Here is a 277,017-nt window from a genome sequence, read left to right on the forward strand (position 1 = left end):
AATTTAAAGTCTAGATGCACCTCTCAGGTCCTGTGTTTGGTCTTTGCTGTCCCGCCCCCCCCCCCCCCCCCCCCCCCTATTTCTTAAGGACGTCACTTTCAGTTCACTTTCATACAGTCTGTCTGCTGTAGATGTTTTTTTTAGGCCACTCCTGCTTCCATCCTCCACTTATTCAGTTTCTTTTGGAGTATTTTATTCTTTATTTAACCATTTTTGTGTATCACTCTTCTGCCTCTGAGTGAGCAAAGCTTTATGTATTGATGTTCTGATGGTGTATTCATTTTCTGGTCTGCCTCATTGTGCTTTGACACAATTGATCCAGTTTCCACGAAATAATAGAGTGCCAGGCCCTCCCCCCTTAGACACCATCAGTCAAACCTGTTGTGACAGAGAAAGCTTCTATCTGCTCTGACACTCACTTCATTTTCAGGCCATGTTTCTCTGTTTTACAATGCTACCATCAACAATGCTCTGCTGGAAACTTGATGCACAGCCATGTTTACAACAAGTTAACACTCGTAACTGCTTTCAAGCAAAACGTTTCCTGCTTGAAATCGCGGCTGGGGCCTTTCTGGGTGCATGTTTAACACATGACTGAGATCTTTCCCGGTACTTTGGCTTTCTACCATCCAAAAACATGCATGTTAGATACAATCCTGAACGCGTAATATGGGCTTCCCCTGTTTTAAAAGTCAGCAGCCGCCACTGCAGGAAGTATCCTTTCACCCTATGGCAGCTGAGATAGACACTGGCACCCAGCTCGACCCTGAATTGAATTAAGCAGGTATAGAAGATGGATACACTTTGCCCTGGCAGCGAATATTAGCATTTGTTTGATTTGTTTATGTGTTGGCTCTGCAATGAACTGGCAACTGTTCCAGGGTGTACCCTGCTTCTTGAAATTTTTATAGAATTTTTTACAGACTTGGTATTTACCCTGAGCCGTGAGTAATGGAACTGAATCGGGTATTTGGTTAAATTATTTTTGCAAGAATAACTGAAAGGGCTCTAGCTAAATCCAAAACTTCTATTATGAATCAGAAGTATGCTGTGTATTGTAACATATTACATAAACAGGTTAGCCACAATAATAAACTAACTGAGTGAGTCCTGTTCTGAAGTTTCAGTTATTACAGATATTTTTTGGCAATACTTAACAAATCTTAAAATCCCTGAAGGAGCCTATAGCTTTTCAGCAAGAACTGTCTGCCTAATATCATCGCCTCATTATTTCTCTGCAGAATTATTCTGGGGTGATGCTGCAGGACCATTTTCACAGAATCATGCCCCATTCTCTTTTCATACAGCACACAAGAAATCCCAATCTCCCGATTCAGCAGAGACCAACATGAATGCGCTTGAAATTCAGGATGCCAGTGTTAAAGGAGACAGGAAGGGAGAAAGCTGACAAGGACATATTTACCTTGTAATTCCGCCCTCGATTTATATTATGTATCGCATCTGAGTCCAGTTCTAAGCGCTGTTCTTCACCAGTTCACAAATCAACATCAAGCACTTGGGATGTTCCCAACAATATTTTGCTTCATGCATGAAATGTGGTCATTAATGACAAGCTATTTACAACCATCGTCCTTATTTAACAAACTTTTAATATGTAAATAAGGAGATTTATTTCCATAACCATCTCCAGGAAACATCAACCAAGTGGCTAAACTAAGCCCTATAGGACTGTAGACACACCTATAGCTCACCCATAGTTCTATAAGAAGCTAGTTGATCTGAACTTTTGCATTTTGCCCACAAACAGCTAGCATGACGCCTGGCAAGATAGATTATCTTGTGAATGTGAATTTTAAGAACTCAGCTGGTAAGCTCACATACAGTACCTTTACCTTTCATTCTGACCACTTTTCATGTCAGGTTCTGTCATGTTTGATGGACAACGAGTTAAAGATGGGAAAATGTCAGGACATCTGTCCATAAACTCATCTCAGGAGAAAACGGAATGAAGTTAAAAAAAAAACAATATGATAACCTGAGTTTTGTAATATCTCCTTTCATTTTCAGGGTTTGTGTGAGCATCTGAGGGTATTTTTGATCATTTCTTCAAAAACATAGAAAATTGAAAAGACCTGACCCTTGTGAAACATGAACTTCTGAAGTCTGTCACAGGGGGGAAATCAGATTAAAGAAAAGCATATTAAATGTGATGTCGTAGAGCAATTCCTATATGACATCAAACACCCTTATACCTTCAGCTAAGAGCAGAGTTGGCTAGTTCTTAAATTTTCTGCCAGTGGAAAAGCTATCACTGAAAAATTGTGTTTATTCCACGAGGGGTTATTTGGCTACCATTCGTGTGCTTGTTCATTTTCCAGTGTTGGCACTATTCATTGAACTTGATTGTTCACTACTTTTTTTTACATTAGGGTAGAACAATATTTAATGGATAAACAAGTGCCTGGTAGGATGGCATATTTTTGATAAATAGAAAAAATAACCAACCAGACCTATTTCTTAAGATTCTCTCTCCACTTCCAGCTCGGTGGAGGGTGAAACATGCTGCCTGGCCTGCTGTTACGTGGCAGTGAAACAAAGCTAAAGAGAAAGAGAGAGAGGAGGCAGCAAGAGGAATGATACACACTTTACAAAAAAAAAGGTATGTAGGCACTGTGTAGGAGGAAAGAGACTGAGAAGGGATGGAGAATAAGAGATAGAGGAGGTGTAGAGTAGCAGGCAGAGATAGAGGGTGGGAAAGCAAATTAATTTCATCTTTATTATGACTATGACTGCTGTGGTGGTGTCCCTTTGGGTGATAGCAAACTTGGGGCAGCTAATCAGAACAGCCAGCAAACATAAATTGACACACGCATATACAAACCACGACACTGTTCTTTGCTGATGGAAAAGCCTCTGAAAGGAGAATTTAGAAAAAGATGTGATACAAAAACTCTCCAGTGGAATTGATAGTGATGGAAGTGTTTTAGTGGGATTAGCAGCTCCTTAAAGGCATGAAAATGAGTTAAATTAATTAATCTGCACACCCTTGTGTATTGTAAGTGAACTCCCAATTTAAAGTCATAGAGCTACAAAACATAGGCTCATATCTCCAAATTTTATATATGTGCTCGTTTTCTAATCAACTGGACACTTTATCTCACCTCTTTCCCAATGTGCACTGGAGGTTCCAGCCCACCCCTATCCTGTAAATATGAATAGATTAATTAATTAATGCCCTTGAGGTCAGTAGGGCTGTGGATACGGTTGCCAACCGTTCCTTGAAAAACGGAATAGTCCCGTATTTAGAAACAACAGCACCTGTCCCGTATTACTGTGAGAGTCTAAAAATAGTCAGTATCATGCCAATGGAAATTAATAACGGGGCTTTATATGAAAATGTACAGTAAACTTGTTCCCAGGCCCCGTCCTGCTCTGTGACCAATGAGCTGAAAGCATATTCACACCCGAGAATACGCTGTCAGCTCATTGGTCGAGGAGAAGATAGCAGAAGACAACAAGGCAGCATGCATGGGTGACAGTAAGCAGACACTGCTTTAAGCAGTGGTGGACAAAGTACTCAACTCCAGTACTTGAGTTAAAGTATTGATACTCATGGTCAAATCTTACTCAACTACAAGTTCAAAATTTTACTCAAGTTAAAATACTGAAGAACTTACTTTTAAAAATACTTAAGTATTCAAAAGTACAAAGTACTTTTTCTAATATCAGTACATTGCTGTATTGTTTTATGAATGCTTTTACAGAACCATGTAACTCTCTGAAACCACTTAATGTAGACTTTTTGCCTCACTTTGCTACAAAATAACAACAACAGGGCAGCTCTGAGCTAACAGTGCAATAGTACGCGTTCATTCATTCATTGGTCTTAAAGTATTGGTGAAATAAAGACAGATAATGCCTTATTTAGAGGCTGAATTGTCTCTGCCCTGTTCTCTCCCGTTATATGGATATACGCCGATCTCCAGTGATCTAAATATCTTCCGAAGGACGCCGACTTTCACCAAACTGTTATCGGTGAGTAGATGAACGTATTTTATGCCAGAAATAAGGTCCAGGTTTAAAAAATAAATTAACTTCTCCTTTAAGAAGGATACTTATTTTATTCAGTTAATTTTGTTATTTTGTATTAAAGTGAATTCCTGAATAATAACTTTTTTTCCATGTGTTCATGTCACTCAAAAAATATGCATCTAATTCAATTCAGGTTCGAGTTAAATAGTTAAAAAATCGTTTCACTCACAAAAAAAGGGGCTAAAAACTTCACCAGGCCAGGAAGGGGGAAGGCAATCGGGCCGGCCGGCCCTTCTAATGAGGTGTCCCTTATTTATTTTTCAGGGAGTTGGCAACCCTAGCTGTGGATGACTCACAAAAAGTTTAAAAAAAGGGAAACATTTGCATGTTGGTGTCAATAGGTCTCGGTTATATGTCTCAGATGAGGGGATCACTACAAGAGCAACACAACACAATGAACTGGCAAATGACTGAGGTGACCAGAGATATATAAATACTCTGAGGTTTGATGAGTAGAGAGACAACAGGTGAGTAATTACTAGGAGATAGTTGTGAACTGAGACCAAGGGACAAAACACAGACAACCTAGAACATGTAGGGGAAATGACAAAAATATAACAGCTAAATCTAAACCAAGGACTGAAAGTAACTAACGCCTAACACAACATGCATGAAATGCAAACTCAAGTGAACCATGAACATGAATGCTAACAGTTTAACACATGAGGACACTAAGATAAGACTCGGTAAAAAAAGCCAGTAAGACACTAAACATGACACAGACAGAATGCAAATGCTGTAGACAAAGAACAAGACTGATAGAATCTTATGCTGAGGAACAAAGACTCAAACAAAATACTAGATCCTAAACAGGAACTGAACCAAAACACAAAACAGAGACTACGGCAAGGCACTGAGAATCATCAAACCTAAAAATCCAAAACAAATTTATAAGGTAAGATCTATCCTATTATTGCAGATTCATTATTTAATTAATTTATCATTGAAAATTTCTGCAACCTGTTTTCATCATGTTCATTCATATCTACACATTACAGGACTTTAATTTGGGTACATATTTGAGTAAATGTTTTTCTGTGTATAAATGTACAACTTATCAGATCTCTTCATTTTATAGGTTCCATGTAGGTTTAGTTGGAAAATCCAATCAGAGTGAGTTAAATCAGCTTGATGAAATATCTATCCACGCAAACATAGCTAGAGTCCCTGATCACACAAAGATAAAAAACGTTTAGATAAAAATAACCTCACGCTAAGCTGGTTAGCAGCAAGTCATGTTAGCTTGCTCACTTGCTTGCTGTAACTGCTCTGTGGGTCTGTTTCGAAATACCTCTTATTAGTTAGTTAGCTTGCTGGGTAATCACCCCCTAAAGAAGGAGTGAATGTTGCAGACATTTTCGCTACAATATGCAGCTCCTCTGCAAATGATGATGATACAAAAATAGTTGTTTTTTGTTGTTTGCCGGCATGACAGCAGGTGGAAATTTAAGCTGAGATGAGTAGATTACCCTTGCTGTTTCAATCAGCATGAGAGGAGTAACAGAAAACCTGGATATACTTTAAGGAGACTCTTAGCAAGACGCATGGCTTATATAAGCAGTCACAATGGAGAATACTGATAAAACTAGGAAAGACAGTCTTGTTTTGACAACTTATTTAATCTGTTGAAAACTCACTAGATTTTGGCAATTTATTTACTATGTGAGTCCCAACTGTTACTGTGAATAATGGCTCTGAGTCAGATGTAGTATATATCAGGGTCTCTCTTGGTTTGTATGAAGATTTTTAAATCCATTGTTTGGTCCATTGTTTCATTATCCGTTTAGGATCATTAGAGGGTAGGATTGCACAGTTCAACGAAGGAATCATTCACAGATGTGCATTATGTATTGCTGTGGATACTCAAAACAATCTGTAATTAAAGGAAAACAGTCCTCTTAAACACCCTATATCACTTCGATATTTTAACTTGTCACAGACAAACGTCCTTTTCAAATCCCTGCATTCACAATTCCACTCTTAAATTCTAGTCACAAGTGATGCTTGAAAATCAAATGTGTCATTATCTCACATTTTTAATGAATTATTCACAACACTCAAGAAATCCCTTTGGATGATTTCCCTCATCACTCCCTCTTTGCATCCTGCATAGGATCAAGTCCCGGAGGCTTTGCTTGTCTCAAATTTTCACACATGAAAACACTCACAGATAAATTCACATGCATACACAATTACACCAGCAGATACAATAAGTTGTGCACACCACCCTCTTCCAGTGAGATGCTCTTTATCTTTCCCTCACACGCGTTTCCACGCACATAATCACATTCACACAATTCAGACATCTGATAGAGGGATTAGTTGTTGGGAAAATTTCTCAATACACACCAGTGCTCCACAACATCAAATCTCAGCTTTGGGTTTGAAGATTTATTTCTGCCAGTTAGAGAAAGAAGATAGAAGACTCTCAAAAGATTTTTTGAGGGCATAACACTTCTTTTATTCAGCTGAGTGTAGGGACCCTTTACACAAGCCCTTCTCCTGTAAATGTCTTCAGAGATTTTGGGATTTTCTCATTGCTTGTGCATGCTAGATGCAAGAGAAAGTACTGGGTGACACAAGCTGAAAGGTATCACGGCTCAGGTTAGTTGAGGTCTTAAACAGTTTTGTACACAATGTTGCAAAATATAAGATGATCGATAAATCCAACTAAATACACCTAAACTAAAGTAACAAGCCATTTTTTGGAAATATATAGGGTAAAAAGAAAACATACTTGAGTTCAAATGTGGTCCGTAAAGGTAGAATGTCCCAATAATGAGTCCAAAAGTGGAAGACACACACCTGAAATTCCAGCTGGATACAGTAACTTAAGTACAGCTTGTATTTTCTTACCTTTAACTGCACTTCCTATGTCTGCTGCCATTATCAAAAAGTGTATGGCTTACCATTTCAACATTTTTATGGCCATAAAAGTATGTTTTCTAAACTCCTGAATCAGCTCATACCTAAAACCCTGAAAATATTTCAACCCCACATTGTAATAGTAAGCCTTTTGGAGATGTTTTGTCTGCAAATAGAAAGACTGACCCAGAAGAAGCATTTTTCTTAACCTTTTCTTTATGTATTGTGGGTTATGAAAATGTTGTGTTTTTCTCCAGTGTAAGCTCATTTTCTTCTGTCAACATCCTAGTTGTTCACTCAGTTTACATGCTAAACTTTCACATCTGTTTCATTAACCCAAATCAAGCTCCTGTTATTTATAATATACCTCACAACACATAAGCAAAGATGAGCTGTGCCTAGGTCCATTTCAGCAGCAGTTCTCGTCACCACTGAGTCCTACCCACCCTCCTATTGTGGAAAATAGCACTGTAGAGAACATAAATAATTCAGTGTTTGGTCTCAGGCTCCTTTACTTATAAGCTTTACTACTATACTACCTGGATATTACTGCATCAAGATATATGAATATATATCTCTGAAGCTACAGCAAGTGCTTACGCAGGATGTCATGTCCCCTTTCCAAGATGCCCTGAGGTGGCCTAAATAGGCAATGAAGCAATGACAGACAGGGAAAAGACAAATCCAGCTACCAAACAGGTGGTTTAAATTGTAAAATTCATGTCAAAAATAGGATAGTTGTGGGTGAACGAATAAGATGAGATGTTTACGGTCAATTTTGAAGGACGTAAAGGACACAATCTGCATTTAGGTGAGGGGAAGAGAAATCCAATTTCACTGTGTATACTGCGGTCGCATTTTAATGTCAGCTGTAAATGTACTCTAGCTGAATCATATCCAGAAGCAAACTAGATGTGAGATGAATGTTAAAGAGGCTATAAGAGCAATTGTAACTGCCTCACAGCACAGAATGGCTGTAATATATCTGCAGGGCTCTGAAAAAAAGCCTCTGCTGTAATTAATACTTATTTTTCACTTATTCGTCGGTTTTGTGACGGTCTGACTTTCTTGTTTTGTAAGGCCTCTACAGCTTCAGAGAGCTGGCAATGTGATGGCAAAAACTTGTACACTTTGAATTGATCCCACTTGCAGTTTAAGTTTGTTGTTGATGATCCAGATCATTTAAGGTTAAATGCCCCTTAACTTATGGCATCCATCTGTATGTCATTCTGTCATTCAGTCTCCGTATTCGTGTAATCTCTTCCTACAGTCCTCTGCAGCAGTGAGCCACCGGCAGTTGGCCTCTCTCTGTATGAGTCTGATCCCTGCCGCCTGTGAAGTCAAATGTTGACAGAGAATCACGAACCACATCAGAATACTAAAGAGGCCGGAAAGCGCTTTCATGAGAAAGAAAGTGGGAAGCACCAGAGGATCTGTGTAGAAATGCCCAGACCCCGTGTGTATTTCTAAATGTTTTTGTCCTCACATCTTTCATTTTCACTGTTTTGTAGCAAGACTTATCACCCTGACTCCAGGGCATTCTTGTGAAGCACTGCAGCTCATTCTCCTGAATTTTACTTTTTTCTCTCGAAATGACCTCTTTCAGCAAAGAACCATAAAGGTTACAACTAGAAAATACAACTCTCCAACAGTTTTTCTTTTGTGAAACAAATGTCATGAAACAATTCACATCATGCTGGCAATCTGCAGTAGAGTAAGTTGACTTAAAGTCCTTTAAAGAGAGGCTGACAAGTTTTAATAGCAAATAAAATCTCTTGTAAACCTTGTCATTTTTTGCAGTACATGCCTATTATTCTTTTGTGGCTGGCAGTGTGAAGAAAGAGATAGGAGAGTAAAGGTGATAGAGCTAGAGATGAAGGGCCACTGTTGACTACTGTGGCTGGTCTGCACGGCTCTGTGGTTTCTGAAGGGTGTCTTGGCCTCTCATGCAAATGAGCTTGCATCTTATCAGCTCTCTACGACACCAAAGTCCAAATAATGAGTACTTGGCCGTAGTGGTCTGGTGTGCATGATTTGGCCTGTCAAGCACATTGAAACCTCTCGAATAAAAAGCACTGAGCCTTAGTTGCAATGAAAGTCAAGCCTAATGAGGTGTGCGCAACCTCAACTGGAAGGATTTAATCGTTCTGCCAAAAGATTCAGTGTATAGCTGTATTTTCCAGGAGTTTCACCAAGTTTAATTTTGAACACTTAGTAAGCCGCAAGATGATCATGTTCATTAGTGAACAGCAAATCAAAGAGTACCTGTGTCTATATGATTTCATATGTATATCTAAAAATTATGACCTAATTGTGCACATCTGCTCTGCTTTGTTCTCTTCACGTCTTTTTAATCAAATGATTGACAATTGTTGTTCAATTAGGGCGTCAGAAAAGGGTGATGATTACATTAATAACTATGTCAGTACAAAAAGTTTGACATTTACTTATAATCTTTGTCACTTTAAGAGACACTGGTGTAGAGAATAGACAACAGCACATTTACATTTTAGTCACATTTTTCTTTACAGGTTTCATTACAGAGATTGGAGCAGTGACTGTCAGTCAACCAAACAGGACTTTACTGTAACACACAGCAATCTGAAGGGTTTGTGTGAGTGAGAGCACAGCACAGCTGAGCCTGGAGACATAAATCTGAGCAAAACTAAGTTTCTACTGTCTGTTTTGTAGTAGATAAAAATCAATTAAGTCAAAACTTATGAATGTCAAATTCCAAAAGATATGGGTGAGTTCTGAAGAGAATCCAACTGCAGTACATACAGGCAGTTAACACAAAAAGACTGAACTGAAATGAACTCAGGCAGAAACATAAATCTAACACAGGCTAACACAAAAAAATCTACAAAGTTCAAAGAGTTGAAAGAAAACTAAAAATCCAAACATTGAAAAAAACAGAAAACACTAACACTAGGAGCAAAATAGGAGATAGTCACAGACAGACTGTCAAATGAAAAGAAGTACTAGACAAAAAATGCGAAAAGATAAAACCAATGGACAATCACAATGGAGGGAAAATGATAAATAGTTGAAATAATGAGCCAAAAATGACATAACAAAACCCCAAAATGACAAGTCTAGAACAAATCCAGTGTATATGACCACTCACCTCATGAATCCGAGGAAATACTTGTATTGATTGGGGAAAAAAGCCATGAACATCAAGTATCAGTTTAAATGGACCTTGATTCATTGCCTGGCGACATGAGAAAGATCATGTAATACACTGTAATACACAGTACCTCTCTTATCTACTTCAGCTTGACCTAAAATGCTATTTTATGTTTCCTCAAAACTAGTTCTTTACATGCTGCCTGACCTTGTCTGATATTAAACACGTTTATAATTGTTTTGGGGGACACACAGATAGCGTTGAACACGCTTTTACATTAAAAACAAAGACATTCATTGAGGTAAGAGGCTGTGGAGGCTGATTTCAGAAATGTACAGAATATGGGTAGCAGTTCAGACAAAGTATAAAAAACATAAACATCTCAGAGCAGCAACATAATCCTTAATCAATGAAAAAACAGTATTAAAGGGAATTCACTACCCATAGTGCATAGAGGAAAATATGAAAATAAAAGAGTCCATTGTGATTTTCTTGCCAAGTAGACACACTTTGTTTGAAGAATGAAAAATTTGAAATAAGGAAACATCAGAGCAGTGAAAAACTGACATGAACTGACATAATTTAATATTTTAGTTGTTCTTATGAATCACTTGCTTAACTTCAGTGGTATCTTTTGTATTGTCGTAGATTCCTTTATGTTGCTTCTCTTGTCTTGCTGCTGTGGTCATTATTTACCCTCACCAGCGTTATCTTGAGATCCCAATGAGTCAATGTCAGCATCTAGTTCATCCAGGGAGAATGTTGTGTGTTTCCCTGTCCCAGGTGGCTAATATCCAGTGACATAATCAAAATCCAGGAGTCTGTTTACCAACAAAAAAAAGTAGAGATTTAAAAATGACTGAGTCATTGCTGTGCCCTGCTGATGGAGTGAGCAGATTGGAAATGGGAAGGTTAATGAGATTTTCACAAAGTGTCCGTCTAGTGGTTTGAAGTCAGATTAAATTGACACACTCTGATTAAAATTAATTGACCTGTGAAATGACTGTGTCCCTCAGTGGGCAAAGATTGATAGATATCACAGAGGGGTCAAGAAGGAATACAACAGAGATGGGAAAAAAATTAACTTAGTTTGCTGGGAGGTAAAGGATAGACATGGTATGAGACAGCTCTTACTCTTTACTAATCACTATGCTGGAGTGTGTTCTGGTACACAGGCTAGAGTGTGTATGACGTCTAAAGATTCCTGCCATTTAAAACGCGTGACCAACTTTTATTCTATTCTTGCACTGTAAAAGATATATGAATGTACTGTATGCTGTAGCTTGGCAGATATTTGAAATAAATTGCAGGAGAAATTGCTATTTCACTCAGATAAAGGCAGAAGAATTGGCTTGGTTTAGTGAAGTTCATTTAAGTTTAAAGTTCATTTAACCAAAATTGAACCATATATCTGATCTAATGTCATGCAGCAGAGTCCTGTAAGTTGGTGAGTTGGGTTTCCTGTACATCCTAGAGATGCTTGAATGATTTGAGATTCAGGGAGTTATGAAAACAGGGCTCGTCTGCTTTTTCATGATACTCAAACTAATCCAAAACAACATGCAGAGAGTCAGGGTACATTATCTTGCTCAAAGAGTTCAATGTCAAAGACATGACAGGCTGAATTCAAACAATGTTAAGGTCTGCGGTACTCGTCAAATTGATGTCTCCCTGAACATGTGAACTCAGTGTATCCCGACTAAACAGTGTTCATGGCATCACACTGCACTGTTGTATGACCTAAGGTGTTATATGTGGCTATTCAAAGCTCTGTCTTCATATCCCACCTCATTCACCGTAGCTGCAACACATTCCTGAGCTGTGTGTCGGGCTATGTCAGTGATCATGCCATTAGGTTTACCAAATGAGCCATGTTGCCTCACTTCAATCTCCTCTGAGGCCGCTGTGATCTCATCTGCCAAAATGTCTGCTTCTCTCACTTGTTGCAAGGCTTTCTGTCTACACTTACGAGACAAGTGTAGTTTTGATGTTTACAAACCATAAGAAAGATATAATATTTAAAGACCTTATTTCATTTAATCTTTTATGAATCAGACATAAGCACACAGTTGGTAACGGTGTTAAGACCAAGTTTAATTAAAATCTAATATGTTTTTTTTTTTTCACAAATGAGTTCCCATGTGATTAAAATATCTTTTATAAACATGCAGTTTGTTTGAAAATAAGAAGTTCAGCGAGTATCTACAAACATAGCATAATCCATTTTTAATTATTTCATCAAGTTTACATAACTCCTAATGAAGACATAATAGATTTATCTTGGGTTATCTGACTCCAACATAAAGTGCAAATGGAAATCCTATTAAAAAAAGGCTTGTTAGATTTCATTTTCACAGACACTATTTACAATAATTATGGAAATGCTAATCTACGGCATATAGATTAGCATTTCCATCACCTCGCCGTGTAAAGAAATTAGGATTGATATATGATATATTTCCCTTACAAACATCCTGACAGTCAGCTGTTAAAAGACAATTACTTCAATTGCATGTTAGCAACATAACATATATTCAGTTCTGACCACAGGCTACACTGGTGGGTGCACAGCAATGAATGCCTATAACAAAGATTCATCAAATAAAATAAAAGCTCAGTTTATCCCTGTAGTCCTGAGAAGACAACAATCATGTTCCACTAGACTAAACTTCTGCAATAAATCTGAACATCCTGGATGTGGGACATTATAAAGCATTTGCTGGTAAAGTGTTTCAGAATCCACATTTACTTTATTCTCTGGGTGTAGTTTATGTGAAGATGAAACTGTATGGTCTCTCATTATTGTAAGAGCCCTTTGAATTCATCCCAGAGGTAAAACCCATTTTCACGCCCTGAATGGCCCCTTTGTACAAATAGTTGAATGCTGTCCATAGTCTACGGTGTTGGGCTAATTCACTTTCAATTCAAAGTGATGGAGGCTGTAATTGAACAGCCATTAAGACAGTAATTAAAGTGATACTTCGTGAATGAACAGAAACTGAGCTGGATATTTATTCAGTGACAGGGAAACAGTTCATCATACCACTGATCAAATCTATCAGATAGATCTTAACTACTTAATTACTGAACTCGCTCAAAAACCCTGCCCCCGTAAAGATCCAAGGCCTGATACCAGGACTAAAGATGCTACAAACCTTGTTGAGAACAGGAATATAAAAATCAATGTTCCTTGCATTTGGCAAGGCCATGCCTCACAAACATAACAAGGATGCTGATGGTATTAGCACAGTCCGATGAGTTGGCGTCATAGCTGCAAGGCCAGAACTGAGGTGTGGTGGATGGATGGCATCACGGAGAGAATATCATTCTTGGAACGCTTTTATTGTGTGTTTCATTAAACGATGTACTACCTTTATAGGGAAAGGATGAGGCAACCTGCACAGAACAGATGAGACTAAGACACCTCAACTTTCTTATTGACTTATCATCAGTCCTATTGTACCAAATCAAGATGTTCTCCTATAGTTCTTTAAGTGTAATTATTGCCCATTCTTCTTGTACATATACTATATGCTGGCAGTTACCTACACTGCAAAATAGCAGAGCAGAAAACATGCAGTTTTTTCAAATGTGGGACGATATGGTGACTTTTTCTTCACTTCCTCACCGTTAAACGCTAAACTCCCAAGAAATGACTTTACAATTAGATAAACTTTGAAACAAGAATTCTGCATTAAAGAAAGAGATGATGAAATTCAGTAAACTGATGTCAGTTAACTAAGCAAAATACTTTCAAGAATAGCTTCCTTTTTTTGTTAAAGGAAGCTATTCTAGCTTCAAACTCCAAATTCTTATTCAGTAAATGAATGAAGAAGCTAAAATTCTTTGTGTTGTTGTTCAAACACCAACTTTATCTGCATACATGTAAATGGTACCAGTGTAGGGAGCAGCTTTTACCATTGTGGTTCAACCTCAACAATTACTTATGGGTAAATAGGACTTTTCAAATCTGTGTCTATCTTGGGTTTAGTTTGCTCTTTGTATACTTCAATGGGTAATCTAGAATAAAAGTGTTTGATTGAACCAAATTGATTAAATTGATCTGTTCCCTCCTCTATTTTGAGTTTTTTCCCCTCCATTCTCTATTCTATCCTCCTCTCACATCTTGCCACTCCCCTTTGTCATCCTTTCCTTTGCTTGTTTTCCTTCTCCCTCCATCACTCTCTATCTCTCCCAGGCCTGACTGATGGTGTGTTGAGGCAAGGCAGACGGACGGTGGGTGAGGGATCGCCCCTGCCAGCCTCTGACATCAGGCCCCATTCAGGCCAAGGAAATGATCGATGTTAAATCTAATTTTAAACACCCCCAGTTTAACTCTGGTAGACAGACGGAGAGTGGAGGCTAGCGTCTGGCAGCACAGCTGGGGCAACCTGATAAGATATGGTTAAGTTTACCTGCATATGTGTTTGTGTGCTTGGATGTTTTAGTGTGTATTCCCTCCTAAACACCTTTTTTTTTTACACAGGGGCCATCTGTGCTAACTTAAAGGGGAGTTGAAGGGCACTACTTTTGAGACAGAGATTAGGATGGGAATAATACCCAATCAAATGTCACAGAGACCAATAATTGGTTATTGACAACTAGAGAAAAATGTGTGTTTGTTCACCTATGAATATACAATAAAAGCCATTGGTTATTTATTGGCCTTTGAAATATGTTTTACAAACTGATTCTTGTTGACTGACCTCTATATATATAAATCAAAAGATGCACACAAAATTTCTGAGGAACAATTCTTAGGCGTAATAACATTTGTAAGGGAAGACTACATCAGAACAAATGAATAAGCCAACAAGAGGTGAAGTGTCATGCTTGTTAGACGAGAATCTCAGGCAAGGGTAGCTGGCATGCTGTTTGTCTGCCGAGTCGTTCAGGGGTTTCAACTCTCTGCTGTGTGCAGTCAGTATCTCAGATTTTGCAGGCATGTACAGGCTGAGGCTCTCTGAGCAGAACATGAATGAAGTGAGAGAAGTGGGATCTTTGTGGTGAATGTGTACGATGAGGTTGTTAGAAAAGAAGTAAAGTTCATTTATATGTAGTTTTTTTCTAAATGAAGCGAAGCACTGGTTAATGGGACTCAGGTGTACAATAAAGAAACAGATCTAATCTTCTTGCCTAGCAAGTTATGCGTCAAAATGCTGTTAAGTTGGGTTTTTAATTACAGACTACAGCTTGAAACAAATTTGCCCCTGTTGTTCTTATCATCATGTTAGCGAGTCTTTCAAAAGAAATGGACAAAGCTTGTAATCTCTGATATTAAATGCCAGAAGCTTGTCAACAGACAGCATGAAACTAATGAAATAATGTACATTATGGAACAGGTGATGGGGAGTATCCAGGACCTCCTAATATACACTATATTCACAATTACAAGGGAAATTACATGTATCAAGACTGATTTAATGTTGAACATACACAATGCTGTAAGTCAATCCAAGTTGTTACTGAACCCCAAGCATGAGGAAAAGGAAAAGTGAAATGTGTCTTTAAATGGGATATAGGTGTGAAGACTACTCTACTTTTAGATGTGTAGAACTCTTAGGTAAGTACGTTACAGAAATCATTTTTCCAACAAACTCACAACCAATTTCTTAAAATACTAAATGACAATTTGATAACATAATACATTTTTCATGCTAAAGATGTAAGACAAAGAACAAAGAAGCCACTTCCTTTTTTATGCCAAGATGTACGTGCAGAACAGCATGCCTGTTTCTTGGTTCTGTTTTGCAGCATTTGGTTTCTTTAAAGGTCTTTTAGACTTCCTAGCAGCTGGCTGACATATGTCAGTACATAAATATCATAAATATATCAGCGTTATACCATTTCAATGCGGTACAAAGCATTGATCAGGTCCGGCTTCTCCAAACATCCTATCAATTGGCCTTTCAAAAAATATTCAATGACCAGTACAGGCACTCTTTCTCTCAGCAACTCTCATTAGCCCTCCAACCATGTAAATAATTTGTTAGTTTTTCTAACTTTTTCTTGCCTAATCTTTGTGTCTTTTAGTTTTGTTTTTATGATTTTGCATTAACTGTAGCCTACTTAACAGACTAAAATTCAACAAGTATAATGTCAAGTGCCTACTGCTGACTGCAGCAATATATGACTGGGTCATTACTGACTGAGTTTTCCATAATACATCATTTGCATTGTATAATCATAGTATAATCGGCATTGCACTCTTATAGGGGTGGGATTATAGGGGAATATTGATGGGCAAAATGTTGTTCAAATTTGATTATGGCTGGGAATACTGATGTCACAACCATTTGCTTTGTCCACTCACCCTCGCCCAACTTTGGAGAATTGGACTACAGGCATCAGTGCAGCAGGATAATGAAATTGTTTTAAAACAGTTTAACAGTTTAAAACGGTTTAAGCTGAGCAGAGGTCAGATAAACAAACCTATTCATCAGCATTGCCGATGAGAATCTTAGCGTTTGTCAGTGTCTCTCCTTTAAGCTTTTCTGAGCTTGATGATGATTTATGGCTGGCTGGGTGAGCTGATTAAATCACTGAACAAAACGCCAGGTAGCATTACTGAGACCAGCACCACTCTATATGGCTGTTGCATGGCAACAACTGTGTCACCATCTATCTGTCTATCATTTTAACTCCCCAATTTTCTCTCACAATTTATTTTCTATTTTCTTCCCACCTCTTATTCTGTTTTTATTTCTCTGCATGAATTGTAGAAAGTGAGAAGATGAAAGCCCCATTGAATCCTATCAATCTCCATGGATACAGCACTACAGAGCTGGATTGGTAAATTGTGCACTGTTTGTTTATGTAGTAAGCTGTATATTGGATTCACATGTTATGCTGATCTGGTGTGGATGTATCCAAGTGCAAGTTTTAACTCTGATCACACAGCAGTGAGCTGAATTCTCTCTTGTGGGATGTGTCAGCACTTAGTTTACCGCGTTGCTGCGTAGGTGCATTGATATTTCTGTCTCTCAGCAGATACACTTCAAAAGTTGCAAAGAAAATTCTAATTTGCAACCAAAATCCATGGCTGATCAGCTATAGCTCTAAATATTTGAGTCACAGGGTCCAGTTTTGCTACAGTACAGTTGTTTTACAGACTTCAGTGTTGTGAATTAAATCCATTCAGTTCCCCAAGGGCCTCATGTCAACTAACAGAAAGGGGACTGTAGGTAAATATTACTGCAGAATTGGGTGATGCCAGCATGGTAGAAGTGAATATCAAAGGTATCCATAATATTTTGCACACTTCGGGTTTAAAGCTTGTACTGCACCAGCTGTAAATGTGCCGTCTTGTCAGACATATAATATACCGGTTAAACAGCCTCCCAGCAGCCCCAGTAGTTGATGGCCTGTAAATTGTTGATCAGTGGCTTGGCACAGGCAGGGTAAATTGATTCCAGGAGACTCCTCCAGGAGAGAGGTTGTCTCTACAAAGGCCAAATATACAGCCATGCATTAGAATGAGCTGGAGGAGAGGAAAGTGGAGACCGGCGAGGTGAAGATGGAGGTAGAGAGACAGAGGAGAAAGAAAGGTGAACATGTCAGTGATTCTGTTTGTTACAAAAGAGATGTACCCCAGAGACACAGGGCAGAGTGCAAGAAAGGGAGAGAACAACTAAAGAATTAAGGAAACTTGATACGTATGTGTGCGTGTGTGTCACAAATTGAGCATAACTTTTCAGTGACGATACTGTATCTTCTTCAAAAGATAAACTAAACAATCTACCATCCTAAGACATTAAAAGGTTCATTCCTATTTTAGAGTTGCTGAAAGACGAACGATTCACCCTGAAAGAGAGGAAAGAGAGCCTGGACAAAAGTTTAAGTTCATCTTAGAACTATGGCTTATTTTTTATATGACAGGAAGATTATTTCAGTATTAATCAGATAGATAGATAGATAGATAGATAGATAGATAGATAGATAGATAGATAGATAGATAGATAGATAGATAGATAGATAGACAGACAGACAGATAGATAGTGTCACTCCCTCTCCTGTGGGACTTTGTTCATTACCTTGCAACAATTTGGAACCAAACACAGTCCGAATTCTTCAAACAAAAGTTAAGAATGTTATTTCTTCTCCCCCAATGTAATTTATCACTTTTAGGGAAGCTGCCACAACTTAAGTGGATTGCCAGTAATTGTGGCTGGACCACCACTAAGCAGAAACGACTAAACCAGCTCATCAGGGAAGGATTTGAAATGGAGGGTAGCAATCTCTTTATCCCTTAGCAGAGAATTAAAGGTGACAATCGCTCTATTTCTTAAGTTGGCTTGCCTCTCTTTTCTATGCCGTGATTTTCTTTATTTTCTGGCTCCTCGCTTTCTAGCCTTATAGCTCAGCTCTAGATGTAGAAGAGATGTACTGTTTGAATTTTATTTAGTACTTAACAGAGTCACTAAACGCAGGAGGTTTTCTTTAGATTAATAATTCCCAGACGAATTGCTTTAAACCCCCAAAGAGCTGCTGCTGATTATGCTGCAACATGTGACAGAATTTCTTTTTAAGGTCTCTGTATATTAACTTATCCATATTTCAGAGGAAATGCATCAACATAAAGTTAGCTTAACTGCAATAAGCAAGTGAGCAAATTCTCCAAATGGCTTTGTTTTCTCTTTTGCAAATAAGTCTGTGGATATGAGCAGAATGTCCCTGTCGACTTCCAGCTTTGTTGCCTGTGTGTTCAGTCGTCATGTTTGTACAACTTTATAGAAAATTAAGTATCCAGAGCAGCTGGATCACTTTACACAGCAGGTCCTCAGACAGGCAAGCACAGTGCAGGCTTTGCCCTGAACAAGCACCTTGCGGAGGCATGTCTGGGTGCCTTTATTTAAAACAAACAGACTCAGATGTTCATTTGGACCTGCTGCAGCTGTTACCTCTGCACTCCTATACGAAGCAGTAGTAGAGGAGAATGTAGACTGCATGCTCTGCACTATAATTGTGTCATATTTTTGTTATTGAATTATTGAATTACAAAACAGCTTTTTAGACACTCAATTCTTAGGATGATGTAGTCGTTGGCTTTGTTTGATTTAACTTATGGTATGGTGAATGATGAATGATAATTCTCATCAGTCATGAGGAGACAAAGCATTTCCAGCCACATGCAGCCCTTCAAAAAAGACATATTAGATGAAATCTCTAAAATATTCAGAAAGGTGTTGTTCTCATCACTTTCACTCCTTATCAGCCTACGATGTGGAAAAAAACTATCCTCGTGAACAAAAAAAATGGAGGAGCAGCAGTTGTGGCCGTGTCTCTCTATTCAAAGTTGAAAATGACCACAATGAAGACAAAAAACCCCATTAAAAGAAATGTTGTGCTGTTATCACGGTACATGTTTCAAACTTGTTGTCACCTATGTTGCCAACCCTTTTGACTGTCAGAGCTTAAGGTACTGGGATGAAACGTTCCCCGGTGCTTTTCTGCCACATAAAGATTCAATCGACGAATGTCCTAACACAATAAAATAAAAAAATGACATATCTAAAATCTTTTAACAATAGCAGATTAGCATTGTAACTGTCAACATTTTAACAACCACATTTGAGCTGCTGCCTGATTTGTTCTATGCATGTGTTGGAAACAAACCATAGTGAACCCCCTTTAAACTTACTTCCACCCTTTTATGGTTTCCTGCATTAATAAAACAAACCAGGTTTTCATTATGGATGAAACATGGCAACAGACACACACTAGACGCCAAAAATGGTCTTTATTCACTTGCATGCAGTTGCTCATGTTCTTAAAAGCCTGCCCATAACCCTGGAGTCATATTTCCAAATAATATTCAGAGTCTTTATAAATGGCAGTAAGAAAAGTCTCTAATTAAGAGCTACAGAACTGCTTATAGCAACTTTTTTCTGTAGAAATGAATCAGTTATTGAGTTAAAAGATGGGCAGAGTTCATCCTGTTGGATGCCATCATGTTTCATGACTGAAATTTGTGATGTTTATAATGACTGATTTACAGCTCAGAAGTTAGTGTCAGTGGTAAAATATTTTCCTTTTCTTAGACAGGAAGGATTTTTTTGTTTGTTTGTTTGTATTTGGACTCATAAGGTGTTTTGAGAACACTGACCCTTATCAACATGGCTGTGGGAAACAGATGGACTGTGAATGGAGTGATGGGATCCTATGATAGGAGTCCAAGTGTAATTATCCAGTGGTCTCTGCGTGACATCTGTTCATCTGATAAACCAGGGGTTAACATATCTCTCTTAAAAATCAGAGATATTGCTGTATGGTCTTGAATGTACGTTTTGTGAAAGTGTCGGTGATAAACACGTATACTGTTGTATATCTTACTATGTTCTGTATCTGGTGTGTGTGAGTGGTGCAGCAGCTGCTCCCTCCTGTTCTTTTTCACCTGTTGTGATATTGGATAGCTACAGTTGAATAAGAATGGATAAGAACCATGATGAAAGGAAGTGAACACATTCAAAAGAAAAAAAAACAGGTATAGAGGAAATAAGGTCATACATATAAACCAGGTCTCAGAAATGAGCCGTGAAGGACAATATTTGTAATTTGTAAAAAACACTTTAAAGCTGCAACACTATCATTTAAAGAGTAACAGTGCAGTGTGAGGAACAGGAATGATTTAAGTTGGATATTCACAAGAGATTCTTGTATTTTAGCTGGCTGTGACAAATATGAGAGCCGGAATTTCAGAAGGGTTGCATGAGAAAAGTATAAGTGGAGAGACCAGCTGTTAAAGTAAGGGATCATATCAAAGAGTGCTCTGAGCAGAACTGCTTGCATTACATTAGCAAATTTTACCAACAGCAAACAGCTGCACTGTGAAGCAGGGTCTTAACATCGTCGGGGATCGGGTTCAACAGAGGACAGAGGTGATCTGATATAATTCTTATCAAATGGGCTAACCAGCAGCTCTTGAATTATTATTAAAAGCTGCAAAGACTTTTCCTTATGGCATGACACTGAACATCCATCAGCTGCAGCCACGGGAGGAAAGAAGAGAGTTGATTGAATTCACTGCCATCCAGAGTTTTGCTGGGAATGTCTTTGGAACCAAGTGCAAATAATAATTCAATTTAGCTTTTTTACTTTTATTGGAGAGCTGCATTTGTCTTGATTTTGTCTTAAAGCAAACCAGTGGCTGGGTTCATAAATACATCTGGAATGAGCCCAGGCTTTGTTTCTCATGTTATGTAATACTATAGTTCCTTCTGAGAACCAATTAATCGATCTATTATGAATTATTCTTTTGGTCAACTAATGTGTTGAACCTAATTTTTTATGTTAACACTTCAAAAATAGGCCATGGGACAATGATCACAAAGACCAAGCTCACATACAGAACTGTACTCCTGATATGATAGTTAGTGAGCAGGAGATTCTGTATACAGTGCTTGGAAACAAATTCAGCATACAGGTTCAAAGGCAGCTTTTAGGGGACAAACAAAAGTTCTTACAATGGTGGTGAGTCTAAGGCTACCGTGACAAAAAAGGAAATAAGAAAAAGAGTTTGGTCGAGCCATCAGCCCTGGAAAATAGGGAGGGTACTTAATAACCAGTAATAGATTAGCATTCGCATAAATTTGTTTTGAATAATCGGAGGTAAGATTCAACCAATTTAAATCAAAATCCCCTAAAATCATCTCAGACAACAGTTTTTGTCAGGGAAAACCAAACACATACCGATTACATCAGCCCCAAAATTTCTGAGTGGAATTTAGGTCAATAATCTAATGGGCACGATAGTGTGAAATTCAGTTGTAAGTGGGGTGATATGGCTAAGTTTTTAAATACTGAATTGCAAGTCAACCCATGTTAATAAAAGGTTCTCTTGATATGTGTGTATGTCAAATGTCACTAAATTGTTTGTTAAATGGTAACAGGATTAACAGACAAATGCAGCTCAAATTCAAACATGAAAACCAGTTAAAGGGAAGCTGGAAAATAGAGTGGACACTGGCAAATGAATGGTACAAACCTGATGGCTGCTTGAAAACCAGCTAACCATCAGTGTGTTGCACTCACAGATTTGTGATTTTGCTGGTCTACGTCATCTGAATATGCCAGAATTAGGTATTTGTGCTGGCTGAAAATATGAAAAAACTACAAAATATATCAAAGCTGTTAATGAAAAAGATTAAGTTTTAATACACCCTCCCCTTTTTGGGCATGTTTATTTGTTTTTGTAAATAAATAATAAACGACACTCCATTACATGTGAATACTTGCTCCCCAACACTGAGGATCAATCAGTATCAGTTGCCATTAAATATGGAAATAACCTGTAAGAGTTCAAGAAAATGCTTTTGTGGACTGCAAATTGCATTTTGAAAAATTCTGGCCTGTCACCAGGCTCAAACTGAGCCAGTATGTCACGGCTATATCCTAGCCGCCTGAGAACATATCAGGACTCAAGAACAAATGATATACAAATGAAAGGATTTATTTAATACAGAGAGAAAGTGGGATGGAGACTGAATCCAGGAGAACTGGGGAGGGTGCAGGAAGAGGGAGAAGGTTAGATGAAGTCTCCATGTTCCAGGGATGTTGCAATGAACGAAATGTTTGTCCTTGCTTTTATCCAGATGAGATTAAAGCTGGAGTAGAGGGTACAGGCTGTGTTACTTGGCTTAGAGTGGACAGAGGGTGGACAAGATGGGTGAGTGATGGAACACACAGACTTGAGGTAAGTAAACAATGTGAGAAATAACAACTCACAATGAAAATGGAGAGGGCCGAATTACCACAGTTAAGTGAGAACAATCTGGCGAAGACTGGTTGTTCCTGCAGCTCCTATAAGTGTCTCACAATGATGGTAGATGAGGAACAGGTGTGGTGGCAGGAACAATCAAGTCTCCGCCCCAGACTGTCAGAAGGCCTGCCCAGCCCCGCCTAGAACTCAGAAAACACAGATGATCGTGACACAGTAAGGATAAATTGCTAGCTAGTCTTAATACTAGAAACAGCTGCTAAGACATTAAGTTCTGTGCCACAAGGAAACAGAGAAAAAGAGATGTGTAGTGAGTCTGTGCCACTGATTCAAATTGTTTGCAGGGTTTTTTTCTGCAGTTACCTGACTGCAGCTCTCTAAAGTGATTTAATTCCCCAGTGTTATTATGCTGCCATCGGGTGTTGATTTTCTTTGTAGGATTTTGTTCTCTCTTGGTTTGTGTATATGTGTGTTTGTTTTATTTGAGGTATATGCTGTTGCCAACAAAGTTGTACCAGTTCCACATCCGAGCAAATATTGACGAGAAAAGAAAATTAGTAAGACTGGCAGACTTGATTTCTTTCTCCGAATCCAGCATGCATTAAGATTTCATATTGCTCTGCAGTCTCTGGCTTATATTTGGCAAAAGCAGTGTGACTGCTCTAAAATCAATAGGAAAGAGAGGTGTAGCTTGGAAACTGACCAAAATTTAGGGCTCACATAAAAATCCCATCGCACCTACACTATTAAAAAAAAAGCACTCTTCGCTTTTAAAGAGTTAGATATGCAATCACATATATGGTCCTCCCTAGATCACACTGATAAAGAGACAAGGGTTAGCTCTCAGTGGAGCCAATAAAGTTTGATTTACCTGCAGACGTTTAAAAAAGGGGGCACAATTTTCCCTCTAATGTGAAATGAAAAGCACTGGAGGAGAAAATCATTTCATCATTCTATGTGTCACAGAAGGAGAGACAATTGACTAATATGTGTGTGCGTTCAGAGTGTGTGTGTGTGTGTGTGTGTGTGTGTGAGAGTGAGAGAGAGAGGGAGGGAGACAGACGATTCAGTGACTGCCCAGAGGATAAATGATTACCTTTGTTCAGATGGAGCTTTAAGCTGAAGAGACTGTGATGATGTGGTACCGAAGGCTCGGTGTGAATCCCATCGGCCATGGTACATCATCTCCCACTCGGTCTGATTCATATAGACTTGTAAAGCTATGCACAGCTCACATAGTGTCACCACAACACCTTAATATTGAACTGTACCACCTCACGAAAAAAATGTACTTTTCCAGTTCTTTGCTTCCTCTTTGCATTTATCAGAATTAGTTAATTCCATAAACTGTATAATAAAGACAGACATGGCCTCCCATGTAAAATATTCAGGCATAGCACAAGTGACATAAATTCACATTTTTATCTAATCCCAAGCAGTGGGAGGCTCTTGTGCAAAAAGATTTACACTACACGATCATTGTGGTAGGGGCTGCACGGTTTGCTATTGCCTCACAGCAAGAAGGTTCCTGGCTGGGATCTCAGCTGGAGCCTTTCTGTGTGGAGTTCGCATGTTCTCCCTGTTTATGCATGGGTTCTGTCCAGGTACTCATACCTCCTACCATCGAAATACATGCATGTTAGCTTAATTGGTAACTCTAAATTGTCCCTAGGAGTGAGTGTGAGTGTGCATGTTGTCGATCTTGTTTGTCTCTGTGTGCCCCTGAGTTGAACTGGCAACCTCTCCAGGGTGTAACCTGCCTGTCGCCCAATGGCTGCTGGGATAGGAATTAGGAGAGTATATAAAATGGATATAGATTTTTGTGACCAAAGGAATTCAAAATACCAATATGGTTGCAATATTTTGAGACAATCCTACTTTAGAATTATATTTCATGGAGTTGAAAATGCAAACAACAAACAGCAGATTTCCAAGACTTTTTTTTATAAATAAAATGTCAATTGAAACAATATCACTTATGTTGAGCTTACTTTGAATCAACTGTACTCAACAATTCTTTAAAGGGTTAGGGTTAGGGTTAGGGTTAGGGTTAGGGTTAAGTCCAGAATCTATTTCATGACATTTGAAAATTTCATGACATTGATAGATTCAATTGGATTGAATAAAATAAAATATTTGTATTCTAAATCAGTAAAGAAAATAACATATAATTATCATATAATAAGATGAATACTTTTTCACTGCACTGAAGCCATAGCTGACATCAAGCACTTTCATGTATGAGCACAAATACTTGTGAAATTCTCTGTAATTATATCTGTAAAGTTCAGCAGCTGTTATAGGAGAGGAAGCCTTGTGTCCATATGTTAAGCACGTAGTCTCATCTTCTTAGAAAATTGCCAATGGGGACACTTTAGAAGGGCAGTGGCCAAACAAGATACCTGATATAGCTTCTCACTGATATTACTATAGCAACCCTATCTTCTGTATAATGGGGACATGGGCAGCTCCGGGTCTCAGTAGAGGGACTATCAAATGGGCTTTATGTCTATGTGCACTCCTGTGTAGTCTATTCCTGATGTGCGTTTGTGACAAATATGATGTGTAATTCTTTCCATTAAAAGAAATCCTGAATCCTGGTTCCACTTTCAAGAGGTGTTGTTTAAACGATCACACAGTTGTCAGAGACCAGAGAAGTTGCTGCTCAGCACTATGGGATTTATGTATGCACAACATTTGGTTGGACTGGGTTGGACTGGGTTGGACTTTCTGGAGCGGTCCTTAACTGGTTCAGGTCCTACTTTAGAAGGCCGGAGTTATTTTGTTACAATTGGCAGCTCTGAATCTGAGCGAGTGGCCATGACTTGTGGAGTCCCCCAGGGGTCAATTCTTGGACCTCTTCTGTTTAACTTGTATATGCTCCCTTTGGGTCAGATATTGCAGAATTTTAACATCAATTATCATATATGATACACAACTTTATGTATCTCTGTCACCGGACGACTGCAGCCCAGCAGACGTACTGTGTCAGTGTCTGGAGGAAGTAAACACCTGGATGAGAGAGAATTTTCTACAATTAAATGAAGACAAAACTGAGATCATTCTGTTTGATTGCAAAGAGAAGAGGGTCAGCGTTGGTAAAAATCTTGAGACTCGGGACCTCAAGGGCGGTTTATGGTCGGAAACCAGGTCGTCTGCGTGTGTGTCGGAGTTAACGCAGACATGCCCCCCCCCCCCCTTACGCAGACACCCTGGTGCACCTCCCCAAAATTGTAAAGGGCAAATTAGACTTCTGCAACTGCGCACATCAATTGACGCTTGAGTCTGGTCGCGAACCAGTTTTGCTGTTATGCATCTGCGCCCTCGGTCTGGAATTTCTAGGGACGCACAGCAGTTTCCCCCCAAAAGTATTCGAGAACTCGCGAGAATTTCGGTGGGCGGTGACAAGAACTTCGGCGGCGGCGGAAGTGTTTATCTTTCAAAACAACAATGGCGTGTATGCAAGATATGGATCTGGAGTTGCTCGACATCGAAGAAGAACAGCTCCTTTTATTGGAGTTGGCGAAAATGCAAAGGAGGAAGCGTAGGTGGTCTGTACGCCCCTTGAATCAGACCAGGGATGAGACTGGACGAGAAGAACAACCACACAGACAACCGGAAAGGCACACCAAGGACCAATCACAGCTGCTTTTTGTTGCGCACTTCCGCTTGAGCTCTGCGTGGGTTTGCGTCCATCCGACGTGTAGTCAGGATTTTTTTGAGGTGCGCGACGACGGGTGCAGACCCTCTGCGCGGGGGGCGTGGTCGCGCACAGAGACAGATTTGACGGTTGCAGAGGCTATGCGTCGAAAGCATAAACTCAGCTTAAAGGACAAGACCGTTTTTTTTAAATTGGGTCCTTGATTTCACATTATAACATGATGTTCTACTCACCCCTGCTTGTTGTTGGTAATTTGGAGCTGTTCCGAAGATATTCGAGAGGCGTCTGGCTGCTCTCTTGAGACATTCGGCCATGAAACGGTTTGCTATGGGCAACGTTATACAGGCACAAACTATGCTGTTTATAATTTATTAATTACTGTACACTAGCACTGACGTGGAGGTGCGTCGCTTACTTAAAAAAATCCGGGTTACTGTAATTTTGAATTTTTGTCGTAAAGTGGGTGTTACTGACGTCATCATCGTGCTACTACCACAGACAGCCCACAGACAAACACACACAGATATGTTATTGTTATAATGTGAAATCAAGGGCCCAATGTCAAAAAAACGGTCTTGTCCTTTAAAGGCTCTAGCATGGTTACCGCGTCTGCTCGCGCGAGCGGTGTTGATGACGTCACGAGTTCGTGCCCGCCATATATAGTGGCGCAAGTCGATGCGCCAGTAGTTGCAATTTTCTCCGTCACAGAGGTGGCGCTGCTACGTGAAGGTTACCGCTACTCTACAACCACGAAAGTGGAGAAGAAAACAATGAAGAGCAGGAACACTGTCATTAATGATACTGCTGCAGTATTTGGATCATTTTAATTTTTTAATTCAGTTAAAAGAGGTGAAGGTCTGAAGCCCCCGGCATCACCACTTTTTGAGTCTCTGCCCTCTTCTTTCCTTCACGTATCTGTCCCGTAGCTTCTTCCACACTTTCTTACAGAACTCTCCCTCTTTCCCCAAAGTTCTGCCCATCTCTGTGCACCAGTTTTGGGAGTTTACTGTGCTGTTTCACTGCAGTTTCGTACAGCTGCCTGTACAAACGCACCTCCTCACTGAGCCTGGTCTCACAGCGGTCTTTTCAAGGGAAGCACCAGGCCTGATACGTCATTGTAACAATTCCGTTGCTACCGTGGGTTCACCCAACACATGAGCAGAGACGTGGTTGACTTATACTCGTTTATTTGGTATTGATCGAGGTGAATAGCCAGAACGGCAGAAGATGAACTCCAGCTTCTCCGTGTGCTCGTTCGTTCATGCGTCCTTCCGTCTCTGGCTCTGGGTCTCGATCCCTTCATCTCCCTCCTCAGCCTGGACCAGCACGCTACTGATAAAGGGGAGAATGATTAGCCGACGATGTACAGGTGTGCCAATCATCTCCCCTCCCACTGTCCTCTGAGCTCTTCCCACCTCTCCACCTCTCCTCTGCACCTGATGCACCACGCCCCCCTCCACATACCTCCACCGCCCGACTTAGGCCGTCCTTTCCCGCTCCCACAAGGGAGCGGGAAAGGAAGTCGGCCACGACCATCTGCGCCCCCGGCCTATGGATCACCTTGAACTTGAAAGGCTGCATGGCCAGATACCATCGGGTTATCCAGCCATTAGTATCTTTCATGCGGTGGAGCCACTGGAGGGGAGCATGGTCCGAACAGAGGGTGAATGGCCGCCCCAACAGGTAGTACCGCAGAGCATTGACCGCCCACCGGATGGCCAGGCACTCCTTCTCCACCGTGCTGTACCTGGCCTCCCTCTCGGACAGCTTCCTGCTGATGTACAGCACTGGGCGGTCGACACCCCGCACCTGCTCGGACAGAACCGCCCCCAGCCCTCTGTTCGATGCATCAGTCTGCAGAGTAAACGGGAGAGAGAAATTAGGAGTGTGAAGAAGAGGCTCCCCACAGAGGGTCTGTTTTACCCTCTCAAGCGACACCTGGCACAGCTCCGTCCACTGGACCGGATCTGAGGCACCCTTTCGGGTGAGGTCGGTCAAGGGGCTGGTCAGCTCGGCGAAGTTGGGAATAAACCGCCGGTAGTAGCCAGCCAGCCCCAAAAACCGCCTCACCTCCTTTTTTGTCTTGGGCCGCGGGCAGGCTGCAATCGCTGCTGTCTTGTCGACCTGTGGACGCACCTGCCCGCCGCCCAAGTGGTACCCCAGATACCGTACCTCCCTCCGTCCAACTGCACACTTCTTCGGGTTGGCCGTGAGCCCCGCCTGCCTCAGAGACTCGAGCACCGCGGCCACCTGCCGCACATGCTCCGCCCAGCTGTTGCTGTGGATGATCACGTCATCCAGATAGGCGGCAGCATATGCAGCATGCGGCCGCAGCACCCGGTCCATGAGGCGTTGGAACGTTGCTGGGGCCCCGAACAACCCGAACGGAAGTGTAACAAATTGGTACAACCCGTACGGAGTGGAGAAGGCCGATTTTTCCTTAGACTCTGGAGATAGGGGAATCTGCCAGTACCCCTTGGTTAAATCCAGCGTCGTAAAAAATCGAGCTGTGCCAAGGCGATCCAGGAGCTCGTCGACCCGGGGCATAGGATAGGCATCAAACCGTGAAATGTCATTCACCTTGCGATAGTCCACACAGAACCGGATCGACCCATCCTTCTTGACTACAAGAACGATGGGACTACACCAGGCACTGTTGGACTCTTCTATCACACCCATTTCCAACATGGCCTTCAATTCTGCCTGTACCACTTTTCTTTTGTGTTCAGGCAACCGATAGGGTCGTGAACGCACTGTCACGCCCGGGTGAGTCTCCACGTGGTGTTGAATAAGGCTTGTGCGTCCTGGCAGGGGGGAAAACACATCCGCGAAACGCTGCTGCAACTTGGCTACATCTGCTTTCTGTGACGGAGAGAGGTGGTTCTCACAAAGGAGCGAGGCGGGATTGGTCGATTTTGGCACCTCGGGCCCCAACTCATCTCTCTCTGCAATTGTCGTCACCAGTGAAACAGACTCTGCCTCCCTCCATGCTTTAAGGAGGTTGAGGTGGTAAATCTGTATCGCACCTCCCCTGTCAGATCGCACAAGCTCATAGTCAACGTCACCCACTTGCCGTGTGACCACAAAGGGCCCTTGCCACTTGGCGAGTAATTTAGAGTTATGAGATGGGAGTACTACAAGCACTTTATCTCCCGGTGTAAATTGTCTCAGCCTAGATCCTCTGTTGTACAGCTGCTGCTGACGTTCCTGGGCCCGGAGCAAATTCTCACGTGATAACTGACCCAGTGTGTGGAGTTTTGCTCTCAGGTCCAGGACGTACTGAACTTCATTTTTACTGGGGCTCGGACCTTCCTCCCAGCTTTCTTTTACCAGGTCCAAAACCCCGCGTGGTTTCCTGCCAAATAGCAGTTCAAAGGGAGAAAATCCCGTGGAGGCCTGGGGAACCTCGCGCACTGCAAACAGCAGAGGATCTAGCCACTTATCCCAATTTGGCTTATCATCGTGCACAAACTTACGGATCATGGACTTCAAAGTCTTATTCAGGCGCTCGACGAGGCCGTCAGTTTGCGGGTGGTAAACACTGGTTCGAATAGACTTGATGCCCAATAATCCGTAAAGTTCCCTCAGTGTTCGTGACATAAACTGGGTGCCTTGGTCAGTCAGGATCTCTTTCGGGATCCCGACTCGGGAGATAACCTGAAACAGTGCTTGCGCCACACTCTTTGCGGAGATGGTGCGCAGCGGCACTGCCTCTGGATATCGGGTTGCATAATCCACGAGGACTAACACAAATCGGTATCCACGTGTGCTCCGGTGAAATGGCCCGATGAGGTCCATCCCGATCCGTTCAAACGGGACCTCCATCAGTGGTAGCGGGCGCAACGGCGCTCTCGGGATGGCCGGTTGGTTGACCAACTGGCATTCAGCGCAGGACGCACAACAGCGGCGAACGTCCGCTCTAATGCCAGGCCAATAGAAACGGGCCATTACCCGATTCAGTGTTTTTTCGTACCCCATATGCCCAGCCATTGGGTTGTAGTGAGCCGCCTGGAAAACCATTTCCCGGCGGCTTTTCGGTAGATTCGGTGGATATCCCCGTGCACACATTTAATATCCACCCAGCTCGCTTCTATCAAAGCCCCGGGTCGAATCAGATTCTGGTGAACCATGGACTGCATGCAGCCCGAGTCCACCATCGCCTGATGTGTACCCCCCTGAATCCTTACCGGAACGCTGTACGTCCCTCCCGGACCGGCGGAGGGTGCTGCAGGGCAACTCTACATCCGCTCTACACTATGCGTATTTCCGGTTTGCTAACCAGCTAATGGTGACGCTAACCGTGCTAACCGTGACGATTCTTTCGCCTCTCTGCCAGCTCCAGTAGTAGCAATATTTCTTCTATTTCTAGATCGATCAGCTGCATCTCAATCAAAGTGCGCATTCGTCCAGTCGCCATTGTTGTTGAATGACCTCCGTAACCGGAAGAGAAACACGCCACCCACCACACCCACAATCCTAGCTTGTTCGTGATTGTCCCTCTTGCGTTGTGGCGTGGAATTAACATAGCGCAGACCGTGCTTCAAAATTGGGCATAAATCAAAAATACCTGCGTCATGTCTGCGACAAGCTCACTGCGACACACTGCTGCGAGAGTATACACGGCCCTGTACAATCACTGACCAAGTTCGTAACCTCGGAGTGTTGATAGACTCAGATCTGACTTTCAGTAGCCACATCAAAGCTGTCACCAAGGACTCAGGTCAGCTGGTCCAGTCCAGACTAAACATGGAGAAGCAGCATTTAGCTGTTATGCTGCAAACAAGTGGAACAAACTGCCAATGGAGATTAAACTTTCACCAAATGTAGACATTTTTAAATCCAGGTTAAAGACATTTCTGTTCTCATGTGTCTATGCATGAAATATCTTTTAACTTATCTAGACTGTTGTTTGTTTTTTAATTCATTTAAATGATTTTATTTGTTTCTCTTTATATTCTTTTATGTATTTGTAATGCTTCTTACACTCCCTGCTGCAATGCTTTTATTCTATGTGAAGCACTTTGAATTGTTTGTACATAAAATGTGCTATATAAATAAATTTGATTTGATTTGATTTTGAGTTTTGCGTGTTTGTGTCATAAAAAGCTACCAGCTAAACTTTTATGAATTATTCTTTCTATCACTGGCTTTAAAATGAACTTACTCTATGCAGGGCACACTCAAATACTACTTTGAAAGGGTGGCGCGCTATGCAAAAGATGAGAGTAATATGAGGTGATTGTGGAAATAACCAGATTCTTTCAAAAAAAGATGAAAACTTCCAGAAGCATTGGGGAAATGTAGCGCAAATTCAGACAACTGACTGCTGAGATAGAGCATGTATAGAAAGAAAGGTGTGCGGAATATAAAATAAGGCTACATTGCTGAGATGTTTCAACACTTTTCCTGTTTGAAGTTACCCGTTTCAGTTTATTTATCCACAGAGATTTAAAAAACCTTGTCACTAAAGGCAGCATATTCCAAAATCCTGAAATCATACTAGTATTTACAAGAAAGACACAATGGCCAAAGTTTTTAATTTTTTAGACTGCAATACTAAAAAAAATTATTAAAAATGAATAATTACCTGAATAACTGATTGTAGTAGTCTACTGACAGTAGTCTACTGTGACACGTATACTGGGGATCAAACCTGCAACCTCCGTGTAACAAATGTAAATATTTATTTAACTGAAAAAATGGATAAATAAAAAAGATCATACTCTACCGCTGTTTGGTCCACTTTGAAGAAAATGGTTAGAATTTGGTTTCCACAATGATGTTTCATTCTTGGGTTGACTGGATGTTCATATTAAATACACAGAGTGCAGCTTGGATAGTTTAAATAATTGAAAAAGAGGGCTGGAGAGAGTGACACATATAGAAGGAACATGTTGGATGAAGCAGACAGAGATGAGTGGTTTGACATTTGAGAATATATGAGAATAATCTCCACTGTAATTGCTTTTTCACTTTGTGCATGTAGAACAACTTTCTTCACGCTGGACTTAGTTTCTAAACTCATCCATCATTGTCTGTGTGTCATCACAGTTTGTCGCGCGGAGAAAATTTTAACATGAGTGTGTGGTGAAAATAGATTCATATTATGTCATGATGGCTACAATTTCTTTCTTGATGTGTCAGGAGGCATAGCTACCCATGTAAGTGTGCATTTGCTCTACTCTAGCTGACTGTAGTCAGTGCTAAAACCCTAGATCAGGGGTGTCAAACTAGTCCATGAAAGGGCCGTGTGGCTGCAGGTTTTTGTTCCAACCCTGCGACAGCACAGCTGACTTTTTTCATTCAATCAACTGAACTGTCTGCACTGAAGGTCTTACCAGTTCAGTTGATTGAAGGAAACAAGTCAGCTGTGCGATCGCAGGGTTGGAACAAAAACCTGCAGCCACACGGCCCTTTCATGGACCAGTTTGACACCCCTGCCCTAGATGGTGTCCAGAGTGTCATTTAGCTGCAAAGTCAACAGCCTAATTGTAAATCTTACCTGCTTTTCATGTAATTGCATCATCAGTGAGTAAGAGCAAGTGCTTAAAGGTAGATTTTAATAATTAAATTAAAAGGATGCTGAGAGCCCGCATCTTCTGCCAATTACATTGACAGACACTCGATCTGATCATTTCTGCATAGTGATTTTATGCACTTCTTCGTGAGAAGTCACTCCATGACAAAGACCGCAATGTTATACCCTTAGAAATGTCGCAGGGTGATTGCACATTGGTTTACCAAGGATTTATGTGGAAAAAAGTAGCTGTTTTTAAAGTTGTTGTATACTTAGGAAACCCCTCAGTGTACGTTTTACACTGCAGCTGCAGGATCTCAGAACCAAATCTGAAACTAAAATTAGAATCCTTCAAGAATCCTTTTTGTCTGAGTCAGTGCTGTGTGCACTATTTGTACAAGCAGTAACACCAAGGTTACCTTGGGAGGCAGCTGGATTCTCATGAGATTTGTGAAATCACAACATGAGAGAAGCTGTGTAACAAACAGTCAGGTTTTGAGTAACACACCATCTGCTATGTCAGGTTAACATGTGGCACACTATCAGAATTTCCAACTTGATTCATCTTTCAAACAGAGGATGAATTGAACAAGAGGAACTCAGGGTTTCACTGGTCTATTCTATTTTCAGTTGTTCTTTTTTTTACTGGCCTCAGCCTCGTAAATACTGTAAGTTTTATTTTGAACTAAATCATACAGGTTCATATTTTCTGTCATGTTGTTCTGTACCTTCTGTGTGACATATCTGTATTTTGTTTCATGTGCCTGCAGAGCTTAGAGCACACACAGAGGGAGAAGCAAAACTGACAGAGAGAATCTGAAATTCCCAAGCAATTAAAGTGCTCGTTAGACATCAGTGCTAGAGATTGCATCATCCATCCATGGGTTATTCTCTACTCCAGCATATGGTTCCAGGTGGTTCTCAAAACATATTACTGAGCTCTGGTCCTTTGATCACATGCTTTAATCCTACAGTATACTATACGATTGAGTATGGATTATGTACTATGGATTACTATTACATTAGTAATAAAAGACAGGAAAATACACTTTTAAAAGAAAATTCGTAAAATAGAAGGACTGAGACTTCTAAATTCCTAATCCGTTTTAACCTTTTTTTTTTACCAAACACAAGTACAAAGAGAATTATAGTCAGTGTCTGCACTGAGAAATTCCATTGTATTTAGAGAATATGAGCCAATGCTCCACGATCAAAAATGCTTCTGTAGTCATAGCACTTGTGCACAAGACTGTTTAACCTCTTGCTCTGGTTCCAGTGTCATACTTTGCATGCATAGCACTGTGTTGCATCCAGTTATTCATGCTTTCAAATTCTTGCCAGAGGAAGGAAGAACTGATGTGTGAAGGCCAGTGATTTCACGTGCATCATGGATCCAGACACTTTGTGTCAGACAAAGTCTGGAGGTCAGTTTTACTTACTTCGAATGTAGAATTAGAGGTCCAAAAACAGCAGCTGGTAATTTAACTTTAAATTTCAGATTAGACAGTCAGGTAATAGGAAAATACATTGCAGATATGAAAAGCAAAGGCAATTGACACAAAAAGGCAAACGCACAGCACCAACAACTGAGAAATAGCTAAAGCAGAATCCAACATGGAAAGCTACTGATAGGCCTTTGTGTGACATGACGTTGAGACCAACATCTATCCCTGCATCCATTTTCTATACTCGCTTAATCCAACTGTAGGGTCGCGGGGGGGCTGGAGCCTATCCCATCCGTCATTGAGTGGGAGGCAGGGTGCACCCTGGACAGGTCGCCAGTCCATCACAGGGCCACACAGAGACAAACGAGACAAATACCCACACTCATTATTTGGGACACTTTAGAGACACCAATTAGCCTAACATGCATGCTTTGGGAGGGAGGAAGCCAGAGTACCCACGCACACACGGGGAGAACATGCAAACCCCCCACAGAAAGGTCCCAGCTGGGGATGGAACGTGGAACCCTCTTGCTGTGAGGCGATGATGCTGCCACCACATCACCGAGCAGCCCTGAGACCAACATACATTCTGTAGATCATTTTAAAAAGACTTTTGTCACTTCTCAGGTAGGTTTAAACAGTTATACTGTATGTGAATGACTCTTAGAGTCAGTGGAATTTTGGACTTTGGATTAGTTTTATCTTGGGGTTTTCTGGGTTTTGTTTCTATTCTGTTTTCTTGTTTGTCATTAAGTCATGGGTTTTTATTGTGATTTGTATTTGTGTAGTCTTGAGTTGTCTTTTGCTTTTTAGTTACACTCGTGGTTTCTTGTTTTTGGATTTTCTTGTCTTTTGATTCTTGCTATTTATCCTCAGTCCCTCTGCACATCTGTCTCCACTCTATCCGTCACAGCTGTAGTCAGTTACTAATCAGTTCCCCACGGCATTTAAGCTCTCCGGTTTCTCACAGTCATTATCAGATCCTTGCTGTTGTCACCTCATGTTTCTCTGTTTAGTTCATGTTCTTAGTCCCGGTCAGGTTTTGTTGTTCCTTAGTCTTTTTTTTTTTTTAGTCAGTTTAGGTTTACAGTGTTCTGGCTTGGCTGCGCTTTTTGTTATAGTTTCAAAATAAATCAAGTCAGGCTCACCTGCAAGTACAGAGGGCCTTGACCCTTTTGAGTCTAGTTGCGCATACAGGTGTGATTTGATCCCCAACTGGATTATCTGAGTGTGTTCATCCAGTTTTGAGAAGTTCAATTTCATACAATTTTGGTCAAACCAACACGTTAACATGTATTTTAAGTCTGGTTTTGGTTGGACTAACATAGTAGTTTTTGTTCTAGCATCATGTTTTTTTTTTTTTGTCACTTCCTGGTGGACTTTAGGCAGTAAAATGACTTGGTTAGGGTTAGAAAATCAAAACTACTGATCAGGATGGAAAACGTGGTCAGGGCGAATAAACATTCTTTACAATGCCATCATTACCTTCATGGATCCCATTTATACTATTCACAGGCAGGTTTTTTTTTTTACATTTTTGCCAGAGGTTGCATTTTCTTTGGAGGTAATTATAGTCCTTTGTATGAACACATGCGTGAACAAACACATCAGCACATTTTGGGGAGGAGGATAGTCTCTTTATTGCTAGCTTGATAGTCATGAGGTTGTAATATGATCAAGGTGTAACATTATCAGGCTTCATGTTAAGCCAGTATGATCCCCATATGTTCTCACATTAAAGTCTGTAGCAATTTTATTCTAATAAAGTCAAATTATTGAAGTAATCTGTTAGTCTGCTAGTGTGACTAGAACGTCCTCACACAATCTAATGACCGTTGTGCCTGAACACAACAGGAAATAAACAGTGGCTGAATTCTACTTTAACTATTGTCGTGTGTGTGTCTGAGATTTGTCCTCTGCTTTGTACCTCCACTGTGCACATGCAATGTCCCACACAAAATGTCAGAGCATTGACTCATCTTTAGAGCACTCTGCAATTTTTCAAGAAACACACTCGTATGTTTTTGTTAGAATTTTTGAGTATTTCTTTCTCATCTGTGCAATAATCACATGAAAATAGTGCTTCTATAGATTGTATTGCCACGCATGCCTTATTATAAGGTTCCCTTCACAGTTACTCTGCACCATAAATAGAAATGGTACTTGGCAGGTACAGAAAAGTAGGCAGGAGGCTGTTGAATGCTAAGGAAGAAAGAATTTTGACAGAGCTCGAGAGTACTGGAGTAATGTGTGTGGGGTGATTGGTTTCAGATTGCAAAGTAGCCAGTTTGACTGCAGTCGATCGTTTGAGATGGGTGGGAGTGTACGATCTTTTCTTCTTTTTTTTTCATGCAAATGAACAAGAGTTTTCCAGTGGCCGATTGTGTATTTTTGCAAAAGTTGTTGAAAAAGAGCATTTGAATAGTACCCAACCCAACCCAATCATTCAATAGATTTTATTGTGGGAAACAATTGAAGTAAATTGATTTCTCATGATTTTCTCTGAAAACAAGAGGAAATAAAATGATCTAAAAATAATATTTGTATAAAAATAATTACATATATATATTATATAAGATGCTTATTTACTGTATAGTGAAAACATACAACATCTTTAAGCTGTAATATGGCAACAAAACAGAATTCTAAAGACATTTTTATGTTGCTGTTCTTACCAGAGATTGCAGACTTTCTCTCTCTAAAGATTTCGTTTTTGCTTCTAATGAGTTCTCTGATTTGAAAGATGACAGAGCCTGTTCTTGCAAAAAGAAACTCTCTTTAAAGAAAACTTTAAAGAAACTCTTTAAAAGAAGGGCATAAGATCAGAGTCCATATATTCAGTTTGTATTTTGATGGACGGATTTACGAGCTGTTAATTGAGCTCCAAGTTAGCTTTCACTTTCGATTTTTTTCATCTCAGTTTGATTTGGAGTTTGATTCTGCCGCTCTAATACAATTTTCTAAAGCCTTTATTTAGCATACAATATGCCATACAATACCATCTTCTCAGTCATCAATCTTGATTCTCCTCAGACAAGACATATACCTGTATGCTGGTGACAACAGTGGCTGAGCTGAGGTGGTAAATTATGACATTATGTACCAGCAGCTCAGCTCACATGATGAATTAAACGAAAAGGTATTTTCAAAAGTGTGTATGTATGTTTTGAGACATGTTTGTGCATTACTATGGCAACAACATCAATAGAAAGTTGCAGTTAGGTGGAAACTGTGCCAGTTTTTAAGTGTGCTCAAAATGTTGCAACTTAAGAGAAAACTTACACAAATCCCAGGAGATCATCCATATTCTGCCAACACAAAGATTAAAGAACAAGATGAAAAGATTTGAGAAATTAGAAGAAGAAGAAAAAGAATAAAAATTGAAATTCACAACTGAGAAAGATAAAAAAGTTGGTTGGTGCCAGTAAACTACTGTGGAACAGAGGAACAAAAGAATCAGTCAAACCTCTTAAGATATAAAACCATGTGGGTTATTTCTATGCATCAATAAAAAACATGTATTGATACTTGGAGAAACAGGGAAAATCTCCTTTTAAAGAGTGTCTGGATTAACAGAGATAATCAATTTAGAAGTCACACGTAAGGAAACAACTGTTCTAAGACACAGTAGCATCATAGAGAAATGTGCCTCTGCATTTTTTTTTATAAGCAACATTGCAAAAGAGGTCTTCTTATCAGCAGCTTCGTCAAGCATATTTTCTTGTGCTCATAAACATTCTTTGCCTTTGCTTCCAGAAATAAAATGCAGGCATTTTTAAATCTCTGCAGCAGTCGTGCAGATCAGTTGCACACAGCTATAGACAGAAATCAAACACAGAATAAATCTAATTATTAAAAAGAGATTCCAATTACCTCAAGTGAATTTATATAACCTCAAATAAACCATTCCCCCTGCCCTTTTATCTCATTTCCCCTTCTTTGTTTGTAAGTGTATCAACTTTAATTCGCTATGGTATGGTGACTTTTGGCAGAAAATTAAACTAACTATTTTTTCTCGCTTCCTCTTTGTCTCGCTCTCGTTCCCAGTCCCTCTCCTTTTCCACCCTCTCCTCTAGCTGGTATCGAAATGCTTGCAGCGTGAAATTAAAGCCAATGCATTTTCTGACTCTGAAATAAATTTGCCCCCTTCTGATGAGGTTGGAGTTGGTCCAAGGCTTTGCAATGTAACACTTTTTACATTTATTTTCCCTCATGGTGGAATTATCTGTTGTTTATTATTATTATTTGACATGCATGACTCTTTCCTTTGGGAACATGGCTGACATGTCTAAAAGAGCTTGCTGTGTTGCCTGGCATTGTATACATTTCCATGTGCCTATGTGGAACTAATGTCATAGAAGAATCTTGTTTATCAATGGAAAAGTATTGATTTATCCATGCAGTTTCAAGGCTTTACTGGGGTCTTTAGGCATTCAAGGGCCAGTTGATAAGTTACAGATATAGGAAAACATGAGAAATAACCCAACAGGTCCAACTGCAAATGAAGGGAGATGTCAGTCAAATAGAGCATCTACATGCCCACACAGTCCTCTTGGTCGGCTGTGGCTTATTGCTGCGATTGTGCTCGCCTGCGTGAATAGCTTAGAAGAAATTGCCCAGGAAGTACAATATCTATCAACAAACATAACAACAACGCTTCATGTTCTCCGTTTCACTTTTAAGCCTTGTTTGATGTATTTGTATCATTCACCATAGATGTGCCTGTGTGGATTTTCATGGGTTTTCAGAGGACCAGATGGACCTGTTTGCCCACTTTTTCCCTGTAGCTCCTCCTTTTTTTCTCAAATTCATACATTGCATAAAACATGCCATGTTAAAACAATCAAGAGGAGCACGACCGGTCAAAATGACACCAAAGCATTTGGCCAGAAATTGTGACCTCAATTGTGCGCTCACTACAAGGGGAGAATGGCGAGCATAAACCAACCATAAGAGGTAGAGCAGGTTCTCCACTAATTGCATGGTCGCATGGTGGTTCAATCCAAGGCTCCTAAACAAGGAGGTTCTTAACTGAGTGAAATTAGCCTGAAGTCGGTAACTTGCTTCCTTGAAAAGAGCTAGATAAACTCTCCATATGCTCAGGAAAAGAGCTCCGGTGCTTCATTTGGTAGCTTCTTTACCATGTGAAACACAAGGAAAAGAGATAGTTCTGTGCTACATTTTCTCAGGGCTGCAAATTTCAAAGGGACGCTCGATTCCTTTCATACACTTGATCTGTAATTCATGCAAATACATAAGCCGACAGGAGAGAGAAGGTATGAGCAAGACAAGTCAGTATAGCCTGTTTCTTTCACAAAATGTGGCTTTTTCTTTACGTAATACAAAAATAATATTTATTCTTATTTGATTTTTATAGTATAAGTTATATGTACAAGTATTTTAACACAGGAGTGGAAGGGGATCATTTGACAGTTTTAGCTGTACCCTTGGTGTGGTGATGGTTGGATCTTCTTGGACTAATAAGTTCTCTGATTTATCACCAACAGGTCACCAGACCATCACAGGGCCACACAGAGACAAACAACCATACACACTCACTCAATTTAGAATCACAAATTATAATTTATGACGAATCACAAATCAATAACACCTTCTATATCAGCAGTTTGATGATGTGTTCTGGTTCAAAGATAGCAAAAAATCAGCAAAAAGAAAATCTCATTGTATTTATCATCAAAACCGATAACAAACTGACTAACATTCATGGCCACCTTAAAGCAGTGAAGGAGTGAGAAGAATCATAGGCAAGGATCATCTTGTTTTATTCATTTCTTTGTCCCCTTCTACCCCCAGAGGTGTCCTTATAGTTCAACTGGCAAATGGCTGTCTTTAAGCAATTTTTCTCCTCCACTCATTCAGGAAAATTGCCCATGAGTCATCTTGAGAGGTTTGGGGAAAGAACTATACTATAAAATCTGAGATTATTTTCCCTTAAATCTTCTATGACTGTAACTCACAGTGCAGCGCTCCAGCAATCTAGTGGTGATTATTCATTCATCGGCCCATTTCTCTCTTGGCTGAGGTTTCTCCCAGTCCAGGCATATTAATCAGCCAGTGCTCTAATTGTCTGATTAAGTCATGTCTACAGAAGCCAAAATGGCTGACTGACTCATTAAATTTTGACACATATTCTGGTTGCAAAATGGCTGACTGAATTCAAATTGATTGTTTTGTATGGGCATTATAACAGTTGTTTGCTCTTTTCTTGTAATTTGATGTTGAGCAAACGAGGACCCAGCTAGGGCCAACATATTTAAACATACTTTCTTCCAATCATGCACCTATCTACACTTGCTATCTACAATGTTTTTTTTTAGGTTTCTCAGATAGATATGATATATGTTGTTGGGTAACAATTGAAATCTGTAAAATCTATGAAAGAATTTTACAAGTGGGCAATTTTATGAGATAATAGAAAATGCTTCAGCTGTCCTTCTGCCTTTCTGTCAATATCACGTTCCTCTTTCCAAACGGAGATGTCTCTCATTGTTCACAATTGCCAGACTGTTGTACAACATAAAAAAAGAAACATTCGAGTGTAATCCACAAGGAGAAAAGAAGTGATAACAGAAATTCAGAAGGGAGTAAGGAAACTGATTAGAAGCTGGGATGCATGAACCACAAGATGCCCAAAGCCGTTTAACCATCTGCTACCAGCTTTTTTAGTAGAGGCTGCAGAAGATACACAGTGATGAAGATCGGATACAATTCAGGTTTAAATGTTTCCTTGTTTCGATTCATGCGCCCTGCAGCAGGATGCACACTCCCTTTCTCTTTGAGAAAGGAGCTGTGCATAGTTTATCCAGGTGGTACAGCAGCGGCAGCTCAATTATTTACATCTTTTGATATAATTGTAGCCAAACAGAATACTGAATTCTGAATAACAATTAGCTGTGCTGCAGCACAAAATCACAGTTTTTATAGTGGTACCATAATAAGCTATATTGTTCTCAGACCTTATAAAGTAGATAATCAGAGAGAGTTTTGTGAATGTGGCTGTTTATGTAATAATATTTACTACGTTAATATCATTGGAAACATTACACCCACTGAGTCACTAAAGTAAATGATAAAATAAGGGAACAGATAGTAGGTCTAATCCAGACAAAAAAGCTCATTATAGCTTATCTGTACTGTATTTACTTATTCTTAAATTGGTATAGTTCAGACATTATCTTTTTCTTGGTGGTGGTACTTTTACTGAACTATGACTTAAGAGCAAACAATAATTTATTTTGGGAAATAAAGTGCTTTACATCGGTAAACCTTTCCCAAATTCATTTGAAATATTGCTTCATCCAAATTGACAAGTGCAAAATGTGCACAGAGTAAAAATGAAAAAAATAAAAATAAAGGGGCTCCGTCTTCTCCAAAATTGCTAGAATGTTTACATAGTTAAATCAAATTATAACGTGATTCTGAAATTTCATGACTACAGTAAATGCAAATGTAATTTACCTGTTAATAAAGTAACTATCTGAAACTGTCAGTGGCAAAGACAAGGACTTCTACTGTGATACTATTTGCCCCACGGGATTACATGATTCCAGTTCCCGGTTTTACTGTGTGAGACAGTTCACATTCTTTTGTTGATGTTCATGTTTATACCCTAAAAGTTGGCCACATGGACTCCAAGTCTAAAAATGCTTGAATTTCCTTTATGAGTCCCGTCGTTTACAAAATGTCATTTTCTAAAATGTCAACCAACAGGAAATGTAATATTTATGTAGATCCACATGGCAAATAATTGCATTTTCTCTAAAAAAGATTCAAATATTGTAACGAGCCTGCATTTTCCACACTCGGTTCCCATTTGTTTGCATGCAGACACATCATGATGTTCAACCGCCACGTGTCCCTGCATGATGATGTGGTTCACCTGAAACGTCTTGCTACAATTACACCTTAATTGCTGTTATATTCATATGTATATGCTTTGTACAGCACATTGGTTGACCGAAGTTGTTTTGATAAAAGAAATAAACTCATATTTGACTTGAACGTACATGGTTAGGTTTCGATGTCGATGGAATACATTGTTTGGGTCACAAAAGTGCACATTGTTATGGGTTGCACGTTTTAATGTGGCTCATGGTTCCCATCATTTGAGGTTGACACTAAGCTGACAACAGCCCGGGGATACATTGGTATCTCGTTATTTTTGACCATGGATTGTGATAGTTCTGAGTCTTACGCATGTGGACAAACATACATATTACAAAATATTTAAGAAATATTGTGTTTACATCCTGAAATGTGTTTGTTAATTTCACAGACAGGTGTGTGGAATGAATGGAAACTTTTACTGAAAGTTGGGATTGGTCTAACTTAGATGTGATTCAACCACATGTGGATCTGGATCCAGGCATTCCTATTTAACTGTCGACATGCAGTTTCAGGCTGCTCCTGCTGACTGAAACGGTGATGTATAAATGTCTGTTTCTGAGGCGTGTTTTCTTTTTTATATTCAATCTGTTTCCTAAGTTCTTTTCTTTTCTAAAGCTACATTTACCAAGCTTTAGCAAGCTTTTTGTGAACCTGAGGTCTAGAACACTTGTATTTAATTAGTTTGTCTTGCACATTGCGTTTGTCATTTACATTCATTTTCTGCTTTTTGTTAATCTTTTAAAATGTAAATAGGACACACACAACACACAAAAGAGTGATATACAAGATGGCTTGGTTCGCAATTTCCTGGAAACAGCTTTTTTTATTGGAGGAATAATATCCTCGGGGTAGTACTTCACAAAACTACAGTGGTGCTTGCAGTACTGAATGTCACTAATTGTGGTGCGGCCCTTTTTGAAACTTTGCCACAAACACACATTTCTCTTTTTTTTTTTTTACTTTCTTTTAGCAACTGAAGCCACAGGGGGATTCTGTAACAGATGGACCAACAAGAAGTGTCAAGTATTTTAATGCAGAGTGAAAATATCCACAGGTATAAACAACTAAAGCCACTGATCTACAAACAGAAGGGCGACTGTTTTGTGAAATAAATGCTCACGATGTTTGTTGAACTAACTTTTTATTTGCTTTGTAATGTGCTGTTTGTGGATTTGTAGTAATGTTTAGTATCTTTTATTTTTATTTGGTACAGCATAGCTTTTCTACCTCTGTGACATTGCCAAACACATTAATGGAGGCAGTTGTATTCACACACACACACACACACACACACACACACACACACACACACACACACACACACACACACACACACACACACACAGTCGCAATGCATCTCAGCATTAATGAAACCCACACTGATCAATACTGAAAGACAATCTGGTCAAGCGGCAGTACAGCCACTACCGCTAACAAATAGCCTGGCTGACCAGTTCACCTCCAGCAATTTCAAGCTACATCTCAAAGCAGCATTAGCCAATGTTGCTAATGAGCTATTACAGCAGTGACCTTTGGGACAAACTCATTACCTGGTGACAATAGACGGCAGACAGAAGCGAGATTCATTATCATATTTATCAGCAGCACCTTTATTGCAGCTAGCTGGGGTTGCTGGTTGAGAGGCAAGCTTTTGTGTGTGTGTGTGCGTGTGTGTGTGTGTGTTTAAGAGAGTAAAAGCACAAGAGTGATAGTGCTACAAGTACTCTGAGACAATTACAATTTTGTGGGGAAACTATCCCAGTGTTTGTGTGATTGCTCTGAGCCTTTTGAGTGGAATTATCTCATATTTTCTAAGCTTTAAAAAAAAGAGGCCTATTCTTTAAAACATTTGGAAAAGTCCATTCAGCCCCATTGCCTCTTTTTTTACTTTTACCATCACACTAAATCTGGTGAAAAAGCTCATTACAAACCCGTCTTAGTTTGTTCACTTGATTTTCAGAATGGACGGCCACTTCAGGCTTTGCAGCTGTCCCATCTGTTCAGCGGAATCCATCAAATGCCCACCGATCAATCTGCCCCCTCACTGTTTCCTTTCTTATTGAGCGGCAGCAGGAAGATCACCAACTTTTGGGGTTTTTTGGCGTGGGAAGGAGCTGTTAAGCAGCCTTGAGAGAGGGATTTAAAATGCTAATAAAACATGAATGGAGAAAGAATAGTGGAAGAGTAGAGTGTGAAAGGAAAAGAATGAAGAAAGGAAAGGAAGGGAAGGGAGGATCCAGTCAGGATCCAGAGCTGTACAAAACAATTTGCAACACAGAAAATTGTCATAAAGTCTGTGGCAACAGCTCATTGTAGAGCACCACCCACGCTGTGATTGGCTGCAGTCTCAGCTGAGAGCAGGAGGGGAGAGATTTATGGGGGAGAGATAACCAACACAGCACATACTGACAGTAACATTTTCACTTATGGAGAAAAGCAGTATTACCCATTTTAAATAGCAAGTTTGGGACAGAATGCAAATCTCTTTCTTCTGTAACACTTCTGATGCCACTAATTCGCTGCAACCAACCTAACCCTAAACACCTTTAAAGGAGACTGTCCTCCACCCAAATACTTCCCCTTGAGCTGTATGATTTCATTTGAAGAATCTGCGACCTCCAGTGGTCGCAGAAGAAACTGCATGTGAAATGTAAAAATAGGATTCATGAAAGTGACGGTTACGATATAAAATGAATGCATTTTATTTCAACCATTGGCTGTTTTCTAGTTTTGATTTTTAACCCTAACCAAGTCAAGTTGTTGGCTAAATTCAACGGGAAGTGACAAAGTTACATCACACAGGACTCGCACACAAGTGAAATGTACATTTCTTCATCTGAACCAGTCAGTGGGAGTCCAACAGGTCACCCTGGAGCCAACTGTATGCAGTCCAGATCTTTATTACAACATGAAATGATGTTTTTAAGGGAGATTTTAAATCAGCATTATCTACATCTCTATAATGGACTATAGTGTGATTTCATACCTGTTCGTGGGAAGCTGTCTAAGCATACCATGAATGAGTACATAGTTTCTGCATCCATAAACTGATTGAGACTCTACAGATACACTCGTGGACATGGGAACCATATCACCTGCCTTGCTTTCCACTTTGCCCCTTAATTTAGATTGGATGGAGTGTTTTCTTTTCTGATTCAGTTGTTGAGTTAATGCATTCTAGAGTCGGAGTCACAGCCTTAACCCAATAATAACTTTACCCAAAGACGACATTCATGAAATAATACAAACAACAACTAAAGTTCTGTGTTGCAAAAGCCTGTAGATCCAGTTAAAACTTTCAAAGACCGGGCAGACCGAGGAGACAACAAAGAAAAGCAAGATAGAAAAGAATCTAGTTTAAAAAAAAAGGAAGGAGGGATGATAGGTAATATTCAGAGGAAGAATAAATGAATAACATGGGAAGTAGTAATCAAGAACAGATGGGAGGGAGGGATGAAAACTGGCAAAGTCAAAAAGGAGGCAGGGAGGAATGACAGATATGGACTGTAAACAAAGATGGGAGGAAGGAGGGAAGAAAAGAGGAGGTGACTTACAAAGAGGGGAAGGAATAAGAGAAAAAAATGAAAAATAGGGGCGATGTGGGGGAATAAGGCAGAAGTGGATGAGGAAAGTGAAAAGAAAAAGGCTGAGCAAGATCGAGGAGCCAGGAGGAAGGGTTGGATGAAGAAGAGGAATGGTTGAAAAGAACGAGGTATGAGGAGAAGGAGGCCATGACGGGGAGCCATTAATAATTTATGATAGCCTCAGCTTTTCAAAGCAGCCCAGCGGTCCCGCTCCCTGCTTTCCCCTGACGTTTAATTTGTCTGAAAATCAGTGAGTGTGGAGCCTGATTATCGTCTCCGTCTGGCAGCGACTCTGCTTCAATCTCCCTGACACTGAGGTGAGATCACAAGCTGTTGAGTACACACGTCAACCTCTAATCCTTTAGGTTCCTCATCGAGAAACGGGATATGTACAGAACACAAAGTATCTCTGTGTAAAGCATCTTTGAACCTCTCGATTACAAATAAGGACTTAGCTCTTCTATTTTCTTCGATTTAGAGGCTCGAAGCAACCCCTTATATGAGGTTATTCACTAACTTCTGCAGGCTGAGTGTTGGACCTGATGCCAAACAGGGCAGCAAATGACTTATCTTTCACAGTCTTAACAGGTGTCTCTTCCTTAATGTGAATTATATGTGGACTGGAATGAGACTTTACTGAAAATAAATTTCACTCATATCAGGAACTTTTGTAGATGTTTCCCGCTCACAACCTCTGACATCTACAAAAGTACATGTACGTATGTGTGTTATTTTGCATCACTTAGCACAGTGTTCATTTTAAAGAAAAAATATTCTCATTGTCTTAACATCATGATTCACCATGATGGAGCTTAAAGCAGTTTATCTGGAAGACAAAAAAAAAAAAATATGCAAATTAACCCTACCACAGGCTAATGAAAAGGATGAAATAAAAACAGAAATAATGAACATCTCATCAGTTATATCAAGCAGTATGAAGACGGTTTAGAGAAGAAAAAAAATGATATTCCACTACTGCCACCTGGTGGTTTGATTGTGTTACAACAATTCATCTCAGCGCAGCAAAGTATGTAAAGGGGAAATCCATAATTTTTACAGATGACAGTCAGTTAAAAAAAAAAAAAAAAAAAAAACACATGAAGTGGCACTACTATAATTTTGGGTTTGATCAACAATTTTGAGAGATCATTTATTTATCAAGCAGGAAAAAGTGGGACATTATCTACTGCATTACAATAAATGTGCAGGTGGATCTATGGATTCAAATTATAAGTTCCATGTCGTCACTTCAACTATACTTTACAATAACTACATTAATATATTTTAATGGCAGAGGTGATGCAGTGGCTGAGTGGTGACGCTGCCTGCCTGCCTCATGGCCCAAATTGCTCCTTTCAGCTGAGGCGCTGGTTTGACTCTGGACTGCTGGGACCTTTACCACATCTTATAACGAAGGGAAAATTCTCCCAAAAGCTTTACAGGTGAGACAGGTGTGAGATGTAGTGATAGCTACATACATGTTGTAGTAAAACATACTTTTTCTAAATATAAAGTCTCTTTATAAAATTGGAACTTGAGATATGAACAATAGATAAAGATGTATCAGTCTCCCCTGCGTTGTCATTCTTCTTCTTAACTCTTTGACAGCACAAGCATCTGATATAAAGACAGATCAGAGAAACAGTAAATCCAAGGGAAGGTTATTTTCTTTTAACATAGTTTTAAATCATTTCCAGTGTATGCTTTCACACTTCCTTCAGCTCCCTGTAAAGGATCATTTTAAGTCAAGTGAGACGAGACTAGATGAATTGTGACTGTGCAACCAGGTAAGATTACATGAAGATAAAGAAAGTTAGTTGGACATAGCAGCTTGACAAAATAATTGTTGCATGAGGTCCACTTACTGTAGTGTCTTTATTGGTGGGTTTCAACCTCATCTTGTTGACTTCAGTGGAAGTATGTTCATATTTCCATAAAAGCATTTTTCAAGGCTTGATTTTTTTGTATCCATAAATGACTGGTGTCAGTTGTTTTTCTTCGCTATATATTGTCCTGTTGTTAAAAAAAAAAATCAAAACTCACTATAAAGGAGGGAGTCTGTCCTTATTTGTGAGAATACCTCTATTCTTTGATTTTTTTCGACAGCTGTTCATGATGTGATCCATGGTTAGAGGCGTGAAGTTTAGACCCAGAAGCAGACCAGCTGGAGGTGGTATTTGAATTTGTCAAAAGTTTTTATTTTACTTACAAAATCCAACTTTACTTCAGTAAACTTAAAAAAAAATACTCCAAATGTGCTAAATCAAAACAAGAAGGCAAAAAGACTGACTCACACTCACTCCTGGGGTCAATTTAGAGTTCTAATTCAAACCAATAACTCCTAAATACCAAGAACACAGACAAGATACAGAATCAAACAAGACAAGGAAATCACAAAATAAAAGAGAGAAAAACCCAAACCCTAACAGTTCAGCCACAAATCTCACAACCACTGATACACTTGGCTGATATCTGCTGAGCACAATTTTGAGTATGAAGCTGTTTGGATGTTTTCTTTTACAAAACACTATGGTCTGTATAAAAGAAGAAAGAAAAGACTTTATCATCTTACACTGATATTTTGTATCCTTAGGTTAGTTTTGTCCAAACATTATAAATTTCATGAAACACACTGGAAAGATATTTAAGTCTCTTAAGGCACATATTTGGGGGAAAAAAAAATAGACGGACATAAAAATCCATCTTTTTCAGTGTATTCAAGATCATAATACTCTGTGACAGTAGCACTTACCGAAGTTCTGACTGTTGTGGGTGAAAGTTCAGAGTGTTCTCTTTCAAAAGAGACCTCAACCAGACCTCCAGACTCCAAATGGTTCAAGAACAGCTTTCAATTTACTTTGGGTGTCCATTTTTTAGGTGTTTCAGGCAAAAATTGCAGGAATGTTAAGGGGTTAAACCCAACAACCTTTTAAACTCTTTGGAAGGATTATGTTTTTAGTGATGGAATACTTATAGGTGCCTCTGTCATCAAGGTGCATTGACTTCACCTTCAAAAGATCACAGCTCATTCCAGAATATCATAATTATTGTACATAAGAGAAAAAATAAATGTACAAAGTTGTACTAAGTTATTCTAAATTCTAAAATCTAGAATATGTGCGGAAAAATATGAGAAAATTGTTGATTTTCTTTTTTATCTGCTTCCATGAGAAATGAGGATGAACAGCAGCATGGACCATGGCTGCATCATCATCGTATCCAAAACATTACATGGTTGATTCTTTCTAAAGCTAGAGTAGGTTGAGTTTGTCTTCCATTATGACTATCCCACTGATGCAGATGTGCTACAGTCTATATCTTAAACATTAGTTTATTACTTGTGTGCTAAAGCTTTGATATGCCATAACATCACCGAAAAGAAGAAACACAAGTACAAAAATACTGTGCATTCATTCATTAAAGGGTGTGTTAATGAAAACGAGTAAGAATCTTTTTAAAAATCAAACTTTTGGCATTTTGTGCTAAATTGGTCTGAGTGTATTCACAAGGTTAAAGATGTTTCTTGTTGGATGGTTTCCTCACTGTCATGCAGCTGTAACAGAGACTTTGAGGTAGCTCCTGGCAAGAATGACTGAGCTGTTGTTGTGTGACAAAGTAGCCATCAGCAGTTTAGTGCCAGGTGAAGTGGCAATGATGGACACCTTCTTCTCTATCATCCCGCCTGGCTGCAGGAGAACCAGCCTGGGGGACAGAGAAGAGAAACTCGTTCTTTTTCAATTTCAGCTCCAGCAAAGATACATTTTACCTCCAGAGCCCTAAAGTGGCCCAGAGATTTAATTATTTGCTCAAAAGCTGATAATAATTGGGGATTTGTGGGGGTTATTGTTTCATATTAGAAAGTGATCATATTATATCTGTAGGTTGATTAATATTAATATCAGCAATTAATTAGATCCAGAGATTTTTTTCTGGCTCCCAAAACTCTTTCTGCTAATTCTCAAGCCAACAAAGAGCAAATGAAAAAACATTTTTGATGATAATGAAGATGACATATTTCCTATTGACTAGATAAAGTAATTTCAGCTAAAGCTCCACGGGAATTAACTAATCTATTCCTCTCCAAGCTGAAATATTTGCTTCGTTTGCTGTGCAAACTAGTTTTTACACTAGTTTTTCTTTGCAAAGTTAAATATTATCCTCACGTATGCAAATAACTTCAAAATGAAACATATTGCAGCTTAAAAAGTTGAAAAACTAAAATGTGTATTACCATAGTCCATAGCATAGATTTGGTATAATATATTCCTGGTACAGTGCTTCCAGCTAAATCAGAATAACTTGACCCTCTCTTGGATCAAATCAAAAATAACAAAACCAGACCATCTCTCAGAATAACTTTCACTTGAGAAAAATATGACAAGATTGAACTTTGAAAACTGAATCTGAAGAAATTAGTTCAGCATCCAGAGTGCATTCACACAAGATATGGCTTTTACTTCTGGATGTGATGTGAGAAAGCTGTGTTTTGAGAAGTGAGATTGAAAGAGAGCTATACTTTTAACTCAACCAAAGTTGCCAATGATGGAAATATGAATTTTCATTTGAGATAATGTAATGAAAAGTGGAGTGAATTATTGCACAAATGCAATCTAACTCCACATCTCGAGGGCAATAGCAATGGTACAATTACCCACACACAAGACAAAACAACTTCATTCAAATGTAACAACATTGTGTTCGTGCTTTAACAAAAACATAGCTGACAACATTCCCAAACCACATTCCTCAGAGACGTGAAACGTGTGTGACGCTATTGTTGTCATATGGAGCCATGCAAGCAATTATTTCTTGAGACTGATGATTTATGTTAGTTAATAAGTCTAACTGTGAGAGAGACTGACCTGGCCTCCTGTTTTCCCTGCAGCAAACCGAATCCCTCCACAGTCAGAACAGCGCCCGACACTGGTTTATCAAATCGGTTGGTGAAAGTCACCTTGGCTGTGTGCTCCTTCTTCATCTTGATGCCGTCCCCACCTACAATCTGCAAAACAGTCACAAGTATATATGATCACAGACAAGTTGCAAAATCATATGTGGATCATGTGCGCACATATGCAGAATAGACAACAAATAAGATATTGTGATCGGATGGAGAAAGCAGAAGCATCGAGGATGTATTGCTCTAAATAAAGTAGCTTTTAGCAAAAGGTTTCACAGGAACTGAAATTGGAAGCTCTTGGAAGCTTTTATTATCTATCTTAAAAAGGTTGCTACAGTCCTAAAACAGTGTAATTTACTGCGTGTGTGAGTTCAGTTTCCAACTGACATTCTCCTTATCTTGTCAAAAATGGAGTTGTTGTTGTATTCTTATAAATCTTTAATCCATGTTTCATAAAGTTTAACAATTTATTTATTTATTTTTTTAAATTACATGTCACGATGCACAGAATTAAAAGTGTTGAGAATGAACAAATTACTCTTGAACACTGACAAAACCTAAATGTATTAGTTTGGAAGTATGTGATGGGATGCATGACTCATTATCACCGTTAAAAAACCATACCATACTCTATCTCAGGTAAAATTCAGTATCATTAACTTAGTAGTATTTGTATTTACTATTTATGTTTTTTTTTTATGGAATTCGCCTTCATGTGTAGAGTTTTTTTGTTACTGCTTTGTATGGAGGACTATTGATAAATTTGTAGAAATTAAAAAGGGATGCAAATTAAGGATGAGTTGTTTTGATGAGCCCATAGCCTTTACTACCCATGACCTACACCCCAACAACAATACTACACCAGTATGTATAATGTAGTGACTAGTATGCTGATAAAAGTTAAAGAAGAGCTGACACTTGAACTAATTACTGGTGTTAGGGGTGTTGCATTACACTGGTATTGATGATAATTGTGGCATTAAAAGAATGAAATATCGATATTACTATAATAAACTAACATTGATGGCAAATTAGGGTTTCAGTATCATTTTTACAGTTTCTTACCTATTATTTTGAGTGTGATTCAATACCAACAGAAAAGGAGACAAAAAAGCAAGGCAAGCCTGAATTAGCTGATAGCATTAGCAACTAGTTTTCTACTGGTATTGCAATAACACTGGAAATCCGATATCATGACAGCCCTAATATCTGACTATATCAAAGTGGATTAACACATGTTTATGCTGACTACATTCTAAATATCAAAGGCAAAGTTCTGATAGTTGTCTTGCATTCTGATAAAACTTATGATTCGGTCACCACATTGTGTTGCACAGGTTTTCATTGGGGATGCCCCTTTGATGTAATTTCCCTGTTCTTCTACATTAATAAATGACTCTTGTTAAATTGTCATATTCAACTGACAACCTTCAAATAGATCAAAGTGAGAAGAATGAATAAGATTGAATTAAAGAAGGAAGAAAATGTTGAATTATTCAGTCATAAGACTTGAGCTGAAGAGTTAGGAGGTGGAAAATTGCTGTACCTCTATGGTTAAATGTGCTGCGCTTATGCTGAACTCTTCAGCAGCCAGGACCCTTTCTTTGGTCATCATGTCCTTTATCACCACGGCCACGTTCACAATATCATCACCTGCTAGGATGGACTCGTACTTAGAGTAAGAGATGGTGTGGTGGAGAGTCAACACTACAGAGAGCGTAAAGAATGTGGAAAAAAAGAGTAAAAAGAAAACAGCAATTCAAATAGATGCCAAAAAAAACTGATTTTCCACTGCATTTCAGCAGTGTCACACATGTAAAGAGGAAAAACAGATGCAGATGAAGTACTATCAAACCAGATAATTTGAAGGTATTCCCACTGTATGTGCATCATCGGCGTCTTTGTATTCACTCACCTTTATATGGCTGTATGTGCATCTCTTTGAGTGTTCTCCAGAAGCTCTCGTGCGGATTGTTGTTGTACTCTTTCAGTTGAGCGTTGACATATTCTACAAGGGTTCTTGGACTGCTCGACTTGTTTGTGACCGTCACACACATGCGGATGCTCTCACCCAGTAATGGTACCCCATGTATGTTTAGGGACACCTCCAAACTAGGTGAGATTCCTCCTGGAGATCAACGGTACATCGTTTAGGTAAAAGGATTTACTACTGTCACCATCTATAGTTCTGGCTTTTGAACAAATTGGTGCTTTTGTTTGAATAAACAGGTGTTGTCTCATATCAGTTTGTAAAAGTGTCTTGAAACGAAATCCATTTGTGTTGTGGACACAACTTTTCCTTTCTTTTCATATACACAGGAATACAGTCTCATATTTCATGAATTGAGAACTGTATTGTATGACATGAGGACTTATTATCCAAAAACCCTGCTATCAGATCAAGTACATTTTAGAATTTATTACAACTTGAACCATATTTTTTTTTGTCATTGCCATTTACTTCTGCTTTCAGTTAACAGGCACCTAAATCTCTGATAGGTGTGGGCATTAAAAGCTAAATAAAAACTGTGTCAATATAACGCCTGTGGAAATGTATGATCTCCAGCAACTGGCAGTTTTTGAGCAGGAGACCACACTTTCTAAAAATCATGGCCTATAAGTAGAGACATTTTGTAAAAGCAACGAAATTATATGAATAACTTTTGAAAGAACCTATATGCTCAATATAGATTAAAATATAATAGGATTATGTATTAGTGGATAATGAATAACTGCTCTAAGAAACAGCATGAATATAAAGCCTTAAACATTTCTATTGTTTTATGATAGTTATACTGTAGTTATATATAGTTTATTACATAAGCTAATATTACCACTACTAATTTATATTGTAACAATTAAGTATATTACCACTAATTAGCAAACTTATTTATAAAAGAGGTGGTGAAATTGGGATCTGAACTATTTGAAAGAGTAAACGTTTTTTACTGGCAAACACCAAAACTGTGATTTGACAAACATTTGACAGTAAGATATGTATGAAAGCTTACCCGCTCCATTTCTTTCTGTACTTGGCGATGATGAAAAGACTGTAATGGCGTCTAGGATGTTGCCTTGAAAAATTATAAGATTAAAAATCACAAAATGCTCCCCAGATCATGGTTTTTGTTAAAGAAAAAAAAAACCAGAAGAAAATTAGTATGCTAGCTCCAATACCAGATTGCTCCTCTTTGTAAGACACCAGTCTCTTACTCATGTTCTGTCTGCTCACAGAGCCAGCTTGCCTGTCCACTTGAAAAAGAAATACACATATGAACACAAATATCATTCGAGTATATAAAAAAAAAAAAAAAAAGATCTGTGCAGCATTTAAATCAGAGTTATTTTCATCATTACACAAACTGTCTGTTTTCTAAAGAAGATTCTGAATAGACTGCTGATCGTGTCTTACTTTTCTTGCCCTTATAAGACTGCACCAGATTCTCTGGTCTGTCTGAGTTGATGCTTTTGGTGCAGATGAGCTGTCCCACAGACTCAGTGTCCACGGTCCACCCCACCACCAGCCCATTGCGCACAATCAGTCGAACCACATCAGCATCCACAGCGGCATAAAGGAACGGGGTGTCATATAGCACATTAAGACAGCGTCGCTGAATGGCAGCCACTGGGCAAGGGCCACAGCGGAACATCCCTAAGAGAGGAGTGTGTTTAGTGGCATTTCTCTTATTTGTGATAAATGTCATTTGTGTCCCCAGATTTTCTCGAAGAAAACTCTCATGGCACACATTCAGGTTTGATTTAGTTCAGTTAGTGTTTGACAATCCTCACCAAGGCTTTAGTATAATGAAAAAAAAGATATTCAAGCTCCACACTGGGGCCAACTTTTGGCAGAAACCTACCTGCACTCCTCTCCTGGGGTGTTGGGTCCACTGCCTGCCAGCCGTCAAACTCTGCACTGAGGTCTGATCTCCTCATCCAGCACTCCGCCCACACATGGAAGTTCCTGCAAGAGATCACACTATATGTATAACACTGACGAATAAAAAAGCAGCCCGCTACTCCATTTCTGATTCCTTTGTCCATATGAACAGAAGAAAAACACTTGTGTTAGGTGTGCTTGAAAAAGAATGTAAATTCAGACTTAAATGTCAAACCATCTAGTTCGCTATTTAAACACAAACTGTTACATTGCTTGTTTGAGAGCATGTGGCACCTACCAAATGCTGTCATTTGACAGGTTGAGCTTCTCCCCTGTGCTTGTGTAATATTCCTCAATTGTGGTGTTGGCGTCGCTGTCGTGAGCTGCATTAAAAACGGTCACAACCCTGGATGGAATCCCCAGAACTCTCATCACTGGGATGGAAGAAAAAAAAACATTTTGATTTCATTTACAAAAGATATTTTTTCTTATACTTCAAATGGGATCTGTAAATGCAAATCTTTTTGATTTACTGTTATGTATTATGACAGCAAGGACTATTTGCAGATAGCACAAGAGTTAAGTGCAAAGTTTAGAGGCATTTTATTTGCATGAAGGTTCTGGGTTTGAAGCCTCAGGCCGTTACCGGAGTTGTATTTTACAAACTCACATGACAACTTAACCATCAGTTAATTTTGAGCTCACCAGGAGCAAGCTGCACTTTAAAAGATAGTGTTTGTGATTAACTAAACTAAAGTTTCCCACACTATGGAACTTGTAGCATGAGCTGCACATAAAAGCATTTGATCCCAGTTAAAGGTAGCCTCGCTCTAGTACATCAAGAACCTCCTGGATGACTTCTTTGCTGCGTAACTTGGATGCTGGATAAGTGAATCATTTTCTTACAAAGAACACTGGATACTCAGCCAGTGCACCAGAGTTTCGTGACAGTGAAGACCAAATCTTAACAAGGCTGCCCTCTCTGAGTGGTCAGGAATAAAAATGAGTCAGAAGCTTTTCAAACTAGATACGACACTGACATTATGCACATTTTTTTTATGGTGATGTCATCAGGTCAAAGAGGAAAAGCTGAGAGCACGAAGCACACTAGCAGCATTCTTTAAAAGAAAAAAGAACAATTCCCTTTGATGTGGACTTAGAAACATTGCATTTGCTCTATATGCATAAGAAATTTAAAAATAATGATGATAATGTTGCACACTGAAATATAGAGAGACCTCAAAAAGTATGATATAGACTTTTTAATTGCACTTTTGCATACCAATTACTCAAAATACCTGTGCAGACCACGGATGCAAAGACCCAGCATTGTCCATAGCGCACAGGCCTGCAACTGGATGAAGCCCACTGGTGAAGGATATCCGCGCTGCCGCTCCAATCTGTTGGCTTCACACCATCTGTGTACCTGCCCTGCCACTTGCCCTCCAAAATACCTAGGTCATCATTGCTGTTCACCTTGGGCAGGAGGAGACACATTACTCCACCTACTGTCTCTCTCTCAGTCTCACAAGAAATTGTAAAATATTAACATTTGTACACCTGTCCAGCATGTAGTAGTTCCACAATCCAGGCTTCAAAACTGTGAGAAAACAACCTACCACATAACATAGTCGTTGTAGGTATTATTGGTATTTTGAGCCTTGGTTGTAAAACTGGTTTGCTGAGGAACTTGTTTGACAACAAATTTCAGTCATCTTTAGCCATAATTCTTAGCAAATATGGTAGGGGAGTGAATACCTGTTCATGTTAGTATATATTTATTGCACGTTATGTAAGTGTTGCACCTCACCATAGCACAAATGACTCTGCTGAGATAGACAGGGTCTGCTCTTGAAATGTAGTCTCTGTGGCTGTTACTTTTGTGCTGAGGGCTCATCTGCAGGAGCATCAGACATGCCTCCAGGACTCCAGGTTCATACTGCATAAACAGAAACACAGATGCTGCTGTATTCCTATTTGTAAATGTTTATACACGAACCATTCCAACATAATTGCATCTTATTATCCTTCACAAACCTGACCAAATGACCACGGCCGCGTACAAATATTTGCACGAGTGCCCATGTAAAGCAATCCATAATCACTCTTGATGTACTCTTGTAAATGAACATCTAGTGGCATGTATACTGGATCATCTGAAACATAGTGGCAAGGGTGTAGAGTTAAATATGCAGCAACGTAATAGCAAAGACAGCAACAGTAACTGGCATTATTACACGGGCCCACCTTTCAACCAAGGGTTGCAGAGCAGCACAAACGTTCCAACCTTGTAGCTCATTCTGTGATTTGCGGTCTCTATGTGGACCAGGAGTTGATACAAAGCGACTGCGGACCGAACAGGGGAGCAGATGTGGATGGTGACTGACTGACGATGCCTGTCCCCAGGGTAGAACGTGGCCGACCAGTTTTGGGGATCAGACCACTCTCCAGGGAATTGAACAGGGATCCTCGCCGATAGACTGCCTGTGTGAAGAAAACATTATTTGGCATTACTTACAACTTGTAAGTATTGTATTGTTTGGACATATGTGAACTGTATGACCCACATCTGTAATACAACTGTATTACGAATAAAGCCTGTGGATTTTTCTTTAATGATTTGTTTCTTTGATACCAGCAAGCGCCAGCAACAGCAAAAAAAAACAAAAAAAAACAAAGAATAGTTCAATAAATGATTAATGTGGAGAAATGTCTGTAGGAAAAAAGGTGCAGGTGCAGTAAAAAATCGTTGTTGCGAGGCGCCAACGATTGAAATGAATGAGTTTCAGAGTGCAGTTGTTCCATCGCTGTGTTCTGTCTGAAAGCCCCAACTGTAGTCTATGAACATGATTTGTAACTGCATCAATAAATGCCAGTTAAACGTCTTTAATGCCAAAAAAAAGAAAGAAAAAAAAGCTGTTGCCCAAGTTAATTTAAGATGAAATTTCTAATTCTTCTTGGAAATCAAGGATGTTGTGTTCCCCAGAATATAGATGAGAAGGACCATCCGGCATCTCTATTAGCACGCAGTTCAAAAGCTGATGGTATGGGAGAGCATAAATGAATATGTAAAGAGTAACTCGCACATTTGTGAAAATACCATTAATTCATAAAAAAATATATATCTTGAAGCAATATATTTTTATGTACAGTTATTTCAACAAGACAAACCCTGTTCTACACACACTCTACATAGCATAATGATCATACAACAAAGAGTGTTCAGTCAGAGGCTTGTTCAGCTCCACTGCAATAAAAAACAATGCAGGTCATTCCTACCCACAGCAAAGACTATGCATAATGATTTTTACAAAGACTAACGACTGGTTTAAATCTTTATTCCCACTTTGGGATTAACAGAGTATTATACAAAGTTAGATTCTGTCTTTCATACCTAAAGAAGCCTCCAGCAACAGCTGCTCGGTATAAGGATTCCACGACCGGCCATGGAACAGCAGAGTAAGTTTGAAAGGTTTTCCTCGTCGAACTACCAGCTGCCTGTTACTTAGCCCCTGGGTCTCATGGGAAATGTGGTTTTCATGAGTCTCAAAGTTCACCACCTTTAGTCGAAAGTTTCTGTCGTCAGTGCCTTGGAAAACAGAACACAAACAATAAAGATTGCATTAATTTAAAGGCTGAAACCAGAAACTACAGGAAAAAAGGAATAGTGGTGGTAACAGATAAATAAGTACAAATTTGAGATACTGCATTCATTACTTTTCATCACACATCCTATTTCAAAGGGCATGTAAAAAAAAATCTAAGACAAATAATGCATCTCATAAGGGTATAATGATACTCTAATTTCTCATGCTTGTTTTGAGCTGAACATGTCCAAAACTAAGGAGCTGTGCTGCTGCAATAGAGTAACATGTGGGGACACACTACTCCAACCACTGCAGATCAACGGGCAGGTAGTGGAGCAGATGGAGGGCTTCAGATACCTGAGCATTGAGGTCGACAGAACATCGTCCTTTTCTGACCACAGCAGCTACATTTAAAAAAATGCTGAGGAATTTTAATGTAAGAAAAAACATTTTATCTCATCCCGGTACACTTTTATTTATGTTCAAGACAAATCCAAACTTTCTAAAGTCAAACATGCTACCAAAATATCAGGCACCACTCAGTCCTCACTCCCAGATCTCCACAGACAGGCAGTCAAACGACACCTCACACCCACTTCACAGTTCTTTTCAACTCCTCTCATCTGGTTGCCAGCACAAGGTACAATTGTTTATTTATTGTGTGAGCCGTGTCAAAGACAAATGTCCACTGCTTTGCAATGGACAATAAAGTTTTTCTGATTCTGATTCTATCATAGGATCTCTGGCTCCCACTGGGCGCAAAATCAAAAGAAAAAAAATGCTGATCTGTATGACTAAAAGATTTTTATGCTCTTAAAAACAACGCGTCACATTCCTCTTCCAGAACATCCTCACATTCTGTCACATTTGTTGTGTTGATGTCAGCAGGTTCATAAGCAGAATGAAGTTTCAACTTCTGCTTAAGGTGAAATAACACTTGGTATGATGCACCTAAAGTGGGTTAGTAAAACTATTTTGCAGCATGTTCTCTCAATAGATTACATCATTGCTATCAAGCAGAACATAAATGATGAAATAATTCAAAGCCACAAATCTACAAGAGGGAGAAAAAGGTTCAATTCTAGCTTCATTTGGACTCACCTCCTTCGTGATATTTTGCCTGTTGCATGTTGTCTATGATCTGACAGCACGAGTTGCTTTGACTGAAAGAATGACAAACATGCTCCACCTTACCGGTTTTTAGACACTTCACTCTATCTCTTTTCTGATCATCCTTTTCACCATTGGTTCGTCTTTAACCCTCTAACTTCTGCACTGAGGAAAAAAGGCAAAGGAAAATGGTTTCTTTGCATTTTTTTCATTACCTTGGACCAATAATAAATGCAAATGTTTTCACAAATGGTTGGGGTGACACTTTATGGTAAAAGCAGAAAGATTTTCAAAACGTAATGTCACAACACATACTTTCCTTTAGCATTGCATACCTGAACCATTTTTTAGAGATCGTGTAGGTAGGTTCACCTACACTAATCTTTGATAAGACAGAGTACAAAAGGTTTGCTTTACCAAATAGTAGAGCAGGATGATACGGATCCCCAAACTAATCCACAAGTGTCAAACCATCAGAGTTTAGCATCTACTCAGCTACAACAGCAGATAAAACAAGTAGTATGCGAGTATGATGTCATTTTCTTACGTATTTTGTCCATATGAATGTGTTTTAAGGTCAAGAGTACAAGATTTGAATGAGTTAGGATTCGAGTCCAAACAAACACCGTCATTTTGTACACTAATAAGCACACTGAATAAAAACACTTGGTTGTGACTATACTTGAAATCCCAATGATTTGTTGTTGCTACTGTTCTTCCACTTTTTCTGTGGAATTTGAGACATTTTTTACATTCAGATAGTGATTTGTGGTCATTTTATTTTGTGGTGTTGGCTTCTCCCCATATTTCAAAAGCTTCCCCTTCAGGTTTTCCCTTCTAAGTGCACAGAAAAGCACTAAACATCGTAGACTGCTATATCATTATCGTATTTTCTTCAACATGGACCAAAGTCTTGACATTCAGTAATCCAGAAAAAAAGCATATCAAATGCAATATGTTATCACCAAGGTCATTTTCAATACAAATCCATCTCATTTTGTTTCCCTAACATTAACCAAGTAGTTTATTGTGTGTCAAACAGCAATGAAACAGCAAGCTAAAGCACAAGGAAACTGCAACTGAAAATGACATTTCGAGTTACTTTCAAACTGAGCGCTGACAAGCTGGACAATCCTGTTCCTTTTCTGTCCATCCATAAGTTTCAGAAATGGTTTCTAATTTTATTTTGTCTGACCACTAAACAGTTTTCCCACTTTGCCTCAGTCCACCTTAAATGGGCTTTGGTCGAGAAAAATCAACAGCGTTTCCAGATCGTGAGTCTATCAGTCCATATGATGGTTTCCATGACAGAATCATGTCTGTTTTTAATGCAGACGTCCATGAGGATCCACAGAGCACGGGCATGCAGCATTCACATCTTCGGCCTCACTAATGTGCTCTTTCCCAGTCATGTTACTGACCTGTTGCCAATTTATCAATTTAGTTGCAACGTGTTCCTCGGCCGTTTCTTTTCAGAACTTCACTTCACTCTCCTTGTTTCAAATTCAGCATGAGCTAATATATTTCGTGAAACGGTAAAAATGCCTTACTTTCAACATTTGATGATGTTTTCTATGTTCTGTTGTGAATAAAATAGTGGTTTATCACATTTGTTTTTTCTTTTCTCTATTTTACACAGCTGTTTTGGGACGGAGTTTGTATTTCCATGCAACTCCATGTGCTGATATTTGAGGTTGGGGTGATAAATGTGTTCATTCCGTGTTGGACAACACAAAACACTGACCCAGCTGAAATAGAGGAAGCTGTGGTTTTTGCTTGTTTGGCATTAACTAGTTTTATCAGCTCGTTTACTTCTTAATTAAAAACTAAGATAAAGTAGCCTTCACTTAATCTTCGAATGCAATCATAAGTTGATGTGAAGGTGGCAAATTAAACATCTGATTGATGTTGTGCAGCTGTTTACTCCGGCTGTCTAATGTATGTAGCAGAACATATATACTGGTGATAATGTTTTGCATAATAAAAAACACAAGATGATAGTGATTTCAAAATTCAGAGGAAGAGGGGGGGGCACAATGTAAGACTGAGGCACATCAAAGGATAGCTTTGAATGCATATGTTCTGCTGACGTGGTGGATAAATGTACAACCCAAGAACCAGGATGGGATAAACACTGGGAAACTCATTGTTGCGCTCTGATTTTTTGAATTTTTTTATCCAGTAAGAAATGCATTTGTAAAGTTTCCAACTTCTACATTTTCAACTAATCTCGGTTACAGGACTAGTTTGAGAGTGACAAGACATACATTAAAGGATAAGACCGGTTTTTTGACATTGGGCCCTTGATTTCACATTATAACATGATGTACTACTCACCCCTGCTTGTTGTTGAACATTTGGAGCTGTTCCGAAGATATTTGCGAAGCGTCTGGCTGCTCTCTTGAGATATTCGGCCATGAAACGGTTTCCTATGGGCAAGCTTATACAGGCACAATCTATGCTGTTTATAATTTATTAATTACTGTACACTAGCACTGATAACGTGGAGGTGCGTCGCTTACTTAAAAAAAATCCGGGTTACTAATTTTGAATTTTAGCCGAATGAATAAATAGGCAGCAGGTCTGTGGGCTGTCTGTGGCAGTAGCACGACGAGGACGTCAGTAACACCCACTTTACAACAAAAAAAAAAAATCAAATTTTTAAGTAAGCCACGCACCTCCGCGTTATCAGTGCTAGTGTACAGTAATTAATAAATTATAAACAGCATAGTTTGTGCCTGTATAAATTTGCCCATAGGAAACCGTTTCATGGCCGAATATCTCAAGAGAGCAGCCAGACGCCTCTCGAATATCTTCGGAACAGCTCCAAATGACAAACAACAAGCAGGGGTGAGTAGAACATCATGTTATAATGTGAAATCAAGGGCCCAATGTCAAAAAACCGGTCTTATCCTTTAAGCACTACGGACTGGGTTTTCTGAGTTTTGGGTGAAGGGCTCCCTCTAGCTACACTTACATGAATGTGATGAGTCCTGCTTGAAAATTCCAAGTTACTTAAATAACTGCTGGAGAATGAATAATCCAAACATCTTGGTGCAAATAATAATAAAAAAAAAAGGTTCTATATCTGTAAGGCACAATTATAGTTAATGTAAAATCCTGATTTCTCACTACGTCTGCCATCCAGATGGTTTCTTCCTGCAGGCTGTCGTTACAGCGACACACATTTGAAATGCTCATTCCATCTTTTACATTGTGTACATGTTCACTTCAGTGAATAAAACATTCCCCTATAGAGTTTTTCTGGTATTTCCTACCCAAAAGACATTCAATCTGAGCATTAAATGGGAAGTCAAGTTTTGTTAAGTTTCTCACGTTCAGCTACTCTTCTAGCAAGCCTGCTTTTTGCTAAAATCTATGTTGCTCTTACAATATTTCAAATGAACACTTAAAGAAAAAGCAAATGAATACAAAATTGTTAAGAAAAATAAGAAACTTTGGGTGGTTTACGAATGAAACTTTAAAAAATAAAATGTGGTGCAAACTCGTAAAATCAAAATAGCTAACTTTATTTGTCAAAGACAATTTGATACAAAAGGGCATACTGGGACCCATTAGAAATTCACAAGTAGGAACCTGTATTTTTTTTTAGTTTTTTTTTTTTTTTTTTAAACCCCAATGAAAGAAGGTAACATTTCAAAAAAAAGAAAAGAAAAAAAAGGGATACAGAATTGATTGTTTAGTTTCTGGATAAGCCACAGTTTCCAATGAAAGAGCTTTGCACACGGACTGTAAAAGGGCTGTCGTCAGTTCATAGCCTCTGCATTTGTATCCAAAAGTGACTTCAATAGAAAGAAAATACACATGAAATGAGCATTTTATAGTGTCATAAAGCTGGGATCCAACATCCTTTTCTTTAGAAATCCAACACAGTCCTGACCCATTATTTGTGAAAAATCCATTTGTCTCATCTCATAATAAAAGCATCACACAAGTCTCACCGATTCCTAGAATTGCAAAAATGATTTTTTTTCTTCCTTTTTTAAAGTTCAAACTGAAGGTGCACACTTTTTCAAACAAGCCCCCCCAAAGCCTGCACAAAACAACCACAAACCATGCATTCTTTCCTCCCCCACACACACACAAAAAAAGTCTTGGTTTGATTACGTATCTGACCTCAGCAAGGCACTGCATGAGTCCTGCAGGGAATCGAAAGCTAAGAGCTAAACACAGACTGAGACAAAACATTTCAAGCCTCACATGAGCTATATAAATGAGCCTTGTGTTTGGGTAGCTCTCAATAACCAGTTGAAAACGTTTCCGATGTACATGTTGGATTTTAAGGTTTTAACAGAGCCGATGACATATGAAAACAAAGACGGTAGCAACAAAGTTTGAACACATTCAGAGGAGTCCGATGAGCCCAAAGGGGACAACAATAAAACACGAACAGCTAGATGAGCAACGTTGCCTGCAACATAAAGAACTTCAGACAGCCATTATGGGAGAATGTGACCAGTGAAGACATGAAGAATTAAATGACAAACAGTCATTTCAGAGGAAATTGCAAATACAATTTACTATATTGTCTTGATTTCTTTTCCCCCTCAACAGGTTAAGACAGGAAAATAAAGTATGTTGCGTATGAGGAGAATAAAACAATACAAATGTGCTAAAACAAGCAGCTAATTCACAAAGAAAATACTTCTTTTCACCACTCAAGGAAAATATATCAGTGAATGTGTAAAGGATTTACAAAATTTAGTCCCTTACTCAAAAAATAAAATAAAATGAAACTTGTACCATTTTCTTTCTCCATTAGAACCCCTTTTAAATAAATATGAAACAAAAGAATTCACTTTCACACACACACATTAAAATCCAACAGTTAAGGAATGCAAATTTGTTAGCTTACATAACTTAAGGGGAAAATCATTTAACATTTTTATGAGAAAAAAAAATACATGACAGGTTGCAGGACCTTTTCACGCCATTAGACACACAACATGACAACGCGTCTTATTGCTCATCTCAACTGAAAATCAGATCAGTGTAGCTTCCCCAAAAACAACAGAGCCGTGTAATATCACGTGAAGATGAAGCCTGATATGAAAACTGCAGAAAAGACAAAAAAAAGAAACTGAACATTCAGTGTCAAGATAAGATGAAGCAATCCTTTACCTGATAGGTAATCGATTTAAGGCATGAACATTAACTTCCTCAGCTGATTTGAAGTGCATATACCGAACAATAACAGGATGTCCCTGTCCTGAAATCCTTTCATAAGTCCAAAACTTCCACTTGATCCTTCCTGAAGCCAACACGGCTCTACGAAGCAGAGATGCACTTATGCTTTAATTCACCCACGATACACGCTGGACGCTTTCAGAAAACTACGAGGGATTTGTGAGGATGAAAGCTAAATACCTGCTGGGTGCTTCCCCACATGACAGCCGGGTGCCTTTGGGGGCTTCTGTCTTCAGGCATCCGGTGAGTTTTTTTTTCCCCTCATCTCTCGCCCACTTAAACCCTTCGCTTAAAAACAAAATTTAAGATGTAAAATGAAAGAAAAAGAAACACGTCACACCTTTAAATACCTGCACCAAACCCACATCTAATAACACTCTCACACAGTTTGCATCAAAAACATTAAGACTTTGCTCTGCTCTGAACACCTGAGACTATGGCTAAACGCCTAGTTAACTAATAGAGAACATGATCAGTATTAGTTTTTACCCGCAAGCATAACTGCAGCTGTCGATCATCACTTGTTTTCCTACACACTCATAAAACATCTTTTGCTTGTATACGCTAAGAGTACATTTTCTTAAATGGTATTTGAGCGCTTGACATCTTAAAGACTAAAATGGAAATGTGTAAGAATATGAAAAGTATGCTTGAAAATAAAAAAATTACTTAATTTAAGCATCTTGTGAGCCTTTCTGTCCCCATCTATTATAACAATGAGGGTTCAGTTTCCCCCCAAGAAAGTTCAAACACACTTGGGTACACTTAAAGTGGTGGAAGATGACAAACTACCGTAAAACCACCACATGGGAGTCGGTGAGGGCTTGAATGTCATGATCTCTTTCATGGACCGAGACATTACAGGATCCAGTTTTTCAGGATTCGAGTGTTCAAAATTATTTTACGGGGAAAAACCTTTTTACTTTTGCTCTGTACTAAGAACGCGTGCTATTGTTGGGAGAGAAGAAGAAAAAAAAAGAAGAAAGAATGAGCAAAATGTGTGAAACTGCACCATAACTCCCAGACGCTTTTGGTAAGTCATCTCCAGAATCTGTACGACAATTGAAGCTGGTTTCAGCTTCAGTCGGACGTTGTGGGACGCAAACTTTTCTCCTTTTTCAGAAAACAAAACAAACAAAAAAAAAAACCTTTGTGTGAGCGGTCAGAAACCAGGCTTCAGAATCTCGGCATGTGTGTGAATCAGTGCTAAGAAAACCCTAAGAGTCCCAATGCCGTACATGCACACAACACCTCCACTATCCAATGGGATAAAACATTATTAACAACATCCAAAACCTCACTGGATACAAAATATCAAAACAACATTCATAAATAATTTAAATAGCTATTCTAAAGCTAAACTCTTGGTCTAAAATTTGAAAATGGCCACAACGAAGTGCTGATGATGTACAAATTAGGAAAATTGAGATTTTTGTGGTCGGGGTGGTATTTTGGGGGATCACTGATAATTACTACAGACGACACCTTCCCAAAGCTCACAGTTCAAACATTAAGCTTCTCACAAAGCTTTGTCCATGAAATCTTGGTTCGCAGCATTCCTTTAGACATAGATTTGCTTGTTTTCCGTCTAACCGTCCCCCAGAACGTGTGACAAGTCCCCAAAATCACAGTCAAACAATTCACTGATGCCTTCATTGTCCTCAAGTCCAAAGTGGTAATCGTGACTGTGAGGAGGGGACAGGTTAATAAAACTGTCCAATGGGAGAGGGAGGCCCTCTCCATTCAGGAAGTCCGAGGAGGAAAGTGGTGAGAGGTCAAAGTCAGCAATATCTCCGAGGCTGGAGAACGGGTCGCCTCCCAGGAGGGATTCTGTTACAGAACGGAAATGTGAAAAAGTGCAGCATGAAAACAAGAGCATTGATGGCATCAGGTGCTTTAAAACAGCAGCCTTTTCAGAGCCCTAATAACTAGAAATGCAGAAGCTCCCTCCTATTTACATGCACATGGTGAGAAGTAAGGCTGACTGCAATTTTTATTACTTTCACACTTTGTATTCTAACTGTTGCACAGCCATTCCCCTCGGGATAAATAAAGCTTCTTGAATCTTGAGTCACTTTTGGCAGCCAGAAAAGTAGTCTCGTGTAACTGCATTGTGCCCAATTCTGATTAAATCTGTATGTGTGCAGTAACCGGTTAAACACATGAACATCTCTGGAACCAAACATTACAAAAGTAAAAAAACATCTACCGTATAAACAACTGTTAGCTTCTAAAAACTCCAGAGGCAGTGGAACAGACCAACAGTGAAGTTTACTGAGCTGATAAGCAAGAGAGGAACAATAACACAAGTTGGATTTGTCTATTGCTGGCTGTCCGTTACTTCACGTACTTCAGCCTTGCTGTGGTGTGGAATGCAATCGGAGAAAAACCCATGAATGTATCCTCTCTTTCAGGGAGCTCTGCAACCCTCATAACCCTTTAGAACAGTTTAAAATTGTCTAAAACTGCTTCTGGAACTGTTCCCTAATGTATCCATTCTCCTTCTGGACCTATGAATTAAACCCACTGAGCAGCACAAGTTCTCCTTGTTGGTGCACACGACAAAGTGTCAACGTTTTGAACAAACAGCAGCTAGATTCCTCCAAAAAGACCTTCGAGGACTTGCCAATCCTCCGGCACTTCTCCGACTCACTCTCAGAGGATATTTAAATTACATTGCAGTTTTAAAGTCACCGAGTACTGCTTATCAGAAAGCCTCAATGGGCCGCGTTACAGTCACCATCTCAGACTTATCTCTGTCAGATAACAGAAAGACGTGTAAATGAGAACAGCTTTACTGGGAATTTAAGCTGCGCAGCATGTACAGCATATGAGAGAAGAAAGGAGATTTAAAGCTAAAATTCAAATGAACCTTTCTACCATGTCGGTTAGATGTCTTTATTTTCCAATTCTAGTAGCACTACTATGCTATTACTATATAATAGTACGAGTGCTATGGCTCCTTAGTGCTTAGGCTCAACTTAGTCAAAATAAATGTGAATTCTTTAACAAATATCAACACTTGCCTGTTTCACCACTTAACAGCAGTGCTGAGGGTTCCTGCTGGGAGGTTACTGTCACTGTAGATGATGTGGATGTTGGTGATAAACCAACTTCCTGGGCCGCTGTGCACGTTTTGGGCTGTGCTTGCTCTGCAGTTTGCGTGGGAGGTGGTACAGGGAACGTGTCAGCGTCAGTTTTGGAGGGACTGCTGCCCGTCACGGGGCTGCACACACCAGAGCTGTCTTCTGGACAGAGGAAGACGTCGATCGGACCTTGTGTGCTCTTTAGCGACACCTGGTAACTCTGAAACACGCAGACAGACACACCGCACTGTGAGGGGAAATTCACACAAATGCAAAAGAGACGACTCAAAAGGCTGTAAAACTCGTGTTCAAGGCCTTCACCTCGCTGGGCTCTGAAACTTGCATCTGGGTCTCTGGCGGAGCTCTGATCACCATGACCAGCTGGTCTGGGGAGTCAAATGACTGCCTCAGGTCCTGGCAGCGCACGTAACCCAGCGTGATGAACACAGTAATTAAGGAATACAAGATCCTTATAAGATTTCATTTTACATTTCTTTAATCAGGGCTCGTTTGCAGGGCACGACTCCGAGAGCAGCTGGGGTTCAAGTTTGTTTCTTAAAAGCCGCTGGCACCATAACAAGGCCAACCGTCCTGTCCACCGCTTCTGCCCCACAGCCGCGTCCGTCTTAATGAGGACCGGACACTAAAATATCGGATCAAACTACCATCAGCCATTTTGGCTCCACTGGTGCCGTTCCAGTTACTTTTAGTTGATCAATCATAATTCACGATTGGACCGATTTAACCCTACAGTTACCAGTGATGACACCCGATGCTGGCCAAAAGGATATTTCTTGTTCTGGGGGTCCTCTGTGAGCAGCCGGAGCTGTAGGTTGCATTTGGAAATTAGTTCATCCAGCTGCTCCTCAGCCTCTGTGAGGTTACACACATCCCTCTGCAGCTCCTTATGGCGTGAAACCAGGGTTGCATCAATTCGATTACCACTGTAGGGCAATGTCGCACAGAGACACGAGAACACGGAGTTATTCGTGGATTCTTTCAATGAATTTAAATTGAAGTTCTGCCTTTCACCAAGATTGCACAAAAACTAGAAAGCTAAATCTTTATAAAACTTGGCAGAAAAGTGAAGCATGAGCACAAAAAGAACCTAGAAACTTGGATCCAGAGCACTTTCTTTAACATTGTCAGAGGGAACTAGCTTTGGCAGAGAAGGTTTGTTCCACGGGGCCTTTTACTTTACATCTGTAATAAGCTGCGTGTTACTTTTGAGTGCTGATAAATGCTTTCATTTACTGCCTCTGTGCACATTACCCGAGCAATTATCGTTTATTTTTCATACTCACAGCCACTGGATGTTGTTTTTGGACTTCTTAGAGATGAGCTGGATTCCCTCCAGTACATTGGTGATATCATAGATGCGTCTCTTCTGGACATCCAGTACTTGCGAGGCCCAGTTCAGATCCACCACGCCATCAGCCGACTGAGACAGCAGGTCCAGAAAGCGCTTGGTGGTCAGGTTTAAGGAGGTGTCATACCGTGACTTCTCTGTTGTGTTTCGAGGAACTAGGAGAAGAAAAAAAAAAGGCAAACACATAAAGGCTTACAAATCCTGCCCTGGAACAGACTGAATACTTTTTACCTGTCAAACATCAGTTTGACAGCCACCTCTGAGCTACAAACTTAAACACTGAAAATCTAATGTTTGGATGAAAAACTGGGTCGAACAATAAGGCGGGTCTGCTTGGTCTTTCAGTGAACGGCTGATAAAATCTAAAAGCAACCACATATGCTCCAAAGTTCCATCTTTTTGTAAAAACAGCAAAGTCAAAGTCTATATTTACACAGCCAAATTCCCAATAAAGATGCTGACTTTCACGTATTTTTCGGCTTCTTTTGTCAGACGGGGAACACTAAATGAAAATCAGCCCATTAAAAATACATGTCAACTCGCGGCCACTTAAATCATTTCCAGACTGTCGCTTTGCTCGAACAAAATCCGGATTTTACAACCGCAGAGTCATCCGACAAAATCATCATTTAAGTAACTTGAAGACAACATCTGTAAAGTTATTATATTCATACTATACATTATGCAATTATCTCCTACAGAGCGTGTTTTGAACGTTTCCTCACACAGTCCACAGCTTCAGACATGCTCTAGTCAATAACTCATTACTGTACACTGGGACAAAGACCGTGGTCCAGTCGCTGATCAAGTTAAGCTGTAACCATAGCTCGACTCAACATTGCCTGTAACCATGCTGAAAGTTGCTTCATAGTAGTCCAAGTACTGAGGAAGACTACTGAAGCGGTTTAAAGAACTTCAAACAAGCCAGAAGGCTTTTTTCCTGCTTGCACTAGTAATGAGACAGAGTTTAGGCAGCCCACTCTCCAATGCTGTCAGTTCTGTGGTGAAGTCTGGTTCATGCTGGGCTTTACTGGCCAACAGCAGGCACTGAGGGAGCAGTGCAGAAGAAGAAGAAGAAGAAGAAGAAGAAGAGCGTACATAAAGCATTCACTGATAGAATGTAGATTCATCTAGTTTGGCCTGGAGGAAATAAATAATCAAAACTCACAAGTGAAAGCCAAACTGAGCAGCTGAACTTTAGACTACAATGAGACGACGGGCAGTTCACAGAAGCAACTGTTGGAGGTGGGAGGGGGGGGTGGGGGGGGTATATGTGATGGTGCCTTCGTAGGACAAAACGTTAAGTGTTTCAATAAATCAGAGGAAGCAGAAACTTAAAGGAATCTTTGCTTTTTATGTCCAGTGTTACTTAAAGGGGAACTCCGGGGCATTTGAAGCGCAATCCCATTGCTAGAGGTTGTCAAATACAATACATGCCCAGTAATATTGTTGTAATGTTTTAAATACTTGAACGCAGTTTTTCTAGAGAAGATAATTGCTTTGTATATGGGATTATCGTCCATTGACTCTTTTGGGCTTTCACATGCGCGAGCGTACCAACAACCGGTAAGTGACATGCTGTTTATAAAGTTGTTTTGTAACGTCCCCATGCCAGTAATGTGAGAACCATGCATATGGTTTTGATGGTAAGGCTTGTGACTTTATTGTCAGATGGGTTATAAAGTGGTGTGACGTTTCTGCTGTGTGCAAGTTGTTGTTTTACATGGAAGGGTTAGCACTTGCCCCTTAGCCACCACGTATTAGCCTCGCATGACAGGCTGCGTAAACAGCGCAATCTCCGCACAGGGAGCGCCGATTTTCACCTGTCTGTGTCCTACTATCAGTATTTGACAACCTCTAGCAATGGGATTGCGCTTCAAATGCCCCGGAGTTCCCCTTTAAGCTCTATAATATAAGTTCTAATAGCCTGCGCATCTCTTGGTTTGCAGTGCCTCTGTTTTATCGTGGAGCTATGATGTATTTGAGGTGGGACTGATTTTTTTACTTTCTTATAGTTATTCCAAAAACATTTAACATGAAACATTTACTGTCCACACTGTTAAGAGTACACATCGTTCATGTATCGTTTGGATTTTTAACTCACATGCAGGAAGAAATAAATGTATTGGTTGTTTGGAGCAGCGATAAAACATCTCAAACAGCAACGTGCCAAGTGAAAAACCCTTGAAGTGTAATTACTCTTGACAGAAATCCAAATGGGTGGTGTTTCTGTCTGGCAGCCAACTTGAGAGACTCACATGCGTGACCATCTAAATCTTCCATCTTTAGTTTCCAAATTGCAACTGCAACAAATGATCAAAGTCAATGTTGCTGCATAATAAAAGGAACAATACTAGAACCAGGCTATGTATGGATGGAAGTCCTAATACATATCTGAGTGCATCTGCTGAATTGTTTTTTGTTTTTTGTTTTTTTGGGGGGGGGGGGGGGTATACCTCTGGGGGGAGCAGGTGTGGAAGGTGGTGCTTGGTCTGTGGATGGTCGAGTGGTGCTGACATACTGATGGTCGCTATCCAGGTCCAACTTTCGCTTTACCTAATGAGAAACATTTGGTTGAAAAAAGAAACATGGTTACAAGTTACTACAATCATGTGATAGTTTGTGTTCAAAAGATGAGAGAAAAGTGAAACAGAATGAGCAAGGAAACTGTTCTGAGTGGAGAGCAAAACAAGATGCCGGAAAGCAACAGGTGGACACACTTGGAGCCCCTCTGCCACGAACTACAACACACGAAACTCCTTATTTAACCACTTCCCGTATTGCTGTTTCACTCTTTCTCGCCTTCATCTCCACCCCTTCCTTCCTCGTCTCCTTACCGGAGGTCTTCCCAGCGCCGGTCGTCTCTTGTCCTGGACCCCCACGTCGGCGGGGCCCTGTGGCGTGGCGAACAGCAGGATTTCCCCCGTGCTGGTCGGGGCAGCGGCAGGGTGGAGTCCCTCATTGCTGGGGCTGGTGATGATAACTATCTGGTGGTCGTTGCCCAAGTCAATACTCCCAGAGTTCAGCAAAGTCTCAAAGTCTGCCAACAGATCCTCAGATGTCTGCCCTGTTATCAGAGTCTCTGACATTGCACTGTGTCACAGCTGCTCCTTCGTTGGACTGCGGGTGTGCTGAGGGGGGCCACAAACTAAAGATGCTGAAGTTTGAAAGACTCTCAGCACCTACTAGCATTTGCTGTAGTCTGTAAATTTGTGGAGCATAACTGAAATATCTTGAAGGTTTTTATGTTGAGGGAGCTCAATGTCCAATGAAACATTTCCCCAGGTGCATCTCTCCCATTTCCTGCTTAAAGACGAAATATAAGAAACAATCTAAGTCTAATCTAAGTGATAACTATTGCTGACGACGTGGCTAAATCAAATTTTAACTGACAGTGAGACAGCTAGGCAGGGTGCTCTGCCAAACATGACATTTAGAAAGTGAAAGAAGATGGTGAAATGCATACTACCTCAGCGCCTTTGGGCTCACCCGCTGAAATGTTATCGAAGAAAGGGTCGCAAATTAGCCAGGGGAGGGATAATAAACACAAGAAATTCGCGAGCTAGCAAGGGAGGAAGCTCGTCTTTTGTTTTCGTGTCTCCTGTCAGTAGAGAATGGCCGAGGCCTGGCCACACTGCCCTCAACCCGGCTAACGAGCTAGCTTATGACTCGCCAACAAAGACTCGTACAAGTTCACAAACAAACTCGTGCAGCCGCGAAACTAGCAACTCACTGCTGTAAAACAACGTAGTTTCTCCCTACACTGAAGAAAAGGCTTCATTAAGAGGCTATAGAAACTTTATAGCAGCTTATAGAAGTAGGCTATCAAAATAAAATATCCACGAGGCAAAAGCCATCGCCGCAACTCAGAAGCATCTTTGAGAATATATCTGTGAAAGCGACCGCTAGTCCTGAGGAAAGTACGGCGATAAAGTTGAATGTAGAAATATAGGGCAAATTAGCATGTTAGCTTTAGTGATTAGCCGTCGTTCTTCTGTCCCCTCGTTTTGTTGGGGCACGCAGGAAGCAGTCCGACAAAACTGGAAATACGGGGAAACAAAACGGTCGAAATACGAGCGCATTGCTTTAAAATAGGAGCCGATGGTCTTCTGGTAGCTCACCGCGGGCGATGTCCATTTCTGATAATGTCGTTCCGACCCCGTTATCGGCCGTTATTGTTGTTATTGTCCCAGCTGATCTAAACAAGCCCCGGACGGTTTTCGCGCGAAATCTTTTTTGCCGCGAAAGTGTCACGTGTAAAAATGTGAGGGTTGCCATTGGCCAAAAAACGGCACTTCCCGGGGGGCGGGATTGACGGTAGCTGATTGGTGTAAACGGCTGTCTGTCAGACAACCGAGCACAGATTTATCGATCTAATGGCGCATTCTCCGTACCACGGAAAAAAATACTACCATGGCAATGTATGTTTTGACAAAACTCTATAACAAGCATCTTACATTATTTTTATGTTATTATGGATACGGGGGGTTCTCATCCGCCACGCTTTGAGGTTTATGATAAAAAAAATACCTAAAAACCAATTATTTGATGTATTCTCAACGACTTCACTTGAGTTGTACGGAATTTACGTACGCTCGTTGCTTACATGAAGAGGCTAGTCTCTACTAATCGAGCGCCTACCGTGCAGCAGGACATCTACAAGATGGCGCAGGCAATATTTGAGGTGCTTGAAGGTAGAAATATATATTTTTTAATCGCTTAACTAAAAAACGCAATTAAACGTTTGGGGAATTTTTGAAAAAAAAAACATATTGTAGGCTCAGAAATGCTGAAAAACTATTGCAACATCATTTGTACTCGTCCTTCAAATAAATCCCATAGATGGGGCAGTGGGTTTGTATGTAAACAAACTACCTGATTGAGTGCTGTGCAAACATCTGGGACACTTCGTTGTTTAAGACGTTTTTATTGTCGTTCAGTCACGTAGTAAAATGTTTTTTTTTCATTCCAAATGAATGTATACATTTTCTGATGGAGGTGCTTTTAATGGACATCTGCTTGTATTTATTTTACAACATGCGAATTGGCTATCTTTAGGCTTGGTTGTGATTTTTATTGCATTAGAATTAGATTCGTCCACACCCGTAACTGTGGTTAATAAGTGGCTGAAGATACGCAAACACAGCTTTTCCTTTCAGATCGAGTGAAGCATATTTAACAAGATATTGGATTTCTACACCGTTTTCTTTTTTTAAAATGATTTATCTCACTATATTGCCTAACCCCAGAGAGAATTTAACAATACCTCTTCTATATAGGCTGCAACTTTTACAGACTTTTGACTCAGAATTAAGGGCTTCTCTGGAGCATGTGGCTTATTGTTACTTCATTCTCCTCCTGTTCTTCTTCATCGTCCTCCTTAGGTATGGACAACCAGACGGTGTTGGCGGTCCAGTCTCTACTGGATGGCCAGGGGGGAGTTCCTGACCCAAACAACCAAAATGTCTCTACGACACCTGCTATTCAGTCTATGGGTATGTGACATCTAATACAGTATGCAACAGCAGCAACATAGGCTTGTTTGAACTTGTTTTACCCTTAAAAGCCATACATGACAAGAGCAATTTGGATACTGGTTGTATCGAAGTAAAAAAAAACACTCAAAAGGGCATTTCTATCTTAGATCCCATGATCCCCAATATTGTTACATGACCACACTCAATACATATTCATGTATGACAGGATGTGAAATGGCAACTGTTTTTTTTATTCAAATTTATTCAAATACCTAAAAGTTTCCATTAATATGGTTATTGTTGGTGTGCGTTTATACTAAAGAAATATCCAAATTCCTTAGTGATTGCTCATGAGCAGCATGTACTATTATTCCTTATTGTAACGAGAGAAAATAGTAAATGCTGCTCCTTATTTGTGCTTGTGCCACATAACAAAACACTACATAAAGTAGGACACAACACTTATACTTATATATAAATAACCCTAAATTACTGCAGCGAAATGCAGCATCTTTACAGATAAAGATCCTGCATTCGCTCTTGTATCCCATCTGAACCTAAAAAATGTGTTCTTTGCTGGGTTATTTTTGCACGTCACTTCTCAGTTCTGAAGGGTTGCTTTGAGAATTTTCTTTTTTTGAAAGTTGTAAAGGCATTATCACATTTTCTATCCCAAAATATTTTTCTGTCATAAGACCTACATGTTCCTATGCTATGCTATATGTTTAAAAATGTAAAAAAAAAATGAAAGAATGGAATATAGATTATGATATATTCGTTTGCCATACAGTGCAGAATGTCAATAATGTCATCAAATTGAATTTATTTAGATGAGAAAGTTGGATGATGTGACAGCAGTAACTTGGGCACAAGTGCCTTAAACTTCCATGTCGGTCCTTCCTGCAGACGATGAAGACGTGTTCTTGTGTGGGAAATGTAAGAAACAGTTCAATTCTCTACCAGCCTTCATGATGCATAAGAGAGAGCAGTGTCAGTCTGGTGCTCCCTCCCTTTCTACAGTGTCCCTGGCCTCCACCAATGCATACGCACCTGTCCCAATCAGCTCCGTACCACAAACTCCTGCTAACAGACAGGTGACTACATAAGAAGTCTTCTTCTTTTTTTTTTTGTGTGTGAGGATTAAACAGTTTATGATGATGAATCAGAAGCCTAAAGATGGGCTGCGAGTCGAGTAATAAGTGTATAAATGTGTATTTGAGAAACATGAAAAGCATACAGTAAAAGTAAATCTAACACGATTGATTTGTTATTAGAAACTATGTTTGAGGAAAGCAGCGCAAGCAGGACCATAAGAATGAAAAATAAATTTCAGTAAGAGGAAGGTGTAGCTGCCACCTCTTTGAAAAATTAACTCTGCAAATAAAACTCCCATTTTTGTGTATCACGCTCTAATTGTACATCAGGTGTCCACCTACATCACAGTCCCTCCTTCCCCTTTGACGCACACTCTGGTGCAAGGCAACGTGCTGGTCAGCGACGATGTTCTCATGTCAGCCATCTCTGCCTTCACCTCCATCGACCAGCCCATGTCTGCCATGCAGACACCTATACAGGTAAAGCAACAAGGGACCACCTCATACAGTACACGCCATTCTCTTATGTCACTTTCATACGTCCTAACCATTAAAACCACGCATTCCTGCTGGACTTGCCTTTATTACAGAGTAACCTGAGCATGCACACTGCAGGAGTATCATATCTTCAACACCACCACCACCACCACACCCACCATCACCAACAGCAGCAGCAGCAGCAGCAGCAGTCTTCCCACCCCCTGCCCTCTGCCCAGACACCAGCCCACCCGCTGCCAGCAGGACAGCCCAACCAGCAGCCGCTCTCTTCACAAGTCCCAGCGAGCCACAGCAACTCAGTGGTGCAAGTTTACAGCACAATGCCCCATATGGCAGGAGGTGGCGGTGGTGGTGCAGAAATCCACACTTTAGGTCTACAGGCTTTTCATCCTGTTCAAGTGAGTGAAGCCAGCTCGCATCACAGAGGTAAATGTGTTATCCGACTTTTGATTTCAACGTGTTTCTTCCGCAGGTGCCCAGTCAGTGTGTGGAGAGCCAGTCTTTCACAAGCCCTCCCGTCTACAGTCCCGGGAAGCAGGGCACCAAAACAAAGACCTGCAGCACCACCAACAACATGACTGAGCTCGGTGACTTTGAAAAGGTCATCATTCCCAAACAACCAAGGAGCAGCAAAAAAAGTACGGATGGAGCTGCAGGTGAGAAGCAAGAAGAACTTAGCACATTGTAAGCATATGTAAGTGCCGGCAGCTGGCTAAACTATTCACTTGGGTCCAGCCTCTGCTAGAGTTTTCAACGGGCCTGAAAATTACAACCCGACCCGACCCGGCCCGTGGCTTTTAAAGCCCGAGCCCGATGTAACCCGACACATCAATATGAATTATCTACCCGAACCCGGCCCGCGGCCGACGCCGGGGGTCGAGTTTTCCCATGTTATCCTATGGAGACTGACGGGCTGTGGGTCGAATGCCCACAGCTTACTGTATGGCGGCTCAGGTTGGACTTCCCTGTTTTTTTGCTGTCATATTTTAACAGCACTTTGCATTTTGAGCATTGCACATAACCTGTGGAATTTCCATCAGAATCCAGCACCACTCCAAACACTTTCCAGACCTCTGATTTTCCCACTCCTGTAGCGACGGTGAATTCACCTGCAGCAAGTTTGCTCTTCACCAACTCCATCTTCTTCTCCGCTAAAGGCGTGCACGCAGCGGTGTCATGTCTGTCCCCGCTCCATGCAGACTTTCGTTACGATAGATAGATAGATAGATAGATAGATAGATAGATACTTTATTGATTCCCAAGGGGAAATTCACCATGATTCACGGTAAACAGCAGCGAGGATTAATACTTTTTTTTTTTTTTTTTCACTGGGCGGAAAAGATTAAGCCTGAGGACCGACCCGACCCGAGTCATCTGCTTATATTTTCGACCCGAACCCGGCCCGAACCTGCGGGTCCCGTCGGGTTTTTCGGGCCGACCCGACCCGTTGAGAACTCTAGCCTCTGCTACTCATGCCCAGCTCAAAGCAATGCACTCGTGGTTTGTCACACATAATTGGAAGTAACGTGTTAGCTTTACGAGGCAAATTCCACTTTACAACAATTTGCTGCATTTTTTTAAAATTTGGAGGAAAGTTTAATTAAAATCTGCAATAATTTAGATCAGTCGTTATGAAGATCAGTTTTAAAATCAAAAGTTGATGAAACTGCACAGGTGACATGGCCATATATATGAAATGTATTCTAATTCACTCAATTTTGCCCCCCAGCAGAGCAGCTGAAGGGAAAAGGTCAGAAGCTGAAGTGTAATTTCTGTGACAAAATCTTCTCCAAAAACTTTGATCTTCAGCAGCACATTAGAAGGTGAGTCACTTTGCCGGCATGTCACGGTACCAATCTGAAAACAGAGTTCTGTTCAAAGGCAGTTCCAAAGGCAGAACGGTTATATATCTATACAAATGCATGCACTAGCACCTTCCCCAATAGGCATTTTATTAAATATGCAGATGATACAGCTCTAGTAAGCCTCCTTGAGGATGGAGAAAGTGATCACGGCCCAATTGTAGATTTCTTTTTAGACTGGTGTAAGGGGTCAAATCTGATTTTAAACACAAAAAAGACGAAAGTAATGTCTATTGATTTTAGAAAGTCACAATCACCCTCTGCCACAGTCGTCATGGGAGAGACCATTCAGGCTGTCCCTACCTACAAATATCTTGGTGTTGTGCTTGACAGTAAGCTGAAATGGGACTCATGGACTGACCTACTGCACACCAAGACACAGCAGAGAATGTATTTTTTAAAGAAACTGCTTGCTTTTAATGTAGACAACCGGATGCTTCATATGTTTTATACTGCTTTTATTGAAAGTGTTTTAACATTTTGTATTATTTGTTGGTTTGGCAATGCCACTGAGGCACAAAAAAAGGTGGTCAGGAGGACAGTCACTACGGCTAGCAAACTACTTGGTGTCACTCTGCCAAGTATGGAGAGTATTTATAGGGAGAGGCTTGTTAAAAAGGCTGACAACATCATCGCTCAATATAAGCATCCACTGTCCTCCTCTTTTAAACTCCTGCCCTCTGGACGTCGTTTTTGTCCCCCCCTCCTGTCCAAAAACAGGTCAAAGTTCTCTTTTATTCCCCAAGCGATAAAGGCACTAAATGAGGTCAGTAGTTTATCCAGCCACCCAATGTAGTGTGTACTAGTAGCTGTTTTGTGTTCTATGTTCAATGTTTGTGTGTTTTTTTTTTTTGTTTTTTTTCTTTGATATGCCTGATCGTGTCTCATGTCTGGTGCCAGCGAGTGTAATGCAAGTACAATTGCCCCACGGGGACAAATAAAGCTCTAACTAACTAACTCTTGCAGCCACACAGGAGAGAAACCATTTCAGTGTATCGTGTGTGGCCGAGCCTTCGCCCAAAAGTCCAACGTGAAGAAACACATGCAGACTCACAAGGTTTGTAGTAATATTTATATCACTCCTCACAATACTGAGTTCAATTCTTAATGCTAGCATTATATATATATATATATATATATGTATGAATGAATATGAGAGATGTATCTGCAATCCCTGAATACTAGCATGAGGTTTGAATGGAGTATACCACCAACAACTTAACAGTTATCTTCACCTTTAAGGTGTGGCCCATGAATGTGGCCAGCACAGTGTCCCGACTACCAATCACAGTGAAGGTGGTGCCAGTGTCATCCAGTGAGGAAGAAGGGGGTGGGGAGCAGCAGCAGCAAGGTGAAAGGGATGAGGAGGGGCCACAGCAGCATAGCAGTCAGCAAACCCATCTAGAACAAGAGTCGGCACGAACAGGTGATAAAACGGTGTGAAAAACAGTTTCCTGTTGCACGTGGAAGAGTCTGTCAGTTGGCTTATAGGTTACTGCTAATACCAGACAAAGAAAATCCAAGCCCAGTTGTGGAAAAATGCTGAAGGCTACTGGTCCAGCATCAGATTCACAGCTCTCACAGTATGCTCAATGCTTGATTACAGAGACACCAGAGGGGTTGGAGGAGAGTTTGACGGAGGGACAAACTGATCCGGCACCCAACCAAGGAGAGGAAGTACAAAGTGGGCACCCTCAGGTCCAGATGCAGGTGCAGGTACTATCCAACCAGAACCAGCAATGTCAAGCTCAGACCAAACAGATTGTCGTGATAGATAGCTCCTACCAGTGCCAGTTCTGCGCTAGCAAGTTCAAGACTTACTTCCAGCTCAAGTCCCACTTGACCCAACACAAAGGGGAGCAGGTGAGTGGGAAAAAAAACAAAAAAAACAAGAAGTCTTGGAGTTTGATTTTAGAACAAATAGAAGATTATCGCTACAGGAGTGGGCAATAAGGCGTGCAATACTGAAAGAAAAAATGGCATCAAGCACATTGAGAATGATTGCATATCTCCCCTCCTGCAGGTTTATAAGTGTGTGTTAAAGTCCTGCTCCCAGACCTTCCAGAAACTGGATCAGTTTCTCGAACACATCCGGACGCACCAGGAGCAGCTGACATACCGCTGCCACCTTTGTAGCAAGGTGTTCCCTTCCCTGTTTGAATTGGGAGTCCACCAGTACTCCCACTGCTTCTGCCCACAGCAGAGCACACGCAAGGAAACCACCGTCTTCAGGTTGGCTCAACCACACTTGTGCACTGATTACATTTTAACTGCAACTTCGCTGAGATGACCTCGGTGTGTTTAAACCAAAATAGAGACACAAGTAGTTCAAACTGAAGGAGAAAGTCACTGTTATTGAATAAAGGGTCGGTGCCCATTTAACCCATTGGCGCCTAAAGCACCTGCAAAAAAGGCTGCTCAATGCCCAAGCCAGTTTTTAGAAAAGGTCCCCAATGCCTGAGGTTTTTTTTAACTAAAAACAATTAATTGAAAACACCTAAGAACAATTCAATAGTCTCAGCCTCTGAAACACATAAAGACATGAAATAAGTTGCATTTTAAAGGTTAAATTATCTGCTTTTATTCCGTCATGTTCATTCAGCATTAACAGCAACACATTTTCATTAAAAAAAAAAAAAGAAAAAGATGAGTCAATACACACACAGACACACACATGATTCAGGATAATACCCAATGCTGCTATTTATTATACTACTATTACTATACTATAACTAATCATCATTACTATTATTATCATCATTATTATTATTATTATTATTAGTAGTAGTAGGCACCACTTCAGCTACTTTGCTGGCCATGATAGAGACGTCATTGCAAAATAATAATATCAGCAATAATAATGAATGATAAAAAAAAAACTGCAATATATCTTGCATTGTGCAGTTATACTGTAAACTTCAGTGACACGACTTCTAAAACATCATAGTTGTCATACTGCAGTAATTCGCACCGGGCTCTCTTTTTTTTTTTTTTTACATAAAGGCAACGCCACTCAAATAAGAATGAGAAGTCGTCAGAATGAAGCGCAAGAATAAATAATTACCTCCAGATCATGTCGAAACGATCTTGTGCCATCACTCGGGCGACATTTGTCTGATACAGCCACTTGCTCTGCCTCCAGTAATTCTGGCGAGAGTGGTTTGATTATTCCAAAAGTTAGGCAGAGACCGTTGAAAGATTTCATCTCCTGCTTTGACGCGGGGCTCAACTTTGAGTTGGATGGTGTGTGGTCGCGGTGCCTGATCCGCATATAAGTTTGTCTGTGTCACCAACATATCCCAAACTTCATCAGTGAAAATATGCGAGAACACATCTAAAGGACTTGCATCTTCAGATATTGGCACCTTCAGCCCCGGTGTACGAGTGAACTTTTGTTGACGTCGGGGGGGCGAAATCCAGCGGACTGCCAGTCTACTTGAAAGCCAAAAAATTCCTCGTCCTCATCCTCTCCAAACAAATACCAATCATTGTGCATTACATACGCCTTGAAAATAATGATAAATGAACAATGTTGCGCTACACAACAACCGGCGTTAGGCACAATGTTGCGCTACGCAACATCCGGCGTCAATGGGTTAATGGATCTGCCGCTTGACATTTCTGAAAGTCTTGATGGACTAGACTGGAAATGCAACACTGAGGCTCTCCAGAGGCTCTCCAGAGTTCAAAACAAAGATAGTACTGTTCAAAACAAAGATACCATGCCATGATGTGTTCAGGGTCCCTGCTATAGAAGTCCGACTTCTGACAGCTGTTCTGAGAACAAGCTGGGACCCAATAGGCTTCCTGTTTTAGTTAGTAAAAGAAGGAATCGAAAACAGTCAACTTCCAGGGTGAATCTATCTAATTTGTTAACGGTACCACGTACAACTCAGAATACAACAGAGACCAGTGTAAACTCCACAAAGCTAGCCTTACTTAATATTAGATCTCTGTCCAATAAGTCACTGTTAGTTAATGACTTCATAATTTCACATAATTTAGATTTTCTTTTTCTAACAGAAACATGGTTAACAGAGAGCACAAGCGCTACTGTTCTTAATGAAGCAGCTCCCCCAAACTTTAGTTTTATGGATAAATGCCGAAATGGTAGGAAAGGTGGGGGTGAAGCTGCTTTATTTAAAGATACATTCCAGTGTAAAGAGATCTCATTTGGTGATTTCACTTCTTTTGAATATCTGAGTTTTATTTTAAAGGGTGTTCCTAAAATCCTGTTCTTAATCATTTACAGATCTCCAGGATACTGTGCAAGTTTTATTGATGATTTTTCTGAATTATTGTCTGTTATTTCAACTGATTTTAACCATTTCATCTTGACCGGGGATTTTAACATTCACATAGATAATATGACGGATGGTCATGCCAAAGAATTTTCTTCTGTGCTGGACATGTTTGGTTTGTGGCAACATGTAACAGAACCAACTCACCTTCGAGGTCACATTCTGGACCTGGTCATTTCTAAAGGTGTTGATATTTCTTCTGTTGTTGTTACTGATTTGGCCTTGTCTGACCATTTTTGTATTTTATTTGATTTACATATTACTCAGAATGTTCAAACAACCAGCTTCTCAGTTAAGAAGAGGCACATCAATGAGAAAACAAGTGCTCAGTTTAGGGAGGCCATAGCTATGTTACCAACAATGAGTGCAGAGTCGGTTGAAGGAATGCTGGATCATTTTAACTTGAAAATTTTTAATGTAATGGAAGCTGTTGCACCGATAAGAATCAAGAGCACCTTGATCAAACAGAAAACACCATGGAGAAACACCACTACGGTCAAAAACCTGAAAAGAGAATGCAGGAAAGCTGAACGTAAATGGAGGAAAACAAAGCTTCAGATTTACTATGAGCTGTACAAACAAAGCCTGCGTAGTTATAACAATGAGCTGTGCAAGGCCAGACAGCTGCATTTATCTGAAATGATTAATAAGAATGTCAACAATTCTCAAACTCTGTTTGCTATGGTTGAAAAACTCACAAATCCTCCTAAACAGTCAAACCCAGACCTCCTTTCCACTGAGAAATGCAACAAATTTGCCAACTTTTTTAGCCAAAAAATCAAAACAATTAGACAAAACATTCACGCAACACAGAAAAACAAGAAAACTAATCTGTCTAAAACCTAGAAATAACTCTGACGTTATGTCACAATTTAATATTGTTAATTTAAAAATCCTAGTGGAAACAGTTCGGCATCTGAAATCAACAACTTGTTCTCTGGACATAATACCATCCGACTTTTTAAAAACTGTTTTTACCTCAGTAGAAAGTGATCTCCTACAAATAGTTAACAGCTCACTGGCATCAGGCATTTTTCCCAAGTCACTAAAGACAGCTGCCATTAAGCCACTCCTAAAGAAGAGAACTCTAGACGCCTCTATGATGAACAACTACAGACCTGTCTCTAATCTCTCTTTTATATCTAAGATTATTGAGAAAGTTGTATTTAACCAGCTCAACGACTTTCTGAATGAAAGTGGAAGTCTTGATAACTTTCAATCAGGCTTCAGACGTCATCACAGCACTGAAACAGCTCTGGTCAAAGTGTTAAACGACATCAGGTTGAATACTGATTCTGGTAATGTTTCAGTCCTGGTCCTGTTGGACCTCAGCGCTGCATTTGATACTGTAGATCACAGAATCCTGTTGCACAGGCTGGAAAACTGGGTTGGACTTTCTGGAGCGGTCCTTAACTGGTTCAGGTCCTACTTAGAAGGCCGGAGTTATTTTGTTACAATTGGCAGCTATGAATCTGAGCGAGTGGCCATGACTTGTGGAGTCCCCCAGGGGTCAATTCTTGGACCTCTTCTGTTTAACTTGTATATGCTCCCTTTGGGTCAGATATTGCAGAACTTTAACATCAATTATCACAGTTATGCAGACGATACACAACTTTATGTGTCTCTGTCACCGGACGACTGCAGCCCAGCAGACGTACTGTGTCAGTGTCTGGAGGAAGTAAACACCTGGATGAGAGAGAATTTTCTACAATTAAATGAAGACAAAACTGAGATCATTCTGTTTGGTAGCAAAGAGAAGAGGGTCAGCGTTGGTAAATATCTTGAGACTCGGAACCTTACAATCACTGACCAGGTTCGTAACCTCGGAGTGTTGATAGACTCAGATCTGACTTTCAGCAGCCACATCAAAGCTGTCACCAAGGCAGCTTTTTACCACCTCAGAAACATCAACAGAATTAAAGGTTTCCTCTCCCAAAAAGACCGGGAGAAACTCATCCATGCATTCATCTCCAGTAGACTCGATTACTGTAATGCTCTTTTAACTGGACTTCCCAAAAAGAGCATTAAACATCTGCAGCTCATCCAGAACGCTGCTGCTGGAGTTTTAACCCGGACTAAGAGATCTGAACACATCACACCAGTTTTAATATCTTTACACTGGCTTCCAGTCAGTGACAGAATAGATTTTAAAAGCCTGCTGATGGTTTACAAATCCCAGAACGGTTTAGGCCCAAAATACATCTGTGATATGTTCAGAGAATATAAACCCAGCAGAGCTCTTAGATCCAAGGACTCAGGTCAGCTGGTTCAGTCCAGAGTCCAGACTAAACATGGAGAAGCAGCATTTAGCTGTTATGCTGCTAACAAGTGGAACAAACTGCCAGTGGAGATTAAACTTTCAGCAAATGTAGACATTTTTAAATCCAGGTTAAAGACATTTCTGTTCTCATGTGTCTATGCATGAAATATCTTTTTACTTATCTAGACTGTTGCCTGTTTTTAAATTCATTTAAATGATTTTATTTGTTTCTTTTTATATTCTTTTATGTATTTTTAATGCTTCTTGCACTCCCTGCTGCAATGCTTTTATTTTATGTAAAGCACTTTGAACTGTTTGTACATGAAATGTGCTATATAAATAAATTTGATTTGATTTGATAAAAGGAGGGACAGAATAATGAAAAAAAAAAAAGAAATGCAATATAATTTCCCTTATGGATGAATATTTTTGTGTCCATAATTATCTATTTTTATATTGTTTTTTTATATTACACACTGGCTGGTATGTACCATTCTTGCAATGAGCAATGGTTCTGTGGTTTGTTTGAGCATACTTCCCGCTTTTCCTTCCAGGTGTGTGAAATGTCAAAGCAGATATTCAACCCAGGAGGCTCTGGAACAACATCTACTGACTGCCTCACACAGTTTTCCTTGCCCTCACTGTCAAAAGGTACGTTCCACACCCGACGTCACACCTTCTCACCTGCATGTCAGCATGTTACGGTAGTACAATGTGCCATTGGCAAGCTCCGGTTCGGGGTGTTTTGTAGATTCAGAGTCTGATAAGATCTGCTGTTATCTGCTCTTTTTCAGGTTTTCCCATGTGAGAGGTACTTCAGACGTCATCTTCCCACTCATGGCGTCGGAGGAAGGTTCAAGTGTCAGATCTGCAAGAAAGCCTTCAAGACAGAGCACTACCTCAAACTGCACACTCGTATTCACTCAGGTGTGAAACTTCTTGTGAGGCGGTTTTTCACGTTAAAACTGACTCATTTGCGTTGCCTCTGTTTTGCATATAAGACGGGTGTGGGCTTACTGTGTAAAGCAGAAGGTGTGACCTCGATGCCGATTTGTTTGTAGGTGAAAAGCCATACAAGTGTTCCCTCTGTGAGGCCACGTTCAACAGGAAGGACAAAGTGAAGCGACACATGCTCATCCATGAACCCTTTAAGAAATACAAATGTCCCTTCAGGTGAGGTTCTGAAGTGATAAAAACAGCTCGTGTCACTCTGCAATCCCTCATTCTTTTATGTTGAATAATTTTTCTTACACCAATTTCATTCTTTACAATTCTTTTCATTCTCAGTTATTTAATTAATTAATGCCCAATTTTCTGTTTTCACACCAGGACACATGTAGGCTGCACCAAAGAATTCAACAGACCAGACAAACTCAAGGCACACATCCTTTCCCATTCTGGTGAGCGAATAACACCAAACAGCGATGATGAATATTGTTATGATGTTCTGTTAAATTGTGGCATTAAAGGTAGGGTAGGAGGCCTGGATTTTTAGTCCAGCGAAGCTGCATTTTGAAAATACACAGGTAAAAAGTCCCAACCCTTTTCTTCACTTTCCCCCCGAAGCCACGCCTCTAGAGTACATGAACGCACACGAGCACGAAGGTGCACGAGCGCTGTTCTGACAGCAAGCATCGATCGTTGCCGTATTTAGTATATGCTAACTATACGTTTAATAATGCTAGGTGCTAGCCAAGCTGGCTCTAGTTTAGCTTCCTGCCAAGCTTCTGGACGCGTACTTCGTTCACGGAGCAGGGTACGCGCACAGGGGGAAGGAGGGTGTAGTAGAGTTATTATGAAACGCCAGCTACGGGAGCCGGGAGGGGAATCTCGGTAGAGGACAGCCAGGCGCGCACATGTAATGTGAAGGTTCGGAAATAAAGGAAACTAAATGAAGACGACACGTTTCATTATTGACCAACACAACATTAATGGCAACGAGGATAAATAAAGAATCAGGTGACATTGACATGAACAGAAGAACGACACGGATTTAACGTTCCAAACCGACTTTGAACATTTTTGGACTTGACTGGATTCCGCTGGCTAGCACAGTTAGCTAAATTGGAGCGACGAAATGACGGATGAGCCTGCTGGAAATGCTGCTGCTTCAAGCCGTGGTCCTGCCCGTGCACCTGGACAAGTACAGCAAGGTGGGAATACGATTGTGCAAATATCACCGCCCAACCCTTTGAATGTTGGAGCTGCAGATCTGTACACGGAATATAAGCTCTGGATGGACTCTTACACGATTTTCGAAATAGCCAGTGGATCCGTAGGGAGCACGGATGAGGTGAGGAGAGCAACTTTGCTACATTGCATAGGGCCTTCGGTCCAACGGATTTTTGCCAATTTACAAGGTCCGAAAGATACTTATCCGCAGACGATAGCCGTGCTTGACAAGTACTTTACACCACGGAGAAATGTGGTGCTCGAGAGGCATAAATTCAGACAGAGAACTCAGACTCAAGACGAGACTATAGATGCTTATGTAAACGCACTCAGAGAACTGGCCAGATCGTGCGACAGACATGATACGTGACCAAATCGTGGAGAAATGTGCAAACAGAAGGCTACGTGATAAGCTGCTGCAGGAGGAAGGGCTCACATTGGAGAGAACGCTTACAGTAGCGCGGGTTTTCGAGGCTGCACAAGCAGAAGCCAAAACGCTGTCAGACAGCACTAGACTAAAGGATAGCACTGTAAACTTCACCAGAGACAGGCGCACACAGCCTCGACGGTCTGAAAGGAAAGGTGCGCCTAACGATGAAGACAGTGTGTGTTACAGATGTGGGTTGACTAGCCACAAGGCAGATGACTGTGGAGCCAGAACAGCTAAATGCATGTACTGTAAAAAAGTGGGTCATTATGCACGAGTTTGCAGAAAGAAGACTGCCGACAAAGAGAGTAGCAATAGCAACACTGAATCAAAACAAAGAAAATCAGAGTCAAGCAGAACCAAATCGGAGAATCTAAGAAATGTAGATGAATACAGCTCAGACAGTTCGGACGAGTTTGTTTATTCAGTTGACCCTGAAGGAAAAGAACCAATTCAGATTAATGGACAAAGAGTGAAAATGGTAATAGACACAGGAAGTGGCAGAAACTTCATATCTGACAGTCTTTACAACAGACTGTTCAAAACAAACACAAAGCTGAAAGTGACGACGAAAAAGTTTTATACATATGGGCAGAAAACACCATTACCATGCATGGGATTTTTCGAAGCTGAGCTTTGCTGGAAGGGAATAAGAATGAAGGACGATGTCTATGTGATCAGAGGCGACGTTGAGCCACTTCTAGGTCGGATGTCCAGCTTTTCACTATAAGTCTATACCACCTGTGGGACAGAAATTAAGACAAATTCCGTATCACATGAAGGAAGCTGTGAATCAGGAATTAGACAAAATGCTTGAACAAGATATAATTGAAGAAGTGAATGAAGGATCTGAGTGGGTTTCAAATCTACTGCTCACACCAAAGAAAGACACGGCGGAATTGAGGCTCTGTGCAGACCTTAGAGAGGCGAACAAAGCTGTGATTAGGGAAAGGCATCCAGTACCGACTGTTGATAGCATTCTACAGGCAGTTCAAGGATCTAAAGTCTATGCAAAACTGGATGCAAGGAAAGGCTTCTGGCAAATTGACTTAGATCCTGTCAAGACACCTGACCACATTCATTACACACAGAGGCTGCTACAGGTACAAAAAGGTACCGTTTGGATTATCTTCAGCACCGGAGGCTTATCAGAAGGCTATGGATTCTCTGCTTAGCGGTATGCCTGGAATTGTGTGCTACATAGATGACATGGTCGTATATGCAGATGACGAGGAACAGTTGGAAGAGAGACTGAGGAGAGTGTTCAAAAGATTTCAGGGGAAAGGACTGACTCTTAACAAAGACAAATGCGTGTTAGGATTGAAACAAATTGAAATACTAGGTCATGTGATCTCACGAGAGGGAATAAAGCCAGATCCAAGAAAAGTGGAAGCCATAAGCAAAGCACCAAGACCCGAGAACATTTCACAGCTACGTTCATTTTTAGGCACATGTGGATTTTTGATGAAATTCATACCGGATTATGCAAACCTGTCAGAACCACTCAGGCGACTGACACGAAAAGGTGAAGAATGGTAGTGGACCACAGAGACTGAAAAGTCTTTTAAAGACATGAAAAGAGCAATGGTAAGTCAACCTTGCTTAGCTTACTTCAAGTTAGATGCACCGACCACTGTAATTGCAGATGCCAGTCCAATAGGATTAGGAGCTGTCCTACTTCGGAAACAGTCCAATGGACAAAACAAACCAATAGCGTATGCAAGTCGCTCACTAACCGCCACAGAAAGACGCTATTCACAATAGACTGATCCTTAGGGCACACAGGATTGTGCTACCCAAAAGCAAAACAAAGCAGGCCATGAACATAGCACATGAAACACACCAAGGACAAAACAGTTTTTGAGAAACAAGTTTTATTGGCCGAACATGGATATTGACATTGAGAGATTGATTAGAAACTGCAATGCATGCATTCTGAACCAACCTCTGCGTGAAGATCAACCGCTCCAGCCACTAGAGCTACCCCCAAAGCCGTGGACGAAGTTAGGTGTAGACCTAGTAGGCCCAATTGACAACAAGCATTTACTTACAGTCATTGATTACTATACGTCTTACCCAGAAGCGGTTGTATTGTCAGATATAGCATCACAGACAGTGACTAGAGAACTAATGAAGATATTTGCAAGATTTGGATACCCCCTAGAGGTAGTGACTGATAATGGCAGGCAATTTGTGTCCACTCTTTTTGATACTTCTCTAAGAACCTGTGGAATCAAGCATATCCGGGCATCTCCTTATTACCCAAAAAGTAATGGCAAGATTGAACGCTTTCATCGCTACCTGAAGAAGGCTTTCAGGGCCTGTAAGTGTGAGGGAAAGAGTTGGACAGACGAACTGTCAAAGATCCTGATGGCGTATCGTACGACCCCCCACAGAGCATCAGGAGAAACCCCAGCCTATCTCATCTTTGCGAGGGATATGCGCACCAAACTACCTCATTGGGAAGAGGAAGAAAATGAGAACTGTGACATCAGAAAGCACCATGACGAATACAAGAAGAAAATGAAAGAGTATGCCGACAAGAAACATGGAGCAAAAGAACACAGCTTTGAGGTCGGAGACGTTGTATACATTGCAAACCTGGAGAACAACAAGTTGGATTCAAAATACAAAGATGTGCGTTATGTCATATTGAGAAATACCTCTGACACCTCCTTTGAGATAGTAAATACGGAAAACGGAAGTCGTGTGAACCGAAATGTCTAGCACCTCCGACATGCACCCATGCCAGTGGAGGTCAGCATCCCAGAACCAGAGATAACGGACCTAGACAATGGAGTAGGCCTACCAAAGGATACACAGCCACAGCACCAGCCGACCTCAGAAACACCACAAGAGACTCTCACAGTCCCAGAACCAAAACCTCCAAACTTACCGCTCACCACCAGATCTGGGAGGGTTATCAAGAAACCCGCTCGGTACAGGATGTAGCACTTTAAATGAAAAAAAAATAATAATAATAATAATAATAATGTTGGTGTTTTATGTTCCTTGAATTTTCTTTTGCTTCCGTTTAGTGTTGTTGAAATGCAGTTAATAATAGGAGATTTAATTTTGAAATGTTTTCAAGTCTAAATGTGTTAAATTTAGTTAGGCTTAGTTAAAAAATCTACAAGGGGAGGAATGTAGTAGAGTTATTATGAAACGCCAGCTACGGGAGCCGGGAGGGGAATCTCGGTAAAGGACAGCCAGGCGCGCACATGTAATGTGAAGGTTCGGAAATAAAGGAAACTAAATGAAGACGACACGTTTCATTATTGACCAACACAACAGAGGGGGAGGGAGGAGCAGATTGCAGTTTGATAGACGGCATCAGAATCCAATCATCGTTAACGGTCCGTTCAGTATGATTGGATAGTGTTTTTCCTAGAGGCCACTAAAACTTTTCATTTTTGTATCAAAACTTTTAATTATTTCAAGCAATATGTAAAAAAAAATGCTCCAGAAAAAGAACCCCTACCCCACCTTTAATTCCTTTCCCATATAATTTACTTATTGAACAGCCAGTCTGTGAGCAGAATATTTGCACTAATTCTCATCAACTCTGCTCTCCTCAAGGTATCAAACCCTACAAGTGTCTATTTTGTCAGAAGACGTTCAGCCGCAGGGCTCATATGCTGGAGCATCAGCAGTCCCACACAGATAACTACCGCTTCAGGTGCTCCACCTGCAACAAAGGATTCACCAGACAGAGTTATTACAGAGATCATAAATGTCCCGCAGCAGGAAATGGGACGGGAGCAGAGGGGGACGAAGACGGAGGGGTGCTGACGGCTGAGGAAAAGGACGGAGAGTATGACGTAAGAGGAAGCACGATCACTAGAAAAACAAAAAGGGCACGGACTGGGGGAGATGACACAGAGGAGGACTGCTCAGAGGACAGCCAAGACCAAGTGGATACACTAAGGGAGGAGGAGGGGGAGGGAGTAGAGAGGAGGAGTGAGGAGGGCTGCCGGGCCGCCATCGTCAACGCTGAAGAGCAGATGGAAAGAGAGGAAGAGGAGGAAGAGGATCATGACGGGGTGGACAATGGTGGCGATGCACTGGCACAGATTCAGAGTAATGACCAAACTGGTTTGCAACAGCCTTGTTTATAGTCTATGTACAACTGTAGAAACATTTCCTGGATGTGCCCCAAGTAACAAACTCTTATGTCTGATCAGAAGTCAAAACCAAATCAGGGAAATCCAGGAAATAATTGAACAATTTGTTTTAAATTAAAACGTTATTTATATTTTTCACCTCCTTTTTAAAAAAAATAAATAAATTTTCTTTAGCTGTAAAAGAAATGTTGTGGGAGATGTTTTACTTGTTGGATCCATATTGCTGAGATAACCTGTGGAACGTCTGTTTTCTTGCCTGTAAACTTTGAGAGTTCAACCACAGCAGTTCTTTTAAAAACGTCGTGATGCCAATTTAAATTAAATTATTACAAGTTTACGCATGTCTCAAACGTGTATTCATGTTCATTCAAACATACTTGCATTTTGAGTAAAATGTATATTCTTTCAGTTTGATTCAGTTTATGTTTGTGGTAAATTTGTTGGTTTTGGAAACCTAGCTTCGACTACTTTTGAGTTCTTATACCTCGGGAGGTGGTACTATAGATAGAATATGATAATTATTAAAAATACCTGTGGACATTTACAGTAGCACTCACAATTAATGTATAATTCCAGCTGCTGAAATGACACACATTTGATATTAATAGAATGGCAAACTTTAACTTATTGTAAAAGAATAGATGTAGTTGTACTGAAGTTTGATATTTCACACACATGTAAACGGTCTCATCTTCATCCTTTACTTTAGCCAAGACACGTACATATTCTTTTTTTATTTAATTTATTAAGGTGACAATTTCTATATTACACATCTTCATGTACATCAGCAATTAAACAGGGAAAAGAAAATAGAGTATTACCATAAACTTCTTATTAAAACCTCTCTTATAAAAGAAAATTTGTTATTGACACCATTTACAACTTCTTCTCATATACAGGAGAGTGACAGTGGTTTAGTTGGATGTGGAGGATTCTGGAAAACATTTGAAAAAAGACGTGAAAGGGAGCAATGCTTAACGGTCTTTACATATTTGCTCACTTGCTATGTTCCCGGGGGGGGGGGGGGTAAACAACATCCTGTTTCAGGGGTGACAATCTGAGGCAAAACTGTGGGCAACTTGACCAATCAGCTTTCATCCTGATACATTCGATGAGTTTGCAGCTCAAGTCTCACAGGTATTCCACACAGTGGTTCAGTCGCTCCTGATGAACATTCGTGCTTTGTCAGAATAACGCCACCCGAGTCTGATGGTCCTCAGTTACCACGGTAACTCTGTGTGTAATTAAATCATTCAAACCACACTATCCGTCTTATTTCATTAATTGATCAGTTTGATCATCGTGAACTCTGGTGCTGTTGATCAGATGTTTAACAGTTGTCAAACTAGGCCAAATAAATATTAGCAGTTATGCAGACACTTTCTATTACACTCATCATTGGGTAAAGATCATGTGTGGACAATCATCGGTATTCCACACAGTAATCTCTCAAAATAAGTTGTACTTGGAATCTAAAAATCAGCAATGGCAGTCATGATCTTCTCCACAAGTCATGTCTTGATCACATCTTAAAAAATGAAAACATAGCCGTTAGCAGTTTTCACCGTGTCTCCTAATTTCAATCCGTCCATTAAATTGCAACTGACAAGAGGATTTTTGACTGTTACACAGAGATAATTCAGAGGTAAAAGGTTCTGTACATATAAAAGGGGATAGAAAGGTTCTGAAAAATAATGCATGGCATTGTTTGACCAACATTGGTAAATTCTTAACAACTGTATTTATTTCTCTTATTCTTATTTAAGGTATGATGAGGAGCATGAAGAATTCAAAATGAATCATTTAAATTCAACTGCTGCATGTGTATGAACAGCCATTTCTTTTTAGTTTTACGTATGCATTGAAAATGTCTTTCACAATTTAAAGGACAACACCGTTTTTTTGACATTGGGCCCTTGATTTCACATTATAACATGATGTTCTACTCACCCCTGCTTGTTGTTGGTAATTTGGAGCTGTTCCAAAGATATTCGAGAGGCGTCTGGCTGCTCTCTTGAGATATTCGGCCATGAAACGGTTTCTTATGGGCAATGTTATACAGGCACAAACTATGCTGTTTATAATTTATTAATTACTGTACACTAGCACTGATAACGTGGAGGTGCGTCGCTTACTTAAAAAAATCCGGGTTACTGTAATTTTGAATTTTAGCCGAATAAATAAATAGGCAGCAGGTCTGTGGGCTGTCTGTGGCAGTAGCACGACGATGACGTCAGTAACACCCACTTTACGACCAAAAAAAAAAAAAAAATAAAATAAAAAATAAAAAATAAAAAATAAAAATTATAGTAACCCGGATTTTTTTTAAGTAAGCGACGCACCTCCACGTTATCAGTGCTAGTGTAGAGTAATTAATAAATTATAAACAGCATAGTTTGTGCCTGTATAAGCTTGCCCATAGGAAACCGTTTCATGGCCGAATATCTCAAGAGAGCAGCCAGACGCCTCTCGAATATCTTCGGAACAGCTCCAAATGTTCAACAACAAGCAGGGGTGAGTAGAACATCATGCTATAATGTGAAATCAAGGGCCCAATGTAAAAAAAACGGTCTTGTCCTTTAAGATTTGATTTGGTTTGGTGTGATTTTTTTCTGTTTTCACTCATTTTAAGGTTCTTTTTAGGCGATCATAAAGCATTTCTGTAGGATCTTGACTCCATTCTGTAAATTAATAAAGACAGAAGGTGTGCAATGTCCTTAAAGCTGATCATAAGAACTTTAAAACTCTTCCAGAATACTCTAATCCATTATGTCCCATTCCACGTCACAGCGTGCAAACTCTGGCCCTATAAAACTAGGGTCAGTTAATGTTGTGTTCCACATTTGCCACCAAATAATGGAGGTTACAACACTTTTCACAATCATTATTCGATTCACAGATGAAACAATATATAACCCAGAGCGCAAAACAGGTATGTCTCCCAAATCTCTTTGAAGCACCAAGATTGTCTGTTACTCAAGCATTAATTTAGAGCACTACAATTTCAAAAGTCCTGTGTTATTGTTATTGCTTTTATAGAATATCCACTTTAATCATTAGCACAGAGTCTCGTTCTTTTTGGTGCAACTTAACCCCGTTAAAAAAAAAGAAAAGAAAAGACAACCACAACTTCTCAATCTTGCATTAAAAAGTAATACCATTGCTGCTGGAACCAGTGCTCCTTCTCATCATGAGATGATGACTGTAGCTCCAACACCACCTCCACATCATGATCACATGTTCGGGGGGAGAGACTATTACGGTTCTGCTAAACAGATGTCATAGAAGGTGAGGTTTCAGAATCTCATGCATAATTTGGTGCACAGTCTCAGAGACAGGAGCAGCTTCCACATTTTGGTTGAAAACGATACAAAATTTCCCTCGTACCTTTCAGGCTTTGAGCTTGGTGAGCAGGGCAGATGCCCAAATCCCAACGACATAATGGCAACACCAGCAACAGACCCATAGATTTACCATACAGCTGCACGTGTGCACGAGTACAAACTGCCCAAAAAACACCTACTTTTTCTGCAGAAGCCCCCCTGACTTTAACACTGATGCTTTTTACTCCTTCATTCTCTTGCACCCGGTACTTTAAGTTCTCTTTTCATTCCTGCCCAAAGCCTTCCGTCTCCTCAATGGCGAACATCAGCTTCTCTTTCAGTTGCTCGTAGCTCTTGTAGGGTGGCAAGTCCAACCTGTTAAAGCTGGGAAAATAACATGAGCATAAATACATAATAAGACCTTCTCCCTTGTTTATTTTTGGTCAAACTTCCTTTACGAACAGCTGAATATGAGCATCGAGTTTCTCCCCACCTTTCTACGAGTCATTAATCACACTTTTTTTTTTTTACCATTCATGCACCAAAGATTTAGGGCGGCAGCCAAGCTGACCGACTCCTCTTCACTGAGGACAAAACTTTTTTAAATCAAAAGCAAAATACTTATCATGGAAGCAATGCAATTACAGTTCTAAGTAGCTTCAATTATTTGATCAAAATTCAAGCACTTTGAAAAACTTAAAAAAAAGCATTTTCAGAGGTTTCCAGCACCTGTTGACCCATGAGAAACTACTTTCTCGTCGTAGCAATATAATCTTTTTTTCTTGTTGTAGCTGTTGTATTCGTTCGTCAAAACAATAAACTTCAGTAGTTTGAAAGAGGTGTCTGCTGTACTGTAATTTGAAGGCACTCACCATGTGTGACTCCTGGGAAGCCAGTTTTCTTTTCCCACCTTCTCAATACAGAACTTTTGAGGACCATTGCTTCCTGTAAGCGAAATGGTACATAGAAACCAGAGTTACCGTGGCAATTAAAGACATTGTCATCAATATGAAAGTTAAAGGTCACGGGGAAACAATGAGCCAAAGTGTTCTTAGCCCATATGATAAAGACTATAAATGATATAATCTCACACACACAGTTGAGCAGAAATGTGCGATTACAGGTATTAAATAAAAAATAATAAGCAGAGAAAGTTTGCAGGTTTGCATAAAATTTAAATTAAACTAATCCCTTTGTGTTTGAAAGAGGCTTGTAGCATTATCCAGTCATTGACAAAGAGTCATATACATCATCCGTCTTAGAAATTGAATGCCTAACTAGAAAGAGCTGTTCCTGCGAAACAGCTGTGAGAATGCATGAGCTGAATTACCTTGCTACAAAATCTTAAGAAGCTAAAAAATGTAAACATTTTACAATTTGAATGGTGTCTCTAGCTGAAAGTATGCTGAAGTAGTTAAGATTTGAAAGGATTTGAAGATAAACTTAGTTTTTATATTTTTTAAACTGTCATATTTCAAAATTGGCTGAATATTTTTAAAAGCTGACTCATTTGGTAATAGCTGAAAGTCTTATGAACATTTTAAAATTCGAATGGTGTCTCTAGCTGAAAGTATGCTGAAGTAGTTAGGATTTGAAGATCAACTTAATTTTCATATTTTTTTAAACTGTCATATTTCAAAATTGGCCCAATATCTTTAAAAGCTGACTCATTTTGTAATAGCTGAATGTCTTATGAACATTTTAAAATTTGAATGGTGTCTCTAGCTGAAAGTATGCTGAAATAGTTAAAATTTGAAAGGATTTGAAGATCAACTTAATTTTCATATCTTTTAAACTGTCATATTTCAAAATTGGCCCAATATTTTTAAAAGCTGACTCATTTTGTAATAGCTGAATGTCTTATGAACATTTTAAAATTTGAATGGTGTCTCTAGCTGAAAGTATGCTGAAGTAGTTAGGATTTGAAGGATTTGAAGATCAACTTAATTTTCATATTTTTTAAACTGTCATATTTCAAAATTGGCCAAATATTTTTAAAAGCTGCCACATTTGGTAATAGCTGAATGTCTTATGAACATTTTAAAATTTGAATGGTGTCTCTACCTGAAAGTATGCTGAAGTAGTTAGGATTTGAAGATCAACTTAATTTTCATATTTTTTAAACTGTCATATTTCAAAATTGGCCCAATATCTTTAAAAGCTGACTCATTTTGTAATAGCTGAATGTCTTATGAACATTTTAAAATTTGAATGGTGTCTCTAGCTGAAAGTATGCTGAAATAGTTAAAATTTGAAAGGATTTGAAAGGATTTGAAGATCAACTTAATTTTCATATTTTTTAAACTGTCATATTTCAAAATTGGCCAAATATTTTTAAAAGCTGCCACATTTGGTAATAGCTGAATGTCTTATGAACATTTTAAAATTTGAAAGGTGTCTCTACCTGAAAGTATGCTGAAGTAGTTAAGATTTGAAAGGATTTGAAGATCAACTTAATTTTCATATTTTTTAAACTGTCATATTTCAAAATTGGCCCAATATTTTTAAAAGCTGACTCATTTTGTAATAGCTGAATGTCTTATGAACATTTTAAAATTTGAATGGTGTCTCTAGCTGAAAGTATGCTGAAGTAGTTAGGATTTGAAGGATTTGAAGATCAACTTAATTTTCATATTTTTTAAACTGTCATATTTCAAAATTGGCCAAATATTTTTAAAAGCTGCCACATTTGGTAATAGCTGAATGTCTTATGAACATTTTAAAATTTACCATGACTTTTAAAGGGAAAAAAGTTGAACAAAAAGCTTAATATCTTAAAAAGTTGAAAAGTTAGAAACACCAAAAAATAATTCCCATCAAGAGCTGACCATTTTGATACCAAATTTGTTGAAATAGCTGAAAGTATGCTGAAGTAGTTGAATACCGAAAAACGGCGGAAGAATGTGGAATAATAATAATAACTAGAAAGAGCTTTTCCTGCGAAACAGCTGTGAGAATGCATGAGCTGAATTACCTTGATAAAAATCTTAAGCTAAAAGATTTGAACATTTTAAAATTTGAATGGTGTCTCTACTTGAAAGTATGCTGAAGTAGTTAAGATTTGAAAGGATTTGAAGATCAACTTAATTTTCATATTTTTTAAACTGTCATATTTCAAAATTGGCCCAATATCTTTAAAAGCTGACTCATTTTGTAATAGCTGAATGTCTTATGAACATTTTAAAATTTGAATGGTGTCTCTAGCTGAAAGTATGCTGAAGTAGTTAGGATTTGAAAGGATTTGAAGGACTTGAAAGGATTTGAAGGACTTGAAAGGATTTGAAGGATTTGAAGATAAACTGTCATATTTCAAAATTGGCCCAATATTTTTAAAAGCTGAAACATTTGGTAATAGCGGAATGTCTTATGAACATTTTAAAATTTGAATGGTGTCTCTAGCTGAAAGTATGCTGAAGTAGTTAAGATTTGAAAGGATTTGAAGGATTTGAAGATCAACTTAATTTTCATATTTTTTAAACTGTCATATTTCAAAATATGGCCCAATATTTTTAAAAGCTGACTCATTTAGTAATAGCTGAATGTCTTATGAACATTTTAAAATTTGAATGGTGTCTCTAGCTGAAAGTATGCTGAAGTAGTTAAGATTTGAAAGGATTTCAAGATAAAATAATTTTTCGTATTTTTTTAAACTGTCATATTTCAAAATTGGCCGAATATTTTTAAAAGCTGACACATTTGGTAATAGCTGAAAGTCTTATGAACATTTTAAATTTTGAATGGTGTCTCTAGCTGAAAGTATGCTGAAGTAGTTAAGATTTGAAAGGATTTGAAGGATTTGAAGATCAACTTAATTTTCATATTTTTTAAACTGTCATATTTCAAAATTGGCCAAATATTTTTAAAAGCTGAAACATTTGGAAATAGCTGAATGTCTTATGAACATTTTAAAATTTGAATGTTGTCTCTAGCTGAAAGTATGCTGAAGTAGTTAAGATTTGAAAGGATTTCAAGATAAAATAATTTTTCGTATTTTTTTAAACTGTCATATTTCAAAATTGGCCGAATATTTTTAAAAGCTGACACATTTGGTAATAGCTGAAAGTCTTATGAACATTTTAAATTTTGAATGGTGTCTCTAGCTGAAAGTATAATGAAGTAGTTAAGATTTGAAAGGATTTGAAAGGATTTGAAGATAAGGATTTGAAGAACTTAATTTTCATATTTTTTTAAACTGTCATATTTCAAAATTGGCCCAATATTTTTAAAAGATGAAACATTTGGTTATAGCTGAATGTCTTATGAACATTTTAAAATTTGAATGGTGTCTCTAGCTGAAAGTATGCTGAAGTAGTTAGGATTTGAAGGATTTGAAGATAAACTTAATTTTCATATTTTTTAAACTGTAATATTTCAAAATTGGCCCAATATTTTTAAAAGCTGAAACATTTGGTAATAGCAGAATGTCTTATGAACATTTTAAAATTTGAATGTTGTCTCTAGCTGAAAGTATGCTGAAGTAGTTAAGATTTGAAAGGATTTGAAGGACTTGAAAGGATTTGAAGATAAACTTAATTTTCATATTTTTTAAACTGTCATATTTCAAAATTGGCCCAATATTTTTAAAAGCTGAAACATTTGGTAATAGCGGAATGTCTTATGAACATTTTAAAATTTGAATGGTGTCTCTAGCTGAAAGTATGCTGAAGTAGTTAGGATTTGAAAGGATTTCAAGATAAAATAATTTTTCGTATTTTTTTAAACTGTCATATTTCAAAATTGGCCAAATATTTTTAAAAGCTGACACATTTGGTAATAGCTGAAAGTCTTATGAACATTTTAAAATTTGAATGGTGTCTCTAGCTGAAAGTATGCTGAAGTAGTTAGGATTTGAAGATCAACTTAATTTTCATATTTTTTAAACTGTCATATTTCAAAATTGGTCCAATATTTTTAAAAGATGAAACATTTGGCAATAGCTGAATGTCTTATGAACATTTTAAAATTTGAATGGTGTCTCTAGCTGAAAGTATAATGAAGTAGTTAAGATTTGAAAGGATTTGAAGATAAGGATTTGAAGAACTTAATTTTCATATTTTTTTAAACTGTCATATTTCAAAATTGGCCCAATATTTTTAAAAGATGAAACATTTGGTTATAGCTGAATGTCTTATGAACATTTTAAAATTTGAATGGTGTCTTTAGCTGAAAGTATGCTTAAGTAGTTACGATTTGAAAGGATTTGAAAGGATTTGAAAATAAACTTAATTTTCATATTTTTTAAACTGTCATATTTCAAAATTGGCCCAATATTTTTAAAAGCTGACACATTTTGTAATAGCGGAATGTCTTATGAACATTTTAAAATTTGAATGGTGTCTCTAGCTGAAAGTATGCTGAAGTAGTTACGATTTGATAGATTTGAAGATCAACTTAATTTTCATATTTTTTAAACTGTCATATTTCAAAATTGGCCCAATATCTTTAAAAGCTGACTCATTTTGTAATAGCTGAATGTCTTATGAACATTTTAAAATTTGAATGGTGTCTCTAGCTGAAAGTATGCTGAAGTAGTTAAGATTTGAAAGGATTTGAAGGATTTGAAGATCAACTTAATTTTCATATTTTTTAAAGTGTCATATTTCAAAATTGGCCCAATATTTTTAAAAGCCGACTCATTTTGTAATAGCTGAATGTCTTATGAACATTTTAAAATTTGAATGGTGTCTCTAGCTAAAAGTATAATGAAGTAGTTAGGATCTGAAAGGATTTGAAGGATTTGAAAGGATTTGAAGATAAGGATTTGAAGAACTTAATTTTCATATTTTTTAAACTGTCATATTTCAAAATTGGCCAAATATTTTTAAAAGATGAAACATTTGGTTATAGCGGAATGTCTTATGAACATTTTAAAATTTGAATGTTGTCTCTAGCTGAAAGTATGCTGAAGTAGTTAAGATTTGAAAGGATTTGAAAATAAACTTAATTTTCATATTTTTTAAACTGTCATATTTCAAAATTGGCCCAATATTTTTAAAAGCTGAAACATTTGGTAATAGCGGAATGTCTTATGAACATTTTAAAATTTGAATGGTGTCTCTAGCTGAAAGTATAATGAAGTAGTTAGGATTTGAAAGGATTTGAAGATAAGGATTTGAAGAACTTAATTTTCATATTTTTTTAAACTGTCATATTTCAAAATTGGCCCAATATTTTTAAAAGATGAAACATTTGGTAATAGCAGAATGTCTTATGAACATTTTAAAATTTGAATGTTGTCTCTAGCTGAAAGTATGCTGAAGTAGTTACGATTTGAAAGGATTTGAAGATCAACTTAATTTTCATATTTTTTAAACTGTCATATTTCAAAATTGGCCCAATATCTTTAAAAGCTAACTCATTTTGTAATAGCTGAATGTCTTATGAACATTTTAAAATTTGAATGGTGTCTCTAGCTGAAAGTATGCTGAAGTAGTTAAGTTTTGAAAGGATTTGAAGGATTTGAAGATAAACTTAATTTTCATATTTTTTAAACTGTCATATTTCAAAATTGGCCCAATATTTTTAAAAGATGACACATTTGGTAATAGCTGAAAGTCTTATGAACATTTTAAAATTTGAATGGTGTCTCTAGCTGAAAGTATGCTGAAGTAGTTAAGATTTGAAAGGATTTGAAGATCAACTTAATTTTCATATTTTTTAAACTGTCATATTTCAAAATTGGCCCAACATTTTTAAAAGCCGACTCATTTTGTAATAGCTGAATGTCTTATGAACATTTTAAAATTTGAATGGTGTCTCTAGCTGAAAGTATGCTGAAGTAGTTAAGATTTGAAAGGATTTGAAGGATTTGAAAGGATTTGAAGATCAACTTAATTTTCATATTTTTTAAACTGTCATATTTCAAAATTGGCCCAATATTTTTAAAAGCTGACTCATTTTGTAATCGCTGAATGTCTTATGAACATTCTAAAATTTGAATGGTGTCTCTAGCTGAAAGTATAATGAAGTAGTTCAGATTTGGAAGGATTTGAAGATCAACTTAATTTTCATATTTTTTAAACTGTCATATTTCAAAATTGGCCCAATATTTTTAAAAGATGAAACATTTTGTAATAGCTGAATGTCTTATGAACATTTTAAAATTTGAATGTTGTCTCTAGCTGAAAGTATGCTAAAGTAGTTAAGATTTGAAAGGATTTGAAGGATTTGAAAGGATTTGAAAGGATTTACCATTACTTTTAAAGGGAAAAAAAGTTGAACAAAAAGCTTAATATCTTAAAAAGTTGAAAAGTTAGAAATACCAAACGTAATAACAGAACAGAGCAGAAAGAGCTGAACATTTTGATACCAAATTTGTTGAAATAGCTGAAAGTATGCTGAAGTAGTTGAATGCCAAAAATCGGCGGAAGACGGAAGAACAATAAAGGGAAACAGGAACTTAATATTGAGAATGCTTAATGCATTCTCACAACTAGAAAGAGCTGTTCCTGCGAAACAGCTGTGAGAATGCATGAGCTGAATTACCTTGCTAAAAAATCTTAAGCTAAAAGATTTGAACATTTTAAAATTTGAATGGTGTCTCTAGCTGAAAGTATGCTGAAGTAGTTAAGATTTGAAAGGATTTGAAGGATTTACCATTACTTTTAAAGGGAAAAAAAGTTGAACAAAAAGCTTAATATCTTAAAAAGTTTGAAATACCAAAGACAATAGCAGTAATGTGCTGAAAGAGCTGAACATTTTGATACCAAAATTGTTGAAATAGCTGAAAGTATGCTAAAGTAGTTGAAGGACAAAAATCGGCGGAAGAATAATACGGAATAATAAAGGGAAACAGGAATGTAATAGTGAGAATGCATGCATTCTCACAATAAAGAGAAACAGGAACTTAATAGTGAGAATGCCTTAAAAGCATTCTCACAATAATAATCCGTAATAATAATAATAAAGGGAAACAGGAATTTAAAGGTGAGAATGCTTAATGCATTCTCACAATAATAATAAAGGGAAACAGGAATGTAATAGACAATTAATGTAATTATTACCCATGAGGTCAGCAAAGCCTCCTACAGGCAGGCGACATGTGCCAGTGACAAACTGCAGCAGCCTCATCCGCTTTTCATTGTCCATCTCCTTTATGAACTGTGGGAAAAAGTAGCATGCTGTTTAACACATTTAAATGTCAGGAGAAAGACTATACAACTCATTAAAGTGATCATGAGGAAGATAAACAGCATCAATCTAAATAAGTTACAGTTTCCAGGCAAATGATGGATTGAGAGTGGATTTTTAAATACAAAAGTGCATATTTGACTCGTATATTCAAAAATGTGTTGCCAACCTGGGTTAGCATATATTGACCAATGTATAAAAACAAAAAGAGCCCTATTCTGGAAGTCAATAATATAAAAAAATATATATTTATTACCATAAGAAATGAAACAAGTTATTTCTGCTGCTTCACACTGACCTGCCAGAACCACATGATCTGTTTACTGCTGCGAGCATAGTGTCTGTAGATGGTGTTTCTTTGCCAGTCCGCAAGGTCAATCTCCTGCATACCACACAGCATCACCTGCGACAGAACACAAGTCATTTAGAAATCAAGCACGGGGCTCCTTTGTGCTCTCTGCAACACCAATAATTCATCAGGAGCTCTAGCTTCAACCGTGCCTCTAGCTCTTTGGCGTCAAAGTATTGCAGGTACTGCTGAGGGAGAACCTCGTTGAAGCCCTCAAAGAAAGCTTGTGTCTGCTCTTCCACTCCTCTGGACATCCGCCACTCTGATACCAGCCTACAGGGGGGAGGGAAACCCAGAAGCAAACACACACTCCACCTTAGAAAACTCAAACAATACAAACTACAGTGATGCTGAATTTCTGGGAGCTTTTTTTTCCATCAAACCAAAATCGACATCTCTACTTATATTGGATATTCTGTGTAATGTTTTGGACGTAAAGATAAACTGAATCAAACGCTAAATCAAAAAGTCGTAGAGCCCACTTGATGTACTCCTCCTTGTTCTCCTCTGTGACTTGGATGTCACCTCCGTCCGGTTTCAGCTCATGGGTGGTGATTTCCCCGAGGATCTCCTTGTCAACGCAGAAGAACATCTCCAGGCCACACTCCTCAATGTCGTTGTTCCTGAAAAGCAGCACGACGTTAGGAAGAAATTAATCATTGCGTCAGCCCAACCAAAATCTGATTTTTAAAATGCACGTGAACATGTCAGTCCAGTTTTGAGAAGCTCGGTTTTGTACAATTTTGGTTTCACTTACACATCCAGATAATGCAGAAGGGGATCAAATCCCTCCTGCTTGTATGTGCTCAACTAGACTCAAAAGAGCTTAGGCACATGCTCCAAAGTTCCATCTTTTTGTAAAAACATAAAGGGATAAGTGCACATCAGGGTGCTTGCTCTTTTTCCAAATTAAAATTCCAGGGCCCTCATTTATCAAGCGTTCTTAGGAACAGATCTGTGCGTAAAGCGTGCGTGCGATCATTCCTGAGCAAAGTGTGGGATTTATGAACATGTACTTGAACTTAGAAATGTGCCTAAATCTACGCAGTTTTGACCATGCTTACGCACATTGCCTAGTGGTAGAATTACGAAACTGCAAATGGTGTTGATCGCTGCACAGGGGAATATTACAATGTTCATTCAATTGTTGCATTGCAGTATGTCTGACGGCATTTGGGTCCGCGTAGCCTATGCAATTCCAAAGCACGGTGCATTAGACCTACCTGGCGTTCATTGCATTTCATTCAGAGTGTAACAATAATTGTTTCACCAGAAGACCTGACAATAATCAGCTTAGTTTAATTGATATGGGTATAAAAGGCACACGTAGGACATGCCATTCAGAACGCAATATGGCCCATCTTGCATTGCTTGAGGATCTGGAAAACCGTGCGCTACGGAGGGAGCGCGTGTTTAGGGAGCGTGCAGATTTATTGGCAGAAAGTAGTGAGTGGATTCTAAGCAGGTTCAGATTTCCAAAACATATATTGCTCGACCTCTGCCGTGAATTGGGGCCATTTCTCGAGCGAGAAACTAAGCGCACGCAAGCCATACCTGTGCATATAGCCTACAGGTGCTGTCCACTAGCTTTTTGGCTACAGGTACGTTTCAGCGCGAGGTAGGAGATCGATGCGGCATTTCTCAGCCGTCCATGAGCCGAATTCTGCCCACAGTGTTGGATGCGATTATTTCTTTGGCCCCGACTTACATTCGATTCCCTTATGGGGGTCCACGCCAGGCAGCATTAAGCGAGGGTTTTATGGTATCGCGCAGTTCCCCAACATCATAGGAGCAATAGACTGCACTCACGTCACACTAAAAGCACCATCACAGCACGAATACAACCTCGTGAATTGGAAGGGGAAGCACTCCATTAATGTACAGCTTATATGCGACAGTGATATGCTGCTTCTCATTGTCGTTGCCCGATGGCCAGGGGGGGACGCACGATTCCTTTATTTTGCAGAACAGCTCCGTGGGTCTTCGTTTACAAGAAGGAGCTGTTGAAGATGGATGGCTTATTGGTGAGTGTTGCGCAGCATGTTTGCAACATTGGTTATATTCAGTGTTCGAACTACGGGGGGACTCGGGGGATCCAAGACCCCCTGAAACTGACACGAGACCCCCCGAAAACATGATTTGGGAAATGTTGGGGGGTCTCTAAAATATTGGCAAAATGTGATTTCCCCTAATGAGTTATGATTGCAGACGCGATGCGTGTGTGGAGGTGTGGAGCCTGTGTGCGTAATTGGCATAAAGCTGTGCTGTCCGCCGCGTATGATTCTGTATTGCTTCTCATGTGTTTTCGAGATCCGCGCTCCGAGTCAAGCGCTAGCAAGCAAGTTCCGGTGGCTTTTAAAGGGAATGTTGGTGCCATATATGGTTACTTGGGGGCGTTCCATGATGCAAATTAGTCTCCTCGTGCCCGCGCAAGGTGAACTGGCAGGTGTGGTATTTATCATTGCAGATTACCTACCAGTGTGCGTACGACCTGTCTAAGAACGTTTGATGAATGCCGATTTTTTTGTACTTGGGCACATTCTAAATTTCACTCATAAGACAGGATTTAGAAGGGATTCTACGCACTAATGATGAATGAGGGCCCAGACTTTTTTTAAAACTGATACTTTTTCCCCCAAGACCTTAAAGTGATACTCCGGAGTAGATTCAACCTGGGGTCATTTGAACCGTGATATCCAGCCAAGTAGCCCACCCGCAATTTTTTCGATATTGGCTGAACATCAGCTGAGTTACTGAGTTATCCCGAATAGCTTCGTACAAGGGTTGATGGATCCTGGTCCGTATCTCCAAAATTACCACACTAAAATCACATGCCATGACACCAAACTTCTACAGTAGCACAAATATGGTCTGTACTCACAAAGCGATGCATTTTGAAGTTTGAAAATAGTCCAGGAGTTTATTATCATCAACACAAGCCTGATAGCTTCTCTGCTGCTAAAGCTGCGTCGACGTCACTTCTGGGAGCTGGGAGCTTCAAAGTAAGATGAGGGTTGATCTACTACTGTAGACAACAAAGTATATGCTATATTCTACATGTTTTTTTATGAATTTTTATGTTGTAGAATTGTGAAATTATTTTATCAATGGAGAAATTGAGCAGCCTTGCTTTGTTGTCTACAGTAGTAGATCAACCCTCATCTTACTTTGAAGCTCCCAGCTCCCAGAAGTGACGTCGACGCAGCTTTAGCAGCAGAAAAGCTATCAGGCTTGTGTTGATAATAATAAACTCCTGGACTATTTTCAAACTTCCAAATGCATCGTTTGGTGAGTACAGACCATATTTGTACTACTGTAGAAGTTTGGTGTCATGGCATGTGATTTTAGTGTGGTAATTTTGGAGATACGGACCAGGATCCATTAACCCTTGTACGAAGCTATTCGGGATAACTCAGTAACTCAGCTGATGTTCAGCCAATATCGAAAAAACTGCGGGTGGGCTACTTGGCTGGATATCACGGTTCAAATGACCCCAGGTTGAATCTACTCCGGAGTATCACTTTAACTTTATGTACTTGTAACTTGTGTGCCTACTGCCTACTTCATTGGTTGAGATTGTACCAACTGTGTTTATTATAAATGTTCATTTTTATACGCTAGTATTCAATGAACAAATGCATTATTCAAAGTAAATTATGCTTTTACTGATGAAAACGTTTCAAAACATAAAAATCACAAGTACATGAATTTCACATCAAACAAGTGTCACAAAAACTATCTATAAAAAAAATGAATGGATGGATGAATGTATGTAGAATTCAGTCTCTTCACTCACATCTCATCCCATTAGGCTGATACAGTACGTGACCAGTTAGTAAAATTATAGTTTTATAGCCTACCTTCCTATTTCTCATTTCACAAAGCCTTTGAGCATACTGTAAAATTCTACCATACATTTATTTTCCATACTTTATTAACACATTGACTCCCAAGTCACATAAAACTACGTTTTTACTGCCCATGCGTTGGCTCCCAAACCGTAAAATACGTTTTTTTTTATGGATTCTGAATCTATACATTCTAATGCACATTCTGTGTGATTTTTGTAATTATGTGATGAACAGAACTGACATAGATGGCAGTCAAAAACTGGTGTCATCATCTGGACATTTTGATCATTACGCCAATGGCTTTGCGTCAACTCAAGAACAATTTTGATAATGCTGCATTGATTGTTGTGCATTTCCGCATTTTGTCAAATCGCACGTGTTGGTCTCCAGAGGGTGGCGGTAACAAGGACGGTAGTCCAGTTATATTGCCAAGCTGAGCTGTAACCACAGCAACATTTAAAAGAAAAACTCACAGAGAAAGAATAAAACTTATAAGGCTTCAAAGCAATCTTTTTTTATTGTGCTCTACATATTAGTATTGGGAGCTTCTCCTAAATTTTTCTAGTTTTACATAAAACTTCCCTCCATAAAGCACCGCAGCTCTGTTACAGATACCAGTGATACACGTCTTCAGCACTCGTGTTTTCAATCATTCAAAAATTAACTTAAAAACTGTACTTTGTGTACTCACTGTATCCACATGAGGGAATTGTAGAACTCAGGATCTATTGACTCCAGGTCTTTGAGGGTCAGCTGCTTGTTGAGGATGCGCTTGTAAAATGGCAGTGAGAAACCAGTGTCGATGAACTTCCCATGGAAAAGAGCCTGAGGGGTAAATACAACGCATCGTTGTTTGACTCCATTAAATGAACAAAATTGCTTTGTATATCTTTTCTCCTGACCCCTAAAACTATTCTTACGGGCATCTTTCTTGTCATTCTAATTTAAGATTATAAATTGAACAACTAACCATGGCAATGAAGCGTCCTATGAACTTGAAATACTTGAGGTGGTCAGGGTTTATGTAGGAAGCTGGGTTGATCTGAAGGCAGTAGTTATCTTTACCAGCATATTCAAACAGGCAGTACATTGGGTTCAAAACCTCATGAGACAACAGGAAGAACCACTCCCTGCCAGACAGGACAAGAGATAAATGAGTGAGAAATTATGCATGACGCTCAGCAGCTTTTTGAAAAGACAGCGTTTAAGGACATTAGAAACCTCTGACACAGAACTAATGTTTGCTTACCTAGCAACACCTCCATAGTCAAGGCCTTCCTCTCCAGGAAAGATGATCCATAACCTCCTTCTTAGATCCTGAGCATTGAAGCTCATTATCTAAAACGGAAACAGCACACATAGAATGAGATGCGATCGTTGTATTAGAGAAAAAAATTACTTGGTTGGATATTGTAGTTTCTCTCAACCTCCAGAGAACATTGAAAGAGTCGTCGATGCAGTTCTTACATGTTCTTTAACTATTCTTTTTTCTAGTTCTCAACCAAGGCAGGAATTTCACGAGGGCCATGGCCCTCGTGCCCTCCCACTTTAGCCTTGTGCCCTTGAAAATTATATCTGCCATAAGGCCACAGTGGCCTTGATGCCCTCTCTGACTAAGTTTTGCGGTTTAGCAGTCTGCCTCTTTTCTGACACGGCTTCAATGATCAATGAGCATCTGGTGGAGAAAAAAAAATAAAAATCAGCGGTGCGCTTGATTCGAGCCTGGATTTACACCGCTCAGACAGTCTATGATGACAGTTGACATCAGTCTATCTCCGCCCACCCCCTCACGCGTCCGTGTGCGTAGCCAGCTGATTCTCCGCTCAAGAACAGGCTGAGGTGAGGTAAGGTTTTGTGATGATCCTGTTTGCCGTTAAGTTTTTCATTTGTCCAGCTTTAAGTGTAATTTTATGGATAACATTACTATTTCTTGCTCGTATGGTAATACCATAATTATAATATTTTGAAGTGTTTTTGTTACTACTTGGATAAGTTACATTGCAGTTGTGTTCTTTTATTTTTATCTAGTGCTAGGCAGTTAGCTTACAACTAGGCAGTTAGCGCTGTGTTGTTAGCTGTCAAAGACCTCTGTGCAGACTAGGTTCATTTGCTGCTCGTTTATACCAGGGCTCTAAATAAACACCCGCCAAATGCGGGTGAAAGTTATTTTTGGCGTGTATTAAAAAAAACTCACTAGCCGGCTTGGCCGATGATAAATGAGGAACTTTACCATCTATTTCGCGGGACGCGCGAGCGCAGTTTCTATGGGAACGCATCCGCCGAGGCTGCCGTACTAGGGGAGTGGGTCACTCTTGGTTTGGAAATACGATAGACGCCGGTGTTCAGTCGATTTCTCCTACTTGTCGAGAATTACTACTTTGTGCATGCGCCGAGCCGATTTTCTAAGTTTCGTTTTCACGCCCATAATGTTTTGCTACCCTGCGTCTGATTATTTTCTTTTTTGGAAGACATGCAAAGTAATAAAACACTTATCGTATTATAACAAGCAGTTAGCTTAACATGCACAAATGGGGTGTCATTCAGCATTTGATTTTTGTATTTGGGACACTTCTGTCTTTATTTAGTTGACTCTGCTCCATCATTGTGAATGAATGCACTGAGAAGGGGGAGCATTATTTGACAGCGTGTTATTGGTACAAATACAGACACAAACACTAACAAAATGTGGCGATGGTTGGGACAGCCGGCCGTGAAGAGAAAAGATATGCCTGCCAAAGGAGGGGAGGAGGATGATATTTTGAATATATTGAATCTGGCATGGTGACAGTTTGCGCACACGCCGGCCACAATTTGTGAGAAAAGGGAAAAAATGGAACTGATTTAGATGGATCCGAAGACAGTTCAGAGAGCTCGGACGATGTTTAAGCATTTCACAATATCCATAATTAGTCTCTGCACATAGTTTTGTGTTTAATTTTGTGCATTATCTGCACTAAAACATGGTTAGAAAGTTGTTAAATATTTCCATTTTTGTAGATTCAGGGTTCACATGAATATAGATCAGTTTTAAAGTTATTTTTTTATGTACAAAAAATGTGACCCTGAATAGTCAATAATGTGTGAGAGTTGAGGAGTAATGAAATGTTAGAATAAGTTTTGTATGTACATAAGTTTAATTATTGTAATTATTTTAATTGGATATACATTCCCAATTTCACTGTAAAATGAATTTAAAGCTTTAGTTAATAAATTGATCAAATTAATTCAGTGGGTCTCATCTGTCTGTGGCTAGTGGATATAACTTATATCGCCCCATTTTCAAAACGCAATCAAAATACCCATTCACATGTCTTGTGGCATGCCTGAACTGTCCACAAAAAAAATACATTACACCCACTGGCCAGAACTAGCTTAGTTAGCTTAGCATAGCAACTGCCATTCACTTACATTGTAAGTGACGTCCTTTCAACGTAAGCCCACTACCACAGTCTCACAGTGAGCCAAACATGTCTGTGCTATAAGAATCCTGTGTAGTTTTAATAAAAAATTTGTTTAATTTCAATTTGGTGTCCATTGAATGCTTAATAAGTATATATAAAAGTATTGTAAATGCATATACAATCGTAGTCACTTCATATCATATGTTAAATCATTGTTTTAATTTATGGCCTTGGTGCCCTGGCTTTTGGCCTTTGTGCCCTTAAAAAATTGACAACTCAAAAGGCCAAGTGGCCTTGCTCCTAAAATGACGAAATTCCAGGCCTGTTCTCAACTATGAAAAATGTAAAAATGTTGCATGCAACAGGTTTGACCTCAGCTGACTTTGGTTTATTTAATACAATTAAATGATTATTTTTGCCACGTTTTACTTCCCCAACCTATTATATGTTATTCCGCATCAACATATTTGTCCTTATTTAATATCATCTCAGGCTGAGATTACCGTTCGAACTCTGAATAGCGCACATTAGTGGGTAGTAACCCTTTACCTGCTGGAAGGAGTCCTCAAACAGGGTTTTTCTGGTTACTGTGATCTTGATGTGCTGAGGCATTGATAGTTGCTGGGGAAAAGGGGAAAAAGTCAGAGGCAGCTAGTAGGAAAATGTACTTTCAGTTGCAAAGCACACAGCGGGTCTGACTTTACGTGCACATTTTTCTTGAAATACCAAATAATGCGCTGGTTGTTAGTTTGTCACCCGTCTTCCTGTATTATTCTTCCTTTTTGTGAAGTCTCACAAACATTCTACTTTTTTTTTTTTTTGTTTTGTTTTCTTTGCAAGTCATTTCCTAAGTGAACCAACAGTGTTGACAGACACAGCCATCAAGTCCTGAAACAAGCCAATTCTGATATTTCTAGGTTTTATTGATTTATATCCATGTTGTTAGTCTGACTGGAAGTGACAGGTGAAATCAATGTTTGTTTTAATGATCAAAGGCTACGTTTCAGTGATCTTGCTCTCTTTTGCTGCAATGAAATTCTATTTTTTCTTTTTTTTTTTTTTTACAAGAGGGAATAATCCTCTTGTCACCTTTGAAATGATCAGACTTTTTAGATACTACAGCTATGAATCATTTGGCATTTAAATGTTGTTGCACACACATGTACACTTCTCTGTGTATACTTAAAGGGGAACTCCGGGGCATTTGAAGCGCAATCCCATTGTTAGAGGTTGTCAAATACTGACAGTAGGACACAGACTGGTGCAAATCGGCGCTCCCTGTGCGGCGATTGTGCTGTTTGCGCAGCCTGTCATGCTAGCCAAATACGTGGTGGCCAAGGGGCAAATTCTAAACCTTCCATGTAAAACAACAACTTGCACACTGCAGAAACCTCACACCACTTTATAAACCATCCGACAATAAAGTCACAAGCCTTACCATCAAAACCATATGCATGGTTCTCACATTACTGGCATGGGGACGTTACAAAACAACTTTATAAACAGCATGTCACTTACCGGTTGTTGGTATGCGCGCGCATGTGAAAGCCCAAAAGAGTCGATGGACGATAATCCCATATACAAAACAATTATCTTCTCTAGAAAAACTGCGTTCAAGTATTTAAAACATTACAACAATATTACTGGGCATGTATTGTTGTAATGTTTTAAATACTTGAACGCAGTTTTTCTAGAGAAGATAATTGCTTTGGATATGGGAGTATCGTCCATTGACTGTTTTGGGCTTTCACATGCGCGCGCATACCAACAACCGGTAAGTGACATGCTGTTTATAAAGTTGTTTTGTAACGTCCCCATGCCAGTAATGTGAGAACCATGCATATGGTTTTGATGGTAAGGCTTGTGACTTTATTGTCGGATGGTTTATAAAGTGGTGTGACGTTTCTGCAGTGTGCAAGTTGTTGTTTTACGTGGAAGGTTTAGAATTTGCCCCTTGGCCACCACGTATTTGGCTAGCATGACAGGCTGCGCAAACAGCACAATCGCCGCACAGGGAGCGCCGATTTGCACCAGTCTGTGTCCTACTGTCAGTATTTGACAACCTCTAGCAATGGGATTGCGCTTCAAATGCCCCGGAGTTCCCCTTTAATCCTGTCAGTCTGTCTAGTGTTGTGACTCTTACCTGGCACCAGAATTTGAAGTACTGAACTTTGGCCTTGAAGTCTCGAACATATGTGATCTGTGGTCCATTTTCACTGTGGCAAAGAAGTAAGGGAATAAGACATGAGATATCTCAAAACATATCTAATATTACCTTCAAATATTTATATTCAACACTAACTATTACTATGTGTTACAGTCTTGTGTGCTACTGCCACTGTCCTGATCCTAAACATGTGTTTGTAGGGACAATATCAAAGTAACAAATTTAGAATTAAGCTGTTACAAAGGATTTTACAATACAATGGCCTTTTAAAATGGTGAACATCTTTAAGGTTACAGTGTCAATAATGCTACAGTTCCTGTCAGCATATATTATCACAGCGTCATACCCTTAACCAAACCAGTTTTTCCACTACCGAAAACAAACCTAAGTGACGCCACCAGAGACAAATAAGTCACTTGTTAAGTAAGAATGACAAAACATAAGAGAGTGCTGTAGGTGACCCATTAGTCATTTCAGGATAATGTGTCACATATTCTAAAAATATAGATGTTAGGACAATGATGGCTCTATAAATCTGCTGAAGCACAGCTAACTTGTATAAAAGCGCCATCTGTAGAGTTGCAACATTAGTTGTTAAATTCAAGCTAAATTAAATACACCAGGATGATCTAATTTTGAAAGGAGTTGTTTGAAGCAAATCTTTTGTTTTGGTAACAAATTTATAGATTAATCTGAATGAGTTGTTCCATTTTAAAGCACAAACAATGTGTGGAATCTTATGAGATCATTCTTTACTTCCTGGCATGAAGACCTGTTGAAAAACTTCTCAGGACCAGAATGTCATTGCAAATGAATGCAGGCAAAATATAATGATCATATTGGAACTGCCATTAATGAAATGTGTTTAATTATTTTTTCCATTAAGACCCTTACCTGACAAAGAAAATGTCACCTATACTTTGCGGTGCTCATTTAATCAATCAGTCATAGCAACATAATTCAACTTATGATGCACGAACCTGCTGACATTAAATCTGTTTGTTCTGGTTCAACATGTTATTATTCCAATTAGTAACTTGATTATTGACTATTTGCTTTAGTGGGCTAGCTTGCTCATGTCTTGTGTGACTCTCAGAAGTCCTAAGCTTTCCAGAAAGCAGACATAATATAGTGGAAGACGTACAGTGAGGACTTTCCGGTGCGTGGGTCGATGTAGGTGGTGGTCCTCCTGTTGTGGTCGACAAAATAAGGAATACCATCTACGGTGAACCTCATCTCCCAGCCTTCTGGAAGTGGCTTCTCATTCAACAATCTGAAAAATGGGATTAGAACACCATTTGGTGAAAGACATTATGGACAAAAGGGTGACCAAATACACCATAAAAACTTGTGACAACGTGTGACTTATGCAAATTCAGTAGTTCGGTAATGACATCAGTGGAATTAGCAAACACACCCTAACTCTTGTGTTCGAGGGTCCTCCCACTGTGTTGTACGGGTAGGGTGATGTACGAAATAAACTCTCCCATTGGTGTCCGTTCTCTTTTCTGAAAAGACACAGTGAAACAAGGCAGTTATCAGGTCATGCTATCATTTATCATCACATCTGTAAATATTCATCCACTTAAGAGTCAAATCAGGGTGGCTACAAACTAAATCACAAACTTTCAAGTCCTTACATTCAAAACACTCAAGATTGGGAAAATGCAGGCTTAGCGGAAGACATTTCCTTGAGGCTTCCTGCAGTTCACAGAAAGCACTACAAACATGCACTTGTCTGCCACAATTAATGATAATACCGAATGGTAACAGATGGCCTTTAAAAGGATTAGATTCAATGATGCAAGCGCCCCACTGCAGATATCAGCAGCACAATTTATAGAAAAAGTTCAGAGTAGCATGCTGCTGCTTGCAAATAGTCATTAAAGAGGAATGAAGTAGAGTCTCAACAGGTCCCACAGAAGGATAATCCAAATGTAATAATAGTGCAATGAGCAAAACTACTGGTAATAAAATCTGAAATTTCAGTGACATGGTGTTTGATTGTCGATCTCCTGTGGTTTTAGTGCACAGGAGCAAGGTAAAACTGTTCTCCTGTTGAGTAAACAAACATGCCATTTATCATCTCTATACATTTTGATATTGCATATTTTCTATATACTTGCACTTTGTTTTATGTGAAAAGGCATGGTATCATTAGTGGGATCATGATTATCAAGAGTTTTTATCCCCTCAACTGGCCAAGATGTCTAACTAAACTAAAAGGATTCAAGTTTAATGATGAATTACACTAGTGTTTGAACTCATTGTGACAGGAAGCTTTGGTTTGGTTAATGACACCTCAGAAGCGCGTTTGCTATGATTAAAAAAAAACTAAAAAAAAACCTTAACCATCTTACCCCATCCATGTGGCAGAGTCCCGAGAGGATCAAACTCCTGTTTCTGAGTGGCTGAGACCTGGTCTTGTGCCTGCACAAAAGTTAGTAATGAATCAAAAAGCATTTGTAGCACTTATGTCAAGTAATCAATCTAGCTATCTATCAATCTATCTATCTATCAATCCATCTGCCAGACCACTCACAGAACAAATGTTTGGCATTGTGGTGAACCATCTCTGGCCCTATAGTTGGGAAACCCCAGGCGTACAGGACACAGTTTTCAACAATTTCAAAATATCATTTAAATATTCATATTCTGACTCTTAAGACCGCAGGAAGCTTTTCCACTTGGCTCAATATATCCCAAATCCCCTCATCCAAGAGGGGGCAGTAGCATCTTGTGTCTGTTTTAAATTCCTGAGGGCCAGAAGATCACAGCCACTCAATATTTGTCTTTTTCCTCCACCGACTCAGGTTTCTCTGGATTCTCTAACTTTTTTAATGACATTATTTACCATACATGACAAAATACATGACAAATTAAATTGATTAAAATTAAATTTCCATATGAAACAGCAATTCAAACTCTTTGGAAGATTAATATTTATAGAGCAAAAGAAGTCCTATTCAAAACAAAGATAAATCTGAGTCAATGAAAATGCTAAAGCTCGTTTGTCACGTTTTTAATAAACAGTCATATTATTAAAAAAACTGTTTATTGGAAAACAAAACACTCAAACATTGTCTGGTAAACTCTAACATGACCTGATGGAAACTGTTGTTGGGTTATGGTGTGCAATCACAACACAGATGCAGTGAGATGACAAATTTCTGCTTCATCGCACACACAGGAAACTCGAAAAGCTATTTCCTGTAAAAGTCACCAAATTCCATCTTACCGCACCCACATTACCACACAGCATCACATGATAAGCCTTACCCCGATGATGAATCTCTGGTTGAACTGCTGCATGGCGCCCTGCAGCTGGCTGCGCTGGTGCTGCCACTGCTCATAGTTACGCACCGTCTCCAGAGTGGGACGCTGCCATGTGGTGGTCCGTGTGATGTGATCAACAAAGTAGACCCGCCCCATCTGGTCAAGACGGCGCTCCCAGCTGAACACAAGGGAGACGGAAAAGAGGGATTGATGGTAGACTGGTTCAATACTAAAAACACCTCATTGTCACTGATGAGAAGTTACTTTTAAACTAACTAATTAATCGTCAGTCACCATATTTAATAACCAGCAGTATCAATTAAGAAACAAAAGAAGCTTAAACAGGAGGGGTTACAACAGGGTGCTATGGCAGAAACAATCCTTTGGACCTGCATCAAAGGCGGAGTAGAAACATCACATTAAACCTGTTTTACTGCTGTTATTATGTTCTAACCTATTTAGACCTACAACTTATTTCAAATTAGGTTGTAAAACTTGGAGTTTGAAAAATTCCTCCCAACACCTGAGAGTTATCGATCTTTCTAACCACTTGGGTGACTCATTCTGATGATCATCATAAAAGGATGCAGCTAACACACTTTGAAAGCCAGATGATTTGTTTTTTTGCAACATGAACAGCAGAGGACAAAAGCTACTATAATTAACATGAAAGAATGATGGTAAAATGTCTCATAACGCAGTATCTTCTATTACAATTATATAACAATAATTTATATATATATATATATATATATCTTTATTCAATTCAGGGTGGGGGAGGGGTGGAGTTCACCGTTATGTTACACAGTAGGCAGGTAATGAGCTAAAATTCAACCGAGACATCCTGCTGTAATCTTACCTGCAGCAGATATTCATGCAATGTAATATTCTGAATCAAATTTGGGATCTAACATATGCAGATAAATTTGAGAAGTTGCCCTACCAGATAAGAGAAAAAGCTTTTATTACTTAGTAGGTTTAGGGTTTGCTTTCAGACCCTCCAAACAGAAGAGCATACCACGGTTTAAGAAAAGTTGGGAGGGGAGATTTTAAGATACAGTAGCAAAACAGCTCGTTTTAGACAGTGGGCTACACTGAGGGGCTGCTTAAAAGACCAAAATAAGATAAATAAGAAGTTTCCTCAACTGTAAAAGTCATACAGGCCTAATCATACTGGAGTCCCAGTGCAAAAAAGCAGAGCTGGAAATGAGCACAATCACAATTCATAATAAAATTTCTATAAATAATAAGGGAATTTTTTTTACCCAGGGGGCAGTGGTTCAGGGCGTTCCCACATCGTTCTCTTTTCCACGTGATCAACATAATACAACCTGCCATTCTGATCGACCCTCTGCTCCCATCTAGAGAAAACGACAACAACAACAAAAAAACAAAAACAGATAAACCAATGGTAGTTCATGAACCCAGCTATTGCTTACTAGACTGATCCTCATTGATGCATTTTGTGTAGAGAAAATATTTAGGAGTTTGATGCTCAATAGTAACTAAATTCATTTGAAATATCAACTTCCTCCAGTAGATTCTGCAGATGAAGCTTATACTCTATCTTTGTTCTATTTCTTAGTCTTTGACCAGCATATGAAGCAGTAAATATCATCAGCTGTTTGACTTTGGCACTATAACACAATAAATGCCTTGCACAGCATTGGCAGATCACTGAATAACTGCCACTTTATCAGTTCAAGACACAATAAGTTTTTTTTTCCAACTAAAGCAGTTCAGGGCCAGAACCCAACTTTGAAGAATTGGTGCTACACTAGTACCAACTCTTTCCTGGGCCAGAGCAAAGGCTGGGCCCAGCACTGGGGCTTGGTTATGGAGACCAACCAGACCAGCTAAAATGTTGTGACTGCAATGTCTTATCTGTTTGCCAGTCGCCTCTGTGAACGCTATCCAATACGCCTTATAGAGCTGCATTCACAGTCAACGATTGGAGCTGAATTAAAAAGGTGTTGGCAGCTAAATTTATCAACATCGTCAAGCATTTGGTGTCTGTAGGTCCCTCTTGAAACAGCATGTATAAATACAGTTTGCCTCACCATTCATAAATACCAGTTAGCATTGCAGAGATATTATGTTAAGACATCAGTTTGCTGGGTAATTGAGCCAAAAAATTGAATCTGTTCTTGATTTTGTTAAAAAAATAAAATAAAAATCTATTTAGAATTTAGAATAAGAGAGAGGGAGGGAGAAATGTGTAATGAAAGAGTCTTTCAAAGTGACGTAATAATGTGGCTCTGTTGTGGTTCTCTGGCTGTGAAAAATCAAACCAGTTCTTAGCCACAAGCAACTTAGAACAGGTTCTAGCACCAGCAGGGTGTATACAGGTATAAACAAGTTAAATTTAAGACTTTTTAAGACCTTTTAATACCACTTCTAAATGAAATTTAAGACCAAACGTACGATGGAAATACCAAGTATTTCCAAGTAAACACACTGACAGTATGGTAAAATGACAAATGACGGTTGAGTTTAAGAACATCGGCTAAATGTGTGTCATGCGAAAAGATCACAAAAATGTCATCACTGTCCTGAATTAAATTTATTACAATATTTTCAGAACATTTATATCCCATGAAATGCTTATAAAATCAAGTAAATATATTTAAAAAATAAATACTGTTCCTTTAGAGCAAAAATAAAAATACACAAATATTTAAGACCCATGCAATCTGAATTTAAGACAATTTAATACTTTTTAAGGTCTTATTTTCAGGAAAATTGATTTACGACTTAATACGGCCACTCTGACCAGTCCTGAAAAAGCACTAGTATTGCTTTGGTGGAAAAGGGGTACAAATGAGGGCTCACCCAGGGGGCAGTGGTCCAGTGGTGACTGCTGGGACTCTAGGAGTGACAACAGGGGTCACGCTGCTGGTTGGCTGCCTGGTTGCTGCTGCTCCAGCGCTGGAAGCTGATGAGGAGTTTCTGTCTGAGCCCGTTGATGGACTTGAGTCTGGGGCTGGTGTTATCACTGGTGTATCAGAAGCTGACTGGCCATCACTATTATCGGCTGTGGCAGAGCCGTTGCTGGAGGATGCTGAGGAAAGATTCAGACATCACAGAGAGTTCGTCATACATCCTCAGACAAAGAGAGCAGCTATGAAAGGAAGTTACAAAAAAAAAAATTGTGGGAAGTCTGTTTAGGAATCAAAGAATAAGTTTTTCCCCATTCAGTCAAATTATTTTCATATTTGTCAATGCTGTGATGCATAAACATGGCTCATACTGACATTAACGGTTGTTTAAAAAAAGTCAAGTTGCTGAGTTTTAAGTGACCGTTGGCCCTACTCCCAGTTAACCCTCAGACTAAATGTTTGACACTGATTAGACTGCACAGTCAACGTGAACTTGGTTCTTAATATGAAGCATAACAGATTTGACTCAGTGAATGTCTGACCTGGTGAAGAAGCGGGTCTGCGGGGGGTCGGAGGAGGAGGTCTGGAGGGCCTCGGTGGTCGGAGAGGCTTCCCCCCCACTGATGGAGACCCTTTGCCATTTCCTGTTCTGCGGCTGCTGGGAGAGGATCTGTGCTCCACACCATCCACAGCAGGAGAACTGTCTCGACTTTGCCTGTCAGGCGGAACAAAGTTGACCACATTAGGAAAAAAAAGGATTTCAGATATGTGACATCAACCAAAATTCTGATTGACATACGATGACATATTATACCTTGTGACATGATCCCCGTTAGGTTGTGAATCCCCATTTGATGTACCTGAAAAAGATTTGTCCGATACATGGGGTGACAATACAAATGAACAGACAAATACAATTTAAAACGGGCTTTCTATGCTTTTGATGTAAACTCTTCTTGCGTCTCCTCTGTGACTTACTGTGATGGTCAGCTTCGGCCGAAGCGAACATTTCGGGGTCGACAGTCATGCCGTCGAGGCAGACAGACAGGTCTCCCACCACATCCGACTGGTCTCTGTCTGCACACAGTTGTAAGGTCTGCACCACCTCTGAAACTACATTGAGACAACATAATACAGTCACCATAAGACAAAGTCATTTGAAATATATTTCCAGGAGTTAATGATACCAATTAGTGACATGAAACACAGTAAAACTGTGTTAAAAGTTACTGTGTTGGCCACCAGATGCCTATAAATACAACATTTGAAAAATGAGGGATAATAGCACACTAAAGACACCAAAGCAGTCTTATTTGGCATTGAAGACAAATTACACTGTAAATTACAACAAAATGTATAAATAAATGAAAAAAACTGATTGCTATGCTGCTTCTGCTCAGGCTGAATGTTGTTCTTGCTGGGCTAATCAAGAGCTCATTTCTAACAAATCCAAATTAAGTTCAAATCTGTGCAGATTATAAACACTAGAGTTATTGGAAAAAGTGTGTATTTTCCTGTTCTGATGGTACATCTATCACCTCTTGACAAGCGACTTGTAACCCTAGTTCTTCATCATTAGCATTGCTGGAATTAGTCCATGCTTAAAGTATGACCAGAGCTGAATGGAGTCCATATGATTAACAAATAAAAAATAAACAGCCCAAAAAATCTATCAGGGCGAAAGGGAAGGAGAAAATGCAGCAAAAGGCTGATTAGCCCCATCTGTTAGCAGTTTGAAATACTTTTTATAGAATTTCACTGTAGGAGCCTGGGTCCTATTTGGGTTTGATATTTGGATAGCTATTTGAGTTCAAATGTTGAAATATAATTTATTTTGTTTAATTTTGTTTTTGATTTGTTTCCTTTTGCTTATGGAAAAAAAAAGGGGGCTAGGGTACACAATGTTGAGAGGACTATGGGTGGATATTTTTTGGAGTCTCATCTGCCATAAATACTGTTTTTATATTTGTTTTAGGTTTGGCAAGGGGACTGACCGTGTAAACACTGAAAGGAGAAATGTATGAATAATATCCTTTAATGTATGTATCCTTAAAGCCTTAATAAAGAAAAAATTACAAAAAAAAAGAAATATAATTTACGTTAATTGTAATAAAAAAGGAGCTATTTACAGCATGTATAGATAGACAATTCATTTAATAAGTTAAAAGTTTAATTCAGGTCATTTATCTGTGCATTATTTAAAAGGGTTAAAAATTGCATACATTGCCTTTAATTTGTGGTTAATCTCGGGAGAGTTTGGTTACCGGAGTCATTATGGTCAGGCGGCTTAGAGTGTAACCACACAGTTTTTTGATCTTTCTCTCTCTCTCTCTGTCAATTTCTTTGTTTTTTTTCGCTCACCTTTTTTATTTTCTCATATTGGATCATTGCTGTAACATTCTTTGTTTTTTGGAAGTAAATTGAGGAACAAAAGAAGACCTTGTGGAGTTTTTTTTTTTGTCGTGGATGTGGATGACGAGAGAGAAGAGCGTCAAGCTAATGGCTTCATTAAGGAACCTACATTCACTGTGCGATGAATCACATGTATATTAACCTGCATCACGCCAGACAGATATCAGATAAGTTACTAACCAAAATTTATGGTGGTCAGGAAGGGATTAAATTCATGCAAGTACAAAAGACAAAATGGATCCAGACACCAATCTAAACTTTATTAATGCATTTACGTTTAGCAACGGAAAATACCTTCTTATATTCTATGTATAAAGAGCATTTCAGTGTCAAATGCCTTTCTAGCTCTGATCTACAGCTGAGCACTGTCACCTACTGATATTCTCCATTTTATGATGACATGTTTGAAATCTTATATACCCATATGTAGGGGTGTGCAAAATAATCGTCATGACGATGCATCGCGATTCTAATTTTCGCGATCTACTGCATCGATTCTTGACGCCAAGTATCGATTATTTAAAAAAAATTTAATGCATTTAATGATAGGACACATGCAATTGATGCATTTAGCTTTTTTTAAATAGTTTTATAAAGCTTATGCACTTTTTTTTGTCTGTACTGATCATCCCTATTTTGTTATTTTAAGTTTTATAAATCTTATGCACTTTTTGTGATGAGTGTGTCCAGTAATAGTATATTTGTGTCCAGTAATATTTGTTTTAATGGCAATACCTCCAAAAGTTGTTTCAATAAATACAGTTATGAATTGATTTGCTTTGAGTTATTTATCAATTGAAGACACTATCCAGATCATACACAGCCAGTCAGCCACTGGTAATGGCTGTATTTTTTTTTAAAGTATGTTCACTGAAAATATCGCAATGCATCGCAATAATTCAAGTATCGTGATAGTATCGCATCGTGGCATGTGAATCGTGATTCGAATCGAATCGTGACTTCTTTGGCAATACCCACCCCTTCCCATATGTCTCTGAAAGCAGCGCGGGTCTCTAATGTTTAACACTGGTATTCTACCTATTTAGCTTTTACTGTGAATTCTATCATGTTTTTAAATGAAAAAGAGATTAGGAGTTGTGTTAATCTGCATAAATGTGCTCCTCGACAACAAGTGGCCTTTTATCATTTACTCTCAAGATCAATCCAATAAGCTACATACTTATAGTGCAACAATATACATACTTTATCATTTTATATACACATATTGTGTTCATATATACTTATTCAAATATAGTGTCCATAATCCCATTAATTGATAAACTATAACACTAAGATAATGGAAATGTATTTCTTACCAAAATGTAAAACGAAATGTATCCATCATTTCTAAGAAAAAAAAAAAGCTTTTATTTATTACCATCTTGGATCCAGCGCATCAAAGTATCACTCACTTTTCATGTCGTTGGACTTGAGCGTGTCATTGATGTCCAGCGTGGCGATGCCTAGCACCACATCAGACTTCAGGGTCTGGTGGCTCCAAACGCGAAACACTAGTTTGCTGAATGGAGTCACGATCCTGTTGGGGTAAAAAAAATAAAAAAAAATAAATAACAGAAAATGTTAATATGTTACTTGCAGTGTGAATGCAGATAAATGACTCTTGCTTTTATCCAGAGGAGCTAATGGGGAACACTCTGGAGAATCTCATTAGTGAGGATTCAGCCTACATATGAAGAAACTGCTTGGAAACTCAGGAGGCTTTTAGTAAGCTCATATTCTTCTTGGTCAATTCAACTACTATTCCTTTATTAGTACAGCTGCCATTTATAGCTGCCATGTCACATTTGCATCAAGTTCAACAGGCTTAATGGCCATTAATAATAGCAAAAAGAATGATACCGGACATCCTGAAGATTAGTGTTGAGGACTGTGTCTGTGTGGGCAGAAAAAGTCTATGTTTGATGTGAAAGCAAATCATACACAACAAAGTTCAGAAGCTATTCAAGGACGAGTGTCTATAGCCATCACTATGACAGCTGTTTAGCCAGCAACTTCAGTGCCCTCGTGAAGAGACACTGTGAATGCATGGGCATGGGCATGGGCGCAGGTCCGATTACATCCCCCAGTAAACACTTGTTACATAATAACTGTAGAAGAACTCTAAATTAAGAAACAGAAACAGGATTCCTGTAATTGAATGTATTCCAATTTACAGTTAGAGTGAAGTTTTTTTCTTCTGGCTGGAAAGAGAAGACACCTGGCAGAACATAAAGAAAATACTATTTATATATTCATACGAAAATAAGCTATTTCCAAAATTACTCATATCCACAGTGATAAATAGCATCGTCCTTATACACCATCACGTAAAACACGATTTCATAGTTGTAAAGGAGCATTCTGTACATTTCAACCTCTATTTCTGCAACAATTTCCAGCTCTTTGAGGTTGGAAGGTTTGACTTCCCTAACCATAATCCTAATCTGGAATATCAACCAGATTCTGTGAGGGATGCAGGTGTGGACTTTTTTTCCCCTTCTCCAGACTGCCTGATAATCTTCCTCTGTAGTCTGAATGTGGGCCTCTTCCTCGTGATGCTTTTTATTTCCCTTCTCACTGGCTGCCCAAAACACTACATTCTCAAAACAAAAACAAAAGCCACATCCTTGTACCCTAATGGCTCCATTTTCATCTCATCTGACCCTAAACTGTTATGTGAAAGCTCCCTTTATTAAGCTTTTTTGAGTCTGATTTTAAGAAGTGGTGTGTAAATGAAGACCAGCCTTGTGAGCGTCTTAGCAAATCTTGTACGAATACATAAAAAAAAAAAAAAAAAGATTGAGATGACCTTTGTGGTGATCCTTCAACCTCAAACAATCCTTTTTTTAACTTCGATTTTTAACTGATTTTTGTATTGTACTATTTTTTTTTATTCGGTTTTAAGTATATTTAAGTGGGTTTTTTTTAAAAACGTTTTAACTGTTCTTTCTTTTACTAAAGCGCATTGAGTCTATGTAACAATATGAAATGTGCTATATAAATAAACTTTGACTTGACTTGACTTGTGAAAAGATGACTTTGTGAAGATTCTGGAGACAGTCCAGTGAGACCGTGATCCAAAACATGCCGCTTAAATTCTGAAGAAATAAACTAAGAGTGGCCCAGAGTTGTAATGGGAATTCTCTCCATAATCGGAGGCGGGAACAACAGACCAAAGTGATGGGAAGAAGCCTTCCACCAAAAAGAACCGAGGAAAATTGCCAGAGTAGTGCTTCACAGTCCCAGCAGGGACTATTATAAGCTGTGACGTGAATGCTGTTTTTGGTTAACGTGTAAACAACAAAAAAACAAAAAAATAAGAATGATCACTAACATCTCTAAAACAACATTAAGCTATCTTTTGTTATTTGCTCATGTCATATTTGGCCACAAAATGATGAAAATTAAACGTATTCATTTTAATTTGGCGTGCGTTTGTCTAGTTTTGATCTAAACTGTACCAACTTCATATTCTATTTCAACAACCCTTTCCCCGAGTTAAGCTATGAAAAAAAAAAAAAAAAGAAAGAAGAAGACATAGCTACTCTTTCAGAAAAAGAAAAAAATCTACGGCGGAAAAAAAAAACACCTCACACCAACAATTGTACACAATCTTAAAATAAATATTTTGGACACATATATAAGAAACCTTTAAAAGTCTGAACAGTTTTCGGAGAAAATTATGAATTATGCAATGCCAAAATGCTACAGTAATTTCCAAGATGCTTTTTCCTCAAACCTACAACATATTCTTTCCATGACGCACTTAACTGAAACTTGGGGTTAACCAGTACGGGCACTGATCCCACTGTGACAAATGTGTAGTATTACCACTCTCTTAACAAGGAACATATGGCTATCACCACTGAAACGCTTAGAATATCTCTCAGCAGTCCTCAATATGTCTTATACTACACTAATATTGACAGGTAAACAAAGTAAAACTGTCTTTATTAATGCAACTAATAAACCAAGTGGTAAAACTTCCATAAAACTCACTGAGATCGAACTTCTATTTAAAAAATTAACTGTGGGGAAGCTGATGCTGGAGTCAAACCTGTACAAAACAGCTAAATGAGAAGTTTTGAGCTCCCTGAATTACCGGAGGGGTCATACTTAAAACATTAAGCTGAGTAACAATGAAGATATGATGCACTGCCAACCAGAACTCGAATATCTCTCTACAAAGTGAAACAAGCTACATCTGTAATTAACAACTACAAACCTATATCTAATCTTCCTTTTCTTGGTAAAATACTTGAGGTCATGTTAGATGTACACTATGTTCACAAAACATCAATATTTTTTTATAATCATATATTTTTATTAGAAATACTAATTGTGCGTGTGAGTATATGTGTGTGGACATATGCAAATATCTGTCTGTTTGTGCATGAATGTATTATACGTCGCTTGTTTACTCATATTGTTTTTCTATGCTCAGCATGGCGGGTTTACATGATATGTACAATATAAATAAAATGAACATTTTAGAGCTGTTACTATTTATTAGAACTACAGCTATACTGGCGCTATAAAAAATAAAAACACAGGTCTAGCTGTAGTAAAAATCTCTTAATGGTAGAAACTGTGAAATTCTGATTATGACAGTTGTGAAACAGTGTCACGAGCAAAGCAATCCTGGAGATATTTTGACTCACACAGTGAGTGGCTGCTTCCATTTGGGGCTGTGGGTATTGGTGCATTTCTCGGTTTTCTTGGACTGGCCGTCGACCGTCACTTCTACATAAGGACTGGGGCCAAACCAGTTCTTCCTGTTTTCTTTCAGTTTTGCTGAGAGCACTGAAAAAGAAAGAAGAGAGCATATAACAGACTATCAGATGCAGTAGACGGAGATAAGTAGTATGAAAACAATCATTCAGGAATAAGGAAATACTTTGAATAAGCATAAATAGCAGTGCCAAAAGCTCAGGCAGAAACAAGCTTTTAAAATGGTACTCAAGCCTTAATACAAGTAATGCCCCAAGTGTCTGTCTCTTGGCTCAAGAAAATATCTGGGGAATCAGGTCACACTTTTTAGTTTGAAAGGGAAGTTTGGATGAAATACATCCTCACTTCTGCAAATATGGTTTAAGTTAGAGGAGGGGTGGTGACTGGAAGCCAGAGGAGACACAGACTCACTCACTGTGGATGATCCACACAATTACGTGCCGTTTTCTCACATGGGGTCAATTTGAAAGAACAAAGATTTTGGTTTTAAGGGACATCTGAGGGTGAAATAAGTTTGATGTCTGATTTAACTGGATCAGGTCATCAACCATACAGCCAGCTGAATAGCGTCTGGAGAAAGTCATGGTTCGAGTACACATGTGAAAACTTCAACACATTATAATAGCAAAAGCACACGTGCAACCTGTGATAATAACTCTTAAATTAAATCAGCAAAAATAACTTAAGCCTCTTTAGTTTTATCCAATACACCGAAATATAATAAGTGTACATGACTTTTGGGTTTTTAATTCTAACCTCTGAACAATCTAAAACAAAAATGAAGGCTCACCGATGATTTGCAGCTGTGCCTTCATAGGGTAACCATTGGAAGTGCCTGTCTTGGTGACTCCACTGTCCATGACATAGGGCTGGGAATAGGACCTGCAACAAAAACAACACATCAGAAGGGTGGCGCCAAATAGGTTTCCCGCAGAGATAAGAGTATGAAAAGCTTGAAAAAAAATGCACGCAGTTGTGCACTTGTATGGCCTGTATTCCTGCCACCACACAGAGCACCAACACATTCTTGATTTATATTTGAATCCTGCAGTCGTTTCCAGACTTTTTTTTCACAGTACAAGACAAGAAAGAAAGAGAGTAAACTATCTGGTTGAAACTAGGTCAAAGTCATCTCACAGCACCTCAATTATAACCAAGTGGAACTTCACCAGTTACAGGAAATGTAACCAATAAAATCATTTATGTATTTTTCGTCTATAGGCTGAATGAACTTGTTTTATGTCTTTTTGGAAGAATGCAAATGGGTTATTTACTGCATTTTGTCAATTCTTGTGGATTCTGCATTTATATATTACGTTCCTCTCCCTGAATCTATCTTTAACACTAAGCAGAATAAACACTTATTAAAGGTCCTATGGCATGAAATTTTCACTTTTTAAGGTTGTTTAGAGCTCCTGCATCAGAACCTCTAAAGAGCCAGTGGACAGATTTTGTTTTTTTCTGGGAAAGTGGCGACAGAGCCGATAAGATTTGTGTATGTGTGCGCCAAATATTTCACCTACGAATGTTTTCAGAACTTGGGCTAATACCGAGCCCAAGGGAGAGCCCAGACACCCTGCGGAGGAAACTCATTTCAGCCGCTTGTATTCGCGATCTCGTTTTCTCGGTCACTACCCACAGCTCGTGACCATAGGTGAGGGTAGGAACATAGATTGACCGGTAAATCGAGAGCTTTGCCCTCTGGCTCAGCTCCTTTTTCACCACGACGGGCCGGTGCAGAGCCGAGCCCGCATCACTGCAGACGCCGCACCGATCCGCCTGTTAATCTCCTGTTCCATTCTTCTCTCACTTGGGAAAGGATCTCATTCCCGAGAGTAAGTAATTTAACGCTCTATTATTGTGTTGCTTTCCTGTATGTACAGTATAGTTACATAGCTTGTTACCACAGGAATGGGTTTGTATCGTTAGCAGCTAACATTAGCTAACGGTTAGCTATGCAGCTAATAGCATCTGCAAGCTCTTATCTCTGCCAAATGGGCTGTTGGAGGTGTTTGCATGCCCATGAGATGGTTAGCTCGCTCATTTTAGACCAAAACCCCCGACTTCAAGCTTCCTGAAGAAGAATGAATCCGCAAATTCAGTGCATTTCATCAGGATAATGATTCATTCATGGTTCCAGAGTCAAAACGGTCAGTCTGTCTGTGTCGTTAGCTCTGCAGCTAATAGCTTGGTCACTGTCGCTAATGTAACAGTAAATAGCATGAGGTATGCGAGTGGACACCTCATTTACTATAACGCGAGTGTTGTGTACGTATTTGTTGTTTTGATAGCCGTCCTGCTGTTGGTGTTATGGCGCGCACGATATCTGCCTTTCCCCTGATTGAAATGACTCGCGCTACGTGCATCTTTGCAAACCAGAGCAATCAGCTGAGAATGTCAAAATCCTCACTCCTGCTTTCCCCTTCACACACGCCTTTTTTGCTGTGTCTTGTGTAGCACTTGCTTGATGTTTGACTGTGTTAGGAGAGTTGTTCAGTAACTAGTTTGTCATATTGTCAAAGTAAGCTCATATCAACAGGTTTCGCTAGTTTTACGGCATAGGGCTGCCGTGCCATCTACGTGCCATAGCGATTCACAAAACATTTGCGCAAGGTACCACGGGCGGAAGTAAGGCCACAGCCCCACTAAACAGCTCATTCTGAGGATCCTAAGGAAAGCTCATTTTTGGGACTGGCTGTAATTCTGCACCAAGGCAGAATTTTGGGGAAAAAAACTCAGATACAGTATTAGGGGACCACTAAAGCCTATAAAAATATATAAAAGCCTCCATTTATTTTCATGCCATAGGACCTTTAAAATCTGCATTTAACATAGCAGTAAGAAAACCAACTGATTATTAACTCAAAATATAAAACATCGAAGTCAAGCCAAATAGAAATGACAGTGAGAGTTATTCGTCAGGTCCTCATGTGAATCGCACTGAAGATACAACAACATGGGAAGTAAGAAAAGTGGACAAAATGGAGACAAGTGCAATGTTTGTTGTCTATGAAATTTTGCTTGTTTAGGCCACCTTACAACTGCATTTTAGCATCTTCAGCTGTAAACTGACTCCTAAATAAATGTCTATGCCTAATCTATCTCTAACTGCAAAGAACTAGAAAAGACACTGAGCCTAACAGCCGATCCGTGTTGAACGAAAACTTAATAGGTAGCAGCGGTTGGGTAGCAACATATGTATTGATTTTGAAACAGGTGCTTTCCATACAACCTTCAATACTCAAGATGTCGACATATATACAAGAAGTATATTGAAAGAAAATGTGCTCGCTTGACCACACGTACACATGCAGACAAGGAGAACCCAGTAGCAACACTGCACTACTTACTAACTAAAGTGCCAATGACAGGCAATGAAAAACAAAGAAGACACTGGCATAGGAAGCAGTTCCTGTGATCTATTCCTTGAATCTGGTTCATTACCTCAAACCATCTCTTAATAAAACATGTTCATCAGTCTATCTTGTCCAGTGTGTGCTTGGCAGGGTAGGAGAAAGGGAGGAGCTCCTGGGTAAACTTTCACTCTGGCTACTGCCTTGATCGTGGTCAATAATTCAGTGCAACCACTGACTTTGCAGCGTCACAAGCAGGCTGACCTTGTTCCGAAGACGAAGGCATTTGCAGAATAACAAACTCTACAATGACCTCTGCCGATTTAGATGTTTCTTTAGTAAGCCACATAGCAGCAATCACAGGCCTGCAGACTGCATGAGGTATCGCAGCTTGAACATGAGCTCAAATTGCTCCATTTGTTATTGCTCTGAAGTGCATATGAACTAATCACTTTTAAAAATATAAACTCTTTTACTATAAGCAATGAACTTCTCATAAGACATTAAAGTCTCATAGGCTGAATACTAATACTTAGTCTTGTCTGCTAGGTGATACACTGCCTCATGACTAATGTCAACCAGGAGCAAAACATACTTTCCAGGCTACAAGTCAGTACACAATGAAAACACAAATATGCTCCTCTATGACACTTCACAGACTGATTTCTCTCAAAACAAAACTTTAAAAACCGTCAACAGTAATTAGAAGCTTGTTTCATGCATACACTTAATCAAATACTAAAAAATTCAACATGAAATCGAACACAATTCAAGCCATTTGGGATGATCATAAGCGCTTCAAACATTTCCATAACAGAGGGGTCACCAAAGAAAAGAGACAGGAAAACAGCACCAAAAACCTGAGTCAAGGCATGACTCAAGAGTTAATAAATACCCAAAGAGATTTACAGTAGAGGTAAAAAACAACACCTTGCAAAATTGCTGCTAAATGGCAACTGTGAATCGGCGCTTTCTTACTTAACTATCAATCATCTCAAGTGGTAAATGTGTCCAGTCAGAACAGCTGCTGATAGGAGAAACCGAGGAACAGGAAACACAGACCGTAATTTCAATGACGTTGGACAGGTACAGTCGCAGTGCCCGATATTCAACCATTGTCATTACATCAGAAAAATATTTCTTAGACATGATTCTTTGAGCTGAGGAATACATCACAATAACTTTAGGTGTCCCTACGTTGTCAGTCGAGCATACAAAACGTATTGGTATGCCGCATGAGAGTGGCACGTCCCGAGTCTCTTAATCTAAAAACATCTACACATGTAAAAAATACTGGATATTAAACTAAAATGGGCACAGTTTACGCTCCGAATGGTTAAGTGGTGTTAAGAGAAACAATTGGCGGTTACTCCACAGTCCCCGACTTGTGGGCTAAACCAACAAGCGTTAGTAAGATTACATAATGTTGTCCAACTGGGAAGATATAAGGTGCTAACGCTAACTCAGTTAGCCGCAGGACGGGGAACAGGATGTCCGAGAAAGCTAAATAAACTGTAACGACGCTGAACATTGAGCAGCTATATTTACAGTAGCGGTGTAGTTAATGGAGTTGCTGCGTACGTTGTGAATGCCAGCTGGTCACTGAGTGCAACAACCTGATATCACCCAAGCCCCGGCTAAGTGCTAGCCTGTGTCATCATGGAAGGCTGGGAATCCCAAAGTACGACGGGTATTAAAAAAAACGTAAGGATCGAAGATAAATTAATTAGCTTATATCTTACCGTGATCCGGAATGATGCTGTCAAATCTATTTAGCGATGTTGGGATGTTCTCCCAGCCCTCGTCCTAAAAAGGATGTTTTGGGTTTCAGGAGGTGTTTCACTACAAGGAAAAAGAAACTTCCACCATCTTCGCACGCTCCCGTCACGTGACCGAAACAAGGTGGGGCGCATGCTAGTTCCCCCATTGCGCTTTGATTGGGGCAGGGTAGGGACAGGATGGACCAATAGGCGACGAGTAAACATGCTGATGCGTTTAACGTCCGAGTGCGAGCGTTGTACTTCCAACCGTTTCAGGAGAAAACTTTACTCATAACTAAATTGTTTCTGTTTCCTCGACAGTATTTTTAATTGAAGTGAACTTTTATATCATATACCAAATAAAGATGTAGAAATAAATCAATCCTTTTTTAAATCCAATTTTAATCAGGTTGGCTTCATACACTACCAAACAGGATCTCGAGTGAACACGGCTGATAATTTCCTTGCAGAATAATGTCTTGTTTATGCAACAAATAAAATAGATATATATTTATATTTGATTAAGAATATTTCTTTGACTTCCGGATTTATATTATTTTGGTAATCACCTATTTATTCAGATCGGGATAATGGTTTTGCCGCTTTTTTTGGTCAGCGGATGGTGATCCGACTACAAACAAAAGATGGCGCTATTTCCTGGTGCATATGGCTGCATGTCACCAATACGGAAATGAACTATTGTCTCATTAATATACACCTCAGATCTTTCTCTCTTAAAGCTATTTTCTTTTACTATGAAAACTCAATAGATCCATCGTTTGAATTTTTAGTTAACTTTTATATTTTGCAAGCTAAGTTTTTTATTCATAAACAAAAATGGCAGAAAAATCAGCCTTTCTTTAATGTTTTTATGTTAGAAATGTCCACTCTTTTGAAGTCTCTTAAGTTTGTAAATAATAAGAAAAATGAAAGACTTTTGAATGTTCTTTAATGTATTCCTCTAGTTTTGTTTATTGTTTGTTTTTCTTTTAGTTGTTTAATGTAGCCTAACCTAATCTAATTGTCCTTCACATTGTTATATCCTTGTTTTGCCTTATTGTTATACCATGTCTCTGTCATTGTTCTTTAATTGCAATAAAAAAAATATATAAATATATATATATATATACATATATATACCTCAGATCTTATATGTAAATATAACGCTTCCAGTGTTTTTATTGTATGAATGTTTTAGTATATATAACTATTTGGTAATTTAACAATATGTTGATTTACTGGATTTGAGATGATGTAAAATAAAAACATCAGAAAATATCACCTCAGTCAGTGGAATATAACCGTAAAACAGCACTAAACAAGTGCATTTTCATAAGATGGAATGAAATAAAATTCGTTCAAATTCACTTGCAGTTCCTGGATGCTTTATTCTGAAAGTTGTAACAGGAAATAAGCGAGTTGCCTGACTTGACTTTAGGCTGAGTGGAAGGGTTTGGTCAGTGTTGATAGAAGAACAGCATGAGACGCTTCTCCCATCGGATCATGCAAGCATTTGGGCATTTGGAGGAAAATACTGTTTGACATCTCAAATAAAAAGGTAAGTCACAATTGGAGCTCCAGTTAGGTTGAATAGTTCAGGAGTTAATTTTTTTTTTTTTTTATGGTTTTATGAGACTTATCACTTGAAAGTTGTGTTTAAAAATGAGTCCATATAACTCAGAATGTAACGCTGCTTCGTCCATATTAAAAGAAAAAACTGCTTTAATGCTCTACCCAAGAAAAAATACCTGAATTGTGGGGATTGCATGATGTAGCCTAAGTAGTTAAGTGCAACAAGACTAAACGAAAGGCGTTCAAAATTCACGAAAAATAAACGCATTGTAAAATTTCCATTTCAAGTATTATAGGACAGTTTATCGCTATAAAGCATAATAAGATCACTGCATAATAAGGAAAATGTAATGGTGAAGATAAACAATATTGGCGTGATTTAACAGAAGTTGCGTTTTCCTCATAATAATACGGAGCAATAATCATCTTCTACTGCAGCATTCTTTAAGCATGGGTTGTGTTGAGAGGATATATTCAAATGAAGACGACAGTCAAAAATAAGATGAATATATATGTGTTAGATGTATGCTTTTTAATGAAATAAAAAAAAATAATAAGTTTTTAGGAATATTCCCTGAGTGTCTTTTCATTTGTATCCTCTTTGCGATGTCAAAGCAGATTGAATATACAGCATAGTGTACAAATGCACACAAGCCTGTTTGGAATTGTCCCCAGCAGGCTGGCTGTCCCGACAACTGCTTTGTTATTGACACGTAGAATTTGCATTTCTCCGTGGTGATGATCATTCACTTCCACATGCATATTAACAATCACAAGACAACTCTGTGCAGTCAAGCAGAAGTGCTGTCTTCGTTGGAGTGATTTCATTTTGTGCCTTAAGGATTTCAAAGTGTTTATACAAAGTCAATGTCAGAGCGACTCTCTCTGAAGCAGCTTTTTTTATGTCACCATATAGGGGCTCTTATCCATTTTACTTGGTGTGTTTCTAATCTACGATAACTGCCGTTTGAGTGAAGCATCCTCATGAAAACCCATTACCCTCTATAACTCGAAGTTGTAATCCTCACACCAGAGACTTTGATCTCAGACCAGCTTGACATTTGAATACCTCAGAATGTTTCCTGGACTCTCCAGTCTGACTCTGCATCTGCTCGTGGGAAACTTTCACCTCCCACCCCACTAGTGTCCCAGTGTGTCTTTGACTGGAACAGCCTGCTCTTGCCAGGAATCTATCAGTATATTAATAGGTGTTTTGGCCGCTACTTGGGTCCCAACCCCCGACTCGCTTTCCAGTTTTCATAACACAAGCAAGCCAACGAGCAACCCCCTCCCACAACCCCCACTCCAAATACGTGAAAAAACTTGTGCTTATTTTAGCCTCAGTGGTAGATATCGGACATGTTGGGCTCCATTCTGTATGCAAATAATAGCTGCAGGAGTGCAGGGGTTGTTGTTAGGCTGGCAATAGTCATTTTGCATGATAGGAAATCATAGAATCTTTACTAATTGCTATAAAGCAATGACAATACTTAGCTTGGCCACACTTTAAAAGATAAAAAAAATCAGAGTTTTACTTTTCTTTTTCTAAATTTTGTCTCATATCGAAGTGAGGGAAACAATAAAAGGACCTCAGAGAGATGAATGAGCTGCGTGATCAAAAGCAGAATCCAAGTCGATGCTTTAGTTGTGAATGTGGTGTCAGGCTGACCATAACTGAGAACAGTGTCAGGGTGTGCTGGTTCCACATTGACTAATGGATGGGAAAAAGTGCTAAAGCTGTCGTACTTTATGCTGCATTGGTGTTCTTTTCCTTCTTTGTTGGCATTACTCTGTGGTAACAGTAGGCAGCTGTTTGGTGGGTGAGCCTGTTTTTGGTTGTGTGGCAGAGCTAAGGAGATGGGGGGCTGCTTTTCTTCTTTGTTCTACACTTATTGTGCTTCTATTATCAAGTTGGAGACAAAAAAATATAAATAAAGAAGAAAATTCCACGTCATGGCATACCTTCAAGCTGGAGGAGCTATTTTTGGGTCCAGCTATGTGAACATAATGAAGTCCGTAATCAGTCATACACGGACAGCTCAGTTGCTGTAAAAATCCTGGAGCTGCTGGTGTGCTAGCCTCTTCAGTGATTTATAGGATCAGACACTGTTAAGAGACCACTTTCCACTGAGCTTAGGACCAAAAAATGCTCGATTCATACCATGGGTTCAATTGAAGATTGAACACCATTCTTTGGAAAAAACTTAAAACAGAGCATATGCAGAAGATATAGAAACCAACAGTATATTTTATATAACTCGATTTATTTATTTTTTCATATTTAACATGCAGACTGCATGCAAAGCTTCTGTGCTATGAAAGTGCATGGGAATCCCTTCAGTCAGCTCCCTGCCTGTAAGCTCAAGTACCATTCAAGTGTCAAGTGTCATTGCTTGACAGGGTTTTGTGTTTTGGCCAATTGTAGGCTTTCAAAGTTCTGCAAATCTGGTCAGCGCATAGATTTTTAAGATCACTAGTCATGCACTTTTCCGTTTCATTTCAATACCATACTTGGAATCAGGCAGAGACATCTATAATATGAATAGGATCAACTATACTGCCAAATATGTTGAGGATTAGCACCCATTTCTGCAGCTGTGTTGAACTTTTTAACCTCTCTAAGCCAAGTGCTTTAGCTTTGTCACATATTTACAGTACCCAGTTCACTATCCTAGTTTTTGGCATTGGTAGCAGGCACCCTTTCTCAGTGTCCTTCTTATCTGCCCAGCACAAATAGTGCACAAAGTAAGTGAATATTTCAAACATCAAGCTTAACAAGCTAAAAGCCACAGCAGGTTTTTTTTCTCAGGAGTTGTTAGTGACCAAAGCAGACCATAAGCCAGTTGTGTTTTAGTGGAACATTTTGACCATGGTATCCACAAAGTTTGCAACATAGAAAAGTGTCCAGCCTGGTAAAGTTTGATGCAGAAAATAAATGCTTCAGCAACATGATACATAAGCAGGAAATACTCTTTGAGGAGGTTGGAGGTGATAGAATTAGTCAGTGGTTTAGGCTACAGCTACACGAAAACGAAACAAGGTTTTTTTTTAAAATGGGTACGAAAATTCTTGCGACCACACGGAAACGCGCTGCTGTAAAGACTCAGGTCCAGACGAAAACGGATGAAAACGATGAAACGATGCAATACACACGCCACTGTGTCACGCCACGCTGTGAGACAATAGAGAAGTGTTAAAATTGGCTCACAGCGTCAACGTGTGACTGACGCAAAAACGTTTTAGCTGTAACAATGGAAACGAAACGAGGCCGTTTTCAAACTTTCCCACTCTGGAACCCGTTCTCAAAAACTATCGTTTTGGGGTAGTGGGAACGCCGGCTCCGTGTGGCCGCGACAGCCAAACGATAAGAAAAAGTATCGTTTACAGTGAAAACCGTTTTCGTGTAGCCGCAGCCTTAGTCTTGTACCCTTATCTAGGTTCTACAAAGCACTTTAGAATGTTTCTCATTTGCCCATTCACACACACACACACTCATACCTATTAGTATATACAGCACTTTTTGAGTCTATAAGTGGTTACCTGTATCTCTACACTTTTTACCTTCCATGCAGAGCACCAAGCTTATTCGGGGAAATGTGGGGGTTTATTTACTTGCCCAAGGTAACTACAACACTTGAATGAGCTGGGGAACAAACCACTGAGCTACAGTAGCCTGGAGACCATGGTTTAAGTTCTGTGTGAGACCATTGAACATTGTATCCCTTCAGATACACCCTTTCACAACTCTGCATATCTAAGTAAAAATCTATATATATAAAACTATATTCAGTAGGGGTGGGACGATATGCTTTGGTCACGATTCAATTGTATCACGATTCTTGATAATTGCGATTCTCCAAGTATTGTGATTCGGTATAATCAGTAATTGCAATTTTCTTCCTCCTTAAAAAAACAAACAAGTTGAATCATACACTTCTAGAATGAATGTCGTTCCCATAAACCACATCAGTCTGTGTCAGTCAGTCCAGCAGCTGACATTTATTTCAACTGAGGCAAAAAGAGGCATTTTTTAAAGTTTACGGTTACAAAATGAATTGAAATGTCCACACAGCACAAATGTGGGCTAGTTTTAACATAACCTAATGTGATGAATTGATGAAGTTTATCTGGACACGGATATGATGTAATATAATTGATAAAGCTTCCCTTGGCATAGCAAATGTGTTTAGCATAAATGGTATTCAGATTACAATTCTGCTGCCATAATGCTGGACAGGACAAGGGTAAAAAAATATATATACACATATATATATATATATATATATATATATATACATATATATAAATAAATAAATAATTGATTCAGGGGAGAAAAATCGATTTTTAAAATCATCCCTTAAAAAAATCGCGATATGTACATGAATCTCTTTTTTTTCGCCCACCCCTAATATTCAGAGCATTATGGTGTAGATGTCACGTCTTGGCAAAGTGTCCATGTCCTTTTACTTAAAACACATTGATACGTATCTGTTGTTTGCAGAAATATACAGTGCTGGCAGTTTGTTGTGGCAGCAAGGCTGAGTTGTGACATTCCACAAGTAATGTGGAATGAAGTTAAGTCGATTCACTTTCAATTTCAAGGCCAAATAGAACTCATTTTTAGAGGAAAATTTACCTTCTGTCGCTCACCCGGCTCACAGTGCACACATCCCGAACATCCTATAAACACACACTGAGCCACACACTTTAGATGATCAATGTTGAGCTGCCTGTGTTTGTGATACTTAATATCATTTTTATTTTATTTCATTGTTACACTTACTGAAGAATTATCTTATGTAGTCCGTTGGGTTTATCAGACTATATTTCTTTTTGCTCCTTTATGCATGCTATATGTTTATAAAACTCAATCTCTTTCAGGAAACAGAATTTATAGACAGAACATTTTGTTAGTAGAACAAAGATGTCAGACATGGCTCGATTAGCCAGCACATGTATATAAGACCGGAGAAGAAAAATGTGATAGTCAGAACAAAGCCAGATTTTTAAAATGCATGTAAACATGTTAGGCATACAAAACCAGAGCTCTCATATTGGTTACATCTTATTGGCACAAAAAAAAGATATCTTCCATAATGCACTACTACTACTGTTCCTAATTCACGCATACCAAACAGTGATGCCTCAACCTCGCATCACCGTTACGGAATCATCTGAGTGGCGATAGTCAGAGTGGCAAGTTCCATGATGCCAGCTTGCCCTTACATGAATAGACTGTTTCTCTTCTGTGACTACCTCTCTTGCTAGCTAAGAGGAATATCAGCGATAGATTAACCTCAAACCTGATGTGAAAGAAAGCTGTATCAGTGTCGACTTGAAAGGAATATATCAAAAGGCCACCAGATAATTTAGTTGGGGGTTGAATAACTCCTGTCTGTACATGCTTAACTGGACTCAAATGGGCCTAGGTGCTCCCGCAAATGCTCAAAAATGCCTTCTTTTGGTAAATTCCAAAACTAAACTGCTCTCCTCCGCATATTTTTCTGTTTCTTTTAAGTCTGACTGCTAAATGCATCGTAAATTGTGCTTTTAAAGCAGCCCATTAAGGCTACATGTCAACTGGTGATCGCTTAAGAGTAAATATGGTAGCTATGGTGTTTATTTCAGGCACACTGATACCTCAATACTTTAGCCAAGTTCTCTGTTCATTATTGAAACAGAAATAACTCATCTCCACAATATGTTTGTACAATTCTACCAAAAATTTGTTGAATAGTAGATTGTGAATTGGTGAATAAAGGAAAAAAAGGCAGCTATGCATGTTCAGTTGCAGCCTAATATTATAGTGAGAGACAGTCATTTTCACACACAAAACACGAAACACAAACCAGCAAACCTCCCTCTTTCAAAGAGGGAAATTACCTCTTGGCTTCTGTTCAACAACAGCAGAGGTATTCTTTGCTGCATATGGTCTGTTCTGTCAACCCACGACCTTACATTTGATGCAATTTGGTGCAATCACAACAGTGTTACTGCTTATTTAACGTAGAAAGCCATGAGCAAAGCCATATTTTATTTAGTGTCCAAGTATACCGTGAAGTTAGCCTGATAAACCAGCCTAAATGGATTGGATGTCTAATTTAGTCTGGCACCGATCAATGGATACAACGGAACATTGTTGATGAGCACAACCCGTTGTCTTTCAAACCGCGTCTGTGCCTATAGGCCAACGCTCTGACCAATCAGCGCAACTGACTGTGACGTAGTAAGCGCGACAGAAAGCTTTGGTGGGAGGGGACTCTTCCAAAACTGATGCCAAGCACAGATTCTATAATAGGACAGATACGCCACTCACGGTGCATTTCCGGTTTCCAACGAGGCGATTTTGGTTGCAGTTCCACCCTCTTTCCACGTGGGGCGCCCAATTTTGGAGACCAGAATGAATGGAGTCCTATGGAGCTATACGCCCTTTCGTGCCCTTATCTCAAGATATAATTTTTTCTCTAGTAATTCGAATGTTGTTTTCGAAAAAGGGTGTTTAGAAAATACCCATGGCTGAGTTTTAGATTTTTAGAGCCACTCATTTGCTTAAAAAAAGGATTTGAAGTGTATATGACGTCATACATAGCGGGTCGACCAGCTGTCATTAGCACAATGCTAGCGCGTTGTGGACAACAAGAAGCCAACCAGTAAGAAATCAAAGCGATATATGTACTCGTTCAGTAGATTTTTTACTTGAAACCCATGTTGAGCTCTCAGAAACTACATTCAAATCTGAGCGCTCTTGAGGAGACTTAGGTGAAACTGACCATTTGTAGCATCTAGCTCCATAGGGCCCCATTCATTCTGGTCTCCACCGACGCTCCCAGTGGAATTCTGGTGGAACTGCAGCCAAAAAGCCGGTACAATGGGGCTTAATACAGAGTGGCAAGGCTGTTCGTTATAATGGCTGTGTGCCAAGGCTGAATCAAACAGCACTGTTCCATTGCCGCCGCCATCTTTCTTGTTGTGCTTTCGCTTGTCTATGTTCGCTTCCACTGCCCAACGTCGCACTGCTCTGTCGTCACTCCCTCAAAACCCCGCACCAGAACCCTCTGCCCCGCCCGCGTTGATTCAAAACACATCTCTGCGTTGTGATTGGTTTAGTTGCCATCTGCCAGATTCAGGGCAGTATTTTCAAAATGACAAGTGGATCGAGGCCAGACCCAACCGCAGGCAAAACATTTTGCCGTCCAGCAGTTGGCGCTGGTTTTCCAGGCTACCGTGAAGTATTACTTTACTCCTTGTTAAACCAGGAGTAAGCAGATGTTTTGATTTTCAAACAAAAATATGACTAACAACCAGCTTTACATCATTTTTTTAGCTTTAACACACTCCTTCACAACTTGGAGACTATACTCATCTCTAAGCCAAGTAGTATGAAAGTACTGACCGCAGTCCACTCAAGTTTCCTCTTCCATTGGTCCAGAACTATGTATGCAGCCAGTTTAGCAAATGTTATAGAATAGGGTTTGTGACTAAGTAATATGAAGGCTCTAAATTGGCAAAAGAATGTAAAGCTACAATAGTAATATTTTTGTAATATTATAAACCTACTTATATTCTCCACATTGCAACTGTTCCAGGGTATGTAAGAAATGGTTTAACAGATTTTTAAGTGGACAGAATTATTGCTCTGCCTAACTTCCACTTCACTAAGCGATGGGATTGCAAGTCCTGTGTATGTAGCTTGTTGAGACACTCATATGTAAAACATTTGCAAATGACAATTGATGCTTTGACAAATGCCCTGAAAGCCTCACAGCACTAGTTTTTACTTACTCTAATGCTGCTGTTTTCACCAGCTTTTACATGCAGTTAAATAACAAAGTTTATGTTAACAGCTCCCCTTTCAGAAAAGTTTTAAGAAATTAAATTATGTTTATGCATTTTGGCAGACACCTTTATCCAAAGCAACTTACACTCATATCCCAGGTAGGCAGGTAGCGTAAGGGGGTCTTGCCTAAGGACCCCTGTAGGGTAGTACCTTTCATGCAGGGGGGGTATCAGGATTCAAACCCCAGTCACGTACATGAAAGGCAGCAATCTTACCACTACACTATCCTGATTATTATCAAGTGTTATGATAATCACCACCTTACCGCAGACAGTCAGAAGCATCCTCTCCAGATATCCAATTTCTGACCCAATTCTTCAAAATGAACTTTCTCACCTTGTGTTTTTGTATTTAAAAAGTCCACGAGAATGCTAGCCCCATCCTCTCACTATGAAAGTCCCCCCCATGTCCCTTTGTGTGTATGTAACAATGGCTTATTTTTAACCTGTTGGACTCTTTAGAAGTGGAAAGTAGAGAGAAGGGAGGAAGTGGTCGCAGGATGACAGATGAAGATAATAGCGTTCTCCTGAACCTTTATCCTTCCTCTGCCTTCCCCCTCATACAGACATGGTTTGTGTTGTTTTTCTCCATGAGTCTCTGGAGAGCTGCATCATGACAGAGCCATGACAGCCGGATTTTTACTAAAGTCAACTAGAGCAACTTAACCAAGAGAACTTTGGGAAGTTTCTAGAGTTGCTTCACTGCTACAGCTGAATTTTAGAGAGACTATTAACTCGACAGTGTAAAAAGAAAGATGCAACTGAATAAGCCAAAATCACTTGTTAAGCAGCTGTTTTCATACGTTTTCATTAAAGGTAGGGTAGGAGATCCTGGATTTTGAGTCCAGCGAAGCTGCATTTTGAAAATACACAGGTAAAAAGTCCCAACCCTTTTCTTCACTTTCCCCCCGAAGCCACGCCTCTAGAGTACATGAACGCGCACGAGCACGAAGGTGCACGAGCGCTGTTCTGACAGCAAGCATCGATCGTTGCCGTATTTAGTATATGCTAACTATACGTTTAATAATGCTAGGTGCTAGCCAAGCTGGCTCTAGTTTAGCTTCCTGCCAAGCTTCTGGGCGCGTAATTCGTTCACGGAGCAGGGTACGCGCACAGGGGGAGGGAGGGGGAGGGAGGAGCAGATTGCAGTTTGATAGACGGCATCAGAATCCAATCATTGTGAACGGTCCGTTCACAATGATTGGATAGTGTTTTTCCTAGATTGTACATTCTAGAGGCCACTAAAACTTTTCATATTTGTGTCAAAACTTTTAATTAATTGGTTGCAATGGGGGTGTGAAGAGTATTTCAAGCAATATGTAAAAAATGTTCCAGAAAAAGATCCCCTACCCCACCTTTAAGTTTCTGCTTTTAGGCCACAGGAAGCTAAATTCAGTCAAAAGTACATTTAAGAATAACTTTTTTTTTGAAGCGTACCCTCAAGTTTATTCTTGACCATTTGGAAGGGCCCTCTTGGCTGATAACCACTGATTAATTGACCTAACTAGTTGTAGATCAAGTAGCTTAAACGTAGTCATCTATAGCTTCTTTACATATTGCTGCATCAGTATTACCGTACTTATATTGTCATATACTGTATGTGAATACAAAAATCATTCAGAGCAGTTACACTCAAAGTTGAGGCGCGCTACAATTCAACCTGGCCATTTAAGTGGACCACTGTCCTTGTCCCAGTGTACATGGACAGGAAAGAAATCGAATTATTAACCAAATGTTCATATGACACAAGAAAAACACTATTCATTTGTTAGTCTGACCAAAATAGCATGTAAATGCATGTAACCATGTAAATCCAGCCAAAATCACCCAACACTGAGCTGCTCAAACCTGGACTAACACACCCAGAAAATGCAGTTAGTGATCAAATCACTCCTGGATGTAAGGACTCAAACTGGACTCACATAGGCCTTGACCCTCAGTACATGTTCCAAAGCCTCATCTTTTTACCATATGTTTAAAAAAAATAGGTACATTTATATTTGTTTAGCCGAATTTGCAATAAAGCTGATCTCATTCACATAATCTCTGTGTCTTTTGTCAGACAGCTAAACATGTCAGAAATAGTGGTAGAAAATTAGCCAATCAAGACTACGTGTCAACTCACTGTCACTTAAAGCGTTTCCAGACTGTCACTCTGCTCTAATAAAGTCCTTATTTCATAACCACAGCATCATCGGAAAAAATCACCTTTGAAGTAACTTAAAGACAAGTTTGTATGGTAAGTATGTTTACATATCACTAGAAAAAAACACAAATTAATTTGATCAAAACCAGACTTTTAAGTGCATGTAAACTTGTTAGTCCAACTGAAACCATCCAAGATCACGAGGTACATAAACAGACTAACACACCCAGATAATGTGGTAGAGGATCAAATTACTCTGCATGTATGCACTCAACTAAACTCAAATGGGCCTAGGTGCTCCTGTACATTCTCCAAAGTTTCATGTTAGAAAGTGGTGAATTTTATCCCCAACCATGATTGTTTACTACCCAAGATCCAACTTAACCAAGACATTGAAATACATTTTATTCCTAAAACATGCCAAGTACTTTTTGCGCCAATGTCTAATCAGAAAATTGTTTGGCCAAAGCCTGGTCAAGTACTTTTTATACCTAAACCTAACAAAAAGCAAATGAAAGAGTGAATTAAACCAAAAGTAAAGAGCAAATTAATTAAAAGAAGGAAATAATTTGACAGAATGATGTTTGCAGTGTTTACTGTTGCTATCCAATATTACTGCAGGTGATGCATCGGGTACAAACACCAAAATACACCTTAAACATATCTTAGGAATCCCACAGACTTTACCAAAACAGCAGTATTTGATGTCCCTGGAATGACAAGGGGTTCACTGATCAAAAATGATTGAGATAATTGTTTTTCCTGGAATTGATCCACTCTTTTCTGTGTGGATAGAACTCAAAAAGGGTGAAAGGGTGGAGGGATGTAGGTAATCAGAAACTCTCCTCTTGTAAGACCAATAAGATCATCCTTACCAAAAGTCAGGAGTGGCTGTATTTTCTTAGAAACCTTCAATTTTCATCAAACAGCCATACAAGCATTTATTCAAGCATTAATCGCAGCTTGTTTTTGGAGCAATGAGCAACATCCTTCTCTAAAAGATTGTTTGGATTAACAATAAAACTATTGGATGGAATTGGGAACCCCTAAACACCATTTACGGGAACAAACAAGACACAGAGGAGTTCCAATGAACCAGAGCACAGTCCCCTGTCTGTAAGACAAATGACAGCTTAGTCCCCTCAGGCTCCATCTGAGCTCCTGAACTAAATCTAGCTGGGAAACTGCACTGTCTTACACTTTGAATCAGATTTATGCATTATCTGTGTAATATAAATTTTATGATTGACTAGATTGGAACAGTTTCTTTAAGCATTAAAATGGAATTCATTTGCTTGTGTGAATGTGTAAAATGATAGTCTTCGCAAAAGCTTGGAAAAAAACAGTTATTCGTGATTGAATCAAGTTATTTACTGATGATCTGAACTATCGCCCACTTTTCCTCAAACTGCCTCTCCCTCTAAATTAATTATGATCTCCTACTTTTCCCAGAATTCTTCCTGGGCATCCTCCAAATAATGGTACTTTTCACATATACAATGGGCTGTATGTGGGAGAGAGAAACAGAAGTGATTTAATCAGCAGAACATTGGACAGGGAAGGCAGCACAACCCCACTCATTGCATTTCAGTCAGTTAACAATTGCATATAAACTTGCATTTCAGTTAGCACATTATCATGACATAAGAAAAAATAAGAATTATTTTTGGAAGTCCGATCAAAGCTGGAATTTTGAAATACGTGTAAGCATGTTTGTCTGATTGAAATGATATGAAATTGAGCTTCTTTAATCCTGAGTAACTCACCCAAATAATGCGGTAGGGGGTGTAGACACTTTGCATGTATGCTCAACTAAACTCAAATGGGCCTGCACACATGCTCCAAAGTACGTTTTTGTAAAAACAATAATATGTAAGTATATATAAAGCAGCTAAATTACCAATAAAGCTGCTATTATTCATTTATTTATTTTATCAGACAACTCACAAACAAACAACATGCAGTCACTTAAAGCATTTCTAGCCTAGTTGCTCTGCTCTAATAAAAACTTTATAACCACAGCATCATCTGACAAAAATCAGTTTGACTAACCTTACATGTGTGATGATCCCTCAGAGACAAAGTTAGAAGCAGCAGAATGTCTTAAACGTTTTCACACTCAATCCACAGTGTTGCAGCCACAGCGATCCAGTTAAATGGTCAAGTCAAGCAATAACCACAGCTTAACTCAACTGTGCATCTGTTCATTTTTAAGATTTCACTGTAATTGTCATCTATGTTGGTCAATATTCGCTAGATAAAAAAGAAAATTGTAACCCTTAACATTACAGCTCAGTAATTTGTTGAAAATAAGGAAGAAATACTTTGAAGATAAAGAGACAACAACTTAGCGATACCATTTGCTTACCAACATAACAACCAGCTGGTGGTCTGTTGACTATCAGTCAATCTTTGAAATCACATGAAATATCTGGCAAGTCAAAATTTGTAATTACCTCATTATACCATATTTTGATTCTGAAATTCATCCTATCTAATGTTCCAAACATCCACTTGAAATTTTGGCAAAGTTGCATCATTAGAACTGAGACTTGTTTGAAAAAGCTGATCATTAGTGCTATGATATTTTTACATAAATAACTTAAACAATAGGTATATATACAAGTCGACGATGTGCAAAGCAAGCAGAAGCTTTTCACTGTAAAGTGTATATTAGTTTATAGAGTCTTTTAAAATGTTATGTGAACTGATTATAATACAAATACTATTAGATAAATAAGATTTATAGGCTAAGACTTTTACCTTTTGTATCTTTGTAAAGCTAAAAAATACACATTTCTTTAAGAAAATAGTTTTAATATTAAGGCTTGATCTTTTGTTTTATGAATGTTTTACAGTCAGCATTCACTGGGAGTTTAGTAAAGTGGAGCATTGTGAGTTGGTCAGCAGCGGGACTTTTAAATGCTTTGGATGCCTTTGAGTCTGGCATTTCCTTTTAAGAAGCTTTCAAAATGATTTGAAATAAATAAATTCCTCTATAATGACTTTACAATTGCATCTACAAGTGTTGTAGTTTTCAAAACATAATATCCAAAAAGAAGTTTCCCAAGTTGGTGTCAAAATGCATGCAACTACAATGAAAAAGAAACTGCCTCCATTTTGCATGCATGGGAGGCATCCTCTACTCTGTTTGCAAACTAAAATTATTAGGGCTGGGCGTTAACTCGTTGATTATTTAACGCAGAATTATATTTTTTTCGGCTTTTGTGCCTTTAATGGATAGGAAAGTTCAGAGAGACAGGAAGCAGGGGGCAGAGAGAGGGGGAACAACACGCAGCACAGGGCTGTCCGAAACGGGACTCGAACCGGGGATCAGAAAGTCATTCAAGGAAACAGACAGTGGAGCGAGGCTTCTACATAAAAATGCTGATGTTAAAAGTGTGTTTGCACAACAAATGTTATGGCACTTTCATTCATATGGCAGCACATTTAAAATAAAACTAAATGCTAAAGGCTATACACTACTTTTGGATTCATTTTCGGATTCTGCGTACAAATGTGATTAATCGTGATTAATCAGAGAAATCGTGTGCTTAATTAGACTCTGGGTCTCTGTTGGTAAAAAAATATTCAAAAAGCTCATTTTATTTCCAGAATTGTTCCAGGTAACTACTATATTTGCAGGATTATATGTTTGCCCATCCAAATGAGATACACTGACTGTAGCTATTGTCGTGGGTTATCAGTTTGGAATGATGGGAAAATCCAAATTTTGTTGTTTTTTTTCTATTGAAGAATTGGGTTTGTTATCCCTGACATACAGTAAAGTGAACTGCAGATACTGCTGTGACGTAAAACAGGGTATTTCCTCAGACCTCAGAGGTCATAATTGCCTGAGTAATTTGGTACATAGCGTTTTTGTTGTGTTTTCTTGCAATTTTACAGAGTTAAGGGATTGTTGATATAGGCTGCAGGGAAACACATTGTTGTCGTAGCAGAGACTGCAACAGCAAGCATGAACTTTTTGGGCAGCACTGCAACTAATTCAAGAACATGCAGACACACAGATCTAAAATATATACCTGAAAAAAAGCCAGGACTCAAAGCTATCATCTTTTACAGATGGCAGACATTTTCCTGCTGCTGTCAAGAACAAAAGTGACAAATTGATTGCACAATTAAACTATGTTCCTTTAAGATAGCTTAAACAAATACTACTAAGATGAACAATTACAGACTGCTGTGCTGCAGATGGGAGTGTTTGACAGAGATAAGATAGAACACCAGAAACACCGCGGGGAACCAGAGGGAGTGAAAAGGTGGCCAATTATTTTGGAGCTTCAATCCAAGAAAGAGACATAATGGGCTTAACAGTAATTACGTGTCACATTTCTATTAATGTCCGTTCATTTTCTGTTCATTGCCTCATCCATCTACAAAGGTTGGGTGCATGTATAGAGGCACCAGATTGTTTATTAATTAAAGTACTGATACAACTGTGTAAAAATGAACAACTCCAAGAGAAAGGAAGTAATTTTTATCCAGATAATGCTGTGAAAGTATCACATGTGTACATGCAAATGCTTAAAAAACATTGTTAAAACCCCACCACCACAGCGCCACCTCATCTTGCAGTGTGTAGGACAACTGGGTCAGTACCACCAGCTGTACCTGATGAATAATGAGTCCCAGAAGGCTCCTCATTACCAGAGACGTCATGACTGCAGGGTGAGTGTCACTATTGGGAACTAAAGCCCTATTCGGACGGGACTAGTTTAATGGGGGGACCTGGGGTAAAGTAATAATAACCGGGAAATCTAGTCCCGTCCGAACGCGCCATGTCAGTAAAGATAGCGGAGTATGTCGGTAAACTTTGCCGAGAATTCTACCTCCTGTGAAACGGTCCGGAGTATCTACCATAGGTAATACTAATCCCGTGCGAATGCGACCTTCGGTAATAAGTACGGAATATATCGTCACATCCTTTTAAAGAGAGAAACAATGAGGTGTAAAATAGAAAATGACACTTAAGTTTCGTTGTGCAATCCTTTTTTTAAACTATACTTTACATTCAGGTAAAATAAGTATCCTGAGCAAAACTTTTGGTGAACAGTACTTTACATTAAGGTCAAAAATGAATAAATCTTCTGTTCTGTTATACTGTACAATACGTTTTAGTAATACTTATCATTCAGGTAAACAAACAAAAAAGTCTTCTGCGTTTGTATACAATAATTTTGGAGCAGAATGCTTTATATTCAAGAAAACTCCTCCCATGTTAGATGAATATTACAGGGATTTCTTGTCCCGTCCGAATTGGTCATTTCTTCTCCCTGGCGTCGTCTGGTTAACCAACATTACCATACGTCCCTCCATTGAACTAGTCCCGTCCGAATAGGGCTTTAGTCTTGGGTACTTCTAATAGGACATCAGCATGGCGATATATAAACACTGGAAGGAAATTAAGGGGTTGAACACTGGCCAAAGCAACACTGTAAGATTACTGTTTAGAGATACCTCTTTGCCAGGAAAGCTATTTCTAAATTATTGATATTGTTCTTTGTTGTCTGTTAGGTAGTCTCTATCAGACTGCATTCTCATGTCCCTGATCTGTTGAGAGTTGGTCATTATCTTTTCAAATAGGGGAGAATTTATGATCTACCCTCCCCCGCAAGATCAATTTTAGTACGAACATGGGAAATGCTTTTAGGCACTTTTCCTTTATTTGAACATTCTTCAGAAAGCAGAAATTGTTCCATGACTTAACTCCCACACAATATCACTTATGATTACTCATGCTATGATCTATGGAACTGTATGAAAAATTTGCTCAGGAAATGCATGTTTAATTCCTTCAGTTGAGGTTTGGAATGTTTCTAAACATAAAGTAAAGGCTTAAAGATCCAAGAGCTTAAAGATTTTAAGTTATTTGTTTTCCATCTATTCTGCAACTGAATCCATTCACACCGGTTGGAACATACTTATATGCTGTGCACAAACATTAAGTACCACTTTTATTTTCACTAAATAGACAGACACTTAACCTGTTGATAATTTCCTGAGAGTCTCCATTTATGTGATATAGTTCCCAGTAACATTTCACGACACTACAGACTCTGACCTGAGTTTGTGTTTCTTATATGCAGCGAACTTGATGTTCCATTTTGTTTCTACAGCTGTAACCAGACCAACATTCCAGTTTGACAATGACCGCCCCGAGACCTTCTAAACATTTTTCTGTCGAAAGAAATTAGGTCTCCTTTAAAGGAAAATATTGCCCTTGGGAGGAATTATCAACATAGACGCCAACAATGATGGATACTTCATTTGTAGATTATTTGGCGTGACTGCTATTCGTACTTGATTAGAAACTTATTTGAATTTTAGAGAAAATGTTTGAAAGACCAATCAAATAAATATGGCTTTGCTGGGAAGGTGAAAAGTCATACGGTTAAAATGAACGTGAATTTTGTGTATTTTGACGCAATACTACTATTTATCAAATAATATAAATAGCCACATTTCACAGAATTGTATTTTTAAAACAAACCTGGTGCATGTATATGCATGTATATGTATCTGCTTGCTGGCGTTTGATCAAGTTTATATATTTTTTTAAATAAAGCTTATTTGTTTTTGTTCACACAGTGGTAAACAGAGATTACATGCTCTCACAAAGGTCCAGCCACTTCGGCATAAACAAAAGCAATTAATCTCTGCCGTGCAACTAACTGAAGAGAGTACAGAGAGAGATAAATGTACATAGATAACTTTCTAAAAAACTAAAACAAAGTGAAACAAAGGTGGGAGAGAAGAATAGACGATAAAATAGTTGCAATGGGAGGAAGAGCTAAAGAGGAAAGAGCGGTAAGGTGTGTGTGATTGTTTGAATGTGTTAGTCTGACCTGTTTCTAGAATAGGGCTTCTCCATTCTGGCAAAAACCAAATTCATTGTTATTGTAGTGTTTATTAAGTAGGGCCTGACGATGACCAAGCTGCCAACATCACGATTAGGTCAGGTTTGACGAGTGTTTTTCTCCAGTCATGGCTAAACTCTCTTCCTTCCTAACTTCCTACAGTGTTGGCTGAAGCTGCAGCAGGAGATGACAAGCTGAGGTTTAGTGGTAGCAACCCAAAAAACTCATATCATGAACAAAGAACATTTGAAGTGCAGTGACACATTTAATGCAGATCATAGGTCAGTATATTACAACTAAAAGCTACGAAATGAAGACAAAGTGAACTAAGTGCAAGTAGTGCACAGGTGTCGTTATGGTAACTCTCACTAATGCCGTTACACCTCTCTGCATCCTCATTGGCCTTTGGGTGGTGCGTTGGCTTAATTGTTTTAACTGGCTTCGTTGGCTGCACCAGTGAAGTTATGCATAAAGCTTGCCTGGTGTGGCTTCCTGGCAAGTCACCACTCCTGTTGCTCATAGTAAGTTGCAGTGAGTTTTCATATCGGCAGTTTTTTTTTTTTGATAATCCCAATGCTTAGTGTTTCTTAACCCTGTGTTTAGTCTATTTTATCATGCGGCCCGATAAGCTGGCCAGTAAACCTTGATCAATCTGGCAGATCCACAATGTTCCATGTAACACTGACTTCTATGGCAAAGCATTTGTTCCCCTCTTTGCCAGTCACCTTAACTCCTTGCGGTCTTCTGCGCTGGGAAGAGGAAAAGGAGGGCAAAGTTTTTGAAAGGACATGGACACTATTTTTTACTTCAGTAGCGCTGCTCATTGGATTTTGTGTCTTAAAGTACTTTTCAACAACACAAACCAAATTTTAAAAAATGCTGTTAGAAACAAAGTAGAATGTTTCTACATTTTTACATGTCTTTATATTGTGCTCTAAATTAGAGAGTTATATCAATATAAGTATCAAAACGTTTTGCTATCTATTCGCTGTATCAGTACTGATAATTAAAAAAAAATAGAACCCTAACCGTACCCCTCCTGATATTGAGGACACATCTATAAAAAGCGATAACTTATTGACTTTGAATTTGCATTTTGGGATGTAAAACAAATCTAATTTGATTGTTTGATTTCTTGAAATCAGTGTTTTGACCAAAAGGTTCATTTTCCATCCTCACGATTCAGAGCTGAATTAAACATGCCGCAGTCAGGTTGGGCGTCATTTTGGGTTTGATAGGGAGGGCCAGAGGTACAAATATATAAAGACAGGAAGGCAGTGCAAGGTTGTCCTGCAGCAAAGTCCTTTTGTTATCTCATTTATCTTTTTTCTCACTTGTTGGATGCCAAAAGTATAATTTTATTCATTTTAGCTCCAATTTGAATGCACACCTTTTCTCCAAACACATCATTTTGTGCAAATGTGCATAAATTAGTCTGTGCATCTTTTCTTTAGTGACAAAGCTCAAATAATGCTCTGTTTTTAATATTGCAGCGATTTTTCTACATATCTGCATCTTCCTCACTTAATTCAGTCAGTGTTCTTTCATTGAATTACCTTGATTAAATCTGAGAAAGCAATGACCTTGGGGGGAGAAAGGGACAAAGAGATAAGGACAAAGAACATGACTAATCCGGCAGCTTCAACTTTTGTTACGATAAAACAAAGACAAACCGAACTACTTGGCTAAAATTCACAGATGCTTTGGTGACAATGAAACACAGTGAGGACTGCCAAGGTATTATAATATGAGAGTGTGTTGGTCCTTGAGTTTACAATGTCCTGATCTGGGAACAATACATTGCAAGAGGCAACTGTGTACATAACAGATAGAATAGCAATCATTGTTTGGTTCTTGATGAATGGAATTGTAATTCAAAATATTTGTGGCTGTTTCTGTGTGTGTCACAGTTGTCACTGACAGAAACGTCAACTTCAGTGCACAGGAAAAGATGTCATGGTACTATTCTGAATGAAATGCACGTACTCAAGGGACAATCAAACTTGTCATGTCTGCAAAAGGCTGCCAAGGCCTGTGGCTGTGCTGTAGTGTTCTGAAGGGAAGTAGTTAAAAGATAAATTTGCTTTAGAGTGTCTCTTTCAAATGTATTTTATTTTTAATACTGGTGGGATTAGGCTGTGAGGGGTCCCACAAACAATCAAAACTAACCCTCCAGCATAATCTCACTTCATACAGTAGAGTTCAGCTATAACTTCATACAAACAACTGAACTTTAGATCACAAACAGAATCAACAATACTAGAACCTCATCTTTAATCTGCAGCAGCCAGCAGCTTTAAAGATATACTACACTTCTGCTTTCCTGTAATACTCATGGCACGTGTCTCACGTGTCTCACGTGTCATCTTCAATATTAACTCACTGTTGCTGTTGGCGTGGTTGCACATCTTGCTCTGCCTTGTTTTCCAGTCCTTGTGTCTTTTTGATAAGCCAAGCTGACTGGCTGCTGGTTTCATAACTCATGGTCAAACATGAGCGTGGTATTGATATACACCCTCTTTAACTTCCCCCAGGACAGCATATTTACCTCAAAGTCTAAATATTGATAATATTAACAATGAAATAGTGGAATTTTTGTGGGATTAAGGCTTTCATGTGCACTGAATGACTTCATATTCAGTGTCAGCTTACATGTAAACCAGTAAAGTTTGTATTTTTATCAGTGTCATGTCTCCTTTGAAAATTTTTCAGTCCAACTATCTTGATCTGCACGTGTTTGTCAGGGTAACTGAGACCCTCTTGTGTAGCCAGGAGTGATCTGCTAGAGGCAGCCTTCCAGATTTTCCTCCACTGAATAAACAACCTTCTTAGAAACCAATTACCCTCCACAACGAGAAGGAAACCCCTTTCTGGGTTTTCTTTTTTTGGGATGGAGAGTTCTCCTAGCTTTTGAAGGCTTCAGTTTACACACTCTGGCTATTGGAAGCAACATATGCGAGTATCCTACTTGACACCACTTTTGGGCACTAATCGGAAACATGCTCACCCTTGTTCTCTAAGGTGCATGCATGGGACTTTTTTTTTATGGAATAAACAGTTGGACTTCTTGCTCGTCCAACGGAAAAAAGAAATGAAGAAAAATTGAATCTTCGCAGTGATGTTTTACAGAAATTTTAATAGACTATCTGACTGCCAGACCACAGTATGTTAGGATGGGGAAATGTGTTTCTGGAACACTGGAGTGCAGTATTGGGGCTCCGCAGGGTACTGTTTTGGCTCCTTTTCTTTTCACTCTGTACACATCAGATTTCAGGTACAACTCAGAGTCCTGCCATATTCAGAAGTATTCTGATGATACGGCTGTTGTGGCATGTGTGCGCGGTGGACAGGAGAAGGAGTACAGGGACCTTGTGGTGTCTGGACCAAAAAAGAACTGTTTAGAGGAGATCTAAAACTCCATACCAGTCAGTCTGCATTGATGGAGGGGAGATAGAGACTGTTCAGACCTGCAAATACCTGGGGGTGATGCTGGATAATAAACTGGAGTGGTCTGCCAACAGGAGGCAGTGTACAGGAGGGGCCGCAGTCGTCTCTTCTTCCTGAGACGGCTCAGGTCCTTCAATGTGTGTAGTGATATGATGTGCATGTTTTATCACACTATCATGGAGAGTGCACTGTTCTATGCTGTTGTCTGCTGGGGGAGTGGGCTGGCAGTACAGACAGAAACTGTAGGCGCCTGGACAAACTGGTGAAAAAGGCTGGTTCTGTTGTAGGCAGAAGGCTGGACCCTCTCAGTGCTGTGGTGGAGCAACGGATGAGGAGGAAATTATATTCTGTTTTGGAGAATAATAAACATCCTCTCCACAGCATCCGGGCAGGTCAGAGGAGCAGTTGCAGTGAGAGGCTCATCTCTCTTCGCTACAGCACTGAGAGGTTCAGGAGGTCCTATGTACCCACAGCCATACGGCTTTCTAACAGTGACTGCTGACATGTTCTTCTCAAATTTGTTTATTTAGTCATTTATTATTATTATTATTGTTGTTGTTGTTGTTGTGCTGTCTAATATATAATTACTGTAAATAATTATAATTTTTTTAGCTACTTGATTAATTTGAATTCCCTCCATTGGGGGATGAATAAAGTATTTTTCTATTCTATTCTATTCTATTCTATTTTATTCTATTCTATGTAGCTGTGCAATGTGCACATGATATTTTACAGGGACACAAATCTGAATGCATATATTGGTATGATCTGAACAGGGCTAAGGAGTCCCACAAAATTGCCATAAATCTTATTGGACGAGCAGACAAAAATGTTCAATATAGATTTACCTTATTTGGCTACGTATTCTCGTAATGTCATCGCCCAGGGGTAATATCTAATAAAAATAATATTTTAGGGCATTATTATTATTTTTGACCGCTGCAGCCAATTAGATTGGTTTGAATATATACCAAGCATTTAGAAGATTCACACGCTCTGAGTCTCCTCTCTGTGACCAAGAAGAGCAGTTTGAAAATGAAAAAAACAGTCCAAACAAAGACCCTTTAATTCTTCATCTCGCTGAGGTTCAACTGTCAAAGTTTCCATGTTACTCAGGTCTAAAAAATTCTTCTTTTACATGATGTTAAAGTTGAAATACGTTTCACATGCTTCTAATGTTTCATTCATTTTACCATTCTAGCTCAAAATTGTTATGTAATTTATTCACTCATCTTCAACAGAAATCATGCAAAAGAATCTATGAAAATAAGCTTTCTTGATTAATACTGCTTTTGAGGCTGGGAAGCCATTATTTAAGCTAATTTAAGCTACATTTCACTTTACGATCATCCACATGTGAAATTTGTTTATTTACTGTACATCCTAACTTTGAGATATCCTGTTTACACCAAGTGAACACTTTTTGTTGCATGTACATTTCAGAGACTTTGCTGCTGTCACAGGCTAGCTCATTAAATATGAAACCTTTAAGGGAATTTGCTGACCTATTGCCCAGAAACAATAATAAACACACATCTGTTTGTGTGACCCTGAGTAGACAGCAGAGAGGAATAACTGCTGGAGCATGAACATCCTGTCCTCGCTGATGTGAAAATACACATAATGTAAATAAACTTACCCCAGTGTGCTCATAAAACCAGGCCGTGACAGAGACATTTGAGATCTGATTACATGAGGATTATTATTATATTTATTATTATTGATATTTAGCATTTAATGAGCTAATACAGTCTAGTGAAGTGTACAGAGTGGGTTACCGTATGTGATATTATGATTTTCATGATTAATTTACATATAATTGTTAACTTGGTTTTAAGTATTCATCATTGCCACTGTCCTTGTTCTTCTTTGCCTTTTAGAGACATGTGGAGAAGCCTCACAATCTCACTGATAATCGCCTCGACTCTGGGCACAGAGGTGAGTACAGCTTAATGAAGTCATTCAGGTCAAGATGACACTTGTAATTGTACATTGTAGATGTGTAATATATTAAATATACTGTTTGTGAATGACAACACTGCCCAGGTGTCCCAGTCTCAGGATGTGGGGTCCATTGTGGAGGAGCCACAGGAAAATGTCAGCGACATATCCGGCATGCAACTTAGAGGTGCAAATCGTCAGATATTGGCGGCTCAGTTTGAGTGCTACCTGAAGATAATCAATGATCTGCCTCAAACAGGACAAGGTGATGAAACTGAACCCATTAACAGTTACTCAACTGGAACCCCTCCTGTATGGCATTAACCAGTTTTGTATTTTGTGTTTGAAGCAGTTTCATTGACATCTTAGATGAAATCTAGTCACTTATACACAGGAAACAGTTTATTATTATGTCGTCTTTAAGTGGTTATGCATGCTAATAATTATTTGGGCTTTTGTGCTGAGATCCACAATGACGACATGAACAAAAATGGAGAAATTTTTTGAATATGGTCATTTAACCTAAGATCCTCTTTACCATCAACATAATACATTTCAAGCTAACTGTGCAAACTGATATATAGTTCTGGTCTGCTAAGTGTGCACAGTTAAAATGGAAACCATGTGTGATTGGATAAAAGGATATTTGGATGTGCATTGTGTTGTTGCACATATTTAGCAGTTGGCTTATACTTTGCTAGGAAGTATTTGTATTGCGTCAGACGGGAGTGTGCTGCTGAGACAAAGACGGGCGTTGAACAAAGTTAATTTTTCATGATTCATGGTGTGTGGAAAATGCTAATTTGGGGACTGTTCAGAAGATCTGTGGCATATCTAAAATGGATCCAGTTTTTCTCTCATAGACTGTGACAGAATCTATTAGAATCTGTGTTCAATTATACTTTTGCAGTTCTAATTAATAGATCAAGGAGCTGTCTTTTATTTACTAGAGGAAATGTCAGTAGGTGAAAACCACATGACACAGATACTAAGTGGGCCATGTCCTTTCTGAACAGTGTGTGCTTCAACAAGTGTTTACGGCAGCTTTATGGCACCAAGTTCAGCCGCACAAAAATGCCAGCAAAAAGCTGAGTTAGGCTGCTTTGGGTTGTTTTTTAAAACAGATATGGGGTATTAAACCACACTGACATTTTCCAAGTCTTGTTCTTGCTCTGTGTGGATATTTAGGGAAACATTCCCTTTATTGTCCTCACTAACCTGCATCATTTCCCGGCTTCAGGAGAAGGAGCCTATCGCTAAATTGTACACAACTGTAATATGAACTTTATGGTGTACTAACAGTTATACTACAGAGGGGAATGACTGCTTGGAAAAAAAAACTATCTTACTTAATAATGTAGTTATTGATAAGGTTTTGAGAAGGAATGAACACAAGTCATTGATCACTGATGGGTCAGACATCATATCAATCTTCCACAGTGAGTATGAGCTCTTCCCTTTTTATAGACATACAAGTAACTCCAAAGTTAGCTTAACTGTTTAAGGGTCTTGTTTAATACATGTAATACAAGTAGTTTGGCATTGTTGTTCGCCACAGTATGTGCTGCTTCTTTATATGCCATTTACAACTAAGGCGGTGGCAATAAGGGCACAGCACTTGAGTCTTAAGACAAATTTCGCCTACAAGGACAATAAAATGTATTATACTTTATTATCGCATTTAACAACAAGCAGATTTATATGACTTTCTGGTTGTCCTACTGATCAGCATTGTGTGCATAATCAAAGTGAAAGAGACCGAGGAAGTGAGTCTCAATGAAAGGAAACGTGCCCTTTGTCTCTTTCTCAGTGCCTGTTACTCCCATTCATTCCCTTTGAAATGTTATTCTGTGCTGTGTTTCCCAACATGCAACTGTGCGACCTGGTATCGCCAGGTTTCCGTCCATTGTTGACAAGCTTTGTGTGGGCAAGACGTGGTGAGGCACAGTTTATTCAAATGTAACACACCATTGTTTCATAGATAATTTATATGATTAATCCAGTCAGCTGGCTGATTAGAACATTTGAAAGTTGCCTTCCAGTTTTGGTAAAGCTGTGTCTACATCGGAGAAAAGAAATGCTGTCAGACAGCAATATGTTCCTCACAAGTCATAATTAAAATGTAGATGCTGCCTCTCATCACTGATATGTAAAAGCAGGTCATAGGTATTGCACAATATGGGAATCCAGCTTTGGCTTTTGCTGTTTCAAACATACAGGAATCCCCACTTTATATATATGTAGAATTAATTTTGTAATTGTGCCAGATTATATTTAAATGGTTCAAATAGAAGCCCTAAATAAATTAATTTAATATTCTACACAGCACATTGTTAATGGAATCATCTTGGATAGGGATGGAGATCTGATTAAATAAACTTACAGTTTATCGCAAACTCGATGTTTGGAAGCATGGCTGAGTTAGGTTACACATTTCACATCTCTATCTCTTTGTTTCTAACCCTCCCCCGGTTTGGGATTGCCGGTAGAGTTACAAATGAAGGCTGGACTTGGCACATTTCATGATAATTATAACTCTTTTTGGTGGTATGATTGTCTCCGACAGGCATAGTTGCACACACACACATATACATCCTTAATTATTAATGTCGATGTCGTGTCCCTGCTGCCCTCTATAGGACCTTACTGTAACCGTACATGGGACGGCTGGATGTGTTGGGGAGATTCAGCTCCAGGGACTGCCATGCAGATGTGCCCTACATACTTTCACGACTTTGACCCTAATGGTGAGGCCTTAAAAGACACACACACATGCAGACATCTTTATTTTGTATGTCTGTCCTTTTGGTTTGTATTGACAGATATTGTGCTTCTTAAACTAAGTGCAAATTGTCCTTTCCAAACTAAACATGGAGAAGCAGCATTTAGCTGTTATGCTGCAAACAAGTGGAACAAACTGCCAGTGGAGATTAAACTTTCACCAAATGTAGACATTTTTAAATCCAGGTTAAAAACATTTCTTTTCTCATGTGTCTAAGCATGAAATCTGCACGGTATCTTTTAACTTATCTTGACTGTTGCTTGTTTTTAAATTCATTTAAATTATTTTATTTGTTTCTCTTTATATTCTTTTATGTATTTTTAACGCTTCTTCCACTTCCTGCTGCAATGCTTTTATTTTATGTAAAGCACTTTGAATTGTTTGTACATGAAATGTGCTATATAAATAAATTTGATTTGATTTGATTTTGAGTACACATACCTTTTAATTTCAACAGTGACAAACAGCAAAATCTTATTGCGTCATTGATGATATCTTATAACAGAGAGAGTCACCAAAGTGTGTAATCCTGATGGCCAGTGGTTCCACCACCCAGAGAGCAACAGAGTCTGGTCTAACTACACCCAGTGTTCGGCCCACTCTAAAGTCAAATTAAAGGTAAAACATAACACAGTGAAACTACCGTGTAACTTTGTGCAACCATGTTTGAGACTGATTTGCAGTCTCTACTAGTTTTGCTCCTTCTACCAAATTTGAATTGTCACATATTTGGGATTAGCCCATAATGAAATAAGTTCCACCCCTCCTTACAGACATCTTTGTCTGTAAGAGCTGTTACATGCAACACTATATGATTAATTGTTCATGGATTAATGGATTTACTATTTTTCATAGAAGTAATTTTGAGATTGGAGACTTTAAAGTTAGAAAAAAGAATCTGAATCCACTTCAGGAAACAACCCAAGAGGGGTTTATGACAGATGTTGATACCTGATGCTTTAAAGTTGTGTGTGCTTGGACAGCTGAGCATATGAACATTATCTGAGAGCAAACTTGCAGTCTTAACTAACCGACTTATGTGTTATAACTGCCCTGAACACCAGAGACTGTAAACTGATGAGCTGGGTGCTCCTCGCTTTTCTAAAGTTTAAATTCCTTAAAAGCCCTGTCTAAAGGATCAAAGGTTAGTATAACAAGTATAACTTATGGTTGCACTCCTTGAGTTTCCTGTTCCTGGCAGATGCCTCTCTGTGAAAGAGGTGCAATAAAATACACTCCTCACAGCATCGAGAAAATGAAAGTCCAATGTTCAAAATGCTGCTCCTATTTTGATATTTTGCAGTTTCATGGGCTTGGTTGTTGTGTGAATGTTTCACAAAAGTGGTTTTAAATTAAATTAGCTTTGAACTTTGACCAACAGTTACCATTTTACTCAGCGCATCCAAATATTTGGCTACCCAGGAGATCATTTGTGTCTATTTGTTCCCAGAAAGCTCATTTTCTGTTTGCAGATAATTATTCTGCTTTCTATTGTGCTTTTTACATACTGTAAAGAGGAAATGCAACCAAACTGCCTGCTTTCTGGTGTGAATCTTGATTTTAAATTGAAATTATAATCTTTAAGACATACCGTGCACTTATATTTATCTTAATTAAAGTATGTTTTTTTTAAATGTTCCTACAGCTTGCAATGAGTCTCTACTTCATGGCTGTGGTGGGTCACGGTCTTTCTATTGTCTCCCTAATCATCAGTCTAATCATCTTCTCCTATTCAAAGTGAGTCAAATGAGAGCTTTCTTCCATCTGCAGTGATTGAACACTGCATTTGATAATTGTTAAAGAGTATGAAGTAATTATGGAGTATGGAATAATTTAGAATATGCAGAAACTAAACTGAAACTAAACTATGTTCCCTTGCTTTTCCATCCGTCCCTTTCTTCCAGCAGTCTTAGCTGCCAGCGAATCTCCCTCCACAAGAACACATTTTGCTCATTCATCTTGAACTCCATCGTTACAATCATGTTTCTTTCAGTCACCGTGGCCAGCAATGAAAACATAAGGGCCAGCAACCCTGTGAGTCAATGTTTCATCTTATTACAATGAGGAATTTCACTTTCTGAATGTTTGTGAACTCAACTTGATAGTGCTCATAAGGGGGTAAAATTCACATATTTGTGCTATACTGAATTTGGTGGTAATTCTATAGGGTGAAATTAGCTTGTAAAGAATTCAATCTGAGTGAACTTATATGATTTGCTGGCATCAGGTGAGCTGTAAGATCCTGGCCGTGCTGACGCAGTATACGTGTACTTCCAACTACTTTTGGATGCTGTGTGAGGGCATCTACCTCCACACACTCATCATAGTGGCCGTCTTTGTTGGGGAACAACAGCTCTTCTGGTACTACATCCTGGGATGGGGTAAGTCAAAAAGTTTAGGCATTTCACTGCCACTGTAAACATGTTTCTTGTGACAGGTTTGTGCAAGCTGTCATGTCAAATAATATACAGGACACACTTAGGTTTTTCTGCTGGGCTCATGCTGCACAGGTTTATAACAATCTTTATGCTGAGTGTGTAAAAAATCTGCTACAAACGCGTTATGCCTTTTCTTGCTATACAATCAGCAGACATTATGGAGAAATTTCAATACTGCTGCATAATTTCACTAATGCTTTAATCATGTACTATTTGCCCATCAGATACTTGTAATACCTCATAAGGACTAATAAGCATCAAGCAAAAGGTTATCACATTCTCCTCAACAGACCAGCTTCCAAGATTATTCTAAGTCTTTCAGTGTGAAAACTCATTCATTTGCATACAGTCATGTTAAAAAATTGGGACACCCCATGAAAATGTGTCCTTTTTTAGTATTGGACATTTCATTTTAACAATACTAAGAGGTAATACAGTAATATATGTTTATGGTTCAGAGCTGCTTTACTGTCGCACAACCTCGTGAACTCATTATCTTAGAATCTACAATGATTTTTTTTTTATCAGAGAGTACTTGAGGAAAATATGAGACCATGTAGCTGAACATTTAAGCTGAGGCAGAAGAGAACCATGTAAAATCTTTTTTCAAGTGTTTTTGGGTCTGACTTTCCTATTCAGGATTCTGCCTTGTTATGTGTGTCTTGCTTTTTTTCCCCTTCAGTTTTAGTATTTTTAAATAGTTCAAAACTCTTTGTAATCCATAATTTGAAAGGTGCGGCATTAAAAATGCGTACCTTACCTAACTTGACAATGACCCAAAACATTCCAGTAAATTCACCAATGAAGGACTCTGGACAATGGAGAGTTCTGGAAAGCTCAGATCTTAATCTTGCTAAAATGCTGAGGGGGGATTTAAAGAAGGCTGTGCATGAAAGAAACCCTTAAAACCTCATACAAATCAAAGAATTCTGCATTGAAGAGTGGAAAAAAATCTCAAATTCAACGTCAGAGACGAGCAAACTGTTACAGGAAACATCTCTTAGTCTTTTTTTTGTTTGTTTTTGCATAGGTCATGAAACCACTTTCATTTATAGATGTTATTTAAAAGAAGATCAAACCGAAATATTTTAATATTTCTTTCTGAATAACTAAATATTGAATGGGAATTCAATGTGTACATCTGAATAGATGAAAGCAACTAAAAATTTTATCATATTTGAGCTTATTTAGTCCGAACAGCCTTTGTTGCACTGACAATATACATTTTTTAATATAATTCAACACAAAGATGTAACCTTGACAGCTAGATGTACCTGTCCTTAGATAAGTAGGCTTTTCACATAAAGCTCTCAGAGAAAGGCTGTCTGTGGAGTCATTCAATCAGCTCTTATGTACTAAAAGTGGAATCTTAATGTCTTTCTAAAGCTCTCATCTTTTTATATCTGTAAGTATAGCCTCTCTACCATGAGCACGGCACAAGTTCTTGCGTTCTAACTGCTTGGAACTAACCTGCAAAGCTAATTGATACGCTGCTTTACATGTGCTTAATCTGTGCAAAACTGCACAGTGTATAATAAATAACTTACCATTTTATATATGGAAGCTAGTTGGCATTGCCAAGCACTGACAACACTATTTGTGTAATTACAAAAATTAAAGCTAAAAATATCATTTGTGAGCTTGCTGTTTTATCTCTTTTATGTAACTCTTAGCAAGAGAACAAAATAAAGTCAAGGCACAATAACTTGCAGGAGCCTCAGCAGAGACTCTGGTGTTGATCTGATGATTCTGAGTTTGTTTTCCTGTCCAAAGGTTTCCCCATCGTTCCTGCCATCACATTCGCTGTTGCTCGCGGGCTCTACTTTAATGACATGTAAGATGTAGTTTGCTTACTATTCTTTCATTGTCACAGTTAAGAGGGAATTATCAACAGGAGCTGTGTTGCCATATGCAGTTTGCATTAACCCCACCACAGGTTGGTGTTCATCTCTCTCGTTCCGATGGATTCCTTGTTCTGTTTTTTGTTCACCTCCAGATTAAGAGGAGTTAAAAGCTGATGTTTTGCCTTGTTAAGCTACATTTGTGAGAGTGGTGTATTATTAACATTAACACGTTAAGCTTTCACTATTTCCTCTGACATTTGCATGGAGGCATTTCCATGCTCATGAAAAGTTGCTCAATCTGTCTTCATTTTAGATCTACAAAGAGTAGTGTAATAGTCTTGTTCATAGGTCATAAGTTCATGCTGGATCTCCCTTTCTGGCATAAGGTACCCTCGACCACAGCTTAGTGCAAATGAGAGGTTGCCAACCTGATGCCCTATCAAAACATTCACGCAACACAGAAAAACAAGAAAACTAATCTGTGTCTAAAACCTAGAAATAACTCTGACGTTATGTCACAATTTAATATTGTTAATTTAAAAATCCTAGTGGAAACAGTTCGGCATCTGAAATCAACAACTTGTTCTCTGGACATAATACCATCCGACTTTTTAAAAACTGTTTTTACCTCAGTAGAAAGTGATCTCCTACAAATAGTTAACAGCTCACTGGCATCAGGCATTTTTCCCAAGTCACTAAAGACAGCTGCCATTAAGCCACTCCTAAAGAAGAGAACTCTAGACGCCTCTATGATGAACAACTACAGACCTGTCTCTAATCTCTCTTTTATATCTAAGATTATTGAGAAAGTTGTATTTAACCAGCTCAACGACTTTCTGAATGAAAGTGGAAGTCTTGATAACTTTCAATCAGGCTTCAGACGTCATCACAGCACTGAAACAGCTCTGGTCAAAGTGTTAAACGACATCAGGTTGAATACTGATTCTGGTAATGTTTCAGTCCTGGTCCTGTTGGACCTCAGCGCTGCGTTTGATACTGTAGATCACAGAATCCTGTTGCACAGGCTGGAAAACTGGGTTGGACTTTCTGGAGCGGTCCTTAACTGGTTCAGGTCCTACTTAGAAGGCCGGAGTTATTTTGTTACAATTGGCAGCTATGAATCTGAGCGAGTGGCCATGACTTGTGGAGTCCCCCAGGGGTCAATTCTTGGACCTCTTCTGTTTAACTTGTATATGCTCCCTTTGGGTCAGATATTGCAGAACTTTAACATCAATTATCACAGTTATGCAGACGATACACAACTTTATGTGTCTCTGTCACCGGACGACTGCAGCCCAGCAGACGTACTGTGTCAGTGTCTGGAGGAAGTAAACACCTGGATGAGAGAGAATTTTCTACAATTAAATGAAGACAAAACTGAGATCATTCTGTTTGGTAGCAAAGAGAAGAGGGTCAGCGTTGGTAAATATCTTGAGACTCGGAACCTTACAATCACTGACCAGGTTCGTAACCTCGGAGTGTTGACAGACTCAGATCTGACTTTCAGCAGCCACATCAAAGCTGTCACCAAGGCAGCTTTTTACCACCTCAGAAACATCAACAGAATTAAAGGTTTCCTCTCCCAAAAAGACCAGGAGAAACTCATCCATGCATTCATCTCCAGTAGACTCGATTACTGTAATGCTCTTTTAACTGGACTTCCCAAAAAGAGCATTAAACATCTGCAGCTCATCCAGAACGCTGCTGCTAGAGTTTTAACCCGGACTAAGAGATCTGAACACATCACACCAGTTTTAATATCTTTACACTGGCTTCCAGTCAGTCACAGAATAGATTTTAAAAGCCTGCTGATGGTTTACAAATCCCAGAACGGTTTAGGCCCAAAATACATCTGTGATATGTTCAGAGAATATAAACCCAGCAGAGCTCTTAGATCCAAGGACTCAGGTCAGCTGGTTCAGTCCAGAGTCCAGACTAAACATGGAGAAGCAGCATTTAGCTGTTATGCTGCTAACAAGTGGAACAAACTGCCAGTGGAGATTAAACTTTCAGCAAATGTAGACATTTTTAAATCCAGGTTAAAGACATTTCTGTTCTCATGTGTCTATGCATGAAATATCTTTTAACTTATCTAGACTGTTGCCTGTTTTTAAATTCATTTAAATGATTTTATTTGTTTCTTTTTATATTCTTTTATGTATTTTTAATGCTTCTTGCACTCCCTGCTGCAATGCTTTTATTTTATGTAAAGCACTTTGAACTGTTTGTACATGAAATGTGCTATATAAATAAATTTGATTTGATTTGATTTGATATGTTACTGAACATGTGAAAACTTAAAGGAATGCAGATAGGAACCTCATCAGTTTATTTTTGTTTTTTTTCCAGGTGTTGGATCAGCACAAACACACAACTTGTCTACATAATTCACGGGCCCATCCAAGCAGCACTGCTTGTGAGTAATTCTAAAGTTATATACAAGTGTAGAGGTGGTGTAATTAAAACTGAGCTTCTCACTCAGTGACCAACTGCACACAGATGCAGATTATGTACACGGTCAATGTGCATTTTATGTTTACTTATTGACACTAAAATCCAATGTTTCTGTAATTCTTAAGCTTATATGTGATGACATACTGTATGTTCCCAAATTCCATATCTTCATCAAACAAAATATAATTATAACCACCCATCCTTGTGTTTTTTATCCAGGTGAACCTGTTCTTTCTACTCAATATTGTTCGAGTTCTTATCACCAAACTGAGAAAGACACACTGCGCTGAGTCCACAACCTACATGAAGGCAGTGAGAGCCACGCTGATCTTAATCCCTCTGCTGGGAGTCCAGTTCATCCTATGGCCATACAGGCCAGAGGGACACATCAGCCAGGCCATCTTTGAATTCTTTATGATCATCTTCTCCAACTTCCAGGTACGCCAAACAATAAATAGCACATCTGAGTTTAAACTCTCGGGCTCATCATGGATGTATTAAACAAATTCACACAGACTTGAACTACTTTTACTATGACAGTCTGTTCCTACATTAATATTTTATCTATGCCTTCTTATTTTGTAGGGACTCATGGTGGCAATTATATTCTGTTTCAGCAACGCTGAGGTATGTTTTGGATATTTTGAATTAAGAATATACAACAGAGATAAGATATTGTAAACTGCTTTGATTTGAAGTCACTGAGAAAATGGAAAATAGTGTTAAAGGCCCCATATTTAGCATACTTACAGATTTTAAACTTACTTTTACAGGTGTGCTAGAATAATTGAACAGAATTCTAAGTAAAAAAAGTTTACTTTTCTCATACTGCTTCTGCAGTCATACAGAAATGTTCTGTTTTAGCTCCTGTCTCTTTAAGGACCCCATCTCAAAGGTCCAGTCTCTATAATTTACTATCTGTGGGTTTTTGTTTCAAGTGTACCAAACAGGCTACTAGATGGGCATTATGCAAATATGTTTCATAGTGGTGCCATCAGTACCAAGAAGAAGAGCCTGAACTACAAACGTTTGGACTTAATACCTTTTGAGACCCCTTGCTTTGATAAAACTGTATAACACAGGGAAGGGAAGGGGAAAACATGATTTAAAAAAGCATAATATGGCCTCTTTAAGATACCAATTCATTTTGTGAGCAATGTTTGGAATTGAATTTAAATGAACAAATTGTTGATGTACAGGCTCAAACAGCAATGAAGAGGAAGTGGGTTCAGTGGAAGTCCGCCTGGGGCAAAACTGGCTGGGGAGAAACACCTGTCAACAGCAACCACTTTAGCTACCACACCAACTCCTCCATCGCTGAAAACAGCCGTGCGGCAGTCAGCTTAGAGCACCCTGCCACTGCGTCATCTTTCGAACAGAAAGAAAACTGCAACCTCCTTTCCACGTTGCAGCAGAAAGCCAACGAACAGGAAAAGACCAGCAATGGGCAGGTGGACATTCTGAATATGTTGGAGACCACCGGCATCTGAATGGATAAAGCGCAGAGGTGATGGCTGTGCTCCCAGCCCCACATGCACAAACACAATACACCTGATAACTGAAAAACTTATAGATTGCAAGTTATCTGAAAGTGATTGGGCCGTGCATGCACATAGCCAATATCTGAAGAACAATCAAACGTGATTTATCTGACACTTACATATGCATGCACGTACATTTTTACAAAGACTGAAACCCTTTTTTTGGACTTGTAAGAACTAATAGGAAAATTAATTTATCATCATGGTGCCATTATAGCGTTCTTATTTCTTTTTTTGCTGTAATTATGTCAACTTGTGTATTAGTTTTTGCTTACCTGTTTTGTATTTTTCGATTTTTTTTATATATAAATCACTGCCAATGCAAAACCTGCCGTTTTGATGTACGTGGACATATGTCTGTGCCATCTGCTGCTGTATGGAGCCTCTGAATGCTTTAGCCATGCACCACGCTGACTGATGAATGCCATAGGCCGCTTTATGTGATTCCATAAGTTCTACATGCTTTAAAAAAGAAAAGATATCATCTGGTGGTTCCAAAAAAAACACAGAAGTTGTTTTTTTTTGAGGACATTTATGCTCATTTCCCAAGAAAATGTCACAGAAATAGAATTTAGGTGGTAGGAGTGTAGGGTGGCCAAAGGTTCTTGAATTCACACTCCTCAATCAGAGCATCGTGGACAAATGTGTTTTAGAAACACAAACCACAGGACGCCTTTTTTCTTACCATGAAAATATACTACCACATATAGACAAGGTAGAAATAAGAAGGTAGCTGATGGATTTGGGACAAAAATAAAGACTTTTTTTTGAGAGGTTGTGGTATATGAACACTTAATATGCTGCTAGTTGTTCACGTATTACAAAGTTAGTTTCCTACCTTGAGAGCCAAAGTTAAATTTCTGTTAAAGGAGCAGTTTGCGGTATTTAGTGACATTTAACAATAACGTTGCTAAATGCAGACATTTCCCCTTTTATTTCAGAGTTAAATGGATGTAGATGTTGTTATGTCCACTCTGGTTCCAAGTATCGGTCTCCAGCTCCATTGTCATGTTTGACCTCATTTAGCTTTGAAAAAGAGGCTAATCTGAGTGAGAACCAGTGAAAGCTAGGTGTGCCATATGTTATCAATTTAGCGTGATAACACGGTAGCCCCTCCCTAATGCACATCCTGCTATATAGTCATAGACTGTAAGTAAAAGATAGATGTGGCCATCCCATCTGAAACATGACGCCCGTATGAATGTTCACTTCTGGTTCTGATAAAACCAAGACGGTGTTGTTTAAACTATGTACTCAGAGCTTTAAAATGGTAGTTCACGGACCGCTGAGTGTGGTAATTGTGGCTACGTCCAGCTGCCACATAAACAAATGTTGGCAGGATAGGTACATGCCAAATCTGAGGTGACAAGTTTAATGTTTCTGGTTAAGATTAACATCTCTCCTTAACACTGACATGGAACTTTATGATACAAATCTGAACCTGATTCTTTTAATTGCACTGTACTCACCTATGCGAGCACTGACCTCAGCTGTAAATATATCAATTTTCAATGAAATGTTAATTAATATATATTCCACAAAATGTGGTCTGGATACCTGTGGACCCATTGTTTTAGCTCACATGCAAATATTTGAAAAGCAAGCTGCATTACAATTTAAAACTTACATTTTTCTGTTCAGACTGAACAGTTTAACTTTTAAATATGGTCCCTGTACATACATTACTAATGATTTCTCAAGTCATGCATCTCACAAGGAAAAAGAGGCTAATCCCGTCAATGTTGAGAAGTCAGAGGAGTATTATTTGCTCACCAGACAGTCTCAACTGGCAAGAAAATTACAACAATGAGGTTCAAAGGTTAGCGATAGCTAGATAGAGCGCTAACATGCCAGCTCCTGGTTCCAGGACGCAGGGCTGGATGGTCTATTTCTACGGATGTTCCATGAGATGGAAGAATGAAAAGTTTCAGCTGAAATTTCAAGGAGAGAACAATCTGAACATAGCCTGAGGCTGTCTTCTGTCCTCCACCCTTCTCTCCCTCCTACCATCACTTTACATAAACAATGGGGAACAAAAGGGTCATTTTCTAGGATCAATTTTGCTGTTAGTTTAGAATGCTGCAACAAAACTCAATAATTTCTCGTTTGGTAGTATTGGCTCTTCCATCTTTGCATCTCTTTGTTCCATCTTTATCTCACATCCTCGGTTGGAACATGGACAATGTGATGCATTCGCATTATGAAAAACACCCCACAGTCTATGGATGAAATACAAATCATGAAAAACAGAGAGTTTTAGGTATTAGACTGGTTCTACGTCCATTTGAGGGGTCAAATAAGCGAAAATTTCAGGCCTTCATGAGGAACTTTTTCTGTTCTTACTGTTCTCCAATATTAAAGTAAACAAATACTGAAAACATTTCAGTCTTGTTCGATAAATGCTGTTCTTGGCTGGTTAATTCCTAGTACTTGTGAAACTAATCTCCTCACTACGTCAGTGAGTGCAGCTACTCACAAAGCGACTCATTCTTATCTAACTAACAAGATTTTATATAAAGCCTATAATTTGGACAAAAAAACAGCTACATCCTCACTGAGTCACTTTTTGGCCACACAAATGATCAGCTTTATTTAAAATTTTATACTTTTTCTAAGTGATTAATTAAGCTTTAAGCAAAGTAAACATACCCTATTGTCGTGGAATGTACAGAAAAAAGGCCTCTACTCTATCACAATATTCATGTTGAATAGGCAATCAGAAAGAAACATTTATAATATCTGTAATTTTACATCCTCGGTGAGAAAACATGACAGCTACACATTTATGTAAATTAATGTGTAATTAATTTCAAACCTATTCTCATTCAAAATGATTTGCTGGATGATATCTACTCTTAACAGGTTGCCGGGAGCTGAATAACTGCTTTTCTTAACTCACTCCATCAGCAACACAAAGGCTAAGCATATTTAGAAACACAGTGGCCTGAGGAATCGTGCAGTTTAGAAGAATGTGCACATCTTTTTAGTTTTTTATTATCCAAGTGTCCATTATTTTGTTTGAAATGATTTAGGAGTAAAGTGATTCAATTTCTTCTGGTCTATAGTTTGTATAATATTTGTTTTTATGTAATACAGCAGATCTTATTCTCATGGGAGCTTTAATACCCTAAAAACTGAAAGAGCTTAAAATATAGCATCTGCAGACAGGAGTGTGTCAAGTGTTTGAAATAAATGTTTAGGTATTTTTCTCTGAATAACTCAGATTCAGTCAGCACTCACACAAAAAAAATGTAAAAGGCTTGTTGTTTTTCTATTGCTTTTCATTGTTATTACTTTTTTGGCTGTTTTGTTATGTCTACTGGCTTTTATTATTGCTCCAAAGTGCTTTTTGTCCTTGTGCACAAATGCAATTTACTGCCACTTTACAGAGTTATCATTTAATGCTTTTTCCTGTACCACAGTGTATTTAAACTGTAGGGCTGCAGTGCTGACAATTTTTCTGTTTCCACTGGAAAATTGGGAAGCTCTTGTTTCAAAGGGCAAGTTATTAGCAAACTAAATTAACTTTAATTTAAAGATGCATTCACAAACAGCATACTTAAAATATTAATCAAGTGGGGTACACTCATATCAGAACCAAAAGATTTGGTGGTTTTATGTGGTTTTTTAAAAAAGACAATTGTACTAAGAAAAAAGGCAATGAGACTTCTTTGTTTTTAAAAAAAAAGACAAAAAAACATTATTTTATTTGTTCACTTAGGCCAATGCTGCATAGTAGATAAAGAGGTGTTATATTTCTAAAGAGATTTGAGAAACATTCCATTAAGCTATCCAAAGAAATGCCCAATTCAACAAGCATATTGATGTTTATATTTAATCACTGCCATTGATGCGTGGAAATAAAGTTGTTTGAACATAACCTGGAGTGTTTCATGTATTACGTATTTAATGCCGTACTGGCATAATTCAAGAAATGTAATTTTAAAACCAGAACACTAAATGTGTGGGGAAAAAAACGGTCCAATAGTTTAGTAGGTACTGTTTGAATGTTACGGATTAGACGACTTTTTAGATCAAATACATTGACAAAGAATATTTCTAAACTGAAACGTAACTTTTTAGTTTTATTTACAGTGAAAAAGGATGAGGTCCCACCGAGATTTGAACTCGGATCGCTGGATTCAAAGTCCAGAGTGCTAACCATTACACCATGGGACCAGATGGTACCGCAGGAAAGGCACATCAATCTTTATTCAATATTTGATGCCGTAAACTGGAATATATTTCTCAACGGAGACAGAGTAAAGCAATACAACGGTCATTTTCACAGTAAGATTAGCCCTATGACGTTAGCTCACCGAAGATACTTTGATAATTGCACGACGCCATATTTTAGTCGTGAAGTTTGGCAGTTGACGTCTTCTCTGGATCGCAGCTTTCTGTCAAACTGCACAAGGGACGGTTGTTTAAGGATAGTGGACTATACTAAATATCACTACTAAGGACAATAAAAAGGAAATCTAGATAGACATGTTTATAGTTAACAATTGTCATTGATATGTCCATTTTGTGGTCGTTGAAGCGCTTGCTGACTTGTAGTTGTAGTTACACTAAAGGCCATGTGATGGCAGCAGAGGCCATATATTCGTGTGTGGATAAGGGTGTCAAAGTAAAGAAAAACTGAACTCTTGACCCTCACAGCGTGGCTCAGTCATGTTGAAGGCATTTTCGAGGCATGTAGTGGCCCAACACCTTACTAAAACTGTATATGTTTAGAAAGTACTTGTTTTGAGGCACCCCTCATCTTTGTATGTATGTATACTTCCCAGGAAAAAGGTAACTACGTGCAACGATTTATTGAAACGTGCAAGCATTAGTGGAAATCCAATTTGTAAAACAAAATTATAACCACCTTTATTTATCAGTGCAGTCTGAAACATCTCAGCCACGTTTAGGGGTAATTTCTTCCAGCAGTTTTCAGGAAAAGCTCTTAAGCTTCTTGTAGGACTTTCAGATGCTCTTCTTTTGATGACGGCTGCCTTTCCCGGATCATCTCAGTAATGTCGAGGTCCAACGTCCGGAGAGGCCCAACCATCACTGATTGTGTTCCACTGTGTCTTTTCCTACCCATGTATGTCTGCTTTTACTGCATCGGCAATATGTTTGGAATTTCAGGGTGGAATTGCATGGGGGATCAAAATCATGCAGTACTTTTCTGCTTTCAACATATCATGATGTTTAACAAGCTTCACAAAACCTTTGACTCAAATGCATGACGTGACATGACAACATGACATGTGTTTTATAAATGCCAACAGACACTCAAGGTTGTATCTTACAAGTTTGGATTTATCACTCCATAAGAAATGTTTCTCGTAATTTTCAGTCCAGTGTGTAATTTGTCTTACCTTTTCTCCCTGTTTCCCCCCCTTAAGAATGGCTTTTGACAGCCATCCTTCCATGGAGACCATTTCTGATGAGGCTTCAACGAACACTGGGTGAATCAACTGAGGAGCCAGATGCATCTCTCCTGAATCAGGTCTGCGTGTTTTTTTTCTCCCTAATTCTCAAGGACATAACTTAATATGTATCCGCTTAAAAATAGTTTTTAAAGCCTGCCAATTCTTATTTTGTCCTCTACTGGTCCAGTTTTCTTAAAGGTTTTCTTAAAGGTTTTAAGGACACACTGCACAGCATGCTGAGATATACCATTTTTTTGGCTAATAGCTCTTTAGGAATCATCTGGCTGGCGCTAAAATACCATTTTGTCTGTCAGACTGTGGTGTCTTTGGCTGATTCAGTATGAAGTGGCTTAACAAACAACACATTCCTCTGAAAACTGATGTACAACACCAGATCAGGAGCTGCTCCTCAAGAGCACTTTAAAAGATTACACAAGGATTTGGCTCTTTGGAGGTAACATAAAGAAATGAGAGGTAATTAAAGACCTTTGCACTGTGCTGGATGCTAACGAACACATATTAATTCTGATGTATACAATGGCCTTTTTTCATCCGTACAGTTAATAAACTTACAACTGTGACGGATACAAAGGTAGGTTCTTACAATTTAACTTGTGTCCCTACCCTCAAGAACATTAGTTGCATATATCTAATAAAAAAGAGAATTCCAAGGTCAAGGTGTGCTTGCTTTTGCCTCTGCTGTGTTGTCCTGGATAATTACAGAGTGCAGTGGATCAGCTTCCCTCTGGCTGCCAGCCTATCCCATGCAGCTCCATTCATCCATTGCTTAACAGAGAGGTGCTGTGAGGATACATTAACCTGATGTGTGCCACAGCTCAGTCTATGCTAACAGTTTACAGCACACACGCTCAGCCCTGACATCACAATCCCAAACACGTGAGAAGACCCCTCCCACTTGACCTCCCTCCCCTTTAGCCCCATTACAGATCAGTATACATACACATGACCGGATGATTAGGTGGACACACAGCGTACGTGGACATATGCATGTGCTTAGAAATAACCGGACTGATTTAACCCAAACCCCTACATACTGGAACCAGGTCATCTCCACAGGAGGAAAATATTATTGAAGGGCTATTCACTGGGATCAGTGGTGTATTTTCACACAACTATCTGAAACTATCAATGCCTAAAACAATGTGAGAACATTTATGAACAGACTAATTGAGGGATTAACTAACTGCAAACACTGTTATTTAATATTCTGAAAATCAATGGTTTCTGGATAATATGAATCATTTAGGAAGAAAACTGAATTTCTGCTGCATCCACCATAGAGGTCACTGATAAGTATACACTGGAGTAAATTATCCTCTGCTTTTCGCCCTGTAATCCCTTTCTGTCTAATTTGGACTAAATCCTATTCTGGTGGTAATCTCAATTCTTGCTTGTTTGTAGTCGACCAACAGCCAGACCCAGGCAGATAAGACTGACCTGCTGCAAATCCTGTCATGCAGGTTACTTAAAAAATGCTAATGACGGTTAATACTTGAACACTGATTCCATGTTATATTCACTAAGTCCATCTGGCTTTCCTTGACTCTTCTTTTTTCAGACATCATTGCTCTCTGTGTTCATGTTTCATTCTGTTGTAAATTGTTAACTCTATATTCAGAAAAATATCAGAATTCACTGGATATGAATTAATTTAGGCTGTACAGTCGCACTGCTGTGACGCTTCCTGCTTGGGATCAGTAAAGCTAATCTTAACTTAGATCAGGTTACAATTCAATATAGGTTTGGGGTCAGTGCCCCAATGTTCCAAGATCCTGACCCGAGAGCCTAAATCACTGGTCAGTGGGTCACTGGATGGATTTACATTTGGTCCAGTTTTAGGTTCTGTTGGCTTAAAAGTTTAAATCAGTTAACAGGACTCGCATAAGGTTCCAAAAAGGGAGCTCTTCTGAGCCCTAGTGGTCTAAAAAAAAAAAGGAAAAGAAATTATGCATATTATGTTCTATAAGCTCTCTAGAAATATCTCTACTTACTTCCACACATCTGACCCCTAGATCTGTAGATTAAATGGCATGACACATTTCTATAGTGCTACATTGTTTTATAATCACTAAATGAGTCAACTGTTGCAAAACACAGCATATGTGTGCTTCCAAATACACAGCTGAGAACATCAGATAACTGAAAGCTGAAAGAACTATTTGCATTGCAACTTGTGCCTTTATCTTTCATTTGGCACACATTGCTTTCATGTTGTATTGTGAAAGGGAAAGGGCCACTCCATGCCAAATCCCTAAGAGTTCCCCATATCCCACATAATATTTTATATTACACTAGTGTTGTAATCTGTGGGATCCATTAATAAAGAAATCAAGAAAAGACCAACTTAAACCAAAGGTCCTTTTATAGCTCTCGTAAGTAATACTGACTCATGGCGCCTTCTGTACTCTGCCCGTAACAGTAATGTACATGTCACTACTGAGTGTAAATGTATTGGAATTGTTTTTACAACCCTATGACCTCATTTGTATGTAGAGGTAATAATGAGAATACTCAACCTTCTGCTAGAATCAAAATCAACTGTATTATCTCAAGTGTTTTAATATGTCTGTCAAAATACAGCTTATCTCAATCTGCAGTGCATTTACATCATTTCGTCAGGTTGTTGTCTGAAAGTTAATTGTTTTGAGCAGAGTTTTCGTTTATTTTGGAGGAAGTGGTTATTGAATTCATTCGGTGTGAAAGCCAAGCTAAAGTAGAGATGATCCAGCCCACACTATCTACTGATGCGGTGAATGTGTTTTGCAGCAGTGAACTTGAGCAAGAATTATTGCTAAAAAAAAAAAAAGATGAAAACAAAGGAAGTTCTCTCAGTAGGTATACACATTTTATGAATTATGCATATGCATTAGCTGTTTTAACTTTTCTTTGTTGTAGAACATTACAAGCAGAGCCAGAGCAAGAAAATGTGTGTAAGCTTGATCAATCATTTTAGAGGAAGTCAGCAAGTATGTGCTTGAAAAAGACAAGCCAGTCATTTTCCCACCCTTTTAGTCATTTATTGGATAATTAAGATAATGGCTCCAACATGACTACTGTTACTGTCAGCAGTTGTACCTGTGAGAGAGATGGAAGAAGGTAACAAAAAGCTTTAAAAGTTTATTAAATACATTAGGTGAATCATTACTTAGCATTTGTTTGGAAGGGGCCATATTTTATTTCAGTCATTCAACTGTCTCCTGAGCTAACTGTAGCTGGTTTACATGAGTGTCCCTCATAATGTAATGCCATACGCTTTCTATTATATTAGTGGGAAGAAAGGAAAAGGTTAAGATATTAGGAAATTAAAATGAAACATTAGCTATCTCTTTGACTATCTCACTCTCACGGGGTGTACGTATTTTGCTTTGATAAAACATTAATAGTTTGGAAGTTTTTATACACCACTGGAAACCAAACCTCCCTCTCTGTCTCTCAGCTCCTGAACCCATCCCCACAAACTCTGATGAGATGTTAGAATGTTATCGACTATCCAGATTATCCAACTAGTTAATTTCCCAAATCTATCAGTGATGGTGTTGCTGCCCCCACAGGGTTTGGTGCTGTTAGATGGCTGTGAGGTACGCTACACCGTTCAGCTTTTCTGTTAGAGTTGCTGTCTCCTAGGGTTACATTTGTTGCTCTGGCCAGCTTTGCTTTAGAAATATTGCAAGAAGCGTTATCTGAAAAGTGCAAGAACACTTGCAATCACTTTTGACTAATTTTTATCCTCAATCTGTTTGACTGAAGCGAGCCACATGTTTGAGTCCCTCGCTCTCTAGCTTTCTCTCTAGTCTCTCAACCAAAATGTGCTCACATGTACCAAAATTTGGCAGTGGATTCAACATGCTCGTACGCACCAAATAACTTGGTTGGTTTCCTTGGCTTTTGATGTCAGCAGTTGGTGGTATTTGATATGATACAGAAGAGGTATATGCAAAAGGTTGATTTTTTTAGGAGAAAAAATTGACATTGAATCTCCAGTTTTTCCAAAAATGTCCAAAATTAAATGGTTTCAAAACCATGTCTCTCAAAGCAATAGTTGAAGGGATTATCATATTTCTTGATCTAAAGTGCATTATGTCATTAAACAATTTTCAATGACATCATGAAGGGAAAGGGCGTAGCCCTAAATTAGCTGATGTACCCACATGGGCAAGGGATTACGTTGGTAAACCTTTGCCAAAAATTACAGGACAGACTTGCATTCACAATTGCTATTTAAAACTTGGCTGTGCAAAAGAGAAGCCTTATTCAGAGGCGGTGTCGACTTCTCTGGACTCTGAGGCATCTGGGACGGACCATCACACAGTGAAAACATCTTTTTTTGTCAGACAAATCACTATCTTAGACAATATAGTATAAATTTGGACACTGTGCTATGACCAGACCAAAAACAGAAATAAACGTCCAGCAATGAGTCTAATATCTGAGGTTGTGTATAGTATAGGGTTTTATCAGTGCTATGTGATGGCAGCATTCATGTAGACAATCACATTTAGATTTTAGAGGAGATTTTAGGTTCCAAAGAGAAACTGTGTCGAGAATTTTGACATGAAAACTGTGATAAACATGATATTTCACACATTAAGACATGTTTGCAGGGAAGAATATTTATGATTTATGAGAAGGAATGGTAAAGGAAGGTGGTGAAAGCTGGATTTTTGATAAATTAGCTAAATTAGGTGTTTGTACTGTCTTCAAGAAAAAGTTTAAGAAAAGATCAATTATGGTTGTTTTCCTTTTTTTTCAATTTGTATTTTCTATTCCTTCCCAGTCTTTTCTGATTTGGGGTTTTAGATGTAATCCAAATTAACGACATAGCACCATTTCTTGGTTAAACTTGGCAGATGTGGTTTGTTTTCCTTGGAATGAGAATTACAGTGGATGGTTTTGGAGTTCAGACCTGAAAATGTTTGTGATGTGTCGAAGGATTTATTTTGGAGGCAAAACTGGACACTATGTTTGTTTAAAACTTTGCCTTGTTTGAGTTACACCTCCACTCTTTACTCAGTAACTGCTCACCTCCGTTCTTTACAGTCTCCTAACATGTTTACTTCTTTTTTTAGTTTACAATGAGATGGTGCTTAAACTGATCTCGGAAGCATCTGAGCCTCTCAAGTATGAACAAATGGTTTTAAAAAAAAAAAATCACTTATATAAAGTAACAAACAAAAGCAGAGTCGTAGCTGAGCAAAAACATATTCAACAACGGCAGAGAATACTGAACAGAACAGAAGAGACACAACAGTAAATATGAAGCTCTTATCTGAGCTTGAAATAGCCTGGGAGCACCCTACCTGAGGAAAAAAAAGGGTCCAGGTGTGCTTTATGGTATCTCCTGAGGTTTTTGATGTAGCTATTTTATACCCATACAGACTCTCTCTCCTGGTAAGAATGCATGCTCTCATTCTTCAGTATTTTAAATGAAGCTTGTCCAAATATGAGCCTTCCAGGCCATCTGCTACCGTCTCCTAGCTGAGCTCTGAAAGCGTTTGGTGTGTAGCTCCGGTGCTGCTGGTACTGCAGGTGCTACAGGAAATAGGAAATGCAGGCAGCGTCACACATGAACAGCTTTGTATGAAATGTTTCATATGTTATTCAGTTGTCTTTGTTATCACTGATAATGCAGAAATTGTTCAGTTTTAGCTGTCTATGCATAGTAAAAGTTTTTACATGTGCTGGCTATAACAGTCAAGGAGAGCTAATCTGAATAAATATATTTAAACATGTCTAAAAAAAAACAGGAATATAATTCAGAATGGTTGCACAACCAGGTCAAGCAACACATGATGATTGCCTACATTTCCTAAACCCAACAAATTAGCATGTGGTCGCAAATCATAAATAGCACAGGGATGCAAACGAGCAGCCTTATTTAAGATCAGGAGCCTGTAACTGAACGACAGCACTAACCTCTACACAGGCCATATTTTTTTTACAATATGAACCTGATTAAAGGTTCAGTTAAAAATACTAAAGATGTGCTTTTAAAAAAAAAAGTTTGTTCATCGGTTCTGCTGTGATAAAGAAAGTTCTCCAGGAGAATCATGAGACTTCATTTTTTTAACTGTTTGAACTGTCTTTTGTCTTTAATGGCTCAGGATCAGACAGCACACGTGAGTGAGGAAGAGTCATTGAAGACCAAAGTGTAGCCAAATGATAATGATAAAGAAAACGGAGTGAACTAACTTAATAGCCAGCTATCACCACAGCCTACTCTCTACTCCTCCGATTTCGTAAACAGCTATCATTCCAGAAAATGAAGGCATGTGGATATAAGTCTGCCAGTGTGTCGCTGAGTCTCTTCCTCTGCCTGGAGGCACAATGTCAGTGAAAATGTGTATGATGAAATCTTACCTACTCATAGATTATAGTGTCTGCAATAAAACAAAACAAAGAAACTGACAAAAAAAGACAGGAAAGCTGTGAAACGTTTTGGAGAAGGGAGTATTGAGTGACTCCTTCTAGTTGGTGTTTAATTTAAGACTTGTTATAAATTATAGACCAATCAACAGTGAATTCAAAAGCAAAGCTTAGTAAATAAGTCTTCATGATTCATTTAAATAACCCCCTCCTGAAATAGACATCACAGTGGTGATCGGCTACTGTGTCTACTCAGTAAATTTAGTAGGAGTGTTTTATAGCCAAAACAGAGTTTGCACCAGGTGTGAACTGACAGCAAATCTGCTTGTAAATTCTGCAGTTATTTCAAATATGTGTAGAAAGATTACTTTGTATCATTATCAATTCATCTGATTCAACCAACTTTAAAATCCTAGTGCTTTTATTAACATTAAAGTCCATATTTCAGTATTAAAACATAGGATGACTGACTGATACAAAATGTTGATTTTAAAATCAAGCTCAGTTTAGCTCGAGCTTTGACATTGTTGCTGGCTCTGGCTACTAAACTATTCGATTTCAAACCCTTCACGTTTATTTGTGTTGCCAATTGTTTCTCTCAGCCAGGTTGCATAAACGAAAGTATACCCCTGTCACACTTGGTATAGTAACAGTGGATAACTTAATTCAGGCTCATCGTCGACAGGAGGATGTGAAATAAATAAACTTTTATGAAACGAAACAAAAGCCAACAGAGCTTGGCCCTCGACTTGACAGGATGGAATTCTCTCACAGAGAGAAACAATAAGATGATCCTGGCAAAGACCAAAAGGAACCTATACTGATGAGGCAAATTACACACAATAATAATCATTAGAGTCAGTCACAGACAGAGGGGTGATGAGAAAGTTAATGCAGGTGTGGAACCGACGATAACAGACAGCAAAACCGACAGAACTTTGGAACAAAATAAGACAAACTTCAACAAGAGAGAGCAGAAAACTTCAAAACAATACAAAATCCAGCAATGTCAGCTGTGCCTGCTTAGCAAAAGCAAGATGATAAGGATACAAATGAATCATCCTGAGCATGATCAAGGCCCTGTATGAAAGGTTATTCATACAAGTTATTTGATTGTGGGAAAATTAAATGAAAATTAATTAAAGCGTTTGACTTATGTTTGGTTTTGTGGTTTGCACAGTTAATTCAGTCTGTCAGCAAGATTCCAAAAAAAAATTATGGACGGATCAAGTCAGAATTAAATATATTGAGAGAGTTGCTACTTATCTGATTGTCTACATAAAAACCACAAGCACACACCACATGATGGCCTTTACTATCAGGGAATGCAGCACGAAAAGATTTCCTGTATACTAATTGTTGATGTCTCGTTGAAGATGGTGGCCTGACTGTGCCTATGACCTCACATGCTCTGATTGGACCCAGCCAACTGATCTGAGCAGGGACATCATTTATGTAATGCACAAAGCTTGAGATTAGCACCCTTTGGCACCTGCTCCCCTCTCACCTTGCATTTATAATCTCTCTTAATCGCATTTGACACCTTTCTCACTCTCTAATTATGAAGGTAGGTTGTGGTTTTATTGCAACGTGAATCCAGAGATTACGTCTGTATTTCATTTTAAAGTTTACATGGTTGTTTTTTGTATACTTAGTGACAAAAATCTGCTAATATGTGTCTTAATATACGAGATATAAACAAGATATAACTGCCTCCTGTGTTTTAGGTCCCCCTGGGGCTGTGACTGACATTCTCCCTCTCTGCTGGTCTTCCTTTTCGCCCACACGCTGGCTGATATGCTTGGCTCTTTCACTGCAGTTCTGTCATATGCGATCTGTTCACTCAGCATCCCTGCTTAATGCTGTTGTGGCCGTGGTGAGAATCACCCTGTCCAACTTCCACAAAGCAGACAGCAGCAACAGAAAGCAAACAAAAAGCGGCACTGACCGTCTCAACTCTTGTAAACTGACTCGTGCTTGAGGCCACTGACACACACAGCCAGCTCATCACCAATAGATCTAGCAATTTTTTTGTGATCAGATTTTGTAGAGATGATGTGTTTTTGAGTCTATTCTGATGAGAGATTCTATTACATCTCTGAAATCAAATATCTGATTTAAACACTTCACATTTCACAGCATAGCCACCTTTCATACCGATGTTTTTGCTTTCACACAACTTTCCTACACCTCTTCCTTTTTTGTTTTAATTTAGAGAAGTTACTTTTAAATGTGGAGGCATCTGAACTGGTTATATCACATCCCTTAGTGAAATTTGTGGTGTTGATGGCAATTACCTAAAGTATGGCAACCATATCTACAGTTACAGACTGTGGAACACATGAGAACCTACACATCCAAATAAAAATAACAGCTCTGCTTGTCTTACAGATTGCACTCTGGAGAGCATGCACTTCTACCGTGAAGCATATACTGTGGTCAAAAGTGTTAGTTATCATCTTACATGACACATTATAAGTGTTTTCAGTTGTCAAGATTCTCTGAAGTTCCCTAAAAATGCGAGAGTATCATGTGCATAAGGAGGCACCTGTCTGAAGGCCTCAGATCCCTACGGCCCCTAAAGTGCCTCAAGATGAAATGAATCTGTTGGAATTGTAAGAGAGCAACAATTATTTAATTTTTATTCTCAGTTCATCTAAGCATCTCAGCAACTGAAGGAGGTTTTGCGGCAGATCCTGCACAGCATAAGGATGGGAATGCAGCACGATGTGCGCACACACTGAGTGAGCAGAGTCTGTAAACCATTTAAACAGTGCATCAGCCACCTGAATGCCCTGCAAAGATGCAGCATTGAAAGTGGCGTATACCCCTATAATGTTGCTTGTGAAGTCAACTAAAAGAAAGTCAGACAAGCAACTCTAAGATATTTTCAAGTGTAAAAATGTGATGTCAAATGTAACATCTGGAAATCATTTGGATTTTATAAGCTGGAAAGAACACTGGACAAAAGTTTGTAGAACATCGATTAACAGATTTGAACACTCATCTGGTGAGACATGAATCCCTGGATGTTAATACAACTAGCACAAACAACAACAAGACACAAGATAAAGAGGGACTATTGACATTTTGACACAACTTAGATAGAACCCAGTGAGGTCAAAGGTTCTTTCAGCTTCTGTTGTCTGATTTATTGCTAAAGGCTTGCAAACTCATATTGTGGTTGAGCAACCCAGTCACAGGTTAAAACATAAAATAGTCTTAAATGCTTAATCGATTTTGTGTTTACAGACATTTTTTGCTCTTTCTTCCATGTCACGGCACACCAAAAGAAAAATCCCACAGAGGAAAACAGTGTCAGTATTTTGTGAAATAGCAAACTATTGACAGTTGCATCTCATTTAACTGGTAAAAAAGTCCACATTTGAGGATTGGAGGGTGAAGTGTTGTTTTCACTTTCACTTGTTCTTTCACCACTGTCTTACTCATTAAAACTATGTGGTTAATGTTTAGTATTTAAAACAAAATGGTTAAGGTTAGGCATTAAAATTTACATTATTAGGCTTAGGTATTATAAACAAGGTGGTTAAGTTCAAGAAAACATCATGGCTTGTATCCAAAATTACAACATTGCATCAAAAATATCTTTTTCCTGGATTACTAGCTACCAAGTGCTTGACACAGGAATCACTCCTGAAATACTTTATTTTAAAAGTAGCGCTTTTTTATCCGTCAGCATGCATACACAGTTTTCTGTCATGTGACTTTGACTTGTGTTTTTTTCATGAGACTGGGCTGGACTGAGAGTGAAGGCTTTTGTCACATGTTAGGAGCTGTGGTGAAAGATACCAGCAAGATCGTATTTCACCAACAAATGTGTGACAGACACAAATATAAAAGGAAACACTGAAGTGAGACCAAAACCTTTAAAAGGTTACATCTAAATTTCTCTACTTCCTAGTAATTATTTAATATTTCTACAAATTATTTTACATTGTTATAGAAAATTGAATGTTGGTGTTTACAAAGGAAAATTAATATCTACACTCAAAAGAAATCAACAAAGGTACATGGTTTATTTACTAAATAGAAATATACTTGCAAATCATGAATGCATTGAGTTTATCAAATCAAATCAAATTTATTTGTATAGCACATTTCATGTACAAAGAGTTCAAAGTGCTTTACATAAAATAAAAGCATTGCAGCAGGGAGTGCAAGAAGCATTAAAAATACATAAAATAATACATAAAATGTTTTTAACCTGGATTTAAAAATGTCTACATTTGGTGAAAGTTTAATCTCCAGTGGCAGTTTGTTCCACTTATTTGCAGCATAACAGCTAAATGCTGCTTCTCCATGTTTAGTCTGGACTCTGGACTGGACCAGCTGGCCTGAGTCCTTTTATCTAAGAGCTCTGCTGGGTTTATATTCTCTGAATATATCACAGATGTATTTTGGGCCTAAACCGTTCTGGGATTTGTAAACCATCAGCAGGCTTTTAAAATCTATTCTGTGACTGACTGGAAGCCAGAGTAAAGATTTTAAAGCTGCTGTGATGTGTTCAGATCTCTTAGTCCGGGTTAAAACTCCAGCAGCAGCGTTCTGGATGAGCTGCAGATGTTTAATGCTCTTTTTGGGAAGTCCAGTTAAAAGAGCGTTACAGTAATCGAGTCTACTGGAGATGAATGCATGGATGAGTTTCTCCTGGTCTTTTTGGGAGAGGAAACCTTTAATTCTGTTGATGTTTCTGAGGTGGTAAAAAGCTGCCTTGGTGACAGCTTTGATGTGGCTGCTGAAAGTCAGATCTGAGTCTATCAACACTCCGAGTTTAGGTTTGTTAAATGATTTGTTCTCGTTAGTTGTACATTAAATGAAGCACTTCAGATTATAACATGTGGCTCGAACATAATAAAAAACATTGAAGAAATATTCACACAAGTACACTTCTATCAAAAAAACAATTCTGTTTGTCAAAGAATATCTTTGGGTTTGGTCAACATGATCTTCAGACGGTGATTAAACTTATTTCTCCAGGCCAAGGTCTCGATTTAATTGACTGGCTTGAACTGGTTTAATAACTCATTAATTAGTAAAAACTAAGTAGATGGTGAATGAGCCAGTATAGGTTTTGTGGGATTTACTCGTATCAGTCTTGATGTTTCAGTTTGATCCGTTCTCATTCACTCATCAAGACTGACATAGCCAAAAAACTTGTTCATACAAGAAGCTTCAGTTTGGTTTAGCTGAAGATCATGTTGACCCGACCCATATGTATTGGTGAACAAAGCAGAATTACTTAATGTTTTGGTTGGATGTTAAAGAGATGTTTATTTGCATCTAATAAAACCAAAGTGCAGGCCCAGCAATATCCCGTCCAAAATAAATCCTTTAACTCAGAACAAACACTAATAGGTGTGAACTCCGGAACCATGACCTCCAGTTCTCATTCCAGTAAAACCAAACTTGACAAACCGGACTTGCAAAGCTTAAGCCTTGCAGGATGCAAAACTGTGATGGAAATCTTGTGACCCATCGCAACGTGTGCAGGAACAGAACTTCTGTGACTCAAATGAATCATACAAAACATGTTGAAACATCGCAATATCATTCTAAATCTACACCCTAGAAGGTTCCTTCCTTTCGGGTGTATTCGCTCACTGAATGCAAACAGTTGCGGCCGGATGGAAAATGCAGTTATTTTTACATTTAATTTGTGTTTCACTGAACAGCAGACTGTAGGAACCCATGATTTTCACGTTTTGTCTCATCAGCCTCCCTCCATTTGTTAAAATACATACATTTTTGCATTAATGACATTCTTAAAAAGTTTAAACAGTAATTCTTTTATCGCTTTGTAATGTAGCTATTCTTTGTCAAATCACGTGAAAGAATCTTCAGCATTGAGAAAACCATCCAATTAAGCATTTTAGGTGTTATTTTGTCCCATTCTTCCTGCAAAGGTGTGAGGCATTACAGGTTGTCACATTACAAGTTCTCCACAAATTCTCCATCTGGGGACAGGTCAGGACTCCAGGCAGGCCAGTCCAGTACCTGTACCCTCTTCCGCAGTCATGCCTTTGTAATGCGTGCAGAAAATAGTTTTGCCTTGTCCCATGAATGCTGGAGAATTGTTCAGACAGTTGCTGTTTACATATGTGTTTCGCAGCGGAAAGCTTTCTGCTGGAGATACACTCGCAGCTGGAAATGTGTGGGAGAGGATAAGGGGGGGAACAGCTGTCTACAGAGCACCGAAGGCAGTGGTGTGGCAGAGATAATGCCGCGATAATGCCGCTGGATTTTCTTTACAACACCTTGAAGTAGCAGATGAGGTAACTTGTTGTGTTCATGTCAATACTTATTGCATCTGAATGTATCCACGACAACAAGGAGAGAGCAGTTTAAGGGGTTGGCAGAAAGGACTTGCCAGCACACACACACCCTTGCACAGAAGCAGCAAATGCTCCGGAATATTTGTTGATACATAGCCCAATAAAGTTCCTCTCAGTCAGTAAAGTTTTAAGCTGGATCTGTTAATCTAACTCCATATTTACAAAGGTTTCCCACAGTAATCACTTGCCCATGTGGTTATTTCAGCTTATGATGTATGATGGCTGTTGATGCAGAGTTAACTGGGGGAGCGTTCTTCTTTGTTCTAGCATTTAACCCTTCACACCTATTTGCATGTCTTCTATTTTCTGTCCTTACATACACTTTACACAGCCGAATTCCCAATAGAGTTCCTCTCAGTCATTTTATTTTTCTATTCTTTTGTCAGATGGTAAAACAATTCTGAAATTGGGACTGAAAAGTGGTTCATCAAAGCTATGTTTAATATTTGGTCATTATCTCATACCGGAGGGACAGAACATCTTGAACATTGTCTCAAACAGTCCAGAGCCTTCCAATGCAAGTTTAACACAGTGCATGTGCAAGCCAGGTAAAGGCAGAGGGAGGCGTTCCTGCAGTGGGACCAAGTCTTCACACTTGCAGCCAGGGTAGTTTGTCCTAAAAGTCGCCAGTCCCAGAGATGGTCTGAAAAGGGGCTAAATCTGTGGACAAATCTGTCGTCAGCCGCAATTTGCCATTAAAATGAGAATTTGTTTTTCATTGTATGACAATAGGAATGTATGGTGTAGGAGCGTGTGAAAAATGTGAATTGGGTGTCTCACACTCAATGCATGACACTTAAGATCCTTGAACAAATAAACACAGGTTTAACATTCCAGACCAGCTGCCCTACTTAGACACTGAGAATAGTTCAGGAGCAGTTAGCTACTCAGTCAGCTACGTTCCCGAACACTTCCTCGATGAACTCCAAAAACTCATGCACCCTGGGATGATTACCGAACACGTATTGCAATAAGATCTAATGAGTACACTCCAAAAGTTTATCATTTTATGTTTGATTGCTGAACTTTGAATCTTTTTTTGCTCCGGCAATTTGCTACCATTTAACTCTTATGGAGCAGTAGGAAAGCAGCCCCCCGCAGCTTGATATAATCAGTGTGACAGTATTTACTTTTCAGTGATAAACAGCTTTACATTGATGTTTAGGTGAAGCATTGAATTACAATTATACCAGAATGAATATGAAACATACATGTGTCATGAGTGGCAAAAGCGGACCCAAATGCAGGACTATGAAGTAGGCGAAGACGGCCAGATGGTCTCAGAGGCTTTAATTAACCAAACTGCAAATGCTGCTGAGCAGGACTAGAAAGAAAGAACAGAATGTATATATATATATAAAAAAAAACAACTAAGGGTGCAGGCTGGCTGGCAGACGGATGAACGGACAGACTTACTGAAAAAAACTACTACATGCAATGGTCTGGCACTGAACAAGGAGAGCAAATTAACACTGGTGTGAGAAACAAGAATGGAATTAAATTCTGCAGAATACACAAGGAGGAAAGCTCTACAAATAAAACAGGAAGCAAGGTAACTGAGATGCAGGATGGGAGTAAATTAAATGACAGAAATATAAAATTCTATATAAAATATAGAATACAAAACAACTAAAAATGCCACACCATGACAACGTGAAACGCACATCATTCTGAAAGCAGCACAGCGTGTAGTAACTAAAAACAACATAAAAGGATTCCGTTTTACAATCCTTTTGTTGTAATTTTGTCTTCAGAGTAACATCTTTTTACAAGGTGTATTTTCTGTATTTAGTCTCATAAGTGTAGGAGGTAATAGAGGATCATTTTAGCAATGTGTAATTGCACAAAATTGGGCAACGGCATGTGATCCAAGCCATGTGTTGCATTTTAAAAAACCTTTTAGTTTAATGGAATCATTACAAAAGTGTGGAACACAAGCCAGAAATAAACATTAGATTCGATTCTGTCAAATAGATAAACAAATAGATAAATAAAAGGGCTAAACGATCCATGCTACGTGACGTTGACGTTTTTAGAAGCTGTCCGTAGAAAATTTGGTGTCAGTCTTATTTAACCTGACTAAATTAAAACTGTCACATACCAGGCCCAGGAACAAGTTTGTGAGCTATTTTTGGTACTGAACTATATTTTAAAATGACACATGGCACAGACCACTGCTGAACATGTGGCTGGTTTATCCATCCAGAGAACACATAAACTAAACGCCAGGATCTGCAGGTTCCAGTGTTTTCACTTTGACTCTTAAACTGACACATTTATGTGGCCATCATTTCTGAAGTGGCCTGGCATTAAAAGAAGTGTTAAAAACCCAGGAAACAAACGTTATGAAAACGAGGCGGGGGAGTGTTGACTTGAGTGCAACCTTTTTTTCCTCCCCCTCAAAAAATAGGGCTTTAATGGGGATTTTGTGATTTCTGTCACTATGTTAAAAGGTGGTATTCCAGATAGAAAATCATACAATGTTTTGTCTATAGGTGGAGGTACATTATTTGAAAGCGGTTGCAGAGAATTTAACTTCAGCGTTTCTTTGAATGTCATAAAAAGAATATTCACAAATAAGTGTATGTCCTGCTTTTTTGTCCTAACGGTCCATTTAACAGATGGTAGACTTTTATCAAAAAGCATCATTATGCATCCGCATCCTCCAGGAGCCAGGGAAGACTTACTCCAAAAAGAGCACCATTCAAACACTATGCAACACAAACACTGCTCATTCATTCCTGCGGAGCAGAAAGAGCTCTAAATTTGTCTGAAGCTGTTTTTACTCCCAGACTCTCTCCAGGTGGGACACCTCTGATAAAACCCACAGTCTGCACTGAGGAGAACTCCCACAGACAGACTTATACTGTAAGCAGGGACTCTAAGTGTGAGGGAGCGAAATAGCAAGACTGTGAGAAATAAAGGGAGGTATCCAGGGATAGAAAAGACTTGTATTTGTGCTTTAGATTTGTCAGTCTAATATTTCGCTGTGACATTTTACAATATATCAAACATAATTGATGAATAACCTCAGAAGAAGTCATTCACTGGCACTGTAAATGGATGCAGTTGCTGTATTTGCATTCAGATGAACAAAAATATTGTCAGCCTGACAGAAAATGAATGCAAAATGGAAATGTTGTAGATATGAGGAGTGTGGGATCTGGTCACATGTGAGAGTGTTGTGAGGCTCAGTTGCAAATTAAGTGAATATACAGAGAAACTGAGATTAGTGACAGATGTCACAGAAATTTACTTGTGAACAGTAACAATGGCCCATCTTCCATCTTGTTTCTGTACATCTTAATGTACACTTCCGCTTTACCTGCAATGGCAGTGCAGACCTTCAGCTATGAAAAGAGCCATTTAGTCTTTTTTATGGGCAAATAATTAACTAAACTTTGCCACAAGCCACTGTGGACAGTGAGTTTTGATCTTTAGGATTAAACTCTTTTTTTTCTTGCCACTTTTAAAAGTCCAGCAAGGATGACTCGTGCGAAATGGTCACAGAGAATGTTGCATCTGAACTCAAGGGTAAAATAAGATTCACACCGGTCAAGATAGCAAAAATTCTAAAGTTTTTCTTTAAGTAGTTTTAATAAATTCACAAAACAGAAATCTAAACTTTGTATGAAGCCGGGTTCAAACTTCTTGTTTAACAGAGGGCATTCATCTTCATCATACTCTTTATTTTGTCAAGACGTGTGTGATGTGGTGGTGATGAAGGACCATGATGCAGATATAAACTGAAAAAAAAACTGCAACAAAAAACGTGAGCCGCAATACCAACAAAACAAAACAAAACAAAACCTGACATGAACAAGGGCAAACCTGATACAGCATGAATGCCGGTGACAAGTAACAACCTGACTTTCAACATAAGTGACGGTGAGGATCTGACAATGAACATGAACAAACTGGGAGACTAAATACTATGGAGGGTGATCGGTGCTTGAGTGCAGCTGATGAGAATGAACACAGGTGAAGGAAGTGAAGCTGATGGCAGGGCAGGAGAAAGAGTGAGGAAAGGTGAGGAAATGGCAAGGCTATTGCTAGAGACTAAATAAAAACACAGATCATGACAGAAACATAAAATGCAGATTGTGACATATTGTAACTTTCAGAAAAAGCAAAGCAGCTTTCTCCATGTTTTTTTAGGAATGAGTCTTCTGTGGCCCTCAGTAAATACCCATGGAAATTTGGTGGGAATAAAATCTGAAAGTTTAGCATTTGTAAGTTCTAGTATTGAAAATATATAATAATAATATTGAAATAATATTTCAAACTCAAATTCTGAAAAAACGTTGTTACATCTAAATATGCCGATAACGTATTAAGTCGCTAACAATGCACTTCCATTCGTGGAAAACAGACACGTTTCACATGGTGAAATGAACAAATGGATTTCTAGTTTGTAGGGGTTATTTCTACTTGTCTGACAGGAGACATGCCATAGAAATACTAAAGTCCAAAATCTTTTCTCCACAGTGTCTTTTGTTTTTAGCTCCATGCAGGCGGGATAATTACGCTTTTAACATAACAGGAAAACACCACATGAAGCAAATTTAGTTGACAGTGTATCATCAAGTGTCTGAACCTGTGAGCAGTAGATTGTTATATAACTCTTAACTGCCTGGAACATATGTAACACCACGATTCTTAATATGTTCAGACGTCTCCCGTGATGACAGTCTCACCAGCCAGTTATGCTGAACCGCTGGATTACTTCCCTGGAACAGATTTCTATCACAAAGCAAAAACAGTCATTGACTGGGGTAACAGTCCATCAATCTTAAACTCAGAATAAGATTATTTTCTCATTTTCTCAAAAAGTTAATTTTTTTCCCTTCTGCAAGCAAATTCCAGTCGAGATAACTGAAGTTTCATCCCCTTAAAACCATTTCCCAGGGCTTCTACCTTCAGTGAAATGCTGTCCCTTCTGTATTTCTTCTCGTTTCATTGGCTTTGAAGGTCTTTAGCTGAAAAGTTTACCAACAGAAGAGGAGTGTCAGTGGTCTCGCTTTAGCATTTCAAAGACTGCTGCGACCGCATGCTGGAATCTATGCTCTTCATTTGTAAATGGTCCATGTATGAGTCTGTGGTGACTAAAATCCACTATTAATGTCAGAATTTTAACCAAGATTAAAGATTTTCTATTTTTTCATGCTCCAAAATTACAAGAAGGTAGTGTTTCCTGCTGAGGTGGAAAAACCTCTCGATAGCATGTGGAGCTTTATGAGACATTAACTTTCCACTGAAAGCCAGACTAATGATGTTTCTTTAAAGCTTTTTAAGACAGGGAAGGTAACCCCTGCAACTATTCTGGGAAATTAGATGACTGAGTAATTGCTTTGCTCTCAGTCTTGCTTCACCCTGTTTCAATAATTACAGCTGCCAGCTGAAATGCATTCGGAACCATTTTTGTTAGTGAGATTTAGTCTCTGGTTGTATTAAAAGAACATTTTTGTCCTATTTGTCACTGCATGCATGTCACTGTATAGCAGCTTGTTTCAGACAAACACTGCTTCCCATTTATCCGTCAACAACTGGACATGTCGGTGTCATGTGAGAATTACTCCGTTACAGTTTGGGGAGTCACTTGACCAAGTGAGATATACACGTCACTTTCAACCCAGCACGTCTGATCTCCTGCAGTCACATCAACAGAAAAATACAGCAATTTGACAAACACGCAGGTCTTCAGAAGGATCCCCTAAAACATTTTGTGAAATAAATAGATAGAAGTGCTTTCCATGGTTTTTCCTACATGAAATAATCAGGCTTTTCTGCATCAGTTGAGCCAAATAACACGAGAGGAAGTGTTTGAGCAGCAGCTGAAGCTCCTGGCCATATATCTATATCTTCAATCACTCAAATCCAACAATATTTGATTTAACACAGTTCAGTGTGCTTGTTCTCTTGATATGATTTTTTTTTTTAGAAAAGAAAACCTGTTATGAGAAAATTTTAACTCTGAAAGGTCTTAGTTTCTGTGGTAGTAAAATATTGCTTTTTTCTGAGTTTAACAACAACTAGCTTTAGTAACATTGTTACAAACAAAGTTGTATAATTAAGCCTTCACAAGTATAACACCGAAAAGGGATACTTTAAGCTGCTTCAATCCACCACAGCTGTTTTTCTGGAATGCTAACATGAATTATTATGGCAGTAAATGACATGATGGTGTGAGAAAACTGACACTGTAACAGCTTTTATTGTGCACATTGCCTTACGTACTGTCCATTTTTGCAGGAACCATCAATATCACATGTGCACTGTGACACTTTCTGCCATAGTCACAGGCAATTCTGAATGAAGCATGAGGAACATTTGCGGAAAAGTAAACAGTGTTTGATAATCTGAATCCCATTGCTTTAAGGGATTGGTGAAACCATTTTTGTTGCAAATCTGATGTATGAAAAGGGCTAAATGACAAGTGTGAATGGATGAATTACAAACACATAGTAAAGTGCTCTGCAGGACCAAAAAATAGGGTTAAAAATATGTTATATTAGGTGTCCCTTCACAATTTATTGACATCTCTGACCTACAAGTCACAGCTGTAAAGTCATATTCAGCTCAGCCATTATGCAAAATTATCTTTAAGAGAGCTGCTGAGGTTGCTAACTGTTCTTGTTTTGTTTCGACTAATATTAGTCATGTCAAGTCACGTCGTCTTTATTTATGTAGCACATGAAAAATATGTTTATGTAGCACATAAACAAAGCCCAACGCGCTTTTCATTTAAGGTGAATCAAAGAAATTAAACTAAAGATGAATAATATTAAAAATATCATTTGAAAATCATGACACGATTGGAAACAGTGAAAAAATAAAGTAAATCGGCTTAAGAGCAGATATAATAGAAAATGCAACAAGTAAAAAGCAGTCTTTAGATCAGATTTAAAATGACCAATGGTGGGCCAAGTTTTAATATGTAATGGAAGACTGTTACAAAGTCAGGAAACAGCAACTGAAAAGGCTTGACTACCTTTGGATTTAAGGTGTGAGCAAGAGGCTGACAGAAGCTAGTCTGAAGATGAAGTGATCTGGTTTTGGAAAGAGGGGCTTTCATATCAATAATGTACTGTGGGGCTTAAACATGAAGGGTTTTATAAAACATAATAATATTTTAAAATCAATCCCGCATCTAGTGAAGCTCAGCCAGAACTAGAGTGATGTGATCCCATACTTTGTGCCGGTCAAGTGGCTGCATTCTGAACTAATAGTAAACAGACTGTTAACCCCACAAACAGTCAGTTACAGTAGTCCAACTTAGAGGGATAAAATGTGAATAACTGACTTTAATAAGTCAGTTCAGTAGGCGAGTGAACACATAATCAATAAGCCCCGAAGATTCATTGTTAATATGATGAAGTCAGTGTGTTTAATCACAGAATAATAAAAGGAAGTATGAAAACAACCCTGTTTTTTTCCCATGTCTCTGTTTTCTCCTTCCCCTTCTGTCTCCTGAAGCTCAGGGGTCTCAGGAGATTGCTCATCAAGTAGTATACCTGCTCCTCATCCCTTCCACAGCTCCATCAGTTGATCTACACCCTGGCTTTCCACTAAGTCTTTTCCAGAGCATTACATCAACAGCAGTTATAGGTCATGATTTTGTGCCACTGATTAAAGTTTTCTGTGGGATTTCTTTACCCTTCTAAGCCATTTTCCTTGTGTTCAGCAGATTCATCCTCGCTTAACAGCCTGTGCACCCAGCTCAACCAAAAGTTCAGTCTGTCTAATCACTCTCCTCGACAGCCACACCCGCCTAAACCAAACCAACGTCCACTCTGCCTGCCCCTTTGGTCCCTGGCCTCTCTGCCGGCCATCATTCATCTCAAACCAAGGCTGAGTCCCACAATAAATCTTTAAAACCTTAAAGTCGTCAACATTTTGGTTTCACCTCTCATGAATCATAAGCTAAGTATACATCCCCTGTAGTTAAGTACACATAGTGAAAAAAATAACACATTATGTGCATGAGTAAACAAATACAGACAATAAAGATTAACTCTGCATACAGGAGCTGCCTATTAAAGTTACAGTGGATAACAATAACAAAGATTTATTTCAGAAGATATATAATCTTTAAAAAACATATTTCTGTTAGTTTCTAATCACTTTGCCAAAGTGATTTGCTAAATTAAATTGACTGGGGGACTGGTGACCTATCCTGTTGATACAATTCCATTGAGCAAGAGGAAAGGTCGCCAGTCCATCACAGGGCCAACACAGAGACAAACAAACATGCTCTCTTGCACTCACTCCTACGGTCAATTTAGAATCATCAATCAACTCAACATGCATGTTTTTGAACCAGTGGGAGGAAGCCACAATACCCAGAGGGAACCTACGCATGCACGGGGGGGGGGGGGGGGGGGGCCCACTTGAGCCGACCACCACACATTAGGCGGATGGCATTTGACATGGCTTAGACCTACATTTTGACCCATAGATATCAGTAATGTCTCATTTTCTTTGAGGGATCATACCTAATTAAGCAGAAGTGTATGTGTGCACAGCATATGCAGCTTGAGTTTTATGTTCGTTCAGTGTGTGCTTATCCATGTAAGGCCTCCGCTGCACAGTAGTGTGCAACAAATATGATGTGCAGGGACGCGCGTGGTCAAACATTTACCCAAGTTATGTCATTTAGCTCAGAGCACTGTGAAGGGGACCCTCACCAGCCCTGCTTCTTTTCTCTCTCTTGAAACAGATGGTTAGTGCATAGCTGCCACACATTTACAGTGTGTTCTGAATCAGTGCACATCAGACATTACCACACGAGACCTTGTCCTTTTATTCATCTTCAGGTCTAAATGCCTTTTACCTGCACTTGATATCTTAATATTGCCTAAAACGTTCACTCACAGACTGACCAAGCTTGTTTTTATTCTTCCCGGTCAAGTTATGCAAAAGCACGTACTCACACATACATACACAAGCAACTCCCTTTTTCCCTCTCACATGAAAGATTTAACCTGAGCATGCCAGGAAGCTTATTGCTTTGCCTGGCGAGCCCCAACAATACTTTGTCTCCTACTTTTACCGCGCCACTTTCTAAAACCCAAGGTTTAAAAAATTCAGGTTGAGTCAGCTTGAATTGCATAACAGTCGGATGGTTACGCAGCAGCAGAGCTTCATCAGCGATGTATATATGAAAACAGAATTTAAAGGGCAAAGTGCAGCTACTGTTGATGACTATTTGAAACAGAAAAACCAGGACATTACATCATACTTTAGTATGTGTGAGAGTATATACCACATGTTAACGCTGTTTATTGCACCGATTTTTATTTAGTGAGCGCATCTGTGTGATTCGTTTCTAGGTTTGAATGAGGAAGCTTCAGTTAGATGCTGTTGGCACACCAGTGTGTAATTTTCTATGTTTAACCCTGCCTCTGCGGCATTACGGTCAGAGTAGTTGTTTATGTTTTTCTTCTTTGCTTTTTCAAATGAAATAAACATACACCACACACAAAGCAGAGGTACATGCAAAATGTAAAACATGTGCATCCACACACATGCCTTGGTGAACATGTAGGTTTATTTAGTTTTCCATTTGGCTATACAGCTGGAGAAGCACTCGACTTATGTAAGTCCCCCCTATCTCTTTGAACCCTTCTCTTTGTCTCTTTTTCCTCTGGGGAAATTAGGCAGGATAATGGTGAAAGGTGCAAATCTGGAGCTTATCCAGATTTGCACCTGTTGCCTTGGAGGAAGAACAAAAAAAATAAAAAATCAGCCACACAAACAAACGAAGACGTCACCCCCATATACATCACCTCTTACATCCATTCAAGTGTACTTGTAGGCTTATAGAGTGCAGCCGCCATCTGTCAGCACACATACAGAGAATGACAGCAGAAGATAATTGTGTAAATTCAAACTCATTAGGTGCGATTTCCGTAGCTGCTTTGAGTGAGTCTTTAAAACTCTGATTCATCTATGGCTTATTGCTGTTGTTCATTAGTTGTTTGTTAGTTAATTATACATATGTTGAAGCAATGTCTCTGTGTATGTACATATCGCTTTATATTGCTGTCTAATCCAAATGCTTGTGCTGTAGTCACATGCTTTGCGCTTATTTTAACCCATTGCGTTTCAAGATGTTGTGATTTGTGTCACATGGATCTGCTCATGAATGGACTGGTTCATGCAGGAACATGAGGTTATGCGTCACCACCAGAGAAAGTTGGTGCCAATAGACACTGATATTTGAAAGTGATAAAAGATGCCAAAGAAATGGCTGCCCATATGAGTGTTTGGGAATTAAATCTTGCAAATGGGGATATGAAATGTATTTTGAGGTTTCCCGAGAGAAAGAAAAAATTGTAGTGGGAGAAAAATCTTGGTGACATCACAGAATGTAGGAACTAATTTGATGGAAATCTAATATGAAATAAGAGAAATGCCTGTTTTTGGCTTCTGCAAGACGTTAAAGCATGGATGCGACGGTTGTGCGGGACGTGAAAGACATTTTCAGAAGCACTTGCAGAAAAGATAGTAGAAAAAAAAGATAAAACAAGGAAAATTCAATTCAAATTCAATTCAAAAATACTTTATTTATCCCAGAGGGAAATTAAATGTTGATGTAGCTCAATTAAATCAAAGAGTTATTATAGATGCTGATGGCTGTGGGCAGGAAAGATTTCCTGTAGCGGTCCGTTTTGCATCCAAACTGAAGAAGCCTTTGACTGAAGAGACTCTGTTTTCTGATAACAGTCTCATGGAGAGGATGTTCAGGGTTGTCCATAATTCTCTTGATTTTATGCAAAATCCTTCTTTGCATTATTGTCTCCAGAGGTTCCACAGTCGTCCCCAGAACAGAACCAGCCTTCTTTATCAGGTTGTTGAGTCTTTTTAGGTCCCTGCTTCTGATGCTGCTGCCCCAACAGATGACGCAAGAGGAAATTACGCTCTCAACAACAGACTTGTAGAAGATCTGCAACATCTTGTTGCAAACCTTGAAGGACCTTAGCTTCCTCAAGAAGTACAGTCTGCTCTGTCCTTTCTTGTAGATGGCTTCACTGTTGTGTCTCCAGTCCAGTCTGTTGTCCACATGAACACCAAGGTATTTATATTCCTCAACCACCTCCACTTCTTCTCCCATGATGGAAACAGGGTTTGATCTGACCCTGTTTCTCCTGAAATCTACAATCATCTCCTTTGTTTTGTTAACATTCAAGATGAGATGATTGTTCCCACACCATGCCACAAAGCGGTCCACCAGCTCTCTGTACTCAGCTTCTTGTCCATCTCTGATACACCCGACAACTGCAGAGTCATCTGAATATTTCTGTAGATGACAGGAGTCTGACTTGTACTGGAAGTCTGAAGTGTACAGAGTGAAAAGGAATGGTGACAGTACAGTCCCCTGTGGTGCTCCTGTGCTGCTGATCACCTGGTTAGACACACAATTCTTCAGTCTGACAAACTGTGGTCTGTTTGTCAGGTAGTCATTAATCCAGGTAATTGTTGAGGCCTCCACCTGAGTCTTCTGGAGTTTCAGACGAAGCAGATCAGGCTGGATTGTGTTAAATGCACTGGAGAAATCAAAGAACATGATCCTCACAGTGCTGCCTGCTTTGTCCAGATGACAGTGGGTTTGTTGAAGCAGGTGTATGATAGCGTCTTCAACTCCAACTCCATGGCGATAAGCAAACTGCAGGGGGTCCTGATATGTGCTGGTTTGCTTACACAGGTGGGTCAACAGGAGTCTCTCCAGGACCTTCATGATGTGGGATGTCAGGGCAACAGGTCTGTAATCATTGATGTCTGAGGGGTGAGTTTTCTTGAAAAGTGTGCACTGCACCAGGAAAAAGGCAACCCAACGCAATGTAAGCCACTGGCAATAATAGGTTGAAGGCCAACGTGTTGAAGAAAAAATGGCACCATCTTGTTTGAAACCTTCTGACCGTTTCCAGCTGTGTGGCATATGACATAAATGCAGGAATCTTTGACGATATGAAATTGCCAGCATGACTGAAGACATATGATTTCATAGTTAACTGCAATCAGCTCAAAGAGGCAAAAATGCCACCGGAGGTCTCAAAGAAGGCTGAAAAAGAGATATTACCCCTCTGAGCTGTTGTGCTGCCCCTGAGTTATTAAAAGGCAGTCCTCATCTTTTATACATCAACTTTATATCATAGCAGCAGCTGTTGAGCTTGTTGTGGCAGGAGATCCTCTTGAGAAAGTGCGTGGTTTGTGCATGTGTGCTTTAACACTGGCACTCATGTCATGTGACAATCCATTTTGGGGTCTGACGCAGTGCTGCAGGAGCATTACATTACACTGTTATATGAAACAAGGCCCAAGTAATCAGGGCCATTTGTGGAGGATGTGCAGTGAAATAAGGAGGATTATGAAAGATCCTGGTGAGGAAGAGTCCAGCAGGAAGAGTGGACTTTTGACTGTGATTTCAGAAGGCATGCAACCTCTATCTTTTAGTTGTGGGAGGGCATCTTCAGCGTTTCCAAACAGATTCATTTGAAGCTGTGATTTGGGCTTCCTCTTCGCCACTTCCCACTGGGGCAGAGGTCACGAGGGACCAAAGGGAGAGGGAGGGTTAGCAGGAATGAAAGCTGAGAGAGAGGAGAGACCCAGCATTGTCATTCTTTTTAAAGAATGGTGCAGGATCAGACATAAACCGGAACGGTTCAAACTTTTTGAGTAATGTAATTACTACCACTTAACTGTGGCGCTTTTTTGTGTCACTCAGCTTTGTTCCAGAAAGATATAGTTTTAATAATTAAGTTTACGATGTAAACTGAGCAGAGCGAAGACTAAAAAAGCATGCAGGGTTGCAAGAAACAAAGAAAGAGTGGAGGACAAAGGAGTGGGGGTTTGGTGTTGTGCAACAGCCTGACATTGACCAGGGTTGTCTAATGATGACGCGGCAGTGCATTGTCTCATCCATCTGCAGTGTCTGCAGCTTCTCCTTCACTATTTCTGTCTTCTCCTTCTCAGTCATTTTTTCCCCACGAAGACACTTTTTATTCTCTCTTTATTCACACATTTCAGATCAGCATTGTGCCCATAATACGATCAATAGCTACTCCTTTTTGCAGCCTTTTTAAGTTTAAAGGCTAGCCACTCAAAAAAGAAATAAAATACATTTGATACCTTAAAAGGTTGTAATACATATCTAAATTAAATACATTTTTTTCTACATAAATTGAATGTAAAGGGGCCTTTTTAATGCAATATTTATTTGCATGGAATCTCAGAAGTTTTTTCTTGTTTTTATAGGTTTGCATTGATCTCATTTAAATTACAGAACATATAATGTGCCACCTAACAGAGAAACATTGTATTAAGTTATTTCCATCATGCTGAATGTATTTAATACAGCTGGATGGAAAATACATGAGACGTAAGGGAACAGTCTGTTTGACGAAGTGCACATGGTTGTTGTAAGTCTTCCATTAAAATGAATTTCCATTATGGTTGACCATGTGCTAATGAAGTGGAATAAAATAGTGTCTTCCTGAAATATTCAGGGTCTTCCCTGAAAAGACATAATCTGGATCGCAGCATATGTTGCTCTAAAACTGGTATGTACCTTTCACCATTGATGGGGCCTTTCCAGATGTGCAAGTTGCCGGTCTCATAGGTACTAATGCACCCCCATACCATCAGAGATGCAGGATTTTGACCTCAGTACTGATCGTAAGCTGAATGTCCATGATTTTAAAAAGAAAAACATTTCCAAATTTCGATTCATGTGACCACAGAAAGCGTTTTCTACTTGGTCTCAGTCCAAATTAAATGAGCTTTGGCCCAGGGAAGACATGGGCATTTCTGGATCACGTTCACATTTGTCTTCTTCTTTTCATGATAGAGCTTTAACCTGCGTTTGTGCTTGGCATGGATAAGTGTGTTCACAGACGAGGATTTCTGGAAATGTTCCCAAGCCCATCAGTGATTTCCATGACAGAATCATGTCTGTTTTTGATTAAGAGCCTTGTTAGGGCAAAAAGATCACGTGCATCCAATACCAATTTTCAGCCGTGTCCCTTCCACTCGGAGATGTTTCCAGATTCTAGTTGCAGTCCTTTTCAGATTGGTGGACCTCTGCTCACCTTTACCTCAGAGACATTCTGCCTCCCCGAGGAGCTTTTTTGTACCACTTGCTTTTCCAGCTTTTTCTTGTCCCTATCCTAACTTTTTTTGGCACGTGTTGCTGTGATAAAATTTAAGATGAGCTGATATTTTTCATTAAATAGTGAAATGCATCACTTTTAAGCATTTGAGCTTTTTAATTTCCATTGGGAGTGAAGTATTTTCAAATCAATCTATTTTGTTTTTGTCTACATTTTACAGTGTTCAAACTTTTTGGGAATGGGAGTTGTAACTTGTTGATATGCATGAACAAAAGAACAAAAAAACTTATCTTTCATCTTTCAATTTAATCCTGTTTAAAAGGTTTTAGGCTTTGGATTTGAAACTGTTGTGTGTTATAAATGTGTTCCAAGCTGCTAAGTGTTTCTATTTTTCTTACTAATTAACAGCACTTTTAAATCATAGCAGCCATGTGTTTTACAATAAGGGACCATAATAATTTTTTTTTTCTTTTTTTTTTTAATGAAATATTTCCACCATTCAGGACAGTGATAAAAACTATTCCCGACACTTGCTGTCGGCAGGTGGTTTGTTATGATAGAAGTGATTTACGATTGTGTTGCTGCGTGCTGTTGACTGCATTCAGTCTGGCTGGAAGTGTCTTTGCTGGGTGTGTATCCGCTCTCCAACCCAGCCACTTCACATTAAATGCTTCCTGAGGAGCTGAAACAAGTGGAAATAATCCATCAAATATATTTCTCCCTCAGCCAAGAGGATATAACACAACATTTACTGGTGTTTACTTTGTGTTTTATTTTTGGATATGCTGTAAAGGGAAAATGAAACTCAGCTTAATGCAAAACCAGAGAGGTTTCATTTCTCAGATGGTGATTCAATCAAAAGTTTAACTACTGCTCAGGTAACACATGACTGAAACATTACTCCAAACATGTAATTGTAGAGAGGCAAAATAACATTATGAGCACAATTGTTTTGACATTTACAAAGCAGAGGGAAAAAAACAGTGAGATGTGGTTGGAAATGACATCAGCCTCAAAAACTTTAATTAGATGAGTACAAATAAACGTGAGGAAAAAAGATCTGACGAGTTCATTTGGTGACATTTGGTATTTTCTGTAACTCAAATCTTTGATGTTTTTGTTACAGTTACAGTGCTTCACAGTTGGATTGTGGTGGTCAAGCTCTTATTTATATGATACCATTGGTCTCAGAATGGATTGCATAAAGGATTATGCTGTTTGAAAGAAATAAAACTGAGAGCTATAAGAGATGATGGTTGACTGTCAAACAGACAACGTCTGTTGCAAAAGCTAGGAACGCTGCTTTAAATGTGTATGTTATGCTCCAATATGTTGGGAATCAAATCTACTGACCAGAATTAAATCAGAAGTAAAACCCCCTGCCTTTGTTAACTCATTGATTTTTCCATTTTTCCATTAAAGCCACCATGAGGCTGATATCAATGAGTTTGGGGGAAATATCTGTTCATTTCCATGGAGCACAGTACAATGTGGTCCAAAAGAAATCATGTCACAATTGCTTTGTGCTTCCTTGTTGGAACAAGTTGTGCTATCAAAAGGGATACAACTGTGGATACCATTCAGGTTCACATAAATGTCATCTCTGTTGGAAATCTTGTACCCTGGTTAACCAGGAGGTAGAGTGAGGTGACCAATGTCTTATTAAAGGAAATATTTACTGAAGCTTCAACAATAAGAGCCGATACACACCACCCTGACACTCTTAAGTGCAATCCAATAGCCTTCCTCCCTTCAGGGTGTTTACACACAAGCAAGCTGCACATGTATGGTTCACATTGCTCTTTATATGTCACATTCAATCTGCTGTCTAAAATATGAATTGAAACAAAATGCCGTGGTTGGCAAGTCTTTCAAACTATATATATGATTTGACATAGTACAAACACAATATGTCAAATTCTGAGACTGAGAAATAGAATATAAAAAGATTTTTAAATTGATCCCTGCAATATTTACATGAAAAACAAAGGCGAGTTTACTGCTGAATTGAATAAACTCTTGTTTTCTCAAATACTCTTTTAAAGCTAAATCAATTCCAAATAAAACGTTTAATTTTGATTCATCGGACCACGGGAGAGTTTGAAAGAGAATGTGGTAATTCTGGATCTCTACATGTTTTTTATTATTCTTTTTTTTTTGCTTTGTTTTTGCATTGGTAGTATTTCACAGTTGTTGTGATTTATGCTGTGGGGATGTGTCTCTTCTGAGATCTTCCTCTCCTCTCAACAGCAACCATAAAATCTCTGAGGCAGTTGGAGTGGCAAGGACAAAGCAGCATCAATGACAACAGATGTGGCACTGATTAAGTCAGGCACAATTTGAAAAAGTAAGCAAGCCAAAACGGCTCATTTTGAGTGTCTGTGTGATATTTTTGCCAAATAAATGCGTAGCTGATATGGGATGGTGCTGGGGATGAGCTTGACTTAAGGGCCTGTTTTTAATTAACTCTACGCTGATTTAGTGGATGAAAAACGTTTGTTTTCCACAACAAAACTGTGTCTGTCTTCAATGCCGTGCAGTATCCCCTGATCACCATAGCTGTCTCTTGCATAAACACATACTCTGATTCTTTCAATGATTTTCCTTTCATAGAATGCCATAAGACAGAGTGATTCAATTAAATGTGGGATAAAAGAGAGATTTGCAAATCGTTGCCTTTTGTTTTTATTTACACTTCACAAAGTGTCCCAAATTTTTTGGGCGTGGTTGTATATATAGCATGTCTAAAAAAGGGTAAGAATGCATGTTGGCTATCCAAAGTCTTTCTGCTTAACTTAAGAAATAGGGAGCGCTGAGACTGTTTGGTTTCTCCTGGCAGTCCTTCTGAAGACACTTCTGCAATCCCAACTAAAGAAAGGAAATCTCCCTGAGGAAATGTTTGTCACATGATATATGACTTATGCGCATGCAATCGATACTGGGCCACTTCTCATAATATCAAAATGTTTAGTGGATTTGGATTAAAAGTGACTACTATATCAAAACAGAAATTGTGGAAGGAACAGTTTATAGTACATGTTCTGTTCAGTTTTCAAAACTCCTCATGCCTGGGTGGAAAGAATGCAGCATTTTATTTTTTAAACATCTGTCCAGTTTATTGATGTTGGAATGGTAAATGGACTTTATTTCTATAGTTCTTTTCAAGCCTTTTGACCATTGAAAACACAGTACAGAACACGCCACATTCACCCAACTCTTCTTACTCAATACAGAGAGGGATTTCAAGATGGCAGCATGTCTCCCCTCAGTGTGTCTGTGTTTGATTGAGCGACTTATTGTTTTTTTATGTATAAATATTATTCTATGTTCAGGTGTGTATGAGCATTGTTGTTTTTATTGTTGTTAACCTGAGCTGCTGCCCATCTTGGCCACCTGCTATTCTGATTGGTGAACAACTGCTAGATCTCCACAGACTAGACTGGCAATGGCATTATAATGAAGACACCAGGAAGCATACAAAACCTAAAATGGAGACGGAAAAAAAAGGCCTGGTTGTTACTGCAGCAGCGCTTTCTTTGGACTGTGTGATCCTGTGTGCGGCCATAGCAGCCTAAACATGCCGAAGAAACTTGTGGCACTCTGCAGCCGATCTCGAGGCCGCAGAGTGACGCTGATCAAAGTGTGTGTTTGCAAAGTGCTGCAGCATTCCTTCAGGTCTGTGCAGTTGCGCTACTCCTTGTGCTGTTGTATCCAGCTGAAAACTCAGTGTGAGGACTGCATTCATCCAAGTTAAATCCAGTCATGTATGAGAGCCAGTGGGCCATGGCTCGGCCTGCCTGCGACTATTTGCTTTTCCAGCTGTTTCCTAGACTCACCCTGTGAGTGGGAGAGAAAGTGGTGTACATGTGCATGTGTGTGTTGGTTTGGAGGCGGGGGCGTTGAAGTGAGATGGAGAGATTTAGAGTCCAAGGAAGGAAGCTAGTGAGAGCTACAGAGCAAGAGTGTGTGTCTGGCTATGTGTACATTTTAGTCAGAGTGTCTCTTGTTCCTGTTGCACTGTAGTGTGTTTGCACAGTGGAAACACTCCTAGACAACCAAGGCACCTCATACAGTATATGCTCTCTGTTTGTCTCATACACACACATAACCACAGCGGAAGATGAAGCCCCCTGTGCGCATGCCCCCAACAGAAACACGCCCATATGCCTTGCTGCCCCTCGTATATACTGATCCGCCTCTCAGACACAAAGCCACAAGGGATGGCCTAGATTCCAGCACATGCACACACAGGCAGGCAGCAAGGAAAAACATCAAGCACACACACCCACACACAATTTTAAGATATATAATCTGAGAATGTGAAAAAAGTTACGACTTAATTATGTATATTCTGACTATAACAGCTATAAGAGTTCAAACTTTTTAATGGACTCTTGCAAAATGTTGATTTTATTCATTGTTTTCTAATTTATTGGAGTTGAAAATATTTATTGAAGATAAAGCTCCTCCTGGTTAAGCTACATTTAAAAAAAATGAAATAAAAATACAGCCAAATTTCTCTGCAAAATCCATGTTTGACTCAAACTCTTATCCAGTCTAACGTGATTATCACGATGACTATAGCAAAGCAGTTGGAAAGCATAGCAGTTGGATGAGTCTGAAGAAAGTCAGTCCAGAGAGCCCTGACAGCATTCTTCTGAAACAGCAGGGGGACAAACAAAAAGGAGAAAAGATTGTTTCACAAAAAAAAGTCTGTCACACGGTTGTCACTTCTCTTGAGTGGTATGTTGTCATACAAGTCATTTTAGTTTTTTGAGCCCAAGTGTATGTGCCTGCTAGAATTTTGTTGTGCTTCAAAAAAGGGAACTAATCTGTGAACCAGTGAGAAAATGATTAAATATGTTTGTTTGTTTTTCGGAGGTTTGATTTGAACTCTTTGACAATATATATTTATAATATATCACGGTGTACCACACAATGGCATGATATAGAGCTTTAAATAGAGGAGTACAACTAGAAAAACATGGCACCGATTAAAAAGATAAAAACAAATCCCATTTCCAGAAGTCCATAATTTGTTTATTTGATTATAACTTCATCTAAAAGACACATTTACAAAGTAAAAAAAAAAAAATCTTCAATGTCTACTCTGACCAGCTTAATTACAAGTAGAAAATGTATACAGAGCTCGAATTTCATGCCAGCAACACACTCAAAAAGATGCATGTTAATCATTATAGCCTGAGATGACCTTTTGTCCAGAGAACGCGGATCTGTTTCAAGCACAGAGTTTATGTATGGCAACTTTCTTGTGTAAAACAGTTTTAGGTTACAGTTGTGGGTATAGTAACGACTGTGTTGAGTGAAAATGTTTTTTTAAGGTTCTCCTGAGCCCAGGTGGCTGAACTCATCCCGATGGCATGACATTTTCTCATGTAGTGCTGCCTGAATTATTGAAGTTCACACACAACCAAGAGTTTTTTCAGTATTTTGCCTTCATACACTAAGATTTCCCCAGGCATCCTGAATCGTTTCACAATATAGGGTACTATACATGATGAAAACCCAAATTTTTTTGCAGCTACATTTTTTGGTGGTAATTCTTTGATGGGGTTTGGAACAAAATGGGGATCCACTACCCATCCTCACTTGGAAAGACAAAGACTGGTGGATGCTCCTTTTTATATCCTTTTTATATAAACTGGCTTTGGAAGTTCTAGACTTACATGGTACTTATATATTACAATATTCTTTTTAAATTTCTTCTTCAAATTTCATATTTTACACGATGATGTTTCAAAAGCCTCTAGCATAGCAACGGGAGCAAATTCAAAATATCACAATGTTTTTACATAGAAACTAAAGCCAACAATAAGCAGGCTTTGTTAGCCTGTGTTTAACTTATTTATATCACTGACTTTAATCTGAAATTTGGGGACTTTTACTAAATGTCATGGTGCTAACATAGACTTCTTTTGGTACTTTTTTTTCTGATGTACTTTACAGAAAACACACCACAGACCAGCTCCTCAAGGCTACTACTGTGTGCTGGTCTGTACAGGGAAGAGATGGATAGAAAGGGGGAAGATCACCACTAATTATAGGCCGTTAATGTGATGATTGAAGTGCTTTAATAATATCTCCCATGGTGACACAGTATAGCACCACAGGGTCCGGTCATTCCCTCTGAATTCTTCTGTCCAGGAGACAAATTGGGTCTGCTGTGACTTCATATATCTATCATGAACAGACTAATGGGTAGGTGCAAATATTTGACCATTAATCTCTGTTGCGCGTGGTATGTGTAGGCTATCCTGTACTATCAGTTACCACAAGTTTGTAGGACAGAGACCAGAGAGAGAGAGAGAGGATGCTGGGACTTTCATATATTATGTATAGGTGAATTATAAATAATGAATTATCCGACGTGAGTATATTTAAGATAAAAATGCAACAATAGTGAAACAAAAATCCCCACACAAATGTATCTAAAATGTTTACCATGTGAAACGTAAAGACTTAATATGAGCATGCAAACAAACGCATTAAAAACACAAATTGACTAAAATCCTCCTAATTAGTTACATGCATTCAGGCACATTATTTCCTTTATGTTAAATGTTTACGATCTATCAGGCTATCTGCTACGTCACGACACACCCCTATATGGTACAGAGACAGCTGGCAACTCAGCTCCAGATTGATAAGATCCTCAGCCAATGGAAATGTACACAATTCCGGAGTGGAGGGCTGTGATTGGACGCTGCGAGGATTATATGTACGTATAGATATGCCTGACTGGCAATCCGTGGAGGCGGGGCTCTGGAGAAGTGCTGTCCATCTGTGTTGATACAGATCTAAAAAAACTGGACTAACGGAGTGTCTGCTTACGTTGCTCTTCGCATGGACTAATGTAAGTTATTTTACGCTTTCCCGTACCTGTGGGGGGGTCGTCCCGCGTCGTCAGGGGTGCTGTAACACCGCTGTAGCATTGTACTTAACGCTCTTTTATCGTTTCGTTTTGCTGAGAAGTGCTTAGTTGCACACGCGCTTTTGAGGCCAGTAAAGTGTGCTGCTGTGAGCGTAGCGCTAGCTGATGTTATTGCTCTCAAGCGGGCTGCAATATTGTGACATACCGATGACATTAACAATGTATCCAGTGAGCCTGGGCGTAATGTCATTGTGGAGAGACAATCCACAGCCGCCCCTGCAGCTGTAAACACAACAATATTCACAGTAATATACACAGTATGTGGCAATTGCAGGACATTTTCAGATTCCGCTGGAAGCCCACCGCTCCTGTTTGTGCTAGCCTGTTTCAGAGCCCAGTTGTGTCTGTTCATGTGTGAAGAAAAGGGGGGACGGCAGCACTCCTTTTAAAATGTGGCTTTTGAAATGGCCGTGTGTGTTGGCACGTGTACAAACCCCCGTAACCTGACTTAATTCATGCCATAAAGGCTCAACTCTATGTAGTCTGTTAACTAAACAAAGCGCTTCTTCCACTAACATCTCTCAGTGACTTTGCGGTTACCATTTTTATTCCCATGTTTTACAAACAAAATGCGCTGTGGGTGACGGCAGCCAGCAGTGGGGAAATAATAAAACATGAAAGTTGCGCTTGAATGAAAGAGTTACATCGTGTGTAACTTGGGTGCGCTTGTGCCGGATCTCCCACATGACCCTAAGTGATTCGCGAAAGGTCTAAAGTCCCATTCCCGACGGTGCTTTCCTCCAGATTTACTGACTGACGTTGGGCTAGACGGAACGGTGTGTCCAAGCAAGAAATAACGGGACGACACCCCCCATCCCCCCACCTATGCTGGCCGTTGGATTAACCCTTCTTAATATACTTTTCTTTCCTCTCTGTTGACAGTTTTGCTTTAAACAGAGGGACAAAAAACAAACAAAAAGATCAACGTGGAAAAATTGTTTTCAACCCGCCTTCAACTCAACTGGCGCGGGAAGTTTGGGGACCTGGCTTCAACATTTGGGCCCCACTCTGGTACACCACAAAGTAAAGGTTGATATGCCACATCAGGTGAGATAAAATTCACTCTTTTTAATTTAATTTATTTTGTTTGCATGTAATGAGTTGGCTGCCCAATATGATTGCATTGAGAAAGGGGAAATCTTGGAGTCCCTCTTTGTTTTCTTGCGGAACAGTGTTTACCTTGAGACCACATGGTATTCTGGGCTGTAGATTCATGATGCATTTCAGCCTCTACACTCGCCTTGTCCTGGTTGTTTTTGTGTGTGTGTGTGGTGGTGGTGTTGTTTTAGGCAGGTGCATAAACCCGAGTTCCACGTGTGTGTGTGTGTGTGTGTGTGTGTGTTTGCCTGCCTGCAACAGAGCCAGTGTGCAAATCCCTGTAACCCCAAACACGCAGAGGAAGCCGAAAGTATAATAAAGGTTATAACGGGTGATTTAAATGAACATGCAGCAAACAAAAAAAAAAAGGGAAACCCGGGATGTTTATTTGCAGGACATTCAAAATTTGCAGACGTAACTGCGGATTGAACCCAGTGTGTCTGTGCCACAGCCAAACACATGTTCCACCCAGCTTTACACCTACACTGACAAAGGCTTGATGTGTGGGTGCTGTATCTTTTCACTGGCAGATGTGGGGAAATGGTTCTATCATTAGTATACTGATAGAAAACTATCTATACTGGTGAATGACTTTTATGAATGCACATGTGAAAACACATAACATGTAATAAAACCCAGTAAAGTGTCGACGTTCCCCTACAAAACTTGTTGAAAACTATCCGTAAAGTTCCAATAACAGCGTTGCACCAACACCAAAAGGACCAGCTTGTTACACATCTCAGTAACTTCCCGCTCAGAACATTGCCTTGCGAACCTGTAGCAGATGTCATATGGATGTCAATGGGATGTCTCTGGTTTGCTGGGCATGTTTTAACAACTTGGGGTGTAAACTGACAGGCAGAAGGATGTAATGTGGTTTCAGAAACGCACGGAGAAGTGAGATGCATTCCTGCTTTCTTTTCTGTCTGTGATGTGGTGGAGACTGCAGAAATCACTAAAGGACAGAGCGGTATAGAGCTGAGAGGAGGGGAAATGGAGTCTGTGAGCATTGCTATAACAGAAAGTTCTTCTCATTTGTTCAGTTCAATATCGTGTCCTACACGTATAGTAGCAGGAAAAAAAGGTGTTCTCCGCTGTTTTATGGTTCATACAGTAGAGTCGGCTGTCTTGCTGTTGTGGAGTTTGTGAATCATGTTTTCCCGCCGTCCTCTCTGCTCCTCATTAAAGGTTATTAGTGTTGCTTAAGTGTTTCACTTTGATGCTATAGACAAAAAACTTTAGTTTTACTTAAAATGAGAACCGCTAATTAGTCTAATTTGATTGAAGGGGCTATTTTGGTTTCTTTGAAGTTGTATGAGGTACTTATTCATATTTGGTGAATCGTTTACAATAAATGTTTATTTCCAGTTTTTAGTAGCGGCTCAGCCATGATTGTATGCAACGAGACAATGTTTCTTTCCTCTGCAATTTTCATTATTTTCTATTTGGGCTTTTTTAGCACTTAATGTTAAACGGTTATAACTGTACTGCTTTGTTTTCAGTGTTTGCACCTTTTGGAACATTTGTTGTCAAGGCAACCATGAAATGAGTTAAAGTATCATCGTTCTGGAGAACATGAAGTGTTTTTTTTTTTTTTAATTTTTCTTCTCCAGATTAGGTTTTTGTTGCACCATTTGTATGTTTGGTTGCCTTTGCACCTTTTCTTTTTCTCACCAGGTTGCTTCTGTACTATGTTGAGTAAACACACCATGCTCTCCACAACAGAAATTACTGACCCCTTACCTCCCATTGCGTTGAAGGAAAACCTTGTATCTCCAAGAGTAATAAGTATGTGCTCATGTTATATGTTATGTGCTCGCGTTGGCAGCTACATAACACCTACGGAGTTGGTGTTAAGTTTCTCAGTGTTCTGGAAAAAGTTGGAAGTTGAGCTGCGTTGCGTTATAAGGGACAATCTGTCATTTTTCCTTGTTGATTCCATCATATAAAGCCCTCCCTCCCACCTATTACCTCAGTGGGATACAGAGGGCCTTTTTCTTTAATGAGGTGCTTAGTGGAGCACATTGTGCTTGAGAGGTTTTTACTTTGCTAAGTTACAGGCAGGTTGTAAAATGATCGCAGATGTACATGGTCTTCAACACGTAATACACCGTTTTGAAATGTAGGTGGACTCCAGGCAGCGTGGTATGTATGTGTGCACATATGCACGTACATGCACGTGTGTAAAATACCTGCAGGGGCATATGCACCTCTTTGTTATGCGTTACATTTTTTTTCTTTTCATAGCCTTTGTGCGGTTCATGGAGTTTGAAAGCCAGCTAGAAACTATGACGTCGTCGGTCATTACAACACACATTATGACCCAAAAATTGATTCTGAGCACAGACTTTTAAGGTGATGTCATAGGTGTTGATGAAGTGTTGATGACGCCATATGCACGATTGAAAGTTGATGTTTTATTTAGTAATTACAATTATGTTGATAACTTAAAAGAAAAAAAGATAGCAAAAGGAAAATAATTAATGTGCTGTATTACATTTTACAACAACGCTTTAGTTTAGCTTTCTATTGTAAATCAGAGCACCCCTTTCCTGTACAGTGGTGCACTTTTGCCCCCTCCTCAAGAACTGCCTTCCCGCCAGGCTCTGGCTTGTTTAGCGTAGCTCGAGCCAAGTCTGCCGTCATTTGGGCCCCTTGATGCCACCGTCTGCGCCTCCTGTGGTGGAGGCTGCCGGCCAAAGAGGACCGATGGTTCCCCTTGAGATCTGAGAGACGGGCTTCTCTTTATGTTGCCGGTGCTCAGCAGCAGTTTGTTTGTGTTTTAGATATTATTGATATCAGTGGGTGATTGTTTTTGTAAAGGATTTCTCTGCCATCATATGTTTCTGGTCTGGGACTTTAAGTTTAATTTGGGTTCTGATTCCGATCTGAGGTAGCAGTTATGACATCTGACAACTCTGAGTCTATTTTAATGTTTTTGTTTTTTTTCAAACGAAAGAATTTTTTCAAACGAAAAATTGTTAAGGCTAGAAAGTCTGACATATCTTTCCTTATTTATCAAAGCTGGTTGGAAAATGTTAAGGGTATTGGCTTTAATTACTTGCAGCTCTTTGGAGACTGGTTGTCATAAAGAAGAGGATCACCACGATATAACAGACTGTGTGGTATAAAACAATTGGAGTTCGATCTGATTTATTTCAGGTGATGCCAATACATTAAATCCTTGTCAGATAGGATCTTATGCCAGTTCAAATGATCATCTCTAGTTTACTCTTTAGTTTTATGTGCCACAAAGCTCATTTAGACAGAAAGCCCTATTCTCACCTATTAGGGATTTTAAAGTAGATATTGTCAGCATCCTAACTTCCATTTGTGCAGAACCGATAAAATATTATTTATTCCCTGTGTGGTTTAAGTTTTTCACTCAAGAGAAAGAACTAACAGATACCAGGTGTTGTGAAAGCCTTTTAAAAGTGGGTGGGAAGTCGAATCAGGGTTATGAAAAATAAATCTGAACTGGGGTTGAAGAAAACATTCTGTTTTGTGGCATCCACATTTCACAGCAACCTTTAAAAGACACGTTGTTGCTCTTTTATTTCCATCATCTAAAGTATCCCCCTCTCTCCTTAATGTAAATGTGCTAAACAGGAGCTAATGTTTTCCTTATGAGAGGCAATTATGTAGCTACAGCATAAATGTAGTGTAAGCTTTGGTGTTGTGGCTGATGTGATTACGTCTTGTTTGAAGCTCCCAAGGGGCTTGTCCAGATCGACGTCAGGAGCGTCTCACCTCACAGTTTAAGGTCACAGGTTGACGTAGGAGTACTTTTCACAGAATTTCAAGTTCACTGAGTTTTACCTCTTTATGAATCACGGTGCTAAACAATGGCATAGATCACAGGGTTCATGCACTGTTTTGGTTCGGGTAGCTTTGTCTATCAGTGGAGGGATTAGACTTTCTACCAGACAGAAGTATATTCGTGATTGGAAATAAAAGGTTATTGTAGAACAGTTTAACTTCATAACTGATTACCATCCCTGTCTTTGGGGATAAAAAAAATCAGTTTTGTTTTGTGATAAATCTGTAGGTTTTAGATAAGTGGCTTTCAAGGAGCTGAAACAAGACACATCTTGCAACAGATCATTCTCTACTTTTTATAGAAAAATCAGGGGCTTTATAAGCTCATACAACGTGGTTGAACGATCAGGGAAGTCACAGAATAAGATGAGTTTCCCTGAATTATTGAAAGTGAGTTTTTTTTTCTTCCATCTTTATTTTCATGCTTTGTCTCACATTTTGCTGCCATAGGCTGCGTGGGAACCATGCCCCACATTGCAGATTCCCCAGCCACCCCAGATGCCTCACACATTCTGCTTTTAGAGGTTAATTATTGCATTGCATTTTGTTCTTTGAATGCAAATTGAGCTGAATTGTGTATATTTGTTATTTAGGTTAGCTTAAAAGCGGCTCATTTGCATAGATATATCCTGCTACCTATTAGTTTTTAAACTAGCATAAACATTTTTTCTACCCTTTTATGTCCCATAGAGAGAATTGCTGCAAGGAATGTGGTCACAGTTGTAAAATGCTTTTTTTTCATGCAATTTATACTATATGACATGGTGGAATCAAAGTGGAATTTGAAGAAAACATGAAAACTACTCATTTTTCCCATGCCACGCAAACACAAGCCCTTAACAAGAGGGAACCAAAGTCTCCCAGTGTGTCCTGAAACACACAGCTCATTCACTGACTTTGATTTAGCGTAATTAGGATCAGACTAGGAAACTCCGATGTTTCCCACACGTACACTTAACATGGGTGGGCCACTCATTTATATTTACAGCCTGCCCAGTATATTTGGTGGTTCATTCACACATTGATTGTTATTGATTTATTTATTCCAATTTAAAGTTTGTAAATTCCAATTTTATTTTGGAGCTGCCGATTCAGTCGCTCTTCGTCTCTTACTAAAACATTTTCAGCAGATCCATCTGTTATCGTCTGAGTGCACACCCTGGATTAAAGCTTTATCATGTACAGTGGGAAGGCTTGAACCCGAGTAAAGCAATGCAAGTTTATCTGTATAGCACAATTCAACTACAAGGCGATTCAAAGTGCTTTACAGAGACATTAAAACAGTAGAAATAAAAAGCATGATTTAAATTTTAAACAAAAAAGAAAGAAATAAGAACAATAGATAAAATCAGAATCAGATTAAATCAGTAGGCATTGTTACCAATTCTAGTGACTTAAGTGACTTCTGAGCCATTGAGTGAATTTGTTCAGAAAAATCTTAATACAATGGGGAAATGCTAAACTCTATAATAAAGGTAATTCCCCAAGCAGTCAGAAACTATTTGTAACCAACCATGTCCTCTGTGTTGAACATTAGACCCACTTTCCATTGGTTTAAAAAAAAAAAAAAAAGTTATTTTAATTAGACTGATGTGAGCGCTCACATGAATGTGTTTTACAACCACACTAACAGCATGACTGGCTCATTACTGAAGTTACTCATTAAACCTGTGAGTGTTTGTGTGTCAGTGTGGACTTCTGACTGGCTTGTTTCTACGGTCCGTTTGTCCACGTTTTCTACTTAAGAAAGGAAAAGGCAAACAAATGGAGAGGGAACAAATCAAGTACTGGAACTTTATATATTTATTTGGAAGATTTGAATTTGATGCTTGCAGTCGTTTTGAAGAAAGGTTGGGACAGAGGCATGTTTACCACTGTGTTGCATCATCTTCTTTAAAAAAAACACATGGGAAATTGATGACAGCAGTTTTTCTTTTGTTTTCCTTCTAAAATCTATTCAGAGTTGGAGAGCTATGGACTGCAAGCAGGAGAGTTTATGCATTTGAAGTAGTATAAGTCAATTTTAAAGTAAAAAAGGAAGAAAAAAAAGGTTAAAAGAAAGGGGGGGCACATAATGCAATATGTTATTTTCCAATGAAATGAGGGTTGATCTTGTTAGCTAATTGTAAGGGCCTGTTTTTACATTTTTATATAGATTCGCAATTAACATAGTGACCCAGTGTTTTTGCCCAGCAGCGACGGGGAGAAAAGATTCCCTGTGGTGTTCAATCTTGTGTATCTATTCTAGGATCAGCCATTCAAAAAGAATAATGAAGACTCGGATAACACCAGCTTCTACTTTATCTTCATAGTGTCAATATGTAAAATATTATTCTGAGGCTACGTTGGAAGAATAAAAATTGTATTCTGCTAAATTTGAATACAGTAGCATGTTGTCCATATTCTCAAAATCTCCTACATTTCTAATTTGATTTTACACCATTTTTCGTAGACAGGGTGTTGTACTTTTAAGAGAGACACTCAAATGAGACTGAGCTTCTGTCTGCCTTCTTGCTCACTCTTTCTGTCTGTCTTCAGAGGCCCACTGCAAGGGGCTGTGAGTGAACTGCTTATCGTCCCCCTCAACCTTTTTTATTTTTTTTCCCACCCTCCATTCCTTATTTTCACTTTTCCTGGTACTACTGTAGCACAGAGAGGGAGAGACAAACCCATTGAGGGGGATTGGTTGTAACTCAACGGGCCCCCACACAGGGCTCCTCCCACCTTATCCTGCTTGTGGGATAGCAGTGTTCATGACCGGATGCCCTGCTTCATGCATGCCCCAAATGTCGTTTAAGTCAATGTCCTTTATTACCACTGATGCAAATGTTTCATGCCTCAGTGTCTCTATCGCTTGCCTTTTCCTGCTTTATACGTGTCCCGACGCACGATGGTTCCTGGGTCAATTCTGGCCAGTAGTTTGATGCCAGCAGGACAGGGTGAAGCGAGTTTCGGCTTAGAGCTGTGGTTCTTTCACTCTCTACTCTTCTTTCTCTTACACACACACACACACACACACACACACACACACACACACACACACACACACACTCACACTCTCACATTGCAGCCTGCAGATCTGTAAAGAACTTCTCGTTCTTTTGGTGTCCAATCTGTTTATAGTTTCAGTGTGTATTAAATGGACAGCATTTGACGCCTTTATGTCTGATATGTATTTCTAATTGCTCTTACAGACATGGCTGGCAAAATGGGTAAAATAGTGGAAAGTCTTACAGTTTGATTTCTGAAACCTGTTTTTTATCCTCTGTAAATCTATTAACTTGCCTTTTTATTATTATTATTTGATTGTACACCATCATCTTTGCCTACATTTTTTTTCATATTGTAGTAACCCGTCATTTGTACCTCTGCGGTCTCTTCTTCAGGTCTCTTTGTCGTTATTTTATCATCTGCATTTGTCCGTCTGCTGCAGTGCCCAAACCCATAACTATTTTTGTTCGGGCTGGGTGATTACAAAAACAAAAGTCCATCACCCTGCTCTTGTTTTTTGGTTGGTTCCTCCCTGCATCATCAGGGAACACATAAACTTAGAGTACAAAGGCTATTTAGTTTTGTTGTTTTGAATCCATGTCAGTTCTTTCTCTGTGAGCAATAAAATCTCTGCATACTGTGGTGTGCATAGTAGTATGGGTTAAAGGCTTCCCAGTCTCTTAAGAATGAATTTAAATTCACAGTTCGAGTGATAAGCGACATCTTTCAAGACAGTAATGTTAAGTAAACTTAATTGCACACAAAAAAATGCATATCTTGTACTTGCATTCTGTTTATCTGCCTCTCTGTGTCCCACTTATTAAACATTGTGTTTTTTGTTATGGCTTTCAATACTCTTTCTCGTCCCCAGTTTTCTCCTCCTGCAGTGTTCTGCATTATTTAGTGTTAAGACTCTCTTTGGTTTTGGCAGGATTAGGAGTCTGCATGGGTCAGACTTGTTTTAGTGTTGCATTGATTGAGGATTGTAGTGTTTACCCCAGAGTTTACAGTTGAAGAGAAGGCAGAGTTGCGTACACACACACACACATCTAAACTCTACATTAAAATTAAGTGTATAAACTAACATATTCTGAACTTCAAGAGCATAACTGCTTCAGTAGTGTGCAAATGTGTGGACCATGTTGCTGCATCCCATTGTTTAGACTACACGTGGCTTTTTTCTGGGATATTACATACATGTGATCTATATTTCAATACAGTTATCTGACTAATATGTGCTAGATGAATTGAAAGCTTTTTATTACATTAAAGCCTTATGACATCCTCATTTCACCAGCAGTAGAATATGATAAATAATCCTTTCATTTAAAAGGAATCTATCCCCATGGTTGTGGAACAGTGGACCAGGTCTTTACCCATGCAGAGTTACTGAGGGAATCATGGGAGTTTGACCATTGTTGACCATGTGTTTTGTAAACTTGAAACAGGCTTACGACCGTGTTCCCGAGTGATACTGTGGGCAAAAGCAAGAGCTGGGTCCGCATTCTTGGCACTAAGTCGAACTTTCTTACAGTGCGTGTTGGGCTCTGCCAGGGCTTCCTCTTGTCACTGATCCTGTTTGTAATTTTCACGGACATGATTTCAAAGCGTAGTTGTGGAGAGGAAGGCGGCTGGTTTGGGAACCTCAAGGTCCCATCTCTGCTTTTTGCAGATGATGTGATTCTGTTGGCTTCTTCAAGCCAGGAGCTTCAGGTGGAAGGTGGAATGCTCTCTCCGGGTTGGGGATGAGTCCTTTCCTCAGGTGGAGGAGTTTAAGTATGTAGGTATGTTGTTCACGAGTGATGGCAGGTTGGAACGAGAGATGGACAGACGGATTGGGTCTTCGTCAGCAGTAATGAAGACGCTGCTCCAGTCTGTCGTGGTAAAGAGCAAGCTGATCCGGAAGGCAAAGCTTTCAATTTATTGGTCCATCTTTGTTCCAACTCTCACCTAAAGATGATATACATGTCAAATAGGGTCAGCAAGCAGCAAAACACACTTTTATAAAGGTTTACAAACATTAAGGGCCTTAATGTTAAGGGCATTAAGGCTCATCTAATGACCTAAAACTCATTGTTGCCCATAGCTGTAAGCTGAAATGCTGCCTTTGGAAGCAACTTTGGTGCTCAAGTTACACAGAAAGGAAATAAACCATCATTATTCCTAATTACGTATTGCCTGAAGCTGCAGCCGGGCCTGGTCATATGCTCAGATCTTCTCTCGCTGTGCAAAGCATGGACAAACAAACAAAAATGACAAAAGCCACTTTGTTCCATATCGGTGATGCGTGAAAGCACAAATTTCACAAACATTCGCTCGACTTTTTTTTTTCCTCAACTCAGACCCCCGTAAACTGTAAGATCAGTGGGTGAGATGGAGTAAATCCGTGGCAAGTAATGACGCTTTGAGAGTGCAAATTGAGGATGGGCAATGATTTTTGACTGTTGGAATATTATTGGACTAAAAATTGGTTTATATGGCTCTATTCCGTTTTAACCATCAGCTAGTAGTAATGGTTTAGTACCACCACAAGGTGGCAGTAATGCACAGAGCTGTTTGCCATCCACTGTGAAAACAACTGCCTCAAGTGCCACGCTGCGGTATAATGTGTCTGGCACGGTTAGATTAGATGCCAAGAAGAGAAACGTACAAAGCTGAAGACCACAGCTGTCAAACACTTATGTGTGGATCTCCTTCAAAAACAACCACAAAAACGAGAGACTTTCAGTGCAAACTCTTCCACGTAAAGCTAGCATGTCATAATTAGTGGTGGGAATCGAGAACCCGTTCTCGAAGAGATGACGTCATGTTCACGCTTCGTATTTTGGCTCTGAGTGTTTCCAACATGGCGTTGAGGCAGAAGCGCTCCAAAGTTTTGGTTATATTTCACCAAAAAGGATTGCGATTTTCGGTCAAACGATAGATCGTTCAGCCCTAATTTGTGAAGTACATGTGTGAAAAGCAGCTGAAGTTAATTGTGGACCACATTGTCCGCACATTCTCCAGAACGTGTCTAGTGTTCATGTGTGAAAACAGTTCACGTTATCACACTTCTTTTAAATTGAATATGTCAAAGTGCTGCTGTGCTGGGGCCTGTATCAGCATTTAACGCTTGTCAGCCTTTGATCTTTACTTCATCCATCTCGTATCTGCTGTGCTCCATATCTCTGTGTGTGTGTTGGGGATGGCAGTGAACAAAACACACGTTTGCTGAACATCACAATAAAAGTGGTTTGTTTAAACAGTTTCCTGTTTTTTAATTTATTAATTTTTAATTTTTTTTTAAAAGTAGGTAAGACGTTTGTCATTTTTCTTAAAGATACATTTACCCTCTGTGGTCTTAGGGCTACAAACTTCATCTGAACTGGAGTTACATCCAGTCACTACCTGGACACTACTAAACCATGAAGAGATGACATTGCACTATAACAGGTTGCGTTGGACCAAAATGTTTGATGTTTCTTTTTGCATTCAACTTATTTAGAAAAGTATTTGACTTGGAAGCTCTAATAACTTTTAGTAATTGGTTTCCAGGGAGCTACATTTCTTCCTCAGGCTTTTACTTTTCAATTTACAAAAATGTCATAGCTGAAGGCCATGGTCTATTGGTGTTGAAAGAAAATATTATAAGAAACTATTCCTTTCTTCTCTCCTTTTTTTAAAATTTTTTTTTTTAAAGCTATCAGTAATTCCAAGGAACCTTGAATCAAACATGCCAAGGGGTTGAACTCGCGAGCTTGACAAAAACATGGACATTTTAAGAAGACTGTGGCTGTCGGTGACGAAGATGGAGAAAAACTGTCAAAATGTCTGTGCCAGAATACAAGGTTTATTACCCTTTGAAACATCCTGTCTAAAGCAACATGATGAAGGTCCTAAGAGCACAGCTGCTACAGCTACAAGAATGCAAACCCCTTGTTTTACATAACTGAAATGAGCTATTTCATTAAGCATTAAGTTGTTTGAAAATGACACGCTTCCTTGTTTCATTGTTGTGCAATTCAGAAAAAATGATACAATAACTTCTGAGGTTATCAACAATTTAGGCTTTCCCTGTTATGTTTTGGGAATTGTGTGGGGCCTGGTTGCCCTTTAATTAAGCAAAGTTCTGAGTTTTATGAGCACACAGCAGGACAATAATATTCAACACACTGGAAAAGCAACTAATGTGCTTTTTTTTCCCCCTGTTGTGGCTAAATTATGGACTGTTTTTTTGCCGTTTAAGTTTGGTTGCCTGACTTCAGTCCAGATGAACACAATTTTCAACCAAAAGGACAACTAAGGCCTAAACAAGAAGGCTAAAAATGCCAGCCACAACGGCACTTGAAAGGTTCGACACATTACATCTTTACATAGAACACAAGTTGTTCTTTGCTATTGAAATGTGTACATTTACAGTTTGAATCAGGCCTTTAATTTTCAAAGTTGAATTTTACCTTTATATTGGAAAGTGTAAATGACAGTATTTTAATGACCAAACAGCTTTTTCTTATACACCAAAAACTACACAAAAAATCTTTAGCTGAAAACTGTGTTACTCTGTCACGGAATGGTAAAGGGTCTTAGGTCCGATCATCCAGCCTCTGGCGGCAGCAGGGAGGTGAGACATTTTCATCCACCTAAGGCAGGAAACAAAACTCATTTGCACTGGAGTGAGCTAAACAATGGTTGCTGTGACAGTGCATATTATTAGGCGGGTCTTATATAACTATAGGCGGTTGTCTCTCAAACATTGTGAGGCTTGGAACAGGTCCAAACTGATTTAATATACAAAACTACAGATATTGTACATTAAAAAAAAAGCTGTCTTTTTTTTAGATAAAGTTGTTTTAAGATGGAAAATATATATTTAGAGCCTAGTTGTTTAGATTGAACAAAAGGTAACATGGAAAAAATGTGCTGGAAATGTTTGTTCCAATTATTTAACTATGATAGACTATTGTTTCAGTGTGTAATAACAACAAAAGCAACTATTTATCTCACCATCTTCTCTGATATTTTCTGTGGTCAGACATTGTGGTTACATAGTCTCTAAGCCAAATATTGCTCAAGTCCTATGGTGTACATACAGCTGTAATTAAGGGGGGGGGGGGCGTTAATACTCCTTAAATAGTTTGGGTGATTTCTATTAAGGCTAATCTGAGAAAACAATAATTTTTTTACACGAGAAGATATGATATTCGATATGATAGACGAATATGAGTTGTGAGGAGATAAAGAGATTAAGTTGATTTCTTATGAGAGAGATCCTTAGAAACTAACTTAATATCCAGGGTAATTCACACATGAGCGACAGAAACAAGAAACCTTGCACTTACCTGATAATGTCAGCACAGCGGCTACAACAGCACAGGATGGTTGACAAACACAGAGCAAGCACTGCTGACCGTGGATTCAGTATTACTTTAAGCAAGAATAAAACGTTTTTTGTAAGTGAGGAGCACACACGGTCAAACATTGTCAAAGAGAGAGAATCGTGCTTGCAGTTGGCAGCAACAGTGGTGATCATGGAGCCTAATTAGTATGCAATTATAAGTTTCACGTGTGATTTCATAACACAACCTTCATCTGTAAACAGTTTCTGTGAAGAGGTTCAAGTACTCGCTGGTTGAAATGTGTTGAACATATCAACAATCATGGTACGCACTTACTTTTTTCAACATGGCTACAGCAGCATGCAAACTCCTTCTGAAACAATTCTGTGAGTGAAAGTCTTCATATCTGTGCAAATGTGTGTATGTACACACAGCCGTTGAAAACAGGAGAAAGTGGTTTTGTTTTCTGATGATTTGTAGTTGTTTACCCTTAAAAAAACAAGCGACAAACTCAACAAGTTAAACCAAGGTAATGATTTATCCTCCCCGAGTCCCCCATCTTCTGCACTCTTTCTGCCTGCTCTCCATATGCTGTCAGTTAGTTGTGGTTTTTTTGTATTCTGTAATTCTGTGTGCGTGTAATTATTTTTCTGACGATCTCATGTCTGGCTGGAGAAAACAGTTCGGCTTCCTCGGAATTTGCACGTACACATGCACGTTTTGAGTACACACTCTTATAAATACCTTCATTCATGCACATTTACAGAGGCGAACAAATGAAAACACAATGTCTGAACACATGTTTTTCTCAGCCTTATCCCTCCCTCGTCCCGCTTGTTTACAATACTGCTGGTCATAACAGAGTTGAAGCTGTCATTCAGGATCAGACTCTGCTTTCACTTGTGGTGATTCAGACTGCCTGTTTGAAATACAGTCATCACATTTGACAGGCATAAACCTTAAATATCCTCTGAGACTTGCTTCAGAGGTCAGATCCTATTTAAAAAATGTTCTTGTACGTTAAGTCATGAAAAAGAAAAATGAGAAAGTTGTGTGATTTTTGAGGAAGTGTCATTGTCTTTAATACCCTGGCTTATTTTCTTTCAAATTGATGAGTTAGTGTCACTGTTTGACTCGTCGGCCCGTCAAACTCATGAGTCTTTAAAGCCTTGTTTCCACTATGCAGTCCGGTATCTAAGGCATCTGTTGCAGATAACCAGCAAGTCCATCAGCGGTGCAGCATGTTAGAGCAAGTAACTCCGAACACGTTGACTCAAGTGACTGTTAGTCACACCAAAACCTTTTAAAATACTTGCAAACACGTTAGTCTGACTCAGTTGTACATCATCTAAGGGACCCAGATAATGCGGTTAGCGGACAAAATGCTGCACTGAACAAGACTACGTACTCTGTAAGTTCCCTTCCAGTGCACAAAAGAAAAAGAAGCCAATAACGACAAATAACTTCCAAAAAAACAGGAAGGTGAAGGTGTATATCAATCCATTAGAATTCCGAGTAAAGCGGTTCTTATTCACATATCTTTGTTTCTTTTCAGATGGCTAAATTCATAATAAAGTTTGACTGAAATTCAGCCCATTAAGATCCTGCGTCAACTTGCGATCAATTTATTAAATCACAGTTATAAGACAAACTGCCAAAGGCCATGAAAACAGACTTTGAGTCATTGATGTTCACCTCGTAAACTCAGAAATAGCCATGTATATTGTCTTTTTTTTTTTTTCCAGGATTGTCATGAACAGTTATTCATGACAGTCCTGTCTAGATTTAGTCCAGCTTTTTCAGCCTTGCTTTGTTGGCTGCTCTAACCTGAACCTCTGCTTGTCTTTAGGGCTTTTTTTTTTTTTAGTCATGGGAATGGTATTTGTATGTATATTCTTTCCATATACAGTTCCTACTGTATTATACAATTCAAATACCAGTTGAATTAAAGCAGTAGTCTGTGCTCTTCTGCTTTCACAGCAGTAACAGAGACAACGGAGGATATTAACAGGAATCTTATCTCAGTCAAACCCTTCCAGTGGTTTCTCCCCTCGTCTATTACACTTTGAGGTCAGAATAAATCTATTGATGGTGAAAGCAAATAGCCACTGCTGTCCAGACAACCTTGGTAAATACATTGGACATTTAATATATCCCTTACTTACTGCAAAGACACGAAAGCAAGGCTTAATGTATATTTTATTCTTTCTGTTGTCGCCTTTTTCACATTTGCTCTTTTTTTAAACTTAAGATGGAATAAAAAAAAAAAAAACGATACAAAAACTTGTTTGTATTACATATTATCTCTCATTTGGACACTTTATTTTTTTTTAACTTTTGTTTTTCTACCCACGTCAATTCTCAGAACTGAGGGCGAGCGTGTTGTGCAGATTATTGGTGTCTATGTTCCCGTTCAAGTCGAGCTGTGTTTTTATGTACGGGATGTGCCGGAGCTGTTAACTAGACCAGAGGAAAGCAGAAAGCAAGAGTTGCAGGGATGGAGTGAATGATGAGTCATTTTCTCTGTCAGACACTGTTGTTTTCCACTAAGCCCTGTTATTTTCACTCATAAGTGGATGCCAGGTAGTGGGTGGAAAAAGCGTCTCTTTTTTGTTTTCACATTTTGTGTAATTTTATAATCGAGCGGGCTGCGGTTAAAGTTGAAACTTTTCCATGTACTTGTCCCAATGTAACCTTCCTCTCTGTCTTTATGTAGACCAAAGCATGTATTGTAAAAATGGATAAATGTGTAAGTATTATGCAAGTTCCCAAAAGTTTATCCTTTTACAAGAAAATACAGACCAATCCCTGGCCTTTCTTCTTAAATCTGCAGTAAGTGGTTTGTTTTAGAGGTTCAGAAGTTGATTAATTGTTTGGAAACTTTAATGATTTTGGCCATGATATGGTTTAGGTCCACAAGTATTAACTGATGTTTTTTAGCTATTTACTAAAACATTTAGAAGTTTGAGGACATTCACATTCAAAGTGGTAGAAAAGCTTCTCTTTTCAGCAGCACAGATTTAATGAGACACATTTCTATTACCATAACTGAAATGTTAAGCTTTAAGCTTTTTTTTCTTGCCTGAGATCTCCTTTGAGATTTACTGCCAGGCCTTTGCTGCAATTAATTTTTGTTTGTGGCTCTTTGTGCCTCGTGTTTTGTTTTCATGTTGTGAAATGGATGGAGGTTGGATCAATGATCACAAATAAAAGCAAAAAAAAAAAGAACACGAATTAATATGAAACTTTTGATCACACTGTTAGTCACTCTGGATAAAGACATCTGTTGAATATCAAGGATAAAAAATGTTGAACATAAAAATGATTCATCTTAGGATTTATTTGTATATGGTTTTGATGAAGGAAAATATGAAAAAAGAGGAATCGGCCTTGAGTGGTGTTATAAACTGGAAGTTGAAAAGTTTACAAGCTGAAGTCCAGGTCATATAAAGAGTAAAGAACAATTGATTGCTGTAAAGCCCCATAAATGTGCACTGGTGTTTTCACATATTTTGGCTATTTCAGCCTGTTCTTGTGTTGATGTTGGGTGGAACTACGCCTGTTATGTAAGACTGAAGTGAACTCTATTTGCTCTTGTGAGTGTGGTGCCTCTTACATTGAACCAACAATAGGAAAATCTACTGAAATGGAGGGCAGGCAATACGCTGTATTAGGCAGTAGTTATGACGCCAAATCTCTCTCAGCTGATTAACAAATGCCAGCAAGTAGTAGAGGTGACCCACATACTAAGTTTGTAAGGTTCTGTTAACAATGCGGATAGTGAGCTTATATGAAGTTTATTTAGCTTTATCTTGATATCTTTTGCATTGCCATAAGCTGCCTTTACTGACACAGCTCACATAATAATGGTTTGAGCCATCCTCTCGGTTTCAAAACACTTGTAATAGTAATATGAAAATCAACAGCAGGGTGAGACAGATCTCATCCAAGCGCATTTTATGGTTAGTCGTGGTCCAAGGTGATAAAACTTAGGCCAAGTGGAGTGTAAGGACTCTGTTGCTTATGACCTAATAGGACACCCAAACAGGATGGGAAATTCTGGTAAAATGGCTGAAAGACTTTGCTAAATTATTTACAAACAAGTGGCTGTGGAATTAGAATTTTTGACTCACATTTCAGATGAATTACGCCGTCGGGTTCCCACTGCGGAAAATGACTCAGTCAAGTGATATGTGCATCGACTTAATTCTCCAGAGAATTCGTGATGCGCAAATGTGGGTGCTGGAGCTTCACACCATTTCTGCTGGCCTGCAAATTAGCTTTAGTTGATCTTGTTTTCTTTTTCAAACACATTCAGTATTAACACAAAAACAGTTATTTTTACAGGTGGGTAACGAGCCTTTAGTCATCATCTCCTGTGCTCCACTCCTGAGCACTTACGTTGTTATGTCAAACGGAGGATCTCCCACTGTTAACAGAAAGTCTGGACCTGTATATCCCGACATTCTCTGGTGTTCATGTTTGAAAGCAGCTTATGTCTGCAATTGGGTTTTAAAGAGCCCTTTCAAGAGGCTATTTACTCCCCATTAAGCTGCCTGTAAGAGTTTCTTCTTTATCACGGTGGCTAATCTGTTGCCTGGCCGCTGCACTGCAACCACTTATTTCCTGCCATGATTATGTGCCGGCCTTTCACAGCAGAAGGCATTTTGGAAAAAGCCACATTCTCCCTTACAGTAGAAGAAAGTATTGCACTCATTGTGTAAATAGATATGTGCACAGTTTGTATACATGTGCATACATACGTAAACACGTGCTGAACCACTTTAATAATGTGTTACTTTTATTGCTTTAGTCCACTATTTCTCAAACAGTTTATGTTGGATAGTGCTTAATTTTTAGTCTCACGGTGGACTAAATTAATCTAAGATATTACATCACAAACTTTATTTATTCTTTGTTAAGTCTTTCAGTCAAATTATACCGATACAACCTTAAGTTCTTTAATATGTGGTCTGTGGCCTATTCCCTCTCCTGTTTCAGTACAGCGGCTAATACTTTTCTTATATTAGAAGTTGTTAAAGATTCAGGCCTTTGTGTTTGCATCTCAAGGTTGTTGTAAAGACTTATTCCGATGTAACGCCTGTTCCTGCAGCATAGTGAAGAGGTTTCTTATTGCAGAATACCAGAGACTTCAGTACATGTTGTACAAGTCAAGATAATTGTCCATGTCCTCATGCTAAACTGTGTTTTGAGCCTTATAAGGACCTAGACTCTTCAGTATGCTCTCTCCTTTGATGGAGGATAAGCACATTGTTTGCACATTATTTGTTTTTAATGATTTTATCAGAATGCCTAAAAGAATAGATGGTTTGAGTGGACTTTTCGGTCTGTTTTAGTTTTCTTTGTGCCGTCTCCTATCTGTCTTTAATCGCCTATCACCATTGTGGCAGTCGTGATTCTGCAAACAAATATAATGACCATTTGACAGTAACGATGGTTTAAATCGAACTTTTTGAGGTGGAGCAGCTGCTATCATCTTGAAAAAATCTGACTCTTCTCTTTCAGTAAGAGGCCCTTCTCCGCTGAGTGCCAGGCTCGCCTCCTTCTGAACTCTCCTTTTTAAAGCGTGCCAAGTCACATCAGGGAATGTGAAAGAGTCTGTTTTCAAGCACAGACTGAAGATCTGTCACTTTAATTTATGATATCCTGAAACCTGTCGCTATCAGAACCACCTGTTTTTTTTTATTAGATTGCGTTTTTATGTGTTTTTTTTTTCTTTTTCTTTTCTCCAAATCAATCCAAGGTTATCTTGGGTTAGCTGTTTGTTTACCTTTTGTATTCAAATGATGTTTTGTAGCTATCTGAGAGCATGTTGTCAAATACTTTTCAGATTCCAGTGAACTTTAAATGTGAACTTTGAGTGTGTGGTATTGCTGGGAGGGTATTGATTTACACCTGCATACTTGGCAGTCTAGACAAGCTGGGAGGAGTCCACAAACACTACTCCTGTGGAAGCTAAACTGTTGGCTTGATGTTGCCATTATTGACTGCATAACAAAGGTGCTGGAAGATATTCAAAGCACCATCCATGTGTGCAAAGTATCAATCCCCAAAGTGACTTGAAGTTGAAAAAAAAAAAGGTCCCTCATGGGTGTGTTTTTATTCTGCATGTTTTGGAGGACGGCCTGCTCGCGTATTCCCTAAAGTTATATGATATAGTGTCTGGCCTATCAGTAGGACAAAATATACCAATGTTTCTCATAATGATGCAGGGGAACGTGACCATTTCTCTGAATCTCTCTCTTCTCAGTTTACCGCCTGCTCCCTTTAACACGTGGAAATAATACACAAAAGAATTCACCTTTCTGCCTTCAGAGAGGATGAAGGGAGACATGAACTACTCTTGCATACCGGGTGGGCTTATCCAGTACTTTTGGCTGATTCCTACAGGAAAGAACAAGGTTGGATTTCAATAATAAGTTTAAGTCAAAAACAGAAAATTAAAGGATTCTTTTGTTAGACCTAATTCAAATTGTCATCTGAAACTTGTGTAAAATGCTCTTTCGTTAGCACTTTAATTCTCATATTTAATCGTCATAAACTAAAGGTTCACATTACTTGAGGGTATTGTTGTGTATTTTGTTAACTTTTTTTTACAAGAATAGCTCCATTTTGCTGCCTGTATGTGGCATAGTAGACAGTGTTGTTGAACTACTATCATGTAGTACACAGGTTTTTTTTTTTTATACCCCGGAGCTGTTGACAGACGAGGCTGAAAGCAATTTGTTTTTGTCTGTCTGTTTATCCATTTCTTTTTAGCCAAAGTGTGAGAGCAGTCTTATGGAATTTGTTTATTCAAATTCAGCACAGATGATCACTTGACTGAAAGTTTAACTGTTGTGTGAACTCATTTTGACCTTACAGTTAATGACCATAACCTAAGAAATATGATTTGTATGATCACATTGTGTCTAATAGGATAAAGTGGTTACATTTTGTATCCATGAGGTCAACTTTGACATCATAAGACATGATTGTCACGATTGGAATTTCAATACGAGATTGTGTGTATATTGCACTAATTCTAAGGCCCTAATTTGAATGTTTAAAACTGGATAAATTCCTCTTATACTTTTACAGTATTTTCTTATAATGTTCAACCAACATAAACGGTGTAGTGCACAGGAAGAAGGCAGAAATGATGCAAATTGGATTAACTTAAATCGTTATGACTCTTTACGCCTGCGTACAAAGCCACACGCTCCTGCTGCTGCTCTTACGGTAACATTTACTGACAGTTTTGACTGATTTTAACTTGAGGGCATGTGGGTAATTTTATCTGAGTGTCCAGAACTGCAGCCTTGCTAGAAAGCGGCCTGGTTTTTGGTTTCTGTATTTTTTTACAAGCAGTACCTGATTCCTGTTTTTACATCAGGAGCTTGTTGATACCTGTCAGTAGTAGCATGTTTAGCCTCAGCACTCTGGGGGTTACAGTGCCTACAGGATTGGTCCAATCCAGAGGGAAAAGCCTATGACAATATGAGGTGATGGCATTACATTGTGTTATGCAGGCTGAGCTGGAACACAGTTTGTGATGAGCACAACTTATTGATACCATTAGTGAAATTGACAAGTTTAGTATTTTTGATGGGACCTTAGGCGACAGCCCCACACGGTGGGACTGAGAGTCAGCTACCTGCTGTCTTGCAGACAGGTGAAATTGATCAGTCTCATCTCTTTTTGTCTGCTAGTTTCCCTCAGTTTCAGAGCCTTCCTGTTAGGCTTTACAGTTGGGAAACGATCCGTGCCCACTCTTGCTGCCTTCAACGCAACAGCCTGAGCAAAAATGGTGTCATGTTCCCGTTGATGCCAACTGGAGGAAGACTGAATGTTGATTGAACAGTGTTGCATTGCACCCATGAGCCAGATGTTACTTGGATTTGGTTAGTTTTTTGACCGGTGTAAAAAGGGCTATAGACTGCCCATACCTGACGTGCATGTTTTGCCTACCAACAGAGTGAGAGTGAACTAAGTTAGTCATTGTTTGCATTGAGTGTTGGTTTCACTGTGTTGTAGATCAAGAGGTAATTAGAGCTGCAAGTATACAATTGGAGGAAAGGAGAGGTGGAGGATGGCTTGTCTCCCGTGGCTAGAGAGGTGGATGAAACTTAAGAGTGTTGTTGCTTCATCTACGAGCTCAAGTTGATGAAGGAGAGAGCTCCAAGCTAAATAACTCTAATATAAATAAATAACTGTTGTTCTTTTTCTGACACAATGTACTTTTATGAAAACGGACTACTTTTAATTTGTAAATTCTTGTGACAGAATGAGAGAAATGTAAACTACAATGAGTAGCTCACAAATTGAATAAACCATTCTCCAACAAATGTGCAAAGTTGAACAAAAGAACGGATGGGAAACCTGGAAACCTTTTAGAAATGACAGCTTCTTTGCAGCATCATCCATTGTTCAGTATTTGATCAGTGAAAAGAAATGGATTTAAACTGGAAAATGGATTTCTCATTTTTCATATGCCCACATCTTTGTGCACTCACATGGGAAGAGAGGCAGATTAGATCCAGCAGTAAACTGCAAACTTGCTCTCGAGAAAGTGTTACACAAGGTCTAAAGGCTCCCTGCGTACAGCAAGTCGCACCAAACTTAGATTTGACAATACCATATGGCGGTCACTTTGCTTAATGAAAGAACATCCATATAAACCTTGAAATCATAAATCATGACAGCCATAAGGATCAGCAGCATATCCATCAACCATAAGCTACTAGAGGAATACTTTCAAGTCAAGGCAGATGTCTTTGCTCACAAAACTCGATACCAGAACTGAAAGCAAGAATCACTCTGCTTTCAATTTGCATCTTTGTGCTGCAACAGAGTACAATTTCAGAAATCCCAAGAATGACACACACATGATCCAATGGGAAAATATCCCAATAATAATTTATTATTATTGAAAAGAAGCTATAATCATCATGTTTGTTTTGGATGCTGTGAAGAAAGCCAAGACGGAGAAAGTTCCTCTGGAGTGTTGTCTGGCCACATACAGCACTTAAGTGAGCTAATATGCTAGTTTTGGCCTTCTTACTCTTCTTTTACTAGAACATGAATATTTTGGCAGAGGGCATCTGTGCTTTTTTTTTCTTTTTCTTTTTCAATTTGCTGAAATGAAGAAGATGGTGAAATAATAAGGGACGGTGGAAAATGGTAAAAACACGAGGAGGTCTGCTTATTGGAGTTTATGCAGAACTCCGAGATGACATGGAGCAGTGGGCGAGCTGTTTGCACATTCACGGTGTTAAAGGAAGCTGAACCATTGTCGGATTTTATTCTCTGACCCCAGCGACCCTGGCACAGAAAACCCTTTAAAGAAAGGACACGGCAATTTCAACTGATGGCTACGTTTTTGAGGTCCTCGCACCCAAATGCAGTTATTGGTTGGTGTCTGCTGAATCACTTTCCATTCCTTTTAGGAATATTTTGACTCGTCTGCCTTACATTATGTCTTGACATAAAATGGCTATCCATTACGTGAACTTCCTCACGTTCTTGGAGGCTTAGGAAATTCCCCACACCTAAAGTCTACTGCTGCGTTGCATTCCATTGTCATGTGCTGTTCACCCTAAGCTTATAAGGCCAATTTTACTGTAGTCAAGGATTAGTCAATGCTGCCTTCCGCCTTGTTGTTCGGGTTACATGCTTCAAAGGTGATTTTGTGGAACAAAATTTTTGTTGGAAATCACGTATTCTTGGAAGGCCAACAATCGTGTTCCTCACAACATATTTCTCAGTGTTACTGGTGTAAGCTCAAGGTGGTGCTCCACTTGTGCTCCAAAGTAGTTGGGCTTAAAGTTATAGTTAGTAACTAACTAACATTGTGTTGGGATAATTAAAAGACTTTAATCAATATTTCCCGTTAACAATAAATCAGCTGTTTGTGACTGTCTTTAATGTGAGCATATTATGCTTGTAGTGTTGAACCCATAGATTGGGTTATGCCATAGTTTCCTATAGATGAAGATACTCTTTGTTTTTAGGGTTAGGTGCACATTTCACATGCACATCCTGGCAGATGGAGTTGATGTACTGTAGATGCTACAATTGCCAAAGTACTTTGTGACAAATAATTGGCTTTTATAATTAGCTGCCTCTCCAAAGCTGATCAAGTTGAACACAACCATCTTTAACTGTACAAGGTGACAGATTTGGCTTGCTGTGGGAAGTTAGTGAGCTTGGCATTTGTCTTGTTCTGATCCTTCAGCTTGCTGTGGATCTCATAACAAAGCATAACATGGACTCCTCAGCTACAGCCCTAGATGGGTGAATTGACAGACTCACTGGAGTAGCAGCTGATTGATATCCAGAACCATCCGAGCTCCAACATGACCAGCCTGCAGGATACTATCGAAATGAAATACTTAGATTATGTAAAGAGATTTATTTGGCAAGTGATTTATTTATTTATTGTTTTTATCTGGATAGCATAGAAATAACTTAGCTGCTGGAGCGCCACACAGTTCTTTTTAGAAAGATGTTACTCCTCTTCTTGATGATTGTTGAAAATATCCTGGTCACCATATCGGCTTCACTTGATGATATGTGACTGCTCTTTATACCTAAAACGAAGTTTTTATAATTCTCTAACTTCGAAGTGATTTATTTACAGAGCTTTTTGATAATTACCTTGATGAACAAGGTGGTGCAGGGTTATTCAAAGTACACTGTTAAACTTTGGATCTGTAAGTATATGATGCTAAATGTTGAGTCAAGCTGTGTATCAGATTGTTTTCACGATGTCATGATTATTTCCAATATAGATCAAAACAAAAGTGCTGTTTTATTGCCACCTCACTATAAACTAGTATTTACTTCAGGCCTTTTATAAAAGAGGTGTGGTACTGCCAAAATGCAGCAGTGTACTTATTTAGATCTTCATGGACCTTCATCTGCATCCAAGCATTCAAATTAAGCCCCTGTGTTGATGGCTAACACATTTCTCTAATGTTACTTTCTTGAAAAATTAACTGAATTATGCGTTGTAAAACAGACTGCCAACTGCCTCAATGAACTTTTATAGCCTTATATCACACTCTCTTGCTTTAATGACATTCACTGTGATTATTGTGCAAGTCTAAAAGTAGGAATCCTTGGCCAAAAGTGATTTATTCTCAGGTTTCTGTTGAGATCACGGAAACAATTTTTTTTTTTTTGTTTTACTTCACTTCCTCATATCTTCCTCCTCTTATTCACTATTTTCTTGTTTAGTTTCTGTTGCTGTTTTGAGCCCCCCCCCCCTATCTTTGAACTTAATTGCCATTCCCCTTTGGAGGGCATTAACGGACTTTGATGTGTCCCATCTCAGTTATTTCCCTTATTTAAAGTTTTCCCCTCTTTGTTTGGTTTTAGTTTTACTTGCTCTTACTCTTTGACATTATTTTTCACTCTGCACTTTGCGATTTTATTTGCCATCTCCTTTCCTCTCTCAAGTCATTTCCCCTCTGTGATGGCTGGTACTGTCTAAATTTAGTTTGCCTTCCCCCATCTGACCCCTAATACAAGGTTAACCATTAACCTAAATGCTTTACCCCGCTGGCCCTTTGCCCTCACTTTTTGACATTGCTAATATAGAAGTGGGCTACTTTTGTTTTTGCTTCATCCAATAAGAAAGCTCATGGTGGAAAAATAGAGGGGAGTTAATTATGGGACTGGTGTAGTGGCAGGAAATGATCAAGCTGTTAAGGAGGAGGTGAGCCATCGTAACTGAAGAGTATCAATGAATATCATTTTAATCATTGGAGTATGCAGAGGGTTATCCCAGATGAAGGAAGCAAGAGGAAGTGGGTGAAGTATGTTTTATACATTTGGTCCAAGTCCTAAAGTCAGTGTTGGATGCCAGTGCAGCTGTATTGGGTTAGGTGTCTCATTCTTTACTTTATATTGGATGTTGTTTATCTTTCATGACCGTCTTTGGGGTTTCCACACATCTTAAAGTTTGATCATAATCAGTTTGAGTGCTACTGTTCTGGAAAGCTCTATATAAAGAGGTTTGATACTACACTTAGAGAAAGGAAAAATGTTATTTCTGAATGTTTTGGGACATGCTATGTTATTATTAGTTAATTTTGCATTGAGTGAGCATGGATTTTTGAAGACACAAACTGAAAACTGTCAACAATCCAGACCAGAGCCAAACCAGACAATAAAAATGATGAAAATTCAAATCAATTAAATTGGTCGACAGACAAACCCTTCCTGGTACTGCAGTAACTTTATTTACCTCATTATTTAGAGTAATAGTACTGTCTTCTTTGCAATTAAAAAAAAAAAAAAAACAGCATTCAATAACAAAGTAACATAGTCTGTGTACACAGTGTTTAACTCCCATACTCAGAGCCTAGACTCTTTCAGCTAATCGGATTCCATGGTCCTCTTTGTGTTGGCTGTACTGGATAGGATTATTCTACTAAACAACTTTAAGTCACCATGTCACCAGAGCCTTTCTCTTCGCAGGTGTGGTGGGTGAGAGACTGACCTTTTGTCGGTTAAACGAGTAACAATAACACTTGATGAAGAAAAGAAGTACTTTATAAGTATTACAAAATCTGGCCCCCCTTTCTATGTACCTACACATGTTTTACACCGTTGGAAAGCTAAAGTTCTTGGGATTCTAATCATGTACACCATTTCAGGACACAATCATAACTAAACGCTTATGTCTAACCAGACGCAAATACAAAAAAACTCACCTATGAAGCCTCACAGTATTCCAAGAACAGACACAACTCCAACAAAAATGCTCCTGTTACGTTGGCAAAGGTGCAGGTAATGTAATCCAGTAAAATGCTTAGTCCACAACAAGTCTTACATCCATAAAGACACATAGTCCAAACTTTCCGTCAGACCATGCCTGTACCCCAAATGGTTCAAGAACAGCTTTAGATTTACTTTAGGTTTACCTTTTTTTTTAGGAGTTTTAGGCCAAAATTGCTGTAAATTGAAGGGGTTAACTGCATTCTGTGATGGTATGCTGATATTATTCACTATGAGTATGCGCTTAATCGGCCTAAAGGCAAACTTTAATGTACAACACTTGCCTAGCATTTTAGTACTGACTATTCTGAAAAAAATGCTGAAATCATGGCTGTGCGATTGTACAGAACAGACTTGTTTTATTTAATTTAATTGAATGTATGTAAAGTTTTAGAGTAATCCCCGTCGTTGTGTTTGTCCCGAGTAAAAAAAATTGAATGCAAACATTCAGCTGCTTTTGCCGTGCTTCTCATTGCTCTTGTATCACACACACTCACAAACAGACCACACAGACTCTCTGTCCCGACAGCTTCCCCGAATGAATGCTCAGACAGCTTCTCTCGCCTGAATGAGGTTAACTCAAGGGCCACGCCTGTCCCTTTCGCTCTTAACGATTCACTGAAATTTTGGGGGAAAAAAAAAAGAAAAAGCCTTGGAAATGAAGGCAAGCAAAGATTCTTGTAAAAAAAAAAAAAAGAAGCTCTTTCAGCCTGTTTCCAACCATATTTAGATACTGACTGAAGATCATCATCTGCATTAAGCATATTTCATGTCATCGATTTATTTTTTTTCTTCTGTTGTGTGGATTAACTTTTTGCTTAGATAGGATGACTATTGAATAATTGAATGTGGAGTTATTCCTCCTTAAAATGTTCATCTCAAACACTTGTTTCCTCTGTGTGACCATGAAACATGTATACAAATCTTTTGAAAGAATTCCCACTCTGCTCTGTGTGTTCAGTGCTCACTTCCATCTCTGTCTGCTGTCCATCAGACCACAGTTTGGTTCAGCCGGGCTCTGGTTTAAATTATATCTTGTTGAAATGTGTTCTTTGTTTTACTTGGACCACCTTTTATGGAGGACAGAGGCATTTGCAAAATTGGACAGCCATTGTGCAAGTGGCAGAATCTTAACACCGACACAATGGCTGATTTAAATGACATCGTGCATATGATGGTATCAAATAATCTGACCTACTCAACTACCGGAAAAGGGTTCCTTTGTGTAGTTTGTATGAAAAACAATGAACACGTTTTAGCTTTGCAAAGAAGAGTTTAATACTATGATAGATATGGAGGGCTGAAACGGTCATAATCTGAAATTTATACAAAAATATGCAATAGTATGATAAAAATTTATAAAATGCAAAAAAATTTAAATTATTCTTGTTAAATATTAACTGCATTAATTTGACTTTGTGTCAAGATCCATATTTGTTTACTTTGCCATTTAATTTTAATGTTGTTGTTTTTTAAATTTCTTTCTTAATTCACTTTCTTTGTTTATTTTTTCTCATTTATTTCTTCAAAATAGTTTTTCTTATTTATTGTAATGTCAGAATACATTTAAAAAAAAAAAAAAGTTAATTTGTCATTGACTTTTTCTTAATTCACGTCTCTGCTAACTGGCCCTTACATTTTCTTTCCCTTAAACCGTCTCTGCTGGCCCATTTATTGTTCTGTTGTTCTTTTTACATTTTTCTGTCAATATATTTAAAAAACACATCGTTAAGTTAGAGTAAAATAATGCTCCAATATACCATGAAATCACTGGAAGCAGTATGCGCTTAACGTCCTTCTCCAGGTGTATTTAATTGATTGGTAACTCAACTCCAGATATCAGTGTTCCATCAGACACAACGGCGACATTCAGTGTAAGCTAATTAGCACATGGCTGATCAGTTTATCAATAGAGATGCACATTACATGAGGTATTTCTCATCATGTCTTGATTATGTTCACACGGAGCATGTTTTTGCTTGTTTACATGAGTAAAACATTTACAGCTCACCAGTATCACTGAATCAGTAGGAAACATTCCCATTGGAGACGGGTCACAAAGTAGCTAACAGCAGCCCAGACGTGCTGTTTAATGTCCTTACAGCATGCTGCCTTTATCCTGCTTTTATTATCACTGTGGAGCTGCTGTATTTCAGTCCCAGATTTATTTCTAGAATGTTACACTAGGGGTTAAATGTTTGAGAAAATTATTCCAAAATTATGCTGCACTTTGTGAAATTCTATACATTTTGAGTTTTCTGTTTCTGTCTTCTTTTTTTTTTTTTTTTTTGCACAAATTTTTATGAAGAAAAATGCTTCAACTCTCGTGTATTCATTATTTTTGCTACTGTGTTGGCGTGACACTCTTTATCGGCAGATATGCAGTCTTAAAACTGAAGAAGAAGGAGCATTCCTAGTTTATCGAAGGGGGTTTTGTAAAATTGTTATACTAAAGCCTGGTTTATAGTCGGTAACGCAAGACGCAACGCAAGACGCAAGCCGCAACGCAAGCCCTTGCGCGGTTGCAAGCCCCCCCCATGCGTGCTTGCGTGTGTCACCTCAATTTTCTAAACTTCATGCAAGACGCAAGCGCAAGCCACTGGCTGTGGTCGAAACCGCCTACTACTTGATCGATCTGACAGTATGCAGAGCGTTTACACACAGTGCACTTCACTCCTGCCCGAGCCGAAATCAGCCGGCCTGAAAAGCTGATTTCCCTTAAAGGCAGGGTAGGGGATCTTTTTCTGGAACATTTTTTTACATATTGCTTGAAATACTCTTCACACCCCCATTGCAACCAATTAATTAAAAGTTTTGACACAAATATGAAAAGTTTTAGTGGCCTCTAGAACGTACAATCTAGGAAAAACAGTATCCAATCATTGTGAACGGACCGTTCACAATGATTGGATTCTGATGCCGTCTATCAAACTGCAATCTGCTCCTCCCTCCCCCTCCCCCTCCTTCCCCCTGTGCGCGTACCCTGCTCCGTGAACGAAGCTTGGCAGGAAGCTAAACTAGAGCCAGCTTGGCTAGCACCTAGCATTATTAAACGTATAGTTAGCATAAACTAAATACTAAATACGGCAACGATCGATGCTTGCTGTCAGAACAGCGCTCGTGCACCTTCGTGCACCTTCGTGCTCGTGCGCGTTCATGTACTCTAGAGGCGTGCCTTCGGGGGGAAAGTGAAGAAAAGGGTTGGGACTTTTTACCTGTGTATTTTCAAAATGCAGCTTCGCTGGACTCAAAATCCAGGATCTTCTACCCTACCTTTAAGCTATAGGCTAAACTCTGTAAATATATAACTTTAGCAACATTTGAAACATTTTCAGGCGAGAAAGTAGTCGTTTAGACCCCCAAGGTGTTGAAAATCTGACAAAATTCCGGCTATTTACAAGAAGAAGAAGAAGCATGAATCTATGGAAGAGAGACTTGCCAAAGAGCTCCTGGCGGTGAATTTCCTTTCATCGTAGTAGGCTTGTCATTGAAAAAACCCGCTACTCCACCTACTGTCCTGGCGGTGAATCGCCACGCAGCACACGCAACCGCCGACAAAGCAAAATGAAGTATAAACGTCTCGAGCCATTAACATACGCGCAAGACGCAAGCGCAAGGGCAGTTAAAAGAAGTATAACTCAGCCTTTAGCCATGTGGGCCTGTCTGGCGAAAGCTGTGATATTTAAAGGTCCACTGTAGGAATGCGCAATATATATATAAAATGACTGTCGTTGTGATATCAACATGTAAGATATGACGATGGCAAAAAAAACCACTGACTTCTGTAGATGGTAGGCTTTTTCACAACAGACGTTTTGACTTGAAATGGGACAAGCAAAGTTGTGTGTATGAGGGCTGTATTTGACTAAGAGAAAATTCTGCTTTTGGGCATGTTCTACAACTGCACTGGGGCAGAAGTGGAATGCAGCCCCTGTTTATGTGCTTGAGCTTAACCCCAAATGCCAAAGTAGTTGTTTATGTACTGCATATATGTATAGCAAGCAATGTTGTCATTGCTATATTTAACAATTATTTTGCATATCAGTTGTTTTCTTAACAGTGAAAAATACTATATGATGTTTCAGCCAGTACACGACTTTAAATGTTAAAAAACGGTCTGGTAAAATGTGACTGACACACGATATTATTACCTTCACTGATTTGATATTTAAAAAATCTTAAAATTTCTTAAAACATTACTACCATCCTAAATGAACAATGGTAGCTATTCAAATCAGATATTTTGGGGAGAATTAGCTCAACTACGCCTTTGACCTATGGCTTCCATCATCATCATCCGTCTGTGTGTCTCAGTTGTCCACGCTGTGGCTGTTTGCCCACTCACTCTGCATAACATGGCATATCAGTCAGCTGGTCTCCCTTTGCCCCTGTTCACATACTTTGGGTTAGCAGCAGTTGATAAAAATGTATTGATCCCCTGTGAATGAACCTCGGCTTATTTGTGTGTGCAAGCTGAGAGAGATGATTACAAATCAGTGTTTTTAAGTATAGAAAAAAATAAAAATCTGGCCAAGGGGTTCTGCTGCAAGACACTTGAGTAGTGTGTAATAGAAAAAGAGTTCTACTTCCTTGTTTCCTTGTCATAATCGTCCCTTTCCTCCCTCCTTATTTCAGCATGCCCTTGTTGCTTCAGCAGTCTTTAGGGTTTTTGCTTTTTTCCTTTACACGGCCTCTTATTTCTACTTTTTTTTTTCTTCCTTACTGCTGCAGCCCGTCTCACCCTTCCCCTCTTTTATATTCTCCTTTCATTACTTAGTTCTTGCCTTAATTTTTTTTTCATTACCTCATTCCTTTCTTTACAAGCTCCTCTCAGTCTCTCCCCCTCAGTCTCCCCCCCCCCCCCCCCCCGTCTCTGTCAGTGTGCCAACAGCCCGATGGTCTGTGCGTTTTCATCTTCTGCCTAGAAAACAAGGTCTAAAGTTCAAAACTACTGTTGTGGATTGGCGGCAGGAGAGGGAACATGGAGTGAGGCCAGGCTTGGGTCAGCAGAGATTTAAATATCACCTTAAATAGATGGAAATTTAATTGGGCATCTTATTTTAATCCCTACACACAAAACTTCTTTTAGATTTAAATCATAAAATGTGGATTGTTTACTGATTACTTCACTTGTTTCTTTTTTGTTTGAGTGCAAACAGAGAAGGATAAAATTCTTTGATTTTTTTTTTTTTTTTTTTTTTCTACGTGTTTGTGTATATTCACCCTAACAGCTGGAGCTGTGACTAATGGAGTTGATATGGTATAGCCTATCTATATCTAGGCTGCAGAAAATAGAATGTGGGAGAATGGAGGGGATGTTTTCAGTGGTAGTTCGCATGAATCTAGTGCATTCTGTGCGACACTGTTTGTTTTGTCTTAAACCTTAAAAGTGGACACTTGTGGCATGCCATAACTATAATAGTTTTTTGTGTGGATGTATTTAATTCTTGCTGCTCTAATGAGTGAGAGAAATACATTTTAATCTGCTTATTTTTCTGTCCCCACATCCTGCCATTGTTTGCTGAACAACCACAGAGCTTTTGTGTGCGTGTGTGTTTGATATAGTCTTATGAATATTCACCAGCATTGCACCTATGGGTTGTTCTAGGCTGGTCCTGTTTTGCAGTGTTTTTAAGACCGAAATGTTTTCGTATTGTAATATTTGTGTTCATCCACCTGAGAAAGTTAGAGAGCCAAGTGCCCGCCTGTATTTATTCCAGCTTTGCTTCCTTGGACCCCTATCATTATCCTGTTTGTTTAAAACAGCCTCCCACTAAGTTGCACATACTGGCACAACATACCTACAATTAGCAGCATCTCAAACACTTTTCCTGCTGGTGAGTGGGTGCATGTAAGAAAGATTAAGAGCTGTTCTGCTTTTGCCGGGGGTTCAAGTTAGTTGCATGCTGCCCAAAGTGGACGACTGGGACAGAGCAGACCAGGCAGCGGGCCAATCCATCGCAAAATTAACATGAAGAGACAGATATTCATACAAATGACAAATTTAGAATTGCTAGTCAAACTGGCATGCATGTGTTTGTACTGTGGGAGGAAGCTGTAGCACTTTTAAACCCACACAGTAACGGGAACGGCATCCAAGTTTTAAACTCAGAGAGTTTTAAAATGTATGTTTCCAAATAGTATTATTTTCTAACTAATATTATAATGTACCATTTCCTAATGACATGTCTGTGAATGAAAGCACCTTAATATCTTTTGTAAACGCATCTCCTCGATTTGAAGCATTTGGATTTGGATGGCTGAGTTTGTTTGAGTTGCTGCAGTGATTATAAGGACTTATCCAAACTGAAGTGAGGGCCACTAAATTTTGAGTGTGTATATGTTTGTATTAGGGCTTGATGTGTCGGGGGGTGTGACACATCACAACCTCTCGTATCGTAACATCTGCAGCCCGCTGGGACTCTCCAGTGATCTCTTTTAAGTCATCAGACGATTATTTTCTTCTCTCGGCTCACTGGCATCTACTTGCATGAAATTATTTATTGTTATATTTATTTATACTAAATACCCCTTTAACATTATTTTCTGGTTTGCTGCCTATACTGGTATATTTCTTGGTTTACATCATGCACGTTTACATTTGTGCAAATTAATGAGATAATGAAAAAGTTTAGCTTGTCACATATAAGCTTTGTGTAGATATTTGCCCATTTTTTGTGAATTCGTTACATTCTCATTGCAGGGAAAATTCTGCTGCAGTTTCTCTTTTTTTTAAATTATGTTAATTAGAGAAAAAAGTCCCACTTTTGATATTTGTGTCCCATATTAAGGTTTGGATCCAGAAGGATCGCTCAGGATCACGTAGAGCCACTCATTTGACACCTTTTGTTTGGAGTGACTTTTTTTATTTATTTTTTTTAAACAAATGTTTATATGTTAAACTCTCCACGGGTATGTTTTTAATCGACACTGAACAAGAACATTTCCCCACGTGTATAAGTTGCGAATCTTTACGAGCCTTATGAGATTGCAATGGATCTGTTAATGATTTGATGCATTTAAAGACGTGTCTTGATACATCTCAAGACATATCCACACATACCGACTTTTTTTTCGGAAGACAAGCATGCCAATCTTTATTTCTGTTTTTATTTAGTGCTTTCATAAACCAGACAGCTGTCTATAAAAAGAAGCATCTTTTCTGTACCAGTGTCTGAGTGACGCACCTCTATTCTGCTGGAACTGAATCTTACGTACTAGCCAGCCGCCTCTGGGATCCACAAATCAAATGCAGTGGCTACTCCACCAGTTTTACTCTCTTGAGTCCCTTGAATGGACTTTAGTTTTGCTTGAGAGTGCTGATATAGTCAATTCTGTGAAGAGAAATGTGGGATTGAAACGGGCTATAAGGCCTTCAACAAGACTGTTGTTCTCTATGACCATAGATCAGGGTTGATTTTCAACTTGGATCTAGATATCAAGGAAAATACTTTATTCTATATGCCATTTTCAAAAATGTTGATCAATAACATTGCAGGTTTCATCTGTAATGATATTATTACTGAATAATATGTTCAGCTTTTCTGAGTCTGATGTTTACTGAATTCGTGTCGTGACTAATGTGTATTGAATGGCAGTTGTTGATTCCTGACTTTCAAATGCTGCAGACCGGCTGTCGTTCAGTGCAAATGTTTCTGCAGAGATTGAGGTCGAGTCGGCAAACTACTTCTGCGGTAGTTATCTCTTCAGATGTTGGACCACAAACATAACTGTACATGAAACGCACGGCGTGCCCTTCTTTTCAGTATTTTCACCTTATGAACTGTGTGAAGGAGCACATCTCTTCCTGCTGATTTCACATCTTGTCCTTTATTAATAGGGTCTGTGTGCCACAGGTCTGAATGTTTCCTTTAGAGCAGAAACTCCACAAGGAAGGGTGACATTATTTAAAAAATGAAAATAAAAAATATGGTCGCAGTCTGGAGCTCATACAAGAATAAGAAAAATGTTTTCTTTATGCAGCAGCATCTCTGAGCTGTGAACTAAGCAGTGTTCAGCTGTAATAATTTAGTTAAAGAAGTTTTCTGCAAATTAGTGTCTAATTAGATGAATATTCTGAATATTTCTTTTTTTTTTTTTCCCCAACCCTGCCATAAAACTTTAGTTATTTAAGTTACCACAGATTTAGTGCTCCTCTTTCCTCTGCAGAACAAGGTTTACAGTACTTCATTATTTCTTGGCAGATTAGTCAGGCTGGCTGTGTTCCTTAAAGTTGCAAGTGTTTTATAATGGTGAAGATGGCTCCTCATATTAGTGTTATTATCCAAGTACGATATAAGTAGGGCAGGATTTTAAGGCAGAGTGTCAGTCTTCTCTACTTTTTTGCTTTTCAGCAAGTTCATAAAATCGGAATCGCTCAGTCGTCCAGTTTCAGAACACTTTCCGCATGTTTATTATTTTTTTTGTCCCTCACTTCTGAATTTTTTTTATTCCTCCCTCATATCCCCATCACAGTAACATAAAGGTAAGAGTGATTTAATGCAACTGCCTTTCTCTTCTCGTTCAGTGTTTTTACAGCATTTACTCGCTTAACAATGCCATAATGCTGTGTATGTGGCAGAGCCCCATGCACATTATTTGTTCACTTTACCAGGAAGTGGGGGCACTCGCCACTGACCAACAGTGCTGTCTCAGCAGATTCCACAATGCTGGCCTAATGTGTGTAAGGACACAGTGATGCGGGGCTGAGACGCCTCTGCTTAGGATGTGTGAGGTTAATGACGATGTCTTTTTTAATGCGGATAAAATGCAACTCGTGTGTGAAACGGGCTCAGACTCCGAGACAGACTTCAGACTGCAACATCCCTACTTAGCAGAAGAAAGTGTTTCTCCATTTCTCCGATTTATCAACATTCTGCTTCATTCGTGGATCAATATACGACAGTAATTGCAGTTGATAAAATGGTTGTATTTAAAACAAAGACACGGTTGTATTGCATATTTAACCTTGATATCTTTACCAATATATAATATCTCAGTATAATCTCAGCAGCTTCCTAAGCCTTGTAATGTCGGTGTTGGCCGTGTAACAGCAAGCTTTTTTTTTTTTTATTTGACACAGATTTAAACAAAAACGGTCCTCTTTCAAAGAATGGGGAGATTTTATAGATCCCTGATGAGAAATGGATCTCTTTTCTTGCCAACTCCACTGGGAGGTCAGAGGTCAGTGATATCAACGGAGCAGCTGGTAGTATTTGGGTGCATTATTTGGCTTGCTTTTACACTTCAGTGGTGTGAAGTCTTGACGCCAGATTCACTTCTTAAACTTTTTAATATTCAGAAATTGCTGATTTTTTTTTTTTTTTTTTTTTTTTTTTTCTCTCCTTTTTTTTTTTGTGTCCATATAATTGTAGGTCCCAAATCCTTGTAAATTTAGAGCACATGTCCTAATTACAGTAACATGGGGTAAAAGCCCTTCCATTCCACATGAAAGCCTACAGGGCACATCCCACAGAAATGTCTTTGGACATCTTCTTGTGGTCCCGGCTAAGGAAATTCTAATAATAGTTGGTATTCTAATAATAGGTAATTTGGCTAATGGAGTTGCTAGGCTTGCTAATGTTTTTGCCAGACTACACTCTTTATGTTTTGATTTATCCAGTTATAGTTTCAGAATCACAAGAATGCTGGATTTTAACACTTGTGTAGAGATTTATGGATTAGTACTGCGTGAAGTTTAGTAAGAAATCAGAGAGGTTGCCCTATTGTCCACAGGCTTGCAGTCTATTGCATCAGTAACATTGATGCATCTATCCTTTCTGTCCAGTACCCAAACTGCTTTTGGAATAGTGTTGATTCTCAGGCAGTTTTTCACTGTGCGAGTAGATCTAGGTTACAGAAAAAGGCCTACTTTCGACCTAAAAATAACTGGATCAGTGACTGATTATTGGATGGCCTGGTTCACAATTCACCTAACTGATGTGAGGTTTCCTGTGTTTACATACTTTTTACACTTTTAAAGCACATGATCACTCTGTAAAACATGTGCTATAAAAGGTAAAAGGCAACAGCAGTTCTGCATATTTGTTTCTGTTTTATGATGCACAACATAACTTCATGTTAAACTTTTCAGGTAACACTAATCACACACACTTTTACATTAATCTCATCTGGATTCTGGATGTACAGACATCAAAGCAGGTTCAAGGGGTCGGCAGCAAAATATTTCAAATGAGCCCTCACACACTGTTCAACGCAGTTCAATTTGCTGTGAAGTGAATTGAACACTTTTTACTTTTCTAATTATCAAAATGAATGATTAGCCTAGTTTTTAAGGCTGTGATCTTTGAAAGCCTTTCTCAGTTTGTGAAAAAACTACACATGAAGCTCCGCCTCCTGCCTGTTGTCTTTGTGACAAAACAATCAAAGTGATGATATTTGATGGTACAGGGTAATCAATACACCGACATTCTCCATTTATGAAAAGCCTCGCACTCACACCCGCACATGTCCCCGTGGGAATTTTTCATGGACACTTCGTGTTCCCTAGCTGCTTCCCCTAACCTTACCATTACCTCAAAAATCACTCCTCTGGGACCGTGTTTGGGACCCATGTTTACAGGAAAGACACATCCATTGGTGAGCTGTCAGGTTTGTCATCATATATAAATACTCCCACTCAAAGTCTGTGGTGCAGCATACAGCACATACAATTTGTCATTATAGTTTGATTTGAAATTCATTATCTTTCCTCTTCCACATCATGTTTTTTCTTTTTTTTCTTATGGGAGGGAAGCATTAAAAAACAAACAAAAAAAAAACAGTAGTTTATTTGACCTCCGAGGGGTGCCGAAGGAGCTGGAGTTAAAGAGAAAAAAGCAGTCTGAAAGTCACAAGAGAACCACACACAGCTTCGAATGAGGTACGACATTATTCACTCCGTTGTAAACTTGTAGGGGAATTTCCAGCTCAGAAGGATGTGTTTTTGGTCACCAATACGACAGTTATTAATTTGTACATCTGTTAATATGCAGGCTGAAATTTCTGAAGATTTCTTTTTTCAACATTTTGTTACTGTTGGCAACATTCTCCCCTTCAGAGAGCTTTACAGGGTGCTGCAGCTTTGAAATGACTACTCTTGTTACAGCTGTTGTTGTGTTTGACAGCTGTCTGGTGTTGCTGTTCCTAAACAGGCTCGGCCATATTTTGGAAGTATTTTGTTTTGAATAAGAGTTCCTCAGTGATTCAGTGCAGAATGCCAAATGTTCTTGAATAATTTGTTGTAAATGTTTGTCCTTAAAGCTATTTGGTGATTGAGTGTAATGAGCTCACCTCATTGGAATCAGTTTTTGCATACTCTAATGAGGTTTATGAATTCTAACATGGTTAGATGGCACTCGGTGTTGCTGCTCACCCCTTTGCAAGGAAAAATAATATCAGCATAAACAGGCAGAACTGTGATCCTGTATGATTGTTCATCGACCGCAAGTTTCATTGGTTGACATTATGTGTCGCTTGTAGCTGACTGCATAACTTTCAGAGGCAACCTGGACAGATGTGTTAACAGCTGCGGCTGTAGAGTGAGATAATGAAATTGGAGCATTAATGAAAAAGGAGGGAGAGATGAACAACAAAGTCAGGGGAAGTCATCAGTTCTTGTGTTAAAGTTTCTCTCCTGACATACATCTGTCATTGTGCAGTATTTTTGCAGCACTACTCTTTTAGCATTGAAATGTGTTTTTGTGTCTGCACCATCAAGGACTTTTGGTACAGTGAGTGATGGGAGTCACAAGGCTGTGACATGAAATATGAGGTGAACAGGGTTGTTGAACACCATGCTTATGCTTGGATATCATCAACAGTACAACATTGGAAAGGCAACTAACTAAACATGAGGCGTGCTTTGGGGATTCATTAAGGGTCTGTAGAAACACACGTTTGTGTGGAACTAAACTCTAACTAATGATTATTTTCATGAACTGTAAAGTAAACCTGCCCTTTTCTTTGTCAGTTGATTGAGCAATGCAACCTCAGCAAAAACGATTAAATGAACAACACAATTTTCCCAGGTTAGTTTCATTGAATCATCTTGTCAAACCAAAACATTTACATTACTCCTTGAGTTTTTAGCAACTTAAAGGGCCGATAATAGTCCTTAGCTTTCTAATAAGCTAATGTCAAAGTGTCGGTGTGCTTTTGCCTTTTTTGAGGGATCATTTTACAAATAAATGTAGCTGAAATTGGCTGAGTTGACTTGTACTTATGTGTTTTGTGATTCTGTCAGTTAATGCTCATGTTTTCATCTGCAAAGCCAGCAGCTTGAACATGGCTTTGAAGTAACTGCGCGTTATCATGTAGTCTCAATGAATCACTTTTAGAAGAGTTTTGACTGTATCAAAATATTTTCATACACTTTTCACTAGATGGTCATCAACAATATAAGTACTATAAAGTACTTTAAAATATAAAGTACTGGGTCGGATGTTCCTCTGGTGCACAAATTACACTTGATGGCTTTCCTGTTTAAATATTCATGTGCTGTCTTGTGACTTAGATATTTTGTACTTAGAGCTAGTGAAAGCCAGGATACACCATGGAGAGGCTGTCTGCTATTATAGTGACAAACAACCACGCTTGCTCACACTTATACTTTTTGGTCTGTTTAGAACCGCTTAGAACATTCAAACTCCTCAGCCGAGATTTTATCCGGGATCTTTCTGTGTTGCTTTGAGGCGGCAAGGCTAACCGGCACACCAGGCTGCTCAGAGACCAATATATCTGCCTGAATCTCTTTATATCATTACAGGTAAATAACAGTCTTTCTGTTTGGGTTTTAGGATTATTTTAAGAATCTGAGAGTGTTTTTTTTCTAAATAAAGAGAGAAAAACCCAACAATGTTTCATGACAGACACACAGCTTACCCATGTGGGTAATATTATTATTATTAATTATTTATGGTACAATATACTCTTAGTGCCATTGGAAAAATAAAAACTTTTATTATACTGTCACCTACTGAAGCTCTGTGCTTCTATATGAGTTCATGCTTACAGTGAATCTTGTCTCCCAAGCACACTGTCACCTTTATTTTTGCAGTGTGTTTGATGAATTAATTTTTCGGTGTTCTCACTAACTCACACAAACGCATGCACGGACACAGTGGATTTCCTAGAAATAAATTTAAGAAGAGGCCATTATCCACAGCTGAGGTCAGTTTTCTCCAACATCATTGTCCATCTATCCTCTCACAGTTTAATTTGTTTTGCTGGTATTAGGGTTGGGCGATGTCTTCTTAATTGGCAGAAGACGATGTTTACAGTGAAACATCGTGATGGACGATGATATTGTCGGGGGGGGTGGCTACGACTCATGATCTAATAATAATAATAATAAAATTATGATCAAATAATAATAATAAGCACTAAATATAAAACTGACAGTGACCGGTGGAAGGAGCTGAAAGGTGTTGTAACTCGCTACCTGGCCAAAGAAATGGTATCATTCAACACGGTCGAGAAGCCCACTTTCAATTATTACTCTTCAATAATAAATTATATAAGAATAAGCCAATTGGGCATATTTGTAGCACAGGCTATTTTAATTTTCATGCCTGACTAATTCATATTAGTTATATATAGATATTCCTAAAAAAAAAAAAAAAAAGTGGGCGTGGCATCACGATGGTTACCATCCATCGTGATGGTGGGTCATAAATGACGATGGACGATGATATCGTTCATCGGCACAACCCTAGCTGGTATAAATATCACATGAACTCATTGCTGCAAAGCAGTCATATGAACTAAAAGCAGAAAAAAAGCACAGCCTGGATTCTCACATCAGTTGTACATGCTCTAATACCATCAACACCTTAATTTTATTTGATATTTAAGCACTCTCTATCTCTCTTCTCAGGAAAATCTCACAACCATTCGCTACATTTTAAAGGAAAGATGATTGTGATGATGTGTGTTGTGACAAAGTGATAACAATTGTTGTTCAGAGGTACCAGAGAAGAGACAAATGGTTTTGATTGAACTGTGTGCAGCTGAAGTATATCTACTTTTCACTTCCTATTAATCACGTTCAACATTGCTAAATAAAGTTTAATTTACTAAGTGATGCTGCAAATGCAAGACAAGCTAGAGAATACATCAAAGAGAAGTGTGTCAGAGAAGCGATTAAAGAAGAAATTAGGTTCAAGTTGTTAATGACAGTCCTGGAGCCTGATGGCACTGTTGTTAATCAGCACTAGTAATGAAAATGCATGTTGTTTTTGTGTTTTTCTAACAAATCTGTTGAGATGTTTGACACCCTGTGTCCCCATATCACCTTTTCCATTTATTTAATTATTCACCTGCTGCTGCATCAGTAAACAAAGGTGTTTTTCTCACATAATGACTAATCGTGTATGTCCTGTTTTTAATCTGTGGGGTACATCTGCCCTGCCAACTCATTCTTCTCCCGCCCCAGCACACAACACACTACCTTGAAATAGATGGGCAAACCCAGGTACATATGAGCGAGGCAGCGATGGTCAGAGTTACGATGGAGTGAGCTATGTGTGTTACCGGTGTGGTATACATTGAGTAACCGGACAGAAGCTTTACAGCAGGAGCTGCTGCCTCACATGTGTGTGAGGTTGTGTTTTTCTGGGATCTGGTATTGAATTGTCCAACCAAGCAGCATGTAATGAGGCCTAAATTTGTTTGTCTACATCCTTCACTTACATTGACGATTTCTTCTTGTCAGCTCCTTCCATTTTTCTTTACCTAACTCTTGCTACCCAACACTCCTTCACATCAGTTCCTCCTACCTCTTTGTCCTTGCTTGACATCATTTGAGTCCTTCTGTGCATGCTGGCTACCCACTGGCTATAATTTGCAGCCATGTGACTGCTGCTGTTCCCAAATCCATTCCTATCTTTGTTCTCTTTTAATTGTCTTCCTATGAAAAGGACTCTCTTTGTACATTAATGTGGCCACAGGCCCAGATCTCTTTATTAGCACATATTACAACCAGTAACACCATGTTACAGTGGGAATATCTATCTTTTTGTCACAACTTCAGTTTTTTTTTGTCTGTATTCAATCCAGACAGCATGCCACAGGAAGAGAATGTTTCAAGTTGTAGTTTTTTATTCATTGGGTAACTTGACCTAGGTATGATACGACTGGGTTTTAATTGATATTTTGGGAAACCCTCTGGACTGTTACTCAGTTTTATTGAGTTATGCTCTTAGTTTTTAAATGTTCAGTTTGAATTTTAGCTAATTCATGAAACCACAATGACGTAATGATGACATTGAATGAATGTTGATAAAAAATTTGCAGGCCTCCATAAGTTGTAGGGTAATAATCTAGTCTGCGTTTTGAAACACCGTGCGACACGTTCTTTGCTATCAGCTTTGCTTTTAGTTCCCCCTTTTTTCTTTCTGCTATTTCTGAACTTTCAGTAGCTATTCTGACTCTTGAGTCTGAATAATAAAAGTTGGCATCCAGCTAACGTGGGAATGCAGTGTGGGAAATTCCCGCACACATTTACAGTGATATCGAAGGCAGCGACGTGGAACACCGGACGAACACACTGAAATCTGAAATGCCGTAAACCGGACAGACTTCCACGGAGAAGAGTCGTGGCATGCCTGCTCTCCCACTCTGTACAAGACACTGCTTTTGAATTATGTCTCTGTAACATAATATGAATGTGAAAGTACAGATGGCGTTAGGCGTGGGTTTCCAAAGCTGTAACCCAGTAGCAAGCAGGCTACGTTTGGATCCTTTGTGTTTATACGGGCAGCATAGAGGTTGGTTGTATTTGGCATCAAGTGGTTGTTCGGCTTTGTTGTTGATAAGAGGGCAACAAGGTGCAGGCAAAGAGGTGCAAGGAAGCCTTGATGAGGTGGAGGAGTAGTTTTCTCCTGTTGCCGTTGCACCAGATGAGGCATGAGAGCTGCTGCTTGATGCACAAGCTCAGGTGGTTGTTCTTTTTAATACTGTATAATAGACCATTTCAACAGCTATATAAACACCTAGTATCCAAATGAACTAAAACTCATTAAGGTATTACAGCTCAAATAAAGCTTTGTTCGTGAAGTCTGCTACCAAAAAGACTTACTTTAAGGCACACTTTAGGTGTGTTCAAATAATGCTGAGACATGCTGGGGAAATGAAACTCTACACTTACAGAACAACAATTAATTAAATTACTATAGTTCAGAGGAAATCTCAAGTTGGAGGAAAGCAATAAAATATTAGCTGAGAGAAGCAGAAATCCTGTAGTTGGATACATATAATAAACTACCAGTGTATGACTGGATCTCATGCGAAAGCAGGTAAGAGGGGAATAAGCCTCAATTTTGAAAAGTTTTTTTTTTTTTTTTTTTCCAAAATATTTTTATTGAAATTTTCCAATTATACAAACAAACAACAAAAATAAAATAAAGAAATTAAACAGAAAACATAAACATCTTATAACCCTTCCCCCACCCCGAACACCTAGAGCTCAATGTGTCAGATCAGACAAACAAAGAAAAAAAGAAAAAATGAAAAATTTAAGTTTACATGTTGTTTTTGACAGGATATAGGAAGGGTGACCACATATCTTTAAAGTCTTCAAGCTTCCCTTTCACTATGTACGTCAGTTTTTCCATTGCCAGGTTGTTGCTCAGTGCTTTAATCCACTAATTTATCTTTGGTCTTTCTATGTTCTTCCACTTCAGCGCAATCAGATGTTTAGCTTGTAAAAGGCAAAAACTCACTAATTTCCTCTTTGTGGAACCCTTAAAGTCATCTGGAAAAATGTGCAGCAAGCAGAGTCCACTGTCCATTGGTACTTGTTCAATCAAGCGAGAGATAAGCCCAGTGACCTCTTTCCAAAAAATTTGAAGTTCTGTACATTACCACATACAATGGAACAGAGTACCTCTATCTGTATTGCATTTAACACAAGTATCAGGGGTATTCGGATTGAAACGGTTCAATTTTACAGGTGTGATATATGTTCTAAATAACCATTTATATTGTAATAATCTAAACCTTGTGTTGATAGTTTGTGTTTGTGCCAGTAGGCATGAGTTACTCCATTCGTCCTCAGAAATTTCTGCTTGTAGGTCAGTTCTCCATGTTTGTAAATAGGAGAGACTACTATCTTTGAAAGATAAGAGTAAGATATTATAAAATTTGGAGAGTAGGCCTCTACTCTGATTGTGGTGGATGGCTATAGACTCTATGGTAGAGAGTGGAGGTTCGGCAGTAGATATCCGCAAGGTATTAACAAAATTTCTAATCTGTAAGTACTTAAAAAAGTGCTTTTGGGGCAGACTATATTTACTTGCCAATTGTTCAAAGGACATTCAAACTCCCTCACGATAAAGGTCTCCAATTGTATTTAAAGGAGAACTCCGGCCATTTTACAAACATATCCTTTCTGTTGGAGACCCAGGGAAGTTTGCCAAAGGGAAAACCGCGAGAAATTTTCATGCCCGCTGCGCAAAGTTGTCCAATTGCGCTGATTTCCATGAAAGCGGGCTCTATCGGGCAAGCTTTTAACCTTTCCTGAGGCTCTTAACGTATATCAAAATACTTTTGACCGAATTGGCCGTGGTGTCTGTAGCAATACAATTCAACCCAGGGGCTAACCATACCATTAGCTAGCACAGACATGATACATTTTGAGATTTCAAAAACAGCGCACCTACCTTTCTCAGCTTCCGTGTTCCACAGGCGTGCGCACAAATTGATCGCCAAAGTCATACACTATAGTATTCCAAAATTTTCTTTTTGTCCACCAAAAACGACCCTCGGGAACCGAACTACACATTGCTATGTTTGTTATTGTTTCCTATATAACAGCTGACTCGTTTTAACACCCATTTTCGCCGTGATGTCATGACGTGTCACATGACTGCTGGAAGGAGCGCACCTTCGCCCGTTATTCAGCTGCGGGAGATAAGAACCCTCGGGATTTTATTGTTTGCAATTTAGAGATGGATAGTTCGGCAGATTCTGATGTCGATGTCGTTTTTGGTATTATAAATTTTCATAATATTTTGTAAAAGCCTCATTAATGTGTAGATATTATTATGACACTGAGTATAATAAATTTCCCTGATGGGTCAGAATATTTATCCCTTAGTTCAAATGGGGCTGATTTATGGATCAGTATTATAACTCCCCTAGCATGGGTTGTAAAGCTAGAAGAGAATACCTGGCCGGGTCATCTAGATCTGATTTTATTCACATCCTTTTCCACCAGATGTGTCTCTTGCAAGAAACATAGTCTTCATCTGTTTTATTCTGCCCTGCACCTGTTTGAGCTTGCCCATTTTGTTTAGGCCTCTGACATTCCAACTAGATATGTTCATTATAGAGCAATCAGACATTAATCATATAGTTGAAAATATATGCAGATATCAGAAATTGACCCCTTCTCATTCTCACATTTAGGTGATTTAAAATCATCAAAATTAAATTGTCCAGAGTGAGCCCAGCATCCCAAAACTCCCCACATTTCCCCAAACGAAATGTGTTAACCCCTTTTAAACCTCGAACTTAGGTTATGTAAACGTTGCATCCATCGAGTGGATAACGTGAAAGTCTTTGCATTTAAGAAAGGTCATGTGTAGGTTAGGGATGGGAATTGATAAGATTTTTACGATTCCAATTCCATTTTCGATTCTGCTTAACGATTCGGTTCTTTATCGGTTCCCTTATCGATTCTCATTTGGAGAAAAAGGACAACAAACCGGTCGATTAGCATCAACTTTGTTTAGTTTAGAAGTAACACGAGTCGTGACTTTACAAACCCAACAACGGTGAGGTCCACATTGGTCTATCATGGCCTGGGTAATTGAACTCTTCCCTGCTCTGGTGAAAGGAGAAGCTGGAGGTAGACGTGAACTGGGGGCAGTACCACCAGCCTCTGGCTCTGAGCCAGTCAGGCTCTGTCTCTCATGATTTCATCTAAATGTAATGCCTGAGAAGGCATTCATTTAACCTTAACCGTTACTAATAGCAGGTTTTACAATGAGGCAAATGGCGCTAACATGATAGGCAGTGTTTGTTAGTTAGTTAGTTATCTCCAGTGTTAGCCGAGGACATGCTAATGTTGCTAACGTTGCTAACGTTGCTGCTGCTGCTGCTGGGTTCAGATTCACCAACGTTAGTCCGGAGCAGATCGAAAAGGCGACATTCATTCATAGTTATTGCATGTTGGTAGTATTTCCTCCCTTTGGTGAAATATTCACTTTGCAAGTTGCCCTGTTGTCGTCTTTTTTAGGGATGAGTAATCAAACTTTCGAGCGTTTGTACCGCTTGGGCGCCATGTTTACTTTTGACTGCTGGCTGCACTGGACTCACCACGCAACGTAGCGTGGTGACGTCATTTGCGCCCACTGAAATCGATAAGGGAATCGTTTGCAAAATCGCCAAACGATTCCAAGATATTGAAATACTGGGAACCGGTTCTCAACAAGAACCTGTTCTCGATTCCCATCCCTAGTGTAGGTGGGCTGATAAACAAAAAATTACAGAAGAAAGCTCTGACCAAAATATCCGAAGAGTTAACGCTATATTTACCAGATACCTAGAGGTACAGTGAAGAATTATTAGCAGCAATGCTTACGCTACCTCAGAAATAAAATATTTTGTAAAACTCAAATACTTTTTAGGTTTCATGCCTAAACATTTGGCAGTAAAATGATTTTAACTTACTATATTGTCCACTGATAGGCCTATTTGTGCCCCTCATTGCCAAAAGTCCGTCGTCGCTCCACACCAAAGAGGAAAGAAGAAAGAATGGCGAACAATAAAGAACTATGTCCCGAAGTCTCTCTCAACCTATGAGTTTATTCCATTAATATATTTTTCCGCTTCCTCCACGGATTTGAAGATCTGGTGCTTGTCATCATGCGTAATAATCAAATCAGCTGGATACAGAATGCCGTACCGGATTTTGAGGGCACGAAGTCGGGTTTTCACTCCATCGAAGCGCCGCTGCAGCCTGCGAGTCTCGACCGAGAGGTCCGGGTAAAAGGTGATCCGGCTGCCCTCATAATGCACCTCCTTCATTTTTCTGACAAATTTCAGGGTTTTTTCCCGGTCGCGATAGCTCATAAACTTCATTATGACAACCCTTGGGACTGCAGATCTAGTGTTAAGAGGCCCGATCCTGTGGGCTCTCTCCACAAAGCTGGACATGGTGAAGCTTTCTCTCAGAGCCTCCGGCAGCCACTTCTCCAGAAAACCACACAGATCCGATCCCTCGGACCTCTCAGGTAGCCTGACCAGTCTCAAGTTGGAGCGCCTGGCCCTATCCTCCTGCTCCGTAGCTCTATCACTCAGCACTTCCACTGTTTTCTCCAGAGACTTAACCTTATTTTGAAGGGAAGTAACGTTGTCCTCTGCTTGTGAAATACGAACTTCTGTTTCCCCAATTCTTTCAGAGAGCGACTGTATATCCCCCTTGATATCCTTAATCGCTTGCATCATGTCTGTAGATTGTTTATTATTATCTTCTTTCAGTGAGCTGATTGCTTCAAGAATATCTCGATTGGTCGGAGCCCCCCCGCCACGCCGGTCCCAGTCACACTAGCCCCAGCTTCATTAGCCTTAGCTTCGTTAGCCTCGCTCTCCTGTGGAACCGTTTTAGCCGATAGTTGGTCAGATTTGGCTTTTTTTTTGGCATGATCCCAAGTAAACGTTTTCGCATTAACAAAACAGGCGAAGTTGTGAATATTGGCCCAGCTTACGGATTCATTTAAAGGATTTAGCAGCGAGCCACACGTCTATTCACTGAGATGTCATAACCCTAGTCATTGTCATTGTTCGAATTTTGAAAAGTTAGTTTCAGGCCCAACTTTGACATTAGAATGAATAAACCATAATACAAAATGATTTCAGCTAGTTAAAATAATCTGACATATTTCTGTTCGTTTCCAGGGGCTACTTTGAAATCATTATTAGCCTTTTCTGCTTCTTAAAGGATCCTCATCTCCTCAGTCAAACTTCAGTCAGAGGTGCACTTGGAAAAAGATTGTTATGGGTTAGTTGGCTCACAGTTTCCAGCCAGTGTGTGTTACTCTACTGCTGTTTATTTCATAAGAGATGGCCAGATGGTGAATCTGTGGAAAAAAATTGTCGCTGTAGAGAACTGGCAGTATTAAATGCATTGGCCATTTCACAGCATTCTGCAAATGAGCACCTTTCTATCAATAATCCTTTCTTCCAATAACACACTGTCATTTCACAGTTTGTAGATTGCACTCGTGTGTGTGTGTGTGTGTGTGTGTGTGTGTGTGTGTGTGCGTGTGTGTGTACCTATCTCTGACTCATTTAGCCAATAGCTGCAAGATGCAGAGTGTGACTGTCAATGCCTTTTGCTTAATATGCTAATAACCCAACACCTGTTTGTATAAGAAGAGAAAATGCACGGTTCCTCACAAAGCACACACTGACCGACTCCCACACAGCACAGGGACTTGGGATACAAGCTGATTTTCAATCTTAAATCAAAGTGGGTGAAGCAGGCTTACGGTAAATGTTTCAGACTTTCAAATCGCTTTCATATCTTTTTAGACTTGTTTGTTTGACTCTGTACCAAGAGGCCGATCAGCAGTGTCACATGGGATTTAATATCTATTTCTTCTTCTGTTTTTTTGTTCTCCTCAGTGATGGAGCCCATGACGGTGACAACGTCAGTGGTCGGACCAGATGAGTTCGACCGCAATGCCCCGCGGATCTGCGGAGTGTGCGGGGACAAAGCCACTGGCTTCCACTTCAACGCCATGACCTGTGAGGGATGCAAGGGCTTTTTCAGGTGTGTGCCTTCCCTCTTTTGTTTTCATACCATCTGTTTACTCATTTGCAACATTTGCGTATTCTTTGTTTTAAATTGCACACACAGTCAGTCCTTTCCATGTGGAAGAGATGCTGGTAGTATGCTTACTGTTGTGCTCAACCAGTGTTATTTTGTAACTTTTCATATGGATCTGTGCAATTTTAAGTCATATTTTTTCAAGTCCTAAATAGTTATATTTTTGTTGAGAGATGATGACCTTTTCTATTAGATGTATAGCATTTTCTTTGTGTTTTTTTTAGGGAAATATTCAGTTCAACTAACTAGTAATCTCCAATTACTTTTGTTTCTCCAAAATTATTTTTATGATAATGATGAAAAGTGTTTGTTATCAGCAGCTGAATGACTTTATTTTATTCTTTAGTCTGCTACCTGCTTATGCTTATCTTTTACACGGTAGCATTGTGTGCATGTTCAAAGAAGAGTGTGTATGGCTGCCCAACGTCGGTGTGATCTGACTTGGGATTTACATGCCTGCCTTTTTTTCCCATCTGGCTACGTGATCATGCCTGTAATGCTTCGGAACACTACTCATTCAGTGGTGTCACTTACTTTTTTCCTTTTCTTCTCAACTTTCACTGAATCACTTAGTCAAAAATGTGTTGCACACAATTTCTATATTTCTTATAAATTCAGGGTGGGTTTTCAGATTTACCCTCATTATTTGCGCAAAAAGTGATGTCATCGTTTTGAACACATGATTAAAAGCGAAATAAAAATGTAAATGAAGCTAATTTATGTGATGATACTGTTTATACCAGTAGTGACATTTCATGCAGACTACATTGCTAATTGCAGTTTAGTTTGAAAGTCATTTGTGATGCTGACATTTGTTTTTATCCATGATTGCTTAAAGATATTAATATTAAAGAGGCCCCAACAAAAATAACATTATAACCAGTGATCATTTTAACAATAGATTATTTCCCTCATATTCTAAAGACCACAGAGAATAAAATGTTACAATACACAATTAACTTTATTCTTCTTGCACTCCTGCAGGCGCAGTATGAAACGTAAAGCCTCCTTCACCTGTCCGTTCAATGGAAGCTGCACCATCACTAAAGACAACCGGCGTCACTGCCAAGCCTGTCGTCTCAAGCGCTGCATTGATATCGGCATGATGAAAGAGTGTGAGTTGACCTTTTCTGATCTCTGGCATTCAAACAATGTTACTGATGCCTTCGAGCCACGGCTTGAGAAAGAAAGGTCAGCTTCATATGTTTTTGTTTCAACGATCTTTGATGGTTGTGTCTGTGAGCTATCCTGATAGGTTTGATTTTGTATTGTAGTTCATCAGTAACTGCGTGTTCTGTAAAAACAGGGAAACGGCTCAATTCTAGACTGGTGCCATAGTTGGGTTGGAAACGGTTTATTTTTTTACAGTTTTCTACAGTTCTGTGACTTAAAAAAAGACCCCCTTCTATTCTGGTTTTGCTCATAATTGGAGGAACATCTTGAAACTGGAGAGACATTTCATTCAGTGTACATTTTCAACAATACTAAGCCGTCATCAGAAGCTTGCTCTGGGAAATGAACTTGCAGCCATTGTTCGCTGTTTTTCAATCGATATTCAATCGAATTGGATTGAATATCGCTGTTTTTTTTAAGTTTCCAGTAGAGCATAACAAGCAAAGCAACCATCTTTGTTTGCTGAGAAACAGAAAAGCAACATTATCACAGACATAGATTTGACTAAATAAAGAGTGCAAGTCTCCAACCAGTAAAAGTCCAATCAAAGAAGAGCTGTCTAGTATTTGTGTTAATTGACCCTTAACCCTATTGATGAGGGAAAACAAGGCAAAACTCTTCGGTGGATATGACATTCCAACATTTCACAGGCTCGCTCGGACAAAGTCTTGATAAACAAAGTTTGACATCTCTGTGAATAACAGAACTGTGTATATACAGAGACAAACAAGCGATAGAGTAACATTACAGTGTCAAACCCACAGTGAAGGATGATGATAGCGGTCATATTCAAGTCGGGGGAGTTTGGCCTCCCTGGAGTTGGACACCTGTTGGGCACCAGCACTGAATGGACTCCACCCTGACCAAGGAGAAGCAAACCTCAATTCTTCAGGGATATCCTCCACCCTTTACATTGTCCTTGTGGAGTCCGAGTCATACTTCAGCAGGATAATGTTCCCAAACACACCCAAAATGTTCAAAAAGTACTTCAAGACTGAGGAGGACTTTCTGTCATGGACAATCTTTCACAGTCACCAATCCTTAACCTCGTTGGACGCTTACAGGGGCGCTTGAAAACTGAGAAGCATTCCTGGCACCACAAGAGGTTCTTTGGAGCACTGGGATTAAGATAACATGTGATATCAGATTTGACCAAACTTGTGGAGTATTTGTAACATGAGTGGAAGTATCCTCACTACGGGGTCTGACAAATTACTGCAGCTGAATATTACCTCCTCAGGATTACGCTAAAGCAAAATACTTTGTTATATTTTTTTGGGGGAGGTGTACAATGTACATTGATGTACAATGTCACCAGTTAAATTGTTGACTTAGGCTCTGCTAGTGTGCCAGGATCAATGTGTACTGATACTGATACTGTTATGTATCGTCTTTTCCTCTGCTTGAAATTCCTTTGATGTAATATTTATATATGCATCTGAGGAAATGTAGAGCAGCTGCTCCGATGCTGCGTACAGTCGGTGCTTAACTCAAAAACCACAGCCATTGCCTCTTGTTGTTTTTGTCATTTTATTTTTTTTATTCCCTTTTTAAAGTGCTAGTGATTCACTAACTCATAGGAGGGCGGCTTTTTTTGTATTTTATATTCAGGTAAGATCGGTAAAGGTCAAAAACTGATCCCACTAACAGTCAGAATTTTTAATCAGTGCAATAGTTAATGCTCCCAAGATTAAAGTACTCCAAAATGAAACCTTACAATGCTCATCTAGGTGCTGTTTCTGGAGATATTAGTGTCAGTTTGACTGGTGCCAGGAGTAAACTGGCCTGTAATCTAATACTTAAAGACATTCAAAAAGAAACAGGAGGCAGTAGGATCAATGGTTTAGTGAAAACTGATCTTATTTGTTGCAAGGAGATGGGGAATAGTGTTTACAATGCATATACACAAGACTGGTGGTACCATATGGCAAACTAAGTCTTGGGTCACACAGTAGCTGCAGATTATTAGTGTTTTTCTTCCTGCTTTTATCTAAACAGATGGGTGTTATCTTCAGTGCAGTCATTAATAACCAAAATAGCATTTTTTGAATTGTTTGCAGGGCAGTTTGACTGTATATCCTTTTGGGTATGCATGTAGTACAAGGCGTGGGTGTAATACAAGAAGAAGGCAACATGAGGGGAGAATGACACCTCACCCCTTGCTAACCCAAAGTGACACCTTTTCACAACTGATTTATAATGACTAACAGGGATGGATTTCTTTATTCGGCGTTAAACAAATTATCTCCATGTCCAATATTTATCACAGCACTGTATTCAATTTAAATAACCTACCGGTAAGATTTACCACAAACAGCAGTGCATCAGTATGACCACAACAAGTGTAGGATAAGCGAGAAAGAGGAAAGGAAGGAAGGCTGCCACGGGGGTTAAAGACCTTTCTAACAATGGCTCCTCTTCTTCAAAGTGACACAATTGTCTTGCACCCATTTCATTCACACACAGAACAAACTGTTTGTGCGAGCACGTGTCTTTGAGAAACAGAGATGGGTTCAGACTAATGATAACCACTTTGTTGACCACAAATAGCCATATTACACTGTAGTATTTGTGATTCATTGAGGAAGGCTGTGAGAGGAGTGAAAGAAGGAAAAGAGAGAATCTTATCAGTATTAAATGGTCTCTTTGTTTGCCACAGCTGGTATATAGGTTGATTGTGGAGAGAGAATCCCACATTACACTCGACTGAGTGTTACAGCTGCTCCGTCTTCTCTGTTTGTGAGTTTTTGCAGCATATTTTATTTCCAGATGGAAATCTTGACTGTCTTCAGAATCATTTGAGGAATTGTAAACCTGTAGTAAAATTGTTGAATGCATCATTTTGAAAATGTTGAATGATAATGAGCTGGCATATAGTTGACATCAAACGCACATTTCACTCTCTAAACTCTGACTAAATCCCATCGGAACCGGTTCGAGGAAAATGTTATGCACTTCCTGGACTGCAGGTTACAGTCATGTAATAAATGAATGAATTCTTGTTTTAATTAAATTGAATTAAAGCTTTTTTAGACTTGCTGGCATGACCGCCGTGAGTGTAAAGCAAAAGCAATTGGAGCCTCATGTAAAGTGCCTACATATGCACCACTTACTCTAAGTGAAAAGTTTCTAAGAACTGGAAAAGGCAAGAAAGTTAAGGCTGATTTCTGGTCGCCTACGGAGAGCCCTCTCCGTCGAAGGAGACCCTCCTGGAGACGCTCTCCGTCGCTTGCGTGCGTTGGCCAAAATTCCTTTCTATCCGTCGAGGCGACGGAGACCGCAAGGGTTGTGATTGGTCGGCTAACAACATCATTTCCGGAATCACTTTTCCGGTTTAGCTCCTTCCTCTCAGAAAAACAACACCGCCATTTTTGAAAGAGTTTACTGTGTGCCGGTCAACATTTGGTCAAAATGATTTACATTTAAAAATCAATGAGCTCAAACTCCAACAACAGTCTTTCTCTGTCGGTCGCCATCGTTCACTGTGAGGAGTGGAACGGAGCCGGAAGGTAAACAATCAATCAACGGCTTTCACGATAGATGTCGCAAGATTGGGTCGTTTAATGTAGCGACGCCTACTGATCGGGAGGTGAATTGCCTTGCGTATCCGACATCCCGACGGAGAACTTCGAAAGGGCGGAGAGCCTCTCCGTGACTACGAAGACGGATTGACGGATAGCGACGGAGAAGCATACTGAGGCCTTTAGTGTGGATAACTGGTCTAAATTGTCTATCTCTGGTCATAAGAGATTCAAGAGAGTCAAGATGCCCTTTCATCACTATGTGATCATGTGGCCTTGTGCTTCTGCTCACCAGTGTTTTATTTATTTTCTGATTAGAAATGGATACACTAAGATTATATGGTTTAAAGTGGGGTAGCTGTGTTGCCCCGGATCCTTGCTACCCAACAATGAATATGATGATTGCAGTGAAGTCAGCTATGTGGTATTATGACCATATCCTGGATTGTGCCCCTATTCCAACTGTAAATGTATCTGTCAGGTCCTGTTTTATACGCCAGCAGCAGGAGGCTGCAGTATTGACCCAGAAACACACTTGCTTTTATCACCCATTCACGTGCACATCATGACTGCCTCACCCACTTTGCGTTTCTGTGAAGCCTCCATTTTGCAGGCCCACAAAAATGAACACAACACATAACAAGAGGCATCATGCAGGTGTTCAGTAGAAGGATATATATGTATATATCGTCAGTTATACTGCCACTGCTGGCTTTATTTCAACCTCCTCAGTTGTCGCTGTGTTCATTGTTTACATCCTGCAAATCTGGAATTTCTTTATAGTCTGAGTCATCCGGTGTGTTGAAAGGAGTTGTACAAAAAGCTAGTTGCTATAACACACAAGTATATTCATATTAAATAAAACTTCTATCCTTTTGTTTCTCAGCGGTTTCTTCCAGTAAATCTTGATCAGTATGAAATTTCTAGATTTAGATTAGATGACTAGGATGAGGAGTGGATTTGGTTTAGATTTGGGTTTTTTTCTTAATGAAAGATATTATGATAGGTTTATGATGAGATCGTTTCTGTCTTACAGTTTAGATAACTGCTTTCTTCATTAGTATGAGTTTTTTAGGCTTTTTTTTATTTTGGTAGCCATTTCTAAGTTTGGTCACTTTTCAGACCTTCAGATGAAAACTAAGTGTGTGTTGATGTGTTTGTGTGCTCTCTGAGCTGTGCCAGCTGAGCTTGTTGTAAACACCCTGGCCTTTTTTGACAGATGTTAGAGAGATGCCAGGGAAAGACCTCCCCGCTTGTGTGTGTGTGTGTGTGTGTGTGTGTTTTTACGCTTGTGATCTTTGTGTAAATCTGTATGCCTGAGCAGGGCTTTATTTGTAACAGGATTAGAATCACAGGAGAGTTTTTGAAACGTTTTAGCTCTTGGATGATTGAATGCCCACGCTGTTTCTCTCTGAAGCCAAGCCCTTCAAGTGGCTCCTTAATTCTTCATCCTTAGAAGCCTTTTTACTCTGTCACCTTGACAACCTGTACTGCCTATTTCCAGATGCTCCAGTTGTAGTTTCATAGACAAAAACTGTTAAACTGTTATCTGGTGTGGATCAAAATACAAAGACTTGGTCTCCTGGTGTCTCATATGTAAATAGGCCCTTCATTTTCTGTGACACATTTACTCTTTTTATAATATAGCACATCTATTTTAGCAGTGGCTCAACCTCCAAATTCATTGCAAAAAGAAATCCTGATGTGCTCTTGCATAACAAACAAGCATGTGAGTGATTAGATTAGTAGATACAGTACAGTTTGTTATTTCTCACTGCTTCCTGCGACCCTCCGTGCTCCCATTTTGATCTTCCGATAAGCTATTTTGCGTCACACTTGTAATGTGTAGGTGCTCTGGGGCCTGACAGACCTGAATTCACCCACTTGAATCACAAGCTTAGGGCATTAGTGAGAAAATATTGGCACACTCTCAGTGTTGCTTGACATATATCACACCTAATAAGTGTGTGAGCAGCCTCCATTGTGTTTAACAGGTTGGTCCACAGGGGCTCTCTGTCTTTCCCTCTTTGCAAGTCCCTGGCATTAAATGTGTTGACCAAAACCTTATTTTGTTATTTTGTTTAATTAATTCCCCCTCAGTGTTTGCCTTTCTTTATTTCTTCCTTTGTTCCTCTGTGCCATGCCAGTCACCATATCACATCCAATCAGTCGTTTTCCAAACACAAGACTGTCTTTTGGTAAACTTCGGCATGCCTGCCAAATGCTGCAGGGTGGTCAAGATGTTCCTTTGATGGCCTGTTTTCTTTTTTTCGGACTTCTTCCTTAATGATGCCATCCAGTGCTCAAACTTGGCTGGAAACTACCTTGTTCAATCTGCCCTGGAATAGCTGCTTTGGCAACTTGTGCCAAACTTTGACCAAACTCTGCCTATTCATGATTATACCCTGCATACTTGGATGTCCTAACCACAAGGAGTGGCTCTCAACAGTCCTTTTCTGGCGTGGGCCTAGATGGACACTGGAGAGCAGCCAAAGCCTAATTAATGACATTGGGTTACAAAATAAATTAATGCCAAGTAAATCTCGGTTAGCTAAACAGTGAGACTGAGTCAGTTGCCTTTTTAAGCCTGCAGTTGTTGTTGCTGCATAATCACATATGTGCTTATGTAACATCTCTTCAGTTGTTGCATTTTAGAGTGCAATCACTGAAAATCCTCTCCAGATGAAGCTACAGTTGTTTCCAGTTTCCAGGAAAACCAGTTTTTAGTCTAAAGTGTGTGATCTAAGTACTGTCTAATGTCCTGTAATCTCCTAAATCTCTTAAATTGGCAGTTGTTATAAACTGTATATTCACTCGGTGCATTTAAACCTTTGATCTTAATATGTACTTACTTAGTTTCAGATTGCAGCTACTTATTTGGTGTCATTTTTTTGAGGCATCAGTCAGCATGATTACGTGTACAGTTGAGTCAAGCTACAGTTATAACTGAACCAATGTCCCTGTCCCAGCATACAGGCACAAGAGGGGAATTGAGTTATGGCGCTTTTCCACCAGCTCGCTTCGGCTCGGCTCGGCGCGCTATTGCGTGTTTCCACTAGCACGCCGTACCTGCAACCGGCACGATTTTTCGTATCACCTCAGCCCTGGTTGCAAGTGGGCCGAAGCGTTACTAAAACGTGACGTCAGCCGACTGCCTTCCACTGATTGGGCAATGAGTGTCGTCACTGGAAGCGTCATAACGCGGATAATTAAAGTAACCGTTAGCTTACCTCCAAACGTCGTCTTTTTGAAGCTTGTAACAAAACACTCCGGCTTTTCAATACTGTTTTGTCTGGCGGCCAGGAGTCTTCTCTGGCTCTCTTCTCTTGCCTTCTGTGCGACAAAAAGCCACAGGGTGAGCAGCAACACGCGCAGCCATGTTACGACGACCCCGCCCACGTCGAGGAGGCACGAAGTGTAATGGAAACACAACCAAACCGAGCCGTGTAGAGCCGTGTAGAGCCGTGTAGAGCAGGGCCGTATTAAGTCAATGTGGTGCCCCTGGGCACTAAACCTCAAGTGACCCTAGGCTACATTTTCAAACGTATTTATTCAAAATCAGTAACAATTAAAGCAGCATCCATCTATATACAGTATGTAGGATTATTCAAATATCTCCATTTAAAACCAATCAATTCACTATCAATCCAAACAGCATCCATATATTAAAATGTACAGATTCAAAATGTGTATCAATTCGAAGAGCATTTGTCTATATTGAAATATATTATCAATTCAAAGAGCATCCACCTATGCAGCACTAACAACACTCCTATTATCCAGGGGGACGTCATTGCCACAGCCGTCTCAGAGCACCATAAGTTGTCTCCCCGGAATGCTAAACCACTTCAAAACTTAACCAGGGTGCTTGCTCTTTTTCCAAATCAAAATTCCAGACTTTTTTAAAACTGAGACGTTTTTTCCCCAAGACCTTAACTTTATGTACTTGTAACTTGTGTTCCTACTGCCTACTTCATTGGTTGAGATCGTACCAACTGTGTTTATTAGAAATGTTAATTTTTATAGGCTAGTATTCAATGAACAAATGCATTATTCACAGTAAATTATGCTTTTACTGATGAAAACGTTTCAAAACATGAAAATCACAAGTACATGAATTTCACATCAAACAAGTGTAACAAAAACTATCTATAAAAAAGATAAATGGATGGATGAATGTATGTAGAATTCAGTCTCTTCACTCACATCTCATCCCATTAGGCTAACACAGTTAGTAAGTGACCAGTTAGTAAAATTATAGTTTTATAGTCTACCTTCCTATTTCTCATTTCACAATGCCTTTGAGCATACTGTAAAATTCTACCATACATTTATTTTCCATACTTTATTAAGACTTTCACACAAAATCCAAGACTTTTCAAGGTCTGGAAAACAGTGCTTCAAAATTCCATACTTTATTAAGACTTTCAAGACTTGCGCAAGCACCCTGTTCATCACGGCCACAATGCGTCGCAACACCTCTCTCCAATACTTCGCCGCATCCTCTTTATGTTGTCTGAGAACAACATCAACCGTACCGCATTCCGTGACCTCCTGAGAAGTGCGAGCAGACACTCGCGGTGGCTTGCGCTCTTCTCGTGGGCTGTGACTCTGTCCGGGTGTTTCCAGTCACTGTACCCCTCGGTGAAAGCATTTTGCTGCCCGGCCAGGCATTTACACGCAAAACAATACACCATGCCGGTTGAAGGGGAATAGATTAGCCAATCTCTAGACACTGAGTGTTTGTTCGGCAGCTGGCATTGGAAGAGATCATTTGTAAGAAACCTGGTTTTCTTACCGTCCTGCCGTGCTGATGCTGCATATTTAGCCGCCCGGTTGTGGTAGATGGTGGGACCGTTAGCAATAGCCAGCTGGTTGTCAGCAGTTGTCGATGTTTTTATAAAGAAACGATCTAACACTGGAACATTTTTAATTGCCACTAAACGCCTGGAGTCTTTTTATTTTTTTTATTTTTCTCTTTGCACAACCACTCAATTGATGTCTATCCATTTATTTTTATTTTTACCGCGTTTTTAAAAAAAACATGATGCATTTCACCATAGGTGGACTGGCTCAACTGACAGGTTGAGGGAGGGGGGTTAATGTTCACATTAGGCCACTATTGCTCAGAATTATGATATATCGTTGCTGTTCTTATCACATTAGTTTTAATAATGAATTTTATATGAATATTTATGTCAAGTGTCAAGTGTAACCATTTTAAATGTACAAACATTCATGAAAAAAATATTTTTAAAGTTTGTCGTGTGGTGCCCCCCCACTGGCTGTGAATGGTTGGTGCCCCTGGGCACTGTGCCGCAGGCCCATATACTGTAGTTAATCCGGCCTTGGTGTAGAGGTAGTGGAAAAGCGCCATTAGTGACTGTCTGACGTAGCAACGCTGTGGACTGTGAAGAAGGGTTCAAGACTTTCTGCTTCTTCTAACTTTCTTTGTGAGAGATCATCACATATCTGAGTATAGTTGAATACACCACACAGACATTGTCTTTAACTCATTTAAATGATTTGTCTTGTCAGATGACACTGCAGTTGTGAAATTGAGATTTTATTTGAGCAGAGCGGCAGTCTTGAACGGCTTTTTATAACCCGAGATGATGGGTAGACGTGGGCTCCCTGTCAGACACAATATCTAAGAAGTTCAGCTGAAGTTGAGATCATATTTGCGGGACTGATTCGATCTCCAACTGCGCGATCTGGGTGTGGTAGCCAGAGTTTTCAGAAGTTCTATTTCGTACAATTTCAGTCAAACTAACATCGTAACATGCGTTTTTTGAAAGTAATGTAAATGCACTTGGTGTTTCAGGTGTGTTTCTTGCTGATTTTCAGAGTATCGCAGGGTTTACGGTTTGCTCACCTGCCAGTCCACATGCTTAAGTGTTTAAAAATGTGGAACCAGCACCCCCTGTAGCAGCCCTGCATCGTTTGGTGTGTCAAAGGGGAAACGAGAACTACTTGTGTTTTGTGGCATCTTTAAATGCAGGTAGAAGAGATTGGGGTCTACAAGGGAAGAGGCATCTTGGAGGAGCTTAGAGCCAGGAAACAAAGCTCGATTCCTCTTTCCATCTCTCACTTAAAAATCTTTATTGAAATATAAACTGTGAAGTGTGACAGTCAAAAATGACTCAACATATTTTTTATTTTTTTTAGTGACCCCAGCGCTCTGGGTTTGGGCCATACCAGACTGTCTCTTCTTGGCAGTCGTAGTCTGTCTGGCAGTCATGCTGGCTGTCTGTCTTTCTGCATAGTTGAGCACCTCATGGATAATCGTTTACTGTGGCAAAGAGTCAAGGGATTAATGTGGGCTAAGGCATTCAGGGGTCAGTACGTCACTTCAGCAGCGACCCTCAGCCTTCAGCCGGTGACAACAGAGATACTTGGAGGAGATTTTTATTTTACTATTTTTACTTGCTCTGTTTTTCTGTTGTTGCAGTTGTACAATATCTAAAATGTAAGCTTTGTTAGTCCATTTGTTCCATTGGCTTTTCTCTCCGGACTCAACAGAAATGCCATGTTCTGTACCATGAAGTACACAAAAACACAACCTACAGTATGTTAAAGTTTAAAATAAAGTAATTTTGCTTGTTTGTACAGTGGGTGAGCACTAGCAGGTGCATTTTACATAGTGTATAAGGTAAATGAAATGTGGTCAAAGCAGTAGCATGAGCCCCTCTGCCTTTACTGTGAAACACTTGTTACGACATGTATCACTCTAAGGCACAAACACCCAACGGTGACATTGTGCCAAAGTATAAACCTTACTTTTAGAGATTTAAAAAAAAAAAATACACTTTACACACTGAATGTTTGAGCTGCAAGTTTATAATATTTATATTTATAAATGATTTAATATTTGTATCCTAGTTTAAGTTTTTTTCTTAATTGGCAGAACTGTTTCACATGGTCACAGCAACACTACAAATATTCCGTTTTTTTCTGTTCTGTTATCCACACCAAAATGCTTATGTTGATGCTATGGAAGTTGTTTTCACCAACTCAAAACACAACCAGCTCAGGCTGAGATAAACAGAGGTAGCATGAAGTAACAACCAACTGATAATGTTGCAGAGACTTGAAATTCTTTCGAGGAACACCACAACTGTTTTGCAGAGAACAAACTCATAAAAAGGAAGAAACTGAAGCCCAATAGGTCGAAAAAAATGGAATAAAAACCTCTCCAGAGCAAACGACACTGGCTAATTAAACTTAAAACACAGGGAGAAGCACAAATCTAATGAGAACTAAAGTACACCCAAGCCCAGTTTCCGGGTAAAAGCAAAGAGGTGTAAGTTATCACAAATGAAACGTGTAACTCAACTAATGTAAGCTAAAAAGCAAGCACAGGCCAAATACATAAAGTATACCTAAGAGCTTGAATACGGGCAACTGGACTTCTTTTTCTTGGCTCTTGAAGACATTTCACTTCTCATCTGAAAGGGCTCTCTGAAGGATGAGAGGTGTGAGGTGATGGGGTGTGAAATGTGTTCAAGAGCCAAGAAAAAGAAATCCAGTTGCCCGTATTCAAGCTCCTCGGATTACCATAACCTGGATCAACATACAAGTAAACTTACAACAAGAGACACAGAAGCAAGCTGTTTACAAAGTAACAGCCGCATACAGTGGTAGACTGGCTTGGCATTTCAGCAGCTGCAGTAATGAACGAAATGAGGATCCTAGAGCCCGTCCAATCAGTGAAGGCATGCAGGGAAGGTAGAAAGAAGCAGCAGAGAATGTGAGCTGAACTAGCTCCAGTCCCTGATGGGCACTGGAATAAACTATTTTACATACAAAAATCCCAGCGTTGGCACAAAGGACAAAGTACAACGGCCTTGGACCTCATACAGTGATGTCAATTTTTAGATTTGATCACGGTTCTGACTTTTTTTAGGTTTTTAAATGAGTTTTTATCATTGCCAAAGTATTCAGTTTTTGTGTTTTGCCACATAATTTGAGAAAGGTTTGTACAGAGATACATGAAAACAGAATATAGGTTATAACACAGCTACATGGAAGCAGCAAGCATTCCCAGGAATTTCCAAAAAGCACTGTCATGTAGTCCTATTTAAGAGTCACTGTACCACAGTGCTGCTGCATGAAAAAGGAAAAAGGCACTTAAATATCCTGCACCGCTGCATCAGCCAAATAAAAAGGCAACAGACATGACGGGGCTTTTCTGCGTGCCAACTTTGAGAGATGTGTGGTCCATGTAAGCTGGGCTGAAAATATCTGGAGCTTACGTTACATCTACCTCAGCTAGTCTTTCTGCTGACTTTTCTTTTCTTTCTCACTTTGAGGCATTGGCCCATTCTGAAGCTGGCCACCATTCCTGTAATTAAGCTCAATTAGTTTTTTGGGATGTCCTACTCAAGATATTTATATTACAGTCAAACGCCTTAACATTTTTTACAGATTAGCCACAGCATTGAAAATACTGTCAGGTCAAGTCAATAGGACTGATTATTTTGTTACAGTGGAATCTGACAAGGAGTTGGATACATTAGGCAGCGAGTAAACTGTCCGCAGATCAAGTTCTGGAAACAGGAAAAATTGGAAAATGTTTGGATCTGATTGACAAGGACAAAACTCCTGAAACTTCTGATCCTCAAGCAGCAGGTTTTAGGAAGTTACTTCTGGTAAATAATTCTGACGGGGTCATTGGCTGCCAAGGCACACTCATCCTGACCCCTGTCCACCTCAAGGTGCCTACATGGGAATGTGAGGATCAGAACTGGACCATAGAGAAATGGATCATATGTGTCATTTGAATGGAGAAAAGTCGATGGCAGGATGCACTATGGGAAGAAACAAGCCGGTAAAGGCGGTTCGATCTTCTCGTGTAAGATCTGCACAGAACACTTTGGTCATGAGATGTTACTTTGACATGTATCACCTACCTAAACATCCTTAATATGAAAAGACTGTTTAATAATGCAAAAAATATTGAAATTTAGTTTTAATGTGTTCAAATGTAATCCATTTAGATACAAACCTCTTTGCCCTACAGAACTGAGTAAGTCAAAGAAAAGTGTGTACATTTATTTTTTTCCTGTTGATGGTTTCAAACAAGCAAAGTTAAAAATTAAATTAATATAATTAAGTGTATAACCTTTCCCTCAATTTACTCTGTCACAGTTATACTGACGGATGAGGAGGTTCAAAGGAAAAAGGAAATGATCATGAAGAGGAAGGAGGAAGAGGCAGCCCGCGAAGCGATGAGGCCACGGCTGAATGAGGAGCAGGCCCGGATCATCTCCTCCCTGGTGGAAGCTCACCACAAGACCTACGATGCCTCCTATTCGGACTTCTCACGCTTTAGGGTCAGTGCAGTCCAGAATTATGTCCTTTACCCAAACTACACCCACATTATCACTGGTGAGATCACTGTTATTTAGCATTTACTTATCAGTTTACTTGGCATTTAAATATGTGTGATGCAGAAATGTATCACTACAAAGGCTCTAAAACCCAAGCTGACGAACGGCTGTCGCGGATGTAGAGCGTCATTTGAGCTGGTTATTTCAGTAAACTGTTAAATCAGCTTAACTGTGTTGATTTAAAAATAAAAAATAAAAAAAAACAGCAAGAAAAAAAAGAACACGGGCAAGAATTAAAACAAAATGTAGAATATTTTAAAGAATGACCATACTGATACATCAAAGCAAAATATTAATGAAAACGGCAGTAAATCAATACACAAAAGCAAAGCAATTAAAAAGTAAAGATATATGCATTGTTGTTATACATGTTGAATTAAAATCACCAACGTTAAAAACAAATGACCTCAGGGAGAAATGATGCAATGATGCAAACATCATTTTTTTCTATCCACACATTCCTCCTCTTTCTCATCTTGAATAATGCACACGCTACTGCCTCATTCTGCAGTTAGAACCTCTCGAACAGGCTTAGCCGTACGTCCCGGCCAAGAGTTTAATGTGGTCCTTGCTTTGTTTTAAGTTGCAACCATTTTTTCCCAGATGCTGGCGACTTAAGGAGACACCACAGGGGGTCTTATATCACTACAGCTTCTTGGCTTCAGTTTGGTATATCAGAAGCCTACAGCAATGGGCTCTGTGCTTTAACTCTTGCACAGTTTAAACAGACAAAGCTGGGGCATTAATTTGAGGCAAAGTAAATCAGTATGGCTCCAAAGTTTAGTTTCAACCAGACCAACACAAGCAACCATCACCCACGTGTGTTTCCAATTTTCTCGTTACCAGTAACACGGGTCACCAAACCCTAGAGTTGTCGTATTTTCTGCCTCCCTGTTATTCACTTAATTACATCAGACAACTTTCTCTCAGAGGACTCCAACAATTGGATTGTCCAGAGTAAATGAGATGGAGAAAACAGATTGGCTGGAATGTCTGAGAAAGATTCACAGCCTCTGTAATTATTAGTGCAGAGTGTGATTGCAACACACACTGAGCAGAAAGCCACAACCACTGTGAAACCAGGTAAAAAAAAATGATGGATTCCTGCCGATGTGTTTCACTGTGCTACGGGTGAACCTTACAAGACGAGTAGGGACACGTAATTCACTGTGTGGACCTCTCACCACTTGGAAATAACTGAGGATTTCATTACAAAATGATAAGATAAAAAGCAGAGCGAAATATACATGAATAGGATGAATGAAAATAAGCAATTTAAAAGATGGATGAAAAGAAATGGACATTTTTAAAAAGTAGAATAAGAAATAGTTGTTATTGTTAAAGATAAATCAAATCCGTGTGTTTTGTTCTTTAAAGACACAAAGTGGGAATACTTTTTTCAGAACCTTCGACATCAATCTTTTTATTAAGAAAAGGATAAGCCAAACACACATTGGGTTGACAGAGTTACAGTAAAGCCTGTGAGCCTCTGGCAGAACTGATACTACACTTTTATAACCTGCTCTGCTCACTGCAACATATATTCAACACACTCTATCAATCATGTGCTTAAAGGGATAGTTCGCCTCTTTTGACATGAAGCTGTATGACATCCCATATAGCAATATCATTTATGAACATTGACTTACCCCCCGCTGCGTCCTGTGAGCCGAATCCCAGCTGAGTTTTGCGTTCCACGAAGGTAGTCCGGCTAGTTGGCTAGGGTCAAAAAAATAAAGCGTTTTGCTTCTCAAAAAAATATCCGTTCAAAAGAGTAATACATTTGCATCACAAAATGTTGTCCTGGAAAAAAGTCAGACCTCGCTTCGCTTGGCGCTATTTTTGCCTCCCTTGATATCAATGCGTCCAATGTAAAACTGTGCAGACCGAAGAGCAGATCCAGCAGTCCCCTGCTTCCGAGCAGTAAACACCGTAACAGGTGCGGCTATCGCTAGGTGGCTAGGGAGTGCTCGGTTTGCTCTTCGGTCTGCACTGTTTTACATTGGACGCATTGATATCAAGGGAGGCAAAAATAGCGCCAAGCGAAGTGAGGTCTGACTTTTTCCAGGACAACATTTTGTGATGCAAATGTATTACTCTTTTGAACGGATATTTTTTTGAGAAGCAAAACGCTTTATTTTTTTGACCCTAGCCAACTAGCCGGACTACCTTCGTGGAACGCAAAACTCAGCTGGGATTCGGCTCACAGGACGCAGCGGGGGGTAAGTCAATGTTCATAAATGATATTGCTATATGGGATGTCATACAGCTTCATGTCAAAAGAGGCGAACTATCCCTTTAAGCTTCCGCACACACTGCTGCTGTCAGAGCTTTGTGTTGTCAGTGTGTAGGCTGAGCACTCACACGCATATATATATATATATATATATATATGTGTGTGTATGTAAAGTATGTAATAATATTAATGTTTCCTGTGTGTTTGCAGCCTCCTGTGCGTGAAGGTCCTGTAACACGCAGTGCCAGCAGAGCTGCCTCCCTTCACTCTCTGTCTGATGCCTCCTCTGATTCATTCAACCACTCACCCGGTGAGATGACTAGAGTTCTTCTTTCATCCTTGTTCACTTTTATCATTCAAGGTTAACTGTAACAAGGACGCAGCTAGAATGATTTCATCCTCTATTGCTCTCATACTGGGTACCATTAAAGATTTCATTGAGCAAAAAACATTATATCTTTTAACCTAGCAAGACGTCTAACTTGGAAAAAAAGGACAAACCTACAGTATATTTTTAATTAACTACAAAATTCATGTTAAAAATGTAGTATTTCCTATTGTTTTAATTGCCATGACTTAGATATATCCATTTTTTGGTCTCTGATGTTATTGGCCCTGCTCTTCGTTACTGTTATATAGTTTGTGGTAATAGTCAGATGTCCAACCTAGTGTGTTGTTTTGCACTAAAATTGCAGGAGGTGAAATGATTTGCACACCTTCATGAGTGCAAATCCTCATGTTTTTAAAAGGTTTAAAATGTCTGTGCTTATTTATTTATTTGTCAGTGCTAATTGACCTAAATCTCTCCTAAAACTGTTCATTCAAGCTGTAGAACTGTAGCATCTTTAGAATAGTTCTTTGTTGTCTTTGTATTAAGCCTCTTACCGGCTCCTTGTTATTTCTGTCATCAGTATTTATCATCTTCTTCTCTTTCGCCTTTTTCCTCATTTTGTCTCAAACAGAGTCAGTGGACACCAAGATGAACTTCAGCAACCTCTTAATGATGTACCAGGATGGTGCAAGCAGTCCAGACTCCAGTGAGGAGGACACTAAGCTGTCCATGTTACCCCACCTGGCTGACCTGGTCTCTTACAGCATCCAGAAAGTCATCGGCTTTGCTAAGATGATCCCAGGCTTCAGGTATAAACATTGCCGTAATTGAGTTTGGTTGAGGAAAATTCTTTGTTTAGGTTTCACAATATCTCGTCACCTGTTCAGAAAATGAAATATGACAGTAAAAGGGCAGTAAAACAGTCATCACGTGAGGCTCACTGTTGTGTCGCCTGGTTGCTCCAGATATTAGCAAATTAAATTTTGAGCTCAAGCAATTAGCCGATGGACAGAATGAATAAATCTGCTGTGAAGAGGGATTCACTTTTTGAGTCACAATCAGTCAACAATTAAAATTAAGGTTTTATAGTCTATTGTGATGCAAACTACTTAAGCTGGCATAAACAAATGTTACACAAATGAGAAACGTTAAACAGTGTTTCAGCCCGCTGTTATCTATTGTCTTACTGACAAGTGAAATCTACTGCATCAAACCAGTAGAGACGGCCTCCTGAATGTGTGTCCCACCTACACACAGAGCACAATGATTTGCTGCCTACATGAATGCAGGACATTAATGGGTGAGATGAAAACAATCAAGCTCTTCCAAGAATGTACTGGAACAGGCTGTAGCTTTATAAATGCATGCTGAGCTGAGAGATAACTCTATAAATGTATGCACTTATGGAGACTATATGAGAAAAGAAGAGAGACGACGTATCTGCTGCGTGGGTATACAAAATGCATTTGTGAGTGTTTCATCTCATTAAACAGATGGAAACGGAATAATTGTCAATGTGCAGTACTCATGAGATTCGAACGAGGAGGAAAATTAATGAGTGACGTTATCGCATAATCTGCAGATAGTCTAAACGAAGATGATGCAATTGTTGAGTTCTTCTCTCTGATTTCGGTCTGAAATGAACGCAAAGTTCAACTGCAGAGGGGTAAATGGCTTGTCTCTATGAATGGGGGAAAAAGTGTTCAGTTGTTTTGATCTGCCATCAATCTAACTGCAGGTGAAAGAAAATCGCAATACTGACATATTGAGATTTTTAACTTAATTTAGATTGTTTCTATTTATTTATTTCTGTACACGTAACAGTATGTTTGGGTGGATGATTCAACAACACAGAAAAATGACAACCGGACGCCGTTTGTTGCTCTGTGTGTTGACTTGCAACTTTAAGACGCTGATTTGCAGGCTCATAACGTTTGTTCATAACGTTCAGCTGACAAGGAGCTGATTCTCCTCTTACTTTAAAGTCTCAGAGCAACCAGGTGTGTTTGTCTTCATTTTGATTTTGTTCAAAAGAATGTAAATACAATCAAACTGAGCAGTTCCTTGTCTTTAGCTTTAATGAAAAAAAATGGAATGTTGATAAAAGATAAAAAAGACAGAAGAACATTTGTGACATTTAGATATTTGGTTTTGGTCTGTGTATGCATCGCTGTGCTTATCACTCTAAAGTTGAACTTTCTGAACTTTTACAATGTATCTCATTGTGGCTCTGACTAATTCGATGTGTGCCAGTCACAGGAGAAGCTTTGTAGACTCTAACATGACGGAATAACATACAGCTTTTATATTTTCAAATGTTGTTTGAAATGCACAATTTTCCTTGTTGGATTAAGTCTCTTCTTCATTTCACAATTTTCTGTGTTTAGATGATAACGTTTCTAAGAAAAAAATGTTTAGATTAGTTTTTTCTGTTAAAGGATAAGACCGTTTTTTTGACATTGGGCCCTTGATTTCACATTATAGCATGATGTTCTACTCACCCCTGCTTGTTGTTGGTCATTTGGAGCTGTTCCGAAGATATTCGAGAGGCGTCTGGCTGCTCTCTTGAGATATTCGGCCATGAAACGGTTTCCTATGGGCAAGCTTATACAGGCACAAACTATGCTGTTTATAATTTATTAATTACTCTACACTAGCACTGATAACGTGGAGGTGCGTCGCTTACTTAAAAAAATCCGGGTTACTAATTTTGAATTTTAGCCGAATGAATAAATAGGCAGCAGGTCTGTGGGCTGTCTGTGGCAGTAGCACCACGAGGACGTCAGTAACACCCACTTTACGACAAAAAAATCAAAATTACAGTAACCCGGAGTAGTGTCAGAGTGGTGTCGCTCAATAAGATGTCCCAGTTATTTTTAATGATTTGTTTGATTTTATTGGTTTGGTTGGTGTATTGTAGAGTGCAAAAAATTCTGTTACTCACAGGTCTTCTGGGTTTGGATTTGAAAAGGTTTGTTCGTTCAGTTGATCTTGTTTTTGACAGTGCACAATTTAGAATTCTGTGCTTGTAGCCCCTTTGTTTGAAGCGCTCATACATTTCAGTTGACTGGGTCTCAATGTCAGTGTCTGAGTCGCATATACGTCGAAGTCTCTGGAATTGGCCGTAAGGAATGTTCGAAATTAAACTGGTTGGGTGGAAACTGTCCGCTCTGAGAATGGTGTTCCTGTCGGTGGGCTTCCTGTAAATGGTGGTGTGAAGGGTCCCGTCTGTGTCCACATAGATTTTCAGGTCAAGAAAGTTGATAGAAGTTGTACTGAAGTCCAGGCTTAGTTTTATGTTGTGGTTTATGCTGTTCAGGTACAAGTGGAAATCCTTCAGCTGTTGGACAGAGCCAGAGAAAACAAAGAAATGGTCGAAAAAGAAAAGATTTGGATATAATCCTTTTGAGAACAGCTCCAAACAAACATGATGTTCCAAAAGCATCACAGACCGGCAGTGCGATTGGAAGCATTTACGGATTGACATGTTCTGTGTTTTTATTCCAGAGAGCTGACAGCAGAAGACCAGATTGCTCTGTTGAAGTCGAGTGCCATTGAGATCATCATGCTGCGCTCAAACCAGTCATTCAGTCTGGAAGACATGTCCTGGAGCTGCGGGGGACCTGACTTTAAATACTGCGTCAATGACGTTACAAAGGGTTGGTTGGACGTCACTGTAATGCAGAAGTGCCACAGTAGAATAAATCAGCTGAAGGCTGCACGTCGTCATGTTTTATCTGTATTTACAGCACAAGAAGCAGCTTAAGAAATATTTCTGGACTCCTGCTTATAACTCTTCACACAGACCCTGTCAGAGACCTTATTACTGATCGCATACCCACACAATACAAACGTTCCTTTTTCTTCCTCATATCGCCAGTGCTTTGGAAGTTTCCATAGAGGCCAGAGCATCAAGCACTTCATTGATAAAAACATAATCTGCACACAAGTGCAAAAAAGTATAGAAAATTGTTCTCTGTTTGAGTTGATGACACAGATGTAATTGTTTTTCTCCTGGTTTTATGGACCAAAGTTGTACAAAGCGTACTCACATGCAGCTTTTCTATGCACTCATGCACTTTACTGTGAGGTTTTACTTCAGGTATTTTCATGGACACAGTAAAGCAGCCACAAACACACACTCTCTGCTTGTTCACTTTTAGATGCAGGGCAAGAAGTAATGCTCTCTGTCCGCAGTGTATAAATACACAGAGAGAGCAACGATTCTGCTCCTAAAACTGTGTTTTTATTCATAAGTCGTCAGAAAGGCATGATATATGTTTTCCTGCATTGGTGTCAGAAAATGTAAGTGACTCTCCAGTACTGAGAGCATGTTTGTGTCGTCCTCCACAGCGGGTCACACCCTGGAGCTGTTGGAGCCGTTGGTGAAGTTCCAAGTTGGTCTGAAGAAACTCAACCTGCACGAGGAGGAACACGTGCTGCTCATGGCCATCTGCCTGCTGTCTCCAGGTACTGCTGGTGTTTGTGTCTTCAGCATGTTTTGAAAATTGAGAATACAGACTGTTAGTGGGTTTACTGGATATTCACATCATATCATCAAAGTATGGCTCGGGGTTCGTGTCGGTGTTAGGTTTACATTCTGACCTATTTTCACACAGATGTCACTGTGTAGGCGATGCTGCCACTTACATATGAACAAGCCTTTCCTGGAAGAGGGAGCCTTTCTGCTCAAAATAAGACCAACTGAAAAATGTGAACATCATGAGTTTTTAATCTCTGAAAGAAACAACAGCTTCAAAGGCTTTCCTTAAAAGCTGCAGCATTGCCATGCGCGCGTAAGATTCACCAAAAAGTCAATAAACATAGGCAAATGGCAGCATCGACTTTCATCTAAAAAAAGAGATTCAAAATGAATCGATCAAAATGTTATTATTATTTTGGCGTAATCACTGCCTTGTTGAGAATACCAAATCTCAGAATGCTTCATCGATATAGATTTTATTATCTGGTTATTCATAGATTGCGTTTTGTACCATTCACCAAAAAGTATTGTCTTTTGAGTTGATGGACTTGTTTTGAAAATAGCAAGCGTGTGAGATTATACGCTGACTGGCCAAAAAAAGTCACATCTACTTTCCTAAGAGCACCTTTAGCTTTGATTACGGCATACGTTCAGCATTGGCATAGTCTCATCAAGCTCATGCAATGGCACAACATTAATTTCCATCTAGAATTACAGTCATTTTTCTAATAGATCCTGTAGTGATGATGGGAGAATTGGACCACTGTGTAGTCTCCTCCAGCACACCCCAAAGATCCTCAGTGGCATTAGAGTCCTGCTTTCTGAACTTTTCTACTTGTTTTTTGGCCAGGCAGTGTAAATAACATGTATAGTATATATAACTGTCTATAGTGTAATAGTAAAATTGATAAATGAAAAAAATAAATCTAAGATGAATGTGCCGAGCACGGGGAAGATGTTGTAGAGTTAAGATAACGGCAACCTCATCCTCCTCTGCACTTTGTCCTCTCTTAACTTGGCCCGCACCTAACTCTGCTTATAATTCCACTTGGCTTCCTCTTTTACTATGTGACCTCTCTCATACTTGACCTTACACGTACTCCTCACTCCCTCCACTCCACCCTCCCGATTCTCCAATTGCAGACCGTCCTGGTGTCCAGGACCACGCCCGCATCGAGCAGCTCCAGGACCGCCTGTCTGAAGCATTGCAGGCCTACATCCGAGTCAACCACCCAGGCGGACGCCTTCTTTATGCCAAGATGATCCAGAAGCTGGCTGACCTGCGGAGCCTGAATGAGGAGCACTCCAAGCAGTACCGCTCACTCTCCTTCCAGCCTGAGCACAGCATGCAGCTCACCCCGCTGGTGCTGGAAGTGTTTGGTAGTGAGGTGTCATAGCGGAGGAGGAGGAGGCACATGTGCATATGTACACGCACTCATCACACACAAGACAATTAACCAACCCTCGCTGCCTTTTTCATCAAGAAAACCGCAGCCTTCATAAAACCCTGGACACGTGGGAGAAAGATGGATAATCGCATACGCAGACCGGTATCTTCACCTCCGTCTCCTTCTTCTTACCTCAAGCAGCAACTCAACCTTAACCACCACTGGACCTCTGGATTCACAGTTACAAGATACACAGATCTGCTGCTGGTTTCTGCAGCTCTCCGATCACCAGATTCTATTCTGACTTCTTTAAACAAAATACTGCATTGCATTTCATTATATATGCAGTCATCCTGACTCTCTGACATCCTCATCCTTCCCACAAATACAAAAAAAAAAAGTTCATCACCATCTTTCCCCGGAAACTACTCTCTACAGCTTTTTTTCTCAAAGCGAGGACAGCTTGATGGATGTGACCCTCGCATCCCTCTCACCGCCACCCTCATAACATTTCTCCATGTTCACAACATGGCCATGACGGGAATAAATGCACAGATTTACATCGGTTACCCATGCTGGGTAATAAACTAGGTGTAGATAGCTATAAACTATTGTTGGTTTACAGTTTAACAGCAAAGGCATCCAAATATATTAAACATCAGAGGCCATGCGCAAGCTCACAGCAAATTAATAGAAATGCTTGATTTATGGGTTTGAAAATACTCGGCTGTGTTGGGAGTCGAGCAGGTGTGTTATCTGGTGTGTGCTCCTGCCCTGTGAATTTGTATGTGCAAGAAGAAGTCTTAGTCTAAGGAAATGAAGACTGAGTGGGAACGGCGGGAAAAGAGGTGCACTTTGGAGGAACAAGGAAAGGAGGATGGGTAAATGGGGGGAGGGGTGGGGGGGTTGCTATGGTTGGGATTCCCAATTAGCAAAGGGAATTTAGTATAACAAGAATGTATGTATAATTCTATATTATAATTAAAAATAATAAGTATAAGCTGATGTATGTTTGCATATGGTGCCAGTCAAACGTCTGGACACACCCACCCATTCGTTTTGAATACGTAGGTGTGTCCTACTGATTGATTGGTGCTGTTTATAGAAACAAATACTTCTGAGAGTGTTGAATAATGTAGAGGATCTTAAGGCCCCTCCTCAGTTACGTGTGTGTCAACTTTCATCAGGCACGCACACACGCACTGAGAAGTACATGAGGAGTCTTTCTATTTTTGCTATATATGTACAGTATGTGAGAGTATTGATGGACCACAAGGGGGTGAATGCACAGGCTCTGACTGATGGAATAGCGCAGCGAAGCACATCTCTGTTGGACTTACTCATTTTGGACCTGTGAAGTTTGTAAATTGACAAACGCAAACATAATGTCGTGTTTGTGGATGGTGATTATCCAGAATTGTTTTTTCGGCTGGTTAGATTGCTGCTAAGACAGAGCTAGATAGTTGGATAGAACCCAGCTGCCAGCTGTTGCCTCAGGGATCGTTTGTCTGATGATATTGTGTACTTTTTATGGTGTGTGTGGCGTAAGCTTACAATCAGGAGACAGAGATTGTTTTTAAAGCTCTAGGCATCACTGTGATTTGTAATCATACTGAATGACAGCATAAGGAAGCTAAGAGATAGACTTTTTGAAATGATTACCACAAGCTTGTCATTCCTAC

At 39.2% G+C, this 277,017-nt stretch overlaps 6 protein-coding genes and 1 non-coding gene across 14 annotated transcripts; 3 read left to right on the forward strand and 4 right to left on the reverse strand.

Annotated features, from left to right (window-relative positions):
- Positions 1-48,120: 48,120 nt before the first annotated feature.
- LOC142390558 (protein-glutamine gamma-glutamyltransferase 5-like) lies at positions 48,121-59,415 on the reverse strand. The gene is made up of 15 exons (XM_075476083.1): positions 59,347-59,415; positions 58,053-58,247; positions 56,906-57,142; positions 56,696-56,814; positions 56,469-56,597; positions 55,957-56,134; positions 54,957-55,092; positions 54,639-54,742; positions 54,191-54,430; positions 53,956-54,030; positions 53,790-53,852; positions 52,694-52,906; positions 52,325-52,485; positions 50,741-50,880; positions 48,121-49,580 (listed from the first exon to the last, which is right to left on the reverse strand). The coding sequence occupies exons 1-15, from the start codon at positions 59,372-59,374 to the stop codon at positions 49,424-49,426; spliced, it is 2,175 nt and encodes a 724-aa protein (XP_075332198.1). The 5' UTR covers positions 59,375-59,415; the 3' UTR covers positions 48,121-49,423.
- Positions 59,416-62,864: 3,449 nt separating this feature from the next.
- e2f1 (E2F transcription factor 1) lies at positions 62,865-73,224 on the reverse strand. The gene is made up of 7 exons (XM_075476085.1): positions 71,856-73,224; positions 71,475-71,574; positions 68,954-69,173; positions 68,441-68,593; positions 67,971-68,085; positions 67,590-67,869; positions 62,865-66,393 (listed from the first exon to the last, which is right to left on the reverse strand). Exons 1-7 carry the CDS (start codon positions 72,105-72,107, stop codon positions 66,152-66,154), a joined length of 1,362 nt encoding a protein of 453 aa, XP_075332200.1. The 5' UTR covers positions 72,108-73,224; the 3' UTR covers positions 62,865-66,151.
- Positions 73,225-73,659: 435 nt separating this feature from the next.
- znf341 (zinc finger protein 341) lies at positions 73,660-92,241 on the forward strand. Of its 3 annotated transcripts, none has more exons than XM_075476087.1 (16): positions 73,660-73,712; positions 74,403-74,513; positions 75,402-75,589; positions 75,920-76,069; positions 76,180-76,485; positions 76,560-76,743; positions 77,817-77,910; positions 78,916-79,006; positions 79,192-79,375; positions 79,556-79,812; positions 79,973-80,181; positions 85,065-85,161; positions 85,305-85,437; positions 85,572-85,683; positions 85,840-85,910; positions 90,689-92,241. In XM_075476087.1, the coding sequence occupies exons 1-16, from the start codon at positions 73,682-73,684 to the stop codon at positions 91,225-91,227; spliced, it is 2,757 nt and encodes a 918-aa protein (XP_075332202.1). In that variant the 5' UTR covers positions 73,660-73,681; the 3' UTR covers positions 91,228-92,241. The 3 variants fall into 3 exon arrangements, with proteins under 3 accessions (XP_075332202.1, XP_075332203.1, XP_075332204.1); XM_075476088.1 differs by having other exon boundaries at positions 77,820-77,910; XM_075476089.1 differs by having other exon boundaries at positions 73,663-73,702.
- Positions 92,242-93,696: 1,455 nt separating this feature from the next.
- On the reverse strand, positions 93,697-130,998 carry itchb (itchy E3 ubiquitin protein ligase b). The gene is made up of 24 exons (XM_075476090.1): positions 130,848-130,998; positions 126,543-126,634; positions 125,683-125,824; positions 122,434-122,558; positions 119,588-119,722; positions 119,424-119,469; positions 119,152-119,324; positions 118,563-118,791; positions 116,996-117,091; positions 115,734-115,908; positions 114,815-114,884; positions 113,872-113,962; positions 113,599-113,727; positions 112,431-112,503; positions 110,837-110,908; positions 108,136-108,224; positions 107,857-108,016; positions 107,578-107,711; positions 103,518-103,658; positions 103,188-103,308; positions 102,985-103,089; positions 102,560-102,656; positions 95,429-95,501; positions 93,697-94,940 (listed from the first exon to the last, which is right to left on the reverse strand). Exons 2-24 carry the CDS (start codon positions 126,610-126,612, stop codon positions 94,841-94,843), a joined length of 2,646 nt encoding a protein of 881 aa, XP_075332205.1. The 5' UTR covers positions 126,613-126,634; positions 130,848-130,998; the 3' UTR covers positions 93,697-94,840.
- A 1,323-nt stretch (positions 130,999-132,321) lies between these two features.
- calcrl2 (calcitonin receptor-like 2) lies at positions 132,322-169,624 on the forward strand. Of its 5 annotated transcripts, none has more exons than XM_075476095.1 (14): positions 132,322-132,423; positions 142,463-142,512; positions 154,625-154,682; positions 154,791-154,950; positions 157,325-157,432; positions 157,973-158,085; positions 159,113-159,204; positions 159,372-159,501; positions 159,695-159,848; positions 161,679-161,739; positions 164,099-164,165; positions 164,423-164,641; positions 164,789-164,830; positions 165,403-169,624. In XM_075476095.1, exons 3-14 carry the CDS (start codon positions 154,629-154,631, stop codon positions 165,691-165,693), a joined length of 1,491 nt encoding a protein of 496 aa, XP_075332210.1. In that variant the 5' UTR covers positions 132,322-132,423; positions 142,463-142,512; positions 154,625-154,628; the 3' UTR covers positions 165,694-169,624. The 5 variants fall into 5 exon arrangements, with proteins under 5 accessions (XP_075332210.1, XP_075332206.1, XP_075332207.1 ...); XM_075476091.1 differs by lacking the exon at positions 142,463-142,512 and adding an exon at positions 146,998-147,108; XM_075476092.1 differs by lacking the exon at positions 142,463-142,512 and adding an exon at positions 146,998-147,108 and having other exon boundaries at positions 159,375-159,501.
- Positions 169,625-169,851: 227 nt separating this feature from the next.
- On the reverse strand, positions 169,852-169,923 carry trnaq-uug (transfer RNA glutamine (anticodon UUG)). Its single transcript has one exon. It is a non-coding gene; the product is annotated as a tRNA-Gln (tRNA).
- A 34,883-nt stretch (positions 169,924-204,806) lies between these two features.
- On the forward strand, positions 204,807-276,209 carry LOC142390564 (vitamin D3 receptor A). 2 transcript variants are annotated; one of them, XM_075476097.1, is made up of 10 exons: positions 204,807-204,889; positions 205,850-206,014; positions 252,607-252,754; positions 253,796-253,926; positions 266,656-266,840; positions 269,344-269,443; positions 270,096-270,273; positions 272,972-273,123; positions 273,818-273,934; positions 275,091-276,209. In XM_075476097.1, exons 3-10 carry the CDS (start codon positions 252,609-252,611, stop codon positions 275,342-275,344), a joined length of 1,263 nt encoding a protein of 420 aa, XP_075332212.1. In that variant the 5' UTR covers positions 204,807-204,889; positions 205,850-206,014; positions 252,607-252,608; the 3' UTR covers positions 275,345-276,209. The 2 variants fall into 2 exon arrangements, with proteins under 2 accessions (XP_075332212.1, XP_075332213.1); XM_075476098.1 differs by lacking the exons at positions 204,807-204,889; positions 205,850-206,014 and adding an exon at positions 252,400-252,471.
- The last annotated feature ends 808 nt before the right edge of the window (positions 276,210-277,017 follow it).

Source organism: Odontesthes bonariensis, chromosome 10, assembly GCF_027942865.1.
Source record: "Odontesthes bonariensis isolate fOdoBon6 chromosome 10, fOdoBon6.hap1, whole genome shotgun sequence".
Taxonomy (NCBI): Eukaryota; Metazoa; Chordata; class Actinopteri; order Atheriniformes; family Atherinopsidae; genus Odontesthes; species Odontesthes bonariensis.

Coding starts and splice junctions, on each gene's coding strand:
- LOC142390558 (XM_075476083.1), bottom strand. CDS start 59,374: ATGCAACAGGCAAAATATCACGAAGGAG. Junction 54,431..54,638: donor ACCCCAGGAGAGGAGTGCAG/GTAGGTTTCTGC, acceptor CTCCTCTCTTAG/GGATGTTCCGCTGTGGCCCT. Junction 53,853..53,955: donor TTACAAAGAGGAGCAATCTG/GTATTGGAGCTA, acceptor TAATTTTTCAAG/GCAACATCCTAGACGCCATT.
- e2f1 (XM_075476085.1), bottom strand. CDS start 72,107: ATGTCAGAGACTCTGATAACAGGGCAGACATCTGAGGATCTGTTGGCA. Junction 71,575..71,855: donor CGGCGCTGGGAAGACCTCCG/GTAAGGAGACGA, acceptor GTTTCTCATTAG/GTAAAGCGAAAGTTGGACCT. Junction 68,594..68,953: donor AAAAACAACATCCAGTGGCT/GTGAGTATGAAA, acceptor ATTGCCCTACAG/TGGTAATCGAATTGATGCAA.
- znf341 (XM_075476087.1), top strand. CDS start 73,682: ATGGCGCAGGCAATATTTGAGGTGCTTGAAG. Junction 73,713..74,402: donor AATATTTGAGGTGCTTGAAG/GTAGAAATATAT, acceptor CGTCCTCCTTAG/GTATGGACAACCAGACGGTG. Junction 85,162..85,304: donor CTTGCCCTCACTGTCAAAAG/GTACGTTCCACA, acceptor GCTCTTTTTCAG/GTTTTCCCATGTGAGAGGTA.
- itchb (XM_075476090.1), bottom strand. CDS start 126,612: ATGGACAGTGGAGTCACCAAGACAGGCACTTCCAATGGTTACCCTATG. Junction 103,090..103,187: donor TTGACGCCAAAGAGCTAGAG/GCACGGTTGAAG, acceptor GTTCTGTCGCAG/GTGATGCTGTGTGGTATGCA. Junction 102,657..102,984: donor AGATCATGTGGTTCTGGCAG/GTCAGTGTGAAG, acceptor TTTTTCCCACAG/TTCATAAAGGAGATGGACAA.
- calcrl2 (XM_075476091.1), top strand. CDS start 147,062: ATGAGTCCCAGAAGGCTCCTCATTACCAGAGACGTCATGACTGCAGG. Junction 159,205..159,371: donor ATCATCTTCTCCTATTCAAA/GTGAGTCAAATG, acceptor CCTTTCTTCCAG/CAGTCTTAGCTGCCAGCGAA. Junction 161,740..164,098: donor GGGCTCTACTTTAATGACAT/GTAAGATGTAGT, acceptor TTTTTTTTCCAG/GTGTTGGATCAGCACAAACA.
- LOC142390564 (XM_075476097.1), top strand. CDS start 252,609: ATGGAGCCCATGACGGTGACAACGTCAGTGGTCGGACCAGATGAGTTC. Junction 269,444..270,095: donor TTCATTCAACCACTCACCCG/GTGAGATGACTA, acceptor TGTCTCAAACAG/AGTCAGTGGACACCAAGATG. Junction 273,124..273,817: donor CGTCAATGACGTTACAAAGG/GTTGGTTGGACG, acceptor CGTCCTCCACAG/CGGGTCACACCCTGGAGCTG.